Below are 243,793 nucleotides of genomic sequence, written 5' to 3'. Positions count from 1 at the left end.
AATTTGGTCTTAAAAGCTGAAGTAAGCTGATCCGCAAAACAATTTTATCTCCACACTAATGATCGCTATTGACATCAAGTTCTGTTTTAACATCACATCAATCGCACAATCAACAAACAAAACCCACTGAATTGCAAATGTTGAAGTGAACATGGCTCTGTATGAAAAAGCCCTCAAAGTAATTGAGAGTTGATGTGGCGATGCAAGATTTCTGTGCATATTAAGTGCAATCTTTAATGGTGTACTCTAATTTTCTTCCAGGCTGCTCTCTTGAGGCTAATTCAGAGTAAGCTTAAAGATCTCTTTGCTAGGGAACAATGTTTATGGTCAAATAAGTTTTTTGTTTGAAAGTTTGTAAAAATCAAAGTAAATAAAAAAATCTCTGGGTATGAAAATGGTAAACAATCAAATTGATACCAAAATTCTATCAGACCTCTTAGGATTGTAAGACTTAATAAGTAAAGTTTCCACAGTCACTGCAAGAAAAGAATATTTGATCACCATGTTCTAATTTCCTATTAATGCTAGGGCTCTTCTTATCAGAGTAGGCCTATGGTTATTAGCATCTGATCATGTGTATAAGCTACACATAGCCTTGGTTGCTACATCATTCAACAGCTGATGGAAAAGTCCACCAAAAGTTAACTGACTTAATATTTGGTTGACAATTTATAAATATTTGATCTTCTGTTCACTGATGGTTGCTCGATAGCTAACTGATGTTTCCCAGTTCTCATACAGTCAGACCTGTATTAAGCAGCCATCTATGAGAAATTGCAGGGTGACTGCTTACCAATAATAGAGGTTCCACAGAATAAGGGTATCATTAAAAAAATAAATAAACAATTTAACACCATAATTGACCACGTAACGTACAAAACTTGGGCAAAAATACCACAAACACGAGTTTGGGAGATAAACATGGATTAGATTTTTAAGGAAATACAACTCTTAGGTTTTGAGTAATTTCACTCCAAGTGACCATTCAAAACATGCAAAGGACACTACAAACAGGCTGTTGGGATTGTGTTTAAGATGACCATGACCACTTTGTAGAGGTGAAAATTACGATAGTTAAGGGGACAGGACTTTGAAAACTGACTGCTTAATACAGGGTGACTGCTTAGCATGGTGCTACTTAATACAGGCTGTACTGCAGTCAGTAAACATCTTTGCTAAGACTTGGCTTACAATCATAAAGTGACAGTATGCCGGTAACCTGTCAACTGACAACAGAAATATAGCTAACAATTATTTACTAAAGAGGAGGTAAATATCCACCACTTTCACCAACACCAAGGTGAGTAATTGTTTTAGTAAATACCACACATTTACCAAAAAATTTTTCATGCTTTCATAATATCAAAAAATGGTCTAAAATTTAACTATTAACATGTAACTTTGTCTTATTGGCTGCTTGGTGAATTTTAGTCTGTCATTCACTTCCAAACTAGCTTATCAGTGCATGCGAAAAGCACCATTTACTTATGTGGTTTATACTTTCTTTCAAATCTTTCACTAATTTTCCGAACTTCCCAGCCTCGCTTATTCAAAACAATGAATATTATTATCCAATGGATAAATCTCTATCCAATGGACAACACAGTATCCAATGGACAACACAGTATGCCGGAGAGATATCTATCCGTTAAATGGCATTTTCCACCCTTTACACAACTGGACCTCAGAGTTCAATTATACTTGAAAATATACCTTACTAATAAAATAAGGGGGACATACAGATCACAAAGTCAATGCATACTTATGCAAGGGTCATGTTTTGCCAACAGTTTAATAAGAAAGATTTACACATAGAAGACCGAACTGGTAATAACCTATATTACATATCTTTAGAAGATCTATACACAAGTTATACATATGTGGCAAGGATACATACAGTACGTGTTAAGTTGAGGTACTTCAGTAATTATATTCATGAACAAAGCATGTTGTGAATCATAGGCCATTTTTGATATGTTAAAATTCAAACTTGGCTCCATGGCTTGCTGGAATAAAACATAGGAAATCACATTGAGGTTGAGGGATGAATAATTAATTTATTTTGTTTTATTCCCCTCTAGCCTCAGAGCCATATTAGAATTTTAATATATCGAAAATGGCCTGGTTCTATGAACAAAGCAGCAAAATAAATGGTCCACTATATTTGACATCTGGTTTTATTATCAAAAATTGAAATAATCTTCAATTGGATTAGATAAACCAGAGGAATTTTAAATTACTTATATCATTTTTTGCTTCCAAATGAAAATCTTATTACTTAATAACCATAAAACAACTATAAAGAGGAGTTAAAACTCTTTCTTTTAATTTCAATTTGGATTAAGAAAAAATCCTATCAATATTAACTTAATAAATGTATAGCTCAAGGACTTAAGGATTAAAATGGGATCAGTTCTCTGGGAGCAGAAATTTTTACCATCTTGTTGGCTTGAATGACAATAACAGAGAGAGATTGTTCCTTGCTGTTAAAAACAGGCACTACCTCTTGCTCAATAACTTAGAAATGCTGTGAAATTACATCTGGTTATGATACATATAGTTTGCAACAACAGTTGTGAACACAACCAAACAAGTAGAGTTTCACATTGAAAATCTTGTAATTCTGTAATCGATAAAAAATGATTGCCATGCATCTCACATATGATTTCTCTTTTCCATCCCATTCAAATCAACAGAGATTTTGGGAAATTTCCGCTTTCACGGAGTGTTTCAAAGTATGTATCATCTCATACCTCAGATTTAAATTTACTTTTAAACCTAAAATGAAGGAATAGGTTACAACCTGTCAAAATATCCAGAAAATAAAGCCCAAAGTGTCTGTTAAATTTTACTTACCAGTAATTATTTGTTCATAAATCTCAAAATATGTTACAGAAGGTCCCATTAATCTGCCTTGGGGCTTAAGAAAGGAGGCTTAAGCATTTTCAGCAACTATAAAACATCTGCAGAACTGATTTTCTACTAAAATAGGCTCTGGGATATTAAAATTTCAACTCTACAATAATAATAATAATTAATAAAGATCCATAATGCTATGAAGTTGGTGTCGTAGAGTTTGTTGTCGTTGTAATCATTGCCGTACTACTGCTTTCAATGTTTGAATCAATATTTTCACTTTCTACATTTGTTGCATTGCCGCTGGGCGATAAGTCTTGTGAACCTGCCCCACCAGCCAAGAATCTGACACACTTCTTTTTCCGCCTGAAACAAAGGAGCTTGTGGTTATTGATGATGATGTGACATTTTTATAAAGCACATTATCCATACTACTACACTCTGATGTGCTACCTAGCACTTTGCATGGACATTAAGTTTTCAACTTTAATAGAAATTTGTAGATGCCCCCAATGTTGGAAATTTTGGAAACAAGGCCAAACCACAAAAGCAGGAACTACCTTCCATACTCTTTACAAGATGTGCATGGGTCCTTGAACATTCCCTGCTTACCAGTACAGAGACGATGTATGATACAGGGTTTATTGTCCTTATCGGAAAATAAGAGAACTTTAATCAATTAGGACTTCTAACTAATGTTATTGGAAAGACAGCACATTCTCCATAATTGTTTTAAGACCTCCCTCATGGCAGTCCCCGCTCTACAACCTGAACTAACCAAGCAGTAGTTAACAAGCCAAGCCCTTTTGACTAAAAATTTTATTATGTTTCTTATACATAGATTAAGCCAAGCTTCACTATTCTTTAACTTTTTGTGAATACTTTTTTTAATAGAATTTACCAGAGAATCTATCATAGTGATGTTTGCACCGTAAAACTATACAAATCACTGTATCCTCAATTATATAAACAAAAACAACATATAAGGATGAAATTTTCTACGCTTTACCTAACCAGGTCTTGGACCCAGACCTCCTGACCCAGAGCCCAAAAAGCCTCCCTGCCCTGCCACCCCTGCTAAAAGTGAGGGATTTTCTTTCCTTTTTTTTAGGTGTAGGTGCTTCAGAGGAATTCTGCTTGAAGTGTTGCCTTATAAAAGCCATGTAAGTGAATGTCGAAGCAAGTTTTAAATTCATTAACTAACAAGTGATGATGGCATTTACACAGACCAACATGGAATTACCAAGAAGTTCAGACAGAACATACCTGCATGGTTTACACCACTCATGTTGTCTGTCAAGACCATATCTTGCTCGACATTTTTTCGGATTTGTAATTTCTGCTAAAAAAAAATGAAAATAAAATATTTCATTATATTTTTAATTCCTATGTTAAATGTGTATACCTCATAATTGGCACCTTCCCTCATCAAAACTCTCTCATTTGACTTTTTCATGGTTGTCACAATAAAAATTGAATTGCTACAAAGAAAAAGGCACATTGTGCAAAACATGTCCTAAATTGCAGTCTACACATTTTGTCTTTGAAGTAGCTAGGCCATTTGCATTTATTCTTGGAAATCCAAGCTTGTACTTGTATGATCAAGGTGAAAAAGGTAAAGTTTCACAGAAGAAATGAGAAACAAGAAATATCTTAGAAAGAAGTCTATCTCACTTGGACTTCAGACCATATCAAATTTACCCTAACTTACAGGAGTAACCAAGACAGAATTTCTCCTTACAATATCAAACAGACAAATGATGAGAATAAAGAAAGAATATAAATTAGGGGATTATTAGTCAATTCAATACCAAATTCTCCAAACCTACAACTTAAGAATTGTTTGGCAGAGAGCAGGAGAGTAACTAATGAAATCTTGGGAGTGAAAGGGACAAGTCATCAAATGAAATTCCTAATTGCCATGGAGGCCAAACTGGTAGCAGCTTGACACCTGCCAGAGTTGAGCAGTTCAGTTACCTTGCGATTTATCTCTTTTTCTCTTCTTCTTTTTCCCTTGTTGCGCATAGTTGTCCCTCGCACTCCAGCCAGGGTATAATTGCATGTGTAATGCTCGTTCTTTTCTTGCCATTTCATAATACTTGGCTTGTTCTTGTCTATCAAGAGCATGCCACTAAAGGAGAAGAAATGAAAGAATAAATTGAACATAAAATTATCGAAGCTTGAATTATGAGATGTGTGTTTCTTGATTGGGAACAAATCACAGTAACCTGGAAAGCATTTGAACTATGCCCTCAGGGTTCTGAGTCAAATGCACTTACAGCTTACAATATGTTTCCCACAAATGTGCAAGATTACAAGTGAATACACATCTTAATTAAGATAAACTTTGAATTAATTGCAACTTTACTGTGCCCTTAAAACTTCCAAAAGATAGGAGATTGGATGGAATGTCTGTCTGTTAAACAAATTTGCCCTCAGTTCTTTGGCCAGGGCAGATGTCTTAATCACTACAAACTATTAAATTTTCTTTTACATTTACAATAAAAATCATTTAAATCTTCTTTAAGTTACACTATTAAGTTATATTTTTAGACTGTTTTTCACTTTTCATCATTTAAGGTATTTAATGTATTGACTTACATTTAAAACTGAAAAGCTCTGAAGGGAGTTGGGTGTTTAAAAATTCATATTTGAAAGATATACAAAAATCTTAGAAGATAAGTGTTGTCAGAAATATTGCTCCACAACAGACTATTGGTATATGGTTGTCTGTGCCTTCCCCTGCCCTAAAAGGTGGCCTTGCTCATAATGTGGTTAGTGGTTTCCATGGAAATACATGTACATCAGTACAAATTTGGATAAGGAAAGGAAGGAGAAAAAGTTTAAGACTGAGAATTATAAGGTTCAAATTGACAGTTTTGCTGTTATTTTTCCTTTTTCACTCCCCATTTTCTCAATGCTCTCTGAGGTAATAATAGTTAATGATACAGTTTTTGTTCTTGGGCAAAAATATGTTTTCAAAGTCATCTGGCCTGAGCCCGTAAAATGACACAGAGTCAGGCCTAAAGCATATTTAAGCCTTTAACTCCCATGAGAGACCAAGACAGAATTTCTCCTTTCAATATCAATACAACATCAAGCAGAAAAGTGATGAGAATGAAGAAAAATATCACTTAGGGGATTATAAGTTGATCCAATACCAAATTCTCCAAACTAACATCACAAGAACTGTATGGGAGACAGTAAGGAGAATTACTAATGAGATCTTGGGAGTTAAAGGGTTAAGCCCTTGAACATAAAACTCTAGACATAAACTCTAGAGAGTCCTAAAATTTTTTCAAACTACAAAGGTTAAATCAAAGAAAGGAATGAAAAATTTTAACAAATTAATTGAATAATAAAAAATAAAAATGAGCAGCAAGCCATCCTTTGGTCATACTGGGTTATTACAACTTTTGCTCTTTTTAAACAGATTCAATTTTTTAAGGGTGCTTTATGTTTTTTGGTAATGAAATTAAAAACTACTGCAGAACACGAGGCATTTTTCATTGTTGACAATCAACAGAATTGTTACTAAATGCCTCCAACATCCAAGTGAATGATTGTTGAAACATTTGGTAACAACTGACCAGGCAAAGATTGAAACATATAGTACTAGGCAAAAGTCTGTTATAACCTTGACGCACCAAGGTTCAGGCATGCAGCTATTGAATGGTGAACACTGTTTTGGAAGTACGAAAACACCATGTCCTACAGTAATCTGTAATTTGGCATTACCCTTTTTCCAAGTATCTGGTTGATTGCCGCGCTTTCTTTCAGCGTGCACTCTGATACGACTTTTGAGCGCATATCCTTCATATACAACATGAACGCATTAAGAGGTTTCTTGACGTGGCCCTTGGGTAGTCCGTTATTTCCACTTACTGATGTATCCATTCGTGGGTGATCGGGCATTGCTGGAATGCTTTGTGACGATAACAAACTGAAATAGGATAATGATACCAGTTTAGGGCATGAAAAGGAGATAAATCAGGATATCTGTCTAAAAGACAAGGAAGTTTGGCATGCAGGGTGTAAGAAAGGTATCCAATCAATTAACCCTTCGAATCTATAGATCTGATTGTTAATTCTCTCCTCTTGCTGCAACATATCTCCTTGAAAATTATTCACAAGAATTTGGTGTTAGATCAAGAAAAGAACTTATACCTGATAACTTTGAGTTTTCTCATTTTCACTATTATTCTCATTTGCAGGATTATGTATGAATATTATAGGGAGAAATTACATGTTTATCACTGAGATCACTCTTATAGGCCCCCACTCCATTTTGCCCCCTTTCCAGTATGCCATCCACCTGACACTTCCAGCAATATATCCCCTCCCTACCCCCTCCCACAATAAACCTCTCTTCTACCCCCCTCCCCACCACCACAATAACAAACCCCTCTAATACTACCCTTTTGCTATAATAAACCCCTCTCTCCTTCCACTACAATAAACTCCTCTTCTATCTCCCTTCCAATATATCAAATCCCTCTCCCATCCCCTTGCCATTATGGTAAACCCCTCTCATTCCCACCCCCTCCCCCACACCATTACAAACCCCTCTCCTAACTTCTTCCCTGGTATCAAATCAGTCAACAAGTAGTTTTGCTATCATCAATCTGAATTAGGGGGAGCTGCAGTACAAAATATACTTGTATTTCAAAGTCTTTGTTGGTCTCTGTTTTAAACATGTTGTAAGTTTTCAGCCATAGAAATACATACTAAAAATTTCAGGTCATTCATTAACCTTTACACCCTAAGTTCACCATACTGTTCTCTATATATTTCCTATGGTACTTACAGGAGAATAGAAGCTTCTTGAGCCATATGATCATTTCCTTTATTCTCAAAACTTTGATGCTCAATTCAAGTGTAATATTGTAAGGAGAAAGTATGTGCTTGGGTTAACTTGGATGACAATGCAGGCAAGAAAGAAAAAGGCTCCCATTTCAGCTCTTAGTAAGTTTCTAATAAATACTGACTCTAGTGGGTTCCCATATTGGGAAACCCTGGAAACAGTAAAGCCCCTTAAAAACTTATCAGCCCTTTACACAGTGACTATGTGAGGAGAAATTAGATGCTAGGTACTCTTTAGGGACAAAAGGAACAATGCTGTCTAAGAACATCACCTTCCAGTTCCACAAGTTGATGGGGTGCGACTTATAACTGTTTGGTTTGGAGGAGGCGGTGGACAGCAGACCCCACGAGGGTCCGCTGTTATAGTTGGGTGAGAGAGTCTTGAAATGCCGGCTGATGTTGGTCCAACTTGGCTTGGGTAGTTTGGATACTGAGATGGTGGCTGGCCGATTATGGGTGAGTGGGGTTGCCTACAAGGACAGACATGGAAGATAAAGTCTTAACAGATTAGTCAGCTTTCAAGAACTGATCAAACTGAAACTAATTATAACTACTCCCATTCAGTCATTTTCTATAGGAGCTTTTTGATGAAAGTGGTTAGTTTGGAAAGTTTAGCTGAATGCATTTAAGATTGGGAAGTGTCAGTCAGCTATGTTCTGACACTTTCATGTTTTCCCTTCGACATTTTTCAGGGTAAATTTGAATCAAGGGACTGAAAACAGTGTGTTCAACAAAAAAGATGGGATTAAATACAAGGGAAATCCCATTTTGCTCAACATTTCATTTTGGCGAATTTCAGCATGAAGCTCTAGGGTGCTACTCTGTTAACTGTTGCTTAAAAGCCACTTACATGATGCTTACTAAGAACATCAGGAACAAACTTGGCTGCACCTTGACTGCCTCTGTTTAGTTCTTACCACATTTTGACATCATCTGATGCACCAAAAAATGAATTCTCATTGTTAATTGATTCACTCACCACAAAGGAGGATCATAATGATATCTTCTACTGTCCGGTCCTTTGACTCCAGGGTACATAGTGTATTGATACTGCGGGGCATTAGTGTATGGATGATGATGATGAGCAGGATGAAAGATACCCGCAGGTCGTGAGCCAGGCCCACGTTGTAGAACATGCTTCATGTCATCTTGCGGTGGCGGCACAGGACCCCCTCGGGAATACCCCGGATGAGATCCAGAGTTTAAATGTTCATTATAACGATCAGGAAATGAAAGGAGTTGGGCAATTGGTGCTGAACTCGCATCTGACCTTTGTTTAGAATCCTAAATTGCAAGAAGATCAGAACACTTGATCAGAAATGTAAAACCTCACTATGCCTAAGTGCTTTTACTTCAACTTAAATAACAATTAACCATTTTAGTCCCTAACACCGGTTAACCCTTTAAATCCTAAGAGTGACCTGCATCCAAATTCTCCTTACAATAATTATTGCTGAATCATTCATTGATATTGTGAGAATAAAGGAAATGATCCCCAACCTATGATGCTTTGATTATCAAACAAATTCTCCTTATCCAGACCAGAGGAAATGTATAGAGAAGAGTGAGGAGAAAATGGATACTGATGTTCGGGTGTAAAGAGTTAATGTATTCTCCATACTGTTCCATACACATTTCCTTTGGCACTGGCCAGGAGGATCATTGTCTACCAGTCAAGAGCTTCTTAAAGCAGTGATCATTTTCTTTATTCTCATGACTTCAGTGTTTGATTCAGCAGTGATAATGTATGGAGAAATTAGATGATAATCAGTCTGAAAGGTTAAAGGGTTAAATAGAAGTTTATTGAGCTGGACAAACAACCCACAAAAGATAATTTTGAAAAGGAGTAATTTCACCCCCCAGGGTTTTTTTTCTATGAAAATAGTGTAGCAAGTAACTTAGATAATGGGTTAAAGTAATGAGTACATTAAAACATTTTAGACAGCTTTCTCCTATTAAAGCTTAAAACAGCACAAAATACACACACACACACACATAAAAAAAAAACGACATTAACATTGAATTTCTGGTATAAACAACTTGATGCATTTCCAGTATATTCAGCTAAGGAATGAGACATACAAGATCATTTAGTTTTAACAACTGAGTTGATAATGTAAATTGGCCTCCGTGAAGTGTTTCCAATGCTGATATTCTGAGTGTTAGCCACTCACAAGAAAGAAAGAGATGTACACTCCAGAAAAGAGTATGACTTTGAACAAGTTAAAGACGTTGCATGTTTGATTGCTAGACTAATCTCAAATCAACAGTTTGACCAAGAAGTGCTAGATTCTAAAGTCCATTAGACCTTAGTGCTATCATCTGGTCTGGTCTTCCACAGAAAGGCCTGCTTTGCTATAAGTCTCACTTATGAAAATCATTTAACCTCCTACTTTGACCATTTCTTTTGTCTAAATGAGCTTTCTTTTTTCAGCTGCAAGGATAGTAAACAGTTTGAACATCCTTTTAAAAATTAAAACAAAACAGGTAAATTCAAGACAATAATAACACTTTTAGCTGACTTCCACTTGAAAATGTTGAACCAGCTACACAAAATCATTGAAAATTTTGAAATGTCATTGCAACTAAAACCAACAAGTTTCAAGTTCTTATTCAATTCTACTGAGTTTAAACTCCTGCTACAGGTGCAGGAGAAATTGTGAAAATGCGTTTTTTGGCACAAATTTTAGTTTCAAAAGTTCTGAAAGAAAAATGGACAATATAGGAAACATCAAAGAGAACTCAGAAAATGACACGTTAATTTAGTCTAGGTAGGAGGTGACCAAATTTTAATGAACGTTTCAAGTTAATTACATCAAAAAAATTCAGCTGTGCAGAAGGCGCAATTTTCTCGTTCTAAAAGTGGTCGGCTCCATTTTAAGTTGAATCCGGAGAAACATTACAAAATCACCATAGAAAAGATGGAAAAAATTGTTCGATCGCTTAACTAAATTTCGTAAGCTAGTTAATCGATCAATATCAAAAAGGCCGTTAAAATGTTTTAATGCAAGCTTTACAGTTTGTTCGCTCTTCTTGCGTTGCGGCAATTTCGTTATCTGTTTCACAGCCTCGAGCAGATAAACCAATACTGCCATCTGCCGTTGGAAATGTAATTTACGACTGAAAATGGACAGAAATCAATGGACTCGAAAGCGAAAGGCTTCATTTCAATACACAGAGATTTAAGAAATCTGCTATTATTAATCGACGATCCGCCAGAGGATTTTTATAGACGCACAAAAGGCCACATATGACCTAGTTCCCAGATAGCTTAGGGCAACTTAAAGGTGTAAATGAAAAAGGCTTCAAGAGTTTTTGCCCTTCTTAATGGGAGGCAAAACAGCAGATGATATCTTTTCATTTTAAAATAGGTGTTTGGGTGATTTTTTCCAATTAAGCTCTTAACACGCTTTTGAGTTCTTGCTAGCAGGTCTATTGAGAGGAAATAGTGTGCTCTTCACACAAAACTCGGGCCGCAAATATCGCCACTTTTTTTTTCCTAGAAACAAAGGAAGCGCCATTGAGAGCTGAAGAGAAAAGCAGCAATTTCACTAAGTTCCTAATTCGTTGCCTCTTGACGCTAGAAAAACTTACCGGAAATGCAAGGTACAAGTGCTTTTTTGGAACGTGTGATCAGCACCGCGCGCGAGAGAGAACAGCTTACCCTTCAGCATTTCCCGCGAAATCAACCCATTTCGAAGTTTGAAGTCGGACAGGTTAGAAAAAAAGTCACGTCAACACAGCATTCTGATATTTTTCAATTATCCTGTACTTCCAATTTTCCACACCAGTAATCAAGTCAATCATTGTCAAAACCGATTTAAACAACGGAAAAATGCATCTCTACGATCTACACGTCCATAAGTTCCCCAAGTACAGAGCCTGTTGGCATATTCAGCTCAGCCGGGGTGTTGGAAATTGCACGTCGCTGTTTGTCCCAAGTGAACCAAGGCGTTTTAATACAGCATCGTTCGCGAATTATGTGCCGTTGAAAGCACAACCAGCACGTCAAAATATGAAAACACTTGGACAATGAATGAAAAAGTAACTATTCCAAAGAGGAAATTATACTAAAAAACCCACAAAAGGACCAGCACTAAATATCAAAAATAGCGCTGAACTAAATCACTTAAAATATGGTCGGCGAACTTTGCTGTGAAAAACTTGAGCTGCAGCACTGAAATCCGATCCTAAGATATAATTACAAGTGTTAAAAAGCCTTTACCTACTATCGAGCCTACGGTAAACCACTAAAGGCACAGAATAACTCGCGAATAGAGAGAAAAACCATGAAATTCTCTGAGACTTAAGAAAGAGTTTCGAACGATTTAGACTTCACCACAACCCGCCGTTTAGATAAATATATAACATCAAAACAAACTCTGCTGCCGAAATTTCCCCCAAGAGCTAGACAATGTATATTTTTTCGAGGCCACTTGGGGCTAGTGGCGGCATCCTTTGATTATTTATACCGCGAAGCGAGAAATTTTAAAATCGGAGCAAATAACATACTCGGGTGAGAGACACGTTAGCGAAACTTGCACAAGTTTTCGGCCGAGTGCTTGGAACTTCTAATCTCTTGCAAGAAACTGCAGCAAAAATTATGACGGCGTATTCCTTTCGGTTAAAAATAAAAGTTTATTTACTATTTTTCTAAACAATATGATTCTATGTTCGAGACTTTGAGGACGCCGCTTGCAACTGTCCCCCGATCCAACGAACCAAAGTTGCTTGCAGCGACACCGAAGCGCAAAGCAGAAAGGAAGTCGGCCAACTTGCATGAAAAAATAAGTCTTGCTTTAAAACGGCTTGGCTTACGGATAAAATTATAAAAAGGTCTACTCACCTCTGAATTTTCGGTCTCTTTTTTGATCAGGTCAGACTTGATATCGTTCACGAGGTCTAAATGCGTACCGTTCTCAGAGTCCTCACCATCTTCCTGCTTATATTCCTTCACTTCATCGTCCGCGCCGAGATCTTCGGTTGAACTGTTGGGTAGTTGAGGCATTTTAGCCTCGTTTATCGTGGAAAAACCCTCGAGTTTCGCTGCTTCGAATTTATTTCGCCTCGCTGTGTTGTGCTGGTATATGAGCCTCAAGAGTCGGCGGCAACTCTAAAGGAATAACATCAAAGGACGCCGACACTGTGATTGACAGTGATTAATCAGGCGATCAGTCAAAGGGGCCAATAAAAAATGAGAAGATTGCCGACGTCATCATAATTATATTTCCTACATTCTTGATGTCAGTCCAGCCCAAGTTTAGCGGCTTTTCTCTTCAAAGTTTCACACCTCGATCCCTCAAAAAATTACAAGTGATTCACACGATATGGGCTATGCAGAGAAACATGGATTTTTGTTGAAAGATAAGGAGTACTTCTTAGCGTACCCCCAACCCTCGTAATGAACATTAAACTCTTTCTGCTTCTATTGATAATGTGTAATCGCATTTGGCGCTTATAGCTGTGCTTAATAGTCTAACCTTTCCTAATGTTAACGTGGTACACAAATGAGCCTTGCTAACTAAATTTTCGCCCAGCAAAGGGAAAGATCTCATTTTGATGCTATCAAGCGACAACGAGCAGATTCAAACGACATAAGGGAAATTTGCCGCCTTCACCGACGGATGAGGTAAAATATCGAATTTGTCGTCTGCATAACGCATGTAGGTAAAACCGGAACTACCTACTTTGTTTACCTGTTGTTTAAAGCGTACCTTGAGCCCACTCGTGTCGCTAATAAACAGGAAACCAAAATGACTTAAATACCAGAGAATTCACGAATAACTACATAAATAAAATCTTACAAGATTCCAGCTGCAAAGAAGAATCAGAGCTTGATTTGCAATAAAGCTAGATTTTTTTTTTCGTAATTGGTAGTCCGATATAACAAGATTCACAGACAGATGGAAGCCTTTGACATGATGTCTAGTTTGAACAGTTTAGTTTTAAATAGAACTAGTAACCAGGAAATCTGGTTGAAAAGTTTTTGCAAAAAAACCCTTTTAAACGAGATCAAAATAATTCGATGGTCTTGAGCATTACTCTCCAACAACTGGGTTCCACAAAAGATCAAAACCCCTTCGTCGTCCTTAAAAATATCTATATACATCTTCTCTTGGCCAATATTTTGTTCTTTAACTCACTAAAACACTAATTTCTGCATTACTCCCTGCTTTGAGTGTTTGGTCGAGCTATTAAGACCAATTATAATCAAATCAAAGATATGTTTATGTCTATGAAAATGTCTCGCCTTGTACTTTACTAAATCGCTATGAGAACTGCGATATCCCTGCCTAAGAGCGCGCCGGCTTATTGCAAATATAATCCTTCAAATGCAAGAATTAAAAAAAACACTCTATGATTACAAGACTTGCGGTGAATATTTCCCAAATTTTGTCAAACATTTCTAATTTCAAAAGATGGAGTGGTAGATTTTTCGGAACTGTTGTTTTTTTTCGCCGCGTTATGACGTTACCCCAACCTCTCCTCCCTTGTTAAGTGCGCATAATTTCTTTGATGAGAGCGTTCCATTGTCCTTTCAATGATGTTAGCCAAGGTTGCACACATCAAAGGAGCCGCCGCGTCTCGTAAAAACGTAATTACTAAAAGTGTCAACTTCACTTTAAGAGGGTTCCAAGCGGTCAGGTGAAGCAGTGCTAAATAAACACTTACATTACCGTTAACAATGCCTTCTACGTGCTTGCTGCACCGAAAATGGTCTATTTAAGTAATAAACTTAATTATAGCTTCTACGTTCCCGTTTGGCCATCAAGAATTTTTGCTAGGCCGCGCGCGACGCGTGTAAAACGCGTACTACGTGAGATTACGTGGGAGGAAGTCAGATTACGTCTTTCAAGGGCGCCACCCGTTGTTTTCCGTAGATGTCTGCCTGTCGCCTCACAGCGTGTAAATACGTGATATTTCTCAAGTTATTTGTTTTTAAATAGTAGCGTTTATCAATAAGGCTATTTTCCCAACCCAAATCATAAAGACACGAATATATCGCTTTGAAATAAGAAAAACAGGAAATCAGCCGAACCACATCATTCGCAGCCGCTGTCCTCGCTCTAATGCGCCGAATCTCAAATTTACGTTCACAGTCGCCTCGAAAAATATCTCAACTTTTAAAAGAATATCAACAACGTTTAAGATAATTTCAATTAAAGGAAATTTTCAAATCATCGGATGTAATCAACAAAAACGGTAACGATGATTGCGTCAAAATATCTTAACCAGGCGTTAAAATTTTATCATTTCTTCTCTCGAAACTCATGCAGAAAGGGCAACTGAGGTTTCGCCAAAATCTTATTTGTTTATTTTGGGATCAAATGAAATCAAATCGGTGATCGCCTTTCCCGAAAACTCTTTTTCGTTCAATTCCAATGCGGCTAATTGCCTTCGGAAGCCATATCAATTTTTTAACAACGTGTTTTATTATTGTCAGTGAAAATGAAGAACCACCAATATACACCGACAGTCCTATGTCGGTAAAATTAAGCGCGGTACGCCAAAGACAGCCCTAATTTTCCGGTCTTACAGCCAAAGACAAACAAACTGCACAGAAACAACACTGCACTATAGCACATATAATTCATCCGGAGAAAACTCACAAAACTAATCCTAAATAAAAAATTTGATTGATCAGCGTAAATGACAAGGATTAGATCTTTCGCTGGCATATTAGCACTTAGGCCATCCACACGTGGGTTTTTGTCATTACGTAATTAAAGAATGTTCTTTTACCAGCGCGTGAATTATATTCAATATTATTATGATTATACCGCGATGCCACCTTAGTTTCAATTAAGGTCTTTGGTGGATACATTGAAGCAGTTATGCTGCAAAAAGCCAGGTGATGTTTTGTACATGTAAGCGGTTTGTTCTCGCCATTAACATCATTCAGTTTTTTCCTCACGAAAGGAATTGAACTTTTAGAACTGAACTATAGAATCCTAAGGGTTTCAGACAAAATTCAATATTTGGAAATGCGACAAGAAAGTAGCGAATTTGAGAGTTTCTTTTCAGTTAGGCATGAAAACAAACTATCAATGATACTAAAAATTATTCTTTGCTGAAATCCACCTTGTAAAGTTAAATAAAATTTTTTCAAAAGTGCCAACGATGTTTTCCTAATACTGGGAAACCTAGCTAGTTTTCAATTCTTAAGATTCGTAAAACTTCCATATTTTTTAGTTTCACTTAAAAATGTTCCTAACCTTACTTCTTTTCTTTCAATAGCGCCTTGTTTTTAGCGACTTTTGTTTTATTTAGAATAAACGAAAAAAAAGACAGCCTGTTTTCCTCTTTCTCACGTCCGCGACGCAGTGAGAACCGTTCGCTGTCAAAGAACGCTCGCTAGTTAAGCCAAAACGCTTGTGTTCGAATCTTTCTTTAATAAAAACGTGATGTACACAGCACGTTTCAGCGAAATGCAAAAACTCTTCTCAGTACATAAAAAATTGAAATTTAGAAGTGGAATTTTATAATTTCGAATAATAATTTTGGTTCGCATTTAGACGGTTGTCGGTTTTCATTTCGTGAAATATGGGATACAAATTTGATTAACATGCTTTTTGCCTGCTCTTTTTAAAATGGCGTAGCGTGAAATAGTTCTTAGACATTGAGATAATATATCATATCGTTTAATTTGTTGTTGGTAACTATGTTTTTAAACCAGATTATGTGCTGCGTCAAATGACCTTTAAAAAGAAGAAAAAAATATCTTAGCTCAAAACGGATGATGTTTCAGGTACAGAGGGGAACAATATGCAACAACCTTGTCTTTTGGCTAAAGTAATTTGAGAACGTTAATAAAAAAAACTCTTTCGTCTACAAATTCTCTTTATTTCAAAACACTGCACCCCACTTTCCCCTCTTACGACAAATTATACTAAAAAATTTTAGTCGAATGAGCTAGTATTTCAAGGTTCGTCCACCTCGATCCGAAAATTTTAGCCTAGGTTTTTCAAATTCTCAATATGGTAATTTAGTATTGTCAACTGAGCCGGTTTATAATGTAAATTACCCATATTTAAGAGTTTGAAGCTGAGTTTCGAGCGTTAGCTCTTTGTCAGAGCGCTAGTTCTTCGTTAAAGCGAAGGGCTAACGCTCGAAACGTCAGCTTTCAAACTCTTAACGTTGGCCAATTTACGTTATCAACTCAGTTGATACTACCAAATTACTTTGTCATACCGCACCACAGTTTCTTAAGAAACTTACCCCTTCTCTTCATTTATGATGTTTATTTTCGCATTTTCTCGACTGATTTTGTTTCTTTTCGTTTTATCCTACTCTGTTTGGTTAGTTAGTACACTGACCAAATAAACGAATTTGTTCAAGGTCTTACTGTATTAAAAAAACATCTCTTTATCATGCTGTGACATAACTCAAAATCATGATCGTTACTGAGTTCCTTTAGCTACCGCTAGTTTGCTGAGGAAACTGAGAGAAAAAGAAAACTTTCAACGCCGGAGTCTGCTTTCTTTCACCCTTTTGGACTGACCAGCATCTAATTTCTCCTTATATCCCTGAATCAGACATTAAGGTGGACGATAATGAAGGAAATGACTGCTCACCAACTAAATTTAAGTAGCTCTTCAAGTGATCGTTTATTAAATTATCCTTGTCAGTACCGAAGGAAATTTGTAAAAAAAAAAACAGTATAGGGAATACTTATACTGATGTTAAGGTGTAGAGAGTTAAACTGATCAGTCTACCTGAGAAATGTTATCTTTCGACAAATTCTGAATTTTAGCAATCAACCCAAGCTCGGGATCTGCCAGCTTATTTCATCCTGACAACATTATACATTTCTGTACGCGTGTAGAGTACTTTGTGAATTTATGCAGTCATATCGATTATTCCGGTATTTTGAACTGCAAAGTATTATTTGAAAAACAGTCTGATTTTGTCGTGGAATTCTGGTATAGAAGGATTTATCTCCTTCGAATCGAATGTCTCGTGATTCGGGGACTATTGTTTCACAGCCGCACTGAACCGAGCCGCACTTGCTGTAAAAGTCCGTGAAAACGTGCGTGAACAGGAAAGACTTGACTGTCCCCCTTACCATCGCTTTGACTAAGTATCGAAGGACACAATAATGCTAAATTTAAAGAAATCACATGGATCTATTAGGACCTTTGGTTTATTTTTTTTGCATGAGAGAGCTCGGTCAACGAGCAAGGCCACAAACCAAGTTTGATGTGACACACACCATGCATTCTGCCTTGAAAAGCAATATCGAAAGTATCATTTGCTTAAATCAGGAGTTCCAATAATTCTCTCTATGAGCAGATGCCGCTGGAGTAATAGACGGCTGTCCCGAAAAGGGGCTGTAAGGCGAAACCCTAACATGCTCCAGAGCCTGCGAACAGGCTGAACAGACAGCGGTAAGATGTCTTACAGTTGGCGGTAAACTGCTGCGCTGGTAAGCGGCTTTTATTGAAACTCATGTTTAAATTGGTTTAAAAAAAATGAAGGTGACTTTTGACTTAGTCTTCGAACAAAATATGTTAGTCATTTATCCTTGCGAAGCGAGGGGCAAAGAAAAGACACGACCCTGAATTGGACTCGCGAAAAATTAGCTTAAGAGCCATTTAGCTGGACAAGAGTATATGAGCTGAATTACTCGATCAGTCGCTCAGGCAAATTTAAGTCGAACTCGCGAACAAGATTTTCTGACCACAATGATGTTATTTGGGTAATTTTTTTATTAATTAATTTGATTACTTGGAGTCCATTACAACAGCTATTCGCACAGGGTTGCTCAACCTTACATCTCTGATTTTAGCATTAATTGCTTTAGAAAGATAACGACTAATTCGCGGTGATCTACTTAATTGTATTAAGATTCCGACCACCTTGAAAAAAATTCTCAGTGCCTTGGAGATCATTTTAACAAGAACGTGCAATAATCAGTTGCTGCCGGCTGCGGTTTCGATTCTTGTCGGCCTTTTAAAAAGAACCTAACGGATGTACTCAACACTTCATTCAGGTGCATTCGGCTGAAAAGCGTAGAAAGCTAATGGTAGCTGGTATTTTTCCTGTGTATCAACTCCTCGTCTTCCCCCTACCCTCACCGTACGAAAGTGACTTGAAGGCAACGTTAAAATTTGAAAGTAATGCCCCCCCCCCCTCCCCCTGACATGAAGGCTGTACCGCGCGCGCGACTCGAGGGAAGAAATTCTTGGCATCGCTGCTCTGTGGGAATAATTAACCCATAAGCAGTCATGGCTAGGGTCAGGTAAATTATGCCTACATAATTTGAGGCATAATGCTATTTTCAGGGTATCGAGCATACAATGCTGGCATCATGAATAAACTTCTTAGAAAATTCCCTTGATGTTATACTTTAACAGTTTAACAAGAGATAAATTTTGTAGTCTGAGGAATTGTCAATAACTGCTTTTCTTGCTAGTTCCGTAGGAATTTGATCCTGTAAAATGTTGTGTTCTGAACTCTACTAAGCTTTTTATTCTTAGTTTTACCTGTTGGTGGTAGGAACGGGCAGGGATGTAGAGGTTGACGGGCTCTAAAAGCTGCTGTTCTGTTGAATTTAAGAACAGGAACTTAATGAAGAATTTTTAACGGAATTTTCGGCATTGTGCCATTTTTTCGTGGGTAAAAATAACTTAATAACTGACCTTAGTCACGGTGCAACTCCGGTAAACTAACCGCAGCTTAACGAGTCAGTTACGTCACGATTTGTTAAAGAAATTTAAGCTCAATTTTTGTTTCCTTTGATAAACTCGTTTTTTCCATGTTTCTCTGCCCTACAAAACAATTATCTAAGTTGTCCCTCCAACTGAAGAAATTTTCAATGGACTACAAAGGAACTTTGAAAAATCGTGACCTGGTCACGGTGTTAATTATCCCCTACATTTTATACCGTGGAGCATAAAAACTTTGCTGGTGTAATATTCGGCGGACTGATTGGAGTTTTTTGTGTTTGTCGAGAACGATTATTTTGTAGTTTGGCGCTGAGGACTAAGATCTATTGAGGGAACCTAAGTTTGTGAGGTGTTTTCAGTGTCCAAGCAACAGAACCAAGAACAGGAAGGAAGCTATGTCTACAAATAACACCACTTGTAGAGTTACACAGCGTGAATCGACGCCATAGATGATTTATAGATAGAAATTTCGAGTGAGTTCGAATTCAAACAAGTAAAAAATTGCTCGCATGCAGATTTTTTTTCTTATCACTGACTGTTATCAACCTATGCAGCATCTCATTTGGGAGGATATTTATTTTTTTATGAGGAAAATTTTTTTGCAGATCGCGGACTATCCAAAACTAAAAATAAAAGCAGTAAAATTCTTATGCGACACGACAATCAGGTTGTCTCAATTTAGGCCTTTGAAGAGGTTCTCAAAGGGGTAAACCGTTAACCGTAAACATGTAAAACGACAAAATAATTTAACCGTCACGTGAAAAAATTAAAAATTTTAACCGTCAATCTTAAAAAATAAGTTAGTACGGAAAGAATTTAGCCGCTAGTCGTAAAGTGGCCAAAATTTTAACCGTTGCTGTAACTGAAACCATCAAACCGTTGAGAACTTCAATGAACAAAATTAGAAAGCTCTTTAGAAGTGCAACTTCTATCAGTAATGGTGCATTCCTACAGTTTGACCTTTGCACCTCTCCAGTCAAAGGCACTGACTATATCAGATAGTTGCTTTGTTGACTGCTAACACACCTCTCCATTAACCCAAGTGTTTGCTAAATTAGGCCTCCCCGAACATATAATTATGTGCAATTAAAGGTTAATTAACTTCGCTGTTTGAATACAATATCATTCCACTTAGGCAAGCAAAGGATTTTATTTGAAAACGTTTGGAGGCTGCAGTAACAGTCCTTAGTAAAATACTGAACAGTGAATTTAGTTGACAAAAACACTATCAGATAATTTATATGACTGATCATACTAATTTCTTTGGCATCCTTCCTGCACCTAAATGGTCAGTCAATTGGAACACAGCGATTAAATGTCTGCACACATGCGAACTTTGTAAAGGTGGCGTGCTTTCAGGCTTTGAGAACTAATTTTTCTCAAAGGATTTATAAATAAACGCAGAAGTTAGTTGGTCACGGTGTTTTAAAATCGTATAAATTGCTTGACAAGTGTCGGTAATTACAAAATTTTCCCTGTGCAGTTTGGATGAGATAACCACGAGTAATTTTTTTCAAGGAACAACAAAATTGCGTGAGCCCTTGAGGGCTAATTTAATTTCAAGTGTAGTCTATGTAAAAAATTTTGAGTGCTTGCCTCTCTCTTCCAAACTGCACGAGAGAAATCATGTGATTATCTGAACTAAAAAAAATCTGTGTGAGATTTTCATCAGTCATGTAGACCTGAGCAAAGCATGCAAGTCACATGCAAACATGATTCATCAAAACGCTGTAAACATCACTCTACTCTCGGTCGAAAGAACAAGTTTGCAATTGTTTTTCATCATCTCGTTTTAAGTTCATAGGCCACAAAAAAGTTAAAAGCCGGCTTAACAGTCTGTAGCTTTTTTTTTAACATAGGCCACAAAAAAGTTCAAAGCCGGCTTAACAGTCTGTAGCCTTTTTCTTTTTAATCACCGGTGAACATATTTCAAGAGATTATAATTATCTCGCATCTTTCCGTTGTTAAAACGAGATGATAAAAAACAATTGGAAACTTGCTCTTCTCTGCATTGTATTACCGTTTGAGGCCTGGGTCTCAATGGAGTTAATCGCGAACAGTGAAACGGCCAAATGTTGACAAATTTTAACCTTCAGTCGTAAAGAAATGAACCACGAAAATTGTTCCGGTGATCACAATGACGGTCTGAAAGATGCAAGATGATATTATCTCTTGAAAGATGTTCATCGCTAGCCGTAAATTGGCCAAAATCTTAGCCGTTAGCCATAAAAGCCATAACCCCAGTGAAGCCCTTGTTCCTCTGATTACCTCTCTTTTGCATAGTAGTACCTGAAAACTACATTCCCTCTAACCAATCAGAGTGAAGAAAATTTTTCAGGAATATCGAACAACAGGTTACCCCTACTTTCATGAACATTTGTCTTTGGAAAGTCTTGAGTTTTCTAATTTTCTAGCGCTTTTTCGGGCTTTCCAGTGCAGATTTATATTTTTCGTTACAACGGTTGTTTCTTATTTTTTTTTCTTAAAAATGTTGCTGGGAAATTGGCCAACCAAAATTGATCGCCTTGCACATGTCCTACGTTTGACCGCTGTATTATCTAATCAGCTAGTGTTTACTGGTAATCACCATTCCCAGCCGCTGTTCGGTTCACAGATTGTCTCAGGAACGGAATAATGTGTTCAATACATTCCCATATAGGCTTATTTCGATCTGGTGCTCTGAGTGTAAGCACCCTATTGGCGGCACAGACTGTAGAGATTAGTTTTGTCGATGAAAAAAGACTTTGAAAAAGAAGGGAAATTTCATGAAGACGGCTGGTTTTTCGTCTTAAAACGGGCGTGACACTTTTGCTACAATTTCTTTGGTATCCATGTAAGGCTAAAAGAATATGAGCTGTTGATATTCTCTATTGTACAGCTCTATGTGGCTTCTTCGACTTCTAGATCGAGGTTATATAGGGGGTATTTTTTTTAAAGAAACTGTGGGGAAGGGGGTGGGATGGGGTACACAAGATCATTTATGGTGGGCAATTTACATCATCAACTCCTATTTCAGTAGTTCCGCCCTTGTTTAAGAGTTCCTAATAACTATCAATGAGACTACGGGTCGCGAGTCAGGAATAACAGGTAACTTGTCGTGGATAAATCATCACAAGTCGAGGTAATGTCTCACCGCTCTTGTCTCCTCTCGTGTCTGGTGCAGTTTAACTGTGTGCAACGCTAGATTTACGGACAATTCATTGTTACAAGTCCTTTTTTTTTTCTCAATCTGAGTTAAGGATCTCCTTTTTTTTAAGCTTCTCTCGCGCCACTTCATTGCTCAACTGTTCTAAACGATGAAAGAGAGGAGCGCGCAGGAATGTCGCTTTCATTTTCATCAGTGACCCGTGACAATTTACCCGCTGCATACAGTATTTCCTTGAATAAGCGCCCATGCTCGAATAAGCACCCTCCCCCGAATAAGCGCCCAACCCTTACGCCATAATGTCAAACAAAACCCCTCTTTCGATTTTAGCGCCCCCCTCCCCTATTACTTTCTTACACAGGAGGATGCAAGGAAAACCTGTCTCTATAGCTTCTTTATGAGCTTCATTTACAGCGGAATCAGTACGGAAGTATGATAAGCGCCCCACTTGATTAACCACCCCTCATTTAAGCCGAAATTTTAAATAAGCGCCTAAGCACTAATTCGAGGAAATACGGTATACCCTCGACACGCGACGCGATACGTGATTCGCAATTATTTAGATTCTCCCATTTTTGGAGGGAGTGGCCCTGACGAGCCGCACAAATGGCAATCAATTCCTGGGCACATGTTGTATTCGAAATTGTAGTTGATCTGTCTGTCCGGCCATAAGTATTCATATTTAACAAGTGCCACGAGATTAATATGTTTTATCAAAATCACCCATTTTCTTGCGTTCTGTTTTGCCTTCACGACGCTCTCGCTTTTCTTGTTCCTAGCAGTATGCATGACCCGTGTCTCACATTGGCGTAGGAATGGCTAGCTCAACAAAGAGTACGCTGTTTCTCAGAGGTCGAGCATGAAGTGCTAAATCCGGAGGTCGAGGGTTTAAGCCTCAGTCCGGACAAACGCACAGGGTCCTAAAATAGCTGCGGAGAACGTGCTGTCTTCGCTATGACCTCTGCAAATGGAATTCCTTCTTAGTATAAAAGAACAGAATACGTCAGAACAGAACACGTACCGCCTCATCAACTTATAGTTTTTATTGCTTTCCTTGTTCATTTGTCTTTTTGTTCTCTATTGTTTTACATAAAATGTGTCATCTACACTAAGTGAGGGCCGTAAGTGGTTGGGTGTTCTAGTCTTCTCAGATAAATACGATAAGTCGTAGGCCTCATCTCCTACATCTTCTCTGTACTGGTTCGCAGGGGCTGTTAAAGAACTCACGAAACCCATGGAAAGAGTAGGGTTTAGTAGGGGAGCGTAGCCTCCGAAGTTGTGGTCTGGCCCCGTTTCCAAAAATTCCAAAATTAGGGGCACCTGCAAAATTTCCCTTTGAAAATACTCAATGCAGTCTAGCCAAAGTCCTCCGCAAAGTTCTGTAAAGCTCATTCGAACATATTAATGCAAGGAATGCGCGGATAAATGGCATGTAGATCAATCAAAACTCAGGAATTACGGATCGATGTCAGTATCTGGACAGCTGCGCACCTACTCCTCCCCTAACCCGACATTAACCCTAATTTGTCATCAGTTGATTGCTGTTAGATTGGGGGAAGGGGTTGGTGCGCAGCCGCTCAGATACTGACAGTGATCAATAAAATTATATCATGACCATTTTTAAACAAATACTCGTGCCACAATCTTATATTTATAAATCCTAATATTTTACAAATATTAGGATTTATATTTTTTGAACAATAAGAGTAATAAAGCACTTAATTAAGTTTTCATTTAAAACCGACAACTTGTGTCTCCCGTTAATCACGACTTAATTATGAAACAAGACATCACAAGTTAAAATAAATTCTCTTTAATGAAGCAGAGAATGATATTTGATGATTTTAGTTATGATCTATCAAATATTTTAACTCGCGCGCGACTGGTCTAAACGCATCACTTGACCGAATATCCCTCAGCTAAAACTGGGGATATCCGAGGATATCACCCGAGTGATATTCCCCAATTTTCGAACCATACGTCCTCTACGATAAGCCATCGTTTCAATTTTAAGTCAAGATGAGAGAGCGTTTTGTGGTTGCTACAGAAGGAGGGATATATTTGTTTGTTCATAAACATTTCTTCACGCGTGTTGCAAAATATTTGAAGGATAATTAACACAATAGCCTCTATTTTGCACGAAAACATGCTCGTATACTTGTCCTTGGACATTACCTGTTCCTCGAAGCTCACAGTTTCCCTTGATCTTTGCTCTCAGAAAACTGTTCGCATCTTGGATCAGAAAATGTCCGTACACATTTTCACGCCACATAGAGGCATTGAAACCTGTTGGATATTATAAGTAGACATCAACAAGACTCAGACTGGTATCATTTAACTCCCAAGATCTGATTACTAATTCTCGCCTCTAGCTCCTACACATTTCCTTACAACTTAGTTATGAGAATTTGGTATAAGATCAAGATCATAACTTTAACCTGATAAGTTTGAGTACTCTCATTACCTGTTTGCTAGATATTATATGGATATTATTGGGAGAAGTTACATGTTAATCACTTTTAGAAGTCAGAGGATTCATACAGGCTCATTCAAGGAATATTTGGAACTTGAGATAGCATCCACTTAATGCAGAGTTTCTGCTTAATACAAGTTTCACTGTTTATTACCAAGAATTTCCTCTGGTAGATGGAATCTTTTAGTTTAAATGCGCTCCTAAAGGCTGTGTCGTAGGTGGTCAATTTAATTTCCTTGAAAAAAAACCTGTTTAAACCAAAATTTTTTTTTGCTTCAAACAGCCATAAATTTGTTCGTAACTCGGACTTAATGTATGTACATTCTTTCTGAAATTAAATTTGTCTTTTCTCAACAAACTCAGATTAAATTCTATACTTAAAATTTGTGAAATCCTGAATGAAGGTACCTAACTGGCCAAGTGATATCATTTGGTTGCATAATAAATGATCAGTCCAATAACACCCAGTATTGCAAGGCAGATAACAGCCATTATTATTCTGTTCTGTATAATCCTGAAAACGTTAAAAAAAGGATGGATGAGTTACATTCTAGGTTGAATAAACTTCCTTGAATAATCAGCACAACTGATACTTTTATTTCTGCGCCTTGTTTGACAAAAAGCATAAAGGGCAAGAACTCCAGCCTATTCCCCCAACTGATCAAAGCTTATCCTGGTTACCAAGTAGCACGAAGTGACTAGGAGTATTGCTACTTCCCCCTGGGCGGAATGCACGTCCATAACGAGGTTACCTTTCCCAAAAATTCACTGGTACCCATTTATACTCTTGGGTGGAGAGAGGCTTGGAGAGAGGCTTGGAGAGAGGCTTGGAGAGAGGCTTGGAGAGAAGCTTGGAGAGAGGCTGGGAGAGAGGCTTGGAAAGAGGCTTGGAGAGAGGCTTGGAGAGAGCGTAAAGTATTTTGCCCAAGAACACATCTCACAGACCTTCCCATGTCTCAAACCTGCAGCTCTAGACCCAGAGTCCAGTGCACTGACCAGTATAGGCCTCTGCACCTCTCACCTCTCACCTCTTCCACATAGATTAAGCTCTTTCCATCTCTCTTTTGCTTCTTTCCCCACCCCTACTCTCCTGGTCAAATTTTGTACCAAACTGTTAACCCTTTAACTCCCAATATCTAATTAACAAATAGATTCCAAGTTGCCGTGCATCTGTTCAGCAATAGATCACAGAGGACGTCAAAATGTGGTAAGAACAAAAGTGGCACACAAGGCGCAGCTGAGTGTGTCACTGATGTTCTTACCACATTTTGACATCCTCTGTGATCTATTACTGCACAGACTTGCAGCAAATTGGAATCTATTTGTCTTATATAATAAAGAATTTAAAAAAGTTTTAATGATGATGTCATCTATACGTCTGTCCTTCAATAGATCATAAGTGAGAACCAATCAGAATGTGTGCATAACTGAGCTTATTATATAATTGATAATTCTCCCCTCTAGCTGCTACACATTACCTTGTAAACTGGATACAAGAATTTGTTGTAAGATCAGGATAACAACTTCTACCTGATAAGTTTAAGTTTGGAAAAGGGAGAAGAGGGGAATAGGAGCTTATTGGGAGAAGATGCAAACATTTTTGGAAGGTTTCATTGACCTAGAAGTGATTAACATGTAACTTCCCCCTTGAGTATCCATACATTATCTAGCAAACAGCTAGTGAGAATACTCAAACTTATCAGGTACAAGATGTTATCTTGATTGAACACCAAATTCTCATAACCAATTTACAAGGAAATGAGTAACAGCAAAGGGGGAGAATTAACAATCAGACCTTAGGTGTTTAAGGGTTAACTTTTTCCACAAGCAACTGCTCATGGTGTAATAGATGGCAGTGCCATAAGGCAAAAACCAAACATGAGAGCCTGCTCTCACACTAAACACACGGCAGCAGTCAGAGGTCTTACAGGTGGCTGTGGACAGCAGGTAATTGGCTTTTAATGGAACCCCTGATCTTTATAAACTACAAAGAAGTGGGTAACAAGTTTTGACATTCACATTTCCCCCAACAGTACATTTTACAGCTCAAAATATAAAGAGGGGATGGTACCTTCTCATCATTCCTGTTAAAATTCTTGAGCTTTTTGACAGATTCTTATCTGTTGCTCGAGTCTGCAAAGATAAAGATAGAGTGTTATTATGAACACTTGGGACACTACCGGTATTCAGTGATATGAAAATGTTCACAAGAAGCTGAGAGCCCAACCCTTTCAGTGCTATGACTACAACATTACTTGCATTTAGTGTTGCGGTGCTTTAAGCTGAGACCAATTTGTTGCCAAGTGAGTAGAAAAGCAAAAACTATTACCATCTAAATTTGTTTCACAAGCAAACACTATCTGTAGTGCCTGTATTTATAAGTCATTTTGGCAGCTGTTACGGGGCTTGGCCAGATTTACAATTGAGAACAGATGAAGCTGCTAGACAATTAAGTAGGGCAAGATAAACATTTCATGACTGCAGCTTCAACTGGCATTTAGTGTTTGCTTGTGAAATTCCCAGTAGAAGTCTACAAGTTCGGACAAGGAGAGTTAATTCACAATCAAAGATTCTTAAGTTGGTGATCATTTCCTTTATTCTTCTTATCTTAATGAATGATTCAGCAGTATCACTGTAAGGAGAAATCAGCTGCTGGTCACTCTTAAGATTTTAACCCTTTGACCCCCAAGAGTGACGAGCATCTAATTTCTCCTTACAATATCATCCCTAAATCAAACATTACAGTCATGAGAATAAAGGAAATGATCACCAATTTAAGAAACTCTTGATCTTTATATAAATTCTCTTTGTCAGCACATTAGGAAATGTGTAGGGAAACAGTAGGAAGAATATGCATACTGATGTTAGGGTGTAAAGTGTTAAAGAGTTATCACTTACCCGTTCCCTTGCCCTCTCTATGACTTCTCTGTCTCTATGTAAATTATCCATAATATCAACTCCTATTTGTTCTGAAAGACCAAGTTACAAAATTCATCAGGATAAAACATAAGTTTAATTTCTGAATGGGTAACATCATTTGCCTGTGCAATCATTACCACACCCATCCATTTCTTGTTCATCAAGTTAAGACAGTTAATGGTAGAATATCTCACACAAGACATATTAATTCTCAATGTTAAAGCTAAAAAAACAAAGATTTTGAAAGTGAAAAACAAAACATAGAAATTTACAAATACAAGCATGGTGGACTCAATGACATCAGGTCAAGTTTTCAGCCTAATTGGGTCATTGTTGTGTTATTTATTATAATCATTTGTTCATATTGCGCTAGTAAACCTATGAGGCTGATAAGAAGAGTGAAAAGGTGTAAGGTGTAAGATGAAATGGGAAAAGTGAAACATGGGAAATGCAAGCTAGGAAATGTGATACATGAAATGGGAAATGCAATATGTGAGATGGGAAATGTGGGATAAGAAATTTGAACTGCAAAATATGAAATGTGAAATGTGAAATTTAAAAGTGAAATGTGAAATTTGAAAAAGGAAGGGCAAATAATAGTATGCCTAGTAATAAACACAAGCAGGGCTTAATGATGGACAAATTTTATGGAAGTTCTGGTCTGTATCAGCATCACAGTAGGATTTCACTCTCACCTGTCTCCACACACATTCTGTAACCTTCATCAAGTTGTCTACCAGATCGTTCCACTCTTTCAGTGTTGTCCAACAATCGGGCTCTCTAAACAGAAGGAATAATACAATTTAAGACAAGTCAGTTTCTACAAAAATGCCAAAAGTATCCCTTACTCTAGCACTCTGGTTGTAAATATATGCTTTACTTGCCTAGATGAACCCCCAATACTGTATGTGATGTGATATATGAGATGGGAGATGTGACATGTGAAGTGTAAAGTGTGAAATTCAAAATGTGAAATGTAAAATGTGAACTGTAACATGTGGAAAACTGTGCCCAATACTGTACCTGATCTTCCGAGTTATGAGAGTCCTCACCACTAAGAAGTTCATGTCTACCCTCTTGATCAGAGAATGCTACCTTTGCTTTTTTCTTTAAGAGACAAAAAAGTGTTAGTACACTGGTACAAGCTTTTTATAACTCTTGATGGTTAAAAAAAAAAAAAAAAAAAAAAAAGAACAGCATGGTAAGTTCTCAGAGTATTTGGGGAGGTAAAGGAAACCTTTGCCTACTTTTAATTCTAGGAGGGAAGGGTGGTTACCTCTGAAAAAATTACAAAGATATGCAAAATTATTAAAGGTGCAGTTTAGGCATATAATCTGTTAGTTTTAGCTACTTTTGGCTGAGTATGGCAAGTGAATACACAAGTTCTCTTTTCTGTTGTGCTCAGCATGTTCACCAGAATGGTAACATTATACTTGGCAGCAGTAAAAGTAAGAAGCAGTTCTGCACTCATGCAGTCATTAGTTACAGATTTACACTTGCACTGTATGTGCTGAAAGTTGCTAAAAATGGACCACAACTCTGGTAACCTTAAGCAAGATGCCATTGAGTTTTTGTTATATTCTTCAGACTAGGTTACAATAAATTATTTTTGTTATCACTCCAATTGTCACAAGAAAAAAAACTCCACAAAAACTTCCTAATGTATCTATCCCCCCACCCCCAGTCTAATGTAGAACATGATAAACTTCTTTTCTTGCATAAGGCCTATTGTGATCAACATTAGCTAACAGGTAATAGTGTAGTTTGATCGTCTGGGTGAGTGTAGTCCTGAGAAGGACTGTTGTTGGTAACGGTGACTGACGTTTTGACAACCTGAAACCATTACCAAAAACAGTCCTTCTCAGGACTACACTAACCTGGACGATCAAACTACACTATTATATGTTACCCCCATGTTCAAACCATTTACTGTATTAGCTAACAGTTTTGAAATATTACAAAATCAGTTATAAATCACAGAGAATAGCTCAATAAAGACATTTTTTTCCGTACCAAATCCTGATCAAATCTTTTCATTTCATTCGTGTAAGCTTTAAGTCTATTTGTCAGTTTGGTTTTTTCTTCTCCTGTTACTTCTCTGACTTCCAATTCCATTTGTTCAATCTGTTAGGAGAGAGAACACTCCAAAAATTACCAATTATTACTTCATAATGAATCATTTTAATACAATTATTTAACCCTTTACACCCTAACATCGGTATTCATATTCTCCCTACTGTTCTCTGTACATTTACTAAGGTGCTGACAAGGAGAATTTGTCTAACAATCAAGAGTTTCTTTAGTTGGTGATCATTTCCTTTATTCTCATGACATTCATGTGTGATTCAGTGGGGATATTGTAAGCAGAAGTTAGAAGCTAATCCCTAAGTTTACGCCATACACTGCACATTCTATCTTTTCACTGGTGTAATAATCCACACAATAAATTGGGAGAACTTGAGAGAAATTTGTGAATCAATAGCCAGATGGGAGTGTTCACAAACTTTTCAAGTGTTCTCCCAAGAATCTAAGTGGGTTATAATGCTGGTAAACCAATAGAAAGTGTCATCTATTGCTATTATGAAATAAACTTTAAATGTTTCAATTTTCTATGGGTTTACTGGTGCAATAAATGATAGGTTTTTGACCAATCTGGGTACTCTTAGCACCTCAGTTACTTTTGATAATGTCTCCTGTCTTAGCAGCATTAAAATGATAGTAAGCTACTAAAAGTTGAAGAAATCAAAACTTTGGTCATGGTTTTAAAGTGTGACCCAGTTGGGGATCAGTCATTATTTATGTAGAGGGGAGGGGGAGGGGGAGGGGGAGGGGGAGAGGGAGGGGGAGGGGAAGGGAGAAAAAGAAGCGGGATCAAGGCTGTTTCAGATTGGTTAGGGGGGGAGGGGGGCTAAACTTTTTATGCAGAAGTTTAGAAGGGGGTCTGCAGTTTGAGGTACATTTTAAGAGTGGTGCATTACCCAAGGTGAGTGTTAAACATAGAGTAATCAACTTATGGTTGTCCATGGCATGAATTTTAATAATTGATAGGAATATAGAGGAGATCTGTGGTGACAGTGGGAGGGGGGGGTCTGGAAGTGGGGAGGGGAGTACTAATAAAATTTTGATCTTTCCAATATATTTTTCCCTCTACCCCCTCCTCTACATAAATAATGACTGGTGACCAGTCCCTTATGTCACAAATTTGTTTTTAACAATCTTTCTGTCATGTGATTTTGTAACAGACAAATTCTTTCCATTTAAACATCAGAGTTCGTCAAAAAAAAAAATTTATCCTCAGATAAGTTAAACATAGCTATACTGATATGACCTACAGTGGAAAAAGTATTCTCAGTCGGTAATATTCGTTTGAGAATGATAATATTTCCGCTCATGAACAGTGTTCACACACAGTTACAAAAGAAATGTCAAAATTCGCTTTCTCTTTAATTGGATAAATACAATCTAAAGCAATTTCGATTACAGTAGAGAAAATAAACCACTCCATCAATTCAGCGTGTAATAATTAATCAAGTTGCCATAAATTTGACAACAAAATTTCAAAATTACTTACCAATTCTCGAGCTTCGTCAAAACATCTTTCCACGTCCGTTACAGCACTCTTTTTAGCGGCTAAAAAGAATCAACGCACAATTGATTTGGGAAAATTAAACTAAGGTAAACTATTCCATTCGCCGGCAATCTAATCAAGTGACAATGTCAATTTGATCAAATCTGAACACAATCGAAACTTACATCCATGTAAATTCGGAATCTTGCAAATTCGCGCTGTTATTTCGGCGCTGAGGTTCCCGAACTGTTGCTCATGATGATTGAACAAGTCCGTCATGATGATAAAAAATATCCTGTTACTCTAAAACTTCTATTGGTGTAGATCACTGTAAATTATACCGTCGATATTCAAATGAAAGCGAGGAAGCTGCTTCAACATCAACCATTGTATCGATGTTGTGTTCCAGTCTCTCATCACTCGGTTCTTTTTCAACGCTTCGAACTGGACACTAGAAGGTCATAATCATCAAAGTTTGCGGCTAGTAGGTTTGTTTTGTTGGCAAGCATGGCTTCGCTTCAACAGATCCTCCATGTTCTTTACCAATGGCAATGGTTACCCCTTTTGACAGTTCTATTCATAACCTATACTATATACTACTTGTTTCATGTCGTTCAGAAACCGCGCTTGATCGGTAAGGAAGGTCGTTTACGGCAGTTCATTCTGCAAAGTTGTCCGATTGTCAGCGAACAATATTGGCCTACTTTCTGGTGCTTCGGTGCAAGAGCTCAAACTGTCATAAGGGCTTTGCTCCGATCTAAGCCATCAGTTCCTTATCGAAGGTAAGGTACTTGTCTTTGTGCACATTTGGAGCGATCTTATCATGTAAAGGCTCGAAGATGTTGAAAATTTCGAAGTTTTACGTTGAGTTTTTCCGGCCAATCGAACGCTGTGGCTTCAGCGTTTACCGGCTTTTGCCGATTAAATAATCTGAGTTCGCATTATATGCAGGATTTTATTCATAAACTTTGAGGCATTTCCTGACAAGATTACAAATAAAATTAAGGTCACTTATGAAAGACGAGACGGCCATCTCATTCCACCTCTTGGTAGTGTTCGTAAAATTGAAAAGGTATCTGAAATTGATGAAAAACGAGCAGAAGAACATTACCATGATTATATAATATGTTAATTGCACCTGCAAGCAATCGAAAAATAAACAGGTTTGAAAATTTATGCTAAAAGTTCATTTTTAATTTGGTAACATAGTATTAGACGACAGAGGTAACATAATTTGTCAATATTTAAGCGCATTCATCAAAAAAAATTAACATGAATTTTGTGTGCTCAAAATGAAAATTTGGAGTAATTTCTAAATGCAACTTACGGTGGTCCACAATGCTCAAAATAGATTTACATGTAATATTTTAAAATAGTTGCTTTTATATTTTGATTTGGAAGGAAATAGCTTTGTTTTTCAGTTTCATCCCTTTATTTTATATTAGATAATTTTCTTTCATCAGACTAACTTTGTTATTATTCCTGGTAAAAGGTTTTACTAACAATTAAAATATTTAGAGGTGTCATAATTCAAACTGACTTTGTTTCAGTTGAGTTGAGGTCAAAATCAAGTTAAAATATCCTTACTGGTATAAACTGACGAGCTCTATTGCAAATTCTGCAATCTGAAAGGCTACACTTTTTGCCCTCTACCCTTAAAGGTAGATGGCGTGTAAGTTGAGTAGCCTAACAGTGTGGAGTTATAAAAATGATTAGTTAACCCTTTTAACTCCAAAGTAATTCTCCTTACTATCTGCCATACAATTCTTATGATGTCAATTTGGAGAATTTGGTATCGGATCAACTGATAATCCCCTAATTGATATTTTGCTCTATTCTCATCACTTCTATGCTTGATATTGTATTCATATTGTGAGGAGAATTTCTCTCTTTGTCACTCAAAGTGCTAATGGTTACAATGCTGGTCTCTAGAGCAAGGGAATTCTTTAGTTAAATTCTAACAACCTGCTCTATTTTCTATTCATACCTGGAAAATATTCTCTAAGAGTTTGTCTGAGCAATGAATAAAAAGTACTTTCTCTTTTTTAGGGAGACATTAGAGACTCCAGATGGTGGAATTGTTTGTCTTGATTGGTTTGACAATGATGATAGCACTATATACAAAGATGCAACATCCAGACCTACTGTCCTAGTATTACCTGGTTTGACTGGTAAGCACTATCAGTAAGAGTTCTCCATGAGGCAGCTAATTTCTGGCTTTGTTAGCAGTTAGCCTCCCAGAGGTGATTAGCATGTAACTTCTCCCTAAAATATCTATACATTGTCCAGCAAACAGGTAATGACAATACCCAAAGTTATCAAGTAGAAGTGGTTATCTTGATCTAACACCAAATTCTCATCACTCAATTACAAGGAAATATGTGACAGCTAGAGGAGAGAATTAACAATTAGATCTTGGGGGTGAAAGGGTTAAGGCTTTAACTCCCAAGATAGAATAGTTAATTCTCCCTTCTAGCTGCTGCACATTTCTTCTGATAATTAGTAACAAGAAGATTGTGTAAGATCAAATAACAACTGACTAATTTAACAACAAATACTTGATAAATTTGAGTATTCTCTTCACCTGTTTGCTGTATAATGTATGGATTTTATAGGGAGAAGTTACATGTTCATCACTTCTAGGAGTTAAAAGGTTATGGCTTTTTTATGACAGTGCACAAAAATGGTTTTTCCTTACAATTTTATCATATTCTCAAGCTGAAAGAAAAGCAAAAAGAAATTATCATTCAGGGGAAGGCAGGTGTTTTTATGGCAAGTTCTAAGATTTGCAAATTATCAGAGATGTATAGTGAACAGTGTGGAGGAAAGATATTTAGATCTTTGGAGTGAATGAGTTATGTGTACCTCCAAACTGGCAGACTTTGGGCATGACTCTGAACTTCAATCCATGGCTTGTTAATGTTTGCCGACCAGCCTCAAGGAAAAAAAAACTTATGCTCTCGCAGCCTTGACTGATGACAAAAGTGACACTTTTGTCAAAGATGACAGTGGAAGAAAGAGCCACAAAATATTTGTAAGGTTTTTTGCCTTTTTATTATTTTTAGATGGTATATTTCTAAATTGTAAACTCACTTTTCTCAGGTGGAAGTGAGACAAGCTACAGCAGACACTTGGTGCTACTTGGAGAAAAACTTGGAGTTAGGTAAAGTTAGTCTGTCAAAAAGTAGACAAATAGTATACTGGTCAATAAATGTTTTAATATGCAATTGCATAACATTCCTTTTGCTATTTTAACTAGTTGGTCCTCTAAAATAAGTTTCTCTTCCCCTGTAAAATTTTTAAGAACTAGAAGTTTATGAAGTGAAATGTGGGTTTTTCATCGCTTGAAATGAAAGGGGACTGGTAAGGGACAGGACAGAGAGTAAAAGAGAAATGAAAAAAATGCAAAAATTTGTTAATCATTAATCTGCTCTTTTGTTGTTGTTGTTGTTGTTGTTGTTGTTGTTGAAAAGAGCTCAAACAGGAATCAGTTTTGCAACCCCCCTCCCTTACTAAAATATGAACATCAAACTATTGACAACAAACTTTCATTTTTTCACATTTCACTAAGCTCAAGGTCCTTATTGTAAGTTATGGACCAAGTATCTTCTGTTCAGATTTATATCCCAAGTTGGAGGTTCTGTAACATACAATGTGGACTGAGAAAATAAGGTCGTTGACATTTATTTTATATTTCTGGGTTTAAACAGAGAGGAAAGATTTCAATTCAAGTAAACTTTTGAATCACGCAGGCAATACAATGAAATACAGCCCGCTAAATTGACCAATCATAGCACATGTACAAACTGAGAGATATAAAGATTAACATTATTCTTTTTGTAGGACTATTGTAGCCAACCACAGAGGATTTGGTGCCTCTCAGTTAAAGGTCAGAGAGTGAATTTTTCTGAATGTTATAACCATGAGTGTTCATCATATGTTAATTGCAGCATTTCAATTGCAAAGGATGTCCTGCAAAGGACATGCAAAGGAAAATTTGAATAACAAAGCTTTTTTTTTTTTTTCCTAACACAGACACCACGTACCTTCTGTGCTGCTAACACTGAAGACCTGAAGTTTGTTCTGTCACACATCCATGGAATCTATCCAGAGTCACCAATTTTGGCCATAGGAGTTTCAATGGGCGGGTAAGTTTTCTTAAAGTAAAGGGCATTTAATATATTTCAGGGTTTTATGAATCATAATAATTAGCCATTTCTGAATTACCTTTGGCCTCTTTAAATACGAGGCCTGGTGCTCAACCATTTGTATGAAAATGAGTTTAATTTGCATGTGAATGAAAACTTACAATCATATGAAAGAATGAGCACAAGGGCTCACTTGAAAAAGAGGCCAAGGTTAATTCAGAAATGGCCAATTAAAAGGATATAATTATAGGTCTGCTAAATTAGAGTTTTGTCCATTCTTGCAAGCACTTTGAAAGGTCAGAGTTATCAAAATTTTTTTCCATAAAAAGATTCCATGTTACCAAGGGTCTGTACTGTAATAGATCAAAGAAGATGTCAAAATGTGGAAAGAACATATTAACCCTTTAACTCCCAGATCAATTTTGTAATTCTCCTTACTGTCAACCATACAATTCTTACAACGTTAGTTCAGAGAATTTAGTATTGGATCAACTAATTATTCCCAAATTAATATTTTTCTTCATTCTTATCACTTACCTGGTTGATGTTGTATTGATATTGTAAGGAGAAATTCTCTCTTGGTCACTCATGGGAGGTAAAGGATTAAGTGACACACTCAGTTGTACTTGGTGTACCACTTTTTTGTTCTTACCACACTTTGATGTCATCTGTGATCTATTACTGAACAGACACATGACAAAATGGAATCTTTAACACAACTAGACAGTGGAATAATATTTAATTTTTTTTTTGCTTACAGAATGATTATGCTTCACTATGTAAATGAAATGAGTGAGGAAGATAGACATGGTCTTGTTGCTGTTATGGCTGTCTCTGTTCCATGGAATTGTATGGAGTCCTGTTATTCTTTGGAAGAACCAATCAACTGTTTCCTCTTCAACAAGCATCTAACAAGAAATCTTGTCAACATGTTGTACAGGTAAATTCCGCTAGCACAGGTCTTAACCTTTTAAATCCCAGGAGTGATCAACATGAAACTTCTCCTTATAATATTCTTACATTATCCAGCAAACAGCTGATGAGAATATTCAAACTTATCAGGTAGAAGTTGTTGTCTTGATCTGGCACCAAATTCTCGTGACTAATTTACAAGGATATGTGTAGCAGCTAGAAGGGAGAATTATTATTCAGATCTTGGGAGATAAAGGGTTTAAGGAGAATCTTTGCTGCCATTGTTGTTTTAGGTTTACTTCCTTAGCATATGTGATACTGTCTATCAATCCAATTTGAATTACAGAGCCCATCAGCTTTATTTGTAGGAATCTTGAAATTTTTGTTTCCTCTTTAAGAAGCATCTATTGAAAAATCTTTTAGACATGATATGCAGGAAAATTCCACAAGAACAGGTCTTGAATCTTTGCTGCCATCATCATTTCTGTTTTACATCATTAGCATATGTGATACCATCTATCAGTCTGATTTGAATCACTGAGCTCATCAGCTTTATTTATAGGAATCTTGAAATGTTTGAAAGGCATGTGGGAAAACTACCATTGGATATTCACCATGCATTGAAGGTAAGTAAAAACTATCTTTATTGATGCCTAGAGATGCTATTAATTAATACAGTTACACCTTGTGCCCCTTTAAGAGTGTTACCCTTAGTCACTTCTAAATTTTCATAAATATTTGAGCCCAATTAAAATAATTTTTTTGTGTGGTTGCTCAGATGAATGGTTAATTAAAGAGATTCTCGCACTTTGATTGGTCGAAGATTGCATGACATCTTGATGAAATCACCTGGTACAACATGATTATAGCAGGGACGGCAAATTTAGAAATGGCAGCTTTATGTTATGAGGTAGCAATAAACTTAATTGCAGAAAATTAAATTCTGAAGAACACAAGTAGCACTATTACTGGTAAGTTTGGGGCAACACTTTTCATAAATATTGGTAAGATATATTATGAAGTTTTTGTTGATTAAATTAATTAAACCTGCTAAGTTTTAGTGGAAAGTGGCTGCTTATCTCAGTACAAGTAATCAAAACAATTGAAACAAAACATGCACAAAACTTCCTTTATTTCCAGAGTGGTTTAAAAAACAAAACAAATTTAAAACAGAATTCGAAAGCACCTGAGCATGCAACTATACACCTCAGGCTCAGTGATCACTATTGAATAGCCACCTCAACTTTATGTGAATTATTGTTAAATAATGTAATAGATGATGTTGTATTTGGAAATAGATTTTTATTTATTTATTTATTTTTTTTTTTCACAGTCTCAGACAATACGTGAATTTGATGAGAGATTTACAACACCAACATTTGGTTATCGCAACTATGAAGAATACTACAGTGCTGCCTCCCTTCACACCAAACCATTACATACCATTAAAGTACCTGTACTTTGTTTAAATGCTGCTGATGATCCATTTTCCCCTTTACATGGTAAGTGTTTTTTAATGAAATCCAATAATCCTCTCATAAAACATTCATTTTCAAATTGGTATTTCCTCTCCTCTCCCAAATTTTGTTATGCAACATTTGTGGCAAAGTGCAAAAAAGGAAACCAGCGAAAAAATGAATTTGTTACATACCTGCCTTGATGGATCTTTATGGGAAAAATTGTGCACTGGGTCTTTGGTGACACTTTCCATCTATGGCCCCTGCCCATACACAAGACCTCTGGGACACTTTTTACCCATACAGACCTCTGACCTGGTTAATAACATGACGTAACATAATATAATTTATTCTTCTCTCAAAGAATCTTATGATTGTTTTTGTGCTGCTATGTTTTGAAGTTGCAGCTGTCTCCACTGACTTATAATATGTTTGGTACTGTACATCTTACAGGCTTGCATTTTATCTAATATTTGTGGTACCATAAGCACCTATGTTATTTCAATACATCATATGTGTTTCTCTTCTCTTTCAAAATACAGCCATACCACTTGAAACGCTGGCACAGAATCCTATGGTGTCCATGGTTTTGACATCATACGGTGGACATATTGCCTTTTTGGAAGGCATGACAATTCACAAGTCCAATTTCATGGAAAGATTATTTTTCCAGTTTGCAAAAGGAGTATTTGACCTCATTGATAAAGACAAACTAAAGGAAATTGTTGAGGAATGTTGTTCTTGATAATCAATTTTTTGTCTAAAATATTTGTTTTGGGTTTTCATTGTGTACTTAGACAAATATGTCAATTTTGAAGGCAAATGTATTTATGAAGAATATAATGTCTTGCAACAGCTAGTAGTTATGCTGTCATACTTCTGTATATTTCATTTTTATGGTCATTAGACCACACAAAGGGTCAAATAAGACAACAGTTACCATTGTGCTTAATAGTGTATAGTCTCACTCACTAATGTGCCATTCAATTTGAAGCTTCAGTATTCCCTCCCTGGGCTACCCATAAGCATATGACTGTTGTTTGTGCCCTGTGGGTGGGGAATTCGAGCCTTTCCTGGCTGGGGTGGGGAATTTTAACTGGAAATGTCAAGTCTTTCCAGCAGAATACAAATAATATATCTTTAAATAGAGGTGTTTTAAGGTAAATTGTTAACTTTCACATGTAATTGGCTTTGAAGAAAAGATTTATAAGGTCTAGGTTTTAAATTTGGTTAATGTGTAGAAAGTTGTGGTCACTGATTTTGCCTTCTATAAAAAATTTAGGTGGGACATTTGAACACAATTTTTGCCCCGGGGATTGGGAATTTGAACAAATCAGTCTTCAAAGAATCAAATGGATGGTGGGTTACCTGTTGTGAGGGGGGGGGGGGGGGGGGGTTGAGGCTTCGAATTGATTGATGCATAAAAAGTATCTCATTATATCACTTTAACACTTTTATCCTCAAGAGTGACTGGCTTCTAATTTCTCCTTACAGTATCTCTTTTGAATCAAATATAAAGGTAATGAGAATAAAAGAAATGATCATCAATTTTAAGAGCCCCTGATCATCAATCAAATTCTTCTTGTCTGTTCCATAGAATACTTAGAGAGTTGTGTATAGAATGTGAATGCTAATGTGAACCCTTGAACTCCCAAGATTTCATTAGTAATTCTCCTTACTGTCTGTCATACAATTCATGTGATGTTAGTTTGGAGAATTTGGAATTGGATCCACCAATAATCCCCTAATTGATATTTTTCTTTATTCTCATTACTTGTCTATTTGATATTGTACTGATAGTGTAAGGAGAAATTCTGTCTTGGTCACTAGTGGGACTCAAGGGGTTAACTAGGATGTAAAGGGTTAAATTTGGGACCAAAGTTTGACATTTTTTTCTTTTGCTATTCATGGTGTCATGTTTGTCGTGTTCACAAAGAACATTTATTGTAAATTCAATGATGATGATTATAAACAAATAATTTATCCCCAATCAAGGGCCAATGTTATTAACCACAATTAAAGCATTGACACATGTTATGAGGTACAGTAAATAATCATTAGCTTAGATATGTTACATGATTGCCATGTTCTTTATGCTTCTAAAGTACAGTTATTATAAATTCAATAACATTAAGTACTAACAAAAGTTAATCCTTCCACAAAGGGCCAACAATACTAACGTTACTGGAAGCATTATTAGTATTTCATGTCATTGTACAGTGGTTATATCCATAAAAAATGATGAAATTCCTCTCTGATTGGCTTGGAAAACTTGCCCTACTCTTGTAAACAATCTCTACTTGATTTTTCTTTCATTTAGTTAGCCAACCATCACTGGTGGACTGTTGGCTGATTGTCAGCTAGTAGTTGGCCAACAGTCGGGCAGCAGCCACAATTACTCTTGATTGTCAAATAAATTCTCTTTGTCAGCACCTCAGGAATATATGTATATGTATATATATAGTGAGAGAGAGAGAGAAAAAAGTATGGAGAATATGCATGTGCATGTTAAAGGTTAAGTGAAACTTGCTAGTCTTGTCTTAGCTTAAGGTCGGACAAGATATCAGTCTTCATTTGAACTGTATACTATATATTTATTTGTATTAATTCATTGAAACTTGGAACAGGCTTTTCCAGAAGAGATTGTCTGAGTTTGTTGAATGGTATGAATGAAATTAAAAATTATTTCAATAACTAAAGCAACAGGACTCGTTCATCTTCACTGAAAATCTTTGGAGTGACGGAAGTTTCACGCCGGAAAGCAGATTACTTACCCTCCCCCTGACAAAGCATTTGTCGTTTCCTTTTCTGCAACAAAGGCTTCTGGGATACTGCTTCTTTCGAGTGACGTTAAGGCGAGCAGACCTCATGTTTGGCGTTTTAGTCCACTTTTGAAAGAAAACAAATTTCTTCAAAAGTGTGGGGTCTCCTCACTGATTCTCGTCGACTTCATAACCTTTCCGTTCTTTTTTCCCTTCTTCTGTTATTACCGCCAATTTCCTAGTGGAAGTTAGTGGTAATTTCGAATCAACATATCGTATCCTCTAGCCCGTTACGTGGAAGTCGACGGCCATATTTCCAACTTATTTATTATTCGATCGATAACTTTCCACGAAGAATCACTCTTTTCTCTACGCCTTTTTAATCACTTTCTTTAATATTCCAACTTCACAAGTCTAGCGATTTCATCAATGGCTCAGAAAACGCCTGTAAGCTTGATGAACGAACTTGCCAAAGCCAACAAACTAAACCCCGAATACAAAGTCATCGAGGAAACCGGACCAGCTCACCAACGAACGTTTACTGTACAGCTGACCCTGGGCGACGTGGGAACATGGCAAGGCAAAGCTACAAGTATTAGAAGCGCCAGACATGCAGCAGCCACAGCAGGTTTGGAGAATTGTGGGTTAACAAAGCCAGAGATCGAGAAACCAAACATCCAACAGTTCAACATCACTCCGACAGTGGAACTGAACGTGATGGGGATGAAGCTTGGGAAGCTGATTCAGTACCATGACCTGCAGCCAAAGATACTGTCCCCTTATCAACCAATCAGCATGGGCTATCCTAACCTCCAGATGCAACATCATCACACTGGCTTGCATCACTACATGCCTCGACCCCGTCCCTCTTACAGCATTGCACACCCAAGTCAAGGGAATCACTATCGTCCATATGTCCAAAATGGGTTTCATTCCCGGCCTCCACCACCCCGTGTACCCAGAATCTTTTGTGTCCAGCTGATGGTAGGAGACCAGGAATTCTATGGTGAAGGACGTGACAAGCAGAAAGCTCGTCAAAATGCAGCATCTAAAGCAATCCAGATGCTGCGAGATGAGATGGCTATTGTTATGGATAGGATTACCACCTCTTCCACTCCTGAAGAATCAAAAACAGCTAATCAAAATGGTGAAAGCAAAGTTGACCAATTGGAGAGTTCTCCCAGGCAGAGTATCACTGAAGTGAAATCTGAGATTAGTCAGGTGTATGAGATAGCCTCTAAACGGAAACTGCAAGTAGGATTTGAAGATGTAAAGAGCAGTGGCCCTCCCCACATGAAGCGTTTTGTGGTGAGTGCCACTGTGGGTGACTTCACAACATTGGGAGAGGGATGCAAGAAGAAGGATGCAAAACAAGAGGCTGCTCGGAAAATGCTGGAAGAACTGCAAAAGCTACCTGAACTACCCAAAGATGAAACAAGTTACAAGAAAGCTGGTCGCTTTGCTCGCCGTGGGCCTCGCATCTCCTATCATGAAAAACCAAAAGGTGAGATAGATCCTTCCTTGAACCCAGTCAGTATTCTGGGGCAGATTCTTCAGCGAAGACATGATCAGCCACCAGACTACGAACTTCTTTACGAGAAGGCAAAGGGAAATGAAAGGGAATTTAAAATACAGGTGACTGTCAGTCAACACAAGGCTACTGGATGTGGTTCAAACAAGAAGGAAGCTAAGAAAAAGGCTGCTGAAGCCATGTTACAACTGATTGGATTTCGCTCTCCTGAAGGACAATCAACTACTGCAAGTACTCAGGTATGTAATTGAGACAATCTTTGACCCTTTCACTCCTGTCAGTGACCAAGACAGAATATCTCCTTACAATATCAATATAATATCAAGCAGACAAGTTATGGGAATAAAGAAAACATAAATTATGGGACAATCAGTTCATCCAATACCAAATTCTCCAAACCAACTTGATAAGAATTGTATTGAAGACAGTAAGGGGAATTACTGATGAGATCTTGAGAGTGTGAGGGTTACTTCTAGAAGGGATTAACATGCAACTTCTCCCCATGAAATTTACACATTATCCACTAAATCGTTAGTGAGGATACTCAACCTTATCAGGGAGAAATTGTTATCTTGATCTAACACTAAAGTCTTGCAACTAATTTACAAGGAAATACCTTGCAGCTAGATGAGAGAATTAGTAATCAGATCTTTGGAGTCAAAGGGTTAATCAGATAAATGATTGCAAGTGTTTGAGCAATAATTGGGAAAAAAAACTGAGAAGTTTAGTATCTTATTCTTGAGATCATTAAAGTTCTTAACCCTTTACTTTCTTACATTAGTATCTATATTCTCCATACTGTTCTCTTTACATTCCTTATAGTAATGACAAAGAGAATTTGTTTGTCAATCCGGAGCTTCTTAAATTGATGATCATTTCCTTTATTCTCACGACCTAAATATTTGATTTAAGGGATGATCCAGTGAGGAGAAATTAGAAGACAGTCACTCTTAAGGGTTAATGGCTTTTTGCATTGGTGCATGTCTGATGTGAGACATAAGACTCCTTGTATCTTTTTTAGGGAGATAAGGCTGTGAAAACAGAAAGGAGTGACACAGACCAGAAGGCTTCTGTAAATGCTAATGGAACAAACACAGAACCACCCACCATACTTGGTCGACAGCTGAAGCCTGGACTACTCCCAATGGTTCCAGAGCTAGCCAAGCAAACTCGATCAGATATGATGAACTCTGTTGTTGCACCCATTGCTCAAGTCAAGCAGGAACCGCAGGTATGGACAAGAAATGTTATTTCCTATCTCTCAAATAAATAAATTCTGTATTGCCTGGGATCTATTTAACAAATAGATTCCAAGTTGCTGTGCAGCTGTTCAGTAATAGATCACAGATGATGTCAAAATGTGGTAAGAACAAAAAAGTGGCACACGAGGCACAGCAGAGTGTGTCGCTGATGTTCTTACCACATTTTGATGTTCTCTGTGATCTATTACTGAACAGATGCACGGCAACTTGGAATCTATTTGTTGTATGTAATAAAGAATTAAAAAAGGTTTTAATGATGATGTCATCTATACGTCTATCCTCTGATAGATCATGAGTGAGAACCAATCAGAATGCATGTATAACTGAGCTTATTATATAATTAGTATTAGATCGTACATAGATTATGTCAAAATGTGATGAGAAGAAAAAAGTGACACTTAAAATGCTGTGGAGTGTGTTACTGATGATCTAACACTTTTTGGCATCTTCTGTAATCTATTTCTGTGAAGACTCATGGCAACATTGAACATATTTGTTTTATACGATAAAAAGTGAAATGGTATAATGGTGAGGTCATCTGTGCATCTTTCCTCCAATGCACCATGAGTAAGAACCGGTCAGAAGGGCACATATAATTCAGCTTACCATATGATATATAATGGATAACAGTTTTACTCGACAATTAGATTGCCCAACCAGCAATTCTTGTCTAACTCTATGATTCTGATGTTTAGTGCACTATTTTTGCTTATCAGGAGCCTACTGTTCAAGGTGGACTAAATCGGGCTCCTGGAGCACCTGTGGTAAAGACTACACCAGGAAAACCTCCTACACCTGTTCAGAAGCTGTTACATTTGGCTGACGTTGAAGGACTTCGAGTACAATTTACTGATTACCCCAAGGTTAGTACCTTCTTTCATTCTTGGCCATTGCCCTCCCTCCACCCCACTTTGTGTGGAGGAAAGGAGGAATCATGTGCTCAGTTCCTTCTTGCCACTGAAAGTGTTACTAAGCTCTAGCACGACTGAGCCTCTGGCTTTCAAGCTAATGTAATCATTTTTTCTCTCTAGGAAAGAGAATTTCTCACTGTTATCAATGTGTCATCTATTCCTCCCCTCACTTGCTATGGATCAGGAAAAACTGTGGAAATTTCACGGGAAGAAGCTGCGAATAATGCTTTAAAACTGGTACAGTTACAAGGTATGGCTTGGGTGCATTTGTTCTACTTTAATTCTTCTGATTTCTTTTGGCTGTGCAAGCTTGTAGCCAGCAAATTAGGCTGTCACCTGAAATTTCAAGTGAGGCAGCTCAAAGGTAGAATTTGATATTGTAAGGATTATGAGTGTGTAACCTCAGAGATGCCTGTGTTGTGCTAAGCAATTGCCAGCCAAAAGATATAGCCGAAGATTGCCTCTTTTTCATCTGGCAAACTTTGCTGGCAGCTGGTGCTCAGCAACAACTGTAACTTTGTAAATTAATATTGTTATGGAGTAATGCAGGGTTTCTTCGTCAACTCGCTTTCGTAGGAAGTATCAAAACCCAACCACCACCCACTAAGGACATCAACACAAGTGATGAACCAAGAGAACACCAAGAGAACACCAAGTAAAGAAAGATTAAACATTTGGCTGAAGTTTCAGGAAAGTTAATGATGGATAGTACAAATGACCCATGGCAAAGGATTGTTTGATCCTAGTAAATTATCAGGTAGATTTTAGTGTGCTCACTTTAGATTAAAAATAAGTAAGAATATTTTTTTTTGATATTCATGGATTCACCAAATTTGTGCACAACAGAATGAAAGAACTGGTCACCCTCTGGGTTTTACATATGCTTGCAATTGATAGACATAAAGAAGTTGGTAATGTTGTTTCATTTATATATTAAATAATTAATCTTTTCCTTGATAAAGAGGGTTGATTCATGATCTTTGGGGTATTCATTGGTTTTGCCTTGCCACATAGTGCCACAACGTAAGGCACAATGGTAATGGTAATTTTTGCTAGTTAGTTTGATAGACTAACTTTTGCTGTTTTAGACCTATCTTAAAACAATGATTCTTAGGTAAAATGTTACAGGCTTGCTGATTGCATGGACAAACTGTGCAAGGCATATTTTGCCTTTCTAATTGGCACTAGAGCTAGAGTGGTAAATAACTTGTTTATTTTTTCTGTTAGTTTTCTTTTTCTGCTTTGCCTTAAATGTTATGGAAATAATTACAGATCATGGTCCATATTGTAAAAAGGTGGACCAGTAACAAGCATGTAATTAGCCAATCAGATTTGAGGATTCAAGATTCCAGGTTAGGGAGATGCTTCTGAAAAAAAAAATTAGAGGGTAATCTGAGTCCCTCATGAAAATTCATCATTTTTTTTTCTGATATTGTAGTCTACATCCCGGGCACATGCCCTTGCTTAGGACAAAAGTCAAAAGAGTATTTGTCACACAAATGAAAGACACTCGAGTAATGAAAAAAGAAGACTTTCCAATGGTGACAAGTAGGTCACTTTCCTGCCTAGAAAGTAACTTTTCTTGCATGTATTTTCCATATTGGGCAAAGTCCAAGACAACCTGTGTTTTAGTGTATTTCCAAAAGGGTTGGATTGTAGAATTTTTTGATTACTATGTAAAGCCCTTTATTTAAATGGTGACAACTTTATCTTGAAAACACATTATTGGCGACCAGTTAATTTATTCTGAGAGTATGTGTATTTGGTGTCGTTTTTGTATTTTGGAGATAAAAGAAAAGTTTGAAATGAAGATGAATTGGTGCTAAAGAGACAGAGCTGTATTGACCTCGTGATTAGCACTACATGAATTTTTTATTTAGATTAGGTACAATGGAGAGGGTTTTTAAAGGGAAGTATGGTTACAGAAGAGTAGTATAAAGTAATGGGGGAATATCCCTTAAGTCCGAATATGACATCAAAATTTTGTTTAAGAGTTATGGGCAATAGCTGGAGAATTAGTAGATCTCTGATGCATCCCAACATCAGTATGTAAATTCTCCTTACTTTTCCCTACACATTTTCCATGGCACTTGAAGGAGAATTTGTCTAACAATCAAGAGCTTCTTGAGTTTGTGATCATTTCCTTTATTCTCCCAACCTTAATTCTGTTTGATCCAGGGGTGATACTGTTGGAAGAAATTAGATGCTTATCACTCTGGGGGGTTTTGAAAGGGTTGACTAATTGATAACTTGAATGGGTATGTGTATAATCTGAACAAAGAGATAGTGGTTAGGGCCCCCTTATACTAACTATTAAGGAGTTTAAGATATCACAATGGCGATATGTGGTAAAATGTTGCCAAAAAAGTCATTTATTTTCCTCTAAGATTTTTGCCAACAGCTTGATGCATTCAGTGTTTCTGACAGTACATCATCTTCCCTTCAGTATAATGTGTGAATGTTGTGTTGAGTTCAAAGTGAAAACATGACGAAATTGCTGTCAAGGTTTCCTTGCCAAGATGGTGTGAAAGTTGGCAATTTCACATTTTAGTTCTGTATGGGAGGGCCAAGAAATGTACAAAGTTTTTGAACACATGTGTTTTGCCATTGGTTTGCTCATTAGATCTTTTGTTTGGCCACAATCTTGTCGCTGTCGCCGTTGTGGTTTTCTTACGCTCCCTAATTACTCACTATCTAAGAACTTTGCAGAGTAATCTTACAGAGATCACAAACTCCAGGAATGAAGCAGTGTGTTTTATTGTGTTTAATTTAGATTGTTCAGATATATGGTGAAGCTACATGCATAAGATAAATCAAAGTTTTAAGCCCATAATTTATAAAAAAAAATCAAACCAAAATATTGTTATTTAATGGGATATTGTTTGAAAGGGAGATGTTTGTTAAAGTTTGTTTTATGGGAAACAAGGGTATTGCGTGATATTTGTGCGCCAGAGTACCACAAATATTACAGTTGTCCTTGTTTTTGCTTCTTAACTGAAGTGAAGTCTAATTGGCAATCCTAGCATTGCTTACCTAGGCTCCAAAGGTGTGTCTAAAAAATTTATTATTTATTACAAGAGCAGCCATTCTTAGTATCAGTTGTTTCACTAACTTCCATTAATGAGCAATCATTCCATAATTGGAGCTAAGATTGCTTTGTACCTTTATTCCTGCCTGGCTTATTGCCAACTGAGAGAAAGCCAACCCATTCACCCTTTTACTCCTTGAAATAATTTTAATAGAATTTCTCTCTACAACTTAAAAGCCCTGTAGATGAAACAGGTAATAAGAAGTAAGAAAATTGTTGTGAAAGGATATACAAGTATTCTTAATAAATAGCTGTAGAAAGAACTGTAGTGTCATTCTGTGGTTGTAATTGTTTTCATATCCTGGGAGTTCAAGGGTTAAAACTAATTTATTACTGTGTAGAATAGTTCTGGGAAAGTGTGGGTACAGTTTCTTTAATGTAATTGTTATGTAAAGGTTAGGAAACATCATTAAATGTTGAGCTTTGTTTTGTTGTTCTTTCTCTTATCTTATTTTGTAAGTGATGCAGGTATCCCTGTGGCATAGTGATTAATCCTCTAAATCCCAAGATCTGATTTCCAATTCTCCCCTCTCGCTACTACATGTTTCATTATAAATTAGGTATGAGAATTTGGTGTTAGATCATGAGGACAACCTTGCCTGACAAGTTAGAGTATTCTCATAACCTGTTGGTGAGATAATGTATGGATATTATGGAGAGAAGTCGTCAAGAGAGACATGTCAATCACTTCTGGGAGTTGGGAAGGGCTAATAACACTTTGAAGCTATTTGTGATCTATTTGACAGATAGATTCTATGATGCCATGCATCTGTTTGGTAATATATCACAGATGATGTCAAAATGTGGTGAGAACAAGGAAGTAATGTCCTAGATGCAGCTAAGTGTATCACTAATGTTCTTAGAGATCTCCTGCGAGACCCACAACAATGAGGAATCTATTTTCTTTAAGTAGTTAAGGAGCAAATTCATTGTTACCATTAATAGTCACATCATCTAAATGTGTCTATCTTGCCAATCATACAATTGATAGTTCCTTTTTCAATAAGCCAACCTAGGTTAAGCACTTGATATGTTTGACAAGGATGAAACATTGCAAGTTAGAGAGAGACAGGTTAATTGCTGTGGAATACCAGCTTGTGTTTGTTGAGTTTGCATCTTGCATAAGTTGTAGCCAATTTTCACTTGCTATTGTGAACACTGATTGTCTTCCTACTTTTGAGAATGAATTTTACATTTGAAACTTATTATCTTCATTAGTCAACATGATTAAACTGGAGTTGAGAAACATATCTTGGTAACTTTTTCACAATTTGACAAATAAGTTAAATTATGCATGACTTGAAAAATAATTTGGATGAAAGTCAAAAGTATTAAATAACTATCAAACTTAGAATGAAGGAAAGGACAAACATTTACTTTGGAAAATGATTGAAAAAACTTGCAATTGAATTCAGAGTGAATAGAGGCGAAGTTAAGTGAATCAATTTTATTAATAAGAGATGATGAGTTCAAACGATGATATTATTGATAAAGTTAATACTAACATAATTATTATATTTAATATGCTCATATTACATTGGATGAAGAATCAGTTTAGGTACAATTTTTTTACTGAAGATCAAACTGTACAGTCAAGTAAGTTTTAAAAATTCTCCACAAAGTTAGGAAAATGTTTCAGTGCCATACCCCACAGGGGTACATGTAGTTTGTTGCCTATAATATATTAGTCAGAGTTCAGATGCCCAGCTGATGTCATACTTTTTGTTCCTTCCATGTCATTTTGATGTCAACTCTAAGCTGTAACTGTACAATTACACATCATCATCAAAATTATATCTACAGCAGCTGCTAATTAATTGACAATCATTACCGACCCACAATAAATATCCACCATTATTCAGCCCCACTTAGGTGAATAACTGTCTTATTATATCACACAGAAACCAAAAAATTAGTTTTAATTACTTCTTTCAATATACCAAAATTATATGGTCAAAACTAAACTCCTGATGCATGATTTTGTCTTGTTGACAGCTCAGAAGTGAATAGTGCTTGCTATTCACTTCCAAATTAACCAATCAGCAAATGCAAAAAGCACTATTCAACTGTGCGGTTTATACTGAAATGAAAATGAAGAAATGTAAAATGGCTTCCATGTTTACATAGCCTGATGTAAACATGCGGGAGGTTGGGAGAACACAAGATAAGAGTAGGAAACCATGACGCAAAGCAGAGTGGTTTCCAGCTTATCGAGTGTTCTCCCAACCTCCCAAGTGTTTACATCAGGCTATGTAAACATGGAAACCATTTTACATTTCTTTTATAAAATAACTAATGAAAGAGGAATGAAAACCGTGTTTACATATGCCTATGTAAAATGGTTTTATGGCCAATCAGAGCGCACGTACTATTTGAATTATTTTATAATATAAAATGTTGAATTTTCAGAGCGAAAGATTTTGTGCCCTTCAAGTGATTCAATAACTGTGTATGGAGTATGATACTTTTAGGTGACTCAACAATTGTGTAACTATGAAGCATATATATTTTTCAATGCTGATTTAAGTGAGTTGCCTGTTTATTGTATCTAAACATTGGTTGTCCTTGCAAAATCTTTGCTAGGAAGTGGTTTTTCTTGCCCAGAATCTGAAACTGTAATAAACTGTGCAACAGGAATCAACTCTGTTTCAGGCATTTTTTTGGTGTGTCCATCCACAATCGTTATTTGTGATGAAGCAGACTCTCGATTCAAACCCTCATTCGACTGACTCTGGGATGGCAGTTTGTAAAATTTCCATGCAAAGTAGAAAGCTACTGCAGATAAAAGCTTGAAACCACCACCAACAGCTAACATCAGATACCTAGCAAGAAATGGAATATTCTTTCAGTTGTGAAATGAGAGGCAATGTGCATTTTCCATCTTGCCAGTTACCTGCACACAATTTAAGAGTGACTTAAGAAAATGATTTTAACCCTTCTGCTTTCAAGATCTCATTAGTAATTCTTCCTACTGTCTTCCATACAATTCTTATGATGTCAGTTCTGAGAATTTAGTGCTGGATCAAATGATAATCCCTCACTGATATTTTCTTTACTCTCATCACTAGTCTGTTTGATGTTGTACTAATATTGTGAGGAGAAATTCTGTGTTGATCACTCATGGAAGTTAAAGTGTTGACTAAATAAAAATCAATACTAAGATGGAGAGAAAAGAGAAGTAACCCTTTTTTATGTTCTGCCCAGATTCCATACCCCAATCCTCCTATATAAATTTGAACAAAATGGTTTCCCTTTCCATGCATCTTTCATAGGAGACTTTGCTTTCTTCATACTAAATGTTTCATTTTTTAGCAATCCAATTCCCTTCTGGCCCCCCTCCAAAAAAAAGATTGCAGGAATCTGAATTCTCCCTTAAAAAAGATTAAATCTGAAGGATTGATCCTTTTGCCTATGACTTTGAGGAAAATGTCTGAAGAATCTAAACTTTGAAGGTTTTATTGAGGAAAAAAATTGAGCTGTCATTATGAAAACCCATCATTCTGACAAGAAAGGGGGGGGGGGAAAGGGGAGAGCTAGGGTGGGGTAAGTGGACTGTATTCTGGTGTAAACCAACCTGAACAAATCAGTGTCATATTCCAAACAGTTCCTCTTAGCCCCAAGATCACAAGGGTCCTCTTGATGCAGTTTACATGCAGCATCAATCACATATCCAAACACAATTGGGGCAGGAATAAAGGCCAAAATACGGACAATAAGCTGGTTTATGCCCAGAGCAAATGATCCCTGGCTTTCTGAAACACATCTAAGGGCAAGGAAAATATATATTAAAATCATAACTCATTTATGACAAACAACATAAAGAGAATGGATCTTTATCCATTTCATAATTTAGTTTCAATAATGCAACAAAATTAAAGTTTACACCTAATCAAAATTATTTTTGAAACTTATGCTAACTGGAGAAATTTGAAGAATTCTTGCATTCTTCTTATTTTCTGTCACAGAGAACACAGTGCATTCTGAATGGTCAAATTATTGACTAACTGACTGAGTTGAAACACAAAAATAAATTAGTTAAATGAAATTGTTTGATGATACTGTGGGATTAAAAGTGGCAATTTGAAAAATAAATTTTTTCTCTAGAGTTCTGTGTCTTTCCAAACTGCCTAGATGTTTGGAAAGGCTGCAAACTGTCAAATATGTTTAAATATAGTAAATGATTGAGCGATTGATTGATTGACTGATCGACTGATTGACTGAATGACTGATTGACTGACTGACTGACTGACTGATTGAATGACTTCTACTGACAGAGCTCAAGAAGTGCATTTGCATTTCCACCATGAGAATCTTAAGAAATTGTTTTACTAGAAATAAACATCTCAGCCTGTACCCCAAGAGGAGACCCCTCCCACCCCCCCTCCCTTCCTCAACTGTCTAACTACAGTCGATTTTTTTAAAAATCACAAATTGTACCTGAGAGTTGCTGTAGTTGCTGGGATGTTGTTTGAAAATGTAAAAACCATGAGACCAAAAAGGCAGAAAAGGAAGGGAGCAAGGTTATTGCATTCTGGTTGACATCCACTGCCTTCAATTCCCTCATTTGATTGCGTCACAAAACAGCTACAGTTCTGATAACCCTGCATGTAAAAAAAAAAAAAATTATTATTCATCAAATTTCATTGCAATTAGTTTTTGTCACTATCTTGTCACAGCTTGTAAAATGGGAGAGTTTCTTAGCAAACTGCAATTGGAAAATTATCCTGTTACTGTGAAGTTTTCACTGGCTGAAATACATTCAGGTCATTGATGTACATTTCTGTTATCTCTCAGTTAGTATGTGCACTATGATTGGTCAATTTAGTGTGCCCTCATTTCATAACACAGTTTGTTTGAACTGAAATCTACCTCCTCTAATTGAAACCCAGAGTTAAAACAAATATCTCAATAACCTCATTTTCCTGGTCTGTACCATAAGTTTCAAAATCTCTTTTTATCCTGCTCGGATAAATGGTCCTCATGAAGTCTGAGCCACAAAAACTACATTGACTCCATAGCTTACAGCACAGACTTCAAACTCAGTCAGTATAAGGTATGTATTCTCCTGCTACTTCATTGATTAACCCTTTACACCCTAACATCAGAATACATTTTCTCCTTACTGTTCTCTATACATTTCCTATGGTACCGACAAGGAGAATTTGTTTAACAATCAAGAGCTTCTTTAGTTGGTGATCATTTCCTCTATTCTCATGACCTCAATGTTTGTTTTATGGGTGATTCTAAGAGGAGAAATTAATTGCTAATCACTCTTGGAGGTTTAAAGGTTGATCGAAGAAACCCCTGTACAACACTTACTTTGTCGCCTAATCTGTCATCTGCCTTACAGCCAGCGTAACAAGGAGAGTAAAATGTTCGCTGATCTTGTTTGGAACAAACAGGTGAAAAGTACTTAACGTCACAGTTACATGCTGCATTACAGGAAGAAGTAATATTGACAAGTGATGACCTAGGACTGATATATAAGGAAATGTTTAAAACACATTTCACGCAAAACCATATACAGTTTAGCCTCGATTATCTGCTCCTATTTGGTAGAGGGAGCTTATTAACCCTTTACACCCTAACATCAATATTCATATTCTCCATACTGTTCTCTGTACATTTACTAAGGTGCTGACAAGGAGAATTTGTCTAACAATCAAGAGTTCCTTCAGTTGGTGATCATTTACTTTATTCTCATGACATTAATGTGTGATTCAGTGGTGATATTGTATGGAGAAATTAGATGCTAGTCACTCTTAGAGGTTAAAGGGTTAAAGCATGGGCATTTATTTGAGAAAATACAATTTTTTCCCAATAGCCTACTAGTGGACAGACCCACACACACTTTCTACAGGGGGAGTTAATCTCAAACCTGCACAGCGATCTCTTAGTGTTTGAAACAAGAGAATACACCATGATAAGAAGAGAAAGACACTTAAGAGCAGACAAATGCCAGGTTATCAATACCTGTTAATGTATGGATCTGTTACACCCACAAATACTCTGTTGGGACACCCAAAGAACAGTCCTGCTGCCCAGAGTGTCGCTAAGCAGGCAATAACAAAACAAGCTCTAATAGTCTTGTCACAAGTCCATTTCATTCTTTTTACAAGATAACCTCCAAAGAGCATGCCTCCACACCCTCCTGGTACCACCACTAGGCCAGTATATGTGCTTGCCAGGCCAGCTGAGATACGAAACTGCGCCTCAACAAATTTGGGTAAAAATGTAGAAAAACCTCCCACAGCAAATCCCTCAAATGCTGAGGCAAGAGAAAGAAATACAAAAGGCTTGTTTGTAAGAAGTGACTTAAGTGAGGGAAGGAGCTGCTTCAGTGTATGTGGCATGTTGTCATCCTCCACAGTATCTGAAAATCTCTGTTTTTCAGCCCGGATTTGTGGTGTTCCTGGAAGCTCTCTTGGAAATGCAAGCAAAGGAAGACTGACCATGATGGACAGTGAGCCACCAAGGATGTACCCCATCCACCATGCCCCAATAAAGTTTGAATCCTCAGGTGTAAGACTTACACCCTCTGGCTGAAATTTGAGAAACATGAACAGCATTAACCCTTGACATCCTCACATCAGTATATATATTCTCCTCACTGTTCTCTATATATCCCCTAAGGTGAAGAAAAAGAGAATTTGTTTAACAGTCAAGAGCCTCTTTAATAGGTGATTATTTCCTTTATTCTCATGACGTTATTGTTTGATTCCAGGGTGATATGGTAAGGAGAAATTAGATGCTAGTCACTGTTAGGGATCACAGATATAAACTTGCATGACCAGTAACACTCTTTATAGAGAGCTCTATTTTGGTAACAGATTGCCTGTGTTTTTCCAGCCTGAAGCCAGCATACAGCCAGCCTACATTTAAGTTTTACTTGTCTGCAAACAAGACAAAAAGATGTTCTTGGGAGAAGGAGGTGTTTTGCCCACTGACCCACCCTACAACTACTCAGAGCTCACGTAATTTGTAGATCATCCAGATTACTCCATAATCAAATCTGAATTATGTAAGGAAATTTACAGATCTTTTGACAGGAATAAGGTTCAGAATTCATTGAGCATACTGCACCTGCCTATGAAATTTTGAAGGAGTACTCTATTTGGTTTTGCTAGGTACCTTCCCTTGGGGTAAATGTCACTTATCTACCAAGAAATTCTGATCCAAACTCTAAAAGAAGACATCATTACCATAATACCTGCTTGATATCAACATATATCCTGAGAAATTCTCCTCCAAGCAGAAACCCCACAGCAGGACCAAACGTTGCCACAGCGTACATAATTCCAAGAAACAATCCCGACGTGGTGCGGCGGACATTCTCATCGATGAATGCAGTCCCCAAAATATACACGGGGGTAGCTCCGATTCCGATAAAAAACTCCGCGAGCACAAAGACAAATATGTGATACCAAACTGAACTTCTACAGATCAAGTTTGACGGAAGGGAATCCGTAGAACAAAGATTTGTCGCACTAGAACCTGGCTCGTATCGGCCAACGAGAACATGTGGGAGAGCGAATAAGAAGCATCCAATTCCTAAAATGAATGCTCCAATGCCGAGCCACTTCGGTTTATGGTGATGGCCGTAGTAACTCACTAAGATGGCCATGATTGCGGCAGAAATGTCGTAACAACTGACTATAACTCCAATTTCGTTTGTCTTTAACGAGAAACGTCTCTCCAGTGAGGAAATTACAACTCCCTGAAACCCTGAAACGATCATGCCTTGTGCTAGGACGAACCAACATTGGAACAGCAGAAACCATTTCGCCTTGGCAAAACGCTGAAGAAAGCTTGGTCTCCAGGAGACTAATCCGCATGTCGGGCTTTCTATATCGCCTTCGTTTTCGAACCTTTGATGTATCTGTAAACTTCCGTCGGTAGTGGTTTCTTCTCCCATTATTTCAAACACTTACAAGGCACGTTTTCGCGAATCAAGATCCTATTTCACAAAAGTCTTCAACTCTGCTGATTACTCTCTGTGTAAACATGTCAACTGTTTCTAACGAAAAAAACAACAAAGTATCTGTAACTGACAATCGTAACTGACAATCTTATGCAGATCATCATATGCATGTGCATTTTTACGTTACTTAAATCAGCGATCATACTTCTGAGATATTTGTCAACTCATTTTGTGAGACAACTGTGTTTTGTTTTCGTTGAATTGCCAGCAGCGATAATTAAAATGACAATTGGTGCAAAATAATATTTTTAATTAAGGAAATGCCAGCACAATATCTAGAATCTAATTAGTTTTACGACTTTTAGTCATAACTGGTCACAAGAACATTTAAATTAGGTGAAAGAACAGTGTACACGGCAGTGTAATTTACTAGAAATTCGTATGAAAGTTACTCGGAAGCAAGTAGGTTTAGCAGATTATTACAAATCATAAATTAGGTATATGTAAAACAAAAGATGCAACCTACACAAAACAAAGTTCGATTAGAGCCTTAAACCTTAGCACAGGCTGTTCTAACCAACGAGTTCAACACGCAAAAACCAGACTGAATTCGCTAAACTAGGTCACCTGGTTTTCAGTTGCAAAATTGTGCGCCCACAGTTTTCGTGCCGGTTTACGTAACCTCCAATTAAACGACCACGTAACGCTTTCGACAAGATGTTAAAGAAAGGTCTACTTTATCATTTGAAGTGAATCCTGTTTCTTCCAATACAGCATAAGAAGTGACAGTTAACTGTTCACCAAGGAAGATCCAATCAGCGACTTTGAGCACATCTCAGTTGGGGTTGAAATGTGATCATACAAGCGTGACATGACATGACAATTTTTTTCAAACGTGACAATTCCTTCCTTGGTGATGTTTTGCACTTCACTTCAGTTAGGACGTCATACAAATTTGCTAAAGAACAATTAAGCGGATATGAAATCCTTTTTTATAAAGGAGGGCCAAGTGTTAAATAGCAAGAAAGAACAACATATTAAAAGGGGAAAAAATGGAGGCGGGGCGCGGGCGGAGACTAGGGTAGCGTAAAAAAGTCAAGAAAGTCATGAAAAACTTGTAGAAAATCGCTCGTGACAAAATGTAAGATTTTTGCGTTTAAATCAGAGAAAAAATGTTTAGCTTTTTCAGTTTCGGCACGCTCTGCTTAGCTTGTTTGTTTCTCGTAAGCTAAGAATACTTTCGAATTAATCTTTGGAAAATGAATAAAAATTTTCGTTTTCTTATTGAGAGATGTGACCTAAATTTTAAGTTCAACTGCTATTTTTCGTATTTCATGATCTGTTATCTATAACCAATGCAATACAGAAAAATACATATTCCTATCAGAGATATTCCGAACGATAATTAGTAACGACAATTTGGATTGCTTACTTCATCCGTTATCTGTCACTCTGTGTTATCAGCAAGGTTTCAGGAATAAAATTGATACCTCAATTTATATCTATGTTATTTGATTCGTGAGTTTGATTTTTTCCCGACAGCAAATCAATTCAAAATAGGATCAAATAAATCCTACCCATGAGATGTAATAATTCTGGAGAACGCAATAAACGAAATACCTCAATTCTGCATTCGTAAACCTTTCATAGAACGCTTCAACAAAATATCTCAATAGTCTCCTGCTCTCACATTCTCATGTGCTTTCAGAGACCACATCGTCATCGTTTTGACGACTTTGTATCCTCTAGCGATTTCTCTGGCGTAAGCCAATCAGCTCATTAGATTCTCAAAGCTAGAGGTGTACATGTTTCCAAAATCTTGCACATTTTTGCGTTAACAAAGCATCTCATTACATGGAGGTAAGCTTCCAAATAAATTGATAATGTAAATTGGCTATCATAGAGAGTTTAGATGACGTTAGCTCTCCGCTTCATCAGACAACGTTCTTAGAGAAAAACAATTGCGTTGTCAACAACTCCTTACCCATTTTCCATATTGACTTTTGATGCTCGTAGTCAAGGACAACATTTACAAGACTGGACAGCCGACAAATCAAGCGTAGACTACAGGAAAGGACACCGAAATCAATTCCTAAAATCAAAGCGGAACCGGACATTCGTTTGAAGGGTGTGGTTCAGTACACTTACGCATGACTTACACTTCCTTCCCAACATTTTCAAAGCGTTGAAAGAAGCTCCGTCTAATCCTTTTATTTTCTGCGCTTAATGAAGGACAATGGAAAAGAGGACGTTTGATTCGGACGTTTTATCGTTGTTGTCTACAGACAAGCTCATACGTCACGAAACGCACGTACTTCAAGGAGGAAAAGAGTGAATCAGCTTGATCCTTGCTCGCTCTCGCGCGAGCGGAGGCTCGAGATTACGCCCACTTATCAGAGCGCCTGCTCTATTTGGTAACCTGAAGCACGAAAAGAAACCCTTAGGTGCCATCATCTATTTGAAAAGTCGATCCCAGGCTCTAAGCGAAAATAGCTGGCTGAAAGGGCCAGGGAACTAGTGCTTAGTCCTTAATGTATATTTATCTCCTATATAATTTTTACAACGTTTTATCCGGATGTGCTATTTCAGTTTGGAAAATAACCCTTTCGATGTACACAGGTAACTGGGTAATGCCAGTTGTCAAACATCGTTCCTTCAGCTGAGCTGTAATGAAGATCAAAGGTCAGCAGAGATGTGTTTTTAGCTGAGAGCCCAAGGCAAGTGTCAGCGAACTTAAAAAAATCCAGAGAACAATTCCAAGAAGACCGGGGCACCGTGTCGATGCGAACCATTTTTTGCTCAAGATTCCCATTGACGCACCATTCGGGTGAGGTGTCCTCTTTGAAAGACAACCGCACTGGTAACGTTGCCATGGCAACGGTTCCTGTTGACAAAAAAAAAATAGAAAATTCATGAATTATTTTAAAGGCACTGGACTCTACCAAGTTATGATGATAGAAACGTAAAATAAGATTGACTGCCAGCGAGGGAAGATCATTAGAATGCTACAGAGCTTAATGAGTTATAAGGGAATCAGCTGAATTTTGTTGTGATACGAACCAAATCCTCTGATCCCCAAATGACCGGTCCGTAAATGTGAGGGGAACTTACGATATACTGGGAAGTAAATCAAATTTTGTTGGGTAGGTGCCGTTGGTCTTTTAGAACCCCCTACTATGAAAAATCCAGTCGTGAAAATGCAACCCTATCCAGTGGTACATTCAATTTAACTTGTAAAGTAAGTATTCCTCCCCCCCTCTGGAGATTAGCTCCGGAAGATACGCGAGTCAGTACTTGGGATGCAGACCTTTTAATGACGGATGTATCATACTACGTATCTCGTGAAATACATCTCAAACCTCGTCAAAATAATTCTCTGTTACCCCTAGGATCACCATGGAGGGAGGAGTAAAGTGGGTACTCTCAGAAATAAGTTAAACTTTGAAGCAAGCGTGGAGGAAAATACGCAGTCGCGCCGTATTACAAAGCCCAAAATGAATTTTACCTTTGGTGTAAAATCCGCTCTTGTGAAACCAAGTGGAGGCGTATCCAGACAAAGTAGCGTTGGTGGTGACTGTCTGTCCAATGTGGACACTCAGTTCAACTGGATATGACAAGGACAGTCGCGGTAGGCTGTAAATAACTGTTATATCAAAGGTGAGTCGAATGGCTCCACACAGACGTTGAAGGTAAAACAGAGGAATGCACATCACCTGGTAAAGTAAATGGGCATAACATTAAAGAAACCTTTGTTAGCAAATCTTTGTCGTAAAACCTAAAACAGAACATAGCCCCGGAAGCTAATCAGAGAAATTAAGAGAAAATATCACAAAAGCTTATTAAAACTTGGAGTAAAAACAAGCAAGTCTGAATGGTTTAGAGCAAGTTTCAACTGAGTGTCGAAAAACTTAAACCAAAGCAATCACAACGACTAATCAGAGTAAAGATTTGAATTATTATTAGCCAATCAGAGATCAAAGCGAAAACAACCAAACCGCTTGGCGCGTTATAAAGCATCTGAATCTGGTTGAAAGGATGGCGTGACTTTTCTAGAGCGCTATCACAGCGTGCAGTGAAAGCAAAATCAAAAATTTCTGGGCCAATCACTGAGCAAACTTAAGTAAAACTAACGCAATACCGGATTACTTTCAACACTCAATTGAAAATTTCTCTATAGGCAAGCGCGGGTGACCGAGTCTCATTTTGTTTGAGAGGATGGCGTGACTTCTCTGGACCAATCACAGCGTGCGTTGAGAACAAAATCACGCAATCCCGAATAACTTTCAAAAGCCAATTGAAATTGCTCTTAGTTTTTTGACTTACGAAGTCACCGGCATCAACCGTCCATCGACTAGTTTTCTGTTGCCCTTCTCGTGGCAGTTTGCTTCTTAGCGCGCTCAGTGTGTGAACTTTACTGAAGGCTGATATACGGTACTGTTTCAATGCGATCTGGTAACTAGTGGTTACAGACCAATCCTCGTCGTTGTCATTATCACTGTCATCATCGTTATCACTGTCATTTTCGTCATTGGCTTTAACGCTGTAATCAATCTCTGCAAGGAAATCGAACCCAAAGATTGATGAGTGAATGACACGTGGAGGTTCTCGGATAGGAGCTGGGGCAGAGGAAGTGATTTCGTCCCAGATCTCATCTAATTCGGGTGTCTTCTGTTCTGTTCGTGATTTCCTGGCAGCTTTTTTGATGATCTGCGATCTTCTTGCTGTGACAGACCTCTTTCGTTTGACTTCGTAACCGATTCCATATGGTGCGTAATTCGGCTGAGGCAAGTATGGCACATTTTCATCGTCATCGTTATCATTTTCGCTATCATCATCATCATCAGTTTCAACACTGTTATCACTAAACTCTTCATCATCGTCATCGTTTTGGTAATCGTTTTCAGCTCCGTCTGATTCATCAGCATTTACAGTACTATACTGTTCAATCTTAATCATTGGAGGAAGTTTTGTTGATCTTCCGTGAGAGTTTCTGCTTAATTTTATCAGCTCTTTTATAACCTCTGAGGGCTTTTTCCGGGGGTTACCCTTCGGCGGTGCAAAATACAATAACACCGATTCCTTAACAGAGGGAAGAGTTAGCAGCTGGTTGAAATCTTTCTCGTTCTCTAAAATTTCCCTCCAATTTTTCCCTTCCGCTTCAGATTCGTCAACCGATTCCACAGTGCTTCGAAAAGACACCTCTAATCCGTGGATGGGTTTACGCTTGCGCCCCGATGTAAAATCAGAGCTTATTGGGAGATAAGCAGAGACAGACATATCGCCTCTGTCAACCATCCCAGTTCTCTTGTCAACAACAGTAGTTTCGTCGTATGAAAGCCTCCATGAAGTCGATCTTCCTTTCTCATCAGCTGAAAAGCTTTCAAAGTCGCCTGGTTCAGCCCGGGTCGTTACAATCACTGTATCACGTTTTGTCATGATGGTGCGTTTAAGATGAACACGGCCTGGTAAAAATACGTTTTTTGTCACAGCAAAATTCGAGGAAGAGCTCGACAGTTTGCTGAGCACAAATTCGTAAAGCTTCACTTTGATTATTGGAAGAAGTTGGTTTAAGACATTATAAACATAAAATGAAAGCTCCTGGTTGGTGTCAAGGTGATTTCCGAACACTTTAAAATGGTTTTCTGGGCCATCCTGAAAATCGACAAGTTCTGCGTTTGAAACGTGGGTAAGAAATGTAAAGTCTTTGGAGTGAGAGTAAGTTTTTGATTCCTTTGGTAAATTAAGAACTACTCCAAACCAACAATCGTCTTCAGTTCTGTTAATGACGTGCATCGAAACAACAATAGACATGTTTGTCGTGGTAGCTTCGTTGCCATTGATCTTGACTTGCTGGTCGAATTTATAAACTCGTACATTGCCTTCTTCCAAGCGAAGATCGACCGTAAAATGTTTCCAGTTCATTAGAAAAACCGTCGTTGCCACAGTTGCAAATAAAAGCATCAAGGCCAGGAGACCAAAGAAGAGCTTGGTACAGAGAGGAGTGTGATCCTTCTGAAAATGGACGTTCGAGAATTCCACCGAATCATTGTCTGTTTGATCAAGCCGACTGTAGGCAAAATCCTTGCGTTTTTTTGAAGATATGAAACCGGAAATTCCGGAACTGAATACTTTTGCTTCGGAAGGATTCATTTTGTGATCGACAAAATATTGGAAGAGTGTCGATCAGATAACAATTATCTTGCTGTTGAATTAATTATTCATGCAGAGAAACTGGTGGTCTCAAAAAGTTTTCTTAGCTGTGTAAACTGACAATATTCTCGTTTCGAAGTATGAAAATAAAAAAGGATCTGAATTAAGTGAAACCAAATAAAATAATTTCACAGAGATAGATATTGACAGACAATGATTGTAAGTGAGTTTGAATTCGTAATTCAGAGTTGATCAATCACCCTCTGACACTGAAGAGTGATTAGCATCAAATTTCTCCTTACAATATATCTCCTGAATCACTCAATGAAGTCACGAGAATAGAGAAAATGATCACCAGCTAAAGAAGTTCTAGATTGTGAAATAAATTCTCCTTGTAATCGCCTTAGGAAATGTACAGAGAACAGTGTAGAGAAAAGACATACTGATGTTTTGGTTTAAACGTTAAACAATGACCATGACGGTAGTGGTGATATTCAGATTTCGAAACGTAAATTCACCATACTATATCAACGAATTTTTGTTCACGTTAGTCATCACTTTTCCTGGGGAGCTCCTCTTTTCCACTCTCAAAGATGCTAAAAATACGTATAAATTTGAGCTCTGAAGCCTCTTGTTGGACTTGTTGACTTAGGAACTACCGGCAAATGATCAATGCAGCATGGATGTTATGACGCAAATCAAAGCTGGGAATTCCCAAATTCGCATCCAAGGCGGTCAAAATCTCAATGAGTAACGGCAAAGAGAAAGTTATTCCCATCTGTTAATCTAAGAAATCCGCGAAAAAGTTGTCGAAAATCAGGGATAGTATCCTTTCCTCTGGAGCTGTCTTGCGTTGTTTTGAGTTGTTTCAGTGGGTCTGTAAGTTACTTACTTTAGAGCAAAGTCCGCCGTATTTTTTGGGGTACCCGGGCTACATCACGTTTAATTTCATGTCTTTATTTTTTTTAAGGGTTACTGAAAATGAAGGGGGTAGTTTCTGAGGTTACAGTACTGACGAGAATTGAAAATGTAGAAACTGTGTCATGTTCACTTACAATGTCAGACAAGAGTAGGTGAGTATTTCAGTTTAACATGCAACAGTACAGCTGCATTCGTTATTTCTCAATAGGTATCCGAGTACGACCGACCTACGACTCCAGATAGCGAGAATTAGTTCACGATTTTTCTGTTTCCACAGATGTTCTTCTAGAAAGTTACACTTTCTTTAATGGAAAATAACATTCTAGTTTGTTATCTCTTAGTTCATACTAGGGCTATGACTGGTCAATTTAGCGGGCAGTACTTCACAGTATTCCAAAGGGAGCTTGCATAGCTCGTGTTGTTTAGCAGGCTGGTGTAGAAGAGTTCTGGAGTTCATATATCAAATTTCAAAGCATTAATCATTTCAGTTGCCCACTCAGCTCAGATGAAGTTCAATGACGACCCTGAGCTTCCATAATGGATATAAAAGACTGGTGAGAGCGAAAGTGAAGGCAAAAAAGCAGACTAATGAATTATAAGGGAAAAAAAAATTGTCCTCCCCCCCACCACATTAAAAATTGCTTGCCAAATAGCAGGCATAAAGCAAACACAGACAGTGTATGTACAACAAAACATTTATTTTTCAGCTTTAATCAGAGGATGTTTTTTTCCCTTGCTGTGCTTTAAGGACACGGACAACAATCTTCTGTTCCTCGATAAGGAAAGCCCTGACTATCCTATAAAAAATAAAGGTAAGATCTGATGAATCAAAAAAAATTTAAAAAAATCCTTCTAAAACCTTTAACCCCTTAGAGAGTCTAGCATCTAATATCACCCCTGAATCAGACATTAAAGTTACAAAAATAAAGAAAATAATCACCAACTAAAGAATCTTTTGATTGTTAAATTCTCCTTGTCAGCACCTTAGAAAATATATGGAGAACAGTATGAAGAAAATGCATACTGATATTAAAGTGTAAAGCGTTAAAGGATTATTTTCAGGACCTTCCTGAAGTTCCAGATGTGGATATTACTGTTGATGAAAATGTTCAGCTTGTAGAACTTGGAGTGGTGTTCAGTGTGGTTGAGTCATTAGGTAAGCTTTTTTATTTTTATTTTTCTCAAACTTTGACCCTTTAGAGTGTTAAGCATTTAATTTCTCCTTACACTGTCTTTCTTGAATCACCCATTAAGGTCACAAGATTAAAGTCAATGATCACCAACTGAAATTGCTCTTGATCATGAAACAAATTCCTCTTCTCAGCACAGTAGGAAATGTATAGATGGAGAGATGGAGAATATGCATACTGATATTAAAGTGCAAAGGGTTCAACTGGCAACAATTGCTAAGTGGTCATGAAAAAGTTCATCATTGGTGTTTAAGATTTTCTGCAAAGGTATTTTTTCAAGAGTAATATTTACTCAAAAGTAACCAATTTTTAGGATGTAGCTCTTTCCTTTCATGGAGAAATATATTCTTCTGAGGTGTGGATAACCCTTACCTTTCTCTCACACAACGGGCGCATCGTGAGCCACCATATGCTCTGCTTACAGTTTTTCGGGGCTTAGAGATGTGCATCAACTTCTTTGGACGGAGAGCTGGCAACTACATAACAGTTTTGCAAAAATCAATGGAAATTGATGGATGGTTCAATTAAGGTGAGTGCACAGTAGACATTTGCCAGTCACTACAAATACAGGCTTAACATAAAAGCTCTTTTTTTTAATTTGAATTTGTTTGATCTGACTCTTAGAAAAAAATAAGAAGGAAATTTGTTTATCTACTTGTCAATGTCCATAAAAAGAAATGCTGGCATTAAAAACTAGGTATACCAGTAATCTCTGGTTGTTAATTGCCAAACTCCTGATGTAAAAATGAAGCAACAAGAAGACAAAACATTCCCACTCCCCATTCTCTTATGAACTACACACTTCTGTTGGTAAAGCAGTTATCATTTCTTTCTTTTTGTCTAATATATTACCCCAAGTTGTAGTTTTTCTAAATGATTTCAGGTTGAGGTGATTTTCAAATTTTTTGATTTGTCTTTTTCTTTGTGCAAGGATAGTGGTACCAATTGCAAAGAGGAAAACTAATCAATACAGTATGAAATTGCCTTGACCTGAAACTTAATGTAAACTACAACATCTACACTCTTCTTTTCTCCAGTTGAAAACATTCTCAAACCAATTCGTCAAGTTTGTTTGTCAGGGGTCAATACCAGCTTCTGGGGAAACTGCACACCTTCCCCTCCCTTAACGATTAACCCACAATTGTTGTCAGTTGATGGTTGTTGGGTTAGGGGAGGGGTGGGTGCACAGTTGATCAGATACTGACATTGATCCTTTGTAAGATATTATTCTCTTTAACCCTTTAACTCCCAAGAGTGACCAAGACAGAATTTCTCCTTACAATATCAATACAATATCAAGCAGACAAGTGATGAGAATAAAGAAAAAGATCAATTAGGAGAATACAAATTGATCCAATACCAAATTCTCCAAACTAACATCACAAGAACTGTATGGCAGACAGTAAAGAGAATTACCAAAGAGATATTGGGAGTCAAAGGGTTAACTGGAAATAAAACCCATGTTCATGCTTCTGAGTAACACCCTCTAAATATCTACTCACTCCTTGGAGTTTCTTTGGGCAGCCTCCACATCTTGGAACCTTGCCTGGCTTCTTTGTGTACAAGTAAACCAACTTTCCTCCTAAAAAATAAAATTAATTGAGCATAAATTGGCAAGGATATGGAGAAACAACAGAACAAAAAATGGTTTGAGAAAAAAAGAAACAGATGATTGTGTTGTCTGATTGATATCGCCTTGAAAAGGAACGATGGTGGTGTTACAGACGTTTTCAGAACCAAGTGAAATCGATGGGGAATTCTCACCCGGACAATCAGACAACACGATCAAGATGGAACCAAGTATTCTAATAGCTCTGCAAAATATATAGAGAGCTGTCAGAGAAACAACTCCCCAAACGGATTGACAATACAGAGAAACGTCAAGAAAACAATACTTTAAAAAACTCTTCAAAATACAGACTTCTCACTTCAGCAGAAAAAATACGACGATCTTTTCGTAATCATCTGAAGACTATGCCACAATTTGCACGAGTTACAAAGGAGATAAAGATTCAAAACAAACTTACCAGGAGTCTTGGAGCTGCAGATAGCGAAAAGAGAGAACAAAAAAGATAAATTAGAATTATGTTCACTGTTCACTTGAGTTTTAACGGAAGGACAAAATGATCGTAATAAAAGGTAACATTCACTCTTCGCGCAACTCACATCCTTTTCCTGTTGGATTTGGTATTGTAGGAAAGACGACGTCTATAAGTCAGTCGCTGCACCATCTGGAGCGAAAATAACACAAATGGACACACCAAACGTTAATCATTTCAGATCACTTCAAATCAACAACAACGGTGTAAAAATTTTTGAGGATTCAAACGGATTTTGTAAGGTAGACAAATTGTTTTCTACCTTCACTTTGTTGGTGGAGCCGAAGAGAGCGACATGGAGGCGCGCGATGCATTTTGGGCAAATGGCAATGTGAATATGCGATCATGATGTACATTCGAAGCACGTGTGTGTGTAAACATGTCGAGTGAAGTCTCTATTTTGCCAATTTTCGACGTGGTTTTCTTGCCGCCTTTCCACGCGATCAGTGAAAATTTTACAGATCTTTTGTAGCTAAACGTGTCATTTGTTTTTCAGTTACACCAGCAAAGTATCTTCTCTCGCCTATGCCTCAAAAGTAAGGAACAAGGTATACAACTTCTAAGAGTTAAATTCAGAGGTTTAGAGGAAATTTTATCATTACAAAACGTGTCACCTACCTGTAATTAAAACAGAAAAGGCCTAAGCATTCAAACTACAATGCAGCATGAAACCGAGAAAATGTGTGAGTTCGAAGGCGACAAAGTCTCAAACGAGGAAGAAACGAGAACAGTCAGCATTGATGGAAAGAACTGTCTCGCAGTAATTGCAGAAGCGTATTCCAGCTCAGAGGACGAGACTTCTGCAGACACTCGCCTCATTGCAGAAAGCAGTTTGGTTGAAGATAGCATTGGCAACAAAATGGACACGAATGACTTTGTGAATGTTGGTGTTAATCTAGGTTCTGTTAGAGAGGAGAGTACAGCTTTGGAAGAACAAAACAACAGCTTAAATAGGGTTAACTCGCCTGGGACTGCGCCTCAAAGTAAACTTACCGTAGGGCCTAAAAGTGATGCTTTTATGCTCTCAGAACCTGGGAGTGATGGATGCGCTCTTGATTTAAAGGAAAGTGATAGTCAATTAGTTTTGAAGGTTCTGTCTAACAAGGACTACATCATTGCACCAAGTGGTGATGATGATATTCCCTTATATCCTAAAAAAGACGACCATGCATTACCACAACCTAAAAGGTGTGAACACGTCCTTAAAATAAAACCTAAGGATAATGAATACACAGTAGATGAGTCTATTGACAGGAGACACACATCTGTTGAGGAACAGGATGGTGGACAGAGCTTTTTAATGAGTAATGATGTTCCATCTGTAGCAACAGAGAGTGATGAGCAAACAGTTGCAGAGCCAGATGACATGAGAGACGTAGATACTCCTGAAGAGTCCCAAAGAGATCAATGCAGAATTGTAGAGTTTGAGCAACATGGTGACTTTGCAACAAACCATGATGGAAATACTTGTCATCAGGTTTACACTATGAGTAGTATTGACAAAGAACTTGAGATTATCTGTGAGGCTGGGAGTACTGTGCAGACAAAAGAACATGCACAGGATCCAACTGCAGTTCACTCTTCGTCTAGTGATAGTTCCTCAGATGACGAAAGCTCATCAAGTGAAAGCTCTGAATCCAGCTCTGAGTAAGTGATTGAAATAGTTTCTTTTTTGAGGTGTTACAACCACATGCATTCACTAAATTGTTTTGATGATGTCTTGTATTGAATAGTTATCTTTTTAGATTTAGGTATATATACCAACCTCAATTAGAAAAGCATTTTGATTGGTTCTTCCCTATGATCTATTAGGCGGTAGATGCCTACACGATGTTGTCATTAAAAGCCTTTTACTTTTTTATCATTTAAAACATTGGACAAATTGTAACAAATTGATTCAATGCTGCTGTGGGTCTGTGCTGTAACAGATCTCGGGAGATGTCAAAATGTGGAAAGAACATTAATGACCCACTTAGCTGTGCCTTGTGTGCTATGTTTTTGTTCTTACCACATTTTTGCTACATCTGTGATTTATCACTGAACAGACACAATTGGCAACATGGGATCTATGTATTAATTGGTTGATAATGGTTTTTCTAAATAAATTTCAAGCGATGATCTAGAAGACATCAGAAAAGAGATTGAAAAAGAGGAGGATCGTACCTATGTAGGGCCACTGAAAACAAGAAGTGAACTGTCAGTGAAGGTACCTGTGCTTAATTTTTTTTTTTTGAGGACTGGGCTCCTGGCTCAACTCTTTTAATATCGGAAATTAAGTTTTTTCTGCCAGGAAAAAAGAAAATTTAAAAGATGGGGAGAAAATAAATTCAGAGAGATTTCTTATACAACATTACATTTTTTATGCAAATGCCATTCTTTATCAACATGAAATTTCTTCTCATAATATCAAAACGTCATCCAGTAAAACAGTGATAAGAATAGATGAGCTTATCAGCTGGAGAGTATAACATTGATCTCAGACCTTATTCTCCAAACTAAGTCAAAGGAAGTTTGTAACAGCTAAAAAGGAGAATTGCTATCCTGGTCATAGATGTTAACAGTAATGTGATCATTAAATTGAGTACAGTTAAAAATAAATATATTTTCAGGACCTTCCTGAAGTTCCAGATGTGGATATTACTGTTGATGAAAATGTTCAGCTTGTAGAACTTGGAGTGGTGTTCAGTGTGGTTGAGTCGTTAGGTAAACTTTTTTCTTCTTTTTTTTTTTCTCAAACTCTTTGACTCTTTAGAGTGTTAAGCATTTAATTTCTCCTTACACTGTCTTTCCTGAATCACACATTAACGTCACAAGATTAAAGTCAATGATCACCAACTAAAACTGTTCTTGATCATGAAACAAATTCCTCTTGTCAGCACAGTAGGAAATGTATAGAGAACAGAATGGAGAATATACATACTGATCTTTGGATGTAAAGGGTTTACTAGAAACATTCTGTATTGACTGACTTGAGAAATCTGGTATAACATTGCTTTTTTTTTTCACTTCATACTGTGAGGGGCTCAGGAAACTGATGACATCCTCTTTACCAATCTGTCAAAAAAAATAGAGAAGCGACAATCATTACCAGTAACCTAAGGCCTGTACCTAGAAAGTCTTAGTAACTTAACCCTTTAATTCCCATGAGTGATCAAGAGTGAATTTCTCTTTACAATAATAATACAATGTCGAGCAGGTAAGTGATGAGAATAAAGAAAAATATAAATGAGGGGATCACTCATTGATGCATTACCAAATTCTCCAAACCAACATCGTAACAATTGTATTGTGGACATTAGAGGCAAAAAGGTTGATGATGTTTAATTCTCTACAAGGCATTTCAGTTCTTCTTCATAATTTTTGACCTTCACTGCAGCTCTTTTATTCTTTTAGTGGTAGTAAAGGCCTTACCACAAACTCCAGCTTTGGATTCAGACAGTGCTCTTTTCTTGGAGAACAGATCCTGTCTTGGTGTGGTATGTATAGTGAAGATGAAGTCTTGTTGGAAGTGTATCCTAATAAGGGATTGTTTCAAAATGGTAGTTAATGTAAAAGAGTTGTAACCAGTATTGGAAGAGTTCAAATAGTCACATAACCTGCACCTCACTAATACCTGCAGCAACAATTGCAATTAACAGATTAAATGCTGGAAATCAACCCAGAAATTATGATATCCTACTCTTAATTGCTACAATTGGCAACAAAATTGTTGATGCATTGACCTTTTTAACCTTTCAATGTTATCTGATTTCCCCTTGTTAAGTTCACCTATTTGCCCCCCCCCCCCCCAAAAAAAAAATTGTTTTTGATTCCATGAACCTTAGCGATATTAAGGCCACATTTAATGGGGGAGGGGGGGAAGGGGTCTTGTCAATGATTTAGATTTAGAGTGTGGTAGAAACAGGTGTGTTATTCTACACATAAATAGAACTCTTCCAGCATGATGAGTTGACCAATTTTGATGCTGATTGTAGTTTTGCTTTTACTTAGTTTTTAGTAGGCATAATTGAATTTAGTTGGAATCATTGTTTGAGTGCTTTAATGTGATCAATCAATTAATTAACGGCACTGTAAAATTTCTGTCTACACCAAGTTGTTAGTGACATTACTTCTGTGAGTCATCTGAAGTGAAACTGTATTCTGACTTATTCATAAAAAGTGATTAAATATTTTACCAAGCCATGGCAAGGCTTGATCAAGAATTTATAAATGAATAAGCATTTTTCTCTGCAGGTTTTTGAGACCTTTGGACCAGTGCAGACTCCATTTTATTCAGTCAGATTTAACAATGAGGCAGACATTGACAAAAGAAATATTCATGTAGGAGACAAAGTGTTCTATGCTCCTGATATGATGGAGTATTCCAACTTTGTCTTTGTGGCACAGCTTAAAAAGTAAGCATTACCTCTGCACAAGCAGAGTTAGATCTGATTTTTAATTCTCCTCTAGTAGCACATTTCCTTGTAAATTACTCACAAGAATTTGGTGTTAGATCAAGGGAACAACTTCTACCTGATGAGTTTGAATATTCTCAATACCTGTTTTCTGGATAATGTATGGATATTGTAGGGAGAAGTTATACATCAATCACTTCTGGGTGTTAAGGGGTTAAGTTTTGAAGTTGGCAGAGTTTGCTGAAAAGAAGACTTTGTGGGGAATGAGGTTCATGGTGGAATGATATTTCCCAAGGAATTATTTGGAAGTCAGTAAAGAGAATTACAAATTGTATCTTGGTAGTGAAAATATTAAATTTCAGCTTAAATGTATGGAGTTCTTATTTTGTATTTTTTTGTAAAATCAGTAAGCCTCAAAGATGTAGCTTACTCAACACTCAATAAATTTAGTTGTATGTTTTTCTCCCAATTTACTTTTAGGCTGAAGGGATCTGATGCCTCATGGGAACATGATGAAGAACCCCCAGTAGAGGTGATTTAGCGATGACAACAAAACTTTCCATCTTTCTTATTCTGTTTACAAAACATGACGCTATTGACATTGCTGATCCTAGCAGTACGCAGGATGCATGTCATAAATGAACTTTGTAATGCGCCTTGCACACTATAGAGTCTCTGTGATTCAGAGGTAAAGCATCAAAGTGCGGAATCTAAATGTGTGAGGTTACAATTCCTCATGGAGACTCAGAATTTTTTCTTTGTCCCACAACAAGATGAAAAACATCTTTCTCTATTTTTTACAAAGCTCAAAACTTACAAAACTTACAATCTTTCTTATTCTATTTACAAAACAAAAGGATTATTACAAGGATGACAGCACCATCAGTTTAAAAGGATTGTTATTTTGCCCAAACAAAGAAAACTTGAGTAGTCATAAGTTTGATAAATTGAAAGGTTTCAATAAAAGTAGGTTACCAGCAGTCTACTCTTGCCTGTAAGACATCTTACCACTGCTGTCTGTTTAGCCTGTGGGCTGGCTTCCATGTTTGGGTTTTGCCTCATGGCACAGCTACTTTTTACACCAACCGCTGCCATTTATGGAAAAAATTTATTGAAAGTCTTGTAAATTACTGACCAAATTTACTGCTTAAATAAAAAAGTTATTTAATTTATTGACTTGTTTCACAGGCTGTGGAATTTTCTGATGATGAGGAAGAAGCTAAAGCTAAGGCCAGCAAAAAGAAGGAAAGGTATAACTTGAAAGGAATTTTGTGTATCTGAGGAAAATACAGTGAATAGATTTCTTCACAAAATGCATTAAATACATTAATTTACAAATAAAGAATTAGTCCTTTTTTTTCCCTTTTAACTTACAGAATGGCTAAGAAAGGCCCACCTGCAGATGTTGATAAAGCAAGTAACACAGAGAGTGAAAGAAATATTCAACAGGGATCCAATCGAGGTAGACTTTGAGAATTTTTAATAATTATTTTTAATTATGGTATTTTATTTATTCACTAACTAGAGAATGAAATGATAGAGCTGCCAGGTTGTATATTGGCCTTTTATTGGTAAAACAGTTTTTAGTCAATTTGTATCTCTTTTTTTATCATCAAGCAGATAATGCTCAATATGACTAGAAGTATAAATGAGTTTACTAAGCCAGTACGTTTTTAGGAAAATGGATCAGGTTAGAGAGAAGCACTGAAGGAATGAATGTATAATGAGGGCATTGGTAACATGAAATACCCTTCTATGTAAGTTCAAGTTATGGCCTTTTAACTTGCAGGTGGCAGGAAAAGAACTTGGCAGAACCGTGGAAGAGGAAAACCTGCCAACCAGGGCCAAGTTGGAGGGAATTTTGCTACTAGCCCAAGGAGACCCTTTCCCTCTGCAAGAGGCACATTACCACTCAGGGCACCTCCTCATGTGGGGCTAAGACCTTCCCTTTTCGCAGGGAATCCCTACATGCACCACCCACCTCAAGGTCCTCAACAATTGATAATGGGACATACAGGACTCTATACAGGGCTACCTCAAAGAGGTCCATCTCAAAGAGGCCCATTTATGTCACAGCCCATGGGACCTTCTCCCGATACATATCCTGGCCTAATGGGAAACGTGCCCCTTCCTCAATTTGGTACACAGAGGCTGTCTACTTCTCAACATATCCCAGCAGGGTTACCACCAGGATTTGCACCCAGACATGTTATTCCTGGACCTGCAGACCCTTATGACTATAGAGCAAATGTTGGACTTCAAGCAAGAAATGCAGGCTTTCCTATCTCCTCACCCTCCCCTCCCACACTTCCACCGAACCTTTAAGCCTCCACTATAAAGGTTATACATCACAGTGACAAGTGCTCATTTTTATTCCATGTAACAATAGAAATGCCAATTGTTTGCCATAATGCAAATCTCTTGCACAGAGAAACGTTTTAAAATGTGTTTGTTATTGATCAGTTATACTGGGTTAATTTTCCTGTTGTGAATTTGTGATTGACTTTCCAGGCATAACAATATCACATATCATGTAAAATAATAACCTCAAAGTCACTTGTAGTTATTCCAGAATGGAATGAATAATCAATGTATTAACTACATGCAGTTTGGCAGAATATGAATATTGCATTTGCTGTTTAACCCTTTCTTTCCCAAGATCTCATTAGTGATTCTTCTTACTGTTTGCCATGCAATTCTCATGATTTTAGTTCTGAGAATTTTGTGTTGGATCAACTAATAATCACCTACTTGATATTTTTTTTTATTATGCTCTTCAATAGTCTGATTGATAATGTACTGATATTGTGACAGTAAAAAAGCAGTTGGATAATAAACAACTTATTGGAAGTTTTGGTGTATAGTATTGCGAAGTATTTTTAATTGTTGTTGGTATTTTCAAACTGATGGGGCAATCCTTTTACCTGCTTCATTCTCAAGAATTTAAAGCAATTTTACACAGTAATAGGAGGTACTACATAGGCTAAAAATTTTACCGGTTACTGCCTGAAAAAGGGAACACTGCAATATGGCAGACAGATTAAACACACTAATGACTGGCAAGTCAACTTTTTTTCTTTTAACTGGAAAGATATTTATTTGTTGCACTATTTATTTCTGCAATGTGGCAATTAAAACCCAGTGTAGTCCTCCCTCTGTACAACAGTCTTGTCGTCAGCTTGGTCATATATGTGTTGCATAGCTGCACATTGAGTTCATAAGCAACATCCATGGTATTGTATGTCTCCACAAGTTTCCAGGATATATTCTGGCTTGTTAATGTTCTGGTTGTAATGTTTTTGTTGTTGAATGCTGACCTTAACGTCTTTGGAACAGATACCCTTAAAAATTGCATAGCACGCAAAATTATTATAAATAATAATAATAATAAAGTCTTCTCTCCTTGGTATTTCTTTGGTGCAACAATTAAATGCCACTTTCAGCTCACTTCCTGATATTTGCACAAGGTTCAAAGCACAGCAACAGAGAAGAAAAGCATAGATCGACAACAGGGCTATGCCCAGTTAGGTGTCGAGATAGTGTGTCCTCTGCTAGTCAGTAGCTTTTGTCCAAAATGATAACCCGCTGCCAGGCTTCCTCCCACAGCACCTGCGATGGCAATGGGCCGTAAACCAGCTGTTGATTTAAAAATCATTCCTGCAAGAGTAGCAGCACCAATGGAATTGAACTCGTCTTCCTCTCCTCCTCGTACCTTGCTAATTAATGCCTCTAAACTGCAGTACATGACAGCTGTGAACAAGAAAAACAAAAGGTTATTGCTGGAACTTGATAGCTTAACCCTTCACACTCAAACATCAGTATACATATTCTCCATACTGTTCTCTGTACATTTCCCTAAGCTGCTGACAAGGAGAATTTGTTTAACAATGAAGAGTCTCTTTGGTTGGTGATCATTTTCATTATTCTCATTAACTTATTGAGTGATTTAGGGTGACACTGTAAGGAGAAATTAGATGCTTGTCACTCTTAAGGGTCTAAAGGGTTGAGTCTTGATCCTTAAAATGTTTATATCTAATTGTTATTATATGACCATTAAGTCACCAAATGGCTTATTTGATAAGAAATGAGCTTGGAGCCCTGAGGACAGATTTATTTGACAACTACAGTTACTGTAGTTATTTTTGTATTTGCCTTACCTATAACTCCTAAACTGTTTCCAAATGATGGACCTCTCCTTGTGCACCCATTTAACACACTAAACAATATAATTCATTAGTTAAAGATGAGAGTTAGAAACAAATTTAATGGAAGTAAACAAATTGGCCAATCCAAGTGACTGAAAATGAGACGCTGAGTTAAACAGAGCAAACTGTCTGTAGCAGTTTGCTTTTGAAAAAAGTGACCAAGTCTGACCAAGGGCTAACACTCAAAACGTCAGCTTTAGAAATTCTTCACAGTGGCTCATTTATGTCACCAACTCCATTGATAACTTATCTTGTAATACCCCTCCACTGACACAGCACCACAGTTTCTAATGAAACTCACCACCTTTATTCAAGTCAAGATTGGGTTTTAGTTTTGCATATCTTTGGTTGAGAGTGAAGTACAGTTAAACAAGTACAATTGTAGGTTACTTTCCACAAAGGTGAAAATTTACTGATGACAAATAAATTGTTACTTTTTTTTTTTTGAGACTCTTAAAAGTAAGTGTACAGGTTTGTCACTTGGGAAGGAAGAAAACTTAATTAAAACTTAATCAAAGGCAGACCTGTTTATTCTAAGTTTCATAGTTTTTCCATCTGGATTCCGCAGACCTTCATACAGACCCCATGTTCCACCAACAGCCAACCCTAACAAGAGAGAGAAAAAACAAAATAACTGGGTGCTGTGACTGTTTGCCTTAAAAGCCAGGAGTACCAAGCTCTTACTATCAGTCACAATAACACAGATATTTAAGCCACCCAAAGACCAAAACAAAGTAACCTGTAGCAACTGTTCTCTTTTGGAGCATGACCCTAACATCAGTATGCATATTCTTCATACTAGTCTCTAATACATTTCCTGCAGTACTGACAAAGAGAATTTGTTTAACAATCAAAAGCTTCTTTAGTTGGTGATCATTTCCTTTATTCTCATGACCTCCACATGTGATTCAGGGTAGATATTGTGAGGAGAAATTAGATGCTGGTCACTCTTAGGGTTAAAGAGTTTAAGGGTTAACTACATGCAGCTCCAGTTGTTAACTTGTTACACTTGCTGTGTTGAAACAAAATCAAAGTGAAAAACTGTTGAACTTAGTAAAAAATGAAAATTTAAAATAAAATTAAATAAAAGAAAAAAAACTATGAAGTAGAATTTGGAACATGTATTTATCATCTAAGTTTGCTCTGAGGGTACTGGTAATACTCAAAAGTGTTCATCACAACTTCTCCTGCTGCTTATTGCAAGCATTTACAGGAAAATGTAGTGTGAAAGTCTTAACAAACATACCACACATGTATGATGTTCCAACCCCAGTAAACATTTGTTCACCCAAACTTCTCTTCTTTTTACTGTCTGAAGGAAAGACAAACTCTGCACCCCCCTGAAAATAAATTGACATGAAAAGCTTCAGTATAAGAGTTACACCACTGTAGAGTATTTTAGCTCATTAAGGGTTTACAATGTGTTTGAAAGTGGATGGCAATCAGGAAATACAATATCGTTGATGCCATGCTGATGTCTCAACTCAGATGTGTTGATGCATGTCTGTTCAGTAAAAGATCACAGATGATGTCAAAATGTGGTAAGAACAAAAAAGTGACACACAAGGTGCAGCCGAGTGTGTCACTGATGTTTTTACAATATTTTGATGGCTTCTGTACAAACCCATGACAACATGGAATCTATTTGTTTTATATGATTAAAAAAAGCAAAATTTTGTTACTGATAATGGCGATGTCATCTATGTGTCCATCCTCCAATAGATCTCAGGTAAGAACGAATAAAAAAGATAGGATTCAACTTATCATGAAAGAACACCCTTTACCTGATTTAGATATGTTGGATCAATATTCAAATATGGTGACAATCCTGCTCCTCTGTTCACTAAAAAAAAAAAAAAAGTAACAGGAAAAGCATTCATGTATTGAAAACAAAAACCTGGAAATATATGTGAGGGGAAATTCTAAACAGAGACCAAGACATGAGGAGTGGTAAATAGTAAAATCTGAGACTACTGAGAGGCAGAGAGCCTGGTCTGAAAGTTTGAGACCAAAACTTAATAACCAGTATTATTGTATGGAACTATTTATTACAGAAAATGTTGTATGAGAGCTGTAATTCTCTTCTTTGTACCTGTTTTACTATATTTCAGCATCTACATTGTAATATTTTCAAATGACAGCTTTCATACCAGGGCTGTACAAACAGTTCCCACAAGATAGAATGCTGTGAAAGAAATGCCAGACCAAAATAAAATGCACACAAAACTCCACTTTCATGCTCACTGCCAAGGCTGACAAGTTCATGAGATTGAATAAAAAGATCTCCAAATCCAGAATTCTTCAAGATACCGTTTGCCACCCAAAGGATGGACAGAGGCAAAAAAAAGTCAACACTTGTCCTCTGTGACCCATCACATGCATGTCACATGATAAAAATATTCTATCTCCTATAATACTGTCTGAAAGGAATCATTTATCAACCAGCCAAGCAATTTAACCAAAATCACGACAACTTTTCCAGATATTTCATGTCTGATGCACCACTTTTTGAAGTCATTTCACCGACAGTTTACGAGTTCTGCTCAGATACTACTCAGATGTTCAGTGTATGATCCCGTAGAGGTTCCAGTAAGACCCGAAATAAATATTTCCTATAGAATACTAAGGTAAGCTGAAGATATTTATCGTCGATCGGGGAAACTATTTGCTCGTGCTTGCCAATTTCGCGATATTTTTCGTCTCTGTGACGTAACACACTAACTGTTTGAATTTTAGAAAGGAAATTGCTAACCTGATGATTTTATCTTGCATAGAGGACGTTTTACAGTCATGCCAATTTATGATAACCAAATTTAACTCAACTCGCTTGATTAAAATGCAGAAATTAAGAAAGTAATCAGGGCTATTTTCAACCCATATCGTTCGCCGGTTAATAAATATTACTGCAGAAATACACCCGGTAAAAGGTAACCAACTCCACATTGCCACACTCGAAAACGACTACAGGTTGAAGGAAACAAACATCCACAGTCTAGATCGCCTAGTTTCGGAAAATCCACATCAACATCTAAACAACATCAAGTTTACAACAGAAAGTTAAAAGGGAAATTTGGATTTGACAAGCGTGCTCGGGGGCGCATCCTAGCTTGGTCGATTGTCCTGGATTAAGTTAAATCATGGAAAAACTGACTAATTTTCTTACCAGAATATCCTGTGCTCGGATCATACCCAGAAGGGCCACCTCCTTTGTCTCCGTAGTTCATACTTAAAATAAAAATCTACAGAAGGAAACGCAAGGGTAGAGACCATGCGAAAATAACTACGCAACCTCGTGCGAACTCTCTCACGCATGCGTCAATTGTATTACGCAATAGAACGTAGGGTCTGGAAACTACAAAACTGTTCACTTTGATTTTATGAGAATTTCTGAGGAAATAGTTGAGAAAGTCTGCAAACACGTGGGCACTCAAATTTGTATTTGTTTGAGCAGTTCATTACATTTCATGACTGAAAAAATACCTTGGATCACAAATTGAATTTTAATAACTGCAATGTACTTTGTGTGAAATACATTATGAGAGAATTTTCACAGTCACATTCAACCTAATGGAAAGGGTTAAATGACCTTTTACATGCTAACATCAGTATGCACATTCTCCATACTGTTTACTATCCATTTCCTTAAGTGCTGACAAGGAGAATTTATTTACAGACACTTGTCCGCCTGCATTATTGGTTCCAAGATGCTAACAGTTTTCCAAGAGTGAAGCTTAAGAAAAACTGTGAGCTTCAAGAGACAGATTATGTCCAAGGTGAAATATTCATACATGCTTTTGGGCAAAATAGAGGCTTTTGTGTTTATTATCCTTCAAATAGTTTGCAACACATGTGGAAAAGAGTTTGTGAACAGCTTACTGTATGCAGTGTGGGGTGTTTTCTTTGGAGGGTTCTCTGGTATGACTCAATGAACAAAAACAGATTTCCCTTCTTCTGTGATAACCACAAAACCCTCTCTAATCTTGAATTAAATTGGAAAGGAAGACTTATCATAGTGATCATGAGGTTTAAAAATTGGGGAATATTGCTTGGGTGATATTCTTGTATATCCCACAGTTTTTCCTGGGGGGTATTTGGTCACATGCTATGTTTAAACTGATTGCACAGGAGCAAAAATATTTGATGGATCATAAGTGGCTATAAATGCCAAATAATTCTGGATAAGTGCTTGTAGTTTTATGGACAGCTAACCAGTAAAGGGACATCACAATGAACCAAGTGTTTACACCACAGATGAGTAAATTTGTTGAGTGAAGATTCCCTCCATCTATTTTCACTGTGTTATGAGCTAGGAGAGGAATTTTTATAACAATGAGTTTTTCCATCCAAAGAAAATTTTTGATTAAAATTGTTGAAATAAGTTCGATAAATAAGGAACTTATTGTCAAGCAAACTATACAATTGCAAAACAATCAATTCAGCTCTTCATCTGTTTTACTATTTGTATGTAGGTCTCTGTCTTCTTTCTACTTTATCGATCTGTCCATTGTCCATTGATGTTTTACTGAAAAACACTGCAGATGGGGAAGATCCAGGAAATTGTACAGGAGAACTGCAGAGAAGGAGAGAGAAAACCTAAATGGAGCTTTTGGTGCGAGAGGTGCAGTGCAGTAGGTAACAGAGCTGGTTGACAGCAGATGCACCAACTGGCATAAGGAAGATAGGTGAAAGAGATAGCGGACAGAGATTTACCAATGACCAGAAATGCTACAACAGCGCTGCTGTTTTCCATGATATTATCCAAAGTCCGAGTGCCAAGTACAGTAAATAACCACACGTAATTTCCCAATATTTATCTGTTCATCAATTACCAGAGATTAACCATCACTGTCCGACATGCACCCTCAACATCTTAGTAATTTCCTCAGTAGCATGTGGTTCGTGCTTAGCACAGATCAACTCAGTGATGTTAACGTTGAAACAAACAATTCTCATACTGTAATCTTGGATCCATCTGTTTGTTTTTAACTGCTTTGTGAAATATTGAAGGAGTTGTTATCCATTATTTCCCACACTTTTTCTTGGAGAACAGGAACAATTTCCGCAGAGACGAATATGTGTGTCTCATCCAGATCCTCGATCACAAACTTCTTTCCCAGAGCTACTTTCTCGTCGAGGTGAAGAAGAAACTGCTTCACTGCAGGATCGCTATGAATATGAAAGAAAAGTATGATTTTACGAGAACTTCAAATGTTCAAATCTCTTCAATGAATCGGCTTACATGCATCCGTACGGATCAGAGTTGTAATCTTTAGATCTTTTTATTTCTGTCGCAGGAAAAATTAATCAAAAAGAAGAAACAACCTTTCTTTTGTTTCTTTGTACCCAATAACCGGGAAGAAAACTTACCATTCGACTAGGACGCCTTTAGTGACATTTACCATTCTTCAGAGTTTAGTTGTGTCTTTTACCCCAAGCCTTAAAACGAGGCTTGGTAACCGCTACAGGAGTCTTTAGAGTGAATACGGGCATGGAAGGGGTGAGTGCTGAGGGACAGAAAGTCACATTCTTGAGATGTAATATTTCCTTGTCCTTCAATAGCTTTTACATTTCTTAACACGAAAACTTGAAAGTCAGCTCAGAAAGTAAGCCATTCTGTAAACGCGAGGAACAGATTAAGAAAGATATGATAAGAAAAGAGACTGCCAAAGCAGTCAAAATTATCAATTTAGCTTTAAACCTTAACTCCCAAGATCTGATTGCTAATTCTCCCCTCTAGCTGCTACACATTTCCTTTTAAATTAGTTATGAGAACTTGGTGCTTGATCAAGATGGCAGCTTCTACCTGATAACTTTGAACATTCTCATTACTTGTTTGCTGAATAATGTATGGGATATTATAGGGAGGTTTCATGTTTATCACTTCTGGGAGTTAAAGGGTTAACAAAAATAATGTGTCATAAAATGTACAATTTTTCCATTTAGACCGAAAATTACTGTCTGTCCTTTCAATACTAGTTCCTCTTTCAATTAACTGTTTTTTTTTAACTAAAAATTATTTAATTTGTTTCTATCTATAAAAAAAGAAAAAAGATTGTGTTTGTCAAGGAGACTTTGAATCATAACTTGAATTACGTTTTTTATATGACAGTGAACAACACATCTATCAATAATGTCTCCACAGATTGTATGAATAAAGGGGGTAAGTTTGTAAAGAAACTGTGGTGCTATGTTGGTTGGAGAGTATAACAGGGTATTTAAGTATTATCAACTGAGTTGATAATGTAAATTGGCTACCGTAACAAGTTTTAAAGCCGATGTTTTGAGCTTAAGCCCTCATTAGAGCAAATCTATGCACAGATAGTAGTTTATTTTGGATTAAGATTCCAATCTTGAATGGCTTGTTCTAGGTTTTGCCTTGCATCTTCAAAATTTGGGTCAATTCTCAGGGCTTGTCTGAGGTCTTTCACTGCCTCCTCATAACGTCCTGTCATTTCAAAGAAATGAGAACAAAGAATAACCAAGTCAAACATATTAAAGGATTGCAAAGGAAATACTTGGAAAGTAACTTGGAAATAAAGTTTTTTTCTTTTTTATGTGTTCATTTTTTTTTAGCAGATTTAAAAATACATAGAAAACAAAAAAATTCAAAGCATTCTGTGATTTCAGAGTGGTGTGAAATGACTTGTACGTACCCATTCTGTAATGAATCTGCCCTCTGTTGTAGTAAGGTACTGCAAAGTTCTTATCGAGTTCTATAGCTTGAGTGTAATCATAAATTGCAGCATCGAAGTCAACTTTCAAATACTTTAAATGTCCTCTATCGTTCCATGCACGAGATAACAATTGATTTAGTGATTCGGATTGTTCCTTGCATTTCTTGGAAAGGTCAATTAGCTTATTCAATTCTTTCAATGCATCGCTGTAGTATCCACTATTTCGTAAAAGTTTTGCACTGTCATAAACAGCAGCGAGAACGTCTGCCATATTGAATAATGAAAGAGGTCTGAGTACTACTCAGGCACGGTAAGGATTGGAAACCAATTTGAACTCAGGCGCCATTTTTCAAAATTGCAGTTTTGTTTACAGTTTGGGAAACGAATTCTTGATCTCGTCCTTTGAGGTTTTAACTACGATGTCCTTCAAAGAAGCTGTGGATACTCCCAATGAAGTAATTACAGTTCTTGCTAGCGCAGAAGACGAAGAAGCTCTGGTAAAAGTTGCGAAGATCTATAACGACATTGATGAAGAGCGATCGCTACAGCAGGAAAGTGTCAAGACGACCTTGCGGGCCCTAAGTAAAATATTAGCGAAGAACGAGGAGGAGGAAAAAGCTTTGAGAGTCGATGAAAAACTGCCGGCAATAGAGAAGCTGCAAGTTGAAAAAGATACCACTGTAAAGCACATCGAAAAACTGGAGGCCGATGTCAAAGTCTTCGAAAAGAATATTACTGAAAAAGAGGCAGAAATGAAGGAATGGACAGAGAAGGCCGCAGAAGTGAAAACCGATCGAGTGGAAGTTCTTCCGCAAACGAAGTACAATTTCAGCCTGTATACAAACGTGAGCCATATAAGATGGGATTATGAATGCGACGATGACCAAGTTAAAGGATTTATCGCGAACTTAAACGATGTCAAACCATTCTGTTTCAGTAAAAGTGAAAAAACCAAATACGATATTGTTAACGTCTTGTGGGAACTTTTGGATGGCTGACTCTATGTTGACGGGGAATGAAAGAAAACTCATCCTTGGAATATATATATGTTATAAGTGTATGACGTTTTTAGACAATTTTAGAGAATGTTTTTAGCGTGTTTGTTGTGAAATATTAACAATATTTTATTTCACTGTTAATTTTTCAGCTGCTTTTCATAGCAAGGAATTATTTACATACCTTGACTATGCAGGCTTCCCTATCTGTTGTAGACATTACTTTGCCTAATAGCATATATACGTATATAAAAGCAATGTCTCTGAACATAAGTTTGAAAGTAAAAGCAATTGTCATTATTTACCAAGCCTGAGGCCTTGTTCAAGTGATTGTCAGAAAAAATCGTAACTTTTATTTATTTCTTTGCTTCCAACTTGTCACAAAGCTTATAACAAAGACACAAACTGGTACAAAGAATGATTAAGGTTATTATGTAAACTGCCTATGCTGAATGAAGTTACTGAAATGCTGAATGAAGTTACAATAGATAGTGTTTAGTGTCTTTGTTGATGTATGTTACCAAGGTGTTAAATAAGTGTTTGACCAGAAATTATTTGCAGGACTGCTGTTACAATCACCTTTCACATGGTGATTATGTAGAGATATGCAGCTGTAATGAACCAATCAGATCTGGAGAATCTTGGTAATCACCTGACCAACTATACCAAGTGCTTATGGCTACAAAAAAAGCCTTTTAAACTTAATATGATTTTTATGTTTTGTATAAACACAAAAAGAAATAAATCAGACCATCCTATGATTGCAAGGCATCAAATGTGCTCCTCAGTTGTGAGATTCCAAGCAGAACTTCACAGGGACTACGCAGAGGGAGGGGCTGGGGGGGGGGCTTTAGTCCCCCCCACTTTTTTGAAAAAATAAAAATAAATTGAACAAAATATAATTTAACAAAAATAAGGGAGCCAAAAATAGCCCCCCCCCCCACTCAAAAACTTGCTGCACTGTCTCTGCTTCACAATGCTTAGTCACACCCAGAGGGAGGGGGTGTACCAAGGGGGATGATCATAGGTTACAAGTAACCTCTCTCCCATTGCTAAGAATACATGACAGTTTTTATGTAATTTTACAACCTGGAATGCTCTTGGATTCGGCTGGGTTTTGTGTGCGGGCTCCCTCAGTCTGTGCCAGGATTTTGGTTTGTAGAGACAAGGTAAAGAGCATGTGGAAAAAATGCTTGCCTTACCATGGCCTTTATTCCTGGGGAATTTCACCTTTTCGAAGGGCAAATTCCCAGGGATGAAGTGGCATTCCTTTCCCTCCTCACTCTTACCCAAATTTTGTTAGTCTCCAGCCTGTGCCGTGCCCTTAGTCAATAGGAGCGAGCGGTGCATGAAAAGTGGCAGGAGTTATTATGGTGGCCAATTTAAATTATCACCTGAGTTGATAATGATCAATTATCTTGTTATACTCTTCCACTGACACAGTGCCGCAGTTTCTAGAAACTTCTCCCTATATTTAATTACAACCACAATTTGTTGTCTGCCAGCTTTTTCACCCACCCGCAAAGAAGAAACACTTGAACAGGCTAGCTTGCCCTCACAGACCGAGCACTTGTAACAAGCTTATATTTTATTAGACCACTTCACCTTATGTAAACTCTTCATAAATCACTGTAAGTCATACCTTCGCCAAGTGTCAAAATAATGACATTAACCATGATTGAAATAACACTCTCAAGGATTAAGGATTGCATCAGAGGCTAAAACAATCAATCTGGGATAAAATCAATTTTCCATGATATATGCAAATGAAACGCAAATAGACTTATGGGAAATCCGGAAATCTCATTGGTTAAGCTTCAAAGTCAATAATCTGAGAACTTGGAATTTTTTTTCTCTTTCCCTTTTTTAATCACTCATCTAGGTCCTACTCTGGGAGCTAGTTACAGTATCAACTTAATCGACTTAGACTCTACTAATTAAAGCCTTTAGAGGTATTCTTCATAGAATAGAATGGTAGAAGAGAAACAATAAGATTTTTTGGAATCAGACTTTAGAACATAAGCTTCTTATAGAGTTGAGAGCGCAGATTAGGTAATTAAAAAACAACACTGATTTTCAATACATGTCTTATCTCTCGTTCGTGGTCAAAAAACAGCAGAAAAAAATTAACAACTTCTGCTCTCAGTGATATTAGATAATGAGAAAAACATTCATTTGATGTGGCGCCAATCCCTGGAACGGGTATCGAGTGCGGAACGTGATAACGCGCGAATTTTCAGTAACTCAAGGGAAAATGAGTCCAAACCAGAAAGTCAAACGACAACAAGAGTTTGTGGCACGCAAACGCCTGATCTCTCGACTGAAGCTGAAAGATAAAACAAATGCCGTCTGTTCAGAGCAATTCAATTGACGAGAGCAACAGCCTGTTCGTGTAATTGACGCACACCTTTAAAAAGTCTCGCACGCAAAAGGCGATAATCACGCACGCAATTTCAAGGATTGACGAGGGAAGAAACTCCTCTTAAAATCTTTGCATGTTTGGCTTTATCTGAAGTGAAACGGGAATTTTTTTGCATCAGAACATGCTGTGACATTTATTTCTGAAACGGTAGTGAACGAGGTGGCAGACAGAAATAGCGGGAAGATCAAACGGCGGTGTCGAGCAGAGTTGAAGAAGCGCGGATACCCGTACCCTACCTTCAGAGGTTTCACGTTAGTGGCTGCCGATGGTGTAACAGCGGCTGTCTCCGGAAAAGGGGCAATAAGGAGAACCCTAATAGCTTGCTTTTAGGCTAAATTAACAGATGGCGATAAGAGGTCTTACAGGCGGTGGGAGAACACCGGTAACCGGCTTAAGTCTAACATTGTCAGAGAATCGCAGCCCGGCCAGGGATGAAAAGAGGTCGATCGACATTGCAGCTTCTTAGTCGCGACCCCACAGACAGTCAGTCAGTCTGCGAAAACAAGAGGCTAATTCTAATTTGGGGTGTCTTTTTTGTCTGTTTTCTCCTGTTTGTTTGCTCTCGGTAATAATAGAAGCTGAGACATAACATTTCCACGAAGTGGAGGAACTGTCGATTCCACCAGACAGAACCTGGCGTGTCTTCCTTTCCTTACCTCCAGTTCTGAACTATTTTGAAAAGAAAAAGACAAAACAATACACAGTTAATAAAAAATTCAAGTGTCATTTTGACACCTGAAGTATACATAATTAGAAAAAATAGGTTTGTGCAATATAAATTCCACCCACGTTCGGGTTATGAAACGAAATTTGCAGGCAAGCATTGGTGCCTTGATCTGTATTTATTACACGCTGAGACATTCTTCTTTGATCGTCTAGTTCTAATCGAGAGATTGAATGTTTCAGTTCCGTCTAAAATTGATTTTAACGCTGTAAAAATCCGTGACTGAGCCAACATCTGTGATTAATATTTAAAAAAATTGTTAGAGAGGAAGAAAACAGTATCAGGAAATTAAAATAAAACAGTATTTTTCTGAAGTTCATGAACGAAAATAAAACTAATTGGTTGTCTGTAGAGTAGTGCCCGACTTGATTTTTGTACAGAAATTGTTTGTACGCACAATCAGACTGATTTGATGTCATCAGAAAGAAGAATAAAACAAAAACAAAACCAAAAATTGAACAAAAAACAGTAACAAAAAAAAAAAAAAACACTAAGAGGCTTATGTTATCTATACATGCGTTCAAATGCAAAACACGTTATTGATATACTTGAATCTCACGTCGCTGTCGGTATGTAAACACTATATTTATCTTCTAACATTTGACCTTCTAATACCGTTATAATCATATGCTGATCTTCCGCAAATAATATAATTTAGAATCTGGGCCGTTTTATGAAACCTACTCGACGACATTTTGTGTCTAAAATTATTGGTCATTTAGCTCACTGACAAAATACCAACCCTACAGACGATGGAAAACGCTTCTACCTGTTCTACGCTCTTGAATTTTCAACCAGCTCTTGAGTGTGTACATACATTTTCCAATTTTCTCGAGCTAAATATAAACTCAGGCGGCGAACGGGCGTAAGAATGTCGTATCCATTTCGGTTTTAGTTACGTCATTGGAACAATGATACTGCTATAAAATGTTTTTGATGACAGCTATTTGCATAATATATGCCCAAGAGATATTAGTCTGGAACCGTTCGTTTAGAGTTGAACAATTTTATTGAAATTGTTATTAAGAGCCTCTCGTAATCTGCTAATCGAATTTGGATGGAATATCTGACATCTTCAGAGCAACCAGTCTTTCTAGGAGCTATTTTGCAGTGGTCGAAGGAAATATATTCGGTCAGGTAAATCGCGAGTAAACAACAAACTTGCGAACAAAAGTGCGAGGTTTACAAAGGCTCTATTAATCAACAATTGTATCTTATGGTAATAGCGTCAAAGAACTGTTTAAACACTTCAATGCGATTGGTCAACATTAGAATCCATTAGAACCCACGGGATACTGGCCTGAACGTTCGATCTAATTTCCATGACTTGAGGTTTCCGTGCGTTAAATGAAGTGAAAAGATTGAGTCATAAATGTCTTAACTACGTGGAAATTGACTTTCTGGAGAGGTGACCTAAATGAGGACGTATCAAGGTAGTTTTACGACGAAGGAACCAACAATTCGCCGGCAAACACAATATGAGCTCTAGTAATAAGGAATTGTTTGTCAACGGTTCTTCGTTCGAAGACGATTATGGGACTGCGAGACTCGCATCCGTTATTTATCTGTGTGCCGTAGGAGTTTGTGGGATTATTGCAAACTGTCTGGTGATTTTTGTATTTTGGAAATACCCAAAGCTCAGAACAGCCGCTAATTTGTTTATTCTGAACCTGGCATTCTGCGATGTGATGCTTTCCATCTTAGACAATACTTTTTCAATCGCGTCCACGTTGTATGGAAGATGGTTGTTTGGTCGCGCCGGTTGTGTTGTGTACGGGTTTTTCCACTACTTCTTCATCTGCTGTACCGTTTCAACGCTAGCGGCGATTTCTGTGGATCGATTCTTTTTTATCACCCGGCCGAGCCAGACCCGGGCTGTTCAAGTAATTACGAGACGAAAGGCGATTGCAATAGTACTCATAATCTACCTTTATACCTTTTTGTTTACATTTCCTCCATGTGTTGGATGGAATTCGTTTGTGGAGGAAAAAGTTTTTTTCAGTGGCTGTTACATTAACTTTGGCGATCAAAGAACCTCATCTATTGTTTATTCAGTTATTGCACCTTTTTTTCTTTTCCTCGTGCCTCTTTCAGTGATGATCTATTGCTACGCGCGCATTTTTGTCGCTGTACGCCGAAGTACGCAGCGTACAATAGGAAGATCACTTGGAACGCCGAATTCTGTCAAGAAGCGGTATCCCGTCTTAAAGAGAACACACATACAGACTGCGAAAATGATCATAGTAGTTATATTTTTCTCCATGATCGTGTGGGTACCTTATGTTGTCGTCTCGTTGATCAAAGCTTCTGGTAGCTACATTGACCCTCTCCTGTCACACATTACAGTTGTGGTTGCTAAGTCGTGCGTGATTTACAATGTGCTTATCTACGTGATGTTAAACCGCAAGCTTAAAGCTGCGATTTTGGATGCAGTTTGTTGTGGGAGGCAAAGCTTTTTCCTAATCGGATCACCAAGTTCCGCCAACAACGTGAACAGAAATAGAATCAGTCGTATTTTGAGCGAAACGGAGGTTCCTTCCCAAGTCGTTGAGGCCCAGAAGAATAGATTGAGTGCTTTGACACTGCAGCGATCAAACGAGAATATGCTCGAAGAATTTTCTGATCATCTTTCTCCGCCTTTTATCCCGAAGGTAAAGAACGGTGTTGTTAAAAGCGTAGAGTTTAAAGATGGCCAAAGAAGAGACACAGTCTTTGGTACTAGTAAAGAGGAGTTGGAAGAAGTTCTTAATGGAAGAGATCCCATACCGGCATCAGAGTCCAATGGTGATACTTTTCACCATGGAGAAGATTTTTATTCAAGACGAAAAAAAGTCTCAAAAATACAGCGATCTTTGAATGGAAATCATATGGGTAATGGATCATTAATTACCTTGCATGATGGAACATCTGATCAGAATCATTCGCGACAGGGTGCTAGTGAAAAGAGTACACCTTTGAACGCGACAGATGTAACGTCGCCACGCAATGGTACACTACCAATTGAAAGAACACAACATTTTACGCACGCAACAAATGAAACGCCTCTGTGTACTTTACCACGAGAAACAGCTGGACAGAATCTTCAACGCGTTCATCACCTTTATTCTTCGGCTACGAATCCGCGATCGCAAAATCTTTCTTCACCATCACAGATGTACAAGAAAGGTACAAGACCTGCGAGCGCGCAACGAGTAAAGAAGAGAGAGTCACCCGATTCGAGTATTCCGCGCGCGAGTACGAGCACTGATCAAGAAAGCGATCTCTCGAGGACTTCTCGCGAGGGATCTTTCGTTCAACGATCGGTAAGTAATTCACACAAAACTAAGAAACTGCGATCTGGAAATCGTAGAACGAACGGGAAAAATACGATGCCATCGCGAACGAAAAGTCACGCAAGTTATGGGAGAAGGGGCCACATATCAAACAGGGATCCACTCCAAACTTCCGCCCATGAATTGCTGGAAATACAGAATTTTTGGAAACGCATGAGTCTGTGTCTAGACGATATTGATCTGGATGAAGTGACGAGAGAGATGGAAATGGTTTGATTCGTGGTTTTGGATCGACTTAGTATCACGTTTCACGAAAGAGCGCGATATGTCTTAGCGCAGAACGCGCGCGATGTAGTACGTGAAATGGCACTCAATTTCGACAGATTGTGGAAAACGGGCGATATGATCAAATAAAATATTTTTAGGCTGAGAAATTTATAGAGTAAATTAATTCAAATGTTGAGACGTGAAAGGGTTATTGTGATTTTAACGTGGCGCCTTTTATTTAGTGTCAATTGCGAAGCATTTACAAAGAAAAGTATTTCCAATGTTGAGGCGCGTTAAAAGATTACTTAAATTCTATCTCAGCGCCGCATCATGGCCTCAGTGCTTTTTTATTGTATTTTCATAAATTTGTTTATGAACCGTCAACACCGCCCGGTTTTTTTTTCTTTTTTTTTTCACTCTCTCTCTTGAAGCAGCAGCTTAAGTGTGTTTTGACTTTTTCACCTAAACTTTAGAGGATTTTAAATTACTCATTCAACAATTTTTGGTTCTAATTTAGACATCAGAATTATTTTCTGGTCGTGTACTTCAGCAAATCCTGGCGATGAAAATTTTAAAAGAAATTTCGATCTTCAAGGCAGCGTGTTCAGCAAATTCAAATCTCCACAAATCATCTTGAATTCATGAGTTTTTTCAAAGTGAATGCTGTAAAAAATTATTGGGGCCAAGATGGTAAGAGGGTATGTAAGTAGGACAATATTTCTTGAGTTTTTCCCAACAGGAGATAAAGAGTGACTGCTTGGGAGTTAAATTTGACGGAAGTTGAAGCGTGTTTTTACGAAAATGGCAAAACTGAAATCTGATCAGTTTACTCATCGTTTCAATATTCTTAATTAACACCGCAGAAATATAATCTTAAGCTGAACAAAATGCAACTGTTTTCGTCCTAGCCCACAAACGGAAAAGCGGGCGTAAACTGAGTTTAATTTTTGCCGTTTGCCGTAAACAGCCCTTAACTTTTCTGAACACGTTTTTTCTTGATAGAATGTGAAAATGTTGTCATTTATTTATTGCAAGTGACTAAGAGACCACCTTATTTAAATTGTAACTGTGCTCTCTTGTTGTATCTCGGAGGAGAGATGTTTATTTGATTGATTTTTAAGGTTTAATACGCGCTATACCTATATCAAAAAGAACAGAAACGTTTCTATTATGGGAAATAATTCATTTCCTCAAGTTAAAATGTTTTGTTGAGTTTTCCAAAGTTCATAATAATTTTTTTAGCAATATTTTTTTGTTGGGTTTCTATTCCCTTCAAATTTTTATTGTTTAAACTGCAGAGAGCAATATGTATTGAATGAAATTCTGAGTAGAACGGAATCTTTGTATGAATGGCGCCGAGAACGTAAGGCGCACATTTCATGTTGCTCGCGCAATTTAAACACAATACTCGCTCTTCGGGTGAGTATGAGGAAATGTACGCTGAAATCTATTTACGTTAATTTTATCACACCTGTTTATTATTGCATCACGGAATTCATACACACGTTAATATAATATAGTTAGAGTTTCAGATTTTATAGGGCGAACACAAAAATTTGATGACCATTTCAATTAAAATTTCACAATTGATTACTTCTATGTGTTGTTCAGTTTTACGTAATTAATGAAAGTTTGGTTATTGTGAGGGTTTTGTACTGGTGCCAATAAGCAACTCCTCATATTTTGAAGAGCTTTTTTCCTCTTTAAGACGCAATGGCGTTATGTTAGGAAGCTTGACATGGTATATTCGAGGTAGTTACACTTCAGCTCTCAACTCTCTTTGACCCTGCCAGAAGTGTCACTTTAGTAAGTGTTTGATCGATTTAACTTTGATCAGGTGTTCCTTGTGTTTTTCACGGCACGCGAAGATTGGGATTCCAAAGACATCCTCAAATTCCAAACGCACGTGCGTTGTTATGCTTTACTGCGTGCAACTCACGAGAAGCCTTACTTCGGCATTCCCATTAGCTAAGAGGACATCAAGTAACCTCAGACGTTACAGTCAGCTAAATTCGGGAAAAAGGGTAAAATTGAGGGCAGAAAGTTGAAATTAGAAGTAGGTACGTTTTTTACAGAATACTCAACTGGTTTCTCGAGCAATTTGGAAGAACAAAGCACCCGTAAATTTTTCAAAGAGTTAGTTAAAGAACAAAATATATCAGACACGTATTGCAAAGTAAGAGAGGTGTTTTACTAAAAGCCGCTTATCGGCAGTATTCCACCGCTTATGTAAAGTACAGAACATAATATGTATTGGGGACATAATAATTGCCTGTATATGACATATATACTACCCTGTGACCTCTTACCGCTGACTGTTTAGCCCGCTCGCAGGCTCTTGTCTTTGGGTTTCGCCTTTCGGCCCCATCCTATCCTTGCTCTATATTTACTTTCTCATGCAGCATCTGATGTCGTTGATATCAACCAATAGAAAAATGGCGAGGTTGTTCAGCATTTTAAATCTACTTTAATATTTCTGGTTCAAAATGTTGTGTTTGCAATGCATTTAAAAATATTTAAAAAAAATTAAAAAATTGAAAGCCATCGATACCACGGCAAAATATGAGAAAAATGTTTCTGAGCTAGCAAATAATCTAATTATTGCAGGTCAAACGGGATTTGTCTTAAAAAAGGAAAGAAGAAGAAGAAGAAAATAAAGACCTGGTAGAGGTACAATCTTGGGAACTTAGTGGCAGTTGGTAGCCGTGTAGCACCGACGCCTGTACGATCAGTTCATGCATCGCCGTAATATTGAAAGTAACCGACTCGTCGTGCCAATTGCTGTGTCAATGTCCGTTTGTGCATGAGGATGTGATTAAACCTCGTTCGCCAGCTGTTCTGTTTTCTCGTTGCAGATCAGAAGATGATGCACCAAAGGCTTTTATTCTTTTGGAGTTACAAACATTTTCGCTTGTGAGCACCTTAAATTTTCATAGAAAGAATGTATTCAAAACCTCCCCACGATTTCTTGTGATTCGTAACACAGGATAAAACTAAACCAAATATGACACTTTCCGATCGATTTATTAAATCGTAGGAAGTAGAATAAAAAGAGATAAAAAAAAAAAAAAAAAAGAGGACGTTTTTACCAGGAGTGGGGTTCGAACCCACGCGGACAATACGTCCATTGGATCTTAAGTCCAACGCCTTAACCACTCGGCCATCCTGGTGACATGCGTGGAGAGGGGCAAATAGTGTTACATGTACTATAATGACTTATATTTACTCACCAGGTTTTCTCGTCCATACCATTAACTTCCTCCTCACAGTTTTCTCGACGTTTTCCCTAGGCGAAACGCAGGTGCTAAAACTTTGATGATAACTTTTATCCCAATCAAAAATTAACGAAGTAGTAAATTATTTTTTTGTTTGCCATCGTGCAGAGAAAACCGCAAAGACAAAATAAATTAGCAGGAGGCAGACATGCCTCTAAGCGCTTTCATCTGCTGTAGTATCGATGATAGCTTTGCCGAAAAAAATTAAAAAGATATCAGTTTATGCCGTAATCAATAAAGTCTAAGGAAGGCATCTGCCAGGAGTGACGCAAGCTTTTCTACGTAGCACAATAAGAGATAAGTGGTAAAACTGATTTACTGACAAAGAGAAAATTTGAAATGATTTAACCAGTTCGACACACAACTGCCGACGACCCTCACAATAAGATGCTCTCGCTCGACTTTGGTGTGGTTTGAGGGCCAAATCAACTTCTTCAGAGTCACTGAAATTCATCGGTAGGTCTGTTCATAATCTGTTCTCGTTAATCGCTTTTAAATTCAAGGTGGTCTTGCTTTGCCACCCGAATAACTTCATCTAAATCATCATGAAAATATTCAAATTTGTCGATCGCATTACACTGTAGATTCAGTTCCTTTGAGATTCTCCAATGGGTGAAATGTTTTTGAAATCTTTTCACTTAATTGTTTCCTTCGCGCGAGCTGTTATGTTTACAATTTGGATCACTACTACAGGCAATTCAACTGCCAGTCGCATTTTAATTCAGTGCTTTTTGCGTCTTAACTTTAAGAAAATCTTTGGTTTTCGATTTCACCAAGGAAGACTATATAATTATCTATTCATTCATGTGTTCTGAAGCACATTTTATTAGTCGAACATATCCTCTGTCGACAGCGAGGCGAATAATGGTTACAGTATACATTAAAGGCATCAACTAGGTAGGCCAAAAGGAGGTTATATCTCCCGATTTCCGCCGATAAACACGGCGTTGAAAATATGACAATTCACGAGAATTTAATTATCTTTGAGACGTTGGTAGGCGACTGAATATTCTAATGTTTGAACTGGCCAATCAGGACCAGATCGTACAAAGAGCACTCATATCGCTTTACCTCGGAAAATTCTAATGGATTTTCTTTGAAATCATTCTTGGTTCGTTTACGTTTACCTTTGTTGGTGTTTCTTCATGTATTCTTTCTTTCCCGTAAAGCACCGGACAAGGAGCATGCACTGTACGTCAATCAAATTAACCGCTTCATGGGAATACGTCAGGTAAATGAGATAAACTAAATTTGATGGGTTCCCAAAAAAAAACTCCAGAAGAGCTCGATTTCTTGAATACTGTAAACCATTTTAGATCATGCCGTGAAAAGCAAATTCAGGATGACACGTTCTGACCTTGAGGTCTTAGAAAACACATTTGTAAATTGACTTTTGAGTACGAAACTTTGGAACATTATCCATCATCATACAGACGTAACCATTAATGTTCGTCAGAACACGGAACTCTTTCTTACGAATTCACACAATTTTTGATAAAAAGAGAAAAACAAAATCAAACAGAATATGCCTTGAAGTTTGTCTTTTTAAAAGTGCTACACGCGTGAAATTCGTTAGGACGGTAAATGTAACCAAAACAAGCCGATCTATACGAACAAAATTTACATTAAAATTACTATCCCTGGTGATCTGTTGAAAATGTAAATGAGAGCATCTTCCCTGACGAGTTAATGGCGGATTTTCGCTCACCAAATGCTATTTAGACCACGCATTACCAACTAAAAGAGTCCGTCTAGGCGCTGTTATCTGATTCAAAATATCGAAGACACGTTTTTGATACAAAGTTCTTGCAGGTGTTAGTGAAAATTAACTGAACTCACCCTAAATCATTCTCACCATCTGTTCTCTGTGCTTGTGAAATTTTTTTTGATATCATTTCTACATAAGAATAACATTTACCCAACTAAGAATTCATGAGTAGGGAAGAGATTAATTTAAATCTGCTTGACAAACGAAGGCTGAGTTTGCGGTTAACGACATTTTTAGTTGGTGTGTATTTTTTTAATGCATTTTTAAAAGTCCAACGCAATTTTTCTGGAGAACGAGTTCTTTGTTCCCTTAGAAAAAAGTAAATACGGTCGGTAATATTCCTGTGTCTGTATTTTTCACGAGTCATAATTATAACATTATTGTTCTCCGTAAATAAACAGCTAGATGTTCTCAGCTTATACACTTAATGATATACTATGATTTTGGCCGACCCAACGCACGAAACTCGATGATAGTCAAATGCATGGCGATCTGATGGAAAGAGAGCCAGACTTAGCGGGAAAAGAAAAAACATCTAGTAAGTAATACAGCTAAAAGTACAAACTTGAGAGACTTTCGTTCATCGAAGAAGGGTGATGTAAATCATGACTGATTTTTAGTGGAGTGTACTTTCAATTTCAAGATCGATCTGGAATCAAAAATAAGTCTATCATCTTGTGTTGGATTTTATTTTTAATCACCCGATATTTTAGCAAAATGGCGTTAGCTAATGCTTGTCCGCCCGTTTGCAATAAACCGGTGCACTTGCCGGCTAGAACCAACTGATTTTTAGACAAATGAATAAAGGGGTAAGTTTCTAAAGAAACTGTGGTGCTGCGTCGGTGGGAGAGTATAGCAGGTAATTTAGTGTTAACAACTGGGTTGAAAACGTAAATTAGCCACCGTTACCCTTTACGGTGGCTAATTTACGTTTTCAACCCAGTTGTTAACACTAAATTATCTGATTTTTAGACAGTTTACTTATTAGTCAATTACGGACATTTTTTTAATTTTCTGTTATCATGAAAAACGGAGACGCCGCGACTAGAGACCGATCATGACCCTTTGACCCCTAAGAGGGACCAGCGTCTAAATTCTCCTCACAATATCTCCCCTGAATGACAGATCTAGGTCACAAGAATAAAGAAAACGGATCATCAACTAAAGAAGTTCTTGATTTTGAACAAATTTTCCTTGTCAGTTGCATAGGAAACATGTTTCTCCGCTGAGAACTGAGGTCAAAAGCCGACATACCGAAAGCAAAAAGATAAACTTTTGTTTTGTTTAATTGGATGCAGTTCCCGTATTAAACATAAAGTTGGAACTGAATATCTTTTGAGACCAAAAAATTACTCATCGATCTCCGTCAGGCAATTTTGGTTTTCCCTATGGAAAATGTGAAAAATGCTGCCATCGATGTTTCATTTGCCGCTAATTGTTTGCCTCTTTGTCTTCTGTCCGGAACTGGGGCAATCAACATAGAATTTAAGTTTTTGCTTTTGTAATAAACTGAAAAAGATAAAATAATAATAACAATAACAAAATTGGTAGTTAACTGATTTGATTTGATAGGTGTCATACTAAATAAAAATGTATAAACACATTTACTAGCAGTTTGTCATACTCTACCTAAGTAATGAATATTTAAGACACTTTCGACAAATTATTGGCAAGACTTTTGAAATTTGTTAACTGACCCAAAGTTTTTAATATACCTTTACGAACAATGGATGAATCATGATAATTGATATTCGACCTGGAAATGATAAGTGACAAATTGATCTCCACAAGTCAACTGCAATTGATATAAAGCAATTGCAAATAATAAGTCCCGAAGAATAAGATTAAGACCTTGTCGGGTTTCGACGCCATGCCTCACCAATGCTAAACCACAAAGACACATGTTGAGAGCGACGCAAATTCTACAGTTAGATCTTTGTTTGTTGATAAGGAATCTGATCGCTAATTGTATATGTGAACTGAAAAAAATTTCAATTTACCTGTGGATAAGATCAGGAGTGAGAAAAAAAAATGTGTTTACAGGTTAACCATTATGAAAGACGTAACAGAAAGGAAAGGCTTGGACGGTAATAAAAATTTGCACCTCTCGGATCTCCAAAATCGTCACTACCAACGGAGTTGCGAAGCCACGTGTCGACACATGTTAGAAGCGAAGCAGCTTTGGTTCTTTATTCCCCATTAAGTTTGTCGCCATGCTCAGGGAAAGATTGCAATATCGACTTGTTCAATAGTTTTACTATAGTTACAGCATTCTAGCACAAGAAATAAAAAAATGTATTTATATTTACAAGCGAAATATGACTTCTTTTATTTCCGGAAAACCGCTTATGAATTCTCTAAGCTAAGCATCCTTGGCGCATTTGGAAGAATGACTATTTTCTATACAGGAAAGAAAGAAAATCTGACACGTGCTCCTGTAAGTCTTTTAAGTACTTTTGTTGACTGAGCTTCACACCCGCGCAGCAAAGCGACTTTAATTGCGAGAAATTTTAAAATGCGCTTTTAAAAGGACTTCAATTGAAATTTGTCTTGGATTTACGTTGGAAAGAAAAATTTAATAACATTGTTGCAAACAATAGCCGGGCGGATAAGAAAAAATTTGCATTTCGGCAAGTTCAAAATCCTTTCGGATAGAATCTACTGACACAATGGGCCTCATTTTTCAAACAGATCGACTCCTACGCCAGCAGGAGTGAAATTTTGAAAAGCGGAAATTTAGAGAGAAAAAAAAAGCAAAAATCATTGCCAAATACACCAGCAATTGAAAACAAGCCGCCAATCAGTTGAAAGGCTCAAGTGACTAACTATCTGTCAGCTTTCTTCACGACCTGTGATATTTCTTTTCGAGAACATCAGTCAAGGGATCGGGTTTTCGGCTGAGGTGAGAATTTCCAACATTTTAAAAGTAACTGTGAAATTTATATTTTTATCTTTTCTTCAATGTCCATAGAGTAAAAACTTTATCGTGTGCGCTTGAAAATTTTCATTTCCCCTAAATCCAAAGTCATTTAAATTTTGAGAGACTGCGAAAAAAAGACGTATTTGACTTAAAAATATATATTTTTTTTAACAGAGCCTATTAATGCCATCAGTATCAAAAATATTTTGGACGGATTTCGATATCTTTTTGTGGAAATCTGAAGGACATTTGTTTTGATATTTGTAGCATTTCATATTCTTTGATGTATTATTTTATGTTCTCCGCAGTACGAAGTTCGATTGATTTCAAACATTCATTGCTCTGAATTGAAGTCACCAGAATCTTTAACAAGAGGAACTACTTGAGGCCATAACGGCTTCACATTTCGTCTTTTTCTGAGGCCTTTTTTCATTTACATCGCCAAAGCTTTATAACTTTTGTGTTTCATATAATATGCAATCTTCAGCTTTTTTTACAATGTTTGCCTTAATATCTTGCTGTTTTACAATTTCTCCTCGAGAGAGGAAAAAGCTTGTAATTTAACAATGTAATATAACTTTGAAAAAAAACATAAGCCATTTCTTTTTTTCATTTCATCCTCGAAGCGTAAACATTCATCATATTGCAACACTTTTATTTATTGTTGTTTCTGTTAAATTTTTTAATGACGTTTCCATTTTTGTTCCTACGCTAGGAGCAATAATTCCTGATGTGAGCATCAAACACTTGAACCGCGGATTGCGACTTTCACCGCTTTGAACGCGAGGATTGGCCATGGGAGAGTCTTTAAACTTTACCGGAAACAATTCACAAGGAACAGATAAACTGGGAGAGCATGATCTTGCTGTTATAAGCGCCTACGTTTTTATTGTGGGAGTCCTTGGTTTTATCGGAAACTTGTGGGTGTTAATCGCTTTTTGTTGCTACAAAACTCTGCGGACGACAACAAATTTATTTATAGTTCATCTTGCTGGCTGCGACTTGATGTTGGCGGTGATGGATGTGGCTTTTTCTTTTCCTTCCACTGTAAAGCATCGCTGGCTATTTGGAGCTGTTGGGTGTGAAGCGTTTGGTTTTGTTTACCACTTTTTAAACGCAATGTCTTTCAACACCCTGGCTATAATCTCGCTCGACCGCTTCTGGGTAATCACGAAACCGTCTTTTGGCGCGAAAATTACCGTGAAACGCGCGTTATTTTGCGTGGGGTTAACGCACGTGTACACACTGTTTTTCACGCTGCCAATCATTTTCGACTGGATTGGTTTCCAAGAGGAGATTTACTTCACTGGCTGTTATCTAAATTTTGAGAATAGAGACGAACGGACGGTGATATACTCCATAGCTGTGGCGATATTTTCATTTCTGGTGCCATTTGCAATCATGATCTATTGTTACTTTTCGATTTTTGCGTCGGTTCGCAAACGTGGAAAGGAAAACAATTACCTGAAAAAAAGGCGCAGGAAAAATTGCAAATTTACCCTCCCACATTGGAGGACTGCGCGAATGATCGTTGTTGTAATTTTCGTGTTTTTATTGTGTTGGTCTCCTCATGTCATTGTATCTTTGTGTGTATCGCTCGGAATCAAAGTTTCGATTTTAGTTCAAGAAGTTACATTGCTTCTTGCAAAGTCAGCCATTATTTACAATCCTTTCATATACGCTGTGCTGAATCATCGCTTCAGACACGCCTTTATTGGAATGTTTTGTCAGAACCGGAGTCAGGAAAGTAATGGCGCCGATTGCAGCCGGACGCCAGTCGCCAGTGGTGGACCTGGGTCGAGTTTTAGGATTCCTCGAACAAGCGCATCCGCCAGAACAATGTCGGAACGGTTATCCGAGAGAGAATTGGGTCGAGAGTCTGCAGATCAGTGTAGGCTAAAAAGTATCAGCTATTGCAAGAAAAGGTTGACGATTTGTAGCTCGGGAGAGCTACCTTGCGCTCATAATGTAGCACTGGAACAAAACGATCCAGAGGAAACTATGGGTAAGGCAGTAGCACTCGAAGAAATAGGCATGGAAAACGACGAAGAGAAGGGAATTAGAAAGAACGATTTGATCACCATCGAACAAAATTAATATATTTAAATGTTTGATGAATTGGACTCATTCACATGGTGTTTTAATGGGGAGAGTAATGAAAAAGACGAGACAGAAATACGATATTAGTCGGTAACTCATTTGATGTGTGATGTGCGGTGGGTCATGTACTGCATGTGTAATGTGTTATGTGTGATGTGGGATGTGAATGAGATCACATTTTACCTTCAATGACAATAGAATTGTACTTCGTACCTTTTAATCTTTATCATCTCGTTTCATTTAATGTATAAACTTACTCAGTGAAAGTCACCTTTGTCGATCGATATTTGTGACAAAAATAAATTACTTTCCAACTGCATCAGCGTCTGTCAATGTAGAGTCTCGAGGTCTTGATGCAATGGAAACGACTATCAAGCCACCAAAGGTGATCTTGTTAAAAATTCTTCTCTGGAATAAGCAGCCCGACCACTTTCCGAGTCTTATTTGTTTTGTAATGTTTCTCGAGCGATTTTTAGTCAGTTTCGTGTTTTCTGATCTAGCTAGGTACATCACCAAAGCTGCAGGCAAGCAAATAATAAAAAAAAAAACCGCTAAAATGCAGAAAAAAAAATTAACGCCTGAAATCATTACACTTTGAACAGTGAGTAAAAATCTGCCTAAAACTGAAACAAATTGATGTCATCAAAGTGCATTACTATATCAATTTTTCAACTGTTAAAAGGGATTTTATCTTTTAATCCTTCCCTTAAGTGTTTCACTGAAAGCTTTTTTAAACGGCTTTCACTTTTCATCGGCGGTGCACATTGATAGAAACCAACACGTTTTTACTCGGGTGAAGGGGGAAGCGGGGCAGTGAGAGGAGAGGGGGGTTCACAAATCAGGGACCTGGGAATAGATTATTTAGCGTTCCAGCGATAATCAAAAATTTTATCTTCCTTAGCTTCGTGTTATCATTACATGGTTATGTGTTAATAACAGACATTAATAAAAAGGAAGGTAGACACCAAGTATGATAAATATGCTGATGTTATGGGCAATTCTCTCAAGTAGCATACAAAAATACGTATGAAGTCAGTATGGAGAATTTATATGTAGACTTAAATATTACTCTTAACTACAGCCGGAGAATAATCGTTCGATAGCTCCCCCCCGCCTCCTCCCGATAAATCTGCACTATTAAAAAGCCTTATCGCATTTATCTTTACGCTAATGGCTTCGGGAAGATTAAAGATTGCAGGGTTAAATTTCTGTCTACCTCGTGCTTTTTGCACGCGAACTTTGGTACTCAGCTGATTGTATAAGAGAGAAACATCTTTGTTAAGAAAGCGGAGCTTTTTTACCACTGTTTATTTCCGCGTTTTGGAAGAGGTATAATTTCCAATGCGCCAAATTTTCATCAACACAGGAAGGCGCTTAGTACTCTGTTTACCTCGGCATTTTGGCTGATAAATTGAATTTTAGCACATTATTATGGTCCGCCGTATTTTTTTCCCCAGACTTCGGTCATTTTGTTTACCTTGACTCGCTACTGAAGCTCTTTTAGGCAAACTGTCTTTTTATTTTCCTCTTCGCGGTCTCTGATTTACATTATCAACCAAGTTGATAAATCCAAATCATCTCATAATACCCCCCACTGGTGTAGCACCTCAGTTTGTTTAGAAACTAACCTCCATTATTTATGAATATAAAAACTGTTCAGATATTGAGAGCCGCTTTATCACTTTTTGATCCCTCTGATTAAAGTCTGCATTTAATCTCGAGTACTTCCGTTACTTCGCTGCAAAGTATTCCGTGTAGCAACCAGTTTCCGGATTAAAATAAATATGATGATTTTGCTGATGATGATTCCGCGAAAAAAATAACACAGTGATATCAAACATCCCAAACCTTTATTGCTTATCGTTCGAAAAAAAGCAAAAACTCCATAGCGAATCCTTCCAGTGTCAATTCGTGTTCTTCGCGTTCAAATCATCCCTGCGTTTCACGCTAACCTGCCTAACAAAAAGATTCGCTAGTCCGCAGAATAAAATTCTCCGCAAAATTTTCAATCCAAAGGGGAGTTAGTTTCTGACAAAACAAATATCTGACGAGCAGGTTTGGTTCCCATTGCAACTCATAGAATTGCATCGGCTAACACGCGCTTCGTTCACGACGCACGCGTCAAACGTGTTCACGAAACTCGAGAGACGCGAAAGCACTTTTCATTCCAGCAAATCAATGAAGTTGAAAACATTGAATTTTAACAGTTGATGTAGAAAACACTTTTGTTTTCATGAGACGTATTATTGTGCTAACAGACCACTCATCGATTTGTTTAAAGCAGAACTAATTTAGCAATTTAATGAGGTCTTGTTCAAAACACAAGCACGCCAATAATATACTTTTATTCAAAGAAATTAAAATTCCGAATGTAAAGAGACTCCGCATCTCAGTACAAAGTTTCCCTTCCCTAAATATTACCTGTAGCTATCTAAAACTAATATAAAATGATCAAAATGGTAAAAAAGCCATATTGTAATTAAAGGAGAAGTGTCCTTTCTTTGACAAAGTAATAACACACAGCCGGTTTAGACAATAAATGGTTTGTATACATAACGGAACTCTAATGAAAATCAACAAACCGCCGACAACATCAAAGCAATATAAATTCGGAAAAAGACTTTTCTGACGCATTCTAGAGGTCGATCTTCGGTACTTGATCAGAGATAAGATAAAAGAATTTATTTTGCACAATTTTCCAGTGATAACCGCTAACATTCCGCTCCTTTGACCCATAAAAATTACAAACGTCAAGTTTTGAGGGTTAGCGCATTGAACCCTGATTAAGTCACGTTTTCGAACAGTTGATCGGCGGCGAAGAAATCAATTTCAGTTCGCTCAAAGGTAATTAAATCTCGAAAACCTCCAGCTCTGTTTTACTGTTCCACAAAGTCACTAAATCAGAGACGTGTTCTCTTTTCTCCTTTTCCTCTTGATCTAATTCTATTTCGCCATTATGCTGCACGACTTCTGATCCATTTCCATGACCGCTCGGTGCCAAATCCATAGAGGAATCTCGAATATTTTCAGCGTATTGTGGCGGTTGTGCGTCAAAGTCGATAGAACGACCAAACTCATTCGCGTTGTCGCTTCCATTTACTCCATCGATCTCTACTAACGCAGAGTTCAATGTGTTAGCGACTTGTTCTCGTTCCACCCATTCGCACGGACTCTCAGTTACTACCCCGCTACTTTCGCTATCAGATGAATATTCGTGAGCTGTAGGCAGGCTATCACTACGGGCTCTCGTTTCTCCCAACCAGCTTCCGCGCTTGTTCGATATACTCACAGGGAGAGGTTGGTAATTAAACTGCACAGGGCTAAGTCCAGCTGATTTCACGAATGGTTTTTCCACTCTCCTTCTCATGAAGCTCGGTATACTTGGAGGCGCCTGGACGTCCGATTCGCTCTCGCCGCTTGCGTCGGAATGAACCGACTCCGATCGCTCGTGCTTTGAGGAATGATCAAGCGAATGTTGTGAATGCAGTTCTAGGGAGTGAAATGGTCTTGGAAGACTACCGGCGAACGAGTGACGATAATAATTTGGAGCGGTGCGCCAAGTTTCTCTTCTCTTGACAACCACTTCGCTTTCAGTCGCTAAGGGCGTTTCTTTTGATGGTACGAATGCACTTACTTCTTCATCAGTTTGCAGAGCTTCGGGTCCAGTTGTTGCTTCAGTTGCGATGACAGGGTGTTCAAATTCTTGCTGTTTCCTGACCTCTTCTTCTTCTTCGCTTACAACACAAACCGATTCGTCGCGCGCAATTTCGCTTTCAGTCACAGCTGACGTTTCTTCTGGTTCAGCAAACGAAATTACTTCTTTAACGGTTCTTTCAACTTCGACCCCAATTGTTCCTTCACTTGCGTTAACGGGGTGTTCAGGTTCTTGCTTATTCTTGACCTCTTCTTCTTCGCTTGCAACACAAGCTGTCTCGTCGCGCGCAATTTCGCTTTCAGTCGCCGGTGGCGTTTCTTCTGGTGCAGCGAATGAACTTACTTCTTCCTCGATTTGTTGAGCTTCGAGTCCAGTTGTTCCTTTATTTGCAATAGCAGAGTTATCAAGTTCTTGTTGTTTCTTGTCCTTTTCTTCTTCGCTTGCAACACAAACTGATTCCTCCAGCGCCTGAAGCGCCAGATCTGCGCTTACCGAATCGATCGTCGTGATCTTTCCATCAGCAACATCACAGTGATCTTCGCGCGCTTTAAATTTATCTTTAAGGTTAGCACTCTCCACTTCTAGTTCGTCAATCCTATTTCTCAACCTATCTATCTCTGCTTTCAATCTTTCATTCTCTTCTTTAACGGATGTTAGATTTTCCTCGAGTTGTTCTGCGTGGCTTTGGACTTCGGCTAATCGGATTTTTAAATCCGATTTCTCGTGTCCACTTTCAACTGCGCGTTTTCGTAAGCGCAACACCTCATCACTTCGCTCTCTGAGCGAAGCTGTCGCCTTATCTCGTTCCTCCATCAATACATCGCATAACTGTCGCAATTCTTCGGGTTGCGTCTTCGATGAAGCAAAATCACTTTCTTCCTGATCCAGACTGGTTGCAGATCCATTTTCATTCTTGTCTGACGTACGACTTGCGTGGCCATTCGTAAACTCCCTCGAGGAACCTTCCATTGTGTCGCCGTTAGAAACGCTGACAGTAGCAGACTGAACCTGTTCGCGGCCGTGATATTCACTCGATGCCGAAAAATCTTTCTTCCCTCTCACTTCTTTGTTCCATTGATCTCCTTTAACATCGAATTGATATTTTTCAAATTTATCGCTAAATTCTGCAGATCTCTCATCCAGATCGTCCTCCATTTTCAGAACTCTGCCGCTGTCAAATATGTACTAGCTCGCGTGGTATCTCTCTTATAATCAGTGCAACATTTCACGTTCCAACCCTCTGTCGCGATCTTATTGGCACTATTTACGCCTGCGTGAAATTACAGCCGAATGCTCTCTCGATCAATGCCTCCTGTCTTTTCTCTGGTAAATGAATGAAAAAAATTTTTTCCGTTAAATCGATACTGCTCGCTGTGTCTCAAACCGCGAAGGGTTGTGTTTTGCATATCCTATGTCAGCAGAACTGTTTCTGTTATACAGCTGAGTGATCGCCTTTTGTTCCCGTGAGCTCAGCCATGATAATATAGTTCGTCCCTGTTGGGTTCTGAAGCATAAATCATATCCGACTGTTGATATTTTATGCGAATTCCTGCAGCTCGGTATTGAAAACACGCGTCCCTGATATTTTTCTCTCAAACAAAAGCTCTTTTTTCGTCAACTTAAACGCATTCTTGTTGATGGTTACGGTTAAGATCAGAAATATTTTGCTCGAGTCTTCTATTGTCCTTCACGAATGTTCCACAACAACGCTTTTCATTAACCATGCGTTTTCTATGTGGCGCACGCGCGAATTCTCGTGCAGCACGCGAAGCAGCTTGGCTCGCGCGCGATGTTTGTTATGATTGGAACTCTTTGAGTCACCAGTGCTGTCTTGCAGGTGTTACATTATTTACAGAGCTGCAGTGGAGTGCCTCTGCAGAATCTTTTGGAATCGTAAGATAAAAGATTTTTCGAAGTGGTTTATTTACGGTTTATATCGTCCTAATTATTTGTGATAGCTTTGATTTAACACCTGTGGAAAATCTCCGCGCCTTTTTCGTCGTTCCCGACTCATTTAAAAAGACAAAAACATTCCCACCTTGTTAGCACTAAATTAACGTAATGGTCTTACTTTCAAGTGCAATAACGATTTCCCAGTGTCTCAACAGTTCTCGAGATAAATCACACCCGAGTTCAACTTTTTCAACGCGCTCATCACCATTTGTCAATTCAATATCTCCCCTCACCGGTACCGTAGCGCTGAATGCTCTTGCGTGTAGTTCCCAAATCAATATGTTTGTGGTGCATTTTAACGACTCCCGATGCAGAACCTCATTTTAATTTCCTGAACCCTGACGTTCGGTTTCCAAATTTCAGACTTTGTTACCATTCAATTGAAGTTGCGTCTCTAATTGATGAGCCCGATCTTGACAAAAATAAATTTCTTGTTCTAACCGGTTTCCTCTTTCCAAAGAGCTAGAACACAAAGCATCCAACTGGGCAATCCTCCTCCACGTTTCAAAAGACTCTTTTGAAGGATCGATCTTTCTCTTTTCCGGCTCTTGCACTGCAGCCCCAAAATTTCCTGTTTCTTTCCCCGATGTGTCGCGCTCCTTACAAAACCGAAATGACTTCCTGTAATATGCCATGAGCTCCGCGAGAAAACTTTTTATCTCTATTTGTTTTGAGAGCGATTCCAGAGAACGAGACTATCTTGTCAGCTAGAATTGAAATTCTTGAACCTATATTGCACTGAACAATTTCCGTTGCGTGTGACAATTTTACGAGAGCGTATTAAAGAGTTTTGTTCCTGTTTATTTGGACAAGAGTGGTTTCAATCCTGCTGTTTTGTGGTCATCTCATCTGAAATTCTACCCACAAAGTGCAACCACGAAAATACGTGAATTGGGCAGTTTTCCTCTTCATATCCTTTCGCTAATCCCTTATTACTCAACGAAATTATTATTGAATCAACTAATAATCCCCTAAGTTATTTCTCTCCATTCTCATCACCTGTCTGCTTGATATTGTATTGATATTGTAAGGAGAAATTCTGTCTTGGTCATTCATAAAAGTGAAGGGGTTGAATATAACAGGAAATCCTCAATGATGCTAAAATATCCCAGTTCCGCTGTCCTTCTTTTGCTGATTACTTGAAGGAGAAAAAAATACCTTAGAGGATAAGTCGATGACAAACAATGACAAAGCTGCCTGGGCTAAGAGGAAGGGCAGCGACTCAAATGATGTTTACAAATGACTGAGCTTATCAACAATCGGTGAAGGGATCTAATGAATAAAACCAAGATCAAGCAATAGTATTTCCCAGTTCTACATTTCCGATTTGATAATCACTTGGAGGAAAAAATTACAACATGGAAGAGAAAGTGATTTCAACGATGACACAGCAGCCGACAAGCGGAACTAAGGACAACGCATTTTAACCTTTTAGATATGTGTATACCGGTGAGCTGACAGATATAATTCAGATACAAGTACAATAAAGAAACCAAAACTAAAACTATTAAAGACGTTAAAATTGGTTTTATGAACTGAGTTTATTATGAAAATCGGCCATCGTAAAGAGTTGTGGTCTAAAGTTGACCTTTCCAGCGTTAGCCCTTCGCCAGCTATATAAACCCAAATTTTCTAAGCTAGTATGTCCCCGCTTACGCGGCACCAAAGTTTGCTTAGAAACTTTCCCCGTTTCAGTTACATGAGTTTATAGTCCGAAATAAATAAATATTTATATCTGAAATGAACTGGAAGAAAATGAAATTTTTCTGGACTGATAACTTCAGGAGGGTCCTTCTAATTTAATACAACTGTTTCCTGGCAAGCTTAAGCAAACACCGGATTCTCATAGGAAGGGAAGGGAAGAGGAGGGGGGGGGGTGGGGAGAGGAGTTGTGTCATAATCGAAACAGTCAAGTGTACTCCAGAACAATGTATAATTTATTTACCAAGTACGAAATCATTTACCATCAATGACAAATACCAGAGCAGCAGTGAAGCTGAAATTGGCCAAATATCGCCTCCCTGCCCGTAATTCGCATGCTCCAACATTCCGCTATCTGATTACAGGTCTTTCCTGCCTTATACAGACGAGCAGGGATTAAGGACCAGAAAGACCAGAGAGATAGTCAAGCGATAATTGGCCAAGACGGTAAACATGGCTATTACATCTAATGGGCCAATCAGATGTTTCAAATGACACCTGATAAAATCTTTAAAGTTTTACAAGATGTAACGTTTCATGTAAGGACCTGCGTTATCATGAAGACCGCTGGAGCATGGGATCTATTCGTACTTGTAAAACCCTTCCCCAGACTTTCTCCCAAGCTTGTTGCGCGCGACCAGGTCATTTAAGATCTTGCTAGGACTGAAAAGAGGTTCAGTCGGATACTTCTCGTGCCAACCTAAACAGAAAAATAACAATAATAATCAACAAATTAATAACACATTTTGCACGTCACCTTTTTTTTTTCTTTGAAGCTTGCAAGTAACCCTTCATTGTTATCGCTGCAAGACGCGCGTTTCTCCTCCCGCGGAAAGATTTGGGACAAGTCAGGGAGGGGTTTGCTGAGGATCTGGCACTAATAATGCTAGACCCCTTGCAGACTTCTTGCTGGTTCGCGTTGCTCATACTTTCCCGCAGGCGAAGAAATGCTGACTGGAGCGTTGGTAACGAGAGCGTGCTCGCACGCTAGGTATTTTTTTACGATTGCAAAGCCTTCAATTTGAGGGCATTTACTTGGTCATAGAAGAATTTATCCACTAATTTCAAGAAGAGCTCGTAATTTGAATTCTAATTTCAAGCGGTACCTACCGTCAATAATAAACTTAGTTGTATCAAGTCCAACATAGTCTGCCAACTCCAGCGGGCCCATTGGGTAACCTAACACCAAACAGATAATAATTTAGAATGAAATTAAGACAAGCATAAATTACTGCTACACTCTTCAGCGCGCGAGGGGCGAATTTGGCTCCACAGTGTTCCCCTCCGATTGGTTTTGAATAGAAATCGCAATTCTTTACACTGTTTTAGGACACGCAAAGTCTTTCTCTTTCTTTTCAAAGCCCGCAGGTGCATTCATTTGTCGTCAAATCCCGCGCATCATTTTCTAACCTTTCTTTGCACTGGCTAACTCCTCCTCCATTCAGTCCACCGCATTTTAACTAAGGGGCTCACGGGGAGATATTTTGGAAACAGAGGACGTATCCAGAAGTGCATAATTTTGTGTTCACATTATCCCCTTTCAATCGGAAAAATTCATCGAAGGAAAAAAAAGTAAAGCTAAAAGCGTTCACGAAGCCCGTTACTCGATGATGCAAATCATGACCTTGAAAGCAACGACTTGAGGAACATTTTGAGTCGATGTCATTTGAAATTTCGTGATTTTTCCACAATTTAAATATCAAATTGTTTCATACGCTCGAGACTTTCCACCTGTCAAGTTTTTTTTTTAAATTGTTACTTTAAAAACCCTTACTTCCAGCTACCGCAAAATGTACCGTGAACCGATGAAATAACGCGCGTGATTACAGCCAATACAGGCGTAAATGGGTTAAGTTTAGCCCGTCATATCTCTTAAACAAGCACGGTGACCTATCTTTTTTATTTTTCCAAACAGACATTGGCAGGGAACATTTAAGAAAAGCTTAAAAAACATTGTTCGATAAATTTTTTTCTTACATCTGCTAAAATAAGCAAGAGTTTTCACTAACTATACTTGTTGATGTTTATCTGTGTCCAAGAAATCTGCACTTTTCTCTTAGACCGAAAGTCTTTACTTAGTTTCCCTTCTGGATTAGAGGTCTGTGGGATTGAAATTGAAGTTTGTAATGTAAAATACAATTTCCTACCTGCTCCAAGCTTCATGGCTGTATCGATGTCTTTTGCGGAGGCATCGCCTGAAAAGAAAGAAGTCTGTAGTTCGTATGATGTATATGGCACTGACTAATTTTTTTCGGTGGGGGGGGGGGGGGGGGGGGGAAAAGGAGGCGGCAAGGGAATGGGGGGTTTGATAATTTCCCGTTTTCATCTCTTATATTTCTTCCCTTCTTCCTCATCTACACAGAAAACTGAAAATGTCTGCAATTTCAAAGTCTTCAAGTCTGATTTTAAGACACTACCAAACCAATCTTGATCTCTACTAGACAAGATCTCTGCGCATTAACCGCCTTGCTTTGACTCCCATAATTGACCAAGACAAATTTTTCAATATCAAACAATGTGAGGAAGACATGTAATGCAAATAAGAAAAACACTAATTGGGAGATTATTAGTTGACCCAACACCAAATTCTCCACACTCTCATTAAAAGAATTGGATGGCAAAAAGTAAGGAGAATTACTAGTGAGATCTTGCGAGTGAAAGGGTTAAACAGGTGTACATTGGAGTGGATTGGTGTATGACTCCTCCTTTTAATCCTCTAAACCCAACATCAGAATGCATATTCTCCAAAGCTGTTCTCCAAACATTTGCTAAAGTGTGGAAAAGGAGAATTTGTTTAACAATCAGAAGCTTCTTTAGTTATTGATAATTCCCTTTTCTCTTGGGATCTTAATGTGCCAATCAGAGATGATATTGTAAGGAGAAATTAGATGTTGGTCACTCTAGGGGGCTAAAGAGTTTTACTGCCTCCTTTGGGGATTAAATACAAAATAATGTAATTTTAATTATGGCTCAAGCAGTTTATAACTTGTAAGAATATCTCTTTATTTGTAAACTTGCAACAAATTAAGTCTTGTTATCATTTACTGAAGGGGAAGAAAATTGTTATCTTTTTTCCCTTTTCCTCCTTTCTTTCAGCTTTTTAAAAAAATTTTAACCCTAACTCCCAAGATTTCCCTTCCAACTCATTCCCTTGTAAATTGGTTACGAGAATTTGGTGATAGATCAAGATAACAACTTTTACCTGTCTAAGTTTGAGTATTCTCATTACCTGTTTGCTCAATAATTTATGGAAATTACAGGGAGAAGTTAAATTTTAATCACTTCTGGGAGTTAAAGGGTTGATGTAAAGCGCCGTGAACAATTAGTGGATTTGGCAATATATAAATATTTTTGTCTAATTACTATTTTTTTACTTATCATTCTCCACTTCTTACCTCTTTCCAGCATTCTAATGGACTCCATTATGTATGGAACAAGTAAACGGTTGACAATAAAACCAGGTGTGTCCTGCGAAACAAAATTTATATCATTTAGCCTGTACATTTTACACCACACTAGAATAGTATGGCTAATTTTTGGAAGACTGCCTTTCACAGCAGATAACTGTGAAGTCAAAAACGTTGCTCAGTTAGAACAATTTCTTGCTTACCTTACAAGACACAGGCACCTTTCCAAGTTCTTTGCTAAACTGATATAAAGCATCAAATGTTTCCTCTGATGTTTCTGGAATACGGATAACCTAAAAGAATCCAGTTTAACATTTGACAACATTCTGGATCAAATGAAGTGCATGCATATTTTAAAATATGACCTAGAAGGGTTAAAACCCTTTACACCCAAACATCAATAGACATATTCTCCATACTGTTTACTGTACATTTCCTAAGGTGATGACAATGAGAATTTGTTTAACAATCAATAGCTTCTTCAGTCAAGGTGATCATTTTCTTTATTCTCATGACCTTTATGCTTGACTCAGGGATGATATTGTAAGGAGAAATTAGATGCTAGTCACTCTAAAGGCCTATTTACACGGCACGACTTTGTCGCATGCGACAAGCTTACGACAGGCCTACGACATGACTTAAGAGTCGTAAGCGAGTTGTAGGTTTGATTTACATGAAACAATTCGTGTCGTAAGCCCGTCGTAAGCTTGTCGCATGCGACAAAGTCGTACCGTGTAAATAGGCCCTTAGGGGTTAAAGGGTTACATCACCACCCAAAACTATTCTGAAGAATTTCAGGGTCCAAAGAAACTTTCTTCACTTGATCATAGCAAATACATCAGAGCTCCGGTATTAAAATAACTTTTCACTACATTGGACAGTTTTACAATGAAAAACTCCATAAATGAAATTTGAATGTTTCAATTAATTCTTATCATCAGTTAAGGAAGATGCAGTCACCATTAACATGTTAATCAAAAGCAGTGATACAGATAGCTAAAAGCTCACCTCAACCAGCTTCATCAAAGGAACAGGGTTAAAAAATGAAGTCCACCAAATCTGTCCTGTCTCTTGGTAATGCTGGCTATTTCTCCTATTGGTAGGGAAGACGTATTGGATGCAAAAATGGTGTGACTGAAATGAAAAGGAAGAGGACACTTAGAAAACATGAAATCTAGTTTAAAGACAATTTGGCCAAGTTAACGGCATCAAGCTTTGTGAACCCATCAAGGAAGCTTGTCTATTTCCCACCCCACACCCCCCAACCCCCAAAGATTTGAGACTAATTGATAAGAGGTCTGCAAGGTCTACAAGGGGTCTAACACTGATAATGAGATAGTGTCAGACCCCCCTGCAAACTTCTCCTCAGCTAGTCCCAAATCTTTCCAAATCTTTCTGGAGGTGGGGGGCAATAAATGCATCTCTTTCAGCGCTTAAATGATTAGGCCCTGCTTCCAAGCTACCATCCATTTAGCAGAATCATAATTCTGGAGCACTGTTGTGGCAGTTGCTCCTTAACAGTCCCCAGCTCTTTTGTGGTGATTGTTTTCCAGTGTTTCTCTTTTCAATCCCTCTCTCTTTATTTCCTTCCACAAATCCATAAGTAAGGACAGGTTCTTAGATTAAAAGCTCATCACTGGATTTTTGAGATTTTGAGTTAAATTAGTTAAATCAAATCATCAGTCATTGTACAAATCATTTGTGGGTTAGCATGGTCTGTGCTCTTATTGACAACAATATTTGTCATCCCTGTGGTAAAACTGTTGTGGACTCACCAAGCACGGTCACAATATCAATGTTAAAAAAAGATTCTTTCAATGCATGACCATTGCATGACACATTGATGTAAGCAGCATTGTTTGTACTATATATGACTTTAATATATTCTTAACCGTCTATTGTTTGTACTCTTATCCGAAACAGCAAATTGGCCAATCAGATTGCCACATTACTGCCAATTGTGGTAAAAAAAATAAATTACTCTTGACATTATTTTGACAGCCACATAATTCACCATAATACTTTGAGCCCACAGTTTCATGAGGGATATGTTTTGCCCTTTACACCTTTTTATTAGTATGCATAATCTCCATACTTCTCTCTACATGTTCTCTTCAGTGCTGACGAGGAGAATTTGTTTCAAAAGCCAAGAACTTCTTCAGTCGGTAATCATTTCCTTTACTTGATCATGACCTTCACATGTGATTTAGAGGTGATAATATGGGAAGAAACTAGATGCCAGTCATTCTTTGGGTTCAAAGGGCAAAAAAGTCTTGATAATCACTATCAGAACTCCTAAGGCTATTTGTAGCTCAGTATTTAATATAGAAAGTAATAAAAGTTAAGTTCATGTAGCTACAATGTTAGTATACCTGGGTGCAGCTTTATCAAGTTCTGCAAAGAGATTGTGCTTTACACGCATATTCTCAACAATGGCTTCTATCAAGAGATCTGTTTCAGCAATGTTAGCTGCAGGATCTGTGCTTATTGTGATCCTTGAGAGAGTATCAGTCACAAATTGTTTTCCAGCCTGCAAGCAAATTCAACTCAATTACTGAGTGGATGAACTATGAGATCTTCACAACAAAACAAAATTTAGTAATTGATGTCTTTCTCTCATGCCCACTTTGAAAACCATTAACCTTTTAACTCCCAGCAGTGATCAAAATGCAACTTCTCCCAATAATATCCATACACTATCCAGCAAACAGGTAATGAGAATTGTCATCTTGATCTAAAATTAAATTCTCTTAACTAAGTTACAAGGAAATGTGGAGCAGCCAGTGGGGAGAATTAATGATCAGATCTCACAAGTTAAAGGATTAAGCAAGGAGCTTTGGCTCCAAAAAAAAATTGCAGCATGCATTCTATGGAGGCACGATATTTCTGTCATCAGTGTTGAGAATTACATTAACATTTGCGGTCGGTAGGTGTCTATGCAGTTACTTAAAACCTGTTGATTATAAGTTTTAGGTTCACCTTAGGGTTATTTTTAATCTCTCCAATATCCTCCTGGGTAGTGTATACCTGAGGGTCATTTTTAATCTCTTCTTTACTCTCTTGGTTAATATATACCTGTGGGTTTTTAAAAACTCTTGCATACCCTCCTGGGTGGTGTATACCTGATGGTTATTTTTAATCTCTTCTTTACCCTCTTGGGTAGTGTATACCTGAGGGTTATTTTTAGTTTCTTGCATACCCTCCTGGGTAGTGTATGTCTTAGGGTTATTTTTTTATTTCTTCTATACCCTCTTGGGTAGTGTATACCTGAGGGTTATTTTTAATCTCTCCTGTACCCTCTTGAGTAATGTATACCCGAGGGTTATTTTTAATCTCTTCTACACTCTCTTGGGTAGTGTACACCTGAGGGTTATTCTTAATCTTTTCTATACTCTGTTAGGTAGTGTATACCTGAGGGTTATATTTAATCTCTCCTATACCCTCTTGGGTAGTGTATACCTGAGGGTTATTTTTAATCTCTCGCATACCCTCTTGGGTAGTGTATACCTGAGGGTTATTTTTAATCTCTTCTATACCCTCTTGAGTAGTGCATACTTGAGGGTTTTTTTAATCTCTTGCAAACCCTCTTGGGTAGTGTATACCTGAGGATTAATTTTTAATCTCTTCTATACCTTCTTGGGTAGTGTATACCTGAGGGTTATTTTTAATCTCCTGTATACCCTCCTAAGTAGTGTATACCTGAGGGTTATTTTTAATCTCTTGCATACCTTCCTGGGTAGTGTATACCTGAGGGTTATTTTTAAGCTCTTCTTTACCCTACTAACACGGCAGTCATGTTAAATGATATTCATAAAAGTGAATTTACTCAAAATTACCCAAAATGCAATAACAGTGTTTAAGGAAAATGCAAAGACCAGCTTCTACCCTGTTATAGTCAATTTTGGCTTGAGTGATGTCTTCAGAAAAGCTAAAAATGCCATTCCAAAACCTTTCCACGTAGAAGGTCATAATATGAATAATTGCATTGTGCCAAAGCTTGTAGACTGAACAGGGAGACCATCAGTTGAAAGCAATGTGTATTCTCTGGATTATCTAATCAACACAGTTTCTGGACTTTAAAAGTTCAAGTTCCATGACCTGTATAAAGAAGGGTTTGTCGGTGCTTGCCTTGTACAGGTCTGAGTCTTTGATCATGGAGGTGAAATCAGCTTAACTGATACTGCTTTTTAGGCCATTTTTGAGTTTCTTCTTTTTATATGTTTTAAATTGTTCCACCTATGTTTATTTGGTCAGAACTAGTTGTGGACCTTGAGTTAACAATTTACTGTTGTCTTCTTTAAGACAAGCACTGTTTCTACTAAGAAAATAAGCTTGGTGTATTGCCCTTGGGTTTTTTCAAATTAGACCCGTTAAGTTTGTATGAGACATTTCTCTGGACTCTTGTTTCTGGAAAACAAGTGAACAAAGTAGAGTTGTATCTGTAAAATGATTAGAAATATAATTATCGGAAGTTGCAGTTTTTTCCATTTCATTCAAGGGGAGCTTTATTAACTTTTTTGTAGCGATTATCAGATATCCTGGAATGTTCAGCAAACACCTCATGCCACCAAGGTGTCAAACCTTGCCTTGAATTACTTGTGCAAATTAGCTGGCTGCACATTGAATGTGCAGCCAGTTAACTTGTATACATTTTTTTCCCAATGCAAAGCTCGTCATGACCCGTCTGCTTACACAAAATCAAAAGGCAAAACTTGCCAACAGTTTGAACTGTTATTGCCAAAACTAATAATTTTGAATCAAGAATACCCTTTCTTGTATTTCCTAAAAATTTTAACAGGTCACCAGGAAAAGAAAAAAAGGATCAAGTATTTGTTAAATCTGGTAAATAATATCCTGGTTGTTATGCAAATTTCAAACAATGGCAGTGGTACTTAAATTTCAAACACATTTCCAGACAAGCTTTAAGAGGTTAAGAGGTTATTGCCTGGGATCTCAAAATATCACTAAAAAATATTAGATAATTTTAAAACACTACCTCAGGATCATCCTTAAATTTCTTCTTTGAAACTTTCTCTAAGCTTTTCTCAATGGCATTCAAAGATTTTGTCAAAATTGCGTCTGTTTGATCCACCATTGTCACCTTGTGATTTGTGGCTGCTGCTACCTAAAAATTAATCCAACATTCAAAAGTTTCAAATTGACCTATAAACAAAAAAACTCTTCTACTACTCCTATTACACCCAAACATCAGCATAAAAATTCTCCATACTGTTCTCTATACATTTGCTGTGGTGCCAATAAGGATAATTTGTGTAATGATCATGAGCTCTTCAGATGGTAATCATTTCCTCTATCCTTGTGACCTTAATGCAGTGTTTCGAGTGATATTTTTTGGAGAAATTTAGATGCTAGTAACTCTTACAAGTCGAAGGGTAAAATCTCTCATCGCCTGTCTTTCTGATAATTTGCTGATATGGCAGAGTAAAACTTGTGTCTATAAGCTGCACAAAAGAAAACTAAAAAAATCTCCCACAGGGTTAACCTCCCTCTTCTGCTAAGCATATTCCAATATCACTTTAAGAAATGAGGGTCGCACTTTTTTAAAGTCAAAGAAGTATTTTAAAAAACTACGTGCATTATAACAATAGGAAATCAGGACGTCAAGATATATTGATCATGTTCATGTTCAATTCAACAATTTAAAAATTGTTGAAAATCGAATCGGCGAGAACGGAACACCAATCACAGCTTGCAACGAGAAAAGGTGTAAAATTTGACAATCTTCCGGTGATGAATGAGTTAAGAATAGGTTCATTCATAACCTAGAGGTTGTTCAAGGTCATCACATGTCCATTCATAATTGCCAACTCACGCAAACCTGAAAAGGCTCATTGATTCAATGGAGCACGATGAAACACAAAAAAACCCTGAAAATTGATTCATAGATTTCCAAAAAAAAAATGCATCAATTTATTTGATGATGTATGAATTTCTTCTGTTCATTTACGAATGTACCTGAGCAATTCCAGAACCCATAAGTCCACTACCAATGACTGTTACAGTTTTTATCGCGTTCTGACTAGATGTTGTACTGAAAAAAGTCGAAATCACTGGTAAGTTCTTCCTAAGTGAAGGATGTCTCAGAATCTGAGCACATGGCAGCTTTGAAGCGGTACATTGAAAGAGGGAAGCCATAACTTGGGAAGGTATGCTACTAGTCGAGGTTTACTTGCACGATCATGGATCAAAGACGGATTACTCGACGAGAGACTGGGACTAAGAAAGGGCAACGTTCAATTCTCATCTTGGCCATGGGTGACCTTCCCACTAATTTAAATTCTTTCATTTTTTTATACACGAATAATCCTGTTCAAACTCCGATCTCCTTATCAATCAAAGCTTAAATAACTTATGTGAGGATTTCTACTTGAACTTAGTAATTCAAGAACCACTGTTTTTCGGAATGAAGGATCTGCGCGCAAAAAAATACCAAAATGCGCCGGTGGATTTGTCGGAAAAGCGTGGTCGAAGGGTAATTGATGGGTCTTTTTCCATTTCGTCCATTTATCTTTGAACTGGCAAAGGTCATAGCTAGATATCTTGCTAGCTATCTATTGAAAACTGTTTGAAAATTTTTTTAACCTTGGTGTTCAGCGGTCGACATTCTATTGGATAGTCTGTCATGTCTAGAATCATATCATATCCTAAGCTCCGGATGATTGACCAAAGGTCGAAGAGCGTGACAGTTACGTTTACTGGCAAAAACTCGTGATTAATCAAGTGTGTTCCGCTACTATATAAGCTTCTTCGCTGAAATTATCGGTTAGACAGAATCTACACTACATTAGCGTAAGTATCTTTCTTTGGTTTCAGCAGACCACATCCTTTCAGAAAGTGAAAATTTTTCCTCAATCTATTGTAAGGTACCATAATTTATTCACAAACCTATACTACTGAGGTACGTTCGTAACCTTATATTTACTCCGTCATGCATATTTACGTTCACTTTTTGACGTTATTTTCAGACAATCAGAGAAATATTCGAGAAAAAGATGGCAGATAACGCAGCCGAAGCAGCTCTGAAGTATCTTAGAGACCCTGCAATTGCTGCAGGACTTGGAGCTATGGCAGTCGCATCGATGTATTATTTAACTTCTCGTCCAACCCCTCAGCCTTGTCCTGTGGATCCCATGAAACAATCTTACGAGTTACCGGTAAGCTAATGGCCTCAATGAAACGATCAGCTATTCTCATTGTTGGTTTGATCGTCTCGCATAATGCATGGAATTTGGCGTGATTCTTAATGGTGACAAGGTACCAGCGCCACCTCCCCTAATTTCACCGCAAAAAAGTGCTTGAACTATGATCGTCCGATGTTTTTTTTCAGAGATCTGTTTGTATAAATTTACTTTCTTATGTTGAACAAAATTGCGATTTTGATTTGACATACTTCATCCACTTTCCAAAACCCCTCATTTCGTGGAATTCAACCGGAACATCCTTCCACGTTGGTTCGATCGATCAGATCACTTTACATTTGTATCCCGAAAAAGGATTTCAGGCATTCTGTAGCAACTCATCATTTATAAGAGGTGTTAAGTTTCAATAGATACTGTGATATGCACAGAAGCCAAATCATACTCTTGCCAAAACACGATTTCTCCCATTAATGGAAATTAACCAAAACTTTGAAATGTTGCCAACCGCAGGCATCACGTGACCTCCTGTGACCGCTTTTTCTTCTTTTTGGAAAGTTTAAACCTTTCCTAACACCCAGAAAGAAAAATTATCCACACTCTTCTCTGCACTTTTCTTCTATTACTGACAAGGTGAATTTGTTAAACAATCAAAGTTTCTTAGATTGACAATCATTTCTACTACTCTCGCGATCCTAATGCATGATTCCAGCAGTATAACTGTAAGGGGAAATACGATGCTGGTCAGTCTTAGGGTTTAAATGGTAAAGGAAAGCTTAAACTAGGTAATATGACCACAGTTTTTTAATTAAAGTTTGTTCTGATGCATAAACACAGTCAAAATTTGTATGACAGTTTTGTGGATTATCTTATTTGACAGATGAGTCCTATCCTATTACTCAACCCTTTAACCCCTAAGAATGACTAGCATCTAATTTCTTCTCCTCTGTGAGAATCAAAGAAATGGATATCCATCTAAAGAAACTCTTGAATGTTCAACAAATTCTCCTTGTCAGCACTCTGGGAAATTTATGTAGGAACAGTACAGAGAATATACCCATGAATGTTGTAGTGTCAACAGTTTATTTCCATGGATGGACAGAGGATGTTTGTAATAAATTTATGTCAAACCTACATTGGGCATTGGGTGTTTGTAATGGCAAAAATCTGTTGTGAAGGGAACCTTTCAAGTTTTTCCAATTTCAAATATTTTATTTCCAAGTACAAAAAACAATCTTGTGAAGCAGTAAAACATTTTCTTTCTCTTTCTCCTTTTTCCCTCTATTGAGAAAAGTGGCTTTGACCCTTTAACCTACATGATCAGATTGTTAATTCTCTCTTCTAGCTGCTTCACATTTCTTTGTAAATTCGATACAAGAATTTGGTTTTTTATCAAGATAAAAACTTCTACTTGATGAGTTTGAGTATTCTTATCACCTGTGTGCTGTATAATGTAAAACAAAAAAATTGAAGGGAGAAATTGTATGTTAATCACTTGTGGGAGTTAAAAGATCAGCATACAGTGAATATATCATGCTTGTAATTAGACAGTGTGATAGGACAGTTGACATGTCATGCTTGTGTAAGTGGACAGTATGTGTCATGAGCATGTACTGTTGTGCATTTTGCTGACGTTGTTTTTTTATGAAAACTTACAACAGATGTCTAGTTTCTCTCTCAAATTTTGACATGGTTTTGATTAATCAATCAGTGAAAGGACTTTGTGTTCTCTAATTCTGTCTGTAATTGTAGTTATGATGAACAAATTGCACTCCTGCTTCACAGTCTTTGGATTTTGTTGATCACTTGTATGATTATGGACTAAATTGGACTCCACTCGGTCCTATTACCATTATTTATGATGGTAAATCCTTGCCAGTAATAATGATAATTATAATAATACTTATTTTTACAGATCACCAAACGTAATGTTTTAAAATTTATTATTTGCTCATGCAGGATGGAGATTATGCCAGAATGAATTCACTTACAACCGAACTTGTGGAGAAATTATTTGAAGACGTGAGCACAAGCCATGAAGCTTTCCTTCGCGGAAAGAGATTATCTGGTCAGTAATTTTATTTTTAAGTCTGCCTTCCAAGCTTTCTCTGTGTAGGAGGTTATTAACCAGTTTTTTATGTTGTATTTAGGTGACAAGCCATGCCTGGGCTACCGCAGCAGTCCTGGAGGACCCTATGCTTGGCTTACCTATAATGAGGTTAGAAACTCCCAGGATCTGACTGTTAATTCTCCCCTCTACCTCTTACACATTACCTTGTAAATAAGTTACAAGAATTTGGTGTTAGATCAATATAACAACTTCCACCTGATACATTTGAATATTCTCATTACCTCTTTGCTAGATAGTGCATGGATATTGTAAGGAGACGTTACTTGTTAATCACTTCTGGGAGTTAAAGGGTTAATTGTCATGAAGATTAGGAGGGCAAACCTTTTTTCTTCAAAAAATAAAAACCAGGACCCAGTTGTTCAAAGGGTGATTAGCACAAACCCAGAGTTAAATTTAAATTTAAATCCAGGTTTCTTTATTTCTTTGTTCAATAGCCTTTTAGGCAAAATTTTCCCTATTCTTTTTAGAACATCCAATGATCAAATTGCAAGCAAAAAGATTTGATCTAAACTTCCTTTTAAAGCTTTCAGATCTGAAATCAAATTCCACACTCACCCTGGGTTATCTCAACCCAGCTTTGGAAAACCCAGGCCAGGTCATAATAATGCTACAACTTGCTACATAATTGCCGTACATGTGCCACTGATTCTTTTTAGTTTGCCATGGCAACCAAAATAGTTGCGGGATAGAGCACTGGGGTGGATAACTCTATCTACTAGATAAATCTCTATTCTTAATTGGGCATTACATTTGAGAAACAATTATCCTATTGATAAGAATATATCTGTTGGAAAGCCTTATCTGCCCTTTGGACATCTGGGTCCTGGTATTTAGGTGGACTTGGAAATGATGTTGGGGTGTTTACATGTATCATAGTAAGATAAGGAAAAAAAAACTTGGAGTAATTGCCAAAACTTGTAGAAGTTTTTACACAATGGAACTGTGTGTCAGAGGGGTAGGTTTGTGTAAACATTCTTTTTGAGAGCCAATAAAAGAGAGAGGAATAGCAATGTAGATATATATGCATGCTCACTAGTTTTTCTAGTTTGAGCACTCTAGCATGGCTTAGATGATCCCTCATGTGTGAGATCACTTGGGGTGGCTATATGGCCTTACCTCCATCCTAGCATCAGCACTGCACTGATGAGGCCCAGAAGGCCAAAACAGTACTGTCTGCAGTTAGTTATATATATATATATATATATATATATATATATATATATATATATATAAATATAAATATTATGAGAGGAAAAAACGATGCAACTACATATCCCGACAAGCCTGTTTCGTGAATCGCTTCACTCTTCAGGGGTTTAATGAAAGAATATTCATGTGACTATTGTTTATATACTAGGAAAATTTACATAATACGCGGTAAACTTAAAAACTTTAAAGTTCAGCTGTTGCGTAGCAACGCTTTGTTTCTGTGTCGGCATGAAGATACGAGTTCGTTACGCTTATTTAGTGATGAGAGGTCGGGTTGGTAAATTATCAGGAATTTTTCTTTTAGGCAGAGGTTGCATCTTTTACTGGAGCTGTTGTAAGGAGAGTTAGATGATAAGACGCGCCATGAAATAGAGTAGTCAATGTTGTCGTTTTTGAGTGTCCAGATGTGTTTGCTAAGTTCGGTAGAGTTTTTGTGCTTGGCGTGGCGGAATGATGCGGTGTGATTTCTGTGTCTTGTTTTGAAGTCGGTTTCCGTGAGACCAATGTATGTTTCAGAGGTGTTGTTGTCGCTCCGTGTGACGGTGGCTTGATAAACGACTGAGGATTGAAGGCAGTTACCATTGAGCGGGCAATTGTTCTTTTGTCGGCAGTTGCATGTTTTGTTGGTTCCCGTGCCGTCTTTGTTGTCTTTCGTGTAAGGTGAGTGGGGCGAGTGTAAGATGCGCTTGTTGTGGTTGTCGATGATCTGTTTGGTGTTGTTCATACAGCTGTAACTGATTTTGATGGTGTTGCGGTTAAATATCTTGCGGAGGCTGTGATCCTTAGGGAAATGTTTGTCGATTAGGCTGAGATCTTCATGCCGGCACAGAAACAAAGCGTTGCTACGCAACAGCTGAACTTTAAAGTTTTTAAGTTTACCGCGTATTATGTAAATTTTCCTAGTATATAAACGATAGTCACATGAATATTCTTTCATTAAACCCCTGAAGAGTGAAGCGATTCACGAAACAGGCTTGTCGGGATATGTAGTTGCGTCGTTTTTTCCTCTCATAATATTTATTCTGCTCTGCTTCAACGTATTGAGCACTGTTCCACGCGAAAATCGACTTGCAGACTTCCTATATATATATATATATATATGCTTTATACCCTAACATCAGTATGCATATTCCTTATATTGTTCTTTATACATTTCCTGAGGTGCTGATTTTGAGACTTTTTTATTAATCAAGTGGTTCTTTTATAGTTGGTGATCATTTGCCTTATTCTCATGATCCTAATGTGTGATTCAAGGGTGATGTTGTAAGGAGAGATTAGATGCTGGTCACTGTTAGGGGTTTAAGGGTTAAATATTACTTTTCATGATTTCCTTTGCAACTAGACCAACTCTTCCAAGTCGATGCAGCTGTATTACTTTTTTGTAATAGTTTCTTTGTAAATCTTTCCTTAGGTCTATGAGAGATCTGCAGACACTGGTTCAGGATTGATAGAGATTGGCTCAGGACCAGTGGATGAGGAACATGTTTTTATTGGTGTTTATGCTCCAAATAAAATTGAGGTGAACAGCCTTGTTCAAGTTTTTTCTTTTTCAGTGGATGCGATGATTGGCAAGTTTTTTTTTCTGTTAGTGCATCTATACATGTATGTTGCTGTTCAATTTTTTTTCTAAATCTCTTTTGTTTCTGGCAGATTATGAAACAAAGGAATGTAAAGGTTACATGTAATAAACTGTTTCTAGACAGTTCAAAGCAAGATGAAAACTGAACCACAACATATATGTAAATCCTAGAAGCTGAATTGCATCTTCTTTCCAATCTTGCATTTGCCCATGCTTTATGATCATAGTGTTTCTTCATCACTAAATTAAAAAAAAAAGAAAAAATAGGAAGGCAAAGTTTAAATAGATGTGACTTAATTGCTCAACAAAATCAACCCATCAGTCTTTCTTTGACTTTTGCTTCATCTCAGTCATTTCCACAAATCCAGAAAAGTTATTGAAAACTTCTCAATGTTTCTATTGTTTTTCCCTAGTGGGTGCTTGTTGAACAAGCTTGTAACATGTACTCAATGACCATCGTTCCACTGTATGACACACTCGGTCCAGAGTCATGTGTCTACATCATTAATCAAGGTAAGTCAATCAATCCCAAAGTTGCTCCCTCCATGCTAACATCAAGTCTTCACCCCGGGTTTGTTTTTTGATTTGTGTGACAGGCTTTGCCAAAAAGGAGGACTGCTTGTAGTCTGATTTTACCTTAGTTTCTCCTTGTCTCAGACAGCCCTTGAGCAGTCCTGTAAAATCAAGAAGGAAGGAGGGGGTGGTAATAGCGGAGTTCGCAGAGCGTAGCCCCATAATTATACAAAGTAGTAGTAACCCATCAAGCCGAAAAAATTTGGATGTACGACCGTACGACCGTGCGACCGCACGACCTTACAAGGTGCTACTTTTAACATGCGTGGTCAACTGTACCGCGGGCACGCCAACGCCACGGCTTTGTTCAGTAGTCCAGTGGTCAGTTCACTGGGCTCCGAGTCGGACGACCCGGGTTCTAGTCCTGGCCAGGGCAAGGCGTTGTGCCCTTGAGACGTGCGGGAAAAAAAAATGCGAGCTCCGCTTTTAGGCTTGGCTAAATCTATATATTATTCCTAGTTGGGTCATGCTTGGAAAACTTGGATAGCCTCCAGCTGTGTGGGCCATTTGGCTTGAGTACAGAGTAAGACAGAAACTTTAAGAGTGAGGGCTGAAACCTGAAAAATTTATGACGTGACAGGTATAAGTTTGTTAGCCTAAACTTTTCATGTTTAAGATTATGACAGCCAAAACAAGAGAGTGGAAGGATGTTTAGGAACATATCAATTAAGTTTGGGTTATTATAATTTCTTTTATTTGCAGCCAAAATGGTAACTGTTGTCTGCGATGAAAGCAAGATAAAAGTGTTGCTGGAACAGTCCGACAAATGTCCCAAGTTGAAGAACATTGTAAAGATTGGATCTTCTGTCACAGATGAGGAAAAGGAAGCTGGAGAGAAAGTTGGAATCAAAATCACTTGTTTCAGAGAATTAGAAGTAAGTACAGTAAAAGAGGAATTCGGATAAAGTTTTTGCCCTACAATTTTTATTTTCTAATTGATGTTTGCGTGACAAACGCAAAATTTTTCTCCGTTTTTCGCTCTGCTTTTACTGTAATACTATCTCTGCATGTTTCTATTTGAACATTTGGTGCTGGCCACCATAAAATATAGGCAAGATTTTTTTAAGGTACACAGACTGTTACTATGCTCCCTCTAGGGTAAACATGTGCAAGACATACCGGAGAAGCTATGTTGTTAGTTTTGTCCAAGAATCACTGATTAATATTTTTACGTTGATATTTATTCACTTGTGTTTATATTTGTGTTTGTTTGTTGTTTTTTTAACAGGAAATAGGAAAAAATCACAGGCACGAGGAAAAGGTAGCTTGAATTTCAGAGTTAAATTCGTTAGTTCTATTTTGCTGTGATACGAATTTAACGTGGCGTAGGACTAATTTCGAAACTATTCGGAAGGGTGAGTTGTCTCGCCTCAGTGATAACCGTTTTAGACGGGACAATTTTTTCTTATGTAAACACTTCGGCTCGCCGACCGAGTATAGCTTCCGTTAGCTGCTTTAATTTCAAAGATTCCAATTCGTCGCCAACGCACAACAAAGACACGTAATCGGACTGTTTTTCACGAATGACTTCAAACTGCAAGTGCAAAACGAAACCTCCAACACGTGCGATTCCTAGGGAATCACACTTTGGATCGGAAACGAAACGGCCACACACGTGAACCGGAAACTAAACGGTGGCCAGAACCGAGAGACTGGTGAGTGAACAGCCGTTACACCTCACAACTGGAGAATCCTACGCCACGAGTAGAAACATTCAACTGGTTTGCCCCCTCCCCCCCAAACAGTTGGGTATTTTTTACCTTGTTGTGTCTTTGTCGAATCGTTTATTTCTTTTATTTGGTTTATTAGCATTGTAGGACGCGCGTTTTTCCGCCCGCGAGAAGATTTGAGACGAGTCGTCGTGAAGTTTGCTGGGGGTCTGGCACTAATAAATCTTCGTTATCAGTGCCCGACCCCTTGCAGATCTCCCGCCGGTTCGCGTTGTTCAGGTCGAATACTTTCCAGTGGGCAAAAAATGCTCGTGCCGATCCGCCAATGATGAGTTTTGCTCAGCCCTATAACTTTTCTGCAAGGAACTCTGTGGAGCGTGATGAATTCTCTTTTTTTTTCCTCCAATAGCCTCCTAAGCCAGAGGATCTTGCCGTTGTCTGCTACACAAGTGGTACAACAGGTCAGTGATTGTTTTTTTCGTTGTAGGAAAGACATTTATTCTTCTTGGATGGCCAACAAAAAACGTTGCACCCATGCTCGATAAAGGTTTTTTTTTCGCTTGTGGTACTTAGAGCTATCATAACTCGTGTCTTTTCCGTTACAAGAATAACGTGTGCTTGTAAATATATCTATTTTGATCAGGTAATGCTAAAGGTGCCATGATAACGCATAAAAATGCGATTGCAATGCTGTCTGGACTCGTCTATCTCGTTCAAGAGGTATCTTATAATCTTATATTGCTTGTTAATCTTGTTTGTTAAGCTCTCTCCTTTTACTTTGTGTTCTATGAACTTGGAAAGACTTTGCATATATATATATATATAATGTAACGCAACACGTTTCTCCACTTGTGTTTTTTCTGGAGAAGAGGAGATAGAGGATTGCATGACGACAGTTATTGATGTTTCTGAGTTGATAATGTAAATTGGCCACCATAAAAAGTTTCTAACGCTGACATTTCGTTGTGTTAGCCCTTCTTCGAATGGCGTGAGAGCTAACGCCTGAAGTGTCAACTTTCAAAACTCCTTGCGGTGACCAATGTACTTCATCAACTCAGTTTATAAAACCAAATTATATTGTAATACCTCAGTTTCGTTTGAAACTTCTCCCCTTTTTATGATTGTTTTTGCCGAGGATACCTGTGCCTCGGGCTGAAAAACACCGTCTTTCTGTTCAACTTGTTGTGTTTTTCCCTAACTTGCTCTATCAATGTTTATTAGTGTGGAATTCTGATATCAAGTGAGGATGTTCACATTTCGTACCTTCCGTTGGCGCACATGTACGAGAGACTTGCTCAGGTGACTAAACTCTGAAACAAATAGTTTAAGTTGGTAATCAACCAGACGTTTAAACCATCGTAGCCTGTGGTGTGAACAAATGCGATGCAGTCTACATGTCGGTTGACGCGTCGGTTGTAACTTGTTTTTGCACTTCATGGTGACTGTTATTTCGTTTGCGTCGTGGAACGCGTCGGCAACGCGTTGGTAATGCGTTAGTTGACTGTTTGTCTCCACTAATAACGCTGACCGTATTTTTGTTAATTTGTGTTTTTGTTGACGAACGCGTCGTCAACGTCTAAGTCGACTGTTGGCCTACGCGTCTGCCTTCGTCGATCACGTTGATCGTATTTTTTTTAACTTTGTGTTTGTGTCGGCGAACGCGCCGGCAACGCGTCAGTCGGATATGCCGCGTCCGCATCCACTAATCACGCTGACCGTATTTCTAGCTTAGTTCTTGGGTCGGCCGATGGTTTAATGATTATTTGGCCGACGCCTTGTTCGTTTGTCGGTTGACGCGTTGATCGTATGTCGGACAACTCGTCGGGGATTTGTACTTGCAAGTTTTATTATTATTATTACTTTTTTCCTCGAAACCTTGTAACTTGATTTTTTGTCTTCATTCCCCTAGCTGATGTTATTCACATATGGTGGAAAAGTCGGTTTCTATGGTGGCAATGCAAGAAACATTCTTGAAGATCTGCAAGTTCTCAAGTAAGTCAATGCATAGCGCTGTGACTTCCAGAAATGTAACTTCTCCTAACAATATCTGTACTAAATACAGCAATTAGATTTTGAGAATGGATTAGCGTATCTTGGTATAAATCCATATTCTCTAAATCCTTTTACATCCGAACATTAGCATGCGTATTTTCTATACTGGTCTCCTTAAATTTCCTAAGGCGCTGATAAGAAGAGCGGAGAAAATACATACTGATGTTAGGGTACGAAGGTTTATTACTCGGTGTTCGTCATTGTGGAAAGGAAAAGGAGAACAACCTAAACCTGGGTTTTAACCAGTGCAACCTCGAAAGGCGTACGCATTGTGCAACCGTTTCAGGCTACCATGGATGGTTTGGATAAAATTGTTGTTAATAGTCAGTTTATTTAATTTTATTCGCTTCCAGGCCGACAATTTTCGTCTCCGTACCTCGTGTGCTTAACAGAGTGTATGATAAGGTATGTACGACTGTGTGATTGTAGTTGAAGCCTCTTGTAGTTTTATACTGCTTTGTGACGAGGGATAATCTCAGCTGAGATTAATTCATGTGATGGACGCGTTGTGCAGTTGCAAATTCTCTATTCGTGCATTTAAAAATGCACTGATTGAAAACCCGGTTTCATAGTCTAAAGGGTTAATAGTATTTTCGCGTCCTCAATCTCTCAGGTAATAAAACAGGCGTCGTCCAGCGCTGTGAAGAGTTTTCTCTTTAACTTGGCCATGCGTTTCAAGAAGGCAGAGCTAGAGAGGTAATCGCTTTCTTCTTCTTCTATCCGTTTATCGATTCCCCTGTTCCTGAAGTACATTTAAAATTAAAAGTTTGGATTCTCCTCTTGGGTTTCATGCTAATTATTCTATCCTTGTGTGCTCAAATTTACAAGCAGAGGTCGTATCTTGGAACGCAGAACATCAAGCCAAGCATTCACCATTCGGTCAACTTGTCAATCCACATATGCAGAACTGCGTAGAAAAATGTTGATACTACTTCCTCTCTTTCTTCTAGGAATATAGTCCGTAACGACAGTATATGGGACTACCTTGTGTTCAAGAAAATCCAGGTGCGTTTATCGTATTGTTTTCTATTGATTTTCCAGGCTTGTAGTCCAGGAATCAATTCGTGTCGTTTGTGATGACAGTTTCTAGGACTACCCTGATCTTCTAAGAGTCATTTCCTCGAAATCTCGTAACCCCCTTCCTTGCTAACCACGTCGTCTTTCCTTCGCTAACCGTCGATAGTAAAATGCTTATGTGGAATTGTGTATAGAGCGCTCTGTGCGAGCCCTGGTGGAGGTCATTGTGTTGAGTTCTTAGGCGAGACACTTTACTCTCACAGTGCTTCTCTTTACCCAGGTGTACAAATGGGTACCAGCAAATATGCTGGGGGTAACTCAGCTAAGGAAACAGGAGTTAAGCGCCGGCCCCATGGGCCACTTGGGAGCGCTCAGACATTTCAATAAACATGCTGTTGGGAGGAAGCGTTGTATCAGATATGATTGCTTGCTCTGATGTGTCTTTACTGTTTGACCCTGAAATTATCCTTGTCAGTGCCTTGGGAAATGTATAGATTGGTTTAGAAAGCCCCTGAACCACTAAGATGGAATACTACCACACAACCCCGACCTAGTCACGTGTTATGGAGTTCAAATGGGCCGTTTTTCTTTTCACATGATTACCAGCGCTGGCTCTGGTTGTGTAACTATGTTCATATCCATTCGGCAATCACTCCAACTTTCCGAAAAAAACCGGGGAATTTTTTTATTTTACATTTCACAGAACTCGCTCGGTGGAAGGGTACGGTTCGTTATCTCTGGATCAGCTCCTCTTCGAGATGATGTCATGATCTTCCTAAGATGCGCCCTTGGATGTCAGGTAGATACAAAAAATTGTAGAGTTAAAGGAAAAAATTACCTTGCAACCACTTGGCGAAGAACTTCCTGTATCATTGTGGATGGATCGCAAATTAGCCTTCAGCGACATTTTACAAGAAGTTTATAAAATGTCACTTGCATTTAAGATGGAATTCGAGTTTATGCGTGTTATCCTTCGGAATTTTGTGAGATCGGGGCAAAAGGAGGAGGGGAGACCTACAGATACAGGTATCAATAGTGCTGATTTTGTGTTGTTGGTTCGTACCCGCCATAGGTTTTCGAAGGATATGGTCAAACAGAGACCACTGCTGCTGCTACATTGCAGATGATAGGAGATCAAACTTATGGTGAGAGCAAAATATGAACTGTAAACGCAAAAGTTAACTCCCGAACCCAACTGGGCTTTCCAGGGCTATCGTGGGACAAGTAAACTCGCATTTCAGTGAGACATGAATAAAGGGGGTAAGTTTGCTAAGAAACTGTGGTGCTGCGTCAGTGGGAGAGTATAACAAGGCAATTTAGTATTATCAACTGAGTTGATAACTTAAACTGGCTACCGTAAAGAGTTTAAGAGCTGACGTTTCGATCGTTAGCCCTTCGTCATAGCGATTGGAGGAATTGTGGGTTGTGTGTGGCTTATATACAGAAAATGGGGCTACGCTATTGGTGGGAATATTGTGACGAGAAAGCGCTCGTTGATACCGTGGGGTATCATAAATCGGTTAAAAATCCCAAACGGTCACAGGCACACCAATTTCATGATTACTACAAAGCGTGCGAGGTGCAAACAGCGGAGCCTCCACCTTCGGGATAGTGTTATCCACCCTCGGAAAAACCGAGCCTTGGCCCTGCGGTTGCCATCATGGCTCGGTAAGTTTCCCTAACTTCAGACCCTGGAACCCTGGAATAATACCATTGGTGTTGTTTGTGTTTCTTTTTTGTCAGGCCACGTTGGTCCGCCACTGCCTTGTAACAAAATTAAACTTGTCGATGTCCCTGAAATGGAGTATTACGCCAAAGAAGGAAAAGGCGAGGTTTGTATTTCCGTGTTTTTTTTGTTGTCGTCTTTTTGTTTTGTCTTTTTTCGTGTGCTAATATGAAAATTAGCACGTGATCCAACTTCAAAGCAAGATCATTGAAACCAGCAAGATGATCTTTCTGCTTTGGCTACAAATTAGCATTTTTGATTCTCTTTCTTTTTCGTGAGAATCTTTTCACTGGCCCCAACGTTTGATTCAAATTTTGTCTCACATTTTGATTGGCTCCTTTCTGATGTCACGTGGCAGGTTTGCTTTTATGGGCCGAATGTGTTCAAGGGATACTTGTACGACGAGGAAAAGACGAAAGAAGCTATTGACGAAGACGGTTGGCTTCACTCGGGTGACGTGGGAGAATGGCAGCCGGTGAGTGTAATATGTACTCATAAGAAACAGTATACCCGCTGTAGAGTGATCTGGAGGTTTCGTCCCGTTGCAAACTCGCCCCCCTACCAGTTAGTCCCCATCTTGACGAGTTCGCCCCATTAGTTGTAACAAGCTCGCCTTCAAATGGAAAATGAGTGAAGATCAGAGGGTAAACCGATAAAGGTGGTGGCGAACTTGTCATTTTTAAAAGAGCGAACTCGTTTTCAAGTCAAGACAGTACATTCTGCCATACCGCTACACTTGCGTAATGACTTCCAATGAGTGGTGATTAGTATTTTGTGTTTGTTGTTGCAGAATGGTACATTGAAGGTGATCGATCGAAAAAAACATATTTTCAAGTTATCGCAGGTAAATTTATTTGTAGTACGAAAATAAATATTTTATGGACATATCAGATTGTTTCACTTTTAACGCAACGAAACAGAGTGGATCTTGTTGAGTACAATTTGGAATTAATAAGCACGAGTAAAGTTAAAAAAAGAAAAAATCAAACATGTAGTAAAATGAACGGGTACGGAGAATCTTTTGACTTGCAGGAACGTTACGAGTGCTTATTCCTTCTGAATTTTGAAAGACATCATCGTATCTCTTTCAGTTATTATCTATTTCATTTCATCTTTCTGCGCTCGGTGTGAGACTATTTGAGGTGCTCTCGGTCGTTAGGCGAGCTGACATTTGTGCATGTAAATCATTACGGGAGAGAACTTGCTTAGGAGTTTGAATTTGTTGTTCCTCCAGGGAGAATACATCGCACCAGAGAAGGTGGAGAAAGTTTACACACAGTGTTCAATGGTTCATCAAGTCTATGTACATGGCGACAGCAAAAAGGTAACTGGCGAACTCTTTTCTTAATATCAGTTTGCGTATTCTCCATACTGGTCTCTATAATTTTCTTAAAGTGCTGACAAGGAGAATGTGTTTCTCAATCAAGAGCTTCTTTAGTTGGTGATCATTTCCTTTATTCTCATGGAATTAATGTGTGATTCAGGGGTGATATTGTAAGGAGAAATAAGATGCTAGTCACTGTTCGGTTCAAAGGGTTAACATTGTCGTGTTTATTTAATGCTCTTTGCCTCCTGATTTACTTATTTTCGTGTCTTTTTGTTGTCATTCAGTCTTGTCTGGTAGCTGTCGTTGTGCCTGAGAAAGATCCAGTTGAAAAGTGGGCCGAGAAGAATGGTGTTGATGGTGACATGGACTCGTTCTGTGCCAACGAGGTAATCTGCGCCTTTTGTTTGCTTATTGCTTCCAAACGAGCCTCGTCCCTTTGGCGGGAAATAAGTGTCCTTATTTTATATCAGCTGGAAACGTTTGGTAACATGTATTTCCCAGCAGGAATTATTCTGAATTGTTTTTGCAATCCTTACCTTGCGATGACCACAACGAGGCGAGTGGTCAGTCACTGTTTGGAGGGGACGGGAATGAGAGATTTAGGTTAGGGAAAGTTGCGCCTCGCCCACCCCACCCACCGTCTCACAGAAGACTCCCCCGGCCCGATTGACCTGGTTCAAATTAAGCGACCACTCCCTCCAAAGGAATCCATTTTTGTGCCTTCTGTGTTCATAGATGGGGCGTGCAAAATCGTCGGCCAGAATGGAACACTGGCTTCTCTGTTTATTCTCTTGTCTACAGATACACTCACTGTATGCTATTACTTATGAAATATTTAACTTCGACGACCCATATTATAGCCGACTCTATCTGTAATTCATGTCCCTACGCCCCTAACTTTTTGTCAACATCGGGTATTATTTGTCTGACATATGCCTTTCAGGCGGGAGCATGCGTAGCTAGAGTTAGTTTTAAGAGTGAAATGATCATTGTTGACTCCTGTTGATGTCTTTCAAAGTCTGGTCAGCGGTCTCATCATAATCAGGGAAAATGTGGCCCGCAAAGTTTGTCGCCAATTCTCATCTAATTGCTGTATTTTACTAAATTTCTAGAAAGTAAATAAAGCCATTTTAGATCAGATGATTGCAGAAGGCAAGAAGGAACAGCTCAAGTCTTTTGAGCAGGTAAATAATGACTAGTTACGTTGACTTTATCAGTTGTGAGTGCTTATTCTCGTACTCATAAAGGAGGCGCAAGCACAGACGTTTTTGAGACTTAGACGGTAGCCAAAAATTTGGAGCTCTATACCTTCGCGTTTGCTAAAGTTCTTTTGTCCTTAGTGGTGGTTCAAATCGTTTTAATTAAGGGGAGCGTAACCTGGGATGGACTAGCATTTATCCGTAGGGAGTAGCATCACTCCTAGTCGTTTCATGCTGAAGAAACCGGGATGAGCTCCGTCCAGCAGTCCGTTTCTCGAAAGTCCTGGTGACTAACATGCCCAAAGCCTTATTTCCAAACCCAAATTTTGAAGAATAAAGAAGCTGGTTCTTTCACCCCAACCAGTCCGTCTTGTTTCTCTAGGTGTTAGTTTTATTGCGTAATTTTCAAACCTTTTTTAAACCCCCATCTAGAGTGAAAACAGAATAGCTGTACGGACCCGTTGGACTACCGGGACCGTCCAGAAACGGGCCCCAGACGAGCCACTGGGCTCAATTGCCATATAAACTCTTAACCCTTAAACCCTAAGAGTCTAGGGTCATGGGAATAAAGGAAATGATCCCCAACTAGAGAAGCTCTCGATTGTTTAATAAATTCTTCTTGTCAGCACCTTAAGAAACGTATAGAGAATAGTAGGGAGAATATGCAATGTTAAGCACTAGTACCTCTAAGGTTCGAGCAGCCCTTCAATAATGTTTATTTGTTTCAGGTCAAAGCAATTTTCCTGACGCCGGAGATTTTCACGACCGAAAATGGTCTTCTGACGCCAACACTGAAATTCAAGCGGCCAGCCCTGAAAAAACATTTTCTACAAACATTCGAAGACCTCTACGCTACAGTACCGGAGTAAATACAATGTAATGTTAAAAGATAACTTTCATTTTATCCAATTCCATATTATCTTATACGAACGATTCCCTTTACACACTTTTTTAAATACAAAATAAATATTGTTGAATTTGATTTATTCAAAAAAACAATTACACAGAAAGGTATTTGCTTAGGTAGAAAACAAAGTTACAGTTAATGTTTCTAACTCCGTTGTTCAAGTCAGTCGTGTAGGATGATCGTCCGTGCGAGAGTTGCCCTGAAGAGGACTGGTGACTAATGTTTCGACAACCTGAGCGGAGGTCCTCATCAGCCCGTTGATGACTTCTCTGACGTTTTTCAAAACGCGGGAATCAGCCCATTTCAGGCAAAACTCGCACACACATGGTCGCACTGCGTCTGTAAGATAGAACAGGAGTTGGAAAAATATTTATATATTTTAAAATCTTTTTGTGCCGTTTACTTACTGTTTTCTGAGTTACACTAAGTAATAGCTAGCCAATCAGCGAAGCGCACGTTTCAGAATTTTCGAATAAGACGTCATGGACCAATCAAATTTACGCGTAAACTTGGCAACTTGTGCTGCGGGAAGATGATAGGAAACCAATCAACGATCGAGTTTCTTTTTCCATCCAATCGAGGAGCAAACAACAGCGTGCTTTTTCTGATTGGTTATGTCAGTGTCACCTTGTCGACAAAATGTTTCGTTTTGTTTTTATCTTTTTTTGTTTGTTATCCTCTTTCTCTAATCGCGAAATTTAAACCAGTAGAGTGTGGAATATTGGACAGTTTTTGAATGAAACTATGCAAAAAGGGAAATTGTTCATGGGATTTCTTAAAATTGACTGTTGGCGAAAGACCTCGTTTTGTACTTGTTGTGGATGTTCTTAAACCTAGGGTGAACATCGGGAAATAACGCGATATTTTGGTGTGATTTTCAGCATAAATGAGTTTAGTAATAACGAAACACTTCTTTGTTAATTTATAATGGTGGTCAAGATTTCATGTCTCTTGAAGTATTATAGCTAAAAAAGGGGAATTTTTTTTATATATAAGACAAGTCATCATCTTTTATACACTATGGTCACTAACTGTAAAGTAATTAGAGTTGTGATCGATTGAGAACTCGATCGCAAGAGCAATTTTCAAACGAGTGTCGCATGTTTTCCTAAATATTTACGTTCTTCCTTCACCTCGCTCAGTGACTAGCCTAGAAAATATTCCCGACACCTTGGCAACCAATCAAACAATGCAGAATTAAAATCATTCGTATTTTGGTCGCTCACGTTTTCCTGCGCTTAATTCTATTCGCGTGTATTTTGACGCGAAGCTCTGTTTTGATTGGCTGCTTTGATTACTTACGTCACTCAATCGAAAGGTGCTACAATAGATATTTTTAAAAGTAGGCATTCTTTAACCCTTTAACTCTCATGAGTGACCAAGACAGAATTTCTCCTTACCACATCGATACAATATCAACCAAATAAGTAATGAGAATAAAGAAAACTATCAATTAGGGTTAATTAGTTGATCCAATACTAAATTCTCTGCCTAACATCATAAGAATTGTATGGTTGACAGTAAGGAGAATTACAAATTTGATCTGGTAGTTAAAGGGTTAAGTATTCTATTTAGGTTGATCAGTGATTTTGTTTCACTGACTGTTGTTGCTTTTTCAGTATGTAAAATTATAAATGACGTAATATAATGAAAAAAAATGATATGATTTAGTTGTTGCTTTTTGCATTCTGTTTGCGTCTCTTTTCTCTTTTGATTTTGTTTTTAACTGTTTTGCCTTAATTAGTTTCCGATTTGCCTTCCATTTTGTCTCCCTGTTTTCGTGCCATGTTAGTTCCTTTTCGTCCTACCCCTGGTGCGCCAATGTAGAGAATGCGTTGTCATGTCGAGGAGAGGTTTGTCAAGGATCTGGCACTAATTACCAGTACCAGACCCCGGACAAACCTTTCGCTGGCTCGTGTTCCTAAAGGCCTCGTATGTTCGCGCGGGCGAAGAAAACGCTCGTGACCAAATGCTGATAATGAGGGCCTGATCGCAGGCTAGAAAAATCTTCGCAAACTTTTTTCGCTCTCTTCATCCAATGGAGGAAAGGAGCGCGCTGCGTGACGAGCCCAAACACGGCTGCATGTGTAGCAACGATCCAGGTTATTTTTTTTTATAATTATTCAGAAACTTGTGACAATAGACCACAAAACATCTGTGCCTGAGTTTATTTCATGTAAGTTGGAAGGGTTTTTTCTCTCCCCATTTAACGATATATTCGTTGGAATCTTTGGAAACTTAATGCTATTAAGCACAGCTTAACTAAAGGTAACTTTTTCTTTAACTTTTCCTTTACGTGATAATCACCGGGTCACAAGGAGTCTCCACGGCAACCAACAAACTTCATTGTACCAAATGAGAAATCTCTAAATTTCCTGAGCATGGAAGAAAAAAAATTCATATTTGTTAAAAATAAAAACGGAAGGCATCCTTATATATCACAATAATATCCTTTGTTTGAAAGGTCAAGAAAATCCATCTTCATCCTGAGATGTTTAGCATTGAAAACCGGCGGACTTCTCACGCCAACCTTCAAGGCCAAGCGTTCAGCAATACTCATGACTTTCAAAAACCAAATCGAGCGGCTTTACGAAGAGGTGGAGACTGGGAATTAACGCAGACACAGGCATGACAAAGCCATCATGAGCGCCCTCACATTCTCTTCTTGAAAGCAACGAAAACGTTAGGAACTGAGCCAAAGGCCAAGCAATAGTTGATTTGGACATCATACAGGGACTTTCTATCACTATAAATATGAACTTAAAAATGGTGACAATTATGTTGGTCTAATAAAGTTAGTCTATATGATAACGCTGAAAAAGTGGTGAAGGAAATATTCATAATTGATAAAAGTAATTTTGCATTAATTCTAGTGAATGATGACAACACGTTACACTCCCTCCCCGCCCCTTGCTCTTTTCTAAATATCTCAGGTTAGAAGAGGCCGCCTATTTATTCATATTTTAATTTCGTACTTCGTCCTAAGTAGCTTAAGGTTTTTTTAGTGTTGGTGGTAACGCAGAGTATATTCAAATCGCACAGTTTTGCTATATTTCAAATTAATTTAAGGCGAGCAAATCTATTTTTATTTGATGAATTTAATTTGTGCACTTAATTTATGGGGATGATGGAGAGCGATTGATTTTAAGGTTCCTAAACTTGCTGTTTACAAATCGAACTTAAACTTTGCTTTTGGTGTCCGTTGTTCCCTCTTTGGTTTATCATTCTGTTTTTCACCTATCAAGTGTTTATGTCTCTCTTACCATAGCTATTTGCCTTCGTCTTTGTTTTTCAGAGAAAGCCGAGTTCTATTTCAGTTTCTTACTGTTGGTTTTATTAGTCATACGACTGGAATATTAAACAAGACCGGCTTCTTTTTTCAGAGGTTAGTTTTAAAAAAATAAATTTAGAAACAATCGTTTCCCGCTTTGTTGCTAAAAGATTTGCCTTGACCTTATCATAGTCTTCAAACTAAAACGATCCACTCATCTCGTGGACCTTAATTTCCATAATCTCATTTCAATTCAAGTCTCCTTTCTAAATGTTACAAATGTCGCTGTAAGTATTTTTAGAGAATGAAGTGTTGCGTCAGTTTAACACCGTCCAGCTGACAAGTTTATTTATTCTCCAAAACTGTTGGCTGAATAATATATTGATTCTGTAGGGAGAAATTGCACATTAAACAGTTATGAAGTGTCTAGGTCGGGACTGAAAGAGTAAAAGCAGCCACACGATGCATGAATGGGAAATTTTTTCTGTAAAAAAAACAAAGATGCAATGTTTTTAATGCAATTACGGGAAAGTTGGAAAGCGACGTAGTGGTGTTTTAGGTTTTCCGAACTATTTGGTTTTTGTTCGACCGATTACGCTGTTACTTTTTTTGCAAAAAGTCATCGTCATTCATTTCTGTTTTGCAGGGAAAGTGTCATTTTAGTTTATTACTCTCGGCTTCCTCTGTCATTCGATCAAAGTACTGAACAAGACACACTTCCTTTAATTTAAAAGAAACAAGGGGTTCAAAGAGTCGTGGTGAGTACGATATTTCATTTTTAACTCGCTGGTGTGCTAATGCGACATCTCATAGATTTTACGATACGTATTTTAGGCTGCTCTTACATGGACCATTACTGTGTCGATTCATGTACTGACTCATCATGAATTGCTTTAGAAGGACATCGGTCTGAATAAATTCCATTCATGTTTAAAGTTTTTTCATATCACAAGAAGAAAAAGTCTATTACTTCTGACCTGCTGAGTTAGATTCATATCATTCAGAACTATCCAGCGCTTGGAGAAGAATAAAAACGCCAGTGTAAATCTAATCCACTAAGCATGCCTAATCTATGCACAAGAAAACGTCTTGAAAAGTTTACAAATGTTAAACATGGTATTGCGTCAAGCGCGGGGTCAATTATTTCGGCAAAACAAATGTTCGGATTAAGAAAGACGGAAACCATTGTTGGTGTTTGCAATGTAAAAAATTGGGAAGAAAGAGCCATCCGAAATTGAAATTTTTGTGGTGAAAATGTTCATCACATGGGCAGAGATTCTTCTTATCATAAAATCTCCGTTTGTAGCCATGATGTTTCCTTGGCCGTCCTAAGTAACGTAAGGTTTTTCAGTCAATGTCGGTGGTAACATAGAGTATATTCAAATTGCACAGTATTGCTACATTTCAAATTAATTCAAGGCAGGCAATTCTATTTTTTTTTTGATAATTTGTTTTGTGCGCATAATTTATGTGAAAGATGGAGAGCGATTGATTTTCAGGTTTCTAAACTTGCGTTTTACAAATCGAACTTAATCTTTACTTTTGGTGTCCGTTGTTCCCTCTTTGATTTATCACTTTTTTCCACCTATTAAGTGTTTACGTCTTTCTTACAATAGTTTTTTGCATTTATCTTTGTTTTTCAGAGAAAGTTCTTTTTCAGTTTCTTACTGTTGGTTTTATTAGTCATACTACTGGAATATTAAACCAGCCAGGCTTATTTTTTCAAAGGTTAGTTTTAAAAAAATAATTTAGACACAATCTTTTCTCGCTTTGTCGCTATAAATTTGCCTTGATCTCATCATAGTCCTTAAAATAAAATGATTCACTCATCTTAAGGCCCTTAACTTCCATGATCTAATAGCTAATGATCAAGTCCCCTTTCTAAATGAAACAAATGTCACTGTAAATATTTTTAGAGAATGAAGTGTTGCGTTAATTTAACGCTGTTCAGCTGATAAGTTTGTTTATTCTCCAAAACTGTTGGCTGAAGAATATATCGATGCTGTAGGGAGAAACTACGTGTTCAACAATTCTTAAATGTCCGAGTCTGGGACTGAAAGAGAAAAAGCAGCCACACGATGAATGAATGGGAAATTCTTACGTAGAAAGAACAAAGATGCAATGTTTTGAATGCAATTACGGAGAAGTTTGAAAGCGACGTAGTTGTGTTTTAGGTTTTCCGAATGATTTTGTTTTTGTTCTACCGATTATGCTGTTAATTTTTTCACAAAAAGTCATTGTCATTCATTTCTGTTTTGCAGGGAACGGGTCATTTTAGTTTCTTACTTTGGGCTTCCTTTGTCATACAATCAAAATACTGAACAAGACACACTTCCTTGTTCAAAGGTAAGCAGCAAAAATAAACAAAAAATTAGCTTACATTCCTTTCCCTTTTTTTTTCGTCGCCACCTCAAATCAGGCGCAACAGATATCAAATTCAAGAAGAGCAAACCTTGATACTAAAGGAAGGAGCCACAGTGTTTTTCATTGAGCATTGTGAGCGAAACGGAAAGTCGCGTTGATACATCTCAGACCGAGATACTATCAACTACAGTTTAAAATCTCGTCGCACACAACTGAAGTGATTTTTTTCAACCTATCAAACTCAGCACTTTGTTCTTACACGAGCTGCTTGCAGTTATCTTTGTTTCTTGCGGCTTTCGGTCTCATCTCTCAAACAATACAACCCGTGTTTACTTTTAAAACGGTAAGCACCTGAAAATTAAATTAGCTTATAAGGATTCTTTCAGTCGCTTTTTTAGGAGAAATATATATTTGGGATATAAATTAAATTTGATAAATAACAGTGATAAAAGAGTTCTAATTCCAAACAATCTGATAATAATTGTGAAGACCTTTTAAATTCAAATCAATTTTTGACTTGATTAAAAAATATTTGAGGTCTGCGTCACCTTAACCCTTTGAATTTATGATCGTATTAGCAATATAGCTTATATTTTATATATAAATATATATATATATCAATATATATATATATATATTACATATAGCACCTTCACTTTACCTTGTTCGTCAGTAGGAAGAATTTAGTGTTGTTTAACGAAAACACCCTCAGCTGATAAGTGTTCTCGCCGCTTGTTCACTGAACAATATGTTGATTTTGGAAAGAGAAGCAAAATGTTCCTTACTCCTGTAATTTGAAAGTTTTTTAGCAATCGGTTAAAGGGAATTTTAAACCACCAAACTCTTATCAATGATACGCAGGCTCCGATATTTTTTTTAGATATCTCATAGGCAAGCTGTAATGAAAGTTCCATCCTTCTGAGGTTTTTATAATGATTACTTTTTACCGATAATTTTCATATTCGATCTTTCACTAGCTCTTGCATTCTTCGTTACTTTGCAGAGAAATTTTAAAATCAGTTCCATGATTTTGATCTCTGACCTATCAAGAGATCGTTTCTTTTTCAAAGATGAGCGGCTATTGATTTACTTCAGAAATATAGTGCACTAAAATGCGTAGGAATGCATAATAATGATAGAGGTAACACCCTCTGAATGATGAGTCTGTTTACTCTCATCTCTTGATTTCTGTATGGTATATTGATATTGTAAGGAGAAGGTATATGTTCATCACTCCTGTGATGATGAAAAATAAGAAGATGCCATATGTTGTTTAATGAATCTTAAGGGCAACCTAAAAAACAATTTTTCTCCCATCTGAGGTTTTCTTTATTTCATTTTGGTGATTTCTTATATTATTTCTAACCGTGTGAGTAACATGGCGTTACACCAGCTATTTGTATTTACGCTTTTTTGTGCAGAAAAAAATCTCATTTCAATATTTGTTACTTTTGTTTTCATTAGTCACAGCATCAGGATCTAACGGCAGGATCTGTGTTCAAAGGTGAGCTGTTGGTTCTTTTAGTGAGCATTTCAACATTTTGATTGCCTCTTAGTTTCATTTTCTATGAATAAAATTAATCAAAATTAACATTTTTACCCGGCGGACAAAAAAATTGGAGAACTTGGTATATAAGTTATTGAAGTAAAGCGAGTAGTTTACTTCAATAACTTTACTTAAAGAATTTTAGAAAATGCTTCAACAATGCTTCAAGAATGCTTTACTTCAAGAATTTTAGAAAAATTCACGCGTCACGGACAGAAAGGCAAAACTTCAAATCTCTCGCCTTGTGTAGAAGGTTTCTGGTAAATCTTGAGGATTTCATGTGGTGAAAGAAGAAATTCACGCGTCACCTATATTTCAGGAGGTCGCAGTTTTGAATTTCCCTTTTGTTTTTCATTACACGCATATGCTTGTATTTTTTTACACGGATGCAATAGAAATTAATTGGAAAAGCATTCCTTGAAATAGGAAGTCGTGGTGGGTTTTGAGAGAGAAAGATCGTCAAGTGATCAAAACAACACCGGCCAGATTATGGTCACTTACTCGGCAACGACTTGTAGAAATCGGTTATATTTCATTCTTACCATCAAAACAGTCACGTCTGCACAGAAAACAACGAAACGAAACGACCATAACGAAAAGGTCGAAATTGGCGTTGAATTCAACCCAACTGATTCATATGGATTGGTTTGAATAAAAGAGTGAAAAAGAAATGTTACCCTCAGACATTCGTAAAAAGGAAGAAAACAACCAATTCCCAAAGATAGCTCAAGGACTCCACAATAATCAGTTTTTATTTTAACTTTTTTTAAGTTTTGTTTTCGTTAATTTTTTGTCACGTCAACAAATAGGAAAGACTCGAAATGAGTGACGCTGCAGAAATCCTACAATCAGTCCAGATAGGTTTAAATGTCGTCATATTTCTTCTCAACACTGATCGTGGCCCACAAGCGACTGAGTTATGTAATGAATGTTCAATTCTACTTCAAAACCTTGACTGTGGTAGTCACCTGGTGACTACCGCCATCTCTGGTAACACAAATGCAGAAAGATATGTCAAGAAACTTCTTTACACGTTGCACCACGCTGGAAGACTAACCATTCAACTGGGAGACAAATATAAAGCACAACGCCGGTTTGTAGAGGCAAAGCAACTTTTCAATAGCGCACTCATCATCATACAAACGATTGGTCTCAAAAAAGAAGAAGCAATGGCTCATGAAAGACTTGGAACTGTATGTATGAGCCTCTGTGAAATGCAGAAGGCAAAAGAACACCTCGAGAAAGCAGTCACCATCGCGATAAAAATTGGCGACACAAAATTAGAAGGAGGAATTAACGAGAACCTCGGAAATGTGTTTTATTCCCTGGGCGAATATCAGAAGGCTAAAGAATATTACGACAAAGCACTTGCTATCTCTATAGAAATTAGCGACCGACAAAAAGAAGGAAGAATTAACGGGAACCTGGGAAATGTTTTTGTTAACCTTGGCGAACATCAGAGGGCTAAAGAATATTACGAGAAAGCACTTGCCATCGCGATAGAAATTGGCGACAAAAAATTAGAAGGAGGAATTAACGAGAACCTCGGAAATGTGTTTTATTCCCTGGGCGAATATCAGAAGGCTAAAGAATATTACGACAAAGCACTTGCTATCGCTATAGAAATTAGCGACCGACAAAAAGAAGGAAGAATTAACGGGAACCTGGGAAATGTTTTTGTTAACCTTGGCGAACATCAGAGGGCTAAAGAATATTACGAGAAAGCACTTGCCATCGCGATAGAAATTGGCGACAAAAAACTAGAAGGATTGAACGCGAACCTCGGAGATGTTTGTTATTCCCTAGGCGAATATCAGAAGGCTAAAGAACATTACCAAAAAGCACTTGCTATCGCTAAAGAAATTTGCGACAGACACCGAGAGGGAAGAATTAACGGGAACCTTGGAAATGTTTTTGTATACCTAGGCGAATATCAGAAGGCTAAAGAGTGTTACGAGAAAGCACTTGCCATGGCGATAAAAATTGGCGACAGACAAGGAGAAGGAACTAGTAACAGGAACCTTGGAAATGTTTTTGATAACCATGGCGAATATCAGAAAGCTAAAGAATATTACAAGAAAGCACTTGCCATCGCGATAGAAATTGGCGACAAAGAAGGAGAAGTATCAAATAACGGGAGCCTCGGAAATGTGTTTCGTTCCCTTAGTAAATATCAGAAGGCTAAAGAATATTACGAGAAAGCACTTGCCATCGCGAGAGAGATTGGCTACAGACAAGAAGAAGGAACAGAATACATGAACCTTGGAACAGTGTTTGAGTACCTCGGCGAATATACGAAGGCTAAAGAATATTACGAGAAAGCACTTGCCATCGCAAAAGAAATTGACGACAAAGAAACAGAAGGAACAATTAACGGAAACCTCGGAAATGTGTTTTATTTCTTTGGAGAATATACGAAGGCTAAAGAATATTACGAGGAAGTACTTGCCATCGTCGGCGAGAGAAAAGGAGAAGCATACCTGAATCTTGGAAGTGTTTATTTTCGGCTTCGAAAAAATCGGGAAGCTAAAAAATATTTGGACAAGGCAGTCGGTATCAGTATAGCAAGTAGAGACAGAAGAATAGAAGCCAAGGCAACAGCACGTTTGGCAGGTGTTTTTGCTTCTGTGAATGACAATCAGGAAGCAGAGGAATATTGGGAAAAGGCGCTTACCATCAGCAGAGAATGTGGCAATAGAGATGTCGAAGCAAGCATCTACATAAGCCTTAGCAATTTTTACCAATCGCTTGGTGAATATGGCAAGGCAGAAGATTGTTTAGAGAAAGCTTATTCCATAAGCAGCCAAATTGGATACAAGATGCTTGAGTTTGAAAGCCTTCTCAGAATTGCGCAGTTAAAGATGTGGCGGTCAGAGATTGTGGAAGTAAAGGAATATCTTCTTCGATGTATTGCAAAATACGAGCAAATCAGAAATTTTCTGAAAGGAAACTGTGAATTTAAAATGGCTCTGTTAGAGAAACACGGTACTGTTCCCTACCGTTTACTCACTGACTTGCTTTGTAATATCCAAAAATTTGGAGATGCTCTCTATGTTGAGGAACTGGGACGAGCAAGAGTCCTCGCAGAAGTAATGGCAGACAAGTACTCCGTGGAAAGCCAGATCTCAGCTGATCCACAATCATGGTTCGCGATTGAAAACATCGTGAGGAGAGAAGGTAACTCTGTTTTTTTGTATATTGCGTACAGAGAGCGGCAAGTTCTTCTCTGGGTATTGAAAGCAAATGGAGACACTTGCTTTCGAGCAACAGACGAAGTAGAAGTAGACACTCTTATTGACGAGCAAGTTTGTGATGTGGAAGGAATTTTCAAAAAGAGCGCCGCTGGCTTTGGCGTTTTACCCACGGCGAACTGCGAAGATCAATCTTTGGATGACCACGTGACGACATCTCTTCTTAAAGAGAGCCGAACACATTTGCGAGGTGAACAAACCAAAGATACCGAAAGAATTCATAATTTGTGCTACAAATGGATTATCGCACCTGTGGCAGACTTACTTACAGAGCCCGAAATCGTCATTGTACCGGATCGTTTTTCGTACCGAGTCCCAATTGCTGCCTTGCGAGATGAATCTGCCGAAGAGTATTATCGGAGAAGTACAGAATCCGTATCGTCCCTTCTCTGACGACTCTCCGAATCATTCAAGAATGTCCAGCGGACTATCACAGTCTAACTGATGCGCTGGTTGTTGGTGATCCTACGGTTGGCGAAGTGCGTTACAAAAAAAAAATCACTAAAATTACATCATTGCTCGGTGCAAGAAAGGAAGCAGAGATGGTTGGTCGACTGCTGGGCGTTCAGCCTTTGTTAGGAAGTGGCGCAACAAAGCAGGCAGTACTTCAAGCGATACCTTCGGTAAGTCTGATACATCTTGCGGCACTGGAAATTCCGAAACGAGGAGAGATTGCCCTCTCTCCTCAACGTGCTACTAACGATATTCCTCAAGAGGAAGACTACCTCCTGACTATGTCCGAAATTCAAGGAGTTCAAGTGCGAGCTAAACTGGTAGTACTGAGCTGTTGCCACAGTGGGCGTGGATTGGTTAAAAAGGAAGGAGTCCTTGGCATCGCTCGTGCATTTTTAGCATCCGGCGCACGTTCGGTGTTGGTAGCATCGTGGAAAATAGAAGACGAGGCAACGGAACAGCTCATGAATCATTTCTACAAACACCTTGTGCGTGGAGAAAGTGCTAGTGAATCTCTTCACCAGGCCGTTCAATGGTTGAGAAGCAATGGTTTCCCTAAACCTTCCCAATGGGCTCCGTTTGTGCTGATGGGGGATAACGTGACATTTGATTTTACTAAAAAAGGGTAAGCCTGATTGTAATGAGCAATTTTCTATAAAAACCGATAAGCATACTTAACTTTTTCAGTTTATCTTATTACAGTCAGTTTCTGTTTGTTTGTTCGTTTTCGTCTTTGTCTTTCATCATTTCATGAAATGTCAAGAAAAAGAAGACGATTTTATCTAGCGCTCGAAGCCAGAAGATTTTGATGAATCGCTTCCTAAATTGGCCTTAAAAAAGAGTCCTTGAAGGCATGAAAGATATTCAGGAATAAGTGCTCAAGGTTAAAACGATGCTAGAAGCTATGACGATGAGAGCAATCTGAGAAATTTCATAGTCCATGACATTGAAGAAGAAAGTAATTTCTTTCAAAGGAACTCGACCCGTTTGCTTTTCAGTTAAAATAGTGACAAATGTAGAATGTTTGTTCTTAGGAAAGAAGAACTCAAGGAGGACAAAAATGAAGCAAAGAAAGAAAACCGAGTGACGGCTGATCCTACACAAAGATTCTTCTTCCTTTTATCTGACATTTATCGTCTTTAAATGGACACCGGTATTACTTTGTATAGACATTTTTAATTTGTTTAAAAGTCAAGGAGTTGTTTTGGCATGCTTTTTTAAACAAGGCTGAATCGCCGAAAGCGTGTGTTAATGAAACCTGCAATTCAGCCGTTAGATTTATTAAGTATACCGTAAGGGAATTACATTTAACACTGGGTTGGACGCAGGAAATAAGCTAAATGTTAAAAAATGAGAAAATGTTGGTAAAGTTGCGTCAAAACTCAAAATTGATCCTCGGTTTACATCACTATGATCTGGTTTTCAATTCTCTCGTAGCTTGCAAACGTGATCATCAAAGAGGGATAAAAACTGTTTACAGGTACAGGGGATGATAACATGACAAACAAACGGAACAAAGGAGGGAACAAAGAGAACGCGAGATACTATATAATAATCTGAAAGGTAACCGGAGAAGGGAACAAACAGAGTGAAATTTACATGAAATCAATAACAAACAGATAAGAAAAGAGAAACGACATACAAGTTGTTAAGGTAAAATAAGCCTGAAACATTGCGTGAGAACGCAACAATTAAACAGAAGAGTGTAAACAATTCGGAGGAAAAACGTGACAATCAGCCAATCCAGGGGCTAAATTCTAACGTAAGATACAAATATAAATCGAAAAAAAAAAGACAACGGGTAGATATTAACTTCGAAATCAAAATAGAAGAGAAAAAGATTTGTAGAAGATTCTAACGCAAAATTCAATCCGGGAAGAGAACGAGCTATGTACAAGATACAAACAAACAACCAAAAAGAGAAAACACAAAACAGTGCGCAATATATTTGCGACAAACAAAAGTAAAGAGAGGAAGCAGTAGACTAGACATTGATGGAAACTTCAGATTGGAAAGAAAAGGAACATTTATTGCGTGAATCATTGAAGTTAAAGTCAATCAGAAGAAGAGAAGAAATACTGTGCAAGATGTACTGATTAAAAAAAAAAAACAACAAACAAACAGTAAACATAAGCATGCTACGCATGCAAGAGTTATTTTTTTGGATGCGTAGGTTGAGATGCGACACTTTGAGTGAATGACTTTTTAATTTTGTAAAATAAAACGACAACGAAAAAAATCGTTTGATAGAAAGCAATTATATGAAATAAACTCAGGCACAGCTGTTTTGGGGTCTGTTGTCAATGTTGCTTGAACAATTTTAACTGAAATAAATAGACCAATGTCACCAGTATGGATTCAGTCATCCTCGTCAATAGTTTCAGCAGTTTTTTGTGGGTCGTGAACGTAGCCTTTTAGAAAAATCTGGATGAATAAAATCCAAATGATAATATTTTAGTTTAGTTGAGGTTGATACAAATGGATTTTGTTGCAACAAACAATTTTTTTAAATGAGGTGATCGTAAAAAATCAGGTATTGCTATGTCCGTTTATCTTGACCAAGCATTTTTAGCGTAGTATTCTTTCTCTTCCACAACGACAAGCTTAATAATGTTACAAGGAACTGGAGGGCTAACATGTCCGGCTGCAGAAAGAAGACAAGTACAGTTAAGTATATAAATACTGATGAGTCGGGTGGTCATGGTCAATCCGTTGATCCGCTCGATCATTGTTCGTTAGAGAGTTTTCAGTCAGGCCATCAATAAGTCAGTCACCTTGTACGCCAGTCAGGTCAATCAACCAATTAATTAATCATTATTGAGGGGCTAGTCATTGGATAAATCAAACAAAGGGGTATTACGCCAGTGGCTCCTTCGAACCAGTACAGTCAGTGACTCACTAAAGTCAGTCAAGCTGCCTGCTAGTTAGTCATTCCGTAAGTCCATTCAGTCAGTCAGTCATTGAGTCAGTCAATCAGTCAGTCAGTCAATCAGCCAGTCAGTCAGTCAGTCTGCCAATCAGTCAGTCAATCAGTCTGCCAATCAGTCAGTCAATCAGTCTGCCAATCAGTCAGTCAGTCAGTCTGCCAATCAGTCAATCAGTCAGTCAGTCAGTCGGTCAGTCAGTAAGCCTATCAGTCATTCAGTCAGTCATCAGTCATTAAGTCAGTCATCAGTCAGTCAGTCACTTGTTCAATCAGTCCGCCTTTTAGCCTGTCAGACAAGCAGCCCGTCAGTTGGTGAGCCAGTTAGTCAGCCCGCGTGTCATTTGTTTGCCAAGAAACACTCAAAGAGCTTGACATATATACCTATTGTGACGTCATTGAACAGCTTGAAGGTGGCAGCAGCTGTGCATTCGGTTTGACAGTAATCATCGGTCAGCCGAGGAAACAAACGGCAAATATTGTACGATAAATTAACAATATCAAGTGGTAAAGGTGATAGATTTCTAAATAAACTGTTAAAGGGTAAAAAGCTGACGTTTCGAGCGTTAGCCCTTCGTCAGAGGAATTGGTATATCAATTAGTAGTTCTGTTTTGCTGCCAGAACGGACAAGGCTTATCTTGCTTGCCTGCGATGACCCGCTTTGTCCTTCCCCTCCTGCAGGAAAGGGAAAATAAGAACAGCTTATATAAAAAAGTGACTGCAAATAAGACGGGATTTTTAGAATGGTACAAAGCTTTAGGAAGGGATGAAGTAAATTTTTGTTGCGACACAACTAAAATTCTCCGCCCCCTTTCTTAACCCATCCCGAGGAGACCGCTTTTTTATAATGGTCGGTCCCTCACACTCCAGTGTCGTCATCAGTAGAAGTTCCGCCACGTCGTCACTCTCCACACAGTTGTTACTCTTTGTGCTTTTCCTTCTGGGTCTCGGGCAACATATTATTTGTTGAAATGTAGAAAACGTAAAATATAAACTACAACTAAAGGAGAAAAACATTGGGAATCTTTAAAGTGGCGCAACTGAAGTATCACAAGCTCGACAAAGTATGCATGCTCAGTCAAGATTTTATGGGGATTTTGGCTCTCAAGTGGCCTCATTTCATTTTTCAGTTATGTATTTGCGAGTTTCGTATCGTTTACGAGTAGATAGGTGTGAAAGATACGTTGAGGGATCATCGTAAAAAAAAAAAACAGAAAATATAGAGAACATGTTTATTTTCGTTCAAATCTCGTCGTTGTTGAGTAAATAGCAATCATTTAACTGCTTAAACCTTTGATAAATACTGCAGAGTTCTTTTTTGAGAAATATACATTGATTGTTTTTTACTCCTACGAGTCATAAACTAAAATTAAATATGTGAGTCTGAATAATTCCGCGAGTTCGAGTTCGAGTGAAATGCGGAACACAGAGGCTCAAGGAAATATTTTGGCAAGCTAACTTAACTGGAAAAGATTTCCATATCACCACATGCTACAATATTCCTAATGGTGTACGTACTCTATTGTTTTCGCCATTGTTTTCTTTTGTCAAGAACTGTGTGTATATAATAAATTATGCGGTAATCTTGCCCAAAGTTGCAGGGAGAGCACAATGTGGGATGTTCTCATTCAGTTATGTTGAACATGCAGGGCATAAGGTTAATCGGGCGCGTTTAAAACGTGCGAGCGAAATATCACGGACGCACGAGCCTAATGGAGCTTTCTCCTTGTGTGTCTGCTCTCATGCACGCGTATTACTCGCATTTTCGCGGACACTTCTAACGCGGGCTGGAATACCTAAAATATTTAAAAAAGAGCGAAGCGGAGCGGTGGGGGGGGGGGGGTGTTATGCGAAATTACTTTTAACAATTATAAATATTCTTTCATCGCTTTTTCTTTTTTTAGTGGATATAAAGTCCTTGTATCGTGTTCCTAATAGACTATTTGCCCTTTTGGCTTTTGTCCCCCCTCAAGTTCCTAACGTTTGTTCCCCCCATTGCTTTCAAGAAAGCTAAGGGTGTGGGTCGCTTCATGATGGGTTGTTTTTTTTGTTCCCCAAATGCCCCTTGTGGTCTGCCGTGTGTTAATTTCCAGTCCTCCCCCACCTCCTCGTAAATGGAGCCGGTCCCCGATTTTGTCCCACCCCCCCTTTTGAAAGTCCCCTTTGAGTATCCTCGAAACGCTTGGCCTTGAAGGTTGGTGTGAGAAGTCCGTTTTCAATGCTAAACCTCTCGGGATGAAGAGAGATTCTCTTGACCTTTGAAACACAGGATGTTATTGTGATATATAGTGATTGCTTTCGTTTTCATTTTTAGCAAATACGAATTTTTTTTTCGTCCATGTTCTCGAAATATAGAGACTTTTTCATTTGGTACAATTAAGTTTGTTGGTTGCCGTCGAGACTCCTTCTGTTTATCGCGTAAAGGGAAAGTTAAGGAAAAAGTTCCTTAAGTTAAACTGCCTCGTGTAGGAAAAAATTCAAACTGGACTCTTCTCATTGCAATTAACATTTTTCATATCTATCCGATATTGTCACCTATGAGTAAATAACTGTATGACGTACACCCTTAACCTCTTCCAATGACTTAAGATCTCCTTCTCTTCCCTTGGCCAAGATGTCGTCGAATATAACTTTATTGATAATCTGAGAAGGAAAGTCAAAATTATGTGCTCCGTTAAATCTATTTCCGAAAAAAAAGGTTTCCAGCTTTTTATGATTTGATTGCCTTTGAACATTAATGGGGAAGTTCTAAAAAAGTGAAAAATTAAATCATCCTTCAGCCAAACAAACAAAAAGAATAGCAGAAATCCATAAATAAATAAATAAGCAATAAATCAAAGATATCTAGACAAAATCCCCGACGAAGAAAATTGTTGGCGTTTGACCACATTCGACTTGGCTACAACCATCTCAACCTGTGGTTAGTTCAACTTCAGCTTGCACGGGAGGCCTTGGGGATAATATTACGGGCCTCTCTCATTTACACCTTAGATCACAGCCCCCGACCCTCGGGACCCCTCACCTCATGTTGACAAAGCCTTCTCACGGGTCCCTCGACTCCATGTTTTTTTGGGCCCAGGCTTCTATCACTTCAGCATCTGGTACAATAAGGGCAACTAAAAAGGACTGGAAAACGAAGGATGTGTTTATTCAAGCCTGCTATTTAGCTTCAATGTTTTAAAATATTATCAACAAACCTTAAAGCTGTTTCCAATGAAAAAGGCCTGCCGCACAAAGGGACTGCGTAAATATACATTCTGGATCTTCTCTGGAGCAATATACTCTCCCTGTTTTAGGAAAAAAACTAATCACCATTTAAAGTGAAATAAAAAAAGAATAAAAAAATAAAAAGAAATGATACATGAGGTGAGACAGAAAAAATATCTTAGTTCTCTGAGAGGCTTTGAATCCAAACCTTCGAGGTCGGATTTTCATGCTTCACTTCTAAGCTACATAGTATCCAACAGCGACTTTAAGAGTCAATTTTGCTTAACGTTAACCTATTTCCTCGGTGGACAGCCGAGCTAACAATTTCATTCTTTCTTAACTTGTTCAGTTAAACTTCAGAAGATTTAGAAGGAAATCCATACAAGGTAACAACACAAGAGATAATAACCTTCGGGAATTCTAAATTTTATAACCGCTTCCAAGAGATTTAGCAAAATGTAACGGAATATTGATATATAACATTTGTAAACCAATGATATTCAGAGAACGAAATATAGTATTCTTACCTCGGAAAGCTACAAATGTTTTTCTTTCTATCAAGGGATTTTCAAAGTTCCATTCTGCAAAAGAGGGCAGTTGCGCTTTTAGCTTTGATAAAAACATGGGCATGCCACGCATGCAAGAGGTATCTTCTTCGGATGGGTGGGTAACGAGCTAACTGGTACCTTACCTTTTTATAGAGAAAATAGAATTAAGTTTCAAAAGATTCCAACGAATATATCGTTAAATGGGAGAGAGAAAAAAACCTTTCCAACTTATATGAAATAAACTCAGGCACAGATGTTCTGTGGTCTATTGCCACAAGTTTCTGAATAATTGTAAGCAAAAATAACCTGCATCGTTGCCACACATGCAGCTGTGTTTTGGGCTCCCTCACGCAACGCGCTTCCCTTCTCTCCATTGGATGAAGAGAGCGAAAAAAGTTTGCGAAGATTTTTCTAGCCTGCGATCAGGCCCCCATTATCAGCGTTTGGTCCCGAGCGTTTTCTTCGCCCGCGCGAACATACGAGGCCTTCAGGAACACGAGCCAGCGACAGGTTTGTCCGGTGTCTGGTACTGATAATTAGTGCCAGATCCTAGACAAACCTCCCCTCGACATGACAACGCATTCTCTACATTGGCGCACCAAGGGTAAGATGAGATTTGCCACGCATTTTTTACCTTCAAATAGACATATGCCACTGATCCTTCACTTTACAAAGCAACAAAGAGTTCAAAGAGTCGTGGTAAACACGATATTTAATTGTTAACGTGCTAGTGTGCTAATGCGACATGTCATCAATTTGCTCTCACATAGACCATTACTGTTTTGATTCATATACTGACACATCATGAACTGCTATAAAAGGACATCGGTCCTCAATGAATTCCATCCATGTTTTAAAGTTTTTTCATATCTCAAGGAGAACAAATGCCTTGCGAATTAAAATCAGTACTTCTGCCGTGTTGCCAAATTTTGCCGTGAGTCAAACTCAAACCACTCATACCTATCCAATGCTTGGATAACTATCAAAACGCCAGTGTAAATCTATTCCAATAGGCATGCTTAATTGGTGCACAAGAAAAAACGTCCTGAGAAGTTTACAAATGTTAAATGTTCGTGTTGCGTCAAGCGCGCAATCAATTATTTCGGTAAAACAAATGTTCAGATTAAGAGAGAATGTAAAAAATTGGTAAGATAGAACCATTCGAAATTGAAATTTTTTTGGAGAAAATTTTCATCACACGAGCAGATATTCTCCTCAAAAAATCGCTGTTTGGCTCGGCATGTTTAATGTTGTTTCCTTGGTCGTCCTAAGTAGCTTAAGGTTTTTCAATGTTGGTGGTAATGCAGAGTATATTCAAATCGCACAGTTTTACTATATTTCAAATTAATTTATGGCGGGCAAATATATTTTATTTGATGAGTTTAATTTGTGCACTTAATTCATGGGGAAGATGGAGAGCAATTGATGTTGAGGTTCCTAAACTTGCTGTTTACCAATCGAACTTAAACTTTGCTTTTGGTGTCCGTTGTTCCCTATTTGGTTTATTATTCTTTTTTTCACCTATCAATGTTTACGTCTTTCTTTCCATAACTGTTTGCCTTCATCGTTGTTTTTCAGAGAAAGCCGAGTTCTATTTCAGTTTCTTACTGTTGGTTTTATTAGTCATACTATTGGAATATTAAACAAGACAGGCTTTTTTTTAAACGGTTAGTTTTAAGAAAAATAAATTTGAGGATCCTAAACTTACTGTTTACCAATCGAACTTAAACTTTGCTTTTGGTGTCCGTTGTTCCCTATTTGGTTTATTATTCTTTTTTTCACCTATCAAATGTTTACGTCTTTCTTACCCTAGCTGTTTGCCTTCATCGTTGTTTTTCAGAGAAAGCCGAGTTCTATTTCAGTTTCTTACTGTTGGTTTTATTAGTCATACTATTGGAATATTAAACAAGACAGGCTTCTTTTTTAAACGGTTAGTTTTAAGAAAAATAAATTTGAGGATCCTAAACTTACTGTTTACCAATCGAACTTAAACTTTGCTTTTGGTGTCTGTTGTTCCCTATTTGGTTTATTATTCTTTTTTTCACCTATCAAATGTTTACGTCTTTCTTACCCTAGCTGTTTGCCTTCATCGTTGTTTTCAGAGAAAGCCGAGTTCTATTTCAGTTTCTTACTGTTGGTTTTATTAGTCATACTATTGGAATATTAAACAAGACAGGCTTCTTTTTAATACGGTTAGGTTTAAGAAAAATAAATTTGAGGATCCTAAACTTGCTGTTTACCAATCGAACTTAAACTTTGCTTTTGGTGTCCGTTGTTCCCTATTTGGTTTATTATTCTTTTTTTCACCTATCAAGTGTTTACGTCTTTCTTTCCATAGCTGTTTGCCTTCATCGTTGTTTTTCAGAGAAAGCCGAGTTCTATTTCAGTTTCTTACTGTTGGTTTTATTAGTCATACTATTGGAATATTAAACAAGACAGGCTTCTTTTTTAAAAGGTTAGTTTTAAGAAAAATAAATTTAGAAACAATCTTTTCTCGCCTTACAATACTACAAAACTCGAAATAGATTTTTGGCACAGACTTGTTGCTAAAAACTTGCCTTCACTTGATCATAATCTTCAAAATATAATGATCAACTCATCACAAGGCCTTTAACCTCCATGATCTAATTATCAAGTCTCCTTTCTAAATGTAACTAATGTCACTGTAAATATTTTTAGAGAATGAAGTGTTGCGTCAATTTAACACCGTCTAGCTGATAAGTTTCTTTATTCTCCAAAACTGTTGGCTAAAGAATATATTGATACTGTAGGGAGAAATTGCATATTGGACAATTCTTAAGTGTCCGAGTCTGAGTCATTATTTGGCGACCATACCGCTTACAAGGGGGCAAAATGACCCTGGGCTCGAGATTGACACGCCTATAAGCTTTAAATAAAAATACGCTGCTGATTCTTTACTTTACAAAGCAACAAAGGTTTCAAAGAGTCGTGGTAAGTACGATATTTAATTGTTAACATGCCGGTGTGCTAATGCGACATCTCATCAATTTTACAATGCATATTTTAGGCTGCTCTCACATAGACCATTACTGTGTTGATTCATATACTGACACATCGTGAATTGCTTTAGAAGGACATCGGTCAATTTTTTAAGGTTTTTTTCATATCCCAAGGAGAGGAAATCTCTTGAGCATTAAAATCAGTTCTTCCGCCGTGTTGAGTCAAATTCCTATCATTCACAACTATCCAACGCTTGGATAACAATCAAAACGTCAGTGTAAATCTAATCCAAAAGGCATGCCTAACCTGTGCACAAAAAGCGTCCTGAAAAGTTCACAAATGCTAAATGTTTGCATTGCGTCAGGCGCGGGGTCAATTATTTTCGGCGACCAAATGTACAGATTAAGGAGGATGATGTTGGTGTTCGCAATGTAAAAAATTGGCAAGATAGAGCCATTCGAAATTGAAATTTGTTTTTGTGAAAATGTTCATCACATGAGCGGAGATTCTTCTACTCATAAAGTCTCCATTTGGCTTGGCATGTCTAGTGTTGTTTCCTTGGCCGTCCTAAGTAGGTTTTTCAGTGTCGGTGGTAACGCAGAGTATATTCAAAGCGCACAGTATTGCTACATTTCAAATAAATTCAAGGCAGGCAATTCTATTTTTATTTGATCGTTTGTTTTGTGCGCTTGATTTATGGGAAAGATGGAGAGCGATTGATTTTGAGGTTCCTAATCTTGCGTTTAACAAATCGAACTTAATATTTACTTTTGGTGTCCGTTGTTCCCCGTTGTTCTCACTAGTTTTTCACCTACCAAGTGTTTACGTCTTTCTTACATGAGCTATTTGCATTTATCTTTGTTTTTCAGAGAAAGTTCTATTTCAGTTTCTCATTGTTGTTGTTATTAGTCATACGACTTGAATATTGAACAAGACAGGCCTCTTTTTTCAAAGGTTAGTTTTAAAAAAAAAAATTTAGAAACAATCTTTTCCCGCTTTGTTGCTAAAAATTTGCTGACTTGACCTTATCATAGTCTTCAAACTAAAATGATTCACTCATCTCGAGGCCTTTAACATCCATAATCTCATTTTAAAGTCTCCTTTCTAAATGTAACAAATATCACTGTAAATATTTTTAGAGAATGAAGTGTTACGTCAGTCTAACACTGTCAAGCTGACAAGTTTCTTTATTCTCTAAAACTGTTGGCTGAAGAATATATTGATTCTGTAGGGAGAAATTGTACATTTAACAATTATCAAGTGTCCGAGTCTGGGACTGAAAGAGTAAAAGCAGCCACACGATGTATGATTGGGAAGTTTATGTAAAAAGAACGAAGATGCAATGTTTTTAATGCAATTACGGGAAAATTGGAAAGCGACGTATTAGTGTTTTAGGTTTTGTTCTACCGGTTATGCGGTTACTTTTTTCACAAGAAGTCATTGTCATTCATTTCTGTTTTGCAGGGAAAGTGTCATTTCAGTTTCTTACTCTGGGCTTCCTCAGTCATTCAATCAAAATACTGAACAAGACACACTTCCTTTACTTTACAAAGCAATAAAGGGTTCAAAGAGTCGTGGTAAGTTCGATATTTAATTTTTTGCACATCATGAATTGCTTAAGAAGGATACCGGTCTGAAAAAATTCCATCTATATTTAAAGTTTTTTCATATCCTAAGAAGAACAAGTCTCTTGCGCGTTAAAATCGGTACTTCTACCGTGTTGAGTTAGATTCGTATCATTCACAACTATCCAACTTTTGGATAACTATCAAAACGGCAGTGTAAATCTAATCCAATAGGCATGCCTAATCTTTGCACAAAAAAAAAAAACGTCATAAGAAGTTTACAAATGTTAAATGTTCGTATTGCGTCAAGCGCGGGGTCAGTTATTTCGGCAAAATGAATGTTAAGATTAAGAAAGATGAAAACCGTTGTTGGTGTTCGCAATAGAAAAATCGGCAAGATAGAGCCATTCGAAATTGAAATTTATTTTTGTGAAAATGTTCATCACATGAGCAGATATTCTTCTTATCATAAAATCTCCGTTTGGTCCGAGAGAGCTTTATTTTAATAATTTTACTTTAAAAATATTAGAAAGTGCGTTAAGAATGATTTACTTCAAGAATTTTAGAAAAATTCACGCGTCACCTATATTTCAGGAGGCCAATCACGCCCCACTCACGAATCACACTCGCCTTTCTGTAAAATTCGCGCGTCACACATTAATTTTGGCCTTAATCACGCGTCACGTGTAAACCCTCTGGCACCCTTGGGCACCCTTAAAAGACAGTTTGACAGCTTTCATAGGACACTTCAATGAAGTACAGAAATATAAAATGCAATTAAAGGTTACGTTCGACTGTAATAGTCTTTAAAATTAATTACCAAAACGATTCAAGTAAGAGAAACCCAAGGACAAGAGCGTGCATGTTGGTGAAAAAGCGCTTGTTTAAGATGAGTAGGAAATAAGAGCCTCCTTTTATTAACCGAATAAATTTGTACCGCCGCTTTCCGTTCCCAACAAAATAAGTAACAGCTTGCGTTCTCAATCGTCTCTCCTGATTGAAATGACAGAAATGATTTTCTTCGAGAAAAAATTAGAATATTTCTTAAAACTGAAACGTACGAAAATCATAAATGCCATTATTTCAATTTCAATTATTTCAAGTCAAAGAAAACCTACTCTCTTAGCTACAAGCGTTATTGAAAGTTCTGTCCTTTTTCAGATGCAAGGCAGCTGGGCGATCTGTCCAAAAAACGCGCGAGACGCTCGCGACGCGTGGAAGGCGCCCATGTAAATCGTCCCATGCTATCTCGTCCTATCATCGTATGATCAATAGAAGTTCCAGAGGATATCATGTTGATGTATATTCGTTGAGTTGAATTCAAACGTTTGCCGACTTTTCCTGCTAATTTTAACAATCTCGGTGGAAGTTGTTTTCTAGCAGGGAATTGCGATCAGTGTGGCATGAAATTAGTTAAAAAGAACGTTTCATGCAAACATAACACGATTTGTAAATTAACTGCTTTTAATTGGTAGAAACTTTTTAATAGCTATAACCAAATATGCTCCACGATTATTTGAATTCAACCCAACTGATTCACATGGGATTGGTTTGAATTAAAGAATGCAAAGAAAATGTTGCCCTCAGACATTCGCGGTAAAAAGATAGAAAACCAATTCCCCTAAAAAAGCTCAAGGACTCCACAATAATCAGTTTTTATTTCAACTTTTTTAAAATTTTCTTTTTTGTTAATTCTTTGTCACGACAACAAACAGGAAAGACTCGTGATGAGTGACGCTGCAGAAATCTTAAAATCAGTCCAGTTTGGTTTAAATGTCGTCATATTTCTTCTCAACACTGATCGTGGCCCACAAGCGACTGAGTTATGTAATGAATGTGCAATTCTACTTCAAAACCTTGACTGTGGTAGTCACCTTGATATCTCTGATGTAATATCCAATGCATATTACGCCATCTCTGGTAACACAAATGCGGAAAGATATGCCAAGACACTTCTTTACACGTTGCACCACGCTGGAAGACTAACCATTCAGCTGGGAGACAAATATGAAGCACAGCGCCGCTTTGCAGAGGCAAAGCAACTTTTCAATAGCGCACTCATCATCATGCAAACGATTGGTCACAAAAGAGAAGAAGTAATGGCGCATGGAAGACTTGGAACTGTATGTATAAGCCTCAGTGAAATGCATAAGGCAAAAGAATACTTCGAAAAAGCCCTCATCATCGCGATAGAAATTGGCGACAGACAAGAAGTAGGAGCAATAAACGGGAATATCGGAACTGTGTTCCACTTCCTTGGCAAACATCAGAGGGCTAAAGAATATTACGGGAAAGCACTTGCCATCTTGGTAGAAACTGGCCATAGGAGAGAAGAAGGAATAATTAACAGGAACCTCGGAAATGTGTTTCATTGCCTTGGCAAATATCAGACGGCTAAAGAATGCCACAAGAAAGCACTCGCCATCGCAATAGAAATTGGCGACAGACTAGCAGAAGTGACAAGTAACGGAAACCTTGGAAAGGTGTTCTATTCCCTTGGCAAATATCAGAAGGCTAAAGAATATCACGAGAAAGCACTTGCCATCGCGACAGAAATTGGCGACAGACAAGTAGAAGGAACAAGTAACGGGAACCTCGGAACTGCCTTTTATTCTCTTGGCAAATATCAGACGGCTAAAGAGTGTCACAAGAAAGCACTTGCCATTGCGATAGAAATTGGCGACAGACAAGCAGAAGGAGCAACATACGGGAACCTCGGATGTATGCTTCTTGAACTCGGCGAATATCAGAAGGCTAAAGAATATTTCGAGAAAGCACTTGCCATCAAGATAGAAATTGGCGATAGGAGAGGAGAAGGAACAATTAACGGGAACCTCGGAACTGTGTTTGGTTTCCTTCACAAATATAAGAATGCTAAAGAATACCTAAAGAAAGCAATTGCCGTTGCGATAGAAATTGGCCACAGACAAGAAGAAGGAACAAGATATGGGGACCTCGGAAGTGTGTTCTCTTCCCTTGGCAAATATCAGAAGGCTAAAGAATATCACGAGAAAGCACTTGCCATCGCAATAGAAATTGGCGACAGAAAAGGAGAAGGAACAGCATACGGGAACCTCGGAATTGTGTTCTCTTCCCTTGGCAAATATCAGAAGGCTAAAGAATGTCACGAGAAAGCACTTGCCATCGCGATAGAAATTGGCGACAGAAAATCAGAAGGGATAGCATACGGGAACCTCGGGTGTGTGCTTCTTCACCTCGGCGAATATCAGAAGGCTAAAGAATACCATACGAAAGCACTTGCCATCGCGATAGAAATTGGCCTCAGAAAAGAAGAAGGAACAGGATATGGGAACCTCGGAAGTGTGTCAAATGCCCTCGGCGAATATCAGAAGGCTAAAGAATATTATGAGAAAGCACTTGCCATTATGATAGAAATTGGTGACCGACAAGGAGAAGGAAAAGTTAACGGGAACCTTGGAAAAGTGTTTAGTACCCTTGGCGAAAATCAGAAGGCTAAAGAATATTACAAGAAAGCACTTGCCATCGCGATAGAAATTGGCAACAGAAGAGGAGAAGGAACAGCATACGGGAACTTCGGACATGTGTTAGGTGAACTCGACGAATATCAGAAGGCTAAAGCATACACGGAGAAAGCACTTGCCATCGCGATAGAAATTGGCGACAAAAAAGGAGAAGGATCAAGTTACCTGAGCCTCGGAACTTTGTTTCATACACTTAGCGAATTTCAGAAGGCTAAAGAATATGACGAGAAAGCACTTGCCATCGCAATAGAAATTAGCGACAGAGAAGTGGAAATATCAAGTTACCAGGAACTCGGAAATGTGTTTTGTTCCCTTGGCGAATATCAGAAGGCTAAAGAATATTACGACATAGCACTTGCCATCGCGACAGAAATCGGAGGGAGAAAAGGAAGAGGATACTTGAGTCTTGGAAATGTTCATCTTCAGCTTCGAAAAAATCGGCAAGCTAAAGAATATTTGGACAAGGCAGTCAGCATCAGTATAGCAAGTGGTGACAGAATACTAGAAGCCAACGCTACAGCAGTTTTGGCTGCTGTTTTTGTTTCTGTGAATGACAATCAAAAAGCAATAGAACATTGTGAGAAGGCGCTTACCATCAGCAGAAAATGTGGCCAGAGAGGTGTCGAAGCACAAATTTACAGGAGACTTGGCGCAATATACCTATCGCTTGGTGAATGTAGCAAGGCAGAAGATTGTTTAGAGAAAGCTTATTCCATAAGCAGCCAAATTGGACACAAGATGCTTGAGCTTAAAAGCCTTCTCTTTATTACATTGTTTAAGATATCGCAGTCAGAGATCGTGGAGGCGAAGAAATACCTTCTTCGATGTATTGCAAAATACGAGCAAATCAGAACTTTTCTGAAAGGAAACAGTGAATTTGAAATCTCTCTGTTGGAGGTACACGGTACTTTTTCCTACCATTTACTCACTGACTTGCTTGGCAATATTAATAAATTTCGAGAAGCTCTCTATGTTGAGGAACTGGCACGAGCAAGAGTCCTCGCAGAATTAATGGCAGACAAGTACTCCGTGGAAAGCCACATCTCAGCTGATCCACAATCATGGTTCGGGATTGAAAACATCGTGAGGAGAGAAAGTGACTGTGTTTTCCTCTACATTTCGTATAGAGAGCGGCATCTTCTTCTCTGGGTATTGAAAGCAAATGGAGACACTTGCTTTCGCAAAACTGACAAAGTGGAACTAGACACTCTTATTGACGAGCAAGTTTGCGATGTGGAAGGAATTTTCAAAAAGAGCGCCGCTGGCTTTGGCGTTTTACCCACAGCGAACTGCGAAGATCGATCTTTGGATGACAACGTGACGACATCTCTTCATAAGGAGAGCAGAGCAAATTTGCCAGGTGAACAAACCAAAGATACTGAAAGAATTCATAAATTGTGCTACAAATGGATCGTCGCACCCGTGGCAGACTTACTTACAGAGCCCGAAATCATCATTGTGCCAGATCGTTTTTCGTACCGAGTCCCATTTGCTGTCTTGCGTGATGAATCTGCCGGAAAGTATTTATCAGAGAAGTACAGAATCCGTATCGTCCCTTCACTGACGACTCTCCGAATCATTCAAGAATGTCCAGCGGACTATCACAGTATAAGCGGTGCACTGGTTGTGGGTGATCCTACGGTTGGCGAAGTGCTTTACAAAGGACGTCTCACTGACATTACACCATTGTTCTGTGCAAGAAAGGAAGCAGAGATGGTTGGTAGACTGCTGGGCGTTCAGCCTTTGTTAGGAAGTCGCGCAACAAAGCAGGCAGTACTTCAAGCGATACCTTCGGTAAGTCTAATACATCTTGCCGCACATGGAAATTCCGAAAGAGGAGAGATTGCCCTCTCTCCTCAACGTACTACTAACAATACTCCTGAAGAGGAAGACTACCTCCTGACTTTGTCCGAAATTCAAGGAGTTCAAGTGCAAGCTAAACTGGTAGTACTCAGCTGTTGTCACAGTGGGCGGGGATTGGTTAAAAAGGAAGGAGTCCTTGGAATCGCTCGTGCATTCTTAGCATCCGGTGCACGTTCGGTGTTGGTAGCATCGTGGGCTATAGAAGACGAAGCAACGGAGCAGCTCATGAATCATTTCTACAAACACCTTGTGCGTGGAGTAAGTGCCAGTGAGTCTCTTCACCAGGCCGTTCAATGGTTGAGAAGCAATGGTTTCCCCAAACCTTCCCAATGGGCTCCGTTTGTACTGGTGGGGGAAAACGTGACATTTAATTTTACGAAAAAAGGGTAAGTGTGATTGTGATGAGCAATTTTCTATAATAACCGATTAGCACACTTAACTTTTTCAGTTCAACTTATTATAGTCAATTTCTGTTTGTTTGTTTGTTTTTGTCTTCGTACTTCATCTCTAAAATGTCAAGAAAAAAAGACGATTTTATTTAGGCTCAGAGCCAGAAGAATTTGATGAATCGCTTCCTCAAGTGGCCTTGAAAAGGAGTTCCTTTTGCATGGAAGACATTCAGAAATAACTGCTCAAGGTTGATACGATGCTAGACGCTATGACGATGAGAGTAACCTGAGAAATTTAAGCTGACTTTAAAAAATTCAACTTTATTTTGTAAAAAATCAACAACAATAACCAATTAAACCATAATTTTGAAGTCACTTTCGCATCAATCATGGTATATTCGACAATAATTTGGATAAGTTCGAAAATCATAGTCCATGACATTGAAGAAAAAGTAATTTCTTTCAAATGAACTTGATCCGTTTGCTTTTCAGTTAAAATAGTGACAAATGTAGAATGTTTGTTTTCAGGAAAGAAGAACTCAAGGAGGACAAAAATGAAGCAAAGATTGAAGCAGAGTGACGACTGATCCTACACAAAGATTCTTCTTCCTTTTATCTGACATTTATCGTCTTTAAATGGACACTGGTATTACATTATACAGACATTTTTAATTTGTTTGAAAGTCAAGAAGTCGTTTTGGCATGCTTTTTTAAACAAGGCTGAATCGAAAGTGTGCGACAAAGAAACCTGCAATTTAGCCGTTAGATCAATGAATTATATCATTAGAGAACTAAAATTAACATTGGCATGAACGCAGGAAATAAGCTGAACTTAAAAATGATAGAATGTTGGTACAGTTGCGTCAAAACTCAAAATTGATCCTTGGTTTACATCACCATGATCTGGTTTTCGATTCTCTTGTAGCATGCAAACGTGATCATCAAAGAGTGATGAAAATCGGTCGCAGATATAGGGGATAATTACATAACAAACAAACGGAAGAGAAAAGTAGGCGTTACTATATCATAATCTAAAAGATAAACGGAGAAGGGAACAGACAGATTGAAATTTACTTAAAAATCAGCAACAAACATGAAAGAGAAAAGAAACGATATCCAAATTCTTAAGGTAAAATTAGCTTGAAATATTGCGTAAGATACTAACGCTATAGTCAAACAGATGAGTGCAAACAGTTGGTAGGAAATTAACGGAACAATCAGCCAGAATTCAGAAAAAAAGTTCATGGATAGATTCTAACGTAAGAAACAAATACAAATTGAAAAAAACAGCGAAGTAGATATTGACTTGGAAATTAAAATAGAGGAGGAAAGTATTGTAGAAGATTCTAACGCAAAATTTAATTAGAGAAGAGAACGAACTATGTGCAAGATACAAACAATCAACCAAACAGAGAATAGACAAAACAGTGCGCAATACATTTGCCACAATCAAAAGTAAAGAGAGGAAGCAGTAGACTAGATATTGGTGGGAACGTCAGATTGGAAAGAAAAGGAACATTTGTTGCGTGAATCATTGAAGTTAAAGTCAATTAGAAGAAGAGAAGAAACACTATGCAGGATGTACTGATGTCAAAAAGAAAAACAATAAACATAGGCATGCTATGCATGCAAGAGTTAGTTTTTTGGATGCATAGGTTGAGATGCGACACTGAGTAAATGATTTTTCAATTTTGTTAAATAAAACGACAACGAAAAAACACCGTTTAATAGAAAGCAAAAAAGACCCTTTCAATTTATATGAATTAGACTCAGACACAGATATTATGTGTTCTTTTTGTCAATGTTGTTTGGACAATTTTAACAGAAAAAAACCGCCAATAAATAAACCAATGTCACCAATATGGATTCAGTCATCCTCGTCAATAGTTTCAGCAGTTTTCTTAGGGTCGTGAACGTAGCCTTTAAAGACGTTGGGACCTTTTAGACAAATCTGAAAGAGTAAAATCCAAATGATAATATTTCATTTTAGTTGAGTTTGATACAAATGGATTTTGTTGCAATAAACAATTTGTTTTTCTTAAATGAGGTGATCTTAAAAAGCCAAGTATTGCTATATGTCAGTCCATCATACCTCTCCCTGACCATTTTTAGCGTAGTATTCTTTCTCTTCCACATCGACAAGCTTAATAATGTTGCAAGGAACTGGAGGGCCAACCTGTCCGGCTGCAGAAAGAAGACAAGTGCAATTAAGTACATAACTACTGATGAGTCGAGTGGTCATTGGTCAACCGTTGATCCGCTCGATCATTGTTCGTTAGAGAGTTTTCAGTCAGGCCGTCAATAAGTCAGTCACCTTGTACGCCAGTCAGGTCAATCAACCAATTAATTAATCACGATTGAGAGGCTAGTCATTGGGTAAATCAAACAAAAAGGTATTACGGAAGTGGCTCCGTCGAACCAGTACAGTCAGTGACTCACTAAAGTCAGTGAAGCCGCCTGCCTCATTTCGTAAGTCCATCTAGTGTGTCAGTCATTGGGTCAGTCAATCAGTCACTCATTCAGTCTGCCAATCGGTCAGTCAGTCGGTCAGTCAATCAGTCAGTCAGTCCGGCATTCGGTCAGTCAGTAAGCCTATCAGTCATTCAGTCAGTCATCAGTCAATCCCTCACTTGTTCAATCAGCCTGCCTTTCAGCCCGTCAGACAAGTAGCCCGTTAGTTAGTGAGCCAGTTAGTCAGCCCGCGTGTTATTTGTTTGCCAAGAAACATGCAAAGAGCTTTACATATATACCTGTTGTGATGTCAATGAACAGCTTGAAGGAGGCAGCCGCTGTGCAATCGGTTTAACAGTAATCATCGGTCAGCTGAGGAAACAAACGGCAAATACTGTACGATAAATTAACAATATCAAGTGGTAAAAGTTATAGGTTTCTAAAGAAACTGTTAAGGTGTAAAAAGCTGACGTTTCGAGCGTTAGCCCTTCGTCAGAGGAATTGGTATATCAATTGGTAGTTCTGTTTTGCTACCAGAACGGACAAGGCTCATCTTTCTCGCCTGCGATGACCCGCTTTGTCCCACCCCTCCTGCAGAAAAGGGAAAATAAATACAGCTTATATAGAAAAGTGACTGTAAATAGGACGGGATCTTTAGAAGCATGTACAAGTCAAAATTTTATAGGGTTTTGGTTCCCAGGTGGCCTCATTTTATTTTTCAGTTGTGTATTTACGATTTTCGTATCGTTTATTTGTAGATAGATGTGAAAGATACGTTGTAGGATCATCGTAAAAAAACAAAATATTGAGAACATGTTTATTTTTCTTCGAATCTCGTCGTTTTTGGTTAAATAGCAGCTATTTAACTGCTTAAAAGTTTGATAAATACTGCAGAGTTCTCTTTTTGAGAAATAGACATTGATCGTCTTTTATTCCTAATAGTGATAAACTGAAATTAAATAAGTGAGTCTGAATAATTCCGCGAGTTCGAGCTCGAGTTTAATGTAAAACAGAGGCTCAGGGAAATTTTTTTCGCAAGCTACCTTAATTGGGAAAGATTTCCGTATCACTACATACTATTTGAAAACAAAGCCATAGTCCCAAGGGCATACTGTATTGTTTTCGGTATTGTTTTATTTTGTCAAGAACTTGAAGCATAATAATATAGTATGCGGTAATCTTGCTTTAAGTTGAGGGGAGAGAGTAATGTGGGATGTTCTCATTCAGTCATGTTGTATATGAAAGTCGTAAGGAGTAATCGGGCGCGACCAGAAAACTGCAAAAAAAAACCAAACAAACGAAAAAGAAAAGCGGAAATACATAAATAAGCGATAAATTAAAGATATCTAGAGAAAATCAATGACCCCATTCAACTGGCTACGACCATGTTAACCTGTGGTTGGTTCAATATTACGGGCCTTTCTCATTTACACCTTAGATCTCAGCCCCCGCCCCTCGGAACCCCTCACCTTTAATCCCTCACCCCTTCTGTAAATTTACTAACCTCATCTTGACAAAGCTGTTTCACGTCTCCCTCCACTTCATTTTTTTTTTTTGGCCCAGGCTTCTATCACTTCAGCATCTGGTACAACAATGGCAACTAAGAAGGACTGGAAACAAAGAATGTGTTAATTCAAGCTGCTATTTAGCTTCAATGCTTAAAAATATTATGAACAAACCTTAAAGCTGTTTCCAATAACAAAGGCCTGCGCAACAAAGGGACTTCGTAAATATACATTCTGGATCTTCTCAGGAGCAATATATTCTCCCTGTTTTAGAAAAAAAAATAATCACCATTTAAAATGAAATGAAAAAGGAATAAAAAAGAAAAAGAAATGATACATGAGGCTGAGACAGATGAAATATTTGAGTTCTCTGAGAGGTTTCGAATCCAAACCTTCGAATTCGGATTTCGTACTCCGATGCTTGACTTCTAAGCTACAGTGTATCCAACAGTAACTTTACGAAGTCAATTTAAGCTTAACATCACATATTCATTGGACAGCCGAGCCAACAATTTAATTCTTTCTTATCTTGTTAATCTGCAAAAGATTTAGAAGGAAATCCATACAAGATAGCAACACAGGAATAATAACCTCTTCCAAGAGATTTAGCAAACTGTAACGGAACATAGGTATATAACATTTGTAAAGCAATGATATTCAGGAATCATCATGAATTGCTTTAGAACGACATCGGTCTGAATGAATTCCATCCATAATTAAATTTTTTTTTCATATCCCAATGAAAAGACATGTCTTGCGCATTACAATCAGTACTTCTGCCGTGTTGCCAAATTTTGCCGTGGGTCAAATTCGTACCATTCATACCTATCCAACGTTGGTCTTCCTTTCGTTTTTCATTCTGTTTTTCACCTATCAAGTATTTACGTCTTTCTTAGTATTTGCATTTATCTTTGTTTTTCAGAGAAAGGTGAGTTCTATTTCAGTTTCTAACTGTTGGTTTTATTAGTCATACGATTGGAATATTATACATGACAGGTTTCTTTTAAAGGTAAGCTCTCAAAAAAAAAACAAAAAACAAAAAAATTAAGAAACAATCTTTTCCTGCTTTGTTGCTAAAAATTTGCCTTGACTTTATCATAGTCTTCAAACTAAACTGATCCACTTATCTCGAGGCCTTTAACATCCATAATCTCATTTTCAAGTCTCCTTTCTAAATGTAACAAATGTCACCGTAAATGTTTTAAGAGAATGAAATGTTGCGTTAGTCTGACACTCTCAAGCTGACAAGTTTCTTTATTCTCCAAAACTGTTGGCTGAAGAATATATTGATTCTGTAAGGAGAAATTGTACATTAAACAATTATTAAGTGTCCGAGTCTGGTACTGAAAGAGTAAAAGCATCACACGATGTATGATTGGGAAATGTTTCTGTAAAAAGAACAAAGATGCAATTTTTTTAATGCAATTACGGGGAAGTTAGAAAGCGGCGTAGTGGTACTTTAGGTTTTTTCGAACGATTTTGTTGTTTTTCTTTTGTTATGTTGTTTTTTTTTTTTACAAAAAGTCATTGTCATTCATTTCTGTTTTGCAGGAAAAGTGTCATTTCAGTTTCTTACTCTGGGCTTCCTCAGTCTTTCAATCAAATTACTGAACAAGACACACTTCCTTTACTTTACAAAGCAACAAAGAGTTCAAAGAGTCGTGGTAAGTACGATTTTTAATTGTTAACATGTTGGTGTGCTAATGCGACATCTCATCAATTTAACAATGCATATTTTAAGCTGCTCTCACATAGACCATTACTGTGTTGATTCATATATTGACACATCATGAATTGCTTTAGAAGGACATCGGTCTGACTAAACTCCATCTATATTTAAAGTTTTTTTTAATATCACAAGAAGAACAAGTCTCTTGCGCATTAAAATCGGTACTTCTGCCGTGTTGAGTTATATTCGTATGATTCACAGCTATCCAACGCTTGGATAACTATGAAATCTCCAGTGTAAATCTGATCCAATAGGCATGCCAAATATGTGCACAAAAAAAGCGTCCTGATAAGTTTACGTATGTTACATGTTCGCATTGCGTCAAGCGCGGAGCCAGTTATTTCGGCATAAGAAATGTTCAGATTAAGAAAGACGGAAACCATTGTTGGTTTTCGCAATGTAACAAAATTGGTAAGAGAGAGCCATCCGAAATTGAAATGTTTTGTGGGGAAAATTTTCATCACATGAGCAGAGATTCTTCTCATAAAATTTCCGTTTGGTGCGCCATGATGTTTCTTGGACCGTCCTAAGTAGCGTATGGTTTTCAGTGTCAGTGGTAACGCAGAGTACTTTCAAATCGCACAGTATTGCTACATTTCAAATTAATTCAAGGCAGGAAAATCTATTTTTCATTTGATAGTTTGTTTTGTGCGCTTAATTTATGGGGAAGATGGAGAGCGATTGATTTTCAGGTTTCTAAACTTGCGTTTTACAAATCGAATTTAATCTTTACTTTTGGTGTCCGTTGTTCCCCCTTTGGTTTATCATTCTGAATCAATTCCATCTATATTTAAAGTTTTTTCATGTCACAGGAAGAACAAGTCTCTAGCGCATTAAAATCGGTACTTCTGCCGTGTTGAGTTACATTCGTATCATTCACAACTATACAACGCTTGGATAACAATCAAAAGGACAGTGTAAATCTAATCCAATAGGAATGCCTGATCTGTGCGCAAGAAAAACGTCCTCAAAAGTTTACAAATGTTAAATGTTCGCATTGCGTTTAGCGCGGGGTCAGTTATTTCGGCAAAACAAATGTTCAGATTAAGAAAGACGGAAATCGTTGTTGGTGTTCGCAATGAAGAAAATCGGCAAGATAGAGCCATCCGAAATTGAAATTTTTGTGGTGAAAAATGTTCATCGCATGAGCAGAAATTCTTCCTATCATGTAAAAAGAACAAAGATGCAATGCTTTTGATGGTATTACGGGGAAGTTGGAAAGCGACGTAGTGGTGTTTTGGGTTTTCTGAACAATTTTTTTTTCCGATTAGAAAATTGTCATTTCAGTTTCTTACTCTCGACTTCCTCAGTCAATCAATTAAAATACTGAAGAAGACACACTTCCTTGTTCAGGGGTAAGCAGCAAAAATAAAGAAAAAATAGCTTACATTCCTTTCCCCTTTAAAAACAAAACCAAAAAAACCTGTCATCGCCACCTCAAATCAGGTGCAACAGAAATCAAATCCAAGAACAGCAAATCTTGATTTTAAAAGAAAGAGACACAATGTTTTGCAATGAGCAGTGTGAGCAAAACGGAAATTCGTATTGATACATCTCAGACCAAGATACTATCAACTACGGTTTAAAATCTTGTTGCAGACATTTTAGTGATCATTTTTAACCTATCAAGCTCAGCACTTTGTTCTTACACGAGCTGCTTGCAGTTACCTTTGTTTCTTGCGGCTTTCGGTCTCATCTCTCAAACAATACAACCCGTGTTTACTTTTAAAAAGGTTAGCACTTGAAAAACTAAATTAGCTTGTAATTATTATTTTCTCGCCTTTTCAAGAGAAATATATATTTCGGGTATAAATTAAATATGAGAAATTTTAGTCTGATAAAATTTGTGGAGACCTACCAAATTCAGATATATTTTTGACTTGATTGTAAAATATTCGGCTTCATCTTGACCCTTTGAATTTATGATCGTATTAGTAATTCTTCCATATAGCTCCTTCACTTTACCTTGTTCGTCAGTAGGAAGAATTTAGTGTTGTTCTACGAAAACATACTCAGCTGATGAATGTTCTCGCCACTAGCTTGTTCACTGAATAACATAACACAAAGAGAAGCAATAAGTTCCTCACTTCTGTAACTTGAACGTTTAAGAAATCGCTCAAAGGGAAATCTAAAACCACCAAACTCGTATCAATGATATGCAGGCTCCAATATTTTTTTAGATATCTTATAGGCAAACTGTAATGCAAGTTCCATCCTCCTTAGGTTTTTACAATGATTACTTTTTACCGATAATTTTCATATTCGATCTTTCATTAACTCTTTGCATTCTTCGTTACTTTGCAGAGAAAATTTAAAATCAGTTCCATGATTTTGGTCTCCTTCCAATCAAGAGATCATCTCTTCTTGAAAGGTGAGCGGCTAAATATTTATTTCAGAAATATAGCGCGCTGAAATGTTTACGATTGCAACTTAATAATGATAGAGATAAATACTTGTGAATGATGAGTCTGTTTATTCTCACGACTTGATTGTTGTACGGTATATTGATATTGTAAGGAGAAACTACATATTCATCACATCTGTGATGATGGAAAATAAGAAGATGCCATATGTTATTTCATGAATCTTATGGGCAACCTGGGAGACAATTTTCTTCCATCTCAGGTTTTCTTTTTTCATTTTGGTGATTTCTTGTTACCAACCGTGTGAGTTAAATGTCGTTACATCAGCTATTTGTATATGCGTTTGTTTGTCTGGGAAAGTCTAATTTCATTTTTTTACTTTCGTTTTCATTAGTCACATCATCAAAATCTGTCAGCAGGGTCTGTTTTCAAAGGTGAGCTGTTCGCTTTTCTTTTTAAATTTCTATTGCTTCTTAATTTCATTTCCTATGAATAAAATTGATCTTATTATTTTAACAAACAAAAAATTTGGAGAACTTGGTGTATGAGTTATTGAAGTAACGCGAATGTAATTGAATGAAATGAAAAGATTTTATTTCATAAATACGGAGATTACATTGTGAAGTACTATCGTTCGTGCCTCTGATCGTACGAACGTTATGTTTTCACAGTCGTTTGCTTTCCACTTTTAAGTGTGAATTTCAGTATAATTTTATATGTATGAAATAAAAACATCATACATGGAAAGTGCTTGAGCAATTTTTGATCTCTAGTTTCCATGCATCAAAAAACTCAATCGTTTGCTGCGCTCCCTCGTTCCTTTATTTGATGCATCGCTACTCGTGAATAAAAATAGTTCAGTCATACGCGCTTTCTATGAACAATCTTTATTTCCTTCGTCTCATAACCAAATTAAACGTTTTGATGACGAGCGATCGGTTTAAACGCTGAGTAGGATCTTTGCTCTTTTCCCAATTTTATGCTGTATTACAACCAAAATATTTTCGGTTTTGAAAATAACTGTTTAGTATTGATTGACAACAGTTATATGTTCCAATTTCGTAGCTCTCAAATTCATGAAGCAAGTTTCTAAAACTGACAAATCGAAATCTTATTTCGACACAAATATATTCATTCGGACACAGTTGAATGGTTTCATACTTCCTTTTAATGTATAATGTAATTTTTATTTCGTTGAATTTATGTCCATCAAATTTGTCTTCCACGCAACGAAACTGGTCTACGTCACGTAGATGGATATCTCCGGATTGATTAAAAATTATTGATTTGCCTCGACTCTGAGTGAAACAACCATGGAAATAAGAGCAGAGTGAGTCCCTGAGTGAGAGACCTCGGAGTGAGACTCATGATCCTGTCAGGATTTCATGCAACAATTTTTAGAAAAATTCACGCGTCACGTGTATGAAAGGCAAAACTTCAAATATCTCGCCTTGTGTAGAAGGTTTCTGGAAAATCTTGAGGATTTCACGAGATGAAAGAAGAAATTCACGGGTAACTTATGTTTCAGGAGGCAAATTACGCCTCACACTAAATCATAAATTCACGAATCACGCTCGCTTTTCTGTAAAATTCACGCGTCCAGTATTAAATTTTGGCCTTAATCAGGCGTCACGTGTAAACGCTTTTGGCGCCCTCCTTTTGAAAGGCAGTTTGACTGCTCTCGTATGACACTGCAAAGAAGTACAGAGTGTGCATGCAGGCAAAAAGGATCCTGTGCTAGATGAGTAGGAAATAAGAAACCCCTGTGTAAACCGAATAAAATTGTACCGCCATTTCCCGTTCATAACAAAATAAGTGACAGCATGCGCTTGCATTGTCTCTCCTGATTGGAATGAGAGAAATGATTTTCTCCGAGAGAAGTCAAAATATTTCTTTAAAACTGATTCGTACGAAAAACATAAATGCCATTACTTCAATTAAAAAGTCGAATAAAAACTACTTCCTCGGCTAAAAGCGTCATTGAAATTCTGTCCTGTTTCGGCTGCCAGGCAACCAGGCGATCTGTCCAAAAACCGCGCGAGACGCTCGCGACGCCTGAACGGTGCCCATTTAAATCGTCCCATCCTATCCCGCCCTATCATAATATGATCAATAGAAGTTCCAGAGAAAATCATGTTAATGTACATTCTTTGAGTTGAATTCAAATGTTTGCCAATTTTTTCTGCTAATTTTAACAATCTCAGTGGAAGTCATTTTCAAGCAATAGATTGCGATCAGATTCAGTAATAACTAATTGTGTGGCACACATTGAGTTAAAAAAATACGTTTAATGCAAACATAACAAGATTCGTAAATTAACCGCTGTTCAATTGGTGAACCGTTTTTGATAGCTAAAACAAAATCTGCTTTACGATTACTTGAATTCAACCCAACTGATTCATATACGATTGGTTTGAATAAAAGAATGAAAAAAAATGTTGTCCTCAGACATTCGTAAAAAGGAAGGAAACAACCAATTCCCTTAAAAAGCTCAAGGACTCCACTATGATCAGTTTTTATTTCAACTTTTTTAAGTTTTGTTTTTTTGTTAATTCTTTGTCACGACAACAAACAGGAAGACTCGTAATGAGTGACGCTGCAGAAATCCTAAAGTCAGTCCAGATAGGTTTAAATGTCGTCATATTTCTTCTCAACACTGATCGTGGCCCACAAGCGACTGAGTTATGTAATGAATGTGCAATTCTACTTCAAAACCTTGACTGTGGTAGTCACCTTGATATCTCCAATGTAATATCCAATGCATACTACGCCATCTCTGGTGACACAAGTGCGGTAAGATATGCCAAAAGACTTCTTTACACGTTGCACCACGCTGGAAGACTAACCATTCAACTGGGAGACAAATATAAAGCGCAGCGCCGGTTTGTAGAGGCAAAGCAACTTTTCAATAGCGCACTCATCATCGTGCAAACGACTGGTCACAAAAGAGAAGAAGCCATGGCTCACGGACGACTTGGAACTGTATGTATGAGCCTCAATGAAATGCAGAAGGCAAAAAAACACCTTGAGAAAACACTCACCATGGGGATAGAAATTGGCGACAGACAAGCAGAAGGAAGAGGTAACGGATACCTCGGAACTGTGTTTCATTCCCTTGGAAAATATCAGAAGGCTAAAGAATGTCACAAGAAAGCACTTGCCATTGCGATAGAAATTGGCGACAGACAAGAAGAAGGAAGATCTAACGGGGACCTCGGAAATGTGTTTCATTCCCTTGGCAAATATCACAAGGCTAAAGAATATTACGAGAAAGCACTTGCCATCGCCATAGAAATTGATGACAAAGAAGGAGAAGCAACAACTAACGGGAACCTCGGAACTGTGTTTCTTTCCCTCAGCAAATATCAGAAGGCTAAAGAATATTGCAAGAAAGCACTTGCGATGGCGATAGAAATTGGCGACAGACAAGGAGAAGAAGTAAATAACGGGAACCTCGGAACTGTGTTTAATTCCCTAGGCGAATATCAGAAGGCTAAAGAATATTATGGGAAAGCACTTACCATCGCGATAGAAAATGGCGACAGACAAGGAGAAGGAACAATTAATGGAAACCTCGGAAATGTGTTGCTTTCCCTAGACGAATATCAGAAGGCTAAGGAATATCACGAGAAAGCACTTGCCATCGCGATAGAAATTGGCGACAGACAAGGAGAAGGAAGAATGAACGGGAACCTAGGAGATGTGTTTCATTCCCTAGGCCAATATCAGAAGGTTAAAGAATATTGCGAGAGAGCACTTTCTATCGCGATAGAAATTGGCGACAGACAAGCAGAAGGAAGAATCAACGGGAGCCTCGGAACTGTGTTTCGTTGTCTTGGCGAATATCACAAAGCTAAAGAATATTACGAGAAAGCACTTGCCATCGCGATAGAAATTAGCGACAGAAAAGCAGAAGGAACAACAAACGGGATGCTCGGAAGTGTGTTTTATTTCCTTGGCGAATATCATAAGGCTAAGGAATGTCACAACAAAGCACTTGCTATTGCGATAGAAATTGGCAACAGAGAAGGGCAAGGAGCATTTAACAGGAACCTCGGAGATGTGTTTTATTCGTTAGGCGAATATCAGAAGGCTAAAGAGTTTCACGATGAAGCACTTGCCATCGCGATAGAAACTGGCGACAGACGAGGAGAAGGAGTGAGTACCGGGAACCTCGGAAATGTGTTTCATTCTCTTGGCAAATATCACAAGGCTAAGGAATATTGCAACAAAGCACTTGCTATTGCGATAGAAATTGGCGACAGACAAGGGCAAGGAACATTTAACGGGAACCTCGGAAATGTGTTTTATTCGCTTAGCGAATATCAGAAGGCTAAAGAATATTACGAGGAAGCACTTGCCATCGCGATTGAAATCGGCGACAGAAAAGGAGAAGGAGTGAGTAACGGGAACCTCGGATGTGTTTTTCATTCCCTTGGCAAATATCAGAAGGCTAAGGAATGTCACAAGAAAGCACTTGCTATTACGATAGAAATTGGCGACAGACAAGGAGAAGGAGTAAGTGACAAGAATCTTGCAAATGTGTTTCATTCCCTAGGCGAATATCAGAAGGCTAAAGAATATTGCGAGAAAGCACTTGCCATTTCAATAGAAATTGGTGAAAGAAAAGCAGAAGCAACAAGAAACGGGATGCTCGGAAGAGTGTTTCATTTTCTTGGCGAATATCAGAGGGCTAAAGATTATTACGAGAGAGCACTTGCCATGGCGATAGAAATAGGCACGAAAGGAGACGAAGCAACAGCTAACAGGAACCTCGGAAATTTGTTTCATTACCAAGGCGATTACCAGAAGGCTAAAGAATATTACGAGAAAGCACTTGCCATAAAGACGGAAATCGGCGTAAGAAAAGGTGAAGAATACTTGAGTCTTGGGAATGTTTATTTTGACCTTCGAAAAAATCGGCAAGCTAAAGAATATTTGGACAAGGCAGTCGGCATCAGTATAGCAAGTGGTGACAGAATACTTGAAGCCCAGGCTACAGCAAGTTTGGCTGCTGTTTTTTCTTCTGTGAATGACAATCAGAAAGCAAAAGAATATTGTGTGAAAGCGCTTACCATCAGCAGAGAATGTGGCCATAGAAATGGCGAAGCAAACATTTACATAAACCTTGGCATGATACACCGATCGCTCGGTGAATGTAGCGAGGCAGAAGATTGTTTTGAGAAAGCTTATTCCATAAGCAGCCAAATTGGAGACAAGATGCTTGAGTTTAAAAGCCTTCTCAGTGTTACGCTGATAAAGATATCGCAGTCAGAGTTTGTGGAGGCAAAGGAATATCTTCTTCAATGTATTGCAAAATATGAGCAAATCAGAACCTTTATGAAAGGAAACAGTGACTTTAAAATGTCTCTGTTGGAGGAACACGGTACTTTTCCCTACCGTTTTCTCATTGACTTGCTTTTCATTATTGAAAAATTTGGAGACGCTCTCTATGTTGAGGAACTGGCTCGAGCAAGAGTCCTCGCAGAATCAATGGCAGAAAAGTACTCCGTGGAAAGCCACATCTCAGCCGATCCACAATCATGGTTCGGGATTGAAAACATCGTGAGGAGAGAAAGAAACTCTGTTTTCTTGTACATTTCGTATAGAGAGCGGCATGTTCTTCTCTGGGTATTGAAAGCAAATGAAGGCACTTGCTTCCGAGTAACAGACGAAGTGGAAGTAGACACTCTTATTGACGAGCGAGTTTGCGATGTGGAAGGAATTTTCAAAAAGAGCGCCTCTGCCTTTGGCGTTTTACCCACAGCGAACTGCGAAGATCGATCTTTGGATGACCACGTGACGACATCTCTTCATAGCCGAGCAAATTTGCGAGGTGAACAAACCAAAGATGCCGAAAGAATTCATAAATTGTGCTACAAATGGATCGTCGCACCTGTGGAAGACTTACTTACAGAGCCTGAAATCATCATTGTGCCGGATCGTTTTTCGTACCGAGTCCCATTTGCTGCCTTGCGTGATGAATCCGCCGGAAAGTATTTATCAGAGAAGTACAGAATCCGTATCTTCCCTTCACTGACGACTCTCCGAATCATTCAAGAATGTCCAGCGGACTATCACAGTCCAACCGATGCGCTGGTTGTTGGTGATCCTACGGTTGGCGAAGTGCATTACAATGGACGTCTTACCAACATTACACCATTGTTCTGTGCAAGAAAGGAAGCAGAGATGGTTGGTCGACTGCTGGGCGTTCAACCTTTGTTAGGAAGTGGCGCAACAAAGCAGGCAGTACTTCAAGCGATACCTTCGGTAAGTCTAATACATCTTGCCGCACATGGAAATCCCGAAAGAGGAGAGATTGCCCTCTCTCCTCAACGTATTACTGACGATACTCCTCAAGAGGAAGACTACCTCCTGACTGTATCCGAAATTCAAGGAGTTCAAGTGCGAGCCAAACTGGTAGTACTCAGCTGTTGTCACAGTGGGCGTGGATTGGTTAAAAAGGAAGGAGTCCTTGGAATTGCTCGTGCATTCTTAGCATCCGGTGCACGTTCAGTGTTGGTAGCATCGTGGGCTATAGAAGACGAAGCAACGGAGCAGCTCATGAATCATTTCTACGAACACCTTGTGCGTGGAGAAAGTGCCAGTGAGTCTCTTCACCAGGCCGTTCAGTGGTTGAGAAGCAATGGTTTCCCCAAACCTTCCCAATGGGCTCCATTTGTGCTGATGGGGGATAACGTGACATTTGATTTTACGAAAAAAGGGTAAGTGTGATTGTCATGAGCAATTTTCTTTAATAACCGATCAGCACACTTAACTTTTTCAATTCAACGTATTACAGTCAGTTCCTGTTTGTTTGTTTTTGTCTTCGTATTTCATCTCTAAAATGTCAAGAAAAAAAAGACGATTTTATTTAGGCTCAGAGCCAGAAGAATTTGATGAATCGCTTCCTCAATTGGCCTTGAAAAGGAGTTCCTTTTGCATGGAAGACATTCAGAAATAACTGCTCAAGGTTGAAACGATGCTATACGCTAGACGATGAGAGTAATCTGAGAAATTTAAGCTGACTTTAAAAAAGTTAACTTTATTTTGTAAAAAATCCACAACAATAACCAATTAAACCATAATTTTGAAGTCACCTTTGCATCAATCATGGTATATTCGACAATAATTTGGAAAAGTTCGAAAATCGTAGTCCATGACATTGAAGAAAAAGTAATTTCTTTCAAATGAACTTGAACCGTTTGCTTTTCAGCTAAAATAGTGACAAATGCAGAATGTTTGTTTTTAGGAAAAAAGAACTCAAGGAGGACAACAATGACGCAAAGAAAGAAACAGAGTGACGACTGATCCTACACAAAGATTCTTCTTCCTTTTATCTTCCATTTTTCGTCTTTAAATGGACATTGGTAGTACTTTGCATAGACATTTTTAATTTGTTTAAAATTCAAGAAGTCGTTTTGGCATGCTTTTTTAAACAAGGCTGAATCGAAAGTGTGCGACAAAAAAACTTGCAATTCAACCGTTAGATCTATTAATTATGTCATTAGGGAACTTAAATTAGCATTGGGATGAACGCAGGAAATAAGCTGAAGTTAAACATGATAGAATTTTGGTAAAGTTGCGTCAAAATTCAAAATTGATCCTTGGTTTACGTCACCATGATCTGGTTTTCAATTCTCTCGTAGCATGTAGACGCGATCATCAAAGAGTCATGAAAATCGGTCGTAGGTATAGGGGATAATTACATAACAAACAAACGGAAGAGGAAAGTAGGCGTTACTATATCATAATCTAAAAGATAAACGAAGAAGGGAACAGACAGAGTGAAATTTACTTAATTTCAGCATCAAATAGAGAAGAGAAAAGAAACGATATCCAAATTCTTAAGGTAAAATTAGCTTGAAATATTGCGTAAGATACTAGCGCTATAGTCAAACAGGAAAGTGCAAACACTTGGTAGAAAATTAACGTGACAATCAGCCATAATTCAGAAAAAAAAGTTCATGGATAGATTCTAACGTAAGAAACAAATACAAATTGAAAAAAAACAGCGAAATAGATATTAACTTGGAAATTAAAATTGAAGAGAAGAAGTATTGTAGAAGATTCTAACGCAAAATTCAATCAGAGAAGAGAGCGAACTATGTGCAAGATACAAACATACAACCAAACAGATAAAAGTCAAAACAGTGCGTAATATATTTGCAACAAACAGAAGTAAAGAGAGGAAGCAGTAGAATAGACATTGATGGAAACGTCAGATTGGAAAGAAAAGGAACAGTTATTGCGTGAATCATTGAAGTTAAAGTCAATCAAAAGAAGAGAAGAAACACTACGCAGGATGTACTGATGTCAAAAATAACAAAAATAAACATAGGCATGCTATGTATGCAAGAGTTAGCTTTTTGGATGTGTAGGCTGAGATGCAACACCTTGAGTAAATGATTTTCAATTTTGTAAAATAAACCGACAACGAAAAAACAACATTTGATAGAAAGCAAAAAAAAAACCCTTTCAATTTATGTGAATTAGACTCAGACACAGATATTATGTGTTCTTTTTGTCAATGTTGTTTGGACAATATGGAGCCAGTCATCCTCGTCAATAGTTTCAGCAGTTTCCTTAGGGTCGTGAACGTAGCCTTTAAAGACATTGGAAGCTTTTAGACAAATCTGGAAGAGTAAAATCCAAATGATAATGTTTCAATTTAGTTGAGTCTGACACAAATGGATTTTGTTGCAATAAACAATTATTTTTCTTAAATGAGGTGATCTTAAAAAGTCAGGCATTGCTATGTCAGTCCATCTTACCTCTCCCCGACCAAGCATTTTTAGCGTGGTATTTTTTCTCTTCTACATCGACAAGCTTAATAATGTTGCAAGGAACTGGAGGGCCAACATGTCCAACTGCAGAAAGAAGACAAGTGCAATTTAACTACTAATGAGTCGGGTGGTCATTAGTCAATCCGTTGATCTGCTCGATCATTATTCGTTAGAGAGTTTTCAGTCAGGCTGTCAACAAGTCAGTCACCTTACCCACCAGTCAGGTCAATCAACCAATTAACTAATCATTATTGAGAGGCTAGTCATTGGATAAACAAAGCAAAAAGGTATTACGCCAGTGGCTCTGTCGAACCAGTACAGTCAGTGACTCACTAAAGTTAGTCAAGCCGCCTGCCAGTTAATCATTCCGTAAGTCCATTCAGTCAGTCAGTCAATCAGTCAGTCGGTCAGTCAGTAAGCCTATCAGTCATTCAGTCAGTCATCAGTCAGTCACTCACTTGTTCAATCAGCCCGCCTTTTAGCCTGTCAGACAAGCAGCCCGTCAGTTGGTGAGCCAGTTAGTCAGCCCGCGTGTCATTTGTTTGCCGAGGAAAACTCAAAGAGCTTGACATATATACCTGTTGTAACGTCATTGAACAGCTTGAAGGGGACAGCAGCTGTGCATTCGGTTTGACAGTAATCATCGGTAAAGTACGATAAATTAACAGTATCAAGTGGTAAAGGTGGTAGGTTTCTAAAGAAACTGTAAAGGGTAAAAAAATGACGTTTCGAACGTTAGCCCTTCGTCAGAGGAATTGGTATATCAATTAGTAGTTCTGTTTTGTTACCAGAACGGACGAGCCTTATCTTGCTTGCCTGCGATGACCCGCTTTGTCCCACCCCTCCCACAGAAAAGGGAAAATAAGTACAGCTTATATAGAAAAGTGACTGCAAATAAGACGGGATCTTTAGAATACTACAAAGCTTTAGGAAGGGATCAAGTAAATTTTTGTTGCGACACAACTAAAATTCTCCGCCCCCTTCTCACTCCATCCCAAGGAGCCCGCTTTTTTATAATGGTCGGTCCCTCATATTCCAGTGTCGTCATCAGTAGAAGTTCCGCCTTGTCGTCACTCTCCACGCAGTTTTTGCTCTGTGTGCTTTTCCTTCTGGGTCTCGGGCAACATTATTTGTTAAAATGTAGAAAACGTAAAATATAAACTACAACTAAAGGAGAAAAACATTGGGAATCTTTAAAATGGCGCAACTGAAATATCGCAAGTTCGATAAAGTACGCATGCTCAGTCAAGATTTTATGGGGATTTTTGCTCCCAAGTGGCCTCATTTTATCTTTCAGTTATGCATTTGCGAGTTTCGTATCGTTTACGAGTAGATAGGTGTGAAAGATACGTTAAGGGATCGTCGTAAAAAAAAACCAGAAAATATAGAGAACATGTTTTTTATTTTCCTTAAAATCTCGTCGTTGTTGATTAAATAGCAGTCATATAACTGCTTAAAATTTTGATAATTACTGCAGAGTTCTCTTTTTGAAAAATATACATTGATTGTCTTTTATTCCTACGAGTCATAAACTAAAATTAAATATGTGAGTCTGAATAATTCCGCGAGTTCGAGTTCGAGTGAAATGTGGAACACAGAGGCTCAAAAAAATATTTTGGCAAGCTAACTTACTTGGAAAAGATTTCCGTAGCACCACATACTATTTGAATACAAACAATATTCCCAAGAGTGTTTTCTATTGTGTCGCCTTTGTTTTCTTTTGTCATGAACTGTATGCAAAATAGTAAAGTATGCGGTAATCTTGCCCAAAGTTGAAGGGAGAGCGCACTGTGGGGTGTTCTTATTCAGTTATGCTGAACATGCAGGGCGTAAGGTGTAATCGGGCGCGTTTAAAACGTGCGAGCGAAATATCACGGATGCACGAGCCTACTGGAGCTTTCTCCTTGTGTGTCTGCTCTCATGCACGCGTATTACTCGCATTTTCGCGGACACTTATAACGCGGGCTGGTAAACCTAAAATATTTTAAAAAGAGCGAAGCGGAGCGGTGGGAGGGGGAAGTGTTATGCGAAATTACTTTTAACAATTATAAATATTTCTTTCACCACTTTTTCAGGCATCATTATACAGACTCATGTTTTTTTAGTGAATATAAAGTCCTTGTATCTTGTCTTAATAGACTATTGCTTTGGCTTTGCCTCAGTTCCTAACGTTTTCCCATTGCTTTCAAGAAACGAAGGGTGGTGTCGCCTATGATGGCTTTTTCATGCATGCGTCTGCGTTAATTTCCAGCCTCCACCTCCTCGTAAAGCCGCTCAATTTGGTTTTTGAAAGTCTTGAGTATCTCTGAACGCTTGGCCTTGAAGGTTGGCGTGAGAAGTCCGTTATCAATGCTAAACATCTCAGGATGAAGATAGATTTTCTTGACCTTTGAAACATAGGATATTGTTGTGATCTAAAAGGATGGCTTTCGTTTTCATCTTTAGCAAATACGAATTTTTTTTTTCGTCCATGCTCTCGAAGTAGAGAGACTTCATTTGGTACAATTAAATTTGTTGGTTGCCGTGGAGACTCCTTCTGATTATCGCGTAAAGGGAAAGTTAAAGAAAAAGTTCCTTAAGTTAAACTATCTCGTGTGGGAAAACAATTCAAACCGGACTCTTCTTATTACAATTAGCATTTCCCACATCTATCAGACATTGTCACCTACGAGTAAATAAATGTATGACGTACACCCTAACCTGTTCTAATGAATTAAGATCTCCTTCTCTTCCCTTGACCAAGATGTCTTCCAATATAACTTTATTTATAATCTGAAAGGAAAGTCACAGTTATGTGCTCAGCTAACTCTGTTTCCATTAAAGAAAAAAGGAACTTTCCAGCTTTTTATGTTAGATTATCATTGAACAATAAGGAGGAGGGAGTTCTGAAAAAGTTAAAAATTAAATCATCTTTCAGCTATGGAAAACTGCAAAAAAAAAAACCAAACAAACGAAAAAGAAAAAAAGAAATACATAAATGAATAAATAAGCAATAAATTAAAGGTATCAGGAGAAAATCAATGACGAAAAAATTACTGGCGTTTGATCCCATTGACCTGGCTACGACCATGTTAACCTGTGGTTGGTTCAAGCTTGCATGGGAGGCCTGGTGATAATATTACGGGCCTTTCTCATTTACACCTTGCACCACAGCCCCCGACCCTCGGGACCCCTCACCTTTAACCCCTCACCCCTTCTGTAAATTTATTTACCTCATCCTGACAAAGCTGTCTCACTCCACTTCTATCATCTGGTACAATAAGAGCAACTAAGGACTGGAAACGAAGAATGTGTTTATTCAAGCTGCTATTTGGCTTCAATGCTTACAAATATTGTGAACAAACCTTACAGCTGTTTCCAATGACAAAGGCCTGCGAAACAAAGGGACATGCGTAAATATACATTCTGGATCTTCTCCGGAGCAATAAACTCTCCCTGTTTTAGAAAAAAAAAAATAATCACCATTTAAAGTGAAATGAAAAAGGAATAAAAAAGAAAAAGAAATGACACATGAGGCTGAGACAGATGAAATATTTGAGTTTTCTGAGAGGCTTCGAATCCAAACCTTCGAATTCGGGTTTCGTACTCCGATGCTTCACTTCTAAGCTACAGTGTATCCAACAGTAACTTTACGAAGTCAAATTAAGCTTAACATCACTCATTCATTGGACGGCCGAGCTAACAATTTCATTCTTTCTTATCTTGTTAAGCTGAAAAAGATTTAGAAGGAAATCCATACAAGATAGCAAAACAGAAATTTTAACCTCTTCCAAGAGACTTAGCAAACTGTTACGGAATATAGGTACATAACATTTGTAAAGCAATGATATTCAGAGACGGAAATATAGTAATCTTACCTAGGAAAGCTTAAAAACGTTTTTCTTTCTATCAATGATTTTCAAAGTTCCATTCTGCAAAAGAAAGCAGCGCGCTTTTAGCTTTGATAAAAACCATAGGCATATCACGCATGCAAGAGTTATCTTCTTTGGATGGGTGGGTTAGTAGCTAATTGGTACCTTCTATTTTTGGAAAGAAAAATAGCATTAACTTTCAAAAGATTCCAACGAAAATATCGTTTCATGGGGAGAGAAAAAAAACTTTTCCAACTTGTATAAATAAACTCAGGCACAAGTGTTTTGTTGTTTATTGTCACTAGTTCTGAATAATTGTAAGCAAAAATAATCTTCATTGTTGCCACACATACTGTAGATAATAGTGTTCTTTGCAGCTATACTTGGGTCGTCACGCAACGCACTCCTTTCCTCCATTGCGTGACGAGAGCGAACAAAATTTACGAAGGAGATTTTGTTGGCTTTCCCAACCATTAATGTGTTGATTCATATACTGACACATCATGAATTGCTTTAGAGTGACATCGGTCTGAGTAAATCCCATCTATGTTTTAAAGTTTTTTTTTATATATCCCAAGAAAAACAAATGTCTTGCGCATTAAAATCAGTACTTCTGTCGTGTTGCCAAATTTTGTCGTGAGTCAAATTCGTACCATTCATACCTATCCAATGCTTGGATAACAATCAAAACGCCAGTGTCAATCTATTCCAATAAGCATGCTTAATCTGTGCACAAAAAAAGCGTCCTGAGAAGTTAATTCCCAGCCAGAGGTTTTCAGTGTCGGTGGTAACGCAGAGTATATTCAAATCGCACAGTTTTGCTATATTTCAAATTAATTTAAGGCGGGCAAATCTATTATTATTTGATGAGTTTGATTTGTGCGCTTGATGTATGGGGTAGATGGAGAGCGATTGATTTTGAAGTTCCTAAACTTGCTTTTTACAAATCGAACTTAATCTTTACTTTTGGTGTCCGTTGTTATCCCATTGATTTATCACTTTTTTTTCACCTATCAAGTGTTTACGTCTTTCTTACAATAGGTATTTGTATTTATCTTTGTTTTTCAGAAAAAGTTCTATTTCAGTTTCTCACTGTTGGTTTTATTAGTCATAGGACTGGAATATTAAACAAGACAGGCTTCCTTTGTAAAAGGTTAGTTTTAAAAAAATAAATTTAGGAATAATCTTTTGCTGCTTTAAAAAACTACAAAACTTGAAACAGATTTTTGGCAAACATTTACCGCTAAAAAACTTGCCTTAACCTCATCATAATCTTCAAAATATAATGATCAAGGTCTTTAACTTTCATGATCTAATTATCAAGTCTCCTTTCCAAATGTAACAAATGTCACTGTCAATATTTTTAGAGAATGAAGTATTGCGTCAGTCCAATACCGTTATGCTGACAAGTTGCTTTATTCTCTAAAACTGTTGACTGAAAAATATATTGATTCTGTAAGGAGAAATTGCACTTTAAACAATTCTTAAGTGTCCGAGTCTGGGACTGAAAGAGTAAAAGCAGCCACACGATGTATGAATGCGAAATTTTTATGTAAAAAGAACGAGGATGCAATGTTTTTAATGCGATTACTGAGAAATTGGAAGGCGACGTAGTGTTGTTTTAGGTTTTCCGAACGATTTTGTTTTTGTTCTACCGATGATGCCGTTACCTTTTTTTTCACAAAAAGTCATTGTCATTCATTTCTGTTTTGCGGGGAAAGTGTCATTTCATTTTCTTACTCTCGGCTTCCTCAGTCATTCAATCAAAATACTTAACAAGACACACTTCTTTTACTTTACAAAGCAACAAAGGGTTCAAATAGTCGTGGTAAGTACGATATTTAATTGTTAACGTGCTGGTGTCTAATGCGACATTTCATCGATTTTACAATACATATTTTAAGCTGCTCTCACAGAGGCCATTACTGTGTTGATTCATATACTGACACATCATGAATTGCTCTAGAAGGACACCAGTCTGAATAAATTCCATCTATGTCTTAAAGTTATATCATATCCCAAGAAGAACAAGTCTCTTGCGCATGAAAATCGGTACTTCTGTCGTGTTGAGTTAATTCGTACCATTCATACCTATCCAACGCTTGGATAACAATCAAAACACCAGTGTAAATCTAATCCAATAAGCATGCGTAATCTGTGTACCAAAAAACGTCCTCAAAAGTTCACAAATGTTAAATGTTCGCATTGCGTCAAGCGCGGGGTCAGTTATTTCGGCAAAACAAATGTTCAGATTAAGGAAGACGGAAACCGTTGTTGGTGTTCGCAATGTAACAAAATTGGTAAGAAGGAGCCATCCAAAATTGAATTTTTTTGTGATGAAAATGTTCATAACATGAGCAGAGATTTTTCTTATGATAAAATCACCGTTTGGTCCGCCATGATGTCTCCTTGGCCGTCCTAAGTAACTTAAGGTTTTTCAGTGTCGGTGGTAACACAGAATATATTTAAATCGCACAATATTGCCAAATTTCAAATTAATTAAAGGCAGGCAGTTCTATTTTTTATTTGATAAGTTTGTTCTGTGCGCTTAATTTATGGGGAAGATGGAGAGCGATTGACTTTTAGGTTTCTAAACTTGCGTTTTACAAATCGAACTTAATCTTGGTGTCCGGTGTTCACCCTTTGGTTTATCATTCTGTTTTTCACCTATCAAGTGTTTACGTCTTTCTTACAATAGGTATTTGCATTTCTCTTTGTTCTTCAGAGAAAGTTCTATTTCAGTTTCTTACTGTTGGTTTTATTAGTCATACGACTGGAATATTAAACAAGACAGGCTTCTTTTTTAAAAGGTTAGTTAAAAATAAATAAATTAAGGAACAATCTTTTCCCGCTTTGTTGCTAAAAATTTGCTTTGACCTTATCATAGTTTTCAAAATAAAACGATCCACTCATCTCCAGGCCTTTAACTTCCATGATCTAATTTTCAAGTCTCCTTTCTTAATGTGAGAAATGTTATTGTAAATATATATTTTAGATACCTTATAGGCCAGCTGTAATGCAAGTTCCATCCAAAATGTTTTTACAATAATTAATTTTACCGATAATTTTTAAATTCGATCTTTCACTAGCTCATTATATTCTTCGTTGTTTTGCAGAGAATTGTTGCAATCAGTTTCTTGATTTTGGTCTCCTATCTATCAAGAGATCGGTGAGCGGCTAAATATTTATATCAGAAATAAAGTGCGCTGAAATATTTAGGATTGCAACTTAATAATGATAGAGGTAACACGCTTTGAATGATGAGTCTGTTTACTCTCATCACGTGATTGTTATATAATATAATGATTTTGTAAGGAGAAGCTACATGTTCATCATTTCTGTGATTATAGAAAGTAAGAAGATGCCAAATGTTATTTAATGAGTCTTATGGGCAACCTGAGAAACGAGTTTTCTTCCATCTCAGGTTTTCTTTTACTCATTTTGGTGATTTCCTTGTACCAACCGTGTGAGTAAAATATTGTTACACCAGCTATTTGTATATACGTTTGTTTTTCTGGGAAAGTCTAATTTGATTCTTTTTACTTTCGTTTTCATAAGGCACACTATCAGAATCTGTCGGCAGGGTCTGTTTTCAAAGGTGAGCTGTTCTTTCTTTCTTTTTTTTAAATTTTGGTTGCTTCCTAGCTTCATTTTGTATGAATAAAATCGATCTTGTTCTTTTACCTAACAAAACATTTCGAGAACGTGGTGGATAAGTTATTGAAGTAACGAGAATGTAATTGAATAGAATGAAAAGATTGCTTGAACGATTTTTATTTACTCGTTGCAATGCATCAAAAAACTCAATCGTTCGTTGCGCTCGCTCGTTTGTTTATTTGATGCATGGCTACTCGTGAATAAAACTAGTTCAGTAGTACGCACTTTCCATGGAATAATCTCTATTTCCTTCGTCTCATAACCAGATTAAGCGTTTTGACGACAAGTGATCGGTTTAAACGCTTAATAGAATCTTTGCTATTTTCCCAATTTTATGCTGCATTACAATCAAAATATTTTCAGTTTTGAAAATAACCTTTAAGTAATGATTGACAGTTCTATGTTCCAATTTCATAATCTCAAATTCTTAAAAAAAATTTCTAAAAATGACAAACCGTGATCTGCATGGGACACACAGTTAGAAATACCGACACAAATATTTACATCCGGACATGTAGATTGTAATTTTTATTTCGTTGAATTGATGTCCATCAAATTTGTCTTCCATGCAACGAAACTGATCTACGTCGCGTATATGGACATCTCCGGATTGATTAGAAATTATTGATTTGCCTCGATTCTGAGTAAAACAACAATGGATATCAGAGCAGAGCGCGTCCATGAGTGAGGAGTCAGAGTGAGACTCATGATCCTGACAGGATTTCATGCAAGAATTTTTAGAAAAATTCACGTGTCATGTATATGAAAGGCAAAACTTCAAATCTCTCGCCTTGCGTAGAACGTTTCTGGAAAATCTTGAGGATTTCACGAGATGAACGAAGAAATTCACGAGTAACTTATATTTCAGTGGGCAAGTCACGCCTCACACTAAATCATAAATTCACGAATCACGATCCTTTTTCAGGCGTCACATGTTAATTTTGGCCTAAAACACGCGTCACGTGTAAACCCTTTGGCACCCTCCTTTCAAAATTCAGTTGACAGCTCTCGTAGGATACTGCAATGAAGTACAGAAATATAAATTGCAATTGAAAGTTTCGCGCGACGGTGATAGTTTTCAGAATTATTGCCAAAACAATTCAATCAAGAAAAACCCACTTCCTTCAAGTCGACCCTCCTATCTGCCAACCACTATAAAGTGTGAGAAGGACGGTTTTTTCCAAATGTTAATGTAACTTTCAGTAGAACAAACTACGGTGAAAGAATACCAAAAAAAAATGAAACATCTCATCTACTTTAATATTTCAATTGTCAAGGGTCGATATGAATTGTATTCTCTCAAAACAAAGTAAAGAACTTTACGACTTCAGCTGAAGCGAGTGACAAGAGCGTTCATGGAGGCAGAAAAGAGCCTGTGCAAGATGAGTAGGAAATAATAACCACCTTTAAAAAACCGAATAAAATTGTACCACCACTTCCCGTTCATAACGCTCGCATCAACTCTCCTGATTGAAATGACTGAAATGGTTTTCTTCTAAAAAAAGTCAAAATATTTCTTTAAAACTGATACGTACGAAAAACATAAATGCTATTACTTCAATTAAAAAGTCCAAGAAAACCTACTTCATTGGCTAAAAGCGTTCTTAAAACTCTATCCGGCAGCCAGGCGATCTGTCCGAAAAACGCGCGAGACGCTCGCGACGCGTGGAAGGTGCCCATTCAAATCGTCCCATTCCATCGCGTCCTATCATCGTATGATCAATAGAAGATCCAGAGAAAATCATGTTGATGTACATTCTTGGAGTTGAATTCAAATGTTTGCCGACTTTTTCTGCTAATTTTAACAATCTAAGTGGAAGTAATTTTCTAGCAGTAAATTTCGATCAGATTTAGTAATAACTAATTTTTATGGCATAAAATAGGTGGGAAAAAAAAACGTTTAATGCCAACATAACAAGATTTGTAACTGCTGTTCAACTGGTGAAACTTTTTTGATAGCTATAATCAAATCTACTACACGATTATTTGAATTCAACCCAACTGATTCATATGGGATTGGTTTGAATAAGAGAGTGAAAAAGAACTGTTACCCTCAGACATTCGTAAAAAGGAAGAAAACAACCAATTCCCTCTAAAAGCTCAGGGACTCCTCAATAATCAGTTTTTATTCTATTTTTTTTAAGTTTTGTTTTTTGTTCACTCTTTGTCACAAAAACAAACAGGAAAGACTCGTTATGAGTGACGCTGCAGAAATCCTACAATCAGTCCAGATAGGTTTAAATGTCGTCATATTTCTTCTCAACACTGATCGTGGCCCACAAGCGACTGAGTTATGTAATGAATGTGCAATTCTACTTCAAAACCTTGACTTTGGTAGACACCTTGTCATCTCTGTTGTAATATCCAATGCATATTACGCCATCTCTGGTAACACAAATGTTGAAAGATATGCCAAGACACTTCTTTACACGTTGCACCACGCTGGAAGACTAACCATTCAACTGGGAGACAAATATGAAGCACAGCACCGGTTTGTAGAGGCAAAGCAACTTTACAATAGCGCAGTCATCATCATGCAAACGATTGGTCACAAAAGAGAAGAAGCTATGGCTCATGAAGGACTTGGAACTGTATGCATAGGCCTCAGTGAAATGCAGAAGGCAAAAAAACACTTCCAGAAAACACTTACCATCGCAATAGAAATTGGCGACCGATTAGCAGAAGGAAGAAGTAACAGGTACCTCGGTGATGTGTTTCATTACCTTTGCAAATATCAGAGGGCTAAAGAATATAACGAGAAAGCACTTGCCATCGCGATAGAAATTGGCGACAGACAAGGAGAAGGAACAAGTAACGGGAACCTCGGAAATGTGTTTCATTCCCTAGGCGAATATCAGAAGGCTAAAGAATATTACGAGAAAGCACTTGCCATTGACATAGAAATTGGCAACAGACCAGGTGAAGGACCAATTCACGGGAACCTCGGAAAGGTGTTTCATTCCCAAGGCGAATATCAGAAGGCTAAAGAATATTACGAGAGAGCACTTGCCATTTCGATAGAAATTGGCGACAGACATGGAAAAGGAAGATTGAACGGGAACCTTGGAAATGTGTTTCATTCCCTAGGTGAAAATCAAAAGGCTATAGAATATTACGAGAAAGCACTTGCCATCGCGATAGAATTTGGCGACAGAAAAGGAGAAGGAACAATTAACGGGAACCTCGGAACTGTGTTTCATTCCCTGTGCCAATATCAGAAGGCTAAAGAATATTACGAGAAAGGACTTGCCATTGCCATAGAAATAGGCGACAGACAAGGAGAAGGAACAATTAAGGGGAACTTCGGAAATGTGTTTTATTCCATAGGCGAATATCAGAAGGCTAAAGAATATTACGAGAAAGCACTTGCCGTCGCGATAGAAATTGGCGACAGAAGAGGAGAAGGAAGATTTAACGGGAACCTTGGAAATGTGTTTTACTCCCTAGGCGAATATCAGAAAGCTGGAGAATATTACAAGAAAGCACTTGCCATCGCGATAGAAATTGGCGGCAGACAACAAGAAGGAATAGTTAGCGGGAACCTCGGAAATGTGTTTCATTCCCTAGGCGAATATCAGAAGGCTAAAAAATATTACGAGAAAGCACTTGCTATTGGGATAGAAATTGGTAACAGACAAGGAGAAGGAACAAGTAACGGGAACCTCGGACATGTGTTTCATTCCCTAGGCGAATATCAGAAGGCTCAAGAATATTACGAGAAAGCACTTGCCATCGGGATAGAAATTGGCGACAGACAAGGAGAAGGAACAAGTAACGGGAACCTCGGAAATGTGTTTCATTCCCTAGGCGAATATCAGAAGGCTCAAGAATATTACGAGAAAGCACTTGCCATTGCGATAGAAATTGGCGACAAACAAGGAGAAGGAACAATTAACGGGAACCTCGGAACTGTGTTTCATTCCCAAGGCGAATATCAGAAGGCTACAGAGTATCACGAGAAAACACTTGCCATCGCGATAGAAATTGGCGACAGACAAGGAGAAGGAACAAGTAACGGGAACCTCGGAAATGTGTTTCATTCCCTAGGCCAATATCAGAAGGCTAAAGAATATTACGAGGAAGCACTTGCCATTGGGATAGAAATTGGCGACAGACAAGAAGAAGGAACAATTAACAGGATGCTCGGAAAAGTGTTTGATTTCCTTGGCGAACATTATAAGGCTAAAAAATATTACGAGAAAGCACTTGCCATTATCACAGAAATCGGCGGGAGAAAAGGAGAAGCATACTTGAGTCTTGGGAATGTTTATTTTCAGCTTCGAAAAAATCGGCAAGCTAAAAAATATTTGGACAAGGCATTCGGTATCGGTATAGCAAGTGGTGACAGAATACTAGAAGCTAACACTACAGCAAGTTTGGCAGCGGTTTTTGCTTCTGTGAATGACGATCAGAAAGCAAAAGAACATTGCGTGAAAGCGCTTACCATCAACAGGGAATGTGGCAATAGAAGTGGCGAAGCACGAAGTTACTTAAGCCTTGGCAATTTACACCAATCGCTCGGTGAGTGTAGCAAGGCAGAAGATTGTTTAAAGAAAGCTTATTCCATAAGCAGCCAAATTGGAGACAAGATGCTTGAGTTTAAAAGCCTTCTTAGTATTACACTGGTAAAGATAACGCAGTCAGAGGTTTTGGAAGCAAGGGAATATCTTCTTCTATGTATTGAAAAATACGAGCAAATCAGAACTTTTCTGAAAGGAAACAGTGAATTTAAAATATTTCTGTTAGAGAACCACGGTACTTTTCCCTACCGTTTACTCACTGACTTGTTTTGCGATGTTGCAAAATTTGAAGATGCTCTCTACGTCGAGGAGCTGGCACGAGCAAGAGTCCTCGCAGAATTAATGGCGGACAAGTACTCCGTGGAAAGCCACATCTCAGCCGATCCACAATCATGGTTCGGGATTAAAAACATCGTGCGGAGAGAAAGTAACAGTGTTTTCTTGTACATCTCGCATAGAGAGGGGCAAGTTTTTCTCTGGGTACTGAAAGCAAATGGAGGCACTTGCTTTCGCAAAACAGACAAAGTGGAAGTAGACACTCTTATTGACGAGCAAGTTTGCGATGTGGAAGGCATTTTCAAAAAGAGCGCCGCTGGCTTTGGCGTTTTACCCACAGCGAACTGCGAAGATCGATCTTTGGATGACAACGTGACGACATCTCTTCATAAGGAGAGCCGAGCAAATTTGCGAGGTGAAGAAACCAAAGATACCGAAAGAATTCATAGATTGTGCTACAAATGGATCGTCGCACCTGTGGAAGACTTACTTACAGAGCCTGAAATCATCATTGTGCCGGATCGTTTTTCATACCGAGTCCCATTTGCTGCCTTGCGAGATAAATCTGCCGGAAAGTATTTATCGGAGAAGTACAGAATCCGTATCGTCCCTTCTCTGACGACTCTCCGAATTATTCAAGAATGTCCAGCGGACTATCACAGTCTAACTAATGCACTGGTTGTGGGTGATCCTACGGTAGGCAAAGTGCATTACAATGGACGTCTCACTGACATTACACCATTGTTCTGTGCAAGAAAGGAAGCAGAGATGGTTGGTCGACTGCTGGGCGTTCAGCCTTTGTTAGGAAGTCGCGCAACAAAGCAGGCAGTACTTCAAGCGATACCTTCGGTAAGTCTAATACATCTTGCCGCACATGGAAATGCCGAAAGAGGAGAGATCGCTCTCTCTCCTCAACATACTACTGACGATACTCCTCAAGAGGAAGACTACCTCCTGACTATGTCCGAAATTCAAGGAGTTCAAGTGCGAGCTAAACTGGTAGTACTCAGCTGTTGCCACAGTGGGCGTGGATTGGTTAAAAAGGAAGGAGTCCTTGGAATCGCTCGTGCATTCTTAGCATCCGGTGCACGTTCAGTGTTGGTAGCATCGTGGGCTATAGAAGACGAAGCAACGGAACAGCTCATGAATCATTTCTACGAACACCTTGTGCGTGGAGAAAGTGCCAGTGAGTCTCTTCACCAGGCCGTTCAATGGTTGAGAAGCAATGGTTTCCCTAAACCTTCCCAATGGGCTCCATTTGTGCTGATGGGGGATAACGTGACATTTGATTTTACGAAAAAAGGGTAAGTCTGATTGTAATGAGCAATTTTCTATAATAACCGATTAGCACACTTAACTTTTTCAGTTCAACACATAATAGTCGGTTTTTGTTTGTTTTTGTCTTTGTCTCTCATCCATAAAATGTAAAGAAAAAGAAGACGATTTCATTTCGTGCTCAGAGCCAGAAGATTTTTATGAATCGCTACCTTAATTGGCCTTGAAAAAGAGTTCCTTTTGCATGGAAGATATTCAGAAATAACTGCAGGAGGTTGATACGATGCTAGACGCTATGACGATGAGAGTAATCTGAGAAACTTCAGCTGACTTTAAAAAAGTTAACTTTATTTTGTAAAAAATCTACAACAATAACCAATTAAACCATAATTTTGAAGTCACTTTCGCATAAATTATGGCATATGCAACAATAATTTGGAAAAGTTCGAAAATCATTGTCCATGACATTGAAGAAAAAGTAATTTCTTTCAAATGAACTTGATCCGTTTGCTTATCAGTTAAAATAGTGAAAAATGTAGAATGTTTGTTTTTAGGAAAGAAGAACTCAAGGAGGACAAAAATGAAGCAAAGATTGGAGCAGAGTGACGACTGATCCGACATAAAGATTCTTCTTCCTTTTATCTGACATTTATCGTCTTTAAATGGACACTGGTATTACTGTGCATAGACATTTTAATTTGTTTAAAAGTCAAGAAGTCGTTTTGGCATGCTTTTTTAAACACGACTGAGTCGAAAGCGTGCAACAAAGAAATCTGCAATTCGGCCGTTAGATCAATTAATTATATCATTAGAGAACTAAAATTAACATTGGGATGAACGCAGGAAAAAAACTTATCTTAAAAAATTATAGAATGTTGGCAGAGTTGTGTCAAAACTTAAAATTGATCCTCGGTTTACATCACCATGATCTGGTTTTCAATTCTCTCGTAGCATGCAGACGCGATCATCAAAGAGTGATAACATAACAAACAAACGGAAGAGAAACGTAGGCGTTACTTTATCAAAATCTAAAAGATAAACGGAGAAGGGAACAGACAGAGTGAAATTTACTTAAAAATCAGCAACAAACAGAGAAGAGAAAAGAAACGATATCCAAATTGTAAAGGTAAAATTAGCCTGAAATATTTCGTAAGATACAAGCGCTATAGTCGAACAGAAAAGTGCAAACAGCTGGTAGGAAATTAAGGTGACAATCAGCCAGAATTCAGAAAAAAAGTTCCTGGATAGATTCTAACGTAAGAAACAAATACAAATTGAAAAATCAGCGAGATAGATATTAACTTAGAAATTAAAATAGAGGAGGAAAAGTATTGTAGAAGACGAAGCAACGGAGCAGCTCATGAATCATTTCTACGAACACCTTGTGCGTAAAGAAAGTGCCAGTGAGTCTCTTCACCAGGCCGTTCAATGGTTGAATAATTATAGCGAAAATCGGTTACCGTTAAGGGGTAAATAGCTGCCGTTTCGAGCGTTAGCCCTTCGTCAGAGGGATTGGTATATCAATAAGTAGTTCTGTTTTGCTACCAGAACGGACAAGTTAGGCTTATCTTTCTCGCCTGCGATAACTCGCTTTGTCCCACCCCTCCCACAGAAAAGGGAAAATAAATACAACTTATATAGAAAAGTGACTGCAAATAAGACGGAATCTTTAGAATACTGCAAAGCTCTAGGAAGGGATCAAGTAAATTTTTTGCTGCGACACAACTAAAATTCTCCGCCCCCCTTCTAACCCCATCTCCAGGCGACCGCGATTTAACATTTTAACTCCCAGATCAAATTTTTAGTTCTCCTTACTGTCAACCGTACAATTTATATAATGTTAGTTCAGAGAATTTAGCATTGGATCAACCAATTATCCTCAAATTGATATTTTTCTTTATTCTCATTACATATCTGGTTGATATTGGATTGCCACTGTAAGGAGAAATTCTGTCTTGGTCACTCACGGGAGTTAAAGGGTTAATGATGGTCGGTACCTCGGTGTCGTCATCTGTAGAAGCTCCGCCTCGTCGTCACTCTCCATGCAGTTGTTGCTGTTTGCGCTTTTCCTTCTGGGGCTTGGGACTGAGTTGTCTTGGGCGACATTTCATTTGTTAAAATATAGAAAACGTAAAATCTAAGCTACAACAAAACGAGAAAAACATTGGGAAATTTCAAATGGCTCGACTGAAGCAAAATATCGCAAGCTCGACAAAGTACGCATGCTCAGTCAAGATTTTTTAGGGGTTTTGGTACGCATTCTCAAGTCAAGATTTTGTAGGGGTTTTGGTTCCCAGGTGGCCTCATTTTATTTTCAGTTATGTATTTGCAATTTTCGTATCGTTTACGAGTAGATAGATGTGAAAGATACGTTGAGGGATCATCGTAAAAAAAAAACACAAAATATAGAGAACATGTTTATTTTCCTTCAAATCTCGTCGTTGTTGGTTAAATAGCAGCCATTTAACTGCTTAAAAGTTTGATAAATACTGCAGAGTTCTCTTTTTGAGAAATAAACATTGATCGATTCCTAATAGTGATAAACTGAAATGAAATAAGTGAGTCTAGTAAATTTACTAAGATCACAGAGGCTTAGGGAAATATTTTGGCAAGCTACCCTAATTGGGAAAGATTTCCGTATCACCACATACTATTTGAAAACAAAGCCATACTAACTAACTGTATTGTTTTCGGCATTGTTTTATTTTGTCAGGAACTTGAAGCATAATAACATAGTATGCGGTAATTTTTGCTTAAAGTTAAGGAAGAGAGTAATGTGGGATGTTCTCATTTAGTCATGTTGTACATAAAAGTCGTAAGGAGTAATCGGGCGCGACCAGAACGTGCAAACAAAACTTCCCGGGTGTGCGAACCTAATGGAGCTTTCTCCTCGTGCGCCTGCTTTCATGCACGCGTGTTAATTACATTTTTGTTGACGCTTGTTACGCGGGCTGATATAACCTAAAACATTTAGAGAAGAGCGGGACGGAGGGGGGGGGGGAGGGGTAGTGTAACGTGTTGTCATCATTCACTAAAATTAATGCAAAATTACTTTTTACAATGATGAGTATTTCATTCACTGCTTTTTCAGGCGTTATTATGTAGACTAACTTTTTTAAACCAGCATAATTGTGACTATTTTTAAGGTCATTGATAGTGGATATAAAGTCCTTGTGCCGTGTCTTAATATGTCTTAATCAACTATTGCTTGGGCTTTGTCTCATTTCCCGTTCCTTCGCGAGAAGCGAAGGATGGGGTCGCTCATGATGGCTTTATCAGGCCTGTGTCTGGTTTATTCTCAGTCTCCACCTCTTCGTAAAGCCGCTTGATTTGGTCTTTGAAAGTCTTGAGTATCTCTGAACGCTTGGCCTTGAAGGTTGGCGTGGGAAGTCTGTTTTCAATGCTAAACATCTCAGGATGAAGATAGATTTTCTTGACCTTTGAAACATAGGATATTATTGTGATATATAAGGGTGGCTTCCGTTTTCATTTTTTAGAAATACAAATTTTTTTTCGTCCATGCTCTCGAAATATAGAGACTTTCCATTTAGTACAATTAAGTTTGTTGGTTGCCGTGGAGACTCCTTCTGTTTATCGCGTAAAGGGAAAGTTAAAGAAAAGTCCTTTGAGTTAAGCTATTTCGTGTTGAAAACCACTTCAAAGCGGACTCTTCTCATTCAGTTAGCATTTCCCACATCTATCAGACATTGTCACCTACGAGTAAATAACTGTATGACGTACACCCTAACCTGTTCTAATGAATTAAGATCTCCTTCTCTTCCTTTGGCCAAGATGTCTTCCAATATAACTTTATTTATAATCTGAAAGGAAAGTCACAGTTATGTGCTCAGCTAACTCCGTTTCCATAAAAGAAAAAAGAAACTTTTCCGCTGTTTATGTTCGATTACCATTAAACATTAAGGATCCTCTCTGGAGCAATATACTCTCCTTGTTTTAGAAAAAAAAATCATCATATAAAGGAAATTAAAAAAAGGAATAAAAAATGAAAAGAAATGATACATGAGGCTGAGACAGAAAAAAATATTTGATTTCTCTGAGAGGCTTCGAATCCAAACCTTCGGATTTCGTACTCCGATATTTCACTTCTAAGCTACAATGTATCCAACAATAACTTTACGAAGTCAATTTAAGCTTAACGTCACATATTCATTGGACGGCCGAGCTAACAATTTCATTCTTTCTTATCTTGTTAAGCTGCAAAAGATTTGGAAGGAAATCCATACAAGATAGCAACGCAGAAATAATAACCTCTTCCAAGAGAATCAGCAAACTGTAACGGAACATAGGTATATAACATTTGTAAAACAATGATATTCAGGGACGAAAATATAGTAATCTTACCTGGGACAGCTTGAAAATGTTTTTCTTTCTATCAACGATTTTCAAAGTTCCATTCTGCAAAAGAAGGCAGCGCGCTTTTAGCTTTGATAAAAAACATAGGCATACCACCCATGCAAGAGTTATCTTCTTTGGATGGGTGGGTAACTAGCTAATTGGTACCTTCTATTTTTGGAAAGAAAAATAGCGTCAAGTTTCAAAAGATAACAACGAAAATGTCGTTTAATTGGGAAGAGAAAAGAAAAAGCCTTCCAACTTGTTTGTGGTGTTTTATCATTAGTTCTGAATAATTGTAAGCAAAAATAATCTGCATTGTTGCCGCAGATACTGTAGACTACAGTCTTCCGTGCAGCCTTTGTTCGGGCTCGTCACGCTACGCGCTTCTGACCTGCATTGCGTGACGAGAGCGAACAAAGTTTGCGAAGGAGATTTTGCTAGCTTAGCTAGGCCCTCATGATCAGCGTTTGGTCACGAGCGTTTCTTCGCCCGCGCGAACATACAAGGCTTTCAGGAACACGAGCCAGCGAAAAGTCTGTCGGGGGTCTAGTACTGATAATTAGCGCCAGATTCCTGGAAAACCTCTCCTCGACATGACAACGTATTCTCTAAATCGGCCCACCAGGAGTAGGCTGAGATTTGCCACGCACCTTTTACCTTAATATAGACATATGCCGCCGATTCTTCACTTTTCAAAGCAACAAAGAGTTAAAAGAGTCGTGGTAAGTACGATATTTAATTGTTAACGTGCTGGTGTGCTAATGCGACATCTCATCAATTTTACAATACATATTTTAAGCTGCTCTCACCTAGACCATTACTGTGTTGATTAATCTACTGAAACATCATGAATTGCTTTAGAACGACATCGGTCTGAATGAATTCCATCCATAATTAAATTTTTTTTTTTTCATATCCCAATGAAAAGACATGGGTTGCGCATTACAATCAGTACTTCTGCCGTGTTGCCAAATTTTGCCGTGGGTCAAATTCGTACCATTCATACCTATCCAACGTTGTTCTTCCTTTCGTTTATCATTCTGTTTTTCACCTATCAAGTGTTTAAGTCTTTCTTACAATAGCTATTTGCATTTATCTTTGTTTTTCAGAGAAAGCCGAGTTCTATTTCAGTTTCTAACTGTTGGTTTTATTAGTCATACGACTGGAATATTATACATGACAGGCTTCTTCTTTAAAAGGTTAGTTCTCAAAAACAAACAAACTTATGCCCCATTCACACCAAAGCTTAAACATGTTTAAAAGTTGTTTTGTTAAACACAGTTTAATTTTTTTTTTCTTCATAGAAACTATTTAACCGAATATTTTTGACTTGAATGTAGCACATTGGAAATGCAAGTTAGCAAGTACTTGAATCCAATGGAAAATCAAGTTTTTCAGTTCTCTGTTTATAATTTTCATTCAATGAAAACCAGTTTAACAAAACATGTTTTGCTGGTGTGAATGGGGTATAAGAAACAATCTTTTCCTGCTTTGTTGCTAAAAATTTACCTTGACTTTATCATAGTCTTCAAACTAAACTGATCCACTTATCTCGAGGCCTTTAACATCCATAATCTCATTTTCAAGTCTCCTTTCTAGATGTAACAAATGTCACCGAAAATGTTTAAGAGAATGAAATGTTGCGTCAGTCTGACACTGTCAAGCTGACAAGTTTCTTTATTCTCCAAAACTGTTGGCTGAAGAATATATTGATTCTGTAAGGAGAAATTGTACATTAAACAATTATTAAGTGTCCGAGTCTGGTACTGAAAGAGTAAAAGCATCACACGATGTATGAATGGGAAATGTTTCTGTAAAAAGAACAAAGATGCAATTTTTTTTTTATGCAATTACGGGGAAGTTAGAAAGCGGCGTAGTGGTTTTAGGTTTTTTCGAACGATTTTGTTGTTGTTCTTTTGTTATGTTGTTTTTTTTTTGACAAAAATTCATTGTCATTCATTTCTGTTTTGCAGGAAAAGTGTCATTTCAGTTTCTTACTCTGGGCTTCCTCAGTCTTTCAATCAAATTACTGAACAAGACACACTTCCTTTACTTTACAAAGCAACAAAGAGTTCAAAGAGTCGTGGTAAGTACGATTTTTAATTGTTAACATGTTGGTGTGCTAATGCGACATCTCATCAATTTAACAATGCATATTTTAAGCTGCTCTCACATAGACCATTACTGTGTTGATTCATATATTGACACATCATGAATTGCTTTAGAAGGACATCGGTCTGACTAAACTCCATCTATATTTAAAGTTTTTTCATATCACAAGAAGAACAAGTCTCTTGCGCATTAAAATCGGTACTTCTGCCGTGTTGAGTTACATTCGTATCATTCACAACTATCCAACGCTTGGATAACTATGAAATCTCCAGTGTAAATCTGATCCAATAGGCATGCCTAATCTGTGCACAAAAAAAGCGTCCTCATAAGTTTACAAATGTTAAATGTTCGCATTGCGTCAAGCGCGGGGCCAGGTATTTCGGCTTAACAATGTTTAGATTAAGAAAGACGGAAACCATTGTTGGTTTTCGCAATGTAACAAAATTGGTAAGAGAGAGCCATCCGAAATTGAAATGTTTTGTGGTTAAAATGTTCATCACATGAGCAGAGATTCTTCTTATCATAAAATCTCCGTTTGGTCCGCCATGATGTTTCCTGGGTCGTCCTAAGTAGTGTAAGGTTTTCCAGTGTCGGTGGTAACGCAAAGTATATTCAAATCGCACAGTATTGCTACATTTCAAATTAATTCAAGGCAGGCAAATCTATTTTTTATTTCATAGTTTTTTTGCGCACTTAATTTATGGGAAAGATGGAGATCGATTGATTTTCAGGTTTCTAAATTTGCGTTTTACAAATCGAACTTAATCTTTACTTTTGGTGTCCGTTGTTCCCCCTTTGATTTATCACCTTTTTTTTCACCTATCAAGTGTTTACGTCATTCTTACAAGAGCTATCTACATTTATCTTTGTTTTTCAGAGAAAGTTCTATTTCAGTTTCTCACTGTTAGTTTTATTAGTCATACGACTGAAATATTAAACAAGACAGGCTTCTTTTTTTCAAAGGTTAGTTAAAAAAAAAAAATTTAGACACAATCTTTTCCCGCTTTTTTGCTAAAAATTTGCCCCAACCTTATAATATTCTTTAAACTAAAATGATCCACTCATCTCGAGGCCTTTAACTTCCATAATCTCATTTTCAAGTATCCTTTCTAATTGTAACAAATGTCACTGTAAATATTTTTAGAGAATGAAGTGTTGCGTCAGTCTAACACCGTCAAGCTGACAAGTTTCTTGATTCTCCAAAACTGTTGACTGAAGAATATATTGATTCTGTAGGGAGAAATTGCACATTAAACAATTCTTAAGTGTCCGAGTCTGGGACTGAAAGAGTACAAGCAGCCACACGATGCATAAATGGGAAATGTTTATGCAAAAAGAATAAAGATGTAATGTTTTGAATGCAATTACGGGAAAAAGCGCCTGAGCAAGATGAGTAAGAAATGAGAATATCCTTTATAAACCGAATAAAATGTACCGCCATTTCCCGTTCACAAATGTCTTCCGCATTAAAATCATTTCTTCTGCCGTGTTGCCAAATTTTGCCGTGAGTCAAATTCGTACCATTCATAGCTTTCCAACACTTGGATAACAATCAAAACACTAGTGTAAATCTATTCCAATAGGCTGCCTAATCTGTGCACACAAAAAAAAAACCTTCCTGAAAAGTTTACAAATGTTAAATGTTCGAATTGCGTCAAGCGCGGGGTCAGTTATTTCGGCAAAACAAATGTTTAGATTAAGAAAGACGGAAACCGTCGTTGGTGTTGGCAGTGTAAAAGATTGGTAAGATAGAGCCATTGGAAATTGATTTTTTTTTGGTGAAAATGTTCATCACATGAGCAGATATTCATCTCATAAATTCTCTGTTTGGCCCGGCATGTCTAATGTTGTTTCCTTGGTTGTTCTAAGTAGCCTGAGGTTTTTCAGTGTCGGTGGTAAAGCAGAGTATATTCAAATCGCACAGTTTTGCTATATTTCAAATTAATTTAAGGCGGGAAAATCTATTATTATTTGATGAGTTCAATTTGTGCGCTTGATTTAAGGGGAAGATGGAGAGCGATTGATTTTGAGGTTCCTAAACTTGCTTTTTACAAATCGAACTTAATCTTTACTTTGGTGTCCGTAGTTCCCCCTTCGGTTTATCATTCTTTTTTCACCGATCAAGCATTTGTCTTTCTTACAATAGGTATTTGCATTTATCTTTGTTTTTCAGCGCAAGTTGTATTTCAGTTTTATCAGTCATACGACTGGAATATTAAACAAGACAGGCTTTTTTTTTAAAGGTTAGTTTAAAAAAAATAATTTAGACACAATCTTTTCCCGCTTTGTTGCTGAAAATTTGCCTTGACCTTATCATAGTCTTCAAAATAAAATGATCCACTCATCTCAAGGCCTTTAACCTCCATTATCTCATTTTCAAGTCTCCTTTCTAAATGTAGCAAATGTCACTGTAAATATTTTTAGAGAATGGAGTGTTGCGTCAGTCTAACACCGTCAAGCTGACAAGTTTCTTTATTCTCCAAAACTGTTGGCTGAAGAATATATTGATACTGTAAGGAGAAATTGTACGTTAAACAATTATTAAGTGTCCGAGTCTGGGATAAAATGAATGATAAATGGAATAAAAGCAGCCACACGATGAATAATTTTTATGTGAAAAGAACAAAGATGCAATGTTTTTAACGCAATAACGGGGAAGTTGGTAAGCGACGTAGTGGAGTTTTAGTTTTGGAGTTTTCAAAAATAACTTTTGAGTAATGATTGACAACAGTTCTATGTTCCAATTTTATAACCTAAAATTCATAAAGCAAGTTTCTAAAAATGACAAACCGTGATCTGCATGGGACACACAGTTAGAAATGCCGACACAAATATCTATATCCGGACACAGTTGAATGGTTTCATACTTCGTTTTATTGTAGATTGTAATTTTTATTTCGTTGAATTTATGTCCATCAAATTTGTCTTCCACGCAACGAAACTGATCTACGTCACGTATATGGACATCTCCGGATTGATTAAAAATTATTGATTTTCCTCGATTCTGAGTAAAACAACAATGGATATCAGAGCAGAGCGAGTCCATGAGTGAGGACTCAGAGTGAGACTCATGATCCTGACAGGATTTCATGCAAGAATTTTTAGAAAAATTCACGTGTCATGTATATGAAAGGCAAAACTTCAAATCTCTCGCCTCTTATAGAACGTTTCTGGAAAATCTTGAGGATTTCACGAGATGAACGAAGAAATTCACGAGTAACTTGTATTTCAGTTGGCAAGTCACGCCTCACACTAAATCATAAATTCGCGAATCACGATCCCTTTCCAGGCGTCACATGTTAATTTTGGCCTTAAACACGCGTCACGTGTAAACCCTTTGGCACCCTCCTTTCAAAATTCAGTTTGACAGCTCTCGTAGGATACTGCAAGAAGTACAGAAATATAAATTGCAATTGAAAGTTTCGCGCGACGGTGATAGTTTTCAGAATTATTGCCAAATCAATTCAATCAAGAAAAACCCACTTCCTTCAAGTCGACTCTCCTATCTGCCAACCATTATAAAGTGCGAGAAGGGCGGTTTTTTCCAAATGTTAATGTAACTTTCAGTAGAGCAAAATACAGTGAAAGAATACCAAAAAAAAGGAAACATCTCATCTACTTTAATATTTCAATTGTCAAGGGTCGATATGAATTGTATTCACTAAAAACAAAGTAAAGAACTTTACGACTTCAGCTGAAGCGAGTGACAAGAGCGTTCATGGAGGCGGAAAAGAGCCCTTTCATAACGCTAGCATCAACTCTCCTGATTGAAATGACTGAAATGATTTTCTTCTAAAAAAAGTCAAAATATTTCTTTAAAACTGATACGCACGAAAAACATAAATGCTATTATTTCAATTAAAAAGTTAAGGAAAACCTACTTCATTGGCTAAAAGCGTTCTTAAAATTCTATCCGGCTGTCAGGCGATCTGTCCGAAAAACGCGCGAGACGCTCGCGACGCGTGGAAGGTGCTCATTTAAATCGTCCCATTCTATCTCGTCTTATCATCGTATGATCAATAGAAGTTCCAGAGAAAATCATGTTGATGTACATTCTTGGAGTTGAATTCAAATGTTTGCCGACTTTTCCTGCTAATTTTAACAATATCAGCGGAAGTCATTTTCAGGCAGTAAATCGCGATCAGATTCAGTTATAACTAATTTTTATGGCATGAAATGGGTGGAAAAAAAAAACGTTTAATGCCAACATAACACGATTTTTTTGGTGAAACTTTTTTTGATAGCTATAACCAAATCTGTTCCACGGTTATTTGAATTCAACCCAACTGATTCACATGGGCGGGTTTCAGTAAAAGAGTAAAAAGAACTGTTGCCCTCAGACATTCGTAAAAAGGAAGAAAACAACCAATTCCCTCAAAAAGCTCGGGGACTCCTCAATAATCAGTTTTTATTTTAATTTATTTTGAGTTTTGTTTTTTGTCAATTCTTTGTCACGACAACAAACAGGAAAGACTCGTTATGAGTGACGCTGCAGAAATCCTACAATCAGTCCAGATAGGTTTAAATGTCGTCATATTTCTTCTTAACACTGATCGTGGCCCACAAGCGACTGAGCTATGTAATGAATGTGCAAATCTACTTCAAAACCTTGACTGTGGTAGACACCTTGATATCTTCGATGTAATATTCAACGTATACTACGCCATCTCTGGTGACACAAGTGCAGAAAGATATACCAAGAAACTTCTTTACACGTTGCACCACGCTGGAAGACTAACCATTCAACTGGGAGACAAATATGAAGCACAGCACCGGTTTGTAGAGGCAAAGAAACTTTTCAATAGTGCACTCATGATCATGCAAACGATTGGTCGCAAAAGAGAAGAAGCTATGGCTCATGGACGACTTGGAACTGTATGTATGAGCCTCAGTGAAATGCAGAGGGCAAAAAAACACTTCCAGAAAACACTCACCATCGCAATAGAAATTGGCGACCGATTAGCAGAAAGAAGAAGTAACAGTAACCTCGGTAATGTGTTTCATTATCTTTGCAAATATCAGAGGGCTAAAGAATGTAACGAGAAAGCACTTGCCATCGCAATAGAAATTGCCGACAGAACAGGAGAAGGAACAGTTAACGGGAACCTCGGAAATGTGTTTTATTCCCTAGGCGAATATCAGAAGGCTAAAGAATATTACGAGAAAGCACTTGCCATCGCGATAGAAATTGGCGACAGAAAACAAGAAGGAACAGTTAACGGGAACCTCGGAAATGTGTTTCATTCCCTGTGCAAATATCAGAAGGCTAAGGAATATTACGAGAAAGCACTTGCCATCGCCATAGAAATTGGCGACAGACAAAAAGAAGGAACAATTAACGGGAACCTCGGAAATGTGTTTCATTCCCTTGGGAAACATCAGAAGGCTAAACAATGTTACAAGAAAGCACTTGCCATTTCGATAGAAATTGGCGACAGACACGGAGAAGGAAGATTGAACGGGAACCTTGGAAATGTGTTTTATTCCTTATGCGAATATCAAAAGGCTAAAGAATATTACGAGAAAGCAATTACCATCGCGATAGAAATAGGTGACAGGCAAGGAGAAGGAACAAGTAACGGGAACCTCGGAAATGTGTTCTATTCCCTAGGCGAATATCAGAGGGCTAAAGAATATTACGAGAAAGCACTTGCCATCGCGATAGAAATTGGCGACAGAAGAGGAGAAGGAAGATTTAACGGGAACCTCGGAAATGTGTTTTATTCCCTGGGCGAATATCAGAAGGCTAAAGAATATTACGAGAAAGCACTTGCCATCGCCATAGAAATTGGCGACAAATGTAGACAAGGAACAAGTTACGGGGGCCTCGGAAATGTGTTTCATTCCCTAGGCGAATATCGGAAGGCTAAGGAATATTACGTGAAAGCACTTGCCATCGTGATAGAAATTGGTGACAGAAGAGGAGAAGGAACAATTAACATGAGCCTCGGAACTGTGTTTCATTCCCTGTGCGAATATCAGAAGGCTAAAGAATATTACGAGAAAGCACTTGTCATCGCGATAGAAATTGGTGACAGACAAAAAGAAGGAACAATTAACGGGAACCTCGGAAATGTGTTTTATTCCTTATGCGAATATCAAAAGGCTAAAGAATATTACGAGAAAGCAATTACGATCGCGATAGAAATAGGCGACAGACAAGGAGAAGGAACAATTAACGGGAGCCTCGGAACTGTTTTTCATTCCCTAGGCGAATATCAGAAGGCTCTAGAATATCACGAGAAAGCGCTTGCCATCGCGATAGAAATTGGCGACAGAGAAGGAGAAGGAACAATTAACGGGAACCTCGGAACTGTGTTTCATTGCCTTGGCAAATATCAGAAGGCTAAAGAATATTACGAGAAAGCACATGCCACTGCGATAGAAATTGACGACAAATGTGGACAAGGAACAATTAACGGGCACCTCGGAAGTGTGTTTCATTCCTTAGGCAAATATCAGAATGCTAAAGAATATTACGAGAAAGCACTTACCATTGCTATAGAAATTGGCGACAAATGTAGACAAGGAACAATTAACGGGCACCTCGGAAGTGTGTTTCATTCCCTAGGCAAATGTCAAAAGGCTAAAGAATATTACGAGAAAGCACTCGCCATCGCCATAGAAATAGGCGACAGAGGAGGAGAAGGAAGATTTAACGGGGGCCTCGGAACTGTGTTTAATTCCCAAGGAGAATATCAGAAGGCTAAAGAATACAACGAGAAAGCACTTGCCATTGTGATAGAAATTGCCGACAGACCAGGAGAAGGAACAATTAACGGGAACCTCGGAAATGTGTTTCGTTCCCTAAGCAAATATCAGAAGGCTCAAGAATATTACGAGAAAGCACTTGCCATTGCGATAGAAATTGGCGACAAAAAAGGAGAAGGAACAATGAACAGGAACCTCGGAGCTGTGTTTAATTCCTTAGGCGAATATCAGAAGGCTCTAGAATATCACGAGAAAGCACTTGCCATCGCGATAGAAATTGGCGACAAAGAAGGAGAAGGAACAATTAACGGGGACCTCGGAACTGTGTTTCATTGCCTTGGCAAATGTCAGCAGGCTATGGAATGGCACAAGAAAGCACTTGCCATTGCGATAGAAATTGGCAACAGAGCGGGAGAAGGAGCAAGTAACTTAAACCTCGGGAATGTGTTTCATTCCCTAGGCGAATATCAAAAGGCTAAAGAAAGTTATGAGAAAACACTTGCCATTGCGATAGAAATTGGCCACAAAAAAGGAGAAGGAGCAACTAAACAGTGCCTCGGAAGTGTGTTTCATTCCCTAGGCGAATATCAGAAGGCTAAAGAATATTACGATGAAGCACTTGCCATTGGGATAGAAATTGGCGACAGACAAGGAGAAGGAACAATTGACGGGAACCTCGGAAACGTGTTTCAGTCCCTTGGCGAACATCATAAGGCTAAAGAATATCACGAGAAGGCACTTGCCATTATCACAGAAATCGGCGGGAGAAAAGGAAGAAAATACTGGAATCTTGGGAATGATTATTTTGTGCTTCGAAAAAATCGGCAAGCTAAAGAATATTTGGACAAGGCAGTCGGCATCAGTATAACAAGTGGTGATAGAATACTAGAAGCCAAGGCTACAGCAAGTTTGGCGGCTGTTTTTGCTTCTGTGAATGACAATCAGAAAGCAAAAGAACATTGCGTGAAAGCGCTTACCATCAGCAGGGAATGTGGCCGTAGAAGTGGCGAAGCACAAATTTACTTAAGCCTTGGCAATTTACACCAATCGCTCGGTGAATATAGCAAGGCAGAAGATTGTTTGGAGAAAGCTTATTCCATGGGCAGCCAAATTGGAGACAAGATGCTTGAGTTTCAAAGCCTTCTTAGTATTATACAGTTAAAGATATCGCAATCAGAGGTTTTGGAAGCAAAGGAATATCTTCTTCGATGTATTGCAAAATACGAGCAAATCAGAACTTTTCTGAAAGGAAACAGTGAATTTAAAATATCTCTGTTAGAGAAACACGGTACTTTTCCCTACCATTTACTCACTGACTTGCTTTGCAATATTGCAAAATTTCGAGATGCTCTCTATGTTGAGGAACTGGGACGAGCAAGAGTCCTCGCAGAATTAATGGCAGACTAGTACTCCGTGGAAAGCCACATCTCAGCCGATTCACAATCGTGGTCCGGGATTGAAAACATCGTGAGGAGAGAAAGTAACTCTGTTTTCTTGTACATCTCGTATAGAGAGCGGCAAGTTCTTCTCTGGGTACTGAAAGCAAATGGAGGCTCTTGCTTCCGAGTAACAGACGAAGTAGAAGTAAACACTCTTATTGACGAGCAAGTTTGCGATGTGGAAGGAATTTTCAAAAAGAGTGCCGCTGACTTTGGCGTTTTACCCAAAGCAAACTGCGAAGATCGATCTTTGGATGACCACTTGACGACATCTCTTCATAAAGAGAGCCGAGCAAATTTGCGAGGTGAACAAACCAAGGATACCGAAAGAATTCATAAATTGTGCTACAAATGGATCGTCGCACCTGTGGAAGACTTACTTACAGAGCCTGAAATCATCATTGTGCCGGATCGTTTTTCGTACCGAGTCCCATTTGCTGCCTTGCGAGATGAATCTGCCGGAAAGTATTTATCGGAGAAGTACAGAATCCGTATCGTCCCTTCACTGACGACTCTCCGAATCATTCAAGAATGTCCAGCGGACTATCACAGTCTAATTGATGCACTGGTTGTGGGTGATCCTACGGTCGGCGAAGTGCACTACAATGGACGTCTCACTGAAATTACACCATTGCTCTGTGCAAGAAAGGAAGCCGAGATGGTTGGTCGACTGCTGGGTGTTCAGCCTTTGTTAGGAAGTCGCGCAACAAAGCAGGCAGTACTTCAAGCGATACCTTCGGTAAGTCTAATACATCTTGCCGCTCATGGAAATGCCGAGAGAGGAGAGATTGCCCTCTCTCCTCAACGTGCCACTAACGATATTCCTCAAGAGGAAGACTACCTCCTGACTATGTCCGAAATTCAAGGAGTTCAAGTGCGAGCTAAACTGGTAGTACTCAGCTGTTGTCACAGTGGGCGTGGATTGGTTAAAAAGGAAGGAGTCCTTGGAATCGCTCGTGCATTCTTAACATCCGGTGCACGTTCAGTGTTGGTAGCATCGTGGGCTATAGAAGACGAAGCAACGGAACAGCTCATGAATCATTTCTACGAACACCTTGTGCGTGGAGAAAGTGCCAGTGAGTCTCTTCACCAGGCCGTTCAATGGTTGAGAAGCAATGGTTTCCCTAAACCTTCCCAATGGGCTCCGTTTGTGCTGATGGGGGATAACGTGACACTTGATTTTACGAAAAAAGGGTAAGTCTGATTGTAATGAGCAATTTTCCATAATAACCGATTAGCACACTTAACTTTTTCAGTTCAACACATAATAGTCGGTTTTTGTTTGTTTTTGTCTTTGTCTCTCATCCATAAAATGTAAAGAAAAAGAAGACGATTTCATTTCGTGCTCAGAGCCAGAAGACTTTTATGAATCGCTACCTTAATTGGCCTTGAAAAAGAGTTCCTTTTGCATGGAAGATATTCAGAAATAACTGCAGGAGGTTGATACGATGCTAGACGCTATGACGATGAGAGTAATCTGAGAAACTTCAGCTGACTTTGAAAAAGTTAACTTTATTTTGTAAAAAATCTACAACAGTAACCAATTAAACCATAATTTTGAAGTCACTTTCGCATAAATTATGGCATATGCAACAATAATTTGGAAAAGTTCGAAAATCATTGTCCATGACATTGAAGAAAAAGTAATTTCTTTCAAATGAACTTGATCCGTTTGCTTATCAGTTAAAATAGTGAAAAATGTAGAATGTTTGTTTTTAGGAAAGAAGAACTCAAGGAGGACAAAAATGAAGCAAAGATTGGAGCAGAGTGACGACTGATCCGACATAAAGATTCTTCTTCCTTTTATCTGACATTTATCGTCTTTAAATGGACACTGGTATTACTTTGCATAGACATTTTAATTTGTTTAAAAGTCAAGAAGTCGTTTTGGCATGCTTTTTTAAACACGACTGAGTCGAAAGCGTGCAACAAAGAAACCTGCAATTCGGCCGTTAGATCAATTAATTATATCATTAGAGAACTAAAATAAACATTGGGATGAACGCAGGAAAAAAACTTATCTTAAAAAATGATAGAATGTTGGCAGAGTTGTGTCAAAACTTAAAATTGATCCTCGGTTTACATCACCATGATCTGGTTTTCAATTCTCTCGTAGCATGCAGACGCGATCATCAAAGAGTGATAACATAACAAACAAACGGAAGAGAAACGTAGGCGTTACTATATCAAAATCTAAAAGATAAACGGAGAAGGGAACAGACAGAGTGAAATTTACTTAAAAATCAGCAACAAACAGAGAAGTGAAAAGAAACGATATCCAAATTGTAAAGGTAAAATTAGCCTGAAATATTTCATAAGATACAAGCGCTATAGTCGAATAGAAAAGTGCAAACAGCTGGTAGGAAATTAAGGTGACAATCAGCCAGAATTCAGAAAAAAAGTTCCTGGATAGATTCTAACGTAAGAAACAAATACAAATTGAAAAATCAGCGGGATAGATATTAACTTAGAAATTAAAATAGAGGAGGAAAAGTATTGTAGAAGACGAAGCAAAGGAACAGCTCATGAATCATTTTTACGAACACCTTGTGCGTGGAGAAAGCGCCAGTGAGTCTCTTCACCAGGCCGTTCAATGGTTGAATAATTATAGCGAAAATTGGTTACCGTTAATACCGTTGTATTTCAGTTTCTTACTGTGGGTTTTATTAGTCATACGATTGGAATATTAAACAAGACAGGCTTCTTTTTTAAAAGGTTAGTTTAAAAAAAATAGATTTAGAAACGATCTTTTCCCGCTTTGTTGCTTGCAATTTTCCTTGCCCTTATCATAGTCTTCAAAGTAAAATGATCGACTCATCTCGAGACCTTTAACTTCCATAATCTCATTTTCAAGTCTCCTTTCTAAATATAACAAATGTCACTTTAAATATTTTTAGAGAATGAAGTGTTACGTCAGTCTAACACCGTCAAGCTGATAAGTTTCTTTATTCTCTAAAACTGTTGGCTGAAGAATATATTGATTCTGTAGGGAGAAATTGCACACTTAACAATTATTAAGTGTCCGAGTCTGGGACTGAAAGAAAAAAGTTGGAGAACGACGTAGTGGTGTTTTAGCTTTTGTTCTACCGATTATGCGGTTACTATTTTCACAAAAAGTCATTGTCATTCATTTCTGTTTTGCAGGGAAAGTGTCATTTAAGTGTCTTACTCTCGGCTTCCTCGGTCATTTAATGAAAATACTGAACAAGACACACTTCCTTCACTTTACAAAGCAACAAAGGATTCAAAGAGTCGTGGTAAGTACGATATTTAATTGCTAAGCGACATCTCATTAATTTTACAATACATATTTTTAGGCTGCTCTAAGAAAGACGGTAATCGTTGCTGGTGTTCGTAATGTAAAAAATCGACAAGACAGAGCCATCCGAAATTGAAATTTTTTGTGGTAAAAAATGTTCGTCACATGGACAATAATTCTTCTTATCATGTGAAAAGAACAAAGATGCAATGTTTTTAATGCAATTACGGAGAAGTTAGAAAGCGACGTAGTAATGTTTAGGGTTTTCTGAACATTTTTTTCCGATTAGAAAATTGTCATTTCAGTTTCTTACTCTCGGCTTCCTCAGTCGTTCAGTCAAAATACTGAACAAGACACACTTCCTTGTTCAGGGGTAATCAGCAGAAATAACGAAACAAAATAGCGTACATTCCTTTCCCCTGTCGTCGCCCCCTCAAATCAGGCGCAACAGAAATCAAATCCAAGAACAGCAAATCTTGATTTTAAGAGAAGGAGCCACAATGTTTGTCAATGAGCAGTGTGAGCAAAATGGAAATTCGTATTGATACAACTCAGACCAAGATACTACCAACTACAGTTTAAAATCTCGTTGCAGACATTTTAACTGATTTTTTTAACCTATCAAACTCAACGCTTTGTTCTTAACTGAAACGAGCTGCTTGCAGTTATCTTTGTTTCTTATGGCTTTCGGTCTCATCTCTCAAACAATAAAACCCGTGTTTACTTTTAAAAAGGTTAGCACCTGAAAAAAAAAACTCGTTTTTTCAAGAGAAATATATATTTCGGATATAAATTAGATTTGAGAAATTTAAGTGATAAAAAGGTTCTAATTCCAAAGAGTCTGATAATATTTGTGGAGACCTACTAAATTCAAATCAAATTTTGACTTGACTAAAAAATATTTAAGGTCTGCGTCATGCACGTTAACCCTTTGAATTTATAATCGTATTAGTAATTCTTCCTTTTAGCTCCTTCACTTTACCTTGTTCGTCAGTAGGGAGAATATGGTTTTGTTTTACGAAAACATCCTCAGTTGATAAGTGTTCTCGCCGCTTGTTCACTGCGTAATTTGTTGAATTTGGAAAGAGAAGCAACATGTTCCTCACTCCTGTAACTTGAAAGTTTTTAAGAAATTGGAGAAAGGGCAATGTTAAACCACTAAACTATTATTAATGATTTGAAGACTCCAATATTTTTTTTGATATCTTATAGGCAAGTTGTAATGAAAGTTCCAACCTTCTTAGTGTTTTTACATTGATCACTTTTTACCAATAATTTTCATATTCGATCTTTCACTGGCTCTTTGCATTCTTCATTGCTTTTCAGAGATTTTTTAAAATTAGTTTCTTGATTTTGGTATTCTACCTACCCAGAGATCGTTTCTTTTTCCAAGGCGAGAGGCTAAATGTTTATTTTAGAAATACAGTGCGCTTAAATGTTTATAATTGCAACTTAATAATGATAGAGGTAACACCCTCTACATGATGAGTCTGTTTACTCTTACCACTTAATTGCCGTATGATATATTGATATTGTAAGGAGAAGCTATATGTTCATCATTTCTGTAATGATGGAAAATAAAAAGATGCCATATGTTATTTAATGAATCTTATGAGCAACCTGAGAAACAATCTTTCTTCCATCTCAGGTTTTCTTTTTTTCATTGTGGTGATTTCTTATTACTAACGTGTAAGTAAAATGTTGTTACGCAAGCTATTTGTATTTACGTTTGTTTCTGTGGGAAAAAAATCTCATTTCATATTTTTTACTTATGTTTCATTAGTCAAACCATCGGAGTCTGACGGCAGAGTCTGTGTTCAAAGGTAAGCCCCCGGTTTTTTATAGTCAGTATATTTCTACATTTTGATTGCCTCTTAGTTTCATTTTTGGACACAGTTGAATGGTTTCATTCTTCGTTTTATTACAGATTGTAATTTTTATTTCGTTGAATTTATCTCCATCAAATTTGTCTTCCACGCAACGAAACTGATCTACGTCGCGTAGATGGATATCTTCGTATTGATTAAAAATTATTAATTCGCCTCGATTCTGAGTCAAACAACAATGGACATCATAGAGAGTTAGTCCCCGAGTGAGAGGACTCGGCGTGAGACTCATGATCCTGACAGGATTTCATGTAAGAATTTCATAAAAATTCACGCGTCACTTATTTGAAAGGCAAAACTTCAAATCTCTTGGCTTGTGTAGAAGGTTCTTGAGGATTTCACGAGATGAAAGAAGAAATTCATGGGTAACATATTTGAGGAGGCAAATCACGCCACACACTAAATCATGAATTCACGAATCACGATCGCTTTTCTGTAAAATTCACGCGTCAAATATTAATTTTGGCCTTAATCAGGCGTCACGTGTAAACCCTTTGGCATCCCCCTTTTGAAATTCAATTTGACAGCTTTTGTATGACATCTCAATGAAGCACAGAAATTTGAAATGCAATTTAAAGTTTCGCGCGAATGTGATAGTTTTCATAATTAATTGCCAAAACAATTCAAGCAAGGAAAACCCACTTCCTCCAAGTCGACCCTCTTAACTGCCAACCACTATAAAGTGTGAGAAGAACTGATTTTTCGAATCTTAATATAACTTCCAGTAGGACAAAACACGGTGAAAGAATGCCAATAAAAAGGAAACACCTTATCTACTTTTATATTTTAATTGTCAAGGGTCGATATGAATTGTATTCATTCAAAGAATCTTCAACTTTAAGCTGAGAATCAGGTCAAGTAAAGACTACAAGTACGAGTACGACTCGAGCTGAAGCAAGTGATAAGAGCGTGCATGCAGGCGGAAAAGCGCCTGTGCAAGATGAGTAGAAAATAAGAACCTCCTTTAAAAACTGAATAAAATAGTACCGCCACCTCCCGTTCACGGAATAAGTGACAGCTTGCGCTTGATCCTCTCTCCTGATTAAAATGACTGAAATTATTTTCTTCTAGAAAAGTCAAAACATTTTTTTTTTAAACTGATACGTACGAAAGACATAAATGCTATTATTTCAATTTAAAAGTGGAAGAGAACCTACTTCCTCGGCTGAAAGCGTTATTGAAATTCTGTCCTGTTTCAGCTGCCAGGCAGCTTGGTGATCTGTCCAAAACACGCGCGCGACGCTTGCGACGCGTGGAAGGCGCCATTTAAATCTTTCCATCCTATCCCGTCCTATCATCGTATGATCAATAGAAGTTCCAGAGAAAATCATGTTGATGCACATTCTTTGAGTTGAATTCAAATATTTGCCGACTTTTTCTGCTAATTTAAACAATCTCAGTGGAAATGATCAGTTTTTATTATTTCAACTTTTTAAAGTTTTCTTTTTTGCTAATTCTTTGTCATAACAACAAACAGGAAAGATTCGTAATGAGTGACGCTGCAGAAATCCTAAAATCAGTCGAGTTTGGTTTAAATGTCGTCATATTTCTTCTCAACACTGATCGTGGCCCACAAGCGACTGAGTTGTCTAATGAATGTGCAATTCTACTTCAAAACCTTGACTGTGGTAGTCAGCTTGATATCTTCGATGTAATATCCAATGCATACTACGGCATCTCTGGTAACAAAGATATACCAAGAAACTTCTTTACACGTTTCACCACGCTGGAAGACTAACCTTCCAACTGGGAGACAAATATGAAACACAGCGCCGGTTTGTTGAGGCAAAGCAACTCTTCAATAGCGCACTCATCATCGTGCAAACAATTGGTCACAAAACTGAAGAAACAATGGCTCATGAAAGACTTGGAACTGTATGTATGAGCCTCAGTGAAATGCAGCAAGCAAAAAAACACTTCGAGAAAGCACTCACCATGGCGATAGAAATTGGCGACAGACGAGGAGAAGAAGCAAGTAACGGGAACCTCGGATCTTTGTTTGTTTCCCTTGGCAAATATCAGAAGGCTAAAGAATGTCACAAGAAAGCACTTGCCATTGCGATCGAAATTGGCGACAGAGAAGAAGAAGCAAGAATTAACGACAGCCTCGGAAATGTGTTTTTTTTCCTTGGCAAATATCAGAAGGCCAAAGAATATCACGAGAAAGCACTTGCCATCGCGATAGAAATTGGCGACAAACAAGAAGAAGGAACAAGTAACGGGAACCTCGGAAATGTATTTCATTCCCTTGGCAAATATTACAAGGCTAAGGAATATCACAAGAAAGCACTTGCCATTGCGATAGAAATTGGGGACAGACGAGGAGAAGGAACAACTGCCGGGAGCCTCGGAAATTTATTTCATTCCCTTGGCAAATATAAGACGGCTAAAGAATATCACGAGAAAGCACTTGCCATTGCGATAGAAATTGGCGACAGACAAGGAGAAGCAAGAACTACCGTGAACCTTGGAAATGTGTTCGATTCCCTTGGTGAATTGCAGAAGGCTAAAGAATATTACGAGAAAGCACTTGCCATCGCCATAGAAATTGGCGACAGGCAAGGAGAAGGAACGATTTACGGGACCTTCGGAAATGTGTTTAAATCCCTGGGCGAATATCAGAAGGCCAAAGAATATTACAAGAAATCACTTGCCATCGCGATAGAAATTGGCGACAGACAAGGAGAAGCAAGAACTACCGTGAACCTTGGAGTTGTGTTCGGTTCCCTTGATGAATTGCAGAAGGCTAAAGAATATTTCGAGAAAGCACTTGCCATCGCGATAGAAATTATGGACAGACACGGAGAAGGAATAATTAACGAAAACCTCGGAAAATTGCTTTATTCCCTTTGCAAATACCCGAAGGCTAAAGAATGTGACGAGAAAGCTCTTGCGATCGCGATAGAAATTGGAGACAGGCAAGCAGAAGGAACAAGAAACGCGGACCTCGGAATTGTGTTTAGTTCCCTAGGCGAATATCAGAAGACTAAAGAATATCTCGAGAAAGCTCTTGCGATCGCGATAGAAATTGGAGACAGGTATGCAGAAGGAACAAGCAACAGGGGGCTCGGATATGTGTTTTATTCTCTTGGCAAATATCAGAAGGCTAAAGAATATTACGAGAAGGCACTTGCTATTAAGACAGAAATCGGCGTGACAAAAGGAAGAGAATATTTGAGTCTTGGGGATGTTTATTTTAAGCTTCGAAAAAATCGGCAAGCTAAAGAATATTTCGACAAGGCAATCGGCATCAGTATAGCAAGTGGTGACAGAATACTAGAAGCCAACGCAACAGTAAATTTGGCAGGTATTTTTGCTTCTGTGAATGACAATCAGAAAGCAAAAGAATATTGTGTGAAAGCGCTTACCATCAGCAGAGAATGTAGCGATAGAGATATCGACGCAGGAATTTGTTTAACCATTGCCAATATATACCGATTGCTCGGTGAATGTAACAAGGCAGAAGATTGTTTAGAGAAAGCTTATTCCATAACCAACCAAACTGGATACAAGATGCTTGAGTTTAAAAGCCTTCTCAGTATTACTTTATTAAAGATATCGCAGTCAGAGGTTGTGGAGGCAAAGGAATTTCTTCTTCAATGTATTGCAAAATACGAGCAAATCAGAACTTTTCTGAAAGGAAACAGTGAATTTGAAATCTCTCTGTTGGAGGTACACGGTACTTTTCCCTATCATTTACTCACTGACTTGCTTTGCTATATTGAAAAATTTCGAGAAGCTCTCTATGTTGAGGAACTGGCACGAGCAAGAGTCCTCGCAGAAGTAATGGCAGACAAGTACTCCGTGGAAAGCCACATCTCAGCCGATCCACAATCATGGTTCGGGATTGAAAACATCGTGAGGAGAGAAAGTGACTGTGTTTTCCTGTACATTTCGTACAGAGAGCGGCATCTTCTTCTCTGGGTATTGAAAACAAATGGAGACACTTGCTTTCGCAAAACTGACAAAGTGGAACCAGACACTCTTATTGACGAGCAAGTTTGCGATGTGGAAGGAATTTTCAAAAAGAGCGCCGCTGGCTTCGGCGTTTTACCCAAAGAAAACTGCGAAGATCGATCTTTGGATGACAACGTGACGACATCTCTTCATAAGGAGAGCCGAGCAAATTTGCAAGGTGAACAAACCAAAGATACTGAAAGAATTCATAAATTGTGCTACAAATGGATCGTCGCACCCGTGGCAGACTTACTTACAGAGCCCGAAATCATCATTGTGCCGGATCGTTTTTTGTACCGAGTCCCATTTGCTGCCTTGCGTGATGAATCTGCCGGAAAGTATTTATCGGAGAAGTACAGAATCCGTATCGTCCCTTCACTGACGACTCTCCGAATCATTCAAGAATGTCCAGCGGACTATCACAGTCTAACTGATGCGCTGGTTGTGGGTGATCCTACGGTCGGCGAAGTGCAGTACAATGGAGATCTCACTGAAATTACACCATTGCCCTGTGCAAGAAAGGAAGCAGAGATGGTTGGTCGACTGCTGGGCGTTCAGCCTTTGTTAGGAAGTCGCGCAACAAAGCAGGCAGTACTTCAAGCGATACCTTCGGTAAGTCTGATACATCTTGCCGCACATGGAAATCCCAAAAGAGGAGAGATTGCCCTCTCTCCTCAACGCACTACTAACCATACTCCTCAAGAGGAAGACTACCTCCTGACTATGTCCGAAATTCAAGGAGTTCAAGTGCGAGCTAAACTGGTAGTACTCAGCTGTTGTCACAGTGGGCGGGGATTGGTTAAAAAGGAAGGAGTCCTTGGAATCGCTCGTGCATTCTTAGCATCCGGTGCACGTTCAGTGTTGGTAGCATCGTGGGCTATAGAAGACGAAGCAACGGAGCAGCTCATGAATCATTTCTACGAACACTTTGTGCGTGGAGAAAGTGCCAGTGAGTCTCTTCACCAGGCCGTTCAATGGTTGAGAAGCAATGGTTTCCCCGAACCTTCCCAATGGGTTCCATTTGTGCTGCTGGGGGATAACGTGACACTTGATTTTACGAAAAAAGGGTAAGTGTGATTATAATGAGCAATTTCCTATAATAAACCAATCAGCACACTTAACTTTTTTAGTTCAACACACAATAGTCAGTTTTTGTCAGTTTCTGTTTGTTTGTTTTTGTCTTCGTCTTTCATCTATAAAATTTCAAGAAAAAGAAGACGATTTTATTTAGGCTCAGAGCCAGTAGATTTTTTAATCGTTTCCGCAATTGGCCTTGAAAAAGAATTTATTTTATATGTGAGATATTGAGAAATAACTGCTGCAGGTTGATACGATGCTAGATGCTATGACGATAAAAGTGATCTGAGAAACTTAAGCTGACCCCAAAAAAGTTGTAAAAGATCAGCACAATATTTATTAAAGCATAATTTTAAACTCACTTTCGCATCAATCATGGTATCTTCGAAAATATTTTGGACAGGTTGGAAAATGATAGCCAATGACATTGAAGGAGAAAGTAATTTCTTTCAAATTAACTTGATCCGTTTGCTTATAAGTTAAAATGGTAACAAATGTAGAATGTTTGTTTTTAGGAAAGAAGAACTCAAGGAGGACAACAATGAATCAAAGATTGGAGCAGAGTGACGACTGATCCGACATAAAGATCATCCTTCCTTTTATCTTTCATTTATCGTCTTTAAATGGACACTGGTATTACTTTGTATAGACGTTTTAAGAGTGAATGTCTCTAAAAAACAAAGAAAAATAACAAAATCGCGGACATGGTAAAAAAATCATTTCGTCCCATTTTTTGTCTACAGGTAGCTATAGGTACTACTTTAAGTGAAGTGTGGTTAGTTTCTGTAAATATTCATTTTAACGGAAATAAACTGATACTAATTGCATGATCGAAAATGAGTGCCTGCGAGCTCTAAATTATGCAGTTTTCAGGCCGTCCTTGCATGAACTAAAATACAACAGCAGGACTTCTCTAGCTATAAATATATACATGTGGCCTTCCATTACCAAGATATAGTGATATTTTTTGTATCGTGTCCTTCCTGACGAAACCACGGGTTAATTACCAGTGGACGTGTTCGCCATATTTAATTCATGCCAAACCCGGCCTAATGTAGTGTGGCAAAAATGCATGTGGTAGTTTCTCAAAATCTCCAGCAATACTATCACGAGGGCTTATAAGGTGGGTCTTCAAATTCATCATTTCATTTTTCTGGTATCTTCCGCTGTTTTGATGTACCAAACTTCGCTAAAATTGTAAATGGCGCCATATTGAAATGAACAAAATCAACATTGCAATGACACAAGCAAAGCATTGTTTGAGTCGCAGCCGCACTTAGCTTTTTATTTTTGCTTTGACATAAATAGTTCCTTACCTTAGAAATCTTTTATAGGCCCTTGTTATTCCGCTTGGAAGATATTTTCGAAATACTGTCCTTTGCAATTTGGTGTGAAGGTGGCCGACCGGCTAACTCATTGAAGCCACTGAGCCGGGATGAGTAAAATAAAGTTATTTGTTGTTGTCATTTTCTACAGCGCGTCACAACTCAGTTACGTTTAGTCTACTTTGATCTTAATTTTGGTTTTATTGACGTCTCACACAAAAAGGGTCCCGTACAAAACGGCAGGTAACGCTAGCGATTTGCCGGATGTTAATTTTTCACAGGTTCCTGTCACTCTGCGTGACATATGATAATCTGTCACGTAACGAGATCAACAAACAATTCATTCTGCCTCACATATAAGATCTAAACAAATATATTGCCATCATGAACGAGAACGATACAACAAAGAAATAGACTTTACAAAATTTCACAAATATAAACCGTACAGTGAAAACCTTTTGGAACGAAAATAACAATACAATTTTCCCACGGAAAACAAATGTGATGGGTTAATGCGGGTATCAGCGGCCATCCCGAGGGGTCGACCCCCGGGCAACCCAAGGGCAACCCACGGGCTTAGCAGGGGATTTGTAGCAAAGGCATGCCCCGCACGCGAGGCATTAGAGCGCTTTTGCGTTTTTGGCAAAATACCCTGGGGCCATACCCACGGGATTTGCACGTAATCTGCTGTCTCAACGTTCAGCGGTTTTCAGCTGTGTACCATGGTCAAGTATTGTGCTGTTGCTCTGTGCCGTAATGGGAGTAGGAAACGACCTGATCTCAGTTATTTTTGCTTTCCTACAAGGCCCAATGAGCGTAAGAAGTGGGAGGTTTTTTTGTAAGCGAGCGGATAAAAAATTCAAGACACTCGGCGATCCAAGAATCTGTTCATTGCATTTTAAGGAAAGCGACATCGAGATTCCAATTTCATACGGTTAGTTCGCATTCGAAGCGTCTTGCCGATAGGAAGAGACAGTGTGATGAACAACCGCAAGCCGCAAGCAATGAGAATTGAACCTGTAAGATTAGAACATTTTGTTTCTTTCATAACGAGTCCACACGTTACTCAAGATGTTCCTTTCGGGGAAAAACTTCTAAAATTGTCGACTGGCGAGATCATAAAAACACCCAATCTTATCAGAACAATGATACCAGAGCGTATTGTCCAATAGTATCAACAATACTGCTGTGAAACCAACTTTGAGCCTATGAGTAAGAGAACTCTACAGAGAGTTTGGGCCGTGTGTTCTTCATCTGCTCGCAAGTCTCTGCAAGGACTTGATAACTTTTCAGCATCAGGAATGGAAGCAGTTGATGCTATAGAAAAACTCGTAGACAAGCTTGTTGACTGTGGCAAGACTCAGCAATGAGCGAGGGAAATTAAGCAGCAACTTCGTTTTTCGAAGCAGTACCTAAAGGGCGACTACAATGTGGGTGCATATTTTATAATTATGCGTTGCCTTTGCAGAAGTGATGTACTCTGAACTTCTTACTATGATTCACTGCTACCTCTTTCTTTCCCTCCAAGTCTTCTTTATGCTTAATTGATGAAACAACAGTTTATAATTCACTGTAATACGCTTACACACATGTACACAACGCTGAGAATCGATTAAGTAATCTTTTTGAAATGTCGATCATATGCGCATGCAATGCTTTGTAAATATACATTGAATCACGCGCTTGTCATTTTACTTTTTATTTTAGGTACATACAGTGGAGGCCTTAAAGATTCCCGATCATTGTCGAATTTACGCGCTAAGTGATCCGAGCAATGCTGAACTTCGGGGCTCCTGCAACCATCTCCACAGTGAGTCATATGAGCAGTGTTATGAGTTACAGGAAGTATTGTGTACCATAGAAGATGAGTGTTCAAGTGCGCTCTCGTCAGCAGAAGATCAAGCTGACATGCAACTTACCATCAAACAGGCAAGGGATGATATCATTTGCTGGAAAGCCCATCAGCTACGTTCAGTCCACCAAGCTGAGGCGAAGCATTCAGTTTTAGCCAAACTCGACAGCCGATCGGTGTTGTTAGTCCAGGACTGGGCAATGAAATATATGCCCCGAAAATATCGAGAGGCGCAGTCAGATTGGTTTGCGAAGCGAGGATTGCCATGGCACATTAGCGTTGCCATAAGACGGTCAGAGGGTTCTGAGCACTTTGAATCGCAGACACCTGTTCACGTATTTCAAAGCTGAAATAGACAAGACAGTGTGACTGTGGCTTCGATTATGCTTGACTGCCTCACTACCCTGAAAAAGGAAATTGCAGAGCTGGAAATGGCTTATTACAAATAAGATAACGCTGGCTGTTATCACAGCGGAAATTCAATCATCTCAGCTAAGCTGGCCAGTGATGCCATGGGAGTGGCTTTTGTAAGAAACGACTTTTCGGACCCTCAAGGTGGAAAGGAGGTATGTGATCGCAAAGCGGCAACAATCAAGGGAAGGTACGTTGGAAGGTACGTAAACGAAGGCAATGATGTCATCAACGCTCTACAGTTCAAAACAGCCATTGAATCTGGCCAAGAAACCACAGGAGAGAAAGCAAGTTATGTTGCTGCCAAACCGTCAAGCACCTCTAATATCAAATGGGATGGCATAAGCTTACTCAACAATTTTGAGTACGATGAAAGTGACACACGAGTGTGGAGAGCATTCAATGTGGGTTCCGGTAAAGTAGTGCCATGGGCCAAGTTCGAAGGAGTCATGAAGTAGCCCGAAAAATTGGAAATCCTAGACTCGCCATCGCAGAGTCCAAGTGGCGCACCGACGTTCAAGATTGTGAGACACCGACATATTAAGGAAAGCTCTGTCAAAGCAAATTTCTCAACTGGAAGCGAAAACTAAGATCGAAGCTGTATTGGGGAATATAAGCCAGATGACATGCTTTTCCCGTGTCCTGAAGAAGGATGTGTAAAAGCCTGCAGTCGCTTTGCAAACCTCCAGACACATCTAGATACTGGAAAACACCAAATGATGCTCGAACAGGAAACTCTCTACGATAAAGCCAAAAGAGAATATTCTTCCAAGCTGATGGAGGGACGCAGTCGAATACCAAGCGTTCAAGTTGCTGCACAATCAAAGAGAGACGGCTTGCCGCCTCTTCCAATGGGTTGGGCCCTGAAGACAATTAAGAAAAAGGTGCGTTTTACAAGGAAACAGACTGAATTCTTAACTGACCAATTTCAAAAAGGGGAGTATAGTGGACGGAAAAGCGATCCACAAGAAAAACGAAAACCATGAGCCTAGCAAGAGACCAAGCGGGGGGACGTCGATTTCAACCTGATGAAGTCCTTACGTCGCAGCAGATTAGTGGCTTCTTCAGCCATCTTTCAGCAAAGAAGCGATTAGAAGTTACAGCAGCCGGTAACCGAGCAAAAGCTAGTGAAATCTCAGAAGTGGACATGGAGAGCGTCGACAAGGACGAAATTTCCGCCGAAGCTGAGAGTCATCTATCTGCAGTGTGTGCAAATGTGATGGAGATGTGGCTATTCAACATCCGATTGTATCTTTCGATCTAAACATCTGCGAACTTGTACAAAAACGTACACTCACAACTTTAAGAGTGGATAGGCTAAGAGACATGTGCATCGACCTTGGGCTGGATATTTCAGACATTTCACCTCAGAAGAGGAAAAAGCCATTCATCGCACGACTCACACAATTAGTCCAGGAGTGTACCTGCTCTTCCAAGTAACTGAGCACTGAACGTTTTACGAATAACTGATCTGCTGATTATAAAAGCGGTGCGTGTATTATTTACATGAAGGCGTTGCGTGACAGCAGAGTCCGGATTTTAGTCTCTCGAGCTCACCATTGCTTGTGAAACCTCCTTATCTTTGTGTTGGACGATTTTCAGTAAATTCGAAACTGGCGAGTGCAGAAGGCGCAGAAGGGATGCAAATGCTCGAATCCATGTTCACCGGATGAGGAGTAAACGGAAACTAACGGCTTTGTGCCAAATTTAACCTTTTGAGTGCAATTGAACTGTTTAACCTGTTGTGTGTAGAATTATGCAGAATTATGGCGTGATTCTCAAAGGGTAGCAAAAGTCGAAAATTGTTTCTCCTGTCTCCGTATATAAAAATCAAGTGTAGTTATAGACATTTTAATATGGTTCTAGTCATTTTAACGGCCAGTGAAGATATAACTGACCAAAACAGTTATTTGTGTCCGACGCGTTTAATTTTGTCATTATGCACTCATTATGGCGTCATGGTAATTTAACCGAAATTCGGCTGGTGGTCATCTTTTGATAGTCAAAGGTCCCAAAGAAATAAAACCCACATCATAAAGAACTATCTTTCAAGGCTTCTTGGTAGTGTTATTGTAAACTTTGAGACACTACCACATGTATTTTTGCCAAGCTATTCTAGGCCACCTTTGCCTTAATTTCGAAAGGCCGAAGATGTCGTCTCTTAATAGGGACGTAGCTCCTCCAAGAATAACATTAAACAAAAACTATCACTTTGTCACGATAATACAAGTCCAACTCAATATTTCTATGACTAGAAAAGTCCTTCCGTTACATTTTTGTAAGCATGACAAGTGCCCGAAAAGTGCATAATTTCAGGATCGCGCTTGGTGAAATTTGAGCTATTTACCCCCGGAAATGTTAAAACAAATTATTCCCGTTAAAGTGCATATTTAAAAAATCTAACCCCATTTCCGTTTGTTTACTAGATAAGGCTACCCACAGGCAAAAAATGAACCAAATCGATTTTTGACCGTTTCCGCGACTTTTTCGATAATCTGTGATTTTTATTGACATTTACTCTTAACTTCTTTAAAAGTCAAAAAGTCGTTTTGGCATGCTTTTTTAAACACCGCTGAATCGAAATCGTACGACAATGAAACCTACAATTCAGCGGTTAGATCTATTACGTATATCATGATTAGGGAACTAAGATTAACATTGGGATGAACGCAGGAAATGAGCTAAACATTAAAAAATGAGAGAATGTTGGCAAACTTGCATCAAAACTCAAAATTGATCCTTGGTTTACTTCGCCGTGAAATGGTTTTCAATTCTCCCGTAGCATGCAAACGTGATCATGAAAGAGTGATAAAAACTATTTACAGGTAGAAGGGATGGTAACATGACAAACAAACGGAAGAGGGAACAAAACGTGCGCGAGATACTATATAATAATCTAAAAGATAAACGGAGAGGGGAACAAATAGAATGAAATATACTTAAAAATCAGTAACAAACAGAGAAGAAAAGGGAAATGATATGCAAATTGTTGAGGTAAAATTAGCTTAAAACATTGCGTGAGATACTAACGCAATAGTCAAACAGAAGAGACAGTGCAAACAATTCGTAGGAAATTAACGTGACAATCAGCCAGAATTCAGAAAAAAAAGTCCAGGGGCTAGATTCCAACGTAAGAAACAATTATGAATTGGGAAAAAGAGCGTGGTAGATATTAACTGGGAAATCAAAGTAGAAGAGAAAAAGTATTGTAGAAGATTCTAACGCAAAATTCAATCAGAGAAGAAAACGAACTATGTGCAAGATACAAACAAACAACCAAACAGAGAATAGACAAAACAGTGCGCAATATATTTGCAACAAACAAAGGTGAATAGAGAAAGCAGTGGACTAAACATTGATGGAAACATCAGATTGGAAAGAAAAGGAAAATTTGTTGCCCGAAACATTGAAGTTAAAGTCAATCAGAAAAAGAGAGGAAACACTGCACAAGAAGTACTGATGTAAAAAGAAAAAAACCAAAAAAAAAAAAACCAGTAAACATAGGCATGCTACGCTTGCAAGAGTTATTATTTTTTTTTTGGATTCGTGGGTTGAGGGTTGTGGATTGAGGTTCAATATTTTCCAAAGGTAAAGTTCACCTTATCCTTTTGTGACATTAAACCACTTTGCGTTGCTCTTCTTCCTCACAGGCTCCACCATCTTAATTCTTGCAGAGTTCATCTTTATCTTGAGCACCATGGTTAGCAGGTCTTTACTCTTCAATGGACAGTGTAGTTTGCTAAACTAACTGCAATATCTCATGAATATGGGTTAAGAATGCTAGCCAGTAATCAGCGTGTTCGTCACAGATTTGGCGTGAAATATATTTGTACGTCAGCCAGCTAAGCAAGAAATAGGCAGAAAGAAAGACAATGCGTGTAATGAATTCCCCAGTGAAAAATACGAAAAAATAGCAGTAACTGCATGTTTAAACATCAAACAACCAGGAAAGAATGCAGAACTAAAAAAGGACAAAAAATTGGCTGATTTCGACACTGCATCGATAAAAAGATAAAATCTTGAAGACGGTAACTAAGGGATCGAAAAATGAAAAGAAAGCAAAAACGAAGTGACTGCAAATGAGGCGGAATCTACAACTACAGAGCTTTAGGAAGGGATCAAGTTAATTTTTGTTGCAACACAGCTAAAATCCTCTTTTCCTTTTAGGTCTTGGGGCTGAGTTGTCTTGGGCGACATTTTATTTGTTAAAATGTAGAAAACGTAAAATGTAAACTACAACAAAAACGAGAAAAACATTGGGAAAATTTAAAATGGCGCGACTGTAGCGAAATATGGCAAGCTCGACAAAGTACGCATGCTCAGTCAAGATTTTATGGGAATTTTGGTTCCCGGTTGGCCTTATTTCATTATTTTGTTATGTATTTGCGATTTTCCCATTGTTTGCGCGAAGTTAGGTGTGAAAGATACGTTGAGGGATCATCGCAAAAAAATATAACATAGAGAGAACATGTTTACTTTCTTTCAAATCTCGTCATCGTTGATTAAATAGGAGTCATTTGACTGTTTACAACTTTAATAAATACTGCAGACTTCTCTTTTTGGGAAGTATACATTGGTTGTTTTTTCTTACTACGAGTGATAAACTAGAATTCAATAAGTGAGTCGGAATAATTCCGCGAGTTCGAGTTCGAGTGTAATGTGGAACAAAGAGGCTCAAGCGAATATTTTCGCAAGCTAACAAAATTAAGAAAGATTTCCGTATCACCGCATACGATTTGAAAACAAAGCCATATTCCTAAGGGTATAATTTATGGTTTTCTTTTATCAAAGAACTATATGCATAATAATAAAGTATGCGGTAATCTTTCCCAAAGTTGAAGGGAGAGCGCAACGTGGGATGTTGTGACACATGGTGCACATGTTAGACGTAAAGAGTGATCGGGTGCGACCACAACGTGCGAGCGAAACATCACGGATGCACGAGCGTAATGGAGCTTTCTCCTCGTGTACCTGCTCTTGTGCACGCGTGTTAGTCGCGCTTTCGTTGACGCTTGTTACGCGGGCTGGTATAACCTAAAATATTTAGAAAAGAGGAAAGGAGGGAGTGTAACGTGTCGTCATCATTCACTAAAATTAATGCGATTTACGTTTAAAAATTATGAATATTTCCTTCACCACTTTTTCAGGCGTTATAATACAGACTATTTTTTTTAGACCAGCATAACTGTGAACATTTTTAAGTTCATTTTTATAGTGGATATAAAGTCCTTGTCTCATGTCTTAATCGACTATTGCTTGGGCTTTGCCTCAGTTCCAAACGTTTTCCCGTTGCTTTCAAGACACGAAGGGTGGGGTCGCTCATGATGGCTTTGTCATGCCTGTATCTGTGTTAGTTCCCAGTTTCCACCTCTTTGTAAAGCCGCTCGATTTGGTCTTTGAAATTCTCTGAACGCTTGGCCTTGAAGGTTGGCGTGAGAAGTCGGTTTTCAATGTTAACCATCTCAGGATGAAGATAGATTTTCTTGACCTTTGAAACAAAGGATATAATAATAATATCTAAGGACTTCCGTTTTCATTTTTAGCAGAACACAAATATTTTTTCTTCCGCGCTCACGAAATTTAATAATAAATAATTTTTCATTTGGTACAATTAAGTTCGTTGGTTCATTATCGTGCAAAGGGAAAGTTAAAGAAAAATGTCTTTATGTGAAGCTGTTTCGTGTTAAAAAAAAACTTCAAACTGGACTCTTCTAATTACAATTGGCATTCCCCCAGACATTGACACCTATCAGTAAATAACCGTATGACGTACACCTTAACCTGTTCCAATAAATTAAGATCTCCTTCTCTTCCCTTGGCCAAGATGTCTTCGAATATAACTTTATTAATAATCTGAAAAAGGAAAGTCACAGTTATGTACTCAGCTAACTCCGTTTCCAAACGAAAAAATAAAACTGTGTAGCTTTTTATGTTTCGTTTATCATTGAACATAAAGGTGGGGGTTTCGAAAAAAGTGAAAAATTAAATCATCTTTAAGCCATGGAAAACCGCGAAAAAAAAACCAGCCAAACAAACATACAAACGAACAAAAAATCATATATAAATAAATAATAAAGTAAAGATATGGGGAGACAAAAAAACGCCAAAAAAACAAATTGCTGGCGTTTGACCCCATTCGACTGGCTTCAACCATGTTAACCTGCGATTGCCTCAACTTCGGCTTGCATAGGAAAGCCCGGGGATAATATTACGGGCCTTTCTCAGTTACACCTTAGATCTCAGCCCCCGCCCCTCGTGAACCGTCACCTTTAACCCCTCACCCCTTCTGTAAATTTATTTACCTCATCTTGACAAAGCTTTGTTACGTCTCCCTCCACTTCATTTTTTTTGGCCCAGGCTTTTATCAATTCAGCATCAGGTACAATAATGGCAACTAAAAAGGACTGGAAACGAAGAATGTGCTAATTCAAGCTGCTATTTAGCTTCAATGCTTAAAAATATTGTGAACAAACCTTAAAGCTGTTTCCGATCACAAAGGCCTGTGCAACAAACGGACTGAGTAAAATACGATCTGAATTTTCTCAGGAGCAATATACTCTCCCTGTTTTATATAAAAAAAATAATCACCATGTAAAGTGAAATAAAAAAAGGAATAAAAAAGAAAAAGAAATGATACATGAGGTTGAGACAGAAAAAATTCTCCGAGAGGCTTCGAATCCAAATCTTCGAGTTCGGATTTCGTACTCCGATGCTTCACTTCTAAGCTACGATGTATCCAACAGTAACTTTACGAAGTCAATTTAAGTTTAACCTAAGATATTTCCTAATTGGGCAGCCGAGCAAACAATTTCATTTTTCCTTGTCTTGTTAAGCTTCAGAAGATTTAAAAGGTAATTCCATACGAGGTAACAACACAAGAGATAAGAACCTCTGGAAATTCTAAACTTTAGAACTGCTTCCTAGAGACTTAGCAAACTGAAACGGAATATAGATATACAACATTTGTGAAGCAATGATATTCAGAGATGAAAATATAGTATTCTTACCTGGGAAAACTTAAAAATGTTTTTCTTTTCATCAATGATTTTCAAAGTTCCATTCTGCAAAAGAGGGCAGGCGCTTTTGGCTTTGATAAAAAAAAAACCAAAAAAAAAACATAGGCATGTTACGTATACAAGAGTTATCTTCTGTGGATGGGTGGTTAGCAAGCTAACTGGTACCTTACATTTTTCTAAAGAAAAATAGCATAAAGTTTCAAAAGATTCCAACGAAAATGTCGTTTAATCGGGAAGAGAAAAAAAACCCTCCCTACTTGTTTTGTGGTGTTTTATCGTTAGTTCTGAATAATTGTAAGCAAAAATAATCTGCATTGTTGCCGCAGATACTGTAGATTACAGTCTCCCTTGCAGCCGTTGTTCGGACTCGTCACGCAAAGCGCTTCTGACCTCCATTGCGTGACGAGGGCGAACAAAGTTTGCAAAGGAGATTTTGCTAGCATGCGATCAGGCCCTCATTATCAACGTTCGGTAGCGAGCGTTTCTTCGCCCGCGCGAACATACTAGGCCTTCAGGAACACGAGCCAGCGAATGGTCCGTCCCGGATCTAGTACTGCAAATTAGTGCCATATCCCTGGAAAACCTCTCCTCGACATGACAACGTATTCTCTATATCAACGTACCAAGTGTAGGCTGAGATTTGCCACGCACCTTTTACCTTAAAATAGACATATGCCGCTATATCTTCACTTTACAAAGCAACAAAGGGTTCAAAGAGTCGTGGTAAGTACGATATTTGATTGTTAACGTGCTGGTGTGCCAATGCGACATCTCATCAATTTTATAATGCATATTTTAAGCTGCTCTTACATAGAACATGACTGTCTTGATTCATATACCGACACATCATTGATTGTTTGAGAACGACATCAGTCTGAATGAATTCCATCCATGTTCAAAGTTTCTTTCATATCCTAATGAAAACAAATTTCTTGCGCATTACAATCAGTACTTCTGCCTTGTTGCCAAATTTTGCCGTGGGTCAAATTCGTACCATTCATACCTATTCAACGTTGTTCTTCCTTTCGTTTATCATTCTGTTTTTCACCTATCAAGTGTTTAAGTCTTTCTTACAATAGCTATTTGCATTTATCTTTGTTTTTGAGAGAAAGCCGAGTTCTATTTCAGTTTCTAACTGTTGGTTTTATTAGTCATACGACTGGAATATCATACATGACAGGCTTCTTCTTTAAAAGATTAGTTCTCAAAAAAACAAAACCAAACAAAACAAACCAATTAAGAAACAATCTTTTCCTGCCTTGTTGCTAAAAATTTGCCTTGACTTTATCTTAGTCTTCAAACTAAACTGATCCACACATCTCAAGGCCTTTAACTTCCATAATCTCATTTTCAAGTCTCCTTTCTAAATGTAACAAATGTCACTGTAAATGTTTTAAGAGAATGAAATGTTGCGTCAGTCTAACACCGTCAAGCTGACAAGTTTCTTTATTCTCCACAACTGTAAGGAGAAATTGTACATTAAACAATTATTAAGTGACCGAGTCTGGGACTGAAAGAGTAAAAGCAGCCACACGATGTATGAATGGGAAATGTTTCTGTAAAAAGAACAAAGATGCAGTTTTTTTTAATGCAATTACGGGGAAGTTGGAAAGCGGCGTAGTGGTGTTTTAGGTTTTTCCGAACGATTTTGTTGTTGTTCTTTTGTTATGTTGATACTTTTTTTTTCACATAGAGTCATTGTCATTCATTTCTGTTTTGCAGGAAAAGTGTCATTTCAGTTTCTTACTCTGGGATTCCTCAGTCATTCGATCAAAATACTGAACAAGACACTCTTGAACAAGACAAGCAACAAAGGGTTCAAAGAGTCGTGGTAAGTACGATTTGTAATTGTTAACATGCCGGTGTGCTAATGCGACATCTCGTCAATTTTACAATACATATTTTAGGCTACTCTCACATAGACCATTACTGTTTTGATTCATATACTGACACATGAATTTCTTAAGAAGGAAATCGGTCTGAATAAACTCCATCTATATTTAAAGTTTTTTCATATCACAAGAAGAACAAGTCTCTTGCGCATTAAAATCGGTACTTCTGCCGTGCAACTATCCAACGCTTGGATAACTATGAAAACTCCAGTGTAAATCTGATCCAATAGGCATGCCAAATCTGTGCACAGAAAAAGCGTCCTGATAAGTTTATAAATGTTAAATGTTCGCATTGCGTCAAGGCGGGGCCAGTTATTTCAGCATAACAAATGTTCAGATTAAGAAAGACGGAAACCATTGTTGGTTTTCGCAATGCAACAAAATTGGTAAGAGAGAGCCATCCGAAATTGAAATGTTTTGGGGGGAAAACTTTCATCACATGAGCAGAGATTATTCTTTTCATAAAATCTCCGTTTGGTGCGCCATGATGTTTCTTGGGACGTCTTAAGTAGCGTATGGTTTTTCAGTGTCGGTGGTAATGCAGAGTATACTCAAATCGCACAGTGTTGCTACATTTCAAATTAATTCAAGGCAGGAAAATCTATTTTTCATTTGATAGTTTGTTTTGTGCACTTAATTTATGGGGAAGATGGAGAGCGATTGATTTTCAGGTTTCTAAACTTGCGTTTTACAAATCGAATTTAATCTTTGATCATTCTGAGTCAATTCCATCTATGTCTTAAAGTTTTTTTCATATCACAAGAAGAACAAGTCTCTTGCGCATTAAAATCGGTACTTCTGCCGTGTTGAGTTACATTCGTATCATTCACAACTATCCAACGCTTGGATAACAATCAAAAGGACAGTGTAAATCTAATCCAATAGGAATGCCTGATCTGTGAGCAAGAAAAACGTGCTCAAAAGTTTACAAATGTTAAATGTTCGCATTGCGTCAAGCGCGGGGCCAGTTATTTCGGCAAAACAAATGTTCAGATTAAGAAAGACGAAAATCGTTGTTGGTGTTCGCAATGAAGAAAATCGGCAAGATACAACCATCCGAAATTGAAATTTTGTTGTGGTGAAAAATGTTCATCGCATGAACAGAAATTCTTCCTATCATGTAAAAAGAACAAAGATGCAATGTTTTTGATGGAATTACGGGGAAGTTGGAAAGCGACGTAGTGGTGTTTTGGGTTTTCTGAACAATTTTTCTTCTTATTAGAAAATTATCATTTCAGTTTCTTACTCTCGACTTCCTCAGTCAATCAATTAAAATACTGAAGAAGACACACTTCCTTGTTCAGGGGTAAGCAGCAGAAATAAAGAAAAAATAGCTTACATTCCTTTCCCCTTTAAAAACAAAACCAAAAAAACCTGTCATCGCCACCTCAAATCAGGTGCAACAGAAATCAAATCCAAGAACAGCAAATCTTGATTTTAAAAGAAGGATCCACAATGTTTTGCAATGAGCAGTGTGAGCAAAACGGAAATTCGTATTGATACATCTCAGACCAAGATACTATCAACTACGGTTTAAAATCTCGTTGCAGACATTTTAGTGATCTTTTTTAACCTATCAAACTCAGCACTTTGTTCTTACACGAGCTGCTTGCAGTTATCTTTGTTTCTTGCGGCTTTCGGTCTCATCTCTCAAACAATATAACCCGTGTTTACTTTTAAAAAGGTTAGCACCTGAAGAACTAAATTCGCTTGTAATTATTATTTTCTCGCCTTTTCAAGAGAAATATATTTCGGGTATAAATTAAATTTGAGAAATTTCAGTCTGATAATATTTGTGGAGACCTACCAAATTCAGATATATTTTTGACTTGATTGTGAAATATTCGGCTTCACCTTGACCCTTTGAATTTATAATCGTATTAGCAATTCTTCCATATAGCTCCTTCACTTTACCTTGTTCGTCAGTAGGAAGAATTTAGTGTTGTTTTACAAAAACACCCTCAGCTGATAAGTGGTCTCGCCACTAGCTTGTTCACTGAATAACGTGTTGATTTTGGAAAGAGAAGCGATAAGTTCCTCACTTCTGTAACTTGAACGTTTAAGAAATCGCTTAAAGGGAAATCTTAACCACCAAACTCGTATCAATGATATGCAGGCTCCAATATTTTTTTAGATATCTTATAGGCAAACTGTAATGCAAGTTCCATCCTCCTTAGGTTTTTACAATGATTACTTTTTACCGATAATTTTCATATTCGATCTTTCACTAACTCTTTGCATTCTTCGTTACTTTGCAGAGAAAATTTAAAATCAGTTCCATGATTTTGGCCTCCTACCAATCAAGAGATCATTTCTTCTTGAAAGGTGAGCGGCTAAATATTTATTTCAGAAATATAGCGCGCTGAAATGTTTACGATTGCAACTTAATAATGATAGAGATAAATACTTGTGAATGATGAGTCTGTTTATTCTCACGACTTGATTGCTGTACGGTACATTGATATTGTAAGGAGAAACTACATATTCATCACTACTGTGACGATGTAAAATAAGAAGATGCCATATGTTATTTCATGAATCTTATGAGCAACCTGGGAAACAATTTTTCTTCCATCTCAGGTTTTATTTTTTTCATTTTGGTGATTTCTTGTTACCAACCGTGTGAGTAAAATGTTGTTACACCAGCTATTTGTATATACGTTTGTTTTTCTGGGAAAGTCTAATTTCATTTTTTTACTTTCGTTTTCATAAGTCACACCATCAAAATCTGTCGGCAGGGTCTGTGTTCAAAGGTGAACTGTTCCCCTTTTTTTAAAATTTCTATATTTTGATTACTTCTTAATTTCATTTTCCATGAATAAAATTGATATTCTTATTTTAACGAACAAAAAATTTGGAGAACTTGGTATAAGTTGTTGAAGTAACGAGAATGTAATTGAATGAAATGAAAAGATTTTATTTCATACATACAGAGATTCACAGTGTAAAGTACTATCGTTCCGGTTGTACGAACGTTATGTTTTCACAGTCGTACGCTTTCCACTTTAAAGTGTAAATTTCAGTTTATATGTGTGAAAGATAAGACATCATATATGGAAAGTACTTGAGTGATTTTTATTCACTTGTTGCGATGCATGAAAAACTCAATCGTTCGCTGCGCTCACTCGCTCGTTTATTTGAAGCATCGCTACTCGTGAATAAAACTAGTCATTGACATCAGTTATATGTTCCAATTTCGTACATCTCAAATTCATAAAGTTAGTTTCTAAACTGAAAAACCGTAATCTGCATGGGACACACAGTTAGAAATATTGACACAAATATATTCATCTGGACACAGTTGAATAGTTTCATACTTCGTTTTATTGTGGAATGGAATTTTTATTTCGTTGAATTTGTGTCCATCAAATTTGTCTTCCACGCAACGAAACTGATCTACGTCGCGTAGATAGATATCTCCGGATTGATTAAAAATTATTGATTTGCCTTGATTCCAAGTCAAAAAACAATGAAATTCAGGGCAGAGTGAGTTCCTGGGTGAGATGACTCAGAGTGAGACTCATGATCCTGACAGGATTTCATGCCAGAATTTTTAGAAAAATTCACACGTCACGTATATGAAAGGCAAAACTTCAAATCTCTCGCCTTGTGTAGAACGTTTCTGGAAAATCTTGAAGATTTGACGAGTTGAAAAAAGAAATTCACGGGTAACCTATATTTCAGGAGGCAAATCACATCCCACACCGGATCATAAATTCACGGATGACGATCGCTTTTCTGTAAAATTCACGCGTCACATATTAATTTTGGCCTTAATCACGTATCACTTGTAAACCCTTTGGTACCCCCTTTTCAAAATTCAGTTTGACTGCTCTCGTATGACACTGCAATGAGGTTCAGAAATAGAAATTGCAATTGAAAGTTTCGCGCGACTGTGATAGTTTTCAGGATTAATTGCCAAAACAATTCAAGCAAGGAAAACCCACTTCCCCAAGTCGACCTTCCTATCTGCCAACCACTATAAAGTGTGAGAAGGACGGTTTTTCCGAATCTTAATATAACTTTCAGCAGGACAAAACACGGCGAAAGAATGCCAAAAAAAGGGAACATCCCATTTACTTTAATATTTCAATTGTCAAGGGTCGATATGAATTTTATTCACTCAAAGAATCTTCAACTTTAAGCTGAGAATCAGGTCAAGTAAAGAACTATACGACTTTAGCTTAAGCGAGTGACAAGAGCGTGCATGCAGGCGGAAAAGCGCCTGTGCAAGATGAGTAGGAAATAAGAACCTCCATTATAAAGCAAAGACAATTGTACCGCCATTTCCCGTCATAATGAAATAAGTGACGGCTTACGCTTGCATAGTCTCTCCTGATTGAAATGACTAAAACGATTTTCTTCTAGAGAAGTCAAAATATTTCTTTAAAACTGATACGTACGAAAAACATTAATGCCATTATTTCAATTAAAAAGTCGAAGAAAACCTACTTCCTCGGGCGAAAGCGTTATAGAAATTTTGTCCTGTTTTATCTGCCAGGCAGCTTGGTAATCTGTCCAAAACACGCGCAAGACGCTCGTGACGCATGGAAGGTACCCATTTAAATTGTCCCATACTATCCCGTCCTATCATCGTATAATCCATAGAAGTTCCAGAGAAAATCATATTGATGTACATTTTTTGGGTTGAATTCAAAAGTCTGCCGACTTTTTCTGCTAATTTTTCTTCTAGCAGTAAATCGAAATCAGACTCAATAATAACTAATTTTAATAGCATGAAATGAGGGAAAAAAAAACACGTTCAATGCAAACATAACACGATTCGTAACTGCTTTTCAACCAATTCCCTAAAAAAGCTCAAGGATTCCACAAATCAATTCAATTTTTCAATTTTTTTAAAGTTTTCCTTTTTGTTAATTCTTTGTCACGAAAAACAAAAAAAAAACAGGAAAGACTCGTGATGAGTGACGCTGCAGAAATCCTAAAGTCAGTCCAGATAGGTTTAAATGTCGTCATATTTCTTCTCAACACTGATCGTGGCCTACAAGCGACTGAGTTATGTAATGAATGCGCAAGTCTACTTCAAAACCTTGACTGTGGTAGTCACCTTAATATCTCTGTTGTAATATCCGTAACGCAAATGGGGGAACTATATACCAAGAGACTTCTTTACACCTTGCACCACGCTGGAAGACTAACCATTCAACTGGGAGACAAATATAAAGCCCAGTGCGGGTTTGTAGAGGCAAAGCAACTTTACAATAGCGCACTCATCATCATGCAAACGATTGGTCACAAAAGAGAAGAAGCAATGGCACATCAAAGACTTGGAACTGTATGTATAAGCCTCAGTGAAATGCAGAAGGCAAAAATACATCTCGAGAAAGCAGTCATCATCGCGATAGAAATTGGTGACAGACAAGCAGAAGGAAAGAGTAAAGGGAACCTCGGAAATATGTTTTATCACCTTGGCAAATATCAGAAGGCTGAGGAATGTTACAAGGAAGCACTTGCCATTGCGATAGAAATTGGTCACAGACAAGGAGAAAGCACTAGTTACGGGAGCCTCGGAGATGTGTTTAATTCCCTAGGAGAATATCAGAAGGCTAAAAAATATTACAAGAAAGCACTTGCTATCGCGATAGAAATTGGCGACAGATGTGGTGAAGGAACAGTTAACGGGAAACTCGGAGATGTGTTTCACTCCTTTGGCAAATATGAGAAGGCTAAGGAATGTCACAAGAAAGCACTTGCCATTGCGATAGAAATTGGCGACAGACAAGGAGAAGAAACAATAAACGGGAACCTCGGAAATGTGTTTAATTCCTTAGGCGAATATCAGAAGGCTAAAGAATATTACGAGAAATCACTTGCCATAGCGATGGAAATTGGCAACAGAAATGGAGAAGGAACAAGTATCGGGAACCTCGGAACTGTATTTAATTCCCTAGGCGAATATCAGAAGGCTCGAGAATATTTCGAGAAATCACTTGCCATAGCGATAGAAATTGGCGACAGACAAGGAGAGGGAACAATTAACGGGAACCTCGGAGATCTGTTTCATTCCCTTGGCAAATATCAGAAGGCTAAGGAGTGTCACCAGAAAGCACTTGCTATTGCGATAGAAATTGGCGACAGAAAAGGAGAAGAAACAATTTACGGGAACCTCGGCGATATGTTTAGTTCCCTAGGGGAATATCAGCGGGCTAAAGAATGTTCCGAGAAAGCACTTGCCATCGCGGTAGAAATTGGTGACAGACGAGGCGAAGGAAAAATTAACGGGAAACTCGGAAATGTGTTTCGTTCCCTTAGCGAATATCAGAAGGCTAAAGAATATAACGAGAAAGCACTTGCTATCGCGATAGAAATTGACGACAAACAAGGAGAAGAAGTAAGTAACGGGAACCTCGGAAATGTGTTCATGTCCCTTGGCGAATATCAGAAGGCTAGAGTATATTACGACAAAGCACTTGCCATCGCGATAGAAATCGGCGAGAGCAAAGGAAGGTTATTCTTAAGCCTTGGAAATGTTTATTTTAAGCTTCGAAAAAATCGGCAAGCTAAAGAATATTTGGACAAGGCAGTTGGCATCAGTATAGCAAGTGGTGACAGAATACTAGGAGCCTACGCTACTGCAAGTTTGGCAGCTGTTTTTGCTTCAGTGAATGACTGTCAGAAAGCAAAAGAACATTTTGAGAAGGCGCTTACCATCAGCAGAGACTGTGGCTGTAGAAAAGTCGAGGCAATCATTTACATAAGCCTTAGCAATTTGTACCAAACGCTTGGTGAATGTAGCAAGGCAGAAGATTGTATTGAGAAAGCCTATTCCATAAGCAGCCAAATCGGAGACAAGATGCTTGAGTTTGAAAGCCTTCTCAGTATTACTCAATTAAAGATATGGCAGTCAGAGGTTGTGGAAGCAAAGGAATATCTCCTTCAATGTATTGCAAAATACGAGCAAATCAGAACTTTTCTGAAAGGAAACAGTGAATTTAAAATTTCTCTGTTGGAGGAACACGGTACTTTTCCCTATCATTCACTCACTAACTTGCTGTGCTACATTGAAAAATTTGGAGATGCTCTCTATGTTGAGGAACTGGGACGAGCAAGGGTCCTCGCAGAATTAATGGCAGACAAGTATTCGGTGGAAAGCCACATCTCAGCTGATCCACAATCATGGTTCGGGATTGAAAACATCGTGAGGAGAGAAAATGACTGTGTTTTCTTGTATATTGCGTACAGAGAGCGGCGTGTTCTTCTCTGGGTATTGAGAGCAAATGGAGGCACTTGCTTTCGAAAAACAGATGAAGTGGAAGTAAACACTCTTATTGACGAGCAAGTTTGCGATGTGGAAGGCATTTTCAAAAAGAGCGCCGCTGGCTTTGGCGTTTTACCCACGGCAAACTGCGAAGATCGATCTTTGGATGACAAAGTGACGACATCTCTTCATAAGGAGAGCCGAGCAAATTTGCGAGGTGGACAAACTAAAGATACCGAAAGAATTCATGATTTGTGCTACAAATGGTTCGTCGCACCTGTGGAAGACTTACTTACAGAGCCTGAAATCATCATTGTGCCGGATCGTTTTTCGTACCGAGTCCCATTTGCTGCCTTGCGTAATGAATCTGCCGGAAGGTATTTATCGGAGAAGTACAGAATCCGTATCGTCCCTTCACTGACGACTCTCCGAATCATTCAAGAATGTCCAGCGGACTATCACAGTCTAACTGATGCACTGGTTGTGGGTGATCCTACGGTCGGCGAAGTGCACTACAATGGACGTCTCACTGAAATTACACCATTGCTCTGTGCAAGAAAGGAAGCCGAGATGGTTGGTCGACTGCTGGGTGTTCAGCCTTTGTTAGGAAGTCGCGCAACAAAGCAGGCAGTACTTCAAGCGATACCTTCGGTAAGTCTAATACATCTTGCCGCTCATGGAAATGCCGAAAGAGGAGAGATTGCCCTCTCTCCTCAACGTGCTACTAACGATATTCCTCAAGAGGAAGACTACCTCCTGACTATGTCCGAAATTCAAGGAGTTCAAGTGCGAGCTAAACTGGTAGTACTCAGCTGTTGTCACAGTGGGCGTGGATTGGTTAAAAAGGAAGGAGTCCTTGGAATCGCTCGTGCATTCTTAACATCCGGTGCACGTTCAGTGTTGGTAGCATCGTGGGCTATAGAAGACGAAGCAACGGAACAGCTCATGAATCATTTCTACGAACACCTTGTGCGTGGAGAAAGTGCCAGTGAGTCTCTTCACCAGGCCGTTCAATGGTTGAGAAGCAATAGTTTCCCTAAACCTTCCCAATGGGCTCCGTTTGTGCTGATGGGGGATAACGTGACATTTGATTTTACGAAAAAAGGGTAAGTCTGATTGTAATGAGCAATTTTCTATAATAACCGATTAGCACACTTAACTTTTTCAGTTCAACACATAATAGTCGGTTTTTGTTTGTTTTTGTCTTTGTCTCTCATCCATAAAATGTAAAGAAAAAGAAGACGATTTCATTTCGTGCTCAGAGCCAGAAGATTTTTATGAATCGCTACCTTAATTGGCCTTGAAAAAGAGTTCCTTTTACATGGAAGATATTCAGAAATAATTGCAGGAGGTTGATACGATGCTAGACGCTATGACGATGAGAGTAATCTGAGAAACTTCAGCTGACTTTAAAAAAGTTAACTTTATTTTGTAAAAAATCAACAACAATAACCAATTAAACCATAATTTTGAAGTCGCTTCCTGCAATTCGGCCGTTAGATCAATTAATTATATCATTAGAGAACTAAAATTAACGTTGGGATGAACGCAGGAAAAAAACTTATCTTAAAAAATGATAGAATGTTGGCAGAGTTGTGTCAAAACTTAAAATTGATCCTCGGTTTACATCACCATGATCTGGTTTTCAATTCTCTCGTAGCATGCAGACGCGATCATCAAAGAGTGATAACATAACAAACAAACGGAAGAGAAACGTAGGCGTTACTATATCAAAATCTAAAAGATAAACGGAGAAGGGAACAGACAGAGTGAAATTTACTTAAAAATCAGCAACAAACAGAGAAGAGAAAAGAAACGATATCCAAATTGTAAAGGTAAAATTAGCCTTAAATATATCGTAAGATACAAGCGCTATAGTCGAACAGAAAAGTGCAAACAGCTGGTAGGAAATTAATAATGGTAATTGAACTGAGTGGAGTGCAATTTGGGCTCGCAGCGCGAGTTCAATTTGAAATCACAAGTATAATTTCAGACCAAAATTGCACAACACAAGGTTCAATTACCACTTTATTACATCCATTTTGAAATCGCCCAAATACAGGACTTGGTCAGTTCAAATATTTATTACTACAATACTGAGCCAGTTTGGAATTACAGTCATCCATTTTTTGGGAGGAAAAAATAAGAGTTTTGGAAACAAAAGTTGCAAAATTTGCCGCATGATCCTTCATGTCTTTCATCTTCCTGCAATTTGATCGGTTACTTTAAACAAGCCTTGAAGTCTGATTGGTTGTTTTGTTTTTAGTGTAGCCTCCTCTTCAACTGGAAAAAAGATGCGATTTAAAGCAAAAAATGGTGCAATTCGTGAATAAATCGCACCAATTAGAGCCAATCAGATTACAGGGACCACCAGTGATTTCAAAATGGGTGTAATAAAGGTGACAATCAGCCAGAATTCAGAAAAAAAGTTCCTGGATAGATTCTAACGTAAGAAACAAATACAAATTGAAAAATCAGCGATTAACTTAGACATTAACTTAGAAATTAAAATAGAGGAGGAAAAGTATTGTAGAAGACAAAGCAAAGGAACAGCTCATGAATCATTTTTACGAACACCTTGTGCGTGGAGAAAGCGCCAGTGAGTCTCTTCACCAGGCCGTTCAATGGTTGAATAATTATAGCGAAAATTGGTTACCGTTAAGGGGTAAATAGCTGCCGTTTCGAGCGTTAGCCCTTCGTCAGAGGAATTGGTATATCAATTAGTAGTTCTGTTTTGCTACCAGAACGGACAAGTTAGGCTTATCTTTCTCGCCTGCGATAACTCGCTTTGTCCAACCCCTCCCACAGAAAAGGGAAAATAAATACAACTTATATAGAAAAGTGACTGCAAATAAGACGGAATCTTTAGAATACTGCAAAGCTCTAGGAAGGGATCAAGTAAATTTTTGCTGCTACACAACTAAAATTCTCCGCCCCCCTTCTAACCCCATCTCCAGGCGACCGCGATTTAACTTTTTACCTCCCAGATCAAATTTGTAGTTCTCCTTAGTGTCAACCATACAATTTATATAATGTTAGTTCAGAGAATTTAGCATTGGATCAACCAATTATCCTCAAATTGATATTTTTCTTTATTCTCGTTACATATCTGGTTGATATTGGATTGCCACTGTAAGGAGAAATTCTGTCTTGGTCACTCACGGGAGTTAAAGGTTAATGATGGTCGGTACCTCGGTGTCGTCATCTGTAGAAGCTCCGCCTCGTCGTCACTCTCCATGCAGTTGTTGCTGTTTGCGCTTTTCTTTCTGGGGCTTGGGACGGAGTTGTCATGGGCGACATTTCATTTGTTAAAATATAGAAAACGTAAAATCTAAACTACAACAAAACGAGAAAAACATTGGGAAATTTCAAATGGCTCGACTGAAGCAAAATATCGCAAGCTCGACAAGTCAAGATTTTGTAGGGGTTTTGGTTCTCAGGTGGCCTCATTTTATTTTTCAGTTATGTATTTGCAATTTTCGTATCGTTTACGAGTAGATAGATGTGAAAGATAAGTTGAGGGATTATCGTAAAAAAAAAACACAAAATATAGAGAACATGTTTATTTTCCTTCAAATCTCGTCGTTGTTGGTTAAATAGCAGCCATTTAACTGCTTAAAAGTTTGATAAATACTGCAGAGTTCTCTTTTTGAGAAATAGACATTGATCGATTCCTAATAGTGATAAACTGAAATTAAATAAGTGAGTCTGAATAATTCCGCGAGTTCGAGTTCGAGTTCGAGTTCGAGTTCGAGTTCGAGTTCGAGTGCAATGTAGAACGCAGAGGCTTAGGGAAATATTTTGGCAAGCTACCCTAATTGGGAAAGATTTCCATATCACCACATACTATTTGAAAACAAAGCCATACTAACTAACTGTATTGTTTTCGGCATTGTTTTATTTTGTCAAGAACTTGAAGCATAATAACATAGTATGCGGTAATTTTTGCTTAAAGTTAAGGAAGAGAGTAATGTGGGATGTTCTCATTTAGTCATGTTGTACATTAAAGTCGTAAGGAGTAATCGGGCGCGATCAGAACGTGCAAACAAAACTTCCCGGATGTGCGAACCTAATGGAGCTTTCTCCTCTTGTGCCTGCTCTCATGCACGCGTGTTAATTACATTTTTGTTGACGCTTGTTACGCGGGCTGATATAACCTAAAACATTTAGAGAAGAGCGGGACGGAGGGGGGGGGAGGGGTAGTGTAACGTGTTGTCATCATTCACTAAAATTAATACAAAATTACTTTTTACAATGATGAATATTTCATTCACTGCTTTTTCAGGCGTTATTATGTAGACTAACTTTTTTAAACCAGCATAATTGTGACTATTTTTAAGGTCATTGATAGTGGATATAAAGTCCTTGTGCCGTGTCTTAATATGTCTTAATCAACTATTGCTTGGGCTTTGTCTCATTTCCCGTTCCTTCGCGAGAAGCGAAGGATGGGGTCGCTCATGATGGCTTTATCAGGCCTGTGTCTGGTTAATTCTCAGTCTCCACCTCTTCGTAAAGCCGCTCGATTTGGTCTTTGAAAGTCTTGAGTATCTCTGAACGCTTGGCCTTGAAGGTTGGCGTGAGAAGTCTGTTTTCAATGCTAAACATCTCAGGATGAAGATAGATTTTCTTGACCTTTGCAACATATTATGAACAAACCTTAAAGCTGTTTCCAATGACAAAGGCCTGCGCAACAAAGGGACTGCGTAAATATACATTCTGGATCTTCTCTGGAGCAATATACTTTCTCTGTTTTAGAAAAAAAAATAATCACCATTTAAAGTGAAATGAAAAAGGAATAAAAAAGAAAAAGAAATGATACATGAGGCTCAGAGAGAAAAAATATTTGAGTTCTCTGAGAGGCTTCGAATCCAAACCTTCGAATTCGGGTTTCGTACTCCGATGCTTCACTTCTAAGCTAAAATGTATCCAACAGTAACTTTACGAAGTCAGTTTGAGCTTAACGTCATATATTCATTGGACAGCCGAGCTAACAATTTCATTCTTTCTTATTTTGTTAAGCTGCAAAAGATTTAGAAGGAAATCCGTACAAGATAGCAAAACAGAAATATTAACCTCTTCTAAGAGACTTAGCAAACTGTAACGGAATATAGGTATATAACATTTGTAAAACAATGATATTCAGGGACGAAAATATAGTATTCTTACCTGAGAAAGCTTAAAAATATTTTTCTTTTTATCAATGATTTTCAAAGTTCCATTCTGCAAAAGAAGGCAGTGCGCTTTTAGCTTTGATAAAAAACATAGGCATGCCACGCATGCAAGAGTTATCTTCCGTGGATGGGTGGGTAACAAGATAACTGGTACCTTACATTTTTGTAAAGAAAAATAGCGTTAAGTTTCAAAAGATAACAACGAAAAGGTCGTTTAAAAGAAGAGAAAAGAAAAACCCTTCCAACTTGTTTGTGGTGTTTTACCATTAGTTCTGAATAATTGTAAGCAAAAATAATCTGCATTGTTGCCGCAGATACTGTAGACTACAGTATCCCGTGCAGCCTTTGTTCGGGCTCGTCACGCTACGCGCTTCTGACCTGCATTGCGTGACGAGAGCGAACAAAGTTTGCGAAGGAGATTTTGCTAGCTTGCGATCAGGCCCTCATTATCAGCGTTTGGTCACGAGCGTTTCTTCGCCCGCGCGAACATACAAGGCTTTCAGGAACACGAGCCAGCGAAAGGTCTGTCGGGGGTCTAGTACTGATAATTAGCGCCAGATTCCTGGAAAACCTCTCCTCGACATGACAACGTATTCTCTGCATCGGCGCACCAGGAGTAGGCTGAGATTTGCCACGCACCTTTTACCTTAATATAGACATATGCCGCCGATTCTTCACTTTACAAAGCAACAAAGGGTTAAAAGAGTCGTGGTAAGTACGATATTTAATTGTTAACGTGCACGTGTGCTAGTGCGACATCTCATCAATTTTACAATGCATATTTTAAGCTGCTCTCACTTAGACCATTACTGTGTTGATTAATCTACTGAAACGTCATGAATTGCTTTAGAACGACATCGGTCTGAATGAATTCCATCCATAATTAAATTTTTTTTTCATATCCCAATGAAAAGACATGTCTTGCGTATTACAATCAGTACTTCTGCCGTGTTGCCAAATTTTGCCGTGGGTCAAATTCGTACCATTCATACCTATCCAACGTTGTTCTTCCTTTCATTTATCATTCTGTTTTTCACCTATCAAGTATTTACGTCTTTCTTAGTATTTGCATTTATCTTTGTTTTTCAGAGAAAGGCGAGTTCTATTTCAGTTTCTAACTGTTGGTTTTCTTAGTCATACGACTGGAATATTATACATGACAGGTTTCTTTTAAAGGTGAGCTCTCAAAAAAAACAAAAACAAAAAACAAAAAAATTAAGAAACAATCTTTTCCTGCTTTGTTGCTAAAAATTTGCCTTGACTTTATCATAGTCTTCAAACTAAACTGATCCACTTATCTCGAGGCCTTTAACATCCATAATCTCATTTGCAAGTCTCCTTTCTAAATGTAACAAATGTCACTGTAAATTTTTTAAGAGAATGAAATGTTGCGTCAGTCTGACACTCTCAAGCTGACAAGTTTCTTTATTCTCCAAAACTGTTGGCTGAAGAATATATTGATTCTGTAAGGAGAAATTGTACATTAAACAATTATTAAGTGTCCGAGTCTGGTACTGAAAGAGAAAAAGCATCACACGATGTATGAATGGGAAATGTTTCTGTAAAAAGAACAAAGATGCAATTTTTTTAATGCAATTACGGGGAAGTTAGAAAGCGGCGTAGTGGTACTTTAGGTTTTTTCGAACGATTTTGTTGTTGTTCTTTTGTTATGTTGATACTTTTTTTTTCACATAGAGTCATTGTCATTCATTTCTGTTTTGCAGGAAAAGTGTCATTTCAGTTTCTTACTCTGGGCTTCCTCAGTCTTTCAATCAAATTACTGAACAAGACACACTTCCTTTACTTTACAAAGCAACAAAGAGTTCAAAGAGTCGTGGTAAGTACGATTTTTAATTGTTAACATGTTGGTGTGCTAATGCGACATCTCATCAATTTAACAATGCATATTTAAGCTGCTCTCACATAGACCATTACTGTTTTGATTCATATATTGACACATCATGAATTGCTTTAGAAGGACATCGGTCTGACTAAACTCCATCTATATTTAAAGTTTTTTTTAATATCACAAGAAGAACAAGTCTCTTGCGCATTAAAATCGGTACTTCTGCCGTGTTGAGTTACATTCGTATGATTCACAGCTATCCAACGCTTGGATAACTATGAAATCTCCAGTGTAAATCTGATCCAATAGGCATGCCAAATATGTGCACAAAAAAAGCGTCCTGATAAGTTTACGTATGTTACATGTTCGCATTGCGTCAAGCGCGGGGCCAGTTATTTCGGCATAAGAAATGTTCAGATTAAGAAAGACGGAAACCATTGTTGGTTTTCGCAATGTAACAAAATTGGTAAGAGAGAGCCATCCGAAATTGAAATGTTTTGTGGGGAAAATTTTCATCACATGAGCAGAGATTCTTCTCATAAAATTTCCGTTTGGTGCGCCATGATGTTTCTTGGACCGTCCTAAGTAGCGTATGGTTTTCAGTGTCAGTGGTAACGCAGAGTACTTTCAAATCGCACAGTATTGCTACATTTCAAATTAATTCAAGGCAGGAAAATCTATTTTTCATTTGATAGTTTGTTTTGTGCGCTTAATTTATGGGGAAGATGGAGAGCGATTGATTTTCAGGTTTCTAAACTTGCGTTTTACAAATCGAATTTAATCTTTACTTTTGGTGTCCGTTGTTCCCCCTTTGGTTTATCATTCTGAATCAATTCCATCTATATTTAAAGTTTTTTCATGTCACAGGAAGAACAAGTCTCTAGCGCATTAAAATCGGTACTTCTGCCGTGTTGAGTTACATTCGTATCATTCACAACTATACAACGCTTGGATAACAATCAAAAGGACAGTGTAAATCTAATCCAATAGGAATGCCTGATCTGTGCGCAAGAAAAACGTCCTCAAAAGTTTACAAATGTTAAATGTTCGCATTGCGTTTAGCGCGGGGTCAGTTATTTCGGCAAAACAAATGTTCAGATTAAGAAAGACGGAAATCGTTGTTGGTGTTCGCAATGAAGAAAATCGGCAAGATAGAGCCATCCGAAATTGAAATTTTTGTGGTGAAAAATGTTCATCGCATGAGCAGAAATTCTTCCTATCATGTAAAAAGAACAAAGATGCAATGCTTTTGATGGTATTACGGGGAAGTTGGAAAGCGACGTAGTGGTGTTTTGGGTTTTCTGAACAATTTTTTTTTCCGATTAGAAAATTGTCATTTCAGTTTCTTACTCTCGACTTCCTCAGTCAATCAATTAAAATACTGAAGAAGACACACTTCCTTGTTCAGGGGTAAGCAGCAAAAATAAAGAAAAAATAGCTTACATTCCTTTCCCCTTTAAAAACAAAACCAAAAAAACCTGTCATCGCCACCTCAAATCAGGTGCAACAGAAATCAAATCCAAGAACAGCAAATCTTGATTTTAAAAGAAAGAGACACAATGTTTTGCAATGAGCAGTGTGAGCAAAACGGAAATTCGTATTGATACATCTCAGACCAAGATACTATCAACTACGGTTTAAAATCTTGTTGCAGACATTTTAGTGATCATTTTTAACCTATCAAGCTCAGCACTTTGTTCTTACACGAGCTGCTTGCAGTTACCTTTGTTTCTTGCGGCTTTCGGTCTCATCTCTCAAACAATACAACCCGTGTTTACTTTTAAAAAGGTTAGCACTTGAAAAACTAAATTAGCTTGTAATTATTATTTTCTCGCCTTTTCAAGAGAAATATATATTTCGGGTATAAATTAAATATGAGAAA

At 38.0% G+C, this 243,793-nt stretch overlaps 28 protein-coding genes, 1 non-coding gene and 2 pseudogenes across 38 annotated transcripts; 21 read left to right on the top strand and 10 right to left on the bottom strand.

The window, feature by feature from the left end:
• Positions 1–1,773: 1,773 nt before the first annotated feature.
• LOC131776961 (transcription factor 7-like 2) lies at positions 1,774–12,843 on the bottom strand. 3 transcript variants are annotated; one of them, XM_059093171.2, is made up of 7 exons: positions 12,566–12,843; positions 8,699–9,003; positions 7,992–8,189; positions 6,742–6,799; positions 4,834–4,987; positions 4,123–4,198; positions 1,774–3,222 (listed from the first exon to the last, which is right to left on the bottom strand). In XM_059093171.2, the coding sequence occupies exons 1-7, from the start codon at positions 12,725–12,727 to the stop codon at positions 3,054–3,056; spliced, it is 1,122 nt and encodes a 373-aa protein (XP_058949154.2). In that variant the 5' UTR covers positions 12,728–12,843; the 3' UTR covers positions 1,774–3,053. The 3 variants fall into 3 exon arrangements, with proteins under 3 accessions (XP_058949154.2, XP_058949152.2, XP_058949153.2); XM_059093169.2 differs by having other exon boundaries at positions 6,595–6,799; positions 12,566–12,842; XM_059093170.2 differs by having other exon boundaries at positions 4,123–4,195; positions 6,595–6,799; positions 12,566–12,842.
• A 10,713-nt stretch (positions 12,844–23,556) lies between these two features.
• LOC131776948 (vesicle transport through interaction with t-SNAREs homolog 1A) lies at positions 23,557–31,890 on the bottom strand. Its single transcript, XM_059093149.2, has 8 exons — positions 31,679–31,890; positions 31,497–31,555; positions 29,939–30,049; positions 28,949–29,032; positions 28,621–28,705; positions 27,905–27,975; positions 27,078–27,139; positions 23,557–25,520 (listed from the first exon to the last, which is right to left on the bottom strand). The coding sequence occupies exons 1-8, from the start codon at positions 31,770–31,772 to the stop codon at positions 25,433–25,435; spliced, it is 654 nt and encodes a 217-aa protein (XP_058949132.1). The 5' UTR covers positions 31,773–31,890; the 3' UTR covers positions 23,557–25,432.
• Positions 31,891–31,972: 82 nt separating this feature from the next.
• On the top strand, positions 31,973–40,701 carry LOC131776935 (phospholipase ABHD3). Its single transcript, XM_059093131.2, has 9 exons — positions 31,973–32,275; positions 33,543–33,664; positions 34,596–34,656; positions 35,337–35,382; positions 35,529–35,641; positions 36,402–36,581; positions 37,116–37,179; positions 37,887–38,055; positions 38,553–40,701. The coding sequence occupies exons 1-9, from the start codon at positions 32,001–32,003 to the stop codon at positions 38,753–38,755; spliced, it is 1,233 nt and encodes a 410-aa protein (XP_058949114.2). The 5' UTR covers positions 31,973–32,000; the 3' UTR covers positions 38,756–40,701.
• A 148-nt stretch (positions 40,702–40,849) lies between these two features.
• LOC131776936 (double-stranded RNA-binding protein Staufen homolog 2) lies at positions 40,850–47,990 on the top strand. The gene is made up of 5 exons (XM_059093132.2): positions 40,850–42,542; positions 43,325–43,534; positions 44,282–44,428; positions 44,597–44,726; positions 45,053–47,990. The coding sequence occupies exons 1-5, from the start codon at positions 41,202–41,204 to the stop codon at positions 45,133–45,135; spliced, it is 1,911 nt and encodes a 636-aa protein (XP_058949115.2). The 5' UTR covers positions 40,850–41,201; the 3' UTR covers positions 45,136–47,990.
• A 1,006-nt stretch (positions 47,991–48,996) lies between these two features.
• Positions 48,997–57,490, bottom strand: LOC131776944 (solute carrier organic anion transporter family member 4A1). Of its 6 annotated transcripts, none has more exons than XM_059093144.2 (7): positions 57,470–57,490; positions 54,775–55,581; positions 53,538–54,106; positions 52,884–53,040; positions 52,002–52,165; positions 51,139–51,327; positions 48,997–50,386 (listed from the first exon to the last, which is right to left on the bottom strand). In XM_059093144.2, the coding sequence occupies exons 2-7, from the start codon at positions 55,477–55,479 to the stop codon at positions 50,113–50,115; spliced, it is 2,058 nt and encodes a 685-aa protein (XP_058949127.2). In that variant the 5' UTR covers positions 55,480–55,581; positions 57,470–57,490; the 3' UTR covers positions 48,997–50,112. The 6 variants fall into 6 exon arrangements, with proteins under 6 accessions (XP_058949127.2, XP_058949124.2, XP_058949126.2 ...); XM_059093141.2 differs by lacking the exon at positions 57,470–57,490 and adding an exon at positions 56,012–56,334; XM_059093143.2 differs by lacking the exon at positions 57,470–57,490 and adding an exon at positions 56,012–56,334 and having other exon boundaries at positions 54,775–55,575.
• Positions 57,491–57,690: 200 nt separating this feature from the next.
• LOC131776943 (uncharacterized) lies at positions 57,691–61,669 on the bottom strand. Its single transcript, XM_059093138.2, has 3 exons — positions 59,809–61,669; positions 58,991–59,198; positions 57,691–58,369 (listed from the first exon to the last, which is right to left on the bottom strand). The coding sequence occupies exons 1-3, from the start codon at positions 61,633–61,635 to the stop codon at positions 58,071–58,073; spliced, it is 2,334 nt and encodes a 777-aa protein (XP_058949121.2). The 5' UTR covers positions 61,636–61,669; the 3' UTR covers positions 57,691–58,070.
• A 1,566-nt stretch (positions 61,670–63,235) lies between these two features.
• LOC131776952 (large ribosomal subunit protein eL34) lies at positions 63,236–66,160 on the bottom strand. Its single transcript, XM_059093154.2, has 6 exons — positions 66,108–66,160; positions 65,913–65,977; positions 65,774–65,787; positions 65,249–65,328; positions 64,119–64,222; positions 63,236–63,353 (listed from the first exon to the last, which is right to left on the bottom strand). The coding sequence occupies exons 2-6, from the start codon at positions 65,975–65,977 to the stop codon at positions 63,266–63,268; spliced, it is 351 nt and encodes a 116-aa protein (XP_058949137.1). The 5' UTR covers positions 66,108–66,160; the 3' UTR covers positions 63,236–63,265.
• A 65-nt stretch (positions 66,161–66,225) lies between these two features.
• Positions 66,226–72,843, top strand: LOC131776946 (H/ACA ribonucleoprotein complex non-core subunit NAF1). Its single transcript, XM_059093146.2, has 9 exons — positions 66,226–67,492; positions 67,958–68,051; positions 68,455–68,548; positions 69,239–69,321; positions 70,079–70,239; positions 70,720–70,771; positions 71,428–71,489; positions 71,616–71,701; positions 72,029–72,843. Exons 1-9 carry the CDS (start codon positions 66,504–66,506, stop codon positions 72,562–72,564), a joined length of 2,157 nt encoding a protein of 718 aa, XP_058949129.2. The 5' UTR covers positions 66,226–66,503; the 3' UTR covers positions 72,565–72,843.
• A 146-nt stretch (positions 72,844–72,989) lies between these two features.
• Positions 72,990–77,761, bottom strand: LOC131776947 (mitochondrial import inner membrane translocase subunit Tim23-like). The gene is made up of 6 exons (XM_059093147.2): positions 77,608–77,761; positions 76,229–76,287; positions 75,691–75,784; positions 74,969–75,050; positions 74,397–74,455; positions 72,990–73,989 (listed from the first exon to the last, which is right to left on the bottom strand). The coding sequence occupies exons 1-6, from the start codon at positions 77,666–77,668 to the stop codon at positions 73,754–73,756; spliced, it is 591 nt and encodes a 196-aa protein (XP_058949130.1). The 5' UTR covers positions 77,669–77,761; the 3' UTR covers positions 72,990–73,753.
• A 2,094-nt stretch (positions 77,762–79,855) lies between these two features.
• On the bottom strand, positions 79,856–81,389 carry LOC131776942 (tetratricopeptide repeat protein 32). The gene is made up of 2 exons (XM_059093137.2): positions 81,098–81,389; positions 79,856–80,889 (listed from the first exon to the last, which is right to left on the bottom strand). The coding sequence occupies exons 1-2, from the start codon at positions 81,387–81,389 to the stop codon at positions 80,771–80,773; spliced, it is 411 nt and encodes a 136-aa protein (XP_058949120.1). The 3' UTR covers positions 79,856–80,770.
• Positions 81,390–81,447: 58 nt separating this feature from the next.
• On the top strand, positions 81,448–82,875 carry LOC131776959 (kinetochore protein spc24). The gene has a single exon (XM_059093167.2). It carries the CDS (start codon positions 81,538–81,540, stop codon positions 82,114–82,116), a length of 579 nt encoding a protein of 192 aa, XP_058949150.2. The 5' UTR covers positions 81,448–81,537; the 3' UTR covers positions 82,117–82,875.
• Positions 82,876–86,314: 3,439 nt separating this feature from the next.
• On the top strand, positions 86,315–88,965 carry LOC131776967 (uncharacterized). The gene has a single exon (XM_059093179.2). The coding sequence runs from the start codon at positions 86,738–86,740 to the stop codon at positions 88,805–88,807; it is 2,070 nt and encodes a 689-aa protein (XP_058949162.2). The 5' UTR covers positions 86,315–86,737; the 3' UTR covers positions 88,808–88,965.
• A 2,919-nt stretch (positions 88,966–91,884) lies between these two features.
• Trnal-uaa (transfer RNA leucine (anticodon UAA)) lies at positions 91,885–91,968 on the bottom strand. Its single transcript has one exon. It is a non-coding gene; the product is annotated as a tRNA-Leu (tRNA).
• Positions 91,969–92,414: 446 nt separating this feature from the next.
• LOC131776958 (visual pigment-like receptor peropsin) lies at positions 92,415–99,155 on the top strand. Of its 3 annotated transcripts, XM_059093164.2 has the most exons (3): positions 92,449–92,529; positions 93,243–93,304; positions 97,477–99,155. In XM_059093164.2, the coding sequence occupies exon 3, from the start codon at positions 97,557–97,559 to the stop codon at positions 98,856–98,858; it is 1,302 nt and encodes a 433-aa protein (XP_058949147.2). In that variant the 5' UTR covers positions 92,449–92,529; positions 93,243–93,304; positions 97,477–97,556; the 3' UTR covers positions 98,859–99,155. The 3 variants fall into 3 exon arrangements, with proteins under 3 accessions (XP_058949149.2, XP_058949147.2, XP_058949146.2); XM_059093166.2 differs by lacking the exon at positions 93,243–93,304 and having other exon boundaries at positions 92,415–92,529; XM_059093163.2 differs by lacking the exons at positions 92,449–92,529; positions 93,243–93,304 and adding an exon at positions 96,654–96,743.
• Positions 99,156–101,191: 2,036 nt separating this feature from the next.
• LOC131776966 (protein P54-like) lies at positions 101,192–104,106 on the bottom strand. The gene has a single exon (XM_059093178.2). It carries the CDS (start codon positions 103,669–103,671, stop codon positions 101,710–101,712), a length of 1,962 nt encoding a protein of 653 aa, XP_058949161.2. The 5' UTR covers positions 103,672–104,106; the 3' UTR covers positions 101,192–101,709.
• A 2,282-nt stretch (positions 104,107–106,388) lies between these two features.
• On the bottom strand, positions 106,389–115,796 carry LOC131776934 (hydroxyacyl-coenzyme A dehydrogenase, mitochondrial). The gene is given in 10 exon segments (XM_059093130.2): positions 106,389–106,870; positions 107,281–107,349; positions 108,318–108,365; positions 109,566–109,638; positions 109,781–109,870; positions 110,586–110,620; positions 110,623–110,711; positions 111,950–112,107; positions 114,574–114,702; positions 115,554–115,796. Coding segments are annotated over 10 exon segments (990 nt in total). The 5' UTR covers positions 115,734–115,796; the 3' UTR covers positions 106,389–106,751.
• A 453-nt stretch (positions 115,797–116,249) lies between these two features.
• On the top strand, positions 116,250–133,214 carry LOC131776933 (long-chain-fatty-acid--CoA ligase 1). The gene is made up of 24 exons (XM_059093128.2): positions 116,250–116,387; positions 116,564–116,752; positions 118,694–118,802; positions 118,885–118,952; positions 121,486–121,593; positions 122,067–122,166; positions 122,929–123,101; positions 123,455–123,487; positions 124,306–124,357; positions 124,540–124,616; positions 125,118–125,195; positions 125,806–125,888; positions 126,302–126,353; positions 126,562–126,644; positions 126,899–126,953; positions 127,669–127,764; positions 128,038–128,110; positions 128,709–128,797; positions 129,050–129,166; positions 129,482–129,535; positions 129,926–130,015; positions 130,303–130,404; positions 131,131–131,202; positions 131,946–133,214. Exons 2-24 carry the CDS (start codon positions 116,591–116,593, stop codon positions 132,084–132,086), a joined length of 2,067 nt encoding a protein of 688 aa, XP_058949111.2. The 5' UTR covers positions 116,250–116,387; positions 116,564–116,590; the 3' UTR covers positions 132,087–133,214.
• A 9,884-nt stretch (positions 133,215–143,098) lies between these two features.
• Positions 143,099–144,152, top strand: LOC131776932 (tetratricopeptide repeat protein 28-like). The gene is made up of 2 exons (XM_059093127.2): positions 143,099–143,634; positions 144,044–144,152. The coding sequence occupies exons 1-2, from the start codon at positions 143,099–143,101 to the stop codon at positions 144,150–144,152; spliced, it is 645 nt and encodes a 214-aa protein (XP_058949110.2).
• An 11,789-nt stretch (positions 144,153–155,941) lies between these two features.
• LOC136280692 (tetratricopeptide repeat protein 28-like) lies at positions 155,942–158,417 on the top strand. Its single transcript, XM_066166343.1, has 2 exons — positions 155,942–158,294; positions 158,398–158,417. Exons 1-2 carry the CDS (start codon positions 155,942–155,944, stop codon positions 158,415–158,417), a joined length of 2,373 nt encoding a protein of 790 aa, XP_066022440.1.
• Positions 158,418–158,455: 38 nt separating this feature from the next.
• LOC131795364 (tetratricopeptide repeat protein 28-like) lies at positions 158,456–160,579 on the top strand. The gene is made up of 2 exons (XM_059112941.2): positions 158,456–159,966; positions 160,498–160,579. The coding sequence occupies exons 1-2, from the start codon at positions 158,456–158,458 to the stop codon at positions 160,547–160,549; spliced, it is 1,563 nt and encodes a 520-aa protein (XP_058968924.2). The 3' UTR covers positions 160,550–160,579.
• A 10,024-nt stretch (positions 160,580–170,603) lies between these two features.
• LOC136280691 (tetratricopeptide repeat protein 28-like) lies at positions 170,604–173,217 on the top strand. Its single transcript, XM_066166342.1, has 3 exons — positions 170,604–172,319; positions 172,467–173,022; positions 173,180–173,217. The coding sequence occupies exons 1-3, from the start codon at positions 170,604–170,606 to the stop codon at positions 173,215–173,217; spliced, it is 2,310 nt and encodes a 769-aa protein (XP_066022439.1).
• Positions 173,218–173,237: 20 nt separating this feature from the next.
• On the top strand, positions 173,238–175,321 carry LOC131795370 (tetratricopeptide repeat protein 28-like). The gene is made up of 2 exons (XM_059112947.2): positions 173,238–174,742; positions 175,270–175,321. Exons 1-2 carry the CDS (start codon positions 173,238–173,240, stop codon positions 175,319–175,321), a joined length of 1,557 nt encoding a protein of 518 aa, XP_058968930.2.
• Positions 175,322–186,506: 11,185 nt separating this feature from the next.
• LOC131795365 (tetratricopeptide repeat protein 28-like) lies at positions 186,507–188,805 on the top strand. Its single transcript, XM_066166341.1, has 4 exons — positions 186,507–187,002; positions 187,159–187,962; positions 188,359–188,640; positions 188,765–188,805. The coding sequence occupies exons 1-4, from the start codon at positions 186,507–186,509 to the stop codon at positions 188,803–188,805; spliced, it is 1,623 nt and encodes a 540-aa protein (XP_066022438.1).
• A 95-nt stretch (positions 188,806–188,900) lies between these two features.
• LOC131795373 (tetratricopeptide repeat protein 28-like) lies at positions 188,901–190,988 on the top strand. Its single transcript, XM_059112950.2, has 2 exons — positions 188,901–190,411; positions 190,937–190,988. The coding sequence occupies exons 1-2, from the start codon at positions 188,901–188,903 to the stop codon at positions 190,986–190,988; spliced, it is 1,563 nt and encodes a 520-aa protein (XP_058968933.2).
• Positions 190,989–201,329: 10,341 nt separating this feature from the next.
• LOC136280690 (tetratricopeptide repeat protein 28-like) lies at positions 201,330–204,588 on the top strand. The gene is made up of 4 exons (XM_066166340.1): positions 201,330–202,085; positions 202,596–203,045; positions 203,193–204,468; positions 204,548–204,588. Exons 1-4 carry the CDS (start codon positions 201,330–201,332, stop codon positions 204,586–204,588), a joined length of 2,523 nt encoding a protein of 840 aa, XP_066022437.1.
• A 56-nt stretch (positions 204,589–204,644) lies between these two features.
• Positions 204,645–206,771, top strand: LOC131795369 (tetratricopeptide repeat protein 28-like; annotated as a pseudogene).
• Positions 206,772–211,996: 5,225 nt separating this feature from the next.
• On the top strand, positions 211,997–213,563 carry LOC136280689 (tetratricopeptide repeat protein 28-like). Its single transcript, XM_066166339.1, has 3 exons — positions 211,997–212,260; positions 212,411–213,452; positions 213,523–213,563. Exons 1-3 carry the CDS (start codon positions 211,997–211,999, stop codon positions 213,561–213,563), a joined length of 1,347 nt encoding a protein of 448 aa, XP_066022436.1.
• Positions 213,564–213,658: 95 nt separating this feature from the next.
• On the top strand, positions 213,659–215,823 carry LOC136281340 (tetratricopeptide repeat protein 28-like). Its single transcript, XM_066167829.1, has 2 exons — positions 213,659–215,169; positions 215,695–215,823. Exons 1-2 carry the CDS (start codon positions 213,659–213,661, stop codon positions 215,744–215,746), a joined length of 1,563 nt encoding a protein of 520 aa, XP_066023926.1. The 3' UTR covers positions 215,747–215,823.
• Positions 215,824–217,712: 1,889 nt separating this feature from the next.
• Positions 217,713–220,031, top strand: LOC136280688 (uncharacterized; annotated as a pseudogene).
• A 12,565-nt stretch (positions 220,032–232,596) lies between these two features.
• On the top strand, positions 232,597–234,469 carry LOC136280687 (tetratricopeptide repeat protein 28-like). The gene is made up of 2 exons (XM_066166338.1): positions 232,597–234,364; positions 234,432–234,469. Exons 1-2 carry the CDS (start codon positions 232,597–232,599, stop codon positions 234,467–234,469), a joined length of 1,806 nt encoding a protein of 601 aa, XP_066022435.1.
• Positions 234,470–234,489: 20 nt separating this feature from the next.
• On the top strand, positions 234,490–236,004 carry LOC136281313 (tetratricopeptide repeat protein 28-like). Its single transcript, XM_066167768.1, has one exon. The coding sequence runs from the start codon at positions 234,490–234,492 to the stop codon at positions 236,002–236,004; it is 1,515 nt and encodes a 504-aa protein (XP_066023865.1).
• The last annotated feature ends 7,789 nt before the right edge of the window (positions 236,005–243,793 follow it).

The sequence above is a fragment of the Pocillopora verrucosa genome, chromosome 5 (assembly GCF_036669915.1).
Source record: "Pocillopora verrucosa isolate sample1 chromosome 5, ASM3666991v2, whole genome shotgun sequence".
In the NCBI taxonomy this organism is placed as follows: domain Eukaryota; kingdom Metazoa; phylum Cnidaria; class Anthozoa; order Scleractinia; family Pocilloporidae; genus Pocillopora; species Pocillopora verrucosa.
This window is presented reverse-complemented; position numbering and strand designations above follow the sequence as displayed.

Bases quoted from the DNA above. Each gene is read 5' to 3' on its own strand.
- LOC136280690 (XM_066166340.1), top strand. From the start codon at position 201,330: ATGAGTGACGCTGCAGAAATCCTACAATCAGTCCAGATAGGTTTAAAT. The intron at 202,086-202,595 runs GTGTTTCATTCC...GAATATCAGAAG, and splicing joins TTAACGGGAACCTCGGAAAT to GCTAAAGAATATTACGAGAA. The intron at 204,469-204,547 runs GTTTGGCGGCTG...TACCATCAGCAG, and splicing joins AGAAGCCAAGGCTACAGCAA to GGAATGTGGCCGTAGAAGTG.
- LOC131776936 (XM_059093132.2), top strand. From the start codon at position 41,202: ATGGCTCAGAAAACGCCTGTAAGCTTGATGAACGAACTTGCCAAAGCC. The intron at 42,543-43,324 runs GTATGTAATTGA...TATCTTTTTTAG, and splicing joins CAACTACTGCAAGTACTCAG to GGAGATAAGGCTGTGAAAAC. The intron at 44,429-44,596 runs GTTAGTACCTTC...TTTTCTCTCTAG, and splicing joins AATTTACTGATTACCCCAAG to GAAAGAGAATTTCTCACTGT.
- LOC131776947 (XM_059093147.2), bottom strand. From the start codon at position 77,668: ATGAACTACGGAGACAAAGGAGGTGGCCCTTCTGGGTATGATCCGAGC. The intron at 74,456-74,968 runs GTCTGCCTTTGA...TATATTGTTTAG, and splicing joins ATGAAACTTAGAATAAACAG to TGTGTTAAATGGGTGCACAA. The intron at 73,990-74,396 runs GTAAGGCAAATA...TCTTGTTCACAG, and splicing joins AAACAGTTTAGGAGTTATAG to CTGTCATGTACTGCAGTTTA.
- LOC131776935 (XM_059093131.2), top strand. From the start codon at position 32,001: ATGGCTTCGCTTCAACAGATCCTCCATGTTCTTTACCAATGGCAATGG. The intron at 35,642-36,401 runs GTAAGTTTTCTT...TTTTGCTTACAG, and splicing joins ATAGGAGTTTCAATGGGCGG to AATGATTATGCTTCACTATG. The intron at 37,180-37,886 runs GTAAGTAAAAAC...TTTTTTTCACAG, and splicing joins ATATTCACCATGCATTGAAG to TCTCAGACAATACGTGAATT.
- LOC131776948 (XM_059093149.2), bottom strand. From the start codon at position 31,772: ATGACGGACTTGTTCAATCATCATGAGCAACAGTTCGGGAACCTCAGC. The intron at 27,140-27,904 runs GTAAGTGATAAC...TTATCTTTGCAG, and splicing joins TAGAGAGGGCAAGGGAACGG to ACTCGAGCAACAGATAAGAA. The intron at 25,521-27,077 runs GTACCATCCCCT...TAACGTTTTCAG, and splicing joins TTAACAGGAATGATGAGAAG to GATTATACAGAACAGAATAA.
- LOC136280687 (XM_066166338.1), top strand. From the start codon at position 232,597: ATGAGTGACGCTGCAGAAATCCTAAAGTCAGTCCAGATAGGTTTAAAT. The intron at 234,365-234,431 runs GTAGAAAAGTCG...TGGTGAATGTAG, and splicing joins CATCAGCAGAGACTGTGGCT to CAAGGCAGAAGATTGTATTG.
- LOC131776959 (XM_059093167.2), top strand. From the start codon at position 81,538: ATGTCCTTCAAAGAAGCTGTGGATACTCCCAATGAAGTAATTACAGTT.
- LOC131795373 (XM_059112950.2), top strand. From the start codon at position 188,901: ATGCTTGAGTTTAAAAGCCTTCTTAGTATTACACTGGTAAAGATAACG. The intron at 190,412-190,936 runs GTAAGTCTGATT...GTTTGTTTTTAG, and splicing joins TTTGATTTTACGAAAAAAGG to GAAAGAAGAACTCAAGGAGG.
- LOC131795365 (XM_066166341.1), top strand. From the start codon at position 186,507: ATGAGTGACGCTGCAGAAATCCTACAATCAGTCCAGATAGGTTTAAAT. The intron at 187,003-187,158 runs GTAACAGGTACC...TTCATTCCCTAG, and splicing joins CCGATTAGCAGAAGGAAGAA to GCGAATATCAGAAGGCTAAA. The intron at 188,641-188,764 runs GTATAGCAAGTG...TACCATCAACAG, and splicing joins GGACAAGGCATTCGGTATCG to GGAATGTGGCAATAGAAGTG.
- LOC131776932 (XM_059093127.2), top strand. From the start codon at position 143,099: ATGGTTGGTCGACTGCTGGGCGTTCAGCCTTTGTTAGGAAGTGGCGCA. The intron at 143,635-144,043 runs GTAAGCCTGATT...GTTTGTTCTTAG, and splicing joins TTTGATTTTACTAAAAAAGG to GAAAGAAGAACTCAAGGAGG.
- LOC131776952 (XM_059093154.2), bottom strand. From the start codon at position 65,977: ATGGTGCAGCGACTGACTTATAGACGTCGTCTTTCCTACAATACCAAA. The intron at 64,223-65,248 runs GTGAGTAGATAT...ACTGTTATGTAG, and splicing joins GCCCAAAGAAACTCCAAGGA to TTGCCAGCTCTCCGTCCAAA. The intron at 63,354-64,118 runs GTAAGGGTTATC...TATTTTTTATAG, and splicing joins GCCCGTTGTGTGAGAGAAAG to GATAGTCAGGGCTTTCCTTA.
- LOC131776958 (XM_059093166.2), top strand. From the start codon at position 97,557: ATGGGAGAGTCTTTAAACTTTACCGGAAACAATTCACAAGGAACAGAT.
- LOC131776946 (XM_059093146.2), top strand. From the start codon at position 66,504: ATGCAGCATGAAACCGAGAAAATGTGTGAGTTCGAAGGCGACAAAGTC. The intron at 71,490-71,615 runs GTATAACTTGAA...TTTAACTTACAG, and splicing joins GCCAGCAAAAAGAAGGAAAG to AATGGCTAAGAAAGGCCCAC. The intron at 71,702-72,028 runs GTAGACTTTGAG...TTTAACTTGCAG, and splicing joins TCAACAGGGATCCAATCGAG to GTGGCAGGAAAAGAACTTGG.
- LOC131776961 (XM_059093169.2), bottom strand. From the start codon at position 12,727: ATGCCTCAACTACCCAACAGTTCAACCGAAGATCTCGGCGCGGACGAT. The intron at 9,004-12,565 runs GTGAGTAGACCT...CTTGCAATTTAG, and splicing joins AAGAGACCGAAAATTCAGAG to GATTCTAAACAAAGGTCAGA. The intron at 3,223-4,122 runs GTATGTTCTGTC...CCTTTGTTTCAG, and splicing joins GAGTGGTGTAAACCATGCAG to GCGGAAAAAGAAGTGTGTCA.
- LOC131776967 (XM_059093179.2), top strand. From the start codon at position 86,738: ATGAGCTCTAGTAATAAGGAATTGTTTGTCAACGGTTCTTCGTTCGAA.
- LOC136280692 (XM_066166343.1), top strand. From the start codon at position 155,942: ATGAGTGACGCTGCAGAAATCTTAAAATCAGTCCAGTTTGGTTTAAAT. The intron at 158,295-158,397 runs GTGAGAAGGCGC...TGGTGAATGTAG, and splicing joins TCAAAAAGCAATAGAACATT to CAAGGCAGAAGATTGTTTAG.
- LOC131776943 (XM_059093138.2), bottom strand. From the start codon at position 61,635: ATGAATCCTTCCGAAGCAAAAGTATTCAGTTCCGGAATTTCCGGTTTC. The intron at 59,199-59,808 runs GTAAGTCAAAAA...TTACTTTACCAG, and splicing joins CGGTTGATGCCGGTGACTTC to GTGATGTGCATTCCTCTGTT. The intron at 58,370-58,990 runs GTAAAATTCATT...TTTTGTCAACAG, and splicing joins GAGCGGATTTTACACCAAAG to GAACCGTTGCCATGGCAACG.
- LOC131776933 (XM_059093128.2), top strand. From the start codon at position 116,591: ATGGCAGATAACGCAGCCGAAGCAGCTCTGAAGTATCTTAGAGACCCT. The intron at 129,167-129,481 runs GTGAGTGTAATA...TTGTTGTTGCAG, and splicing joins ACGTGGGAGAATGGCAGCCG to AATGGTACATTGAAGGTGAT. The intron at 130,016-130,302 runs GTAACTGGCGAA...GTTGTCATTCAG, and splicing joins TACATGGCGACAGCAAAAAG to TCTTGTCTGGTAGCTGTCGT.
- LOC136281340 (XM_066167829.1), top strand. From the start codon at position 213,659: ATGCTTGAGTTTAAAAGCCTTCTCAGTATTACTTTATTAAAGATATCG. The intron at 215,170-215,694 runs GTAAGTGTGATT...GTTTGTTTTTAG, and splicing joins CTTGATTTTACGAAAAAAGG to GAAAGAAGAACTCAAGGAGG.
- LOC131776966 (XM_059093178.2), bottom strand. From the start codon at position 103,671: ATGGAGGACGATCTGGATGAGAGATCTGCAGAATTTAGCGATAAATTT.
- LOC131776942 (XM_059093137.2), bottom strand. From the start codon at position 81,389: ATGGCAGACGTTCTCGCTGCTGTTTATGACAGTGCAAAACTTTTACGA. The intron at 80,890-81,097 runs GTACGTACAAGT...TTGAAATGACAG, and splicing joins GCAGATTCATTACAGAATGG to GACGTTATGAGGAGGCAGTG.
- LOC131795364 (XM_059112941.2), top strand. From the start codon at position 158,456: ATGCTTGAGCTTAAAAGCCTTCTCTTTATTACATTGTTTAAGATATCG. The intron at 159,967-160,497 runs GTAAGTGTGATT...GTTTGTTTTCAG, and splicing joins TTTAATTTTACGAAAAAAGG to GAAAGAAGAACTCAAGGAGG.
- LOC136280689 (XM_066166339.1), top strand. From the start codon at position 211,997: ATGGCTCATGAAAGACTTGGAACTGTATGTATGAGCCTCAGTGAAATG. The intron at 212,261-212,410 runs GTGTTTTTTTTC...AAATATTACAAG, and splicing joins TTAACGACAGCCTCGGAAAT to GCTAAGGAATATCACAAGAA. The intron at 213,453-213,522 runs GTATTTTTGCTT...TACCATCAGCAG, and splicing joins CGCAACAGTAAATTTGGCAG to AGAATGTAGCGATAGAGATA.
- LOC136280691 (XM_066166342.1), top strand. From the start codon at position 170,604: ATGAGTGACGCTGCAGAAATCCTAAAGTCAGTCCAGATAGGTTTAAAT. The intron at 172,320-172,466 runs GTGTTTTATTCG...GGCAAATATCAG, and splicing joins TTAACGGGAACCTCGGAAAT to AAGGCTAAGGAATGTCACAA. The intron at 173,023-173,179 runs GTTTGGCTGCTG...CGGTGAATGTAG, and splicing joins TGAAGCCCAGGCTACAGCAA to CGAGGCAGAAGATTGTTTTG.
- LOC136281313 (XM_066167768.1), top strand. From the start codon at position 234,490: ATGCTTGAGTTTGAAAGCCTTCTCAGTATTACTCAATTAAAGATATGG.
- LOC131776944 (XM_059093144.2), bottom strand. From the start codon at position 55,479: ATGGGAGAAGAAACCACTACCGACGGAAGTTTACAGATACATCAAAGG. The intron at 52,166-52,883 runs GTAAGTGTTGTA...TTTTACATGCAG, and splicing joins ATGACAGATTAGGCGACAAA to GGTTATCAGAACTGTAGCTG. The intron at 51,328-52,001 runs GTACAATTTGTG...CCTTGCCCTTAG, and splicing joins GCAACTACAGCAACTCTCAG to ATGTGTTTCAGAAAGCCAGG.
- LOC131795370 (XM_059112947.2), top strand. From the start codon at position 173,238: ATGCTTGAGTTTAAAAGCCTTCTCAGTGTTACGCTGATAAAGATATCG. The intron at 174,743-175,269 runs GTAAGTGTGATT...GTTTGTTTTTAG, and splicing joins TTTGATTTTACGAAAAAAGG to GAAAAAAGAACTCAAGGAGG.